This window comes from Manis javanica, chromosome 11 (assembly GCF_040802235.1).
Source record: "Manis javanica isolate MJ-LG chromosome 11, MJ_LKY, whole genome shotgun sequence".
In the NCBI taxonomy this organism is placed as follows: Eukaryota; Metazoa; Chordata; class Mammalia; order Pholidota; family Manidae; genus Manis; species Manis javanica.
This window is the reverse complement of record NC_133166.1, coordinates 64,029,804-64,318,161: the sequence shown is the minus strand read 5'-3', so window position 1 is coordinate 64,318,161 and position 288,358 is coordinate 64,029,804. Positions and strand designations below refer to the sequence as shown.

Sequence of the window (288,358 nt, the reverse complement as noted above, 5' to 3'; positions counted from 1 at the left end):
TGCTATAAACGGCAAATGAAAAAATAGATGTGTATGGGGATAGGACATCCAGAGGGCTTTTTTGGTTGGTTGTTTTAAGGTGGGAAAAATATGAGCATATTTTTATGCTGTTGAGAATGATCCAGAAAAGAGGAAAAAATTGATGCTTGGGGACCAGGGAGAATTTCTGGAGCAGCATGTTCAGGGGTGAGAGGGGCTGACTGGCATCTGAGGCTCAAGTGGGGCTTAAGTAGGCTGCAGAGAAAGAAATTGAGGCCTGTAGAGGTAAAGTGACTTGTTCAGGGATCCCCAGTAAGCAGGGGCAGAGCAGGGATTACATGGAGCAGTCTGATGTCAGAGCCCCATCCTGTCACGAGCAAGTGCCCAAGCCTTGCCTCCCAGTTCAGGGATGGACCCTGTGGCTAAGCTGGGATGTCAGTGAAGATCCACAGGGCTCCCCATGGCCAGGGTGGGAAGGGGCTCAGAGGCAGGGCCACAGTGGCTGCAGCAGCCATGGCTGGGGTTCCAGCCCACCACACCTGACATGCCGTCAACTCTGCTAAGCAGGCTCCCTCCATCAGCATGGACTAAGAGAATCCTGGGATTCTAGAGCTGATGGGGCCCAAGAGTCCCAGTGACCCTAAAGAAAATGTCAGTTGTGTCAGTCCAACAAACTCCAACTGGGCATGTGAGCTGATGGGCCACACTCTGCGGACCATGGAGGGACACAAAGGTGAGGGCACACTGCTATCCCTTTCTCCCCCGGGCTTCTGCTGGAAGAAGGGGGGTGCTGCGTCCCAGTCTCAGGTTGGGAGTAAGGTATAGTGAGGGCTGCAGATACAATCAGTGATACATGAACTGGACTTCCTGTCTCCAGCTGTGAGGGAGGATTTGCATGTGGTTGTTTGTGTATTTGTGACATGCATATGGTATACATCTGCTGTATGTTTGTGGTGAGTTGGCATTTGTGGTTTGATACATGTATGTATATCTGGTTGATTAGTCAGCCTGTGCTATGATGGTGCTGAGGAACAAAAAACAACATTCAGTGGCCTGCAGGAACTAATATTTATTTTTCTTACTTCTGGGTCTGCAGTCTGCTGGGGTTCAGCTCATCTCTGCTCTCGATGGGTCAGGTGTGGCTCTGGGCTGGGGGCTGGGTTCAGGTCAGATCCACTGGTTTCCTCCTTTCATTTGGGCTGGTCACTGCTTGGGGCCTGTCCTACTCACAGTGGATGGCAGCAGATCATGAGACCAGCCAAATCACAGAAGCTCATTTAAAACCTCACTTCATGTCCACTCACATTCCATTGCTCCAAGAAAGTCACACAGCCAGGCCAGCCTCCTTGGGTGGGGACGTATCTTCCCCACAGGGAGTGGGCTGCCAAGTCACGTGGCCAAGGGTGTGGGTGTGGAATTCTATTACAGGGAGGGAGTGGAGATTGTTACTGAGACAATAATGCAGTAGGGGCTGGTGTGCTCATTTACATGGGGTATGGGATTGCTGAGAGCAGCCTCCTGGTCCAGTCATTGACCCCATTTACAGCAAGGGTTGCACGCCCTTCCACCAACTCGGGGAGCTCCCCAGAGCCACCAGTCCTTCACCAGCTCCATTTCCTAATGGGTTTGGAGAGTGATCATGTAGATTCTGATTTTAGAATTATTGAAGGAGGGAGAGAATGCTCTGGAAGGGCCTCAGCATTGCAGAATGTCATAGGTATACAATGTGGAGCACCTGGTAAACCCAAGCACTGCCAACAGGTAACAGTGATTTGGAGCCTATCACCCTCCTCTTCCTGCCTTGCCCTCCATGGTGCCTAGCCCTGTGCCTGGCCCAGCCCAGGAAGCTGCCCAGTGGAGGATCTAGAATCCCGAAAGGCAGCACCATCCCAAATGAGTCCTTCTGTGAATCTGGTCTTTGGGCCCAAAACATCACTTGATGGTGTTCCTTCCTTCCTGGATTTTTGCAGGTAGCTCCCCTGACCTGGCACTAAGTGTTTCATTTCCTTTCTCCGCAGTATTGACACTTCACAGATCCTGGGGGGATGTTGCAACATTGGGGTTTCACTGGAGGCTCAGCCAAGAGTTTTTGGATTGGCACTTTTCTCACCCACTCTCCTGCCATCCCACTGATGGGCATTTCCTTGGCAGCTGGGACAAAAGTTGGTGCGTAAGAGTGATGGCTCCCAGCACAGCTCCCGGCTCAGAATGGATGGTCCCCAGAAGGCAGGGGAATTGGAGTCCAGAATGTGGTCCCATTGCAGGGACACCCCATCTCCCACAGTGGGCCGGAGAGTTTGTGGAGACTTTCCTAATCTTTCCCTCTCTTTGTCTCCCTGATGGACAATTATTTGAAAGAAAGAATGACACAGATGGCAGGACTTACCTTCCTTATCATGAGCATGGCCCACCCACCCAAGATGCCCTCCTCATTCCCTGCCCTACTCTGCTATAAAGGGCTTGGGTTGGCCATGGTGTCAGTACTAAGAGCTAATACTTATTGTGGAGGTAGATTCTAGCCTCAGTTTAAAGTAAGGTAGAATACACGTGTAACTCCAGGGCTGAAGTGTGTTCCCAGCCTGGGGTAAATAAACCACAAACAACTGAAACTGAAATCAGTCGAGGGAAAAACTAGATGGGGAGAAGGCCTTTTACTACTCACAAGCATCCTGGCTCGGTTCATCTACACCCACCTGCCCATTTCTCCAGCTGCCCTCTTGCTTCCCTGCAACCCCCTTCCTCTTCTATTTTGGCTGGGGGCCCAGAAACCTCCCCTGTCCTGGCATGCACTAGCCTCTTCACTCCTTGTAAACACCTACTGATTTGGAGATGGACTAAGGCCGGGTGAGAGAGTCTGGAAATATTGCAATTTTACTCACAGCCCACCCCTCCAGCAATCTCATCTCACAATCTACTCGCTCCCCATCTTCCATAATGGCCCCTGTGCGAGAAAATCGGAGCACTGTAACCAGACTAAGAACAGACAATAACAACAGCAATACAAACATGATAATCCTCAAGCCGGAGGATCCAGCTAGGTTCAAAGTCCTGTTTAGATTAAGTCCATAGCTTGCCCATTCCACAGGAGGCCAGCAGCTGAACCAGTAGGGAGCTCTGTGCACGCTCAGAAAGCAGCAGCTGCAGCCAGGGGACAGATCCCAGCCACGGGGACTGTAGAAGAATATCAGCATAGGCAATGCTTGTCCATCAAGTAAGATGTATCCAAGAGAGTGGTTCTGTACTAGGACAGTGGCAAGAATGGGATAGAAGTAGTGCTACTGGAAACACAGGCACTGGCCACACTAGTAAGACACAACTTCCCCACAAAGTGTTTTTACCTTCTAGCCATGTGGGTACACTAACATGACCTTTGGGGGTCACTCTGGTGTTCCTCCAGAAACACAAAGGAGGCCAGCTTCCAGGCCTTGTCCCCAAAGTGCCAGAGGAGCCAGCCATTGCTCCTGGTCCGTGTGTCGAAATGTCCAGGGCCATGTAGCCTCCAGGTCCCTTTGTGCCTCAGTCACATAATGTATTGCTGCTGGGCAGAGGCAGGCCTCACTGATGGACTACAGCCCACATTGTCTTCTGCCCTGGACCAAGTCATCTGCTCCATCATTCCCTGGGGATGCCAAGGCAAATGGCCAACAAATTGCTGCTAGAGGACATCTAGTTTGTGGAGGTAGATTCTAGCCTCAGTTTATACGGACATCTAGTTTGTCCATTTTGCAACAGTGGAGGTAACTGTAAACATTTTATCCCAGCCCCACCAGATGCCTTTGCATGCCAAGGGACACAAGGGCTTTACTTTAGAATTTGTGCCAAGTGTGGGGTAAAGACTCTCTAGTAGCCTACAAGACCCAAAACCTCTTGCAATATTGCCACAGTTATCTGTAATAGAATCAGTGGTGAGCATAACATCATACAGAACATTAGATTTCCTTATTCCCAAGGGGATTCATGCTTATTCCACTTTGACAGCCCTTCCCCTGTATAGCAGTGGGGCCCCCAGGATGCCACTCAAGGTCACAATAAATCAAGGAGCATCCAGCTCCTGTGTCCACCAAAGCCAGGACACACTACACATTCACTGGGGACTGATCATTTACCCAATGTGGGGCCTCTGTCACAAGAGGCCCCAACCAGCCCCCCAAGGTAGGTGCCTTGACCCTGCCCCCAGTCAAACTGTAAGACCCAACCATCCTCTGGCAAAGATCTAGGAAGGTTTTGCATGTCCTTCCCCAGGAAGTCCTGCAGGCACACAGGCCAGACATGGGGCTTCACCTCCAGCTTCTGTGTTCTGGACCTCAGTGACTGGAACCACTGGTCTGACTTTAATTGGTGCCATGGTTCTAACAAGATCTATTGGGCTGCCCATCAAGTTTTTCTTTCACTACCCCTACTTTATCAAATCAACCCACATCTGGGTTCTCAAGACCTTCGTGGGACCCTTTGCACCTCTCCTTTCAGTCATAGACAGTACTTCCTTTCTTGCTCTTATTGTTTCAACTTCACCCGATCTGCTAAAGTACAAGTAGCCTTACTTACGGGTTGCCCTACGTCAGGGTCAAGAATAGTCACTAGGGACTCAAAGAGGGATGGGGGAGCTGTACGGAGCACCAGAGGTCTCATTCCCATGGTGAACAACTCTTCATTGGAGTTCTGTCAGTCCATATTACAGATGATATTTTCATGCCCAACTAGCCTAACACCTGCTGGAGCTCTGCATACATTTTCCATCTAGTGGGTAAGTAGGGTAAATCACTCTGATTAGGCCAAACTGCCCTATTGGCATCTGTCAGCCAATCCAGAAGCACATGATTTCCTGGGATGTGACAGGCACTTTGCAGCTGCTGTTGGAGGGAGGGGTGAGTCATCAGGGAAGCCAGTTTACTCATTTCATAACTGAACAGAACAATGCTTTCCACCTCCATACCCCAAAGAAGCAAAAGCCAAGTAGGCAGAGGTTCCCACAGCTTCTGCAGAAACCGGATGCACAAATCTACCAGCTTATCTTGGGTACAGAGGCAGAGCATGGAGTACTCCACTATCTGAGGAGGTGGCTGCTCCACCCCATGAGGAACCTGCAGTGGTTGCATTTTTATTTTCTTAATTACAACTGGGCAGGCCTTTAATACAAGAGGGGATGGTGCCTTGGGCAGTGGCCTTAGCAACAGTTCTGCTCCCAGCTCCACCCCCTCATCCTCCCCTGACATCTCCTCTACCAGCTCTGGAGCTGGAGACAACGCTCCTTTCTCCCGCTCCCTCACAGCCTCCTGCAACTGGGATTATCCTGCCACCCCCTCCCTCACAGCTAGCTAGTGCATCTTTCAGTAATGTGATCTCAGTTCTCAATAATCGTCTCTCTTTCTTAAGGGCATCCCATAGCTCATCACCGAGCTACTCCAAGCAACACCAAATTGCATCTCTCTCCTCAGTAACCCTTTCTACTACCTCAAGAAACAACCACCCCACAATTCCTGCCACCATATTGCCACTCAGGGTCCCTGAACAGTCTCCTATCTCATGGAGGGCTAAGTCCGCAGCTGCCAGTGTCTCCACCCCTCCCTAATTCTGGAGGGGCCCACTCATCCAGGAGGTGCTTTGCCCTAGATCAATTCCCCACTAGGGGCTCCCTGAATGGAAGCCTCACAGATGCAGGGGTTCCTGGATGAAGCTACACCATCCACATGGGGGTCCCCGCCATCCACAGGGGTGCTTCCAGGTATCTCCCACCATCTTTAGGGGCAGCCTGCCCAAGCATCACACCCATGAAGACAGATTTTGGGTTCTGAGATCCAGCCAACTACACCAGGTGTAACTCCGGGGCTAAAGTGTGTTCCCAGCCTGGGGCAAATAAACCACAAACCACTGAAACTGAAATCAGTCGAGGGAAAAACTAGATGGAGAGAAGGCCTTTTATTACTTGCGAGAATCCTGGCTCCGTTTGTCTATTCCCGCTCTCCTGTTTATCCAGCTGCCACTCTTGCTCCCCCCATTCCTGTTGCATTTTGGCTAGGGGGCCCAAAAACCTCTCCTGTCCCAGTGTGTACTAGCCTCTTCACCCCTTGTAAGCACCTATTGATATGGAGATGGTGAGAGATTCTGGAAATATTGCAATTTTACCCACAATATGTAATAGAGTATTATTCAGCCTAAAAAGGAAAAAATTCTGACACCTGTTACAACACAGATGAACTTTGAGGACATTATCTTAAGTGAAATAAGTGAAAGAACAAATACTATACGATTCTACTTAATGTGATATACCCAGAGTAGTCCAATCCACAGAGATAGAAAGCAGAATGGTGGTTGCTGGGCACTGGGGGAGGGAGGGAACGGGAAGTTAGAGTTTAAACAGTAATGAGTCTAAATTTTATAAGATGAAAAGAGTTCTGGAGATGGATGATGGTGACAGTTGTATATTTACAACAATGTATACGTACTTAATGCCACTGAACTCTTCACTTAAGAATGCTTAAGATGGTATATTTCATGATAGATACATTTTACCACAATAATCATTTTTTTTAAGATAAGGTGAAACCCAGAGGCATTATTTGCCCAAGACTGCACAGCCACTAGGAAGTGAAGCCTGAATTTGAACCCATGCAGGGGCAACTCCAGCATTGTGTAAAAGAGTGTATCTTTAGCCCTACACTTTTCCCATGGGCTGCTGTAGTAAAAGGGGGACAGAAAGACCCTGGCAGGCAAACAAGCCAGGGCCCAGTGCAACATAGCAAGCCAGAGATGAAGCTCTGTGAGCCAGACCCTGCCACTTACCTTGGACACAAAGCACATCTCAGCCTCTCTGACTCAATGCCTCTCTGTGGAATGGAGATAGTAAAGATGCTCAAGGGGTGCGTGTGAAGATATAAGGAGATCACACTTTCAGCACGGTGCTGGGTTCAGAAAGAGGGTTAAATATATATATAAGTAGTGCAGACTCAGCACAACCTCATGGGCCTCATAACAAATGTTAGCTCAGTTCACTGTGGGAGTGATAGAGGAAGTAATGGGGCTACAACGTCTCAGGAGGCTCCTGAAGTAGGTGTCATTTGAATGAAGGGTAGGGTAGGGTTTCATCAAGAGGTTGGGAGGTGGGGATGACACTCCTGGTAGAGGTTACAGCTTAAGTAGCAATCTGGAGGTGTGTGTTGATTGGGGTTGGGATGCGGGGAGGGTGTCTGGTCTGTCTGAGAAGCTGCAACTAGGTTCATGTAGCTGGAGTATAGGACTGAAGCTAATGCTGCAAATTACAGAAACTTTGCTCAAAGGGAAATTTTTGCTCATATTGTCAGAAGAGTACATGCTTCAGGTGCAGCTGGATCCAGGATTCAGTCTTTCTTCTTCTATCTCTCTGTTCTGCTCCCCTTGCCCTGGCTTCATTCTGAGACAAATGAGTAACCCAGTGTTTGTCTCCCTCCTGTTTCAACCCTGGCTGAGAAAGAACAGACCTTTGCTAGTAATTCCAACAAAAGTCCCATAGCTGACCTTACTGACTCAGATTCCATGTCAAGGCATCTCTGAACCATGCTATATTTAAAGATATTGTCTGGATGGGGTCTGGGCCCACCCCCTGACTTCAGGGCTGGGGAAGTGTCATCCATGCCTGGACAACAGGTCTGAGACTGGAGGCTGGGCAATTCCTCAAAGGCAAATCAGGATGATGTTTCAAGAAGGAGGGAAATGAATGTTGAGTAGGCAAAAACACCAGATGTCCTCTACAGGTAGCAAGAGCTAAGGCTGCAAAGAGAAGCCCTCCTCTAACTCACACTGCCACCCCCACCCCCAACTTTTTCCACCCCTGACTCCCCTCCTGCTTCGACAAGATGTGCTCATTTACACCTCCTTGGTTCCTCTCTTCACATGTTCCCAACCTCCCTGGATGCTTGGCATAATCTGGTCCCCATCAGAGGTGCCGGCAACACCTTCTGGCAACGTAGCATCTGCCAGCAGCCACCCCCCACCCCAACCATGGCTATATTATTTGAGTTAATGGGAACTGGTGTCTGGAGATGCATGGATCTCAGGCTAACCCATTCCTCTGGTCTCCACCTCCTCCCTCAGATCTTTGGCCAACCGGGGGAGCATGTGACATTCTGGCCCAAACCAACCTCAATCAGGTTTTTGAACAATGCCAGAAGACTCTCACTGCCTCTGCTGATATGTCAGTGCCAAACATAGAATAGGCCCAGCCACCCCCACCCTTAATTCTGTAATTTTCTCGAAATCAGATGATAACACTAGCCCAGGGAGACATAATTTGTGATAAGCAAGGACAGCCCTGCTGGGTTTAGTCCAACATGACATCAGTGTAGAGAAGCGTGCCTGTGGCTTTGGTCCCCTGCTCTGCACCAGGTACCCTTCACAGTCCCCCGTTCCTGGTCCCAGGGGCCAGCTGCTGCTGCCTCTCTCCCTCCCCCCGGGCCCTGAAAAACTCACTTTTCACAGAAGAAACCAGCCATTTACTCACTCATTTACCCTATAGGTAATTACTGAGCTCGTACTCTGTGTACAGACACCGTGAGGTACTGGGGACAGAGACAGGATGTCGTGGATAGCACTGGTAGCGAGAAGAGGCCGACATCACTTTCAGGAAGATTTGAGACCTTCAGGAACAAGCCTCATGATGAAGCAGAGCTGGGAGGGATGTTGGGCACTATTGAGGTGGGCAATAGGGTCTCAGAGAGGAGTAGAGGGGTGCCCAAAGTGAGCCACTGGGTGTGCAGAGCTGGGATCCCAGATCTCAGGCTCCCTCAAGAGCTCTGGCCCCTTGACCATGACCATGGGCTCCTGTCCTGTCCAAAGGCAAAAGGCCAGGTTTGGAAATTGTCTTTTCTCTCAGGGGAAATGTGAGCACATGGGTGCTTCCTTCTCTGCCTCCTCCCCACTTGCTGGAATAGTTCCTATTTATCCACACTGCAAAAATGGCAGGTTGCTCTGCTCACATCAGGTCGGGGGTCAGACCCGGCATGAGGGCAAGCCGTGGTGTAGACAGAGCTAAAAGGTTTTGCCAGTAAAGGTCTCATGATATCTGCCTGTGACGAAGGAAAGCTTTAAGGGCTGTGAGAAATAGTTACAGAGCAAATTATCTCCTGCGGGAGGATGGGGGAGGGGGGATTGAAGCAACTCCTGGAAGGAGAGTTGGAATCAAGTCGGGGAGATGAGGAAGGAGCAGGGCTAACGGGAACCCTGCTCCAGGCTAGGCTCCACAAAGGTCTGGAGGCTGGCGAGTTGGCAGTGGAGGAATAGGGGCCACCTGACCCTGGGTGAGGCTGGGAGGTGGGGAGTCTAGCCCTTGGCTCTTGAACTTCATCAAGGAGCAACAAAGGCCACTTCAAGGGGGTAACTCCTGGGCAAAGACCTGAGGTTTCACTGTTAAACTGGCTCAAGGCTTGCATACGTGATACCCAGTTTCGCTTGAGTTTCAGATAAACAATGAATAATATTTTAGGGCAAGTATGTCCTGGCTTCTCCATACTTCCACTAAAAAGATTATTTGCTGTTTATCTGAAATTTAAATTAACTGGGTATCCTGTTTTATTTTCTGTTCCTTTGCTAAACCTAGCGACCCTCAGTGGGGGAATGGGCAAACTCCTGCTTCTCCTTGGCTCTGCCATTGTCACCTCTCAGGGAAGTTAGCAGCCTGCCTGCTCCCACCCTGGCCCTTTGCTCTGCTTCTCTTTCCCTGACCCTCTTCCTCCTGTCCCCAGGGATTCCCACTGAAGGAGCCATGGGGAAGAGGCAGGATAGATGGATGCCTCCCAAGGTCACAGTCAGGGGCAGCGGAGAATTGGGGCCTGTCAGTTGTGTGGCCCAAATATGTCCCCTCAGTCCATCGCTGAGCCTTTGATCAGGCTGTCCCCTCTGCCTGGCACTCGGTCCTTGCCTCACCGGCCTGTCCAAGGCCCAGTTTGTTACTGGCTCAGAAAAATCTTTTCTGATTTCCCCATCTCTCCTCTGCTGTTTTGATGAGAAGATGATCAGCTACCAACTATGCGGACACTTCACACACTATTCTCATGTTACTCGGGGGTGGGCTCCTTTCTCCTCATTATAAGGACGGGAAAACTGAGGCTCAGAAGGGCTAGATAAACTAGGATGCAAACTCAACTGTGAGGCTTGGAAACTGCATGCCCCTCCCCCCACACAGAGGAATGGGTGGACTCAGGACATGACTGTTCATACCTACAGCGTTTTCAGACCACAGAGACCCCCGGCTCTTCCTGCCCACCTTTCTCTTTCCAATTATAAACCTACTTCCTGCTCAGATGAGCAGGAAGCAAGATTTCCTATTTCCTTTTAAAATCCCCAACTGGCTTTTATTTTGACCCCAATTCTGGAGGCTGGTCTAGCAGAAATCCACAGTTCTTGACTTAAAAAATACAGCAAGTCGGCCATCTCCTGAGCTTTCATCTTTCTTTCGTCTGTTGTCATCTAGAGCAATTTCATGACGCTCAGCCTGTGACTCACACCCCCTGTGGATCCCAGCCCTCCCTCCCCAACCTGTGGCACCAGCACGGGGCCTTGGCCTTTGTTCACTAGCAGTCCAGGCCTGTGCCAACTGCTGCCTAAAATCTGGCCTCTCAGACTCTATGGGATTAATCAGGCTGATTGGTTTTAATAGTTCCCTACTGTCAGCAGTCTGCCAGGGAGCAGAGTGGGGATGGGCAGGGGAACAGGGCTGACTCAGTTGGCTTGGACTCAGTGTGTGTGGCTTACTGAACACTTATCTTCTCTGGGCCTCAGTCCCCTCATTCATGTACATAGGAAAGAGAGAATATAATTCTGTGATAATAGAGACATTCATTCATGAAATTTTTTTGAGCACCTATTACATGTGCTAGAAAATGCTTTAGGCCCTGGGATATATCCATCAACAAAAGGGATAAGCCCCTCCCTCTTGTGGGAGAGACTGAGGCTATAGACCTGCATTGCCCATTATGGAGGCCACTGGCACATATGGCTATTTAAATTTGAAGTGATTGAAATGAAAAAAATTAAAAATTCAGCTCCTCCCCTGCAACAGCCACATTTCAAGTGCCTGACAGCTGTGAGTGGCCCGTGGCCACAGACCAAGTAGTGCAGATCAGAGCAGATCCATCTCAGGGAGTTCTGGACAGCGCTGCTGGAAACATATATGTTACATGAGCTCAGCTACAGTGATACCAAGTAAAGCAGAGGAAGGGGGTAGAGAGTGGATGGAGTGATGCTTTCTTCAGAAAAGGAAGCATATGAGCAAAGGCTGGACAGCAGTGAGGGAAGGCTCCCTATAGGAATCTGGGGCATGACTGTTCAAGGCAGGGGGACCAGCAAGTGCAAAGGCCCTCAGGTGGGAGTGCAGCTGGCATGCTACAAGGAGGGAAGGCCAGTGTGGCTGTGAGTTACCAGGGGAAGGAGGGATAGAAAAGGACACCGCTCACCATAGAAAGGACTTAGGTGTGATGGGAAGTCATTAACAGGTTTCAGGTTGGCAAGTACCCTGATCTGGTTTACACATTAACAGGATGGGTCTGGCTGCCGAGCAGAGTGAGGAGTCAAGAGAGGAAGCAGGGGGCCAGGTACGAGGCTGCTAATCCTGACAACTATCCCCAGGGCAGTAGCTGGTGGTGGGCAGACTCTGTGAGTTGCTGGCGGGACAGCCCACTGGAATGGGTGGTGCTCCAGGGAGCTGAAGTTCTGACCAGGCCAGGTCAAGTTTGAGATGCACACTAGATATCTAAGTAGGGGGATTGCACATGTGTTGTCTGTTTGAGTCTGAACACCAGGACTGAAGAAATGACTGTGGGCATTATTAGTCTACAGATGGTATTTAACTACCAGGATGGTATCACATAGCCCTTTGGGGACAATTGGACAATTGCTGTTGTTTCTTGAGTCCTACTTCATGTCAGGTATATTATTATCTTATTCAATCCTTAAAACAACTCTATGATATAAACTTATTACCTCCACTTTACATCTGAGGAAAAGAGGTTCGGAAAAGTTAAGTACTTTCTGCAAGGTCACACAGGATTTGATATAAGTCTGTCTAATTCCAAAGCCCCCTTTCCCTCAGTGGCCCTGAGAAAGTGGTGGGTGTGTTATGACTGGAGTGTGCTGACCAATTAGCTTGGATTTAGTCATAGGGGACCTCAGGCACCAGACCATGGAGCTCAAATCCATGTGGAGACTCAGTGAAGCTCCTGGCAAAGAACCAGGGCCACGCAACTGATGGCCCTGGGTCATGCTTCCTCCTGAGGTCTCATTCTCCTGGATTTTCAGCCCTTTCGACAACCCACCTCCTCTGGGTCTGCCAGACAGAGCTGTGGCCCAGGCTGGTGGAGAGGCCTGGGAGTTGCTGTCAGAGACTTCAGAAGTAAACAGGGGGTGGACACTGAACTTCCAGGTCTCTCCTGCTGCATCCCCAGGACAGTCAGACTTCTTTTCTTCCTAAAGGTAAAAAAGTCTAGTCTCCATGTTTCCCCTTCCTATCCTGGGCTCGAAGGCTTGTGTGACCTCAGAGCAGAAAAGGCCCACAGAGATCATGTGGAGCAATGCACTTACTCACTTATAGATGGAGAAACTGAGGCCAGAGAGGTGAGTCTGGACAGGAATTTGGGTCTCCTGCCTCCATCAGGAGATCACTCAGACTGGAAGACTCACTTCACTTTCCCCGGTCTCAGAACTAACACTGGGGGTTCCAACCATATGTGCCCAGGCCAGCAGCTTCAGCACCACCTGTGCTTGGCATAAATGCAGCCTCTGCGTCCATGCCCCCACCATTTCTGCTTTCCCATGTGATTCTGGGGCCCACTGAAGTTTGAGAACCATAGACTCCAGGCTGGCCTCCCGACCTCGCATCCTTCAGGTTAGGTGCTCCTCACTCGAAATTAGCTGAATCATTCTGACAGACATGATCACAGCACTTTGCTGACTGACAAAAACCTTCAGCAGGTCTTGGAACCAGACAGCTTTGGGCACCACCTCAGATCTCCTTGGTCTTGCCTACAGTTCCAGCCACAGACGTGGTGCCCAGTGCCATGCAGGTTTGTTTGTTTCTCACCGAGGTGTTCGGCAGCCTCACGCAGGAGTGACCTGCCTTGCCTCAAGCTTGCCTGTGCCTTTCCTGATCCTTGTTGGCTTGGGCCTTCTCTGGCACAAACACTTGCACAGCCCTGAAGGGCAGGAGGAGTTGCTGTCCCATGTGGAATATTGGCCAATGGGAGATGGTCCCTGTGATGAATGCTGCCCTCTCTCTTCCTGGGCGAAGTGCTTCTGGCAGTCCCATGGGACTGAGTTGCAGCTTTAAACCTTTCTTCCACCTTGAGGGGAGGGCTGGGCCCTAGTTGAGCCCCCATCCTATGGATGGGCTTTAACTATCTGATGGAGGGAGCAATTGTCCAGGGGCAATAAAGGACTTCTGGGGGACACTGTGGTACAGACCAGCCTCCATTTCCCACACCTTGCCCTCTTTCTCCTGAATCCACTCACCTTTTATTCCCAGCATCAACTGTGGCCAAGTGGTGACATCCAGGCAGCTGGGATCAGAGAAGGGATTTCTCTGGTATATAACAGTGTTTCCAAAGCTGCAACCCAAGGAAAACTCGTCCTCAGAGGCCTTGTGGGGTTAAAGAGCAACTCTGTGGTTAAAAATGCCTGGAAAATGTCAGACTCCACTGGCATGGCCCCAGATTCTGCTGGCATGGCCCCTTTTTATCCCAGGACTTCTGAAAATCTTGAATATGTCAATTTGGGCTGTGACTCTCCAGAGGGTAGTGGAGTATGCATGTTTCCCAAACAGATCTACCCAGGGAACCCTCTTTCCCGAAGACAATCTTTCAGATTTGCATAACTCACTTCGGGCACAGCTGCTGTAGTCTTTGGCATACTTTCCCCTCTTCCAGATGGGCAGATTGCCTCAGCCAGATGGGGGCTTCCCTGAGCTGGCTGTCTTTGCCTTAGAAGTCTGTTCCCTGCTCTTGGGAGGAGGCATTAGTCACCGTCTTGGGCTTTGGGTGCCAGCTCTGGGATATGGGGGTAGGTGTGCTCAGTGGGAGGGTCCTGTGGCCTAGAAAGTGAACCCTATTCCCAAGGGCAGACCCAATAGGGACTAAGGTTCTGCCACGATGCATCAGTTATTGCAGCCATGTTGGTTATTAAAATTGATATTCTTCCATGCCAATGGGTTAAAAGTTGCTGCTCTGAGCCCCCAAATCCCCCCCCCCACTGCTGTCCCACTCATCCCACCCAGCCTATTTCATGGGATCCTCTGGACTTTCCCATTATCCAGCAGCCAATGGGTTAGTGCTTGGCATAGATGGCACCTCTCTGGACCCTCCAGGCCTCTATCAGGCCTGGGTCTATTCCAACAACCTATTCACAGCCCTGCCATACCAGCTGATAAATAATTTGAATATCATCCTTGGCGTCAACCATTTGTACTTATCACATGCTCTAATGTCAGAGGATGTGAGCACATGAAGAACATAGGACCAATGGTGTGCAAGAGGAGAAAGGACACAGACCTGGGACTCTAATCTTTCAACCTCTTTCTCTGTCATTTCCTAGCTGTGTACCTTAGGGAGGTTATTTTCTTTCTGTTCTTATCTACAGACTGGGCATTACAAGGGTAAAGGAGACCCAAGGCCAGAATAGGGCCTGGTCACAAAGAATGTGAGTTGCTTATTATTCCGAGGGCAAGATGCTGGCAGGCAGCAGGTGCCTGGAGTGATGCTCCTCCTCAATGTCCCTTGCCCAGAGGAGCTTCCTCATTACGGGAGCTGTTCCACATCCACATCTAATTACTCTCTAACTGCTTGCTCCCTGCTGGGCCCTGCCTGCTTTCTGCCTCCTGCCCAGCAAGGAGATGGTGCCTAATTGGAAGCCACTCTGCCGACCTGGCAGGACTCCACTCCTGCTGGGGGAGGCAGGCGGGGTGGGAGGCTGGCCCCGTAGGGCTCTTGTGGGTCGCTTCCAGCTGAGAGGTAGGGACAGAAAAGTCAAGTCTGGCTTCCGCTGAGTTACTAACACAGTGAGAGCAAGACAGAGAGCTCATGGTGCTGGGGGCTTTTCATTGGTTTCCTTTTCTGTAACAGCAATCTAGAGTAGTGTTTAGGGGTGCATGCTTGGAGCCTAATAAGCCTGGTCTGAATCCTTGCACTCTGCCTACCAGCCCATGGCTTTAAAGGCCTCATCGAATCCTCAGTTTTCCCATCTGAAGAACAGAAATGCTACTGTGGGAAGGAAATAAGAAAAGGACATAAAGGGTTTAGCATAGAGCCTAGCCCACAGCACATCCTTGGTCAATGGAGGCTATTGTTACAGTTACACACTCCTGATTTCATGGCAGCTTCCAGGATCAAAGGCCCCACCTGAGGCCTTTCACATGTGACATCTCATTTAATGCTTACAAAAACTCAATGATGTTATTTGATTTTTTCCCAGAAAGAGGAACTGAGATCCATAGAGGTGAAGTGACTTAAGATCATCCAACTGCTAAGTAAAAGAGGTCTAATCCCACTGGGTCTTTTTGCATCCACTACTGACATTCATCCATAAATAAGCCTGTACTTGGTGCCTACTATGTCCCCATTTGATTCCAGCGAGGATTGGCCTCCATACATTTTGGTCAACTTCACATCTATGGCAAACCTGTAGCTTCATTTCCCACCCCTTTTCCCTGCATGCCTCTACTACAGAGATGAGAAAGCTACCTGATTAATTTCCTCACCTTTTTTACATCTAGAGATGCATCTGACAATCTGGTGCTGGGGGGGTCGGCGGGGAGAGTTGGGGCAAGTAGTAGTGGAAGGAGATTAGCCCTTTAAGGAAAGCTTTGAATTCCTGGTAAAGAGTTCAGACTCTGCCAGTACAGGGATCAACATCTACTCTCTTCCTTCCTGAAGCACAGACATGAGTTCTGGAGTTGCAGCAGTCCTCTTGCGACCAGGAGGCCTCAGCCATAAAGATGAAAACCAATAAGCTAAGGATGCTCCAGAAGACAGATGGAAGTCCTAGGTTCCTGTGGCACCGAGGCCTGAACTATCACACCAATCACCCCTCCCCAGCCAATTTATTTAGGGGCTAAATTCAGGCCAATGATTCTCAAAGTGTGATACCTACTTGAACAGCAGTGTCAGGTTCACATATGAACTTGTTAGAAAAGCTAATTCTTGCCCTTCACCTACCACCCAGGCCTGCTACATCAAAAACTCTGAGTGATTTGGGTTTTAATAAACTCTCTGAGTGATGCACACTGAAGTTTAGGAACCATTGGGATAAGTGCCTGCCTTAAACTGGTGCTTGTTTACTTATATCTGCTTGCAAGTCACATTTATACCACATCCCCAGGCTTCTACTCAAAGTCTTTTCTCTGCCGAGAAAGCCCAGTTTCCCCCTTCCCTGCCAGTGTTTTTTATTAAATGAATTAATTTTAATCATAGAAACCCAGAATGGCAGAAAATTCAGCTGCTTCACTTTGGCAAGGTTCACGATGATTTTTTTGGATTTGGTCTCAGCCGTCTCAGTGAGTTGGATATAAGCGAAAAGCTATAAAATTGCTCCATTTAAAGTAATGTCTGCTTCCAGCTGGAAACCCCAGAATCAGTGTTTGTCTCCCTCCCTTTTACATTAGACCAGAAGGAGTGATGAGAATGATCCAATTCCTTACTTTAAAACAGCCGCAATTCCTGAGTTTCCCCCTCTTGGAAGGGCCACAGTCTGAGCCTGTGACTTGTCCTCTGGGTTGCTAGTAAGTTAAGGAAGTTTAGTTAGACTTGGCTGCATATAAACCATGCTAAGTCTTGGTAGCTTAGAATGACAACAATTTATCATTTCCCTGATTCTGTAGTTGACTAGACAGGTCTTCTGCTGGTCTTGCCTGTGTTCAGCTGGGACGTCAGCTGGGGATGGGGCCCAGCGGGATGGCTGTGATGCTGAGCCCTTCTCTTCCACAGGATCTTTCAGCCCAGACTTCTTCATGGCATGGTGGCCTCAGGGAAGAGTTGTAAGAAGGCAGAGGCAGAAGCTTTGAAAGGCCTTTTAAGGTCTAGGCTCCAAAACTCGCACAACCTTACTTCTACCATATTTGAATGGTGGAAACAAGTCCTAAGGTCAGCTTAGATTCAAGGGGATGGAGAAACAGGCTCCACCTTTGGATGGGAGACTCAGCAGAGTCACACTGCAGAGGGGCAGACATACTGAGATGGCACGAATTTGCAGCCATTAAAAAATAACCAAGGCCCCAAAGACTCTCTCTGATTAGAGTATCAGGTTGGACATCCAGAGTGTCATGGTCTAGATCAGTTTTGGGTGTAGATGGTGCCCCTTTTCATCAAAGACAACATATGTAATCCTCACACCCCCAGTATACAACAGTGACACAATACAGACACTTCTGTTTTAGGATGGGAGGAACAGTAGTCATATAACAATCACAATTCTGCAGTCCAGCCAGGCACATGTTGTTGAGTCCCTGTGCCCTGGGGACAGGAGATGCTCCTTGATTAGGGCCTGATTCTGCCTCCTAGGGCTGGCCCTCAGTCCACTGTTTTCTCTACTGTAGGCTCTTGGCTCTGCTCTGAGAGATCCTCCTTTTCCATAGAAATATAAGCAGCTGAGTAGATTTCTTGGCTTGCCTCCTGCTTGTAAGATTCAGAGGACTCTTCATTTCAAACTGTTCCAGTCACTTTAGTCACCTGCTATTTGGATTAACTCTGGTTAATACAGTTCTCTCAAATGTTATGGGTTTCCTATGAATCAGATTGGGGGCACTCCATGCCCCAAAAGCCACAGAATTCTTTTTAGGACAGATCTCTCTCTAGCTTGGCTGCTATAAGATTTTTAGAAAATGCTTCTATGTAACTGAAAAGCATTTTCAGTTACTGCCTTAAATCATTTTGGGACCCTTACTAAAGGATCCTACAGCTACATCATTGATTCTATTTTTACCCTGAGGCCATTTCTTACTCTGAGACTGGGGTAAGAAACAGTTTATTTTCCAACTCAGTATGTTCTGGTTGCTTTGTATTGCCTCTAAAATCTGCTTGCAAACTGAATAGTTCTTTCTTTAGCTCATCTTTCTCTTCTTGTACCTAGTCATCAACAGCTAAAGGAAGTCCATTGGCTGACATTCTGCTTGGAAAGCTCCTTAGCCAGATCTAATTCATTTGGTACATTTTCCATCTTCCAAGTTTCTGCAGGTAACTAATGGTCTTGCCAGTCATTCTACCACAATGAATCACCCACTCTCCAACCTGCAACAGCAATTTCTACACAGGTGTTCCAGTTCCCACTAACCATTCCTTCACTGTCCTTCCAGCCTCTGCTCATTTTCTGGGTCCCCAACCCAGTTTGCATGATTTAGATTTTGGTTATGGAAACAGCCGAGGGACTGCATACCAATTTCTGTAACTACCCTCAATTTCTGTATTAAAAAAAAAACTATACTCCAACTTTGTGGTTTAAAACAACAATGATCTAAGATTTCTCATGACTGGGTTCCTCTGCTATTTCTCCTGGGCTCACTCATAGCATTGCAATCAGTGGAAAGATTGCCTGGGCTGGAAGGGCCCAGAAGCTTCAGACACACAGCTGGCAGTGGTGCTGGCTGCAGGCTGGGTGCCTTGGGCCTCTTTACAGGCTCTAGTCCTCTAGGAGGCCAGCCTGGCCTTCCTTACATGGGTTGGCTCAAGGCAGAGTTCCAAGAAGGCAAAGGCAGGAGCTGAAAATCCTTGCGGCATAGGCTCCAAAATTCACATGACCTCACTTCTGCCAGATTCTACTGTCAAGGCCAGCCTAGATGCAAGGGGTTGGAGAAACAGACTCCACCTCTGGCTGGGAGACTCTGCCCAGTCCCATTGCAGAGCAGCAGACACACTGGCATGGGAGGAGTTTATGGCCATAAACAATGGATGGGCGAATCCACCTTGCCTCTCACTTTGCTTTGATCCACAAATGCCTTCATGTTTCCTCAGAGACCTTATTCCATGCTTGGAAGCAGGTCCATTCTTGGTTCTTATTTTTCTGTTGGGGATTGTTTAGTGGCAAGGAATAGAAACCACTCAAAACAGCTCAAGTAAGATTGGGTAGAGTACAGACATCATGGGAATGAACTGGTGTTAGACCTCATGAAACCTGGAGTTGGGAAGAACCAAGAAAGTATCTGTCTCTTATTTATATGTTTCCTTTCTCTCCTTAATCGGTATAGTCCTTCTTCTATGGTTCTCTCTCTCTTTTGTTCTACTGACTTTGTATCCTTGTGGCTTCTTGCAGTCACTACAATTTTAGTCCAAGACATGCAAGAGAAAGTATTCTGGACCTTCAGGGAGAGGGAGCCCAAAGGAGGACCTTGCCAATTCCAATTTAGGTGCTGTTCAGACTGGGCCCATTCTATAGTCCCTACAGACCTAAAACCCACCACTTATTAACCAACAAGTTATGTTTCTTAGCTTATATTTTATGAAAGAAAAATAGCACCTGGTCCCATAGCAGGTTGGCTCCCCTGGATAAGGTGTCCATTCTGTGCCCAATCAATTACAAATGTCAAGGAAGACGTGATACAAAAATGGTTTCACACATGCACTCCTGCACTGGGTAGTGGGTATAGAGTTCTCTGAGGGCAGAAGGCTGCCAGAAATCAGTCTGAATTACCCTGACTTCCAGGGATGCTGTGAGAATGCTCCAATGTGTCTCCTAGAGACCAAGGTAAGGGGACCTCAAGGAGACACAGCTTTGCTGGTCAACCCACCAACCATCCCTATGAGGACCTTTTCTTTGAGGTTGCCTCAGAAATTGATGTTTTGTCCCCAGAAGGGCAAGCTGTCATGTATTTTTCTTGGTGAGGTGTTCTCCATCCAGCATGGAGTGGGGTTCATGGGCTGGCCATACATTTTATGACCTGCATGACCATCAGTTCATCTTTCTGAGCCTCCATTTCTTTATCTGCAGCATGGGTATGGGGCCCCCACCTTACATGTCAAGGGAGGGTCAAAGATAGCAAATGTTAAGTGCCTAATATAGCTTATGGTACTGGAAATATTAAAATATGATAGCCAAATGCCAATAACAATAATAATAATTAGTAACATATATTACTAATAAATAAACTCTCTTGGCCTGTGAATTTTGAAGGAATAAATTTCCTACTGCTTGCAGAAGATCAGGACCCCTTCAACCCTGGGGACATGATATGTGGTATGAGGGTGTGGTGTGACTCATTCAAGTGACACCGTGGGCCTCCTTGATGCCTGGGGATAGGTGTGCATGCATGCATGTGTGTGTGTGTGTGTGTGTGTGTGTGTGTGTGTGTGTGTGTGTGTGTGTATGAAAGAGAGAGAGAGAGAGAGCAGAGGAGGCCTCTGAGGACCTACGGCTCCCATATTCCAGCTCTTTTATCAGTCATGGCTGTGGTAGGGGTTTTGTAGCTGGTTACAGCCCTGACTCTGGAGCAGGGCCCCCCAAGGGCCTTACACTTATTCCCAAGATCAGCACCCCCTGGGACACTCTGGGCAGATTCTGGGAACAGATATCCCATTGATAGATTCTGCAGACCTGTTTTCTCTTTTCAGCTTTCTGCTTTGTGGCTGCAGCCCACTTGGAGCACCCCTGTTGGAACATGGGGTCAGGACCAGGTCAGGCAAAATGCAAATTTGTGATTTCAGTTCCCAGGCAGCAGCCAGGGCTGAAAATCCAGCAGCTGTCTGCATATGGGGGCAGGAGGCCGAGCCTCTTCCTTGCTGGCTTTAGAGCTTGGGTGACTCAGTTGACAGCTGGGGCCATCTGCCTCTGAAGGCTAAAGGAGATAGTCTTCATTGCTCTTTCTTCCAAGACCTAGTGAAGTTTGAAGGCTTCTCCTATTCTTTTGCTAAATCCCAGCAGGAGCAGGGACAGTGGGGGGAGGAGGTGCTTACCTCTCCTGGTTGCTCTTCTTCCTGGGCCCCCACTTCTTAGAGGTGCTGCCTCTGAACCATGCCTCACTGACCCTGACCCAAAACTGGCTTGATTTTGAGAATAACAACAACAATAAACATGTACATAAAATATTCACAAATGCAATATCTTCTACTGAAAATTGGTTGGAAACCCTGGGGGTTGGGCCTCACCTTGGAATGCAGAGCTTCACACCTTCCCTTGTCGCATCCTGTCTTGTTTGTGATGAAGCACAGTGGTTACCCACAGGGGTTTGGGGCCAGACTGCCTGGGCGTGATTCCCAACCTTGCTGCTATGCACCAGCTATGCAGTCTTAGGTCCCTTCCTTACTTCTTGACGCCTCTATAAAATGGGAATATTAATGGGACCTGTCCTAAATGGTTGTTCTGAGGCTAAGACAAATGAAAAGTTGGCAATTGTGAAGAGTTTGAAGGAAAGCCTAGCACACAGTAAGTGCTCTAGCAGTGACTGGAAAATCCGACCTTTTCACTTGAACACTGGGGACTTCTCAGAGTACTTTTCTCAAATGGTGGTTATGGGATCAAATGACGGTACATGTTGTGGACATTTCTTTTGGCTTTTCGTGGGGGTGCATGCTGCCAGGAACCCAACTCTTGTCTTACTTGGAGTCGAATTCTCATTTCCCATGGTGTGGGTGGGCCTGCTGTCCCTCTCCTTCCATGGAAGCCCTTGGCAGCTGAATGGTGAGGCCAGTGACCTTGCCTCCACTGACAGAACCCTCCCCTCCAGATCTTGATGCAAAGATGCGGGAACAGATGGGAAGTCCTTCCCAGCAGCAGCCGTGGCAACATGCCCCAGCCAGGCTGCCCATATGTGACTGTGGCTGTGGGTCCTACCCAATGGCCACTCTTGGTTCCTGCTGGCTTTCTAAGCCTGATTCCCCAGCCTCCCCAAAATTTTGTGAGCTCCCCTCTGTCTGTGACAGAGGAGCCATCTCCCCTGCTCATGTAGTGACAGAATATTTAGCTCGGCCAATGACTGCTCAGAATATAACTATATTGCACATGTCTCTTGCTCCAGGTGTGGCTGTTGAGCAGGCTCTAGAGTACAAGGTATAAGCAGCAGTGATGCGTGCACCTTCCAGGGGTGCTCTTTCAGAGAAGGAGCATCCCCATCTCTCCCTCTGCTGCCTTCGTGCTGGCTGAGATGTAAAGATGCAAGTAAACTTTCATGGAAAGTATGTATGAAGTGACCTTCACTACATACTGAAGGCCTGAAAAATTCATGGAGCAGAACCACCATAACATTTTGACTGCTTACTAAGAAAGAAAGAAATTTCTACTTTATTTAAGCCACTGTTATTTCTGGTCTCCCTTTTCCAGCAGCACATTCCTTATGCAGTTGACTCTTCAACAAAATGGGGCTGAATTTATATTGGGGTCCACTTATACAGAGAATTTTTTCAATAAATACGGAACAGTATTATAAATGTATTTTCTCTTCTTTATGATTTTCTTAATAGCATTTGTTCTTCTCTAGCTTACTTTATTGTGAAAATACATTATATAATAAGTTATAATATTTTATCATTACTATAATGATTACCATTTTTATTATGACCATTTTTTCATGTTTTGTAGTTGTAGGAGTGGGAGTGGCAACAAGGAAGGGAGGGGGGGAGGGAAGAAAGAAAGAGAGAGAAAGAAAGAAAGATTGACTGTTTATGGTATTGGTAAGGCTTCCAGTCAACAGCAGGCTATTTATTAGTAGTTAAGCTTTTGGAGTTGAAAGTTATTTGTGGATTTTCGACTGTGCAGGGGTCCAAACCCCTACCCCATGCTATTCAAGGGTCAGCTGTAATCTAGCTGATAGTCCTTCTTGCAGATTCCCTCCTCTGCTTTGGCTAGTCAGAGGGGGTTCCTTTGTCTTTTATTTCTTGTTCTTCTCTGTTCAGTTCTTTACCTTTTTTTCCCCTTTACTCTCTTTCTTTCTGTTCTTTTTTGTAATCAAGTACCTCCATTGCTGCACTAGGTTAAGCACAAAGTATGCACATTCCTTAGCGTAGCTCCAAGTATCAATAAATATTGGCTATTATTCTATTGTTCTTCATGGTTCTCCACCCAGTCTCCTAGGTGCCCCGGGAGCTGCCCAGTCTGCCTCCTCACAGGGCAGGGGCCTGCCTTGCTCTGAGGCTTTGGCACCAGGCCCACAAGTTCTTACCTTCCTCCTCAGCACTTGTCAAAATATTTTTTCCAAACAATGTTACATTTCCTTCTAAGGGGAGCTCTGGTGCCAGCTGTTAAGTTAATGAAAGTTCCTCCACGCAGATAAGTTTTGTTTTGTTTTGCTTATGAACCTGGTGTCCAGCATTTCCGTTCCTTTGATCTCTGACTAGAAAACAAAACCCAAGGAACCTGAGCTCATGACTGGTGGAGAGAGGCCTGCGAGGTCAAGGTCAGCAAGCCCCCTAGCTGAAGTGCAGCCTCAGGTGGCAGATTAGTCAGATCTGCAAGGGCCCCAAGAGGCCAGGCAGGGAAAGGGCCGCTGTTGCTCCAGGTCATATGGTTAGCCGGAGGCCACACCAAGAACCCTGCTGCCTGGTTATGTACTTTGCTGCTGAACCAGAGATTCTCCTAGGTTGTTCTTCGGCATGTGTGTGAGGGACATGGAAGAATCTGATATACTCACATCCTCATAGAGGAGCTGAGACATGCTTCTCAAAGTCAATGCTGCATGGTACAGAGTGGTCATGACTGAGAGGGCTGTGGGCCTTCAGGAGAGAGGGCTGCCTGTCTCAGAGGGAGCACAGGGAGATTTCGAGGAGGAGGCAGCATTTAAGTTGGTTCTAGAAAGATAGGGAGGTTAGGACATGAGAATTCAGGAACAGTTACTATTCATGCCACAAAGGCTGATTATGCCTTTGGGTGCTGAGTCAATGAGCATGACCAGGGTGGCCTGGCCCCGGAGCTTACAGTACAGCAAAAGAGACAGTAAGAGGGCATGATCACACCAGTCAGTGTTTAATTACAACTGCAAAGGATGCTGTAAAGAAGGAGAGTAGGAGGCTGTGAAGCCATTTAACAGGCCCTGACCCAGTTGGGATCAGGGAAGGGTCTCTGAGGAGTTGTCATCTTGAGAAATGGGGGACAAGTAGGAGTTATCACCTCAGGGATGGGGTGGGCTGTCAGGGACACATCACCAGCAGAGGCACAGTATGTGGGAGGACCCCACGGCAAGGAGGAGTGTAGGGTGTCCAGAGCACAACTGGAAGACGGAAGGTACTGAAGATGCAGGAAAAGTTGCCATTTGTTCTCAGCAAGGATATGAGGGCTAGAATTTCAGCTCAAATGCTGAAGTAAAAGGTAGTACAGCCAAGCCTGCCAGTTGCCTCTCCTCTTAATTTTCCATTTCTTACCTGATTTCAGAACTCCAGTTTTTCTGCTAGGTATATAGCCACTCACAATAAAGACTACATTACCCAGCCTCCCTCCCAGCTAGGTATAGCCATGTGACTAAGTTGTAAGCATTGGAGTATACACAGAAATGATGTGTGTGACTTTCAGGAAATGTCTTTATATGGAAGAACCCTTTTTTTAATGGCTGGAATGCTGACGTGATGGTTGGAGCTGAAGTAGCCATTTTGAACCATGAGTTGGGAACCCTGTATTAAGGGTAGTGAAGCAGAAGGTAGAAAGAGCCTGAGTCTTTGGTGGTCATGGACCTTCTACACCTGCCCTGAATTTGCTTCTAGATTTTTGTCACTTGGGAAAAACCAAAACAAGCAAGCAAACAAAAATATCTCTCTTATTTAAATTACTTAGAGCTGAATATGATCTAAATTGGTAATGTAGATTTACTGGAAGATGCTGAGGTGCTCATAGTGTCACAAGAAGAGCTAGGAAGCTGGCAAATCTTCAAGGAGAACACACTATGGAATAATGGAACTCAGGATTATTCTAGAGCATTCTATAAGGAGACAAACTAAGAAAAAAGGCATCACAGGATCCAAGAAACAAGGTCCCCAACAAGGTCCTGGGTCTATTAGCTCTAGGGAAACACAAATGTCCAAGAAAGAAAATCATCCATCGTACACTACTTGGTTCAACAGTGAGTAATACTTATTGGGTCACAAGTATGAAACACTAACTATGGATTTAATAAAAAATGGAGATTTAATTATATTGGGGGGAATGTTCAAAGGGGTAAAGGGAAACAGAGATGACCCTGGCCCTACTGCACCTCTGGGCAATTAGAGAAACAGGCCCCTTCTTCAAGAAGCTTTGCTCTTCCTGGCAGGAAAATCCTCAAAATAATACAAATCTATGTTTATGATGTGAACGATGCCTCTAGAGTAGGGTGGTGGTCCTGGGGCAGCGGTATAGGTGAGCAAAAGTCTTTACCTGTAAGTCAAGGGATAGGGTCTAATATGAATGAATCAAGAAATCATACAAATGCAAATATATTAAAGTATGGAACTAAATATCCCCCCAAACAACCAAAAGATTGAAGAGAGCTAGAATGAAAGATGGGTAGGAGGAAGCAAGAATTTGCTTTTTTTTTTTTAAGTGCTATTAAATCTTTTGAAACTCTATTTCAAAAATACAACATTTAGGAAAAACCTGACTTGGTGGTCTCTCCCTCTTTTAAGCCCCCAAATCACACAGATAGCACACTGTGGTGACACAGTCTCTGTAGTCACAATGGCCAGCCGCAATTGGTTTGCAATTGGATCTACCATTTAACAGGTATTTCCTGGGAAAGGGAGTGACTATCTGATCATTGGTTTTCTCATCCATATAATGGGTACATTAGTATATTCCTCACATGTTACTCTGGAGAATTAATGCAAATAAAATGCCCGGCATACATCTGGCACATGTCCTCTTGGTGGTATTTGCTGTGGTTGTTATTTCTATTATTTGTTCTGGATTAGGCTTCATGAACTTGCCTTACCTCCCTACCACAGTGGGTCTCAAACTTGAGCTTGCTTCAGGGCTTGTTAAAGATTGCTGAGCCTTCCCCCAGAGTTTCTGATTCTGAGAAGGTCTGGAGTGCAGCCAAGAATCCACATTTCCAGTAAGTTCCCAGGGGCTGCTGAAGCTGCTGCTGTGGATCAGAGAGCACACTTTGAGAACTGCTGTTTATGGTGGACCCAAAGTTGATCTTAGGAAGCAAATATGAAAGAGGAGAACTGGAAGAGCTCTGGCAAGGCTTCTTATGGGACAACCCAGAGCTGGGGAAGCAGGGCCTCTGTAGGGGGTGGGGAGGGTAGGAGTTGGGAGAAAGTTTCACTAAAGGAGTAATTCTTGAGCTGAGTCTTGAAGGACCAGGAGAAATTTGCTGGGCTGCCTAGACAAAGAGCAGCCCCAGCAAAGGGAATAGCTGGTACCAAGCAAGAATGCAGGAAAAAATATGGCACATTTGAGGCACCTTACACATTCTTCCTCATTCCTGGGGCTTCCCTAAAGGGCTTGGTGCAGCTAATGGGCACTTGCAAACTGTTGCTTGTGCATTTAGAGATCCCTTTGAAGAGCTGGAATGATGAAAACACACCTAGGAAGGTGTGAAAGGTCGGTTCACAGAACAGCCACACCTTCTAACGACTGCCTTCACACCCTCCAGAAAGGACGTCTTTGATGATTTTTGTGGATTTCAGGGATACCACGCACATGGAGAGAACATTGCAGAGACTCATTTCAAAAAGCCTTTAATACCAGTACAGCCCGTTCCCTAGATGTATTTTCACATCTTCATGTGAGATGTAGCTTGGAGGTCCAACGTTGGCATTTCCAGGGTGTGCGTACTGGAAGCAGCAGGGCAGACCATATAAAATGATTGCATCTGAAAACCTGGTTTCAAGTTCACCCAAGGATGCAACTTCCTCCTTTGGAGAGCTCTCTCCGTGACACCCAGGCCATTCTCTTTTCTGATCTCATCATGCCCGTTGCCTGGCTGCTTCCTGTTCTGGCATAAATCTCACCCCAGAGAACATTGCATCTCACTTGCGATAGCAATTACACATTGGTGGAGGGTCAGCAGTGATGCACGCAGGTGGTATCTAGGTGTTTGAAAGTACCCGTGCTAAGTTCAGGGCCCCAAGGGGCTGCCGGGGCTTGGACCTCTCTATGAGGCAGCAGGCTGGAGGCTCCACATGTCACCAGCTGTTAGTTCAGCCCCTACCGCAGGAGACTCAGGACTACTTGCTCTAGGTAGTGCCTCTGGCTACTTAACGACCTCTCCTATCAAATGCCTCCTGTACAGGGCTCCGGGTCTAGGGGCTTTCCACACATTTGTGCTCTTGTTTTGTCCTCTAATTTTCTGAACAAGGTAGGCACTAATGTACCCATTTCATAGAAGAGAAAACTGAGTTTCAAGCAGATTAAATTAGCAAAACAACTAAGAGGGAGTATAGTGCAGGGATTAAGAGCAGAGACTTCAGAACCAGCCTGCCTGAGTTCAAATCTCAGCTCTGCACTGCCCAGCTGTGTGACTTTACTCAACTTTCTGTATATGAGGGTCACGTAAATCAATGCATGCCACACACTCAGAATGGTGGCTGCCATGAGTGTGTCCATTATTAAATTAATCCATAGGCAGCAAGTGGGCTGACCCTTTCTGGCTCCAGTCTCTTAACTACCCTATGGCCCTGAAGACTGGTTTCTGAAAGGTGGGGGAATCAGGATGTGAGGGATCAGCAATGTGTCACCACCCTGGGGCCTGCCCTCTGTACTCTACAGTCAGACTGGCACGGGCCTGGATCCTGAGTGCGTGACATTGGTCAAGTCTCCTGATTCTCTGAGCGATAGTTTCCACATGTTTAAAATGTCGTGTCATGTGTGAAATAGTTTGAGGACTAAATAAAATGATTGCCGCTGAATGTCAGGGTTAAGAATTAGGCTCTGGAACCATGCTTCTTGGGTTGAATTCTCAGTTCTTCTATTTTCCAGCTGCAGAGACTTTGAGTAGGTTACTTTCTGTCTCTGTGCCTCAGTTTCCTCATCTGTAAAGCAGGTGTGGTAAGAGTTCCCACTTTATGGAGCTGTTTGGGATGAAATGGACTGTCCCATGGAGAGCCCTTGGACTAGAACTTGGTGCAGAGGGAGCACTACAACAATATGTGCTGAGATCAGAGTGCTCACATCTACTGTGGGCCAGGCATAGGGTAGGTGCTCGATAACCTGCAGCAGTGCTGTGGTGGGGGGCAAGAAGGATGCAAAATCCAGTCTTTTTTCCTACCAACTGCAAAGTCCCTAGGCCAAGAATTCTCAGTCCTCACTGTACATTAGAACCACATGGGGGCTTTTTTAAAAAAAACACCAGCACTCAGGACCCACACCCCAGAGATACTTACTTAATTAGTTAGTTAGCCTACTCGGGACCTGGCATTGAATGATTTTTTTTAAAGCTCACCAGGATTGATAATCAGTGAGTTAGAAAAATTTGAGGGATCCATTTGGAGGAGATATTTTAGCTAGGTAGATCAGGGCAGGCCTCTCTGAGGAGGTGACACATGCTCTGAGATCTAAATGGTGAAAAGGAAGGAGCCAGACAAAGACCTGTGTGTGTTGGGGGTAGTGGGGGCTTCAGAGAGAGAACTGAGCAGATACAAAAGCCCTGAGGTAGGCATGAGCTTGGTGTGTTGGAAGAAGAGCAGGAAGGCCAGGGTGGCAGAGTGGTCCATGTGTGCGAGGGAACAGCTGGAGACCCAGGCCCAGGTTGGCGAGTAGGGGAAACTGAGTTTTCTTCCAGCCTGAGGGACTGAGTTCAGCCCTTGGACAGGGCAGCAGCTGGAGGCATCCACCACTCATTTTCTCGGCTTATTTTTGACCTCAAATGTCTTCAAGTCAGGGAACTGAGAATTTCTTGGGAATCTCCATTGATCCAGCCCTCAAACTCCTGAGGGATTTTCATCCTGTCATCCTTATAAGTGGGCCATCAGCCCAAGAAGTATCCATTAGGACAACAAAGTGGGAATCAGTCCAGGGTCCAATGAAGAAGGAGTGGGTAGAGGCTGGGCTGAGTGCCCTCCTGGGGCCCATCACAAAGGCCACTTGGGCTTGCAGCGCTCTGGCAGTGGGGGGCAGCAGGGCTGCCAGGAAAATGCTAGCCTCCCGTGAAGGCTTAATCAGTTCGTCCCTACTGCTGCTGGGTAATGGCTTGGTGGGGAGCAGGTGTTTCTATTTCCTGGCACAATTATCTGGGAAGTGAGGGCAGGGACTTGAATGGATGTGTCTGCAGCTTTGTGTGTGTGTTTTAAGAAGTATGTGTGTCAATGTGCACGTGCATCTGTCTGGTGTAGACTTGCACATTTGTGTGGCATCCTCATGGGAGAGAGTGTCCTGCTGGCTGGTGTGTGTCTGTGTGTGCTTCCCATGTCTGTTTTTGTGTCCGCGTTTCACAATGCCTTTGTGTTTCTGTCTTATATCAGAGTGTGTTATGTCTTAATCTATCTTCACCACATGTGTTTGTGTGTGATCTGTGTGTGTGCCAACGTGTGTACACACACATATGCCCAAATGGAGGGTGTGATCTGGCTCTCAAATCACCGGCCTTCTGGGGCAGGCTAGTCCCACCTCTGAGGCCCACTTTCTCAGCTGCTGAGGGGCCCTGCAAATACCTGCTGCTTGTCCTGAGCCATGAGGATGTGTCTCAGTCCAGTGGGCTGGTCATTCCCAGCACCCAGTCAACATAGGCTTTTCCTACTGCAGGTCCGGGTGGGGCCCAGCTGCCTCCCAGGGCCTGGACTCTGACTTAGGCGGGACCATGAAGCCTGGCCTGGGGCCGCCCGGGGCCCCCTGTCCTGTCTGTGTGTGTCAGTGCCCCTGGTTGAAAACCACTGACCCAGACTCAGCCTCAGCAACCTTGTCGACACTGCACTTCAATCAGCCACTGTCAACCAGAGCTGGCCTATGAAATAAAAGCTATTTAGCAAACAGAGTTGCCACCTCACATAGGTTCAGAGCCTAGGAGGTCAACAGCTTAATTTGGCAATTCTGTGACCCAATTTAATAGCCTTCAATTTGATGTAGACAGCAGCTCTAACCTGCTATACTTCCTGACAATAGAAAAAGAACAGGGATGGGCTTGTCTCTCACTGACAGCTGTGGACTTGGTCTCCCAGGGCTCCCAGAAGCACCTAAATGTACCAGAGAGGCAGACAGAAGTGTTCCTGTCTTGTCTGTAGAGTGTGGTAGAGAGAAGATGTTTTGGTGACCAGATGTCACTAGGGTCTTCCTCAAGATCTCTATCTGCACAGTGCATGGCTCCAAGCAGACAGATGCCATAGCCTAAGGTGATCTTCCAAATGTGGGCCCAGATCTGCATCCAGATCAACTTGGGCTTGTCAATGTGCAGGGCCCTGGGTCTCACCCCAGATCTTCCAAATTAACATTTGGGGATAGGATCTGGAATCTGTCTTGTTAACCAGCTCTCTGGGTGATAACTATAATAAAACAGAGGTTGACCTTGATTCAAATTGTAGTCCTGCTTCTTGGTAATATAAAACCCAAATGGCTTATTTTAATAAGAATGAATAATGTTTACTGAGTATGTATTATGTGCCAAGCATTGTGCTAAACCTGACTGTGCATTAGCCCAGTTAATCATCACTCTATCTAGTACACTGTATTTTTAATCCCATGTTTTAGATGGATAACTGAAGCTCAGAGAGGTTAAGTGTGTTGCTCAAAGTCTCATGCAAGTAAGTAAAGCAGGGATTTGAACCAGGTGCCTGATGCAGTGGTATTCACAGTTACACTAAAGTCTATAAAGCTGAGCACAAGCTCAAGTTGGGGGGGTGATGATCAACACACATGTGTGTTCTCTGCCCTTACCCTGGAGACCACAGAGATGAATTGATAGGAGCCATCACACCCTAGGGCTTGGGTTTAATAACAGATCAGAGTCCCTGAAGACTCAGCCCTAGGGCAGGTGGACCTTGGACAATATACTGAGACCCCCCAGTATATTTTGAAGACACTACTGAGTCACCTTGGGGCCAGAAACCTAGTAAACCCAAGGGATGATGTCTGAAAACATGAGACCATCCTGAAATGGAGATTTTGCCTCTCTCTTTACTTAAATCCCCATAGTCACCAACTCTCAGAAAAGAAGATGGAGACAACTCAAAAAATAACTCATTAAAATAGATTAAGTGTTTATGACAAAACATTCTCAGATCTTTTTAGACATTAGGTTCTTCTGTTAGGTCAAGAGAAGGTGTGTGTGTGTATGTGTGTGTGTGTGTGTGTGTGTGTGTGTGTGTGCATGTGCTGTGGGATGGAGATTCATTCACTCAATTTATTCATTTACATTCAATAAGTATTTGTCAAGGACTCTATGCACTATGTCCCAGTCCCTAACCTAGTAAGGGACAAGCCATTTTACACAGTGCCATTCATTGAGTATTTACTATATGCCTGGCCCTTCAAGTAAATTAAATACTGTAAAGTAAATGGAAGTTCCATGTCTCGGATCTCACCTGCCCCTAGTGAGCTTGCCTACTGCACACGCACAATGCTCGCAGTGCAGGCTTGCACATGTGTGGGCAATACATTATCATTGACTCTGTATAAGGAGCTTATGAGGCTGGATATAAACCATTTTACCCCAAGAACTTTCTGTGTCATTTTCCAGTCTCACCAAATCCATAGTGAACTTGCCCAGTGCTGAAACCTCAGGCAAGACAAATACAAATCCTTCTATTATCGCAGAATGGGTGACAACATGACTCCAGTGTTGGATGACTTGGGATTAAATCCTGACACTGTTCTCTGCTAGTGAAGTGACCTTGGAAAGGTATTCAACTTCTCTTAACCTCATCAGCAAAATGGGCATTCTTCTAGAATATACTTTCAGAGAACCATGTATTTTTGCATCATAGCACTAACCTTCATTACAATTACATTCGTATTTATGTGCTTGTTTTATGCATGACACTAATAATAATAGGTAATGCTTAAGGAAATTTCCACTTCCACTTAGTTTGTAGAAAGATGTAAAAGAACTTTGTTTCTGTGGTAACAACAAGAAAACTCCAGAAAAAAATTAAAACCATAGTTTTTTGTGAATCTAGAGAACAGTGTAATCAAAGAAGGCTCAATGAACTAAAGTCTAGAAACAAGCTCTTCATAGGAGAGCAAGAGCTGTGGCAGCTTCCATACCTGGAGGAGGTTCTGGTCTGTCGATGGTGAACAAAGGATGATCAGCCACACATGGAAAGACTTTGCAGGGACAGGGGAAAATCATCCCAGCCTTGGACCAACCAGAGTGTGATATGGTAGGTCAAACTGGACTTTTTACTGGAAGAGCCCTGAATGCAAGGAGAAATCACTCAGCCCAAGAGGATGGGCAAGCCAGCTGCTCAATGAAAGAAGAGATCATTTAGTCCAGCAATTCATCCTCCCCATCTGCCCCACCCAAATTTTTCTGAAAGGCAGTCAGTGGTGGTGGAGGACAGGTATATCGTAGAAAATAGTTGCATAGCCTTGCAAATTCTCACAGTGACTGGAAATCAAGGCCTGAAGTAACTTACATTTAGATATAAAGCAAAAATACCAAACTGCAAGCAACCCTCTCCCAGCACAAATACTGACAAATAAAAAGGCAGAGGATGTTGGTGGTTGAGCTAATTACATGTCATTCAAGCTAACTGAAGTGGTTCTTCAACCCAGCTCAGTTATAACTCTAAGCAAAATCTGGAGGAGCAGCCTCTTATTCTAACCATCAGACAGCAGAAAGTTTAGATTGTCTAGGAAACAAATAAAATAAAACATAAATAAATAAAAATTACATTTCAGTAATAGCTTTTCTTTTATACACATTTTCAAGACTATAGTAAAATTAAGCACCAGACAAGAGAATAAGTAGGATAATGTGATCTGTAATTAAGAGAAAACACAAGCAATAGAAGCAGACATGCCCCAGTTATTGGGATTAGCAGAAGAAAAAAAAACCTTAAATATGTATATAAATATATGAAGAAATTTATAGAAAAAAAAAGAATAGGAGTGAAGAGATGGGATTTTTTTTCAGGATATCAATGGAAATTCTAAAAAATAATTGGAAATAAAAGTTAAAATGCCAGACTGAAGAATTTATTGGATAAAGCAGATAGCAGATTTGACACAGCAGAAGAAAGAATCAGTAAACTCAAAAACAAGTCAAAATAAATTCAGACAGAAGTGTAGGGAAACAATATTGGAAAATATGAACAAAACATCAGTTATCTATGGCAGAATATCAAACAGTTGGTAGACATATAATTGGAATCCCAGAAAGAAAGGAGAATGAAGTATAGACACATACACAAAAATGTAACTAGGCATATTAGAGTAACATAAATAAAAAATAATGATAGCAATCTCAAAAGCATATAAAAAAGATGTGTTACATAGAGTGACACAAAAATAAGGGTGATGGATGACTTTTAAAAGAAATTATAGTTGAACATATAATATTACTGATGGCTGACTTTTTACTGGAAATAGTAAAGTCAATGAACAATGGAAAGCATCTTCAAAGTGCCAAAAGAAACCCAAACTATCAACCTAGAATTCTATATCCAGTGAAATTATCCTTCAAAAATAAAGGGAAGATAAACATACTTTTAAATAAACAGAAACTGGGAGAATTCATCACCTGCAAACCCACAAAATATTTAAAGATGTTTCAGCTGAAGAGAAATGATACTAAATAGAAACTCAATCTAGAGGAAGGCATAAAGAGCATCATAAAAGCTAAATGTGTGAATAAATATGAAAGACTATTCTTTCTCTTTTCTTCTTTGTAAAACCATTGATCTTACATTGTAGGTTAAATGTAAAATATGCCAGCTACTTTATAAAAACAGTTTGGCAGTTTCTTTAAGAGTTAAGCATGAATTCACTTTATGCCACAGCAATTCCACTCTTGAGGTATATCCACGAGAAAAGAAAACAATTGTCTACACAAAGATTTTTACTGAAATGTTCATAGCAGGATTATTCATATGTCCTAAAAGTGGAAACCATCCAAATGCCCATCAGCTGGTAAACAGATAAACAAAAAAATGTGACATATCTGTACAATGGAATATTATTTAACAATAAAAAAGAGCAAACATTTGATACAAGCTACAACATGGGTAAGCCTCAAAAACATTATGTAAGTGAAAGAAGTCAGATGCAAAAGACTGAATGTCATATGGTCCCATTTATATGACATATCCAGAAAAGGTAAAGCTATAGACACCAAAGAGTATTAGTAGTCGCCTGAGGCTGGGGAGGGAGGATAATGGTATGTGACTGAAATGGGCATGAGGGATCATTTTGCAGTGATGGAATTTTTCTAAAATTGTGTTGTGGCAATGGTTGTACAAATCAGTGGATTTACTAAAAATCACTGAACTGAATACTTCAAATGGCTGGATTTTGGGCTATGTAAAGCAAACCTCAATAAAGCTGTTAACAATTGGCCATTAGAATAAAAAATAATGTGCTGCAGGGTTTATGTCATATATACATTGAAGTGAAATATTTGTCAAGAGCACAATAAGTTGAAAGAGGGTGAAATGGGAGTATAAGGTTTTAAAATCTTACATTATACTTGGAAGGGTTTAATATTATTCAAAGAAGACTATGATAGTTAAGGATGCATATTTTAATCTCTGAAGAGACTCCTAAAAATAAACAAAACAGAAATACATAGCTTAAAGACCAATGAAAGAGATAAAATGGAATACTAAAAAGAACATATGATTACAAACAGACAAATAGTAAGATGATAGACTGCAGTTCAACTTAGCAAGCATTACAATTGCATTAGCTAAATGTGCTCAGTACTCCGTTTAAAAGTAGAGGTTGTTAGAATGCACAAAATAGCAAGACCCACAAGAAATGTATTTGAAATATAAAGACAAATAAATTGTAGGGAAAATGCTGGGAAATGATACACTGTGTGAAGAGTAAGCATAAGAAAGATGTGTCTGTTTTTAAGATCTGACAAATACAGGACATCTATAAGGCATATAAGAAATTAGCAGAGTTATTTCTTATTAAAAAAATGGCCAATTATCTTAAAGACATAATAGCCCTTAATGTTTATATACCTAGAAATAGAACTTCAAAATATGTGCAGCAGAAACTGACAGAACTAGAGTGAGAAATAGGAAAAATCGTAATTATCATTGGGAATGTAACACTCCTTTCTTAGTAATTGTAGAATATACATTTTTTTTTTCAAAAGCATATGGAACACTTACCCAGGCAGACCCTGAGTGGGCCCAAAAAAGGAGTTTTAAGAAATTTCAGTGGGTTGTAATTATTTCTTATAAAGTTAAACATACACTTACCTTATGATCCAGCAATTATTTTTCAAGATACCCAACAACATGAAAAATATCCCCAGAGAGTCAGATACAAGAATGTTTATAGCAGCCTTATTCCCAATTTTCCTCAAGTGTGAACAACCCCATTGTCTATTAGAGGGAAAATGAATAAACAAACTGGTATATTTATATGATGGAATGCAGCTTCACAATAACAAGGGACAAACTGCTGATAGCAGGAATTGCCTGAGGGGGCATTGGATCTGACTGGAGTGATGAGAATGTTCTATACCCTGAGCAGGGTGTGGGTTGTGTGGATGGTGTGTGTATATACAATTTGTTGAAATTCTTCTCACTATACATTTAAGATAATGCATTTTGCTGTATATAAAATATACCTTGATTTTTAAAGAGTAAGCATAAAAATTAAAATGTGAGCATTATTAGTGTCAGGCACAGATCCAGATGGTTTACATGTGTTGACTCATGAAAGCTTCACAAATCTGAAAAATGGGGAAACCAAGATGCCAAGAAGTTGTGTAACTTGCTCAAAGTATTACAACTACCTCATGGCACACAAGGGCAAGGTTTGTGTTTGATTTGCTCAAATACTAATAAAGGGTAGCTTTTGTTATTGACAACTATATAAGGCAAGAATCATAGCCCCATTGCACACAAAAAAACTGAAGTTCAGAGGGGCTAGTAACTTCTAGAAAGTGGTAGAATCAGGTCTGTGTGACTTCCGGGCCTGGTCTCTTAAACTTTCTGCATTCAGATACTCCCCTGCCTGCTGCTGGGGGTGTGGTCCACATGCAACCTCTCATACATAGCCAGGTGATTTGACCTTGCCATCTGCATCTTTAGGGAATGTTCTCATGTCTGTCCAAGACATCATCCCGTATTATCCCCACCTCAACCAGACAGCCATAGACACTTGCAGCGTGGAAGTGGATGATTTCAGTAAATATGATGCATTTTGTGAAGGGACATTTAGGATTACCCCATTTCTCACTAATTCAGTCATTCAACAAATCTTTGTAAGCACCAACCATGTGATGGGGCTGGAGGTGCAGCTGTGAACAAAAAGGAGCTTACATCCTAGAATGATGAGACAGACTAAAGAGGGAATGATAAATATGTAATTTCCAATGGTGTAATGAAAAAAAGAGTGAGGGAAGACAGAGTGGAGGAGAGGAGGGTCAGGGATGACCTCTTGGGAGGTGACAGTTGACAGGGTGACTTACAGGAAGCCAAGGAGTGAGCTGTGCGGATATCTGGGAAGGTACCTCAGGAGCCATGGGCAGGAAAGTGTGTGAAAGAGGATGGCTGGGGGTGGGGATGTATGCACACTATGCCTGGCTGGGTGAATATATGTCATTCCTTCGGAAATGCTCCTGGCCAAGTTCACTCAAGGTCTCCAAGACAATGAGGGGAAAAGGAAGACACCAGCTCTGGCCAGACCAAAATTAGGTCACAGCTGAGAAAGGACCAGGGCCAGGCCATCTTTAAGGGGAGCAGAGAGACTCCTCTGCCTTGTGACCTGAGCACTTCTGGATGATGACAGGCCCAGGGCCTCCTGGCTCACCCTCAAGCATGGAGCACTTGGAGAACTGTCAGATGTTGAGCAGGTACTGAGGCCCTACTATGTGCTAGGCATTTGTCAGGAACTGCACACACCACCTCCTAAGTCCTCACAGTAATCTGGAGGTAGGAAGTACTGATTGCCTTTTACCATGGCTCAGACCATGAGGTGGGAGCTGGTGGTCGGACAATGGCACATCATTCACTTGGGGATGGGCTGCTTTGACTCCCGCTGAAAGCTGGCCCAGCCAGACTGGGCAGGACATTCACTTGGTTTGTCTGGGGATGCAGAGCCCCAGTCAGCGTGGGAGATGGAGGTAGCCATCGTAGCTGTGTGCTGGCCTGGACCTGGTGCCAGGAGATGGCACTCTCGGCTGGGGTCTAGTCCCAGAAAAATGGAGAAGGAGGCCACGTAGGTAGGATTGCCTAAGAGTTCTCAAGAGATGGAAGGCACAGTATCTCTTTTCGACATTCTGTTAAAGGCATATTGCTGAATGCTTTGTGCATGGAGTCAGCAAGACCTGGGCTGGAATCCAGCTCTGCTATTTATTGATCAGATGACTTCCAGCAAGTTGTCCATCTTCTGTGAGCTTGAGGGTAGAGAGGGGACTGCCTGGGGCTGTCTGGCTTGGTAATGCCCCATTTCCTTAGGGTGAAGTCCCCGCGGCTGAGTATGGCAGACCTGGCCTCAGTCTACCCCGGCCTCACCTGCTGTCACTCCCCTCTCACTCTCCCTAGGGTTTTATACTTGAGGTTGCCTCTAAAACATTCTTCTCCCTTTCCTCTCTCTCCTTCCATGGGGCGTATTCTCATTACCCTTTAAAGAACATTAGCCTCTGTAACAGATGAAGTGCAAACATCCATGGCTTCAGGGAGTTTGTTGTTCTCACAGCAGTACAAAGTTAGTGTTCCTGCTCTGCAGGCAGCTCTCCTCTGCACAGACTTGGGGATCCAGCCTCCTCCTGTCTGTAGCTCTGCCAGCCCACCAATATGTGTGCCCAGATGGGGGAAGGAGGAGACGCTGAAGAAGACACACGTGCTTCTTAAATGCCTTTAGCCCAGCAACAGTACATATAACTTCCACTAGTTCTCACCAAAGCCATCTCATCACTGGCAGGGAGGGTGGTGGGCTCCTCCACATCTGGCTAGCTTCACCTCATCCTTTAAGTCTCAAGTTGAATGTTGCTTCCTCCAGGAAGCCGGCTCTGCATCTCTAGGTATGGGGATTAGGTGTGTGCTATGTGCATCCAGTACCCCGGTCCTTCCCCGTATCACACTGTACTGTTCTCTTGTTTGTATCTCGAAGTAGAACACAAACACCTCAAGATCAAATTCTGTGTTGCCTGTGCAACACCAGGGGCCAGCCTGATGCCTGGCAAGTAGTATATCATTGGATGGATGGACGGATGGGTGGAGGAAGGACAGACAAATCTTCCCCACACAGGTCTTCAGGTTTCCCCATGCCTCAGTTGTTTCTTGGTTTTCTGAGAGCTGGCAGTGGCCTGGAGAATTCCTGGCTATACCTTCTGATGGCGGTGTTAGAAGAACTACTGTTGAAGAGTCCACCTGTTCTGGCAGAAGGCTGCTCTCCTTTCTGCTCTGACAGCCCCACATGGGGCAACTGCCCTGGTCTCCCCACCTGGGGACTGTTGTGCCTCCCAGACTGGCTCTAGCCCAGCCCTGTCCTACAACTCTTCTCCCTTTGCTCTTTCTACTGGGAAAGCTCCACGAGACCGGCCATACCACCACTTCTCCCTGTATCTCCAGGACAACTTTCCTTTGCCCTCCTGGTTCAGCCAGATCTCCCAGCCCTGTCACAGACTCATCCTCAGAAAGAAACGGCATCCTCTCCTCTGCAAGGCCCTGTCTGGAGACTTAATGCCCACAGAGGGAGGGGGCAGTGACCACCACAAGCACGCGGCTCTCAAATCAAGAACTGGGAAGAAGGGAGATCAATGGACCGCAAAGGGCTCAGGAGCTCTCTTATCCTGTCCAAAACAGTGAATACCTAGGAGGTGGTCAGTGTGAAGACGGCATCATTCATACAGAGATCACTCCAGGGTTATTTGGAAGCTGAGAGTCTAAGTGTGTTTCATGTTGCCTGTTCTGACACATGACAGAAATGAAATACCATGTACCTGCCTCCTCCCTCTCGTGCCCTCCTCTCTGTCTCCCTCCCTTCCCCTTCTCCCAGGTCAGGTCCTATTCTAGTGCTTTGGTTCACACTGAGATGTCAGGAATTGAGCATGCAGTTGGCATGAACCAGATGCATACTCCTTCATGCCATTCCCAGAGTCCCAGCAGACATCACTAATCGATTCACACACTCATTCCCACCGGGCCCAGGTGTAGCTTCAGAATCCTTCGTATTGTGGATTGTGATCCAGGGAACCCTTATCAATAGATTGCAGTTGACATGGGAGTTGAAATTCATTTGATAATCCAAATTGGAAGTTGATCCCTATCTCCTGGTGGGAGCTACATTTATTTTTACCTTTTTAGTGTGAAATAATGTTAGATTCACAAGAAGTTGCAAAATGAATGCAAAGATCCCATGTATCTTCATCCAGCTTCCTCAATGATAACATCTTACACAGCCATAAAAGATTATCAAAATTTGGAAATTGACACTGGTACAATCCTGTTAATTAAGGAGATCTAAAAAGATCTTTCTCGGACCTGGCCAACTTTTACATGCTCATTTGGAGAGGAGATGTATATAGTTCATTGAAATGTTACCACATGTGTAGACAAAGAAACCCTTCGATAGTCACACCTCCCTCTCTCCCCCTTAATCTATGTGTCTCTTCTCCAGCAGCACCATGTTGTCTTGATTACTTTAACTATGTGGTAAAAGAACTGCATTTTAATATTAATTCAAACCTTAAGCCAAAAGAAAGAAGCTCTAATAGCAAAGTTTTGTGAAAACTGGATTCTAGGCTTAACTCTCTGTGACCTTGTGCAAGTCACTTCACAAGTTGAAGTCTTATTTTTTTCATTAGTAAAGTAGGGATAATAATAACCTTTGTGTAGTGAAGCTGTAATGAGGAATCCAGGAAGTTATAAATGGGAATATTCTTTGACCTATAAAATCTTAGCAAGATGGTAATGTTTTTGGTTTTGTGGGGGCCTGATAAATGACTCCACTCCTCCATGTCTGAGTTCTAAACCAATTGAGAAAGAAGACAAAAATATTATCCTTACTACTGATAAAGTAGATCATGGAAAATGTTGCTTATCTCCCTGGGAAAATGAGCTTCCTAATGCTGAGCCCCTGGAGTTAGGCAGCAATATCTCCTGCTACTGGAGCTCTGTGCACCTTACCACCCTGGGATGGCCTGGGCCACGGGCTCAGCGCTGAGCTGGAGGGAAGTGGGGGCTCTTATTTCGTAGCTGGAGGCGGGGCTGACAGTCTGTGTTGGCCTGGGTACAAGTGGTAAGGGAGGGGACGGAAACCAAGATGGCTCCTCCGTTTGTAGCCTGGAGGTTTGGGGGATGTGGTGTCTTGAAGAGAGATGGGGAAAAAATGGAGCAGGTTACCTGAAGGGAGCAAGCCAGTTCAGCCACCGCCTGATGGCCCACCACCTCCCTGGCAGGCCACAGGTGGGCACTGGCCCCAGTTGGACTGACCCCTCTCCCAAAGTCCTATCTTTGCTGATGTCTATGAACTTGTGCCTTGGGTATCTAAGCGTCCACAAATGAATGTGAGCCAGTGGGGGTGGAACCTTGGGAGCACCACTCAGGACCCCTCCGAACGGACAGCTGTCATGAGGGCTTCACTCTGCCCAGATCTGTGTGGCCACACATGCCACATCTTCCCAATGAAAGGGCTCCTCTAGGACTTGGGGTGCACCAGGCACTCTAGTGGGGAACACCAACAAATAGGACACTGGTCTTGCCCTTCAGGAGGGCACATATCATCCATCTGTGTTTCAGTTACCTCATGAGAGGCTGAGTGGCTCAAACACAGACCTCATGGATCCCATCAAGGGCTCTTTCTACTCCCTCCACCTCCCCTTTAGGACAGTCCCCTTTTACCCCAGGACAACCTGTTCCCCAGGTGTTGCCCTCCCCCCAACAAAGAGGACAGTCCGGATAACAGCCCTCCAGGGACCTGAGGGATGTTCACTGTGATTTCACCATGCTCTCTGCTTCATTCCTCTCACACTGTCCCAAGGTCAACCCCCAGGAGCGTCATGCCAGATCACATACAGATTGTGTTCAGGAAAATATCGTTTCCTCCCAGCTGGGAACCAGCAGGTGCTGAAAGCTAGAGCTTGGGGGGAGCAGTGGAGAAGGGGGCTCCCCACTCTGTACTGAACTCAGCCCTGTGGAGTGGCCAATATGTCTTGGGCACTGAATCACCAAAGGCAGGATCCCTGCCCCCGCAGGGTGAAGTTTAGGCACCTTGGCAGTCTGATCCTGGCTTCAGCAAGTCTGACCTTCAAGGGTGACAGGGAGGATGCCCTTATGAACTGCCATCAGAATAAGCAACTACAATGAAACCAGAGAGCACCAGGACGGTTAGCTGAGGGCAAAGGGAAACAAATCCAAGTTCATTACTCAAACAGTTCCACCTATTGTCCGCTTGGAGCTTGCCCAGCACAGGCTCAAACTGGAAAATTGTCCCAAGATCCCAGCAACCAGTTACTGAAAAAATGCAACTGGCTTTTCCTTGGCCCATAAGCTAATTAACGATTTACTTACTTACTATTGTTTTTAGCTAATAAAATAATATCATCTATTGAGAGTTTACTCTCCTCCAGGCACCATGCTAAGCACCACTTATGCTTGGCTCATTGAATTCCCTCATCAGCTCTGGTGCCATTATTATCCCCATTGCTCTGAAATGAACTTAGAGAAGATAAGTAGATAATCCAAGGTCCCACAGCTAGGCAGGAGGAGGTGTGATTGAACCGAGTTTTCCCACTCAAAACCCACATAGTTTAACTATAGTCTCATCAGTTTTTCATCATTATTAATGTCCAAAACTGCCTTGCTGTTTCTCAAGCAATTACTGTTCCCAATGAACTTGACTTTCCCACTACTGTTTTCCCTGGAATTACATTAGGTTTATTAATTTATATTAGGGAGAATTGACATCTTCACATTTGGGACTTCCTTTTTAGAAACATGAATGTGCTTCTATTATTCAGATATTCATTTTTTTATGCAGTAAAGTGTTACTAGATTTCTCTTTACAGCCCTTGCAAAGCTTCTGGTTAAGCAAATTCCTAAGGGGTTTTTCAGCTGTTTTTTGGCTATTATAAGTGAGATCCTCTTTCCAATAACACTTTGAAATTAAGTATAGTGACTAGATGGGAAAGCAATTTTTTTACCTAACTAGTGTGTCTAATTCTGTTACTGAACTTTCTTACCAGCATTGCTCACTGCTACACCAGCAGACCTGTTTGGAGTTTTCAAGGTAGAAAATCATATCATCAGCAAATTGTTATCATTTTTGCCTTCCTTTTCAATGTTTGTAATTCCTTTTTGTGTTTTCTTGTCCTTGTGAGCACCTGGAGCAGTTCTCTCCAGAGGCCATGTCATGGGGAGATAAGAGCCAGAACTATTGTACATACCATTCACATTTCATATTTTGCAAGCACCTTCATGTACACGATCTCATTTAAACTTCAGACTAGTCACTTAGTGAATCAATAACAGGTGTGTGCTGACCCACCTGCCACGAGACATGTGTTTCTTCTCTCCATGCAATGCACAGTCCAGCCTGAACCCAGGAAGTAAACAAGTGCACAAATTAAATAATTCTAAGTAAACAAAACACAGGCAAGAAAATGTATAAAGTGCCATCCCCTCCATTTTACAAATGGGGACTCAAAACCTGAGATGGGAAAGATCATATGGCAAATGGGTGGCTAGACTGATGTGTAAACTCTTTTTTTGCATCTTGAGGCATAGGGGGACCTCCCAGCTTTCTTCAACCTGTAACCGTGGTGTCTCCTGGGCCCGAGGGCCAGCCAACCTCCAAGTAGTAGCAATTTCTTTGGCAGTACCCACTCCAACTGGCTGAGGGCTGGGGAAAGAGCAAACTGCTTTCCTTGACAGTCAGCCAGAGAGCAAAACATTACCCTTGACAGGGCTTCAGTGGAGCCCATCAGCCAGGCTGAAAACCTTGAACCCTACCACTATTGCCACTTGGCCAACACCACCTGCCTTCAGGGTTTGCCATGCTGCTGATTCCCACTTCCCTTCCTGGAAGGCTCTGCCCTGCAAAGTGAGGCCTGCCTGTAGGTTGTGACCTGGTTCCAGACATGTGGCTTCAGGCCCAGCTGAGAACTGAGGCCAATGCCAGGCCTCCTAAAGTGAGAATCAGTGTGGCCATTGGAAATGAGGTCACATTCATCTGCAGATGCTCAGTGGCTGCATGGTGGCTCAGAATATGGTGCCTGGAATAGAACTTTCTATTGCTCCACTTACAAAACCAGTCCTAAACTTTTTGCCCTTTGGCCCTCCTCAATCTGGTCCAGCGACATTTTACCCATAGCAATTTTCATGTTCAAGGCCAATTGCACTTTCCTGTTCTCCATTTGCTTCCCAAACTCCCTCCTTTGTGTGTCTGCTCACCCATTCCCTCCTCCAGGAACTTTGTCCTGCTCTCACCCCAAACCCTCCACCGAATCTTTTCTCTACATGACCAAATCTTCCCCATCTCATGTACCTCCACTCATATGTCTCTGCCATCAAGTCTCATCAGCCCACCCCTGCTGGAAGAGACCTTTCTTCCTCTGGATCCTGTTTCAGACAGATGGGCATTTTGATTGGGCAAGTTGGTGGGCCTCTATAAGCCTTAGTTTCTTTATCTGCAAAATGGGAATGCCAGGCCAGCTACCTCAGAATCATAGGCTCAGAGGATAAAATAAGGACTGCAGCTAACACTCAGGCAGCACTGGCCAGGGGCCAAGTACTGTTCTAAGTGCTTTGCAAAGGTGGGTGCTCTTGTTATTCCAGTATATGAAGAGTGAACCAGGGCCCAGGGAATGGATGGAACAGGCTAATCAGCAGCCAGATGGAATTGTGCAAAAGCAGCCTGGCTCTGGTCCCTGCTCTCTGTCACTGTGCAATAAGAATGTGTATGTATAGGGGTGCATGTGCGTACATATGTGTGCCTGTGTGTGCATGTGTGTGCCTGTGTCTATGTATGCATGTGTGTATGCAACTATGTGTGTGCATGTGTGTGTATGTGTGTGTGCTATAGGTGTCTGTGTGTATGTGAAAGCTCACAGCACAGTGTCTGGCACCAAGTGGGTAATCCCTCAGGGAGCATTTGCTTTCCATAGCCATTTATCTCTGCCCCTCTTTGATCTGGCGCCTTCTACTATTTTATATAATTCTGGTGCACATAGCTTACCCATCTGTTAGCTCCTGGAGGGTGGGGCTGGCTCTCACCCAGGTCTGAACCTCCAGTGCCTAACCCAGGGGCCCTGACACCCTCCCACCTTCAGCACCCTAAGCGTGCACATCCAACTAGCTAGCAAGAAAGGGCCTTGCTGGGCCCTATCCCAGGCCCCCCAGGCAGAAGGACCTCTGCTTCAAATGCTCCTCCCCTGATGGCTACAGGGCTGGCTCCTCCTATCATTCAGGTCTTAACTCCAATGTCATCTGCTCAGGGAGGCCCCCCTGCCCACTCCTATCATAGCCCATTTTCCATTGCCCTGTTTTATTTCCTTCACAGAGCACACTGTTATCTGAGATTATCTCATTATATTGACTTGTTTTTGTTTCTATATCCCTTCCATTGGCATCTAAGCTCCATGAGTAAATGGGCCTTGTCCCTGGGGTGGATTAGAACAGAGCTTTTTACACTGCAGTGTGCTCACAAACCTCCTGGGAATCTTGCTGAAATGCAGATTCAGAGTAAGACCTGAGAGTCTGCACACAAGTGTGGGAGATGCTGACGTGGCTGAGCTGCCCGCTCTGAGCAACCAGGTCCTAGAACTGTGGTTCTCAGCCCTATGGAATCAGAAGCCAGGGGTGGGGCCTGGTAGCTTGTGTTTTAACAGGTGCCTTGGATGTATGCTCAAGTGTGCAAACCTCTGATCAGAGCAGTACTCAGGGAACCAGCCCTGGAGCCAGGGCTGCCTTGGTAAGAAATCCTGAGGTTACTTCACTTCCCTGCACCTCTGTTTTCCAACTGTGTAATGGGATTAGCTGTCTCTTCCTCAGAGCACTATTTGAAGACTGGGTGAGTTCATGCCTGTTAGCTGTCTATCACCAATTTGTCAAATGAGTGACTAGGTGTCAGCCAGAAGCTGTCAACAGGAGGTAATGGATGTTGGAAGCAAAGGTTGTGCCAGGCTGGGCATATCCTTCCGGGCCAGCTATCTCCCTGGCTGACAAGGATCCCTGTTTGCACTGACTTCTGTGCTACAGCAAGATTAGAGGGTTGCCCTAGGCACCAGGCTGCCCTGCTTCACAGCATTTGCTGAAAGGTGGGCTCCACAGGCCAGGAGAGGCCCTGGGTTGCCAGCAATGATCCCTTGCCTAGTCTTGCTCCAGAGATGCTGGTTTGGGGGTTGCCTGGGTACCAGAGGATGATGAGAGGCAGCTCTGTCACCAGCCCAGAGGGATGACACTTTACTGTTCATCATGCTCTTTCCCAGACAACCTCACTGGAGCAGTGTCAGCCTGTGAACTGGGCCTTATTATCCCCAAATTATAGACAAGGAAACCAAGGCTCAGAAGAGTTCCTGGAAGGATCCATGAACAAAGATACCTGACCCTTTATGATACAGAGATTAGGAGGGCTGGTTCTGGCCCAGAGGAAGGAAAGTCCTGCCTTAAGGGTCACCATCCTTCATCCATTGACCTGCAAGCTGAGGGAGTTTCCCCCAAACAAATTCATGATCCCACTGCTATCTTTTAACTTAGTATGGAGTCACAGGCCTGGCACACGACAATCAGCTAATGGGCAATAAGAATCAGACAGTGACATGCCCACTCAAGCAGAAGGCGAGCCAGGTTCTAATAGGTCATGACCTTGTCTATGTTGTGGAGCTCACTGTCTGTCTGGTGAAGCCTACAGACTCTTTCTCAGAGATATTTTAATTCATAAAATAAAATACAGAGAATTACAAAGGAAACCAATTATGTTAAAATATGATTGTCAAAGCAAGCTGAAAAGTTGCAGTATAGTATTATAGGGGCTTTGTTATTGATTCATTTAGTAGCAAGATCCAGTGGTAGGTTTAATAACTGGCATGATTCCAAAGTAATAAATGAGCACAAGTGGTATTTCAAGGTGCTGCCACAACTAGAATGTAATGTGAAAATACCTGTGATTTCTCGTGGCAACAAAGTCACAGGTGCTGCTCATCACCATGGTTTGTTGCCTACACACACTGGATGGAAATGTTAAATTTCAAAGAATGAAGATGCAACTTTTTCCCATTCAAATCCATGGACCTCAGTCAAGATCTCATTAAAGGAGGCTGAAGCCCCAGGGGTAAAGCTGGAGGGTGATGGCTGCGGGGAGCTGAGGCTTTGGGTGGAGAAAGACAGAGCTCTACCAAGGCTCCTTACTTTTGGCTATCCCCTCTCCACACCTCAGTCTGACCACCAAAGCCCAAGCCCCATATTTCACACCCCATCACATGGGGAGAGTGGGCCACTAGGAGAGTCTACTAGTGAGTCCATTCCCAGAGAGTGCATCTGCCCTGGATTTGCACAGGCTGCCTGCTGGCTACCAAGGCCAGAGGGGCACAGACAGAGGTGGGGGTGAAGCAGGCAGAGCTGGCTGCCAACTGCGCCGCTGACCATGCCCATCCACTCTGTTTACAGAGCATGTGTGCCCATGATCTCATTTCACCTTCACTATCCTTCTGTAAATGAGCACTACCATCTCTGCCATATAGGCAAGACTCAGAGGGGCCGAGCATTTGCCCAGGGTCACACCACCAGGAAGCTGAAGTTACCTCTGTGGCTGCGGCCCTTTGCTCCGGGTCCCTGCTGCTCAAAGAAGTAGAAAGCAGGTGTCCTGAGTCTACCGTCGTGGCTGGCTGGCTGGGAAGCTGGAAACTGTATTTTGTATCTGGCTTCTTTCATTCATTCATACATTCATTCATTCATTTGTTCATCTGTCTATCCATCTGACAAACATGTGTCAGGCATCGGGCTGAGTAAGCCCACGAAATGCAGTAAAAGCAGGCACAATCTGACCCCCATGGAGCTTATGGTCAGGGGAAGGGGGCAGAAAGAGATACTGAATAAATGACACACATAGGTGGAAATGCCACTGGTGCCAAGTGCTCTGAAGCAGAGATGTGTAGCCAGGAGGCTGTCTGCTGGGCTTTGGCAGAGGTCAACTGAGATCCACAGGACGAGCAGGAAGCAACCAGGGGGAGGGGAGGGGCAAAGCCAGACCAACCAGTGGTGGTCATGCAGAGGGGCTACCTGTGCCACCTGTGGGGCCAGGCTGTGAGTCAGGTCCTGGGGGTATCACTGTCCAGCTGTGCAAATGTGGTAAACCTTTCCTACTTTGAGCCTTGATTTCCTGAAAATAAGGATTATAATAAGAATACCTACTTCACATCAATGTCATGAAGGTTAAATGAGATGAAGTGAGTAAAACTCAACATGGTGCCTGGCCCCTGGTAAATGCTCTGATTCAGTACTTTAGCTCTTAGTAAGTAAGGACATAAACAAATCCATGAAAGCACTTTGCAGGAAGGTCTGACCACAGCATGAACTGAGGGCATGTGTGGAAAGTTCCACGGATCTCTGAGCAGTGGTTCAGCCTTGGCTGCATGTTAGAATCATCCGGATGCCCAGAGCCCACCCTGTGTCAATTAAATAATCAAGTCTCTGAGGGTGCATCCTGGCATTAGGAGCTTTCAAAGCCAATGTCCAGCCAGGATTCTAGTGTCCAACCAGAGCCACTGTCTGAGGTGGTATTTTAGTGTGAGGAGCAGCTGGGGAAGAGTTCCTGCGGCAGTTGGTGATGGAGGGGCGTTGAGAATGAAGAAGATTTAGATACACAGAAAAGACCAGGGAAGGAATTCCAGGCTTTGGGAAGAGGCTGAACAAAATCTTGGAGACTGAGGAGGAATATGAAATTTGGGAAATGGGGTACAGTGAAGGAGACTGGACCGCTGGGACCAGGCTTATGCAGTGGGGTGGTTGGATGTAGAGCTGGAGTCAATTGCTGAAGAGACTGAGAGTGAAGAGAGGCCTTTGATTTGGCTGGACTGGAAATCTTTCTTGTGGTGGATGGGTTTGGAAAAACTCACCTGAGAGGCTGTCTCACTGGAAGGAGCAGGGATGGCAAAGGGGTGTCATCTTCTGTGCCCATTCCCACTGAGTGGAGTAGCTGTTTAGAGCACTGGATTGAGAAGGACTAAGCTTGCATCTGAATGTGGCAATGATTGACAATGGTAGCTGAGGGGGTGGGGGCTGGGATGGCAGCACAAGTGCCAGGCACCCCGCGTCCTGGCTGGGTGCGGATGCAAGGGACAGCTCTGGGGCAAAGCAGGCACTGGTCTTTATTTTCCTCCTGTGGTGGTTTCCCTGCAGTTGCTTCAAGAAAGAGGACCTTGGCAATTAAGAAGCCAGCCAGGAGACAGAAGCTGAATCTATACAGGATAAAGTATAAGGTGGAAAAAGTATGATGAGGAAAAAGTATGACTTAGAGATTCCTAAGATCCTTTCTAGTTCTGATATTCAGTGAAGAATTCCCTAAAATGCCTTTCAAGGGGTATGAAAGTCCTGTCACTGGAAGCATTCAAAGAAAAAGCTAGGAGATCAGTCAACCACACTGCAGAGACTCACATGTCAGCAGGAATGGGTGGAGAGTACCTCTTAGGGGTTCCCCATGTGGTGATTTGGTAATACAGCCAATAGCTGATAAGTGTGGAGCTAAAAATGACTTGTTCCTTTTGGAGCACATAGCCTAAATAATGTTGATTGTACACTGGGTTCACCCACCTGTCCTGGGCAGATGACCCAACAGCGACCCAGTGGCCTTTCTGAGTTTCCTTCCTATCCACCCGCTTTTGCCTCAGAGCAATTTGGAGACTGGGCTGGTCTCCAGGAGTCTCCTTCCTGGACAAGAGACTTGTAGTCACATGTCCTCCCTCTCCTCTGCTGTTCCAACAAACACATCCTGGAACAGCGAGGCCTGTTCTGACCACAGTGTTTTCTGGGGATGACCTTCCAGGTCCTTCCATCCTGCTATGGATTTGGGAAGACCAAGGCTAGAGAACTCAATGCTGTGCTCACCCTTCAAACCACAGGCTCAGCCCTCCAGCCCCATGATGTAGTCTCCAGTCTCACTCCTTGGGACATACAGAGTAGTGGTTGACAGGCAGTGTGGGTACAGAGCCACCCTCAAGACGGTCACAGGTTGCCCATGATGTGCCACCCTCACATTTGTGTAAAACATAAATTTAAAATACATGTATGCTTATGCACAGACCATCTCTGGAAGGGTATCCAAAAAAGCTAGTATCTGTGGTGGATACTTGCTGGGAGGGAACTGGATGGGGAGGAAGATTGGTTTTCATTTTATATGTGCATTTGTTTTTCATGACTTTTGTGTCTTTTGAAGGTTGTACCATGTGCACAAATTGACAGTTCAAAGTCATGGGTTTTAGAGCACCACTCTGCAGTCAAACTCTCTGGGTTCAAATGTAATTCTTGAGCACATTACTTAGTCTCTCTGTGCCTCCATTTCCTCTTCTGTAAAAAGTTGATGTTAACAGCACCTGGCTTGGAGGTGTGTTTTGAGAATTCATGAGATAACATGGCACACAGCTGTCATGGTTCCTGGCATGCAAGGAGCCCTCAGTGACTCTGAGCTACTCTGAAGATGACGGACTAGCAGATCCATTTCCACCCCGGGAGGTTTCTGATGAGGAAACTGAGTCTCAGAAAGGCTAAGTGATCAGGCCAAGGTCACACCATCAGGAACCTGTTCTGGATGTGAGGACAAATGAGACACCGTCTCTTCCTGCGTTGGAGAGACACACAGACATGAAGACAGCTGGCCCCCAGCCCAGTAAGTGCTGTGACAGAGCCTGCTCCGGAGGGCTGTGTGGAGGCAGAGAAGGAGGCCACTACTTCTTCCCAGTGAAGGAGAGGACACCAAGGCAGTCGAGAGAGGGGCCGCTGTGGGCTTGGTGGGTGGACAGGCATTCGTCAGGGGGAGGGGGCATGCCAAGCAGAAGACACAGCCCAGAAAAGGCTCAGAGTCACTTGAAGGGAAAGCTGGGAAGTTGAGGGTGGAAGGAAATAGCAGAAAGGCAGGGTAACTGGAGAAGCAGGGGACTTGGCACAGGAAGGTGGAACTGGAGGAAGCAAACAAGAGTGGAGAGCTGCGTGAAGTCCCCCAGCGAGGAGGCCGAGCTGGGGCGGACAGACAAGGACATTCTCTCTCATCTCCTGCCATCCTCTGTCTCCGTCAACCATCCACCCGAGGGACTAACAGGCATTTCTCCTTGCACATGCACACACACTCATGTGCACAGATGCACACTCAGTCTTTATGCTTACCCACCTGAGGATCAAGAGACAGTCACAATTTGGCAGCAATTTTATTGAAGCAAATTCAAGGACATCATTGACACAGGGACAGATGAAGCAGAAGGAAGCTCAGAAGTCAGCATCACCTTTTCTGTCACCCAGCGTCTAGCCCAGCAGCCCTCTTCCAGGTCCCCACCCTCCACGGCATTTATCAGCTGATAATTTACTCATTGGTTCATTGTCAATCTCACTCGGCCCAAAAGAGTGCTCCATGAAGGTGCGTCCCACAGAGCAGGGAGGGGAGTGTCTGCGCCCCTGAGCCGCCAGTTCCCTCACCCCACCCAACTTGGACGTGGAGCCTGTGACTGACACTCTATGGGCCTGCAGGGTTTACTCACCTCTGCCAGAGGACCCCTTTCCTTGGCATCAGCCCCCTCCTTTCACAGCTGGAGGCAGCAGCCAAATGGGTCATCACCAGGGTCTGGAGCAGGGGGCTGGAGGCCACTTCTTAGTTGGCTGTGTGACTTGAGCCCCACTTTCCCCTGGAAAATGGATTGTGAGAGGGAAGTAAAATAATACAGCAGTTTCTAACACATATTGGTTGTATTAGCCAGGATCCCACAGGAAACAGCACACTGAGGGTTGAACTGAAGAGAAGTTAATGAAGAGGGTATTAACACAAGTGTGGTGTAATAGTTTTCTGTTGATGCTGTAACAATTCATCACAAGTTTTTGCAGCTTAAAACAACACAAATTTACTCTCTGGTTCTGGAGGTCAGAAGTCCAAAATGCTGGGCTCCTTCTGGATTCCTTCCCAGGGGATCCATTCCCTGACTCTCAGCTCCTTGAGGCCGTGGACTTTCCTTGGCTCCTGGCTGCAGCATTTCATGACAGCGACCCTCTGCCTCCCTCTTCTGAGGGCCCTAATGATTACATCACTGGGCCCACCCAGGTAATCCAGGGTGATCTCCCATCTCAGATGCCTTAAGCTAACCACATCTGAAAAGCCCCTTTTGCTATATAAGGTAACATATTCACAGTGTCCAGGAATTGGGGCATGGACATCTTGGGAATCATTATTCAGCCTACCACATGTGGAAATGGTGGGGAGGTAGCCAAGAATTAGCATCAGGGGAAAACTATTGCCCCCTAGGCTTGAAGGGACAAGGGTGGGGGAAAAATAGAAACTGACCTTTCTCTCCTCTTGCCAGTCTCCCACTGGCTGAGGTCCACCCAGAAGTCAGAGGCACAGAGCACAAGGGAGGGGACAGGGTGGGGAGAGACAAGTAAGCAGCACAGTGCTCAAGTTCGAGTTTGTTTGTCTTAGCTCTGACTATCGCTGCATTGCAGGCCTGGTCTGAAGAGGGTCCAAGGCCTGGGGCTGCCAGCCACCATCCTCACTTCCACTGCCAGGAAAATCAGAGCTTCCTGCACCATCCCAGCACACCAGGTGGAGAGTCTGTTCTCCCCAAGCCACACTGTCAGGATTTGGGGCAATAGAGCTGCTAAGGAAATTCAAAGCAAAACAGCCAGCAGGTTCTTCAAAGCCCATCTCAGAACAAAGGACTGAGAGGAGGTAGGAAGGAAAAGGTGCTGGCCAGCGGGAGGCCCACTGAGCAGCTGCCATGACAGTCCACAAAAGGTGAGCTATAGGAAGAGGCAATTAGAGCCTCACAGGCTCTCTGATCTTTCACAGAACCCCCTTGCTGGCTCTTAAACAAATCCCTCCAGCAAGCCGGAGGCTATGCAGTGAGGCACAGGGAGCCCAGAACTGGGAATCCAGAATCTGGGATCCAGTTCAGGGCTGCCATTGACTGGCTATGACCTTGAGCACATTATAGTCACCCCTCTGCACCTCAGCTGCCTCATCTGTAAAGCCAGAATAACAAAACCCAGTGCTTCTCTGGAAGCAGAGCCTGAGACGAGGATTGCAAGTGATTTATTGGGGGCAAAGCTGTGGGTTCAGACAAAGTCTGGTCTCAGTCTGATCTATAGGGAGAAAAGGAGTAAGAGATAGGAATGTGGCTGGGATGGAGCCTGGCACAGTGAGAGTTCATTCCTATTCAGTTAATCTCTCAGAGCCTCAGTATCCAGTGCCCTGGCACCCAGGCCCACAGGGAAGTTTTGCTGAAGTTGTCCAAAGCCATGGCCCATCACAAAGTGTATCTCCTTTCCCCTGCACACCTCCTGACATTGTTAGCAAAATGAGTACAGTAATATCTGTATCACAGTCATAGTGAAGAACAGTTCAGCATCCTGGGAGCCTGCAGTGGGGGTTTAGGAGTACAGCCTCTGGAGTCCTAATCCTGGGTACCTCAGACTAGCCACTTAAGTTCTCTGTGCTTCCTTTTCCTCCTATGGTTAGTAAGAACTGTGTGAAGGAATACAGTTGGAGTGCTCAGAACAGAGCCCTGTACACAGTAAGTGCCAATGTTATCATGTATGTGAAGGGCTAGGCTGGCACCTCCTACCTTGAGAGAGTATTCAGTAAACAGTGGATGTTTTATTATTGGAGTTTCCTGGCCCCTGTGGTGAGGAAGGTCACCCCAACACACCTCCAGGGACCTAGGGGGCTGGTTGCTGTGCTCAGGCTGGTTGGACAGAATTAATTTTGAGAGGAACATGGGACCCCCATGTCCCCTCTACCTTCTAGGGGCCTTTCTTCCCTCCAGTTCTCACACCAATCACACTCCTTCCATTCTCTTCTCTCCCCACCTAGGAGCACCCACCTTGCTTTCCACCTGCCATCAGCTAACCAGGGATGACTCACAGCAGAGCTGGGGCCAATGCTGTCCTGCCGACAGGCATTTACTTTCCCAGGGCTCCTGAGAGCGCAGGCCTGACACCTCTAGAAGTTTGCCAACCCCTGTGACCCCCCCACCCCCGAGAGTATTGCCTCTTCTCCCTAAGGAACAGTCTCAGGTGGCAGCCTGTTCAGGTGGTAAGAAATTCCCTGTGGTGCCCTGCAAAAACCTCTCCTGCTCTCAGGACTCTGTGTCAGGGGGTTCCTGCCTAAATGGAAAAGCGCAGCTTCCACTATTTTACTCCCATTCTGAAAACAGCATCTGGGAGGGGTTTACCTTTCTTTCTCTGGACTAAACAGGTCTGAACTGCAGAGGTCCATTTTTCCTCCATCCTGGGAAGGGGCCCCTTCAGCACCCTGCCCTCTCAGCAGCAAGCTTTATCTCCGTTCCCACCAAGCAAGCCAGTGGCCAGGCCAGAAGTCCCTCCTCACCTCCTGGGCATCCAGGAGCCCAGCTGGGCACTGGGCCAAACTAAGGGGGCTAAGCCAGTCAACTTCCCATGCAAAATCAAAACCATGTAGGCCTTGACTCTAAATTGGAACCACCTCCTTTGTTAAATAAAACCAACCTAGCAAACAAAGAGTCAAACTCTCCAAACCCTGTCCCGCATGGAGCTCAGCCAAGTTCAGGGTGTTGGTGGAGTGCAAACAATGTTGAACAACATTGGCAGGTGCTGGCTTTGGGCTATGTCTGGGCTCCAGGGTGAAGCCACACATTCCCCCTACCTCCCTGAATCTGTCACAGTGTAGAGGGAGAGACTGAAGAGGCTCCTGTGCCCTGGAGGCCCAAGGCACTGTGCCAAGGGTACCCAGTGCCCTGGCACCCAAGCCCACAGGGAAGTTTTGCTGGAGTTGTCCAAAGCTGTGGCCCCTCATAAAGCGTATCTCCCTTCCCCTGCATGCCCCCTAACATTGTTAGCTGTGCTAGCTCCACCTCTAACCTCCTCCTGGAAGCAGACCCCACTGTCACTAGTTTCTGTTCCCTCTCTCCTAGATCTTGCCCCCCAAACACACACCCCTTTCTTTCATCCTCTTCACATACTCCATGTCTCCCTGTATCACCTTCTGTTACTTGAATGTCCCCTCTGGTCCCTCCCACTGCCACCACCACCACCATCAGCCTCCTTCCATCCACCAAGAGACCCAGTGAAGTGTGGTGCCTTAAGCGAATTCCCACAAGGACAAATTTCTCAGTCTTGTTTCAAACTAATAGAGGTTCGGCTTTATCAAGGGCTACAATGCTTGTGTTTTTAAGCTCAAACACAAGGCTTCAAAGGCATTTCCTGCTAATGAGATTAAATGAGATAATGTGTGTGTAGCTCACAGAGGCTGTTCTCTGCCGCTGCTGCTCCAGGCTGAGTCCTCAGGCCACCACAGAAAGGCCTCCACTGCTCTCCTCTGTCAGGCATTTTGGAGGGAAGTTTGCAAAGCCTTGCAATATGGGTGATGCTGGAGAATTGGAGGAGGCTCCAGAACAGAGGCATGCAGCAATCTTCAGGCACGAGTGTGTAAAGGGGTGTGTGTGTGTGTGTGTGTGTGTGTGTGTGTGTGTATGTACCCACCCATGTAGGAGCACACATGCATGTGACCAAAAGGTGAGGACAACAGGGAGGCATGTTGTATGATATGTCCACCATATTCTGCAGAGTCTCTTCTTTCCCTTGGGTTCTCATTCAGCTACTCTATCTTGCTGCTGCCACCATGCTGGCCTCAGGAGGTCACTGTGGTCTACACAGTCCCATCTAGATTGTCCTGAGCCCTTTTCCTTTAGTTCCCCACAACTAAGTAGAGACTGGCTGTCACTTCCAAAACAATTTTGCAGGAAGAACAAGGCAAAAACCTGATTATATTTGTGTTGGCTGCATGCCCTTTAGTTATTTCTCAAGGCCAGGTTTCTGGTTCCAAGAGACTCCAAGGAAGCAGCAAAGACATTTGCAGGTTTCCAGGTCTCCATCCTAATATAATCACAAAACACATCAAGTGTTCCATCCTGGGCACACAAGGGTCCTTCTGGATACTCAACACTGACTAAGGGGCAACTGTGGTCTACCACCATTGAGCAAAGGAAGGAGACTTGCTTATACTGAGCTCCTTCCTACCCTGTACTGGCACCATGAGAGGGGAGTCATATCATTAACTCACTCATTCCCCATAAAAACCATCATAAGACCCAGAAGGCGCAGGTGTCTTATCTAAGGCCACAGAGTTGGAAGCAACAGTTCCAGCTATGGAGTGCACTCTGTGCCAGGAGGAAAGCTAATGCACATTATATATGGTATCACTGGACCTTCCCAAAAGAGCCGTAAAAGCCAAATGCTAATAACTAGCACTGCCACCCTCATTTTACAGATGAGGAAGCTGAAGCTCAGAGAAGGAAAGTGGTTTGTCCGCTGGGACCATGGTCAGGGGGTGGGTGAGAGAAACCTCTTCCCTCTGTTCCCCCAGGCTGTCTGGTGGAGGAAATGAGTAAGTCCAACAGCTCCTAATTTGCTGAGAGCTTCATCCCAGGGACTAGAGGCAAATTCAGGGGTTTACAAGAGCTCAAACTCAATCTATGCAAGAGGCAGATGGCTTCGGGGAGTGGCCTGGAGCCCAGCTCTGCCAGCAGCCTAATTGAGCTACAGTCCCCCCTCTTGGGCTCAGCTGGAGCAGGGATTTTGGGGGCTGGGCTCCGGGAAGCCTCTGCAAGGCCTCTTGGCTCTCCCTCTTCCACCAGCCCCTGAGGCCTCCTGCTCTGGCCCAGGCCTGGCGCCAGCCGAGTTCCCGGGTCTTCAGGCAGCCCTCCCTCCTGACTCCGAGTCTCCAAGGACCTTACTTTTCCTAGCTCTCCAGCAGGCTCTCTGCTGTGCCCTGCAGCAGGGAGGACTGGCAGGCAGGGGAGGACCAGCACCACTCCCAGGGCCAGGACCCCCAGGCTTCAATCCCAGCCCTGCCACACACACCCTGTGTGACCGCAGGTACTTTAACTCATCTCTCTGAGCCTGTTTACCCGCTAAGATGCAATGAACACTAGTGCTCTAACCAAAAAGATGATGTGAAGTTTTCTTTACCCATACTCCCTCTTTTTTTTCATTTTCTGTGAAACACTGTTTCTATAGCACTTACTTTGTACCAGACACTGTAATAAGCACTTTATTTATAATTTAATCCTTATAACAATCCCATGAAGGAGGCACTGTTGTTCTGTTATTTTACAGATGACTCTGAGGCACAGAGAGGTTAAGTAACTTGTCAAAGATCACACAGCTTTTTATTTTTTAAATGTAACTGACATACAGCATTATATTATGTACAACTTTTAAAAGGCAGAAGCAAGAATCAAACTCAGGCAGTCCATCCCCGGAGCTCATGCTTTTAATTTCCTAGTCTATATTGAGATAATGTTTATAAAGCATTTTAGAATAAAACTCATCCAAAGGGAAATGCTTAACAAATGGTACCTGTGGTTACTGTGTGACCTTGGGCAGGTCATTTTACTTCTGTAAGTCTCCATTTTTTTTTCATTGCAAAGGGACTACTGATACCTCTCTGACAGGCTTGTGGTACAGATTCAGTAGAATCACAGGTGTGAAGTATCCACCACAGATCCTAACACAGAGCAGGCCATGGGCTCTTGGTGGCCCTCCTCTCTAGAAGGAACAGGCGGAGAGGGCTGGGGACTGACTTTAGCTAGATGCATCCACTGAGCCAGCAAGTGTGAGCTGTAGAAAAAACAACAGGTGATACAGCAGGGGTGTAGCACATAGGCACAGGGCCTCCAGGACAGGATGTGGTATCTGGGGATCCAGGCAGGGAGGAATCAGAAAGAAGGATATGAACACATACGGGGCCACCTAATTGTTATGCGAGGCTAAGAAAACAAGTCTCAGAGGAGGTATATGACAAGGCACACTTCTAGAAAGGGGTGGTGATGAGCTTTGCATCCAGAACAACTTTGTGGTTTCCCCCCCAACCCTTAACACCATCAGCAGGATGAAGGGGCCCAGCTACAGGGTCAAGGTCCAGGTCAGAAGCAACTGTTTCCCACAAGGGTCCAGCAGAAGAAAGGCGAGAGCCCCTCTTGAAGAAGTGTCCTACATAAAGTGCCCCAGCAGGGCACTGGGCTGGGGGACGAGGAGTGGCCTGGCCTAGGATGGGGTCCCCTAGACCCATGGCCAGGGGTGATGGTAGCCCTTTCCAGGGAGGCTGTCTGCTGTGTTCAGAGCTCCAGCTGTGCCCTATGAAAAATTCCAGGCTGGGCCCAGTGGCCTCTCTCCTTACTTTAAACCAAAGGAGGGCTGGGATGGATTCAACCAGAACCACGACACTAAAAACACAGATTCTTTTTTCTGGAGAGCCTCTTAATAGCTTTTCCATTTCTCCTGATGGTGACAGCCCCGCCTGAGTCCAGTGGCCACAGAGAAAGGCCACCACAGGGAGCTCTGACCTCAGCGTTGCCATGGGGACACCCATGATACCACATCCACCTGCTGATCAGCACCTTTCCCCCAAGGGAAATGGGAGGGGGCAGTGGCTGATGTTGACTATGTGTCACCCTGCTCCTGGCTGCAGGGCTTGTGTTCCCCCAAACACATGTTGCCAGATATCAACTGAGTGAGGTGGGCTCTTGGGCCTGCTGGCTCCATTGTGTGTGCTGCATGATTGGGGCACAGGGGAGAAGTGTTTATGAGACCTCCCTTGGTATAGCATTTTCTTCTCTCCTGGGCCTGGTTGGGATGCTGATTGCTGCGCTCCTCACTGACCCAGACTGACATTCACAGGAACCTGGTATCCATAGCAACCAGCTGTGACATCACAAGGAAACTATGGACCCTTCGGCTGGAGCTGAGGAAGCATGAATGCATGTTTGGGGAAGAAAAAGCATCTGCTTCCCCTCTCGTGGCCCCTCATGTGATAGGGGAAGTGGGCGTAGAAACATGGAGAGGGCAAGGGATTCACTCGGCTTGGAAATACCAGAGTTTTCTGTGTTGCTTCTCTGGAGGTTTAAGCTGAGTCTAAATGAAGTCGCTCCTTCTCTGCCTTCCTCTCCTCTCTCTCCATCTCTTAGAAATTACAGCTCAATTTCCTTCACTGTAAAGTCAGGACAATAGAAGTCACTCTTTGTTGGGAGATTATTATGTGTTGGACACTGTCAGTTTTCTCATTTACCTTGTGACAACCTAATAAAGTAGTTTCCTCTTAGTACTCCTCCTTTTATAAGTGGGGGGCAGTGAAGCAAAGCAAAAGGATTTGAATCCAGATAGTCTGGCACAAGAGCCCATATTCACAGCCTCCCAGACACTCAGCAGCACCTCTATTTCCAACCACTCTGTGGCAAATGGTTCCACGCAGGCTTCAACTCACTTTGCCCCGGCAGCATCTTGCTCATATGAGCATGAGGTGTTTTTCTGCCATGGGGCCTGTGGCAGCTGGTGAAACATGCTCAGCATGAGGACATAGGGAGGGAACCACTGGGCCAACCTCAACCAGTGGGGCATAGGAGCTGATGGGTGAATGCCTCTGCCAACCTGTCACCTGGCTGACAAGTCTGAAGGCTCTGCTGGGCCTGAGTCACCCATGGCAGTGACTCAATGATGCATGTTTTGTTGGCTCTTCTGCTTTCCTTTTTCACTTGTGTTGGTCCCTTGTTTCTGCTCCCTAGGATCACCTCATGGCCCACATGGCCTTGCTCTGAGGGGACACTAGGCACTGGAACAGCCCTGAGAGCAGCACCACAGAGTGGCATGCTGGAACTGGATCATGTGGTGAGAGGCAGTGAGGCCCCTGTTGTGGTAAGATGGGGGTTGGTGAAGCATGAGGTTATATGAAGGCTCTGGTGTTTGGACAACACAGGGGCCATGGGCATGACAGGGACTGTGGGAGATGGCTAGCTTCTGTTAACTGTTGGAAGCCTTAAAGAAAGAAGATACTAAGCTCAGGCCAACCAATCGTTGCCTTGTGGTGTGCTAGGAAGATCCAAGTCCTCCACGGTGCTGTTTAAGAGACTCTTTTCACCTGCAGCCAGGGGGTACCCTGTCTTGAAGTCCAGGCTCAGGGTGGACTTGGTGGGGTAGCAGGGCTGTAAAAGAGACTGAATGGACAACCTAGACAGATCTAAGCCAAGTCAGCACCCTGCTGGGCAAAGAGTGGGACCTTGAAACCTGAGATGGGGACACTTGAGTCCATGAGTCTGAGGATCTTGGAGGCCTGGCCTCTGAGGCTTTGTGCACTGAACTCCCACAACTTAGCAGAGCAATTGCTGGCCAGGTGAGGCAGGGGTCCAAGTCTGGGCTGCCTTCAGGGAAGGCCATCATGTTCCCCCTCTACACTGGCCCCCATTCAGGGCCTGACTGAGACTCTAGTCGCTGTTGGGTAATGTACATCCTAGAACAGAATGCCAGGTCCACAGCTCATCTCATTTCAAGTAAGCATGGGATTAATCAAGTCTTTAGCAGAAACATAACGTGGCAAAGTGGGGCCTGGGCCTGGACCTGGGCTTGGGCTCAGCTGGACCTGGGTTCTAATCCCATACAGGGCCCAAGTGGAATGCTGCCTGTCAACCACACAGGTTACTGGGGCACTTAGAGAAGCTCATGGATCCAAAATGCAATAACAGTGACCAAGCAGTCCTCTCTTGTGCACCAGGCTCTGCTGGACAGGAGGCTGCAGCCTCAAGATGGCTTTTGTCTCTCTTTTCAAAGCACGGGGAAGACAGACAGACAGAAACAAACCAAATACCAGTAAAAAAGCTGCTTTCTGAGATGTCGCTAAATGTCAGGTTTTGTCTGAGCTCTTCCAGAATACAGTATCTTACTATCCTTAAAACAACCCAGTGGGGGGCAGGGGAGATGTCCATTCCCATTTTATGAATGGGAAGGCTGGGTTTTGAACCCAGTCTTACCTTACTCTGAGGCTGTGGTCTGCCCTGTACGTGGCCTGCTTAGAGAGCGTGACAGCCTCAGCAGAAAGATGTTCAGGATGCAGAGGAGACCAGTTTGGCTTGATAGTATGATGCAGGAAAGCTTTTCCAGAGTGGTGACATGGTGACATGCACATCTAAAGAGCTGAATAAATGTCTACCGTTGGTTAGATTATGATTAAGCATCTATAGTGAGGGCTCTGTCTCGGGATTAAATTTTCAGAAATAGCTCAAGACAACACAGATCAAAGCAAGCATGAGCCCTAGCCATGCCCAGCATTCAGTTAGCGGGCAGCCCCTGACCTTGCAGCTCCCCAGGTTACAGACCCCCAGCTCTGCCCCAGAATCCAGAGAGACTCAACATGCCTATCTCAGCTTTTCCTCTTTCAAGGCCTTTCTAATGGATGAGCCCCAGAGGGTGTGGCTCGCATTAGGGTGTTTTCTTATCTGGATGGGGGTAGGGCTATATTGGTTGAGCTCCTGAATTTTGAGTCAGAGAAACCCACTCAAGCTGGGTTCAGCAAAGAGGGGGGCTTTCATAAGACTCTTGTGGCATCTTTCAGATTGTCTGCTCAGGCTGGCAGGAAGCACCAGGTTTGGGGAGACTAGGGCTAGGGCAGGGAGCCGTGGGGCCCAGCTCACTCTCCTCCTCTCAGCTCCTCTTTGCCAGCTGGTTTCTTTCCTCTCTTTCTTTGCCAAACAGCACTTTCTATTCCTCAGAAGCCGTGGCTGCCCTCAGCAACTGTGTCCACTCTTCTGGCTCTAGCTCAGCCATGTGGAGAGACCAATGGACTAAATCCTCCCCGCTCCTTCCCTTCCCAAACCCAAAAGTGTGGGACAGAGAACTGATTGGCCCAGACTGGGTTCCGTGCCCAACCTGCATCTAACCACCAATAGCTAGGGTGCAGTCATGCAGAGGAATCCTGCACCCTCCCTAGGGGATGGGAGGAAAGGGTCACTGGACATAGAGGAGGCTCTGCAGACTTCCCCTGAAGTGGACATGGTCAGGGACCTGCCTCTGTGTCTACCTACGAGCTTCTCCTCTCTTCCCCACCCCCACCCTGGCCAAATGCTCACAGAAAACTCTTTTTTTTTTAATGTATCACTGGCTCTAGGTCTCAAGCAATACATAAGTCATTAGCTAAGGCTTTATCTCATCAGTGGAATTAATAATATTTTCATCCTCATTATCATTATTATTATCTATCATTTGTTAAATCTTTTATATCCAGGCACTGGGCATAGCCCTTTACACATATTACTTTGGTCTTCCCAGCAACACTATGAAGCAGATACTATAATTATCCTCACTTTACAGAATAAGAAACCGAGGCAGAGAAAGGTGAAGCAATCTGCCAAGGTCACCCTGGAGTGGCAGAGCTGGAATTGAAGCCTCCTAACAGTGTGCACGACTCTGAACTGTCGGTACCTGGGGCCATGAAAGTTCTGGTGAGTTAGAGAGGCCTCCCCGCAAGCCGAGAAGCTTAGGGCAGGCTGGAGGCAGTCACTAGAGAAGGAGCAGAGAGAGGCCTGATCGATAAGGGAGGATTTCCTGGAAGGTTGAACTTATCTGAGAGGACATGTAAGGTGGAGACTGGGCCCTTGAGAGAGACCTGCATTTGGGAAGGCTGGTGTGAAAACAGCTGGATGGAGGCCCAGGCTGGCTGCAGAACAAAGTCGTGCGCATATGTATGGGAAGGTAGGCAGGCACCAGATTCCAGCAGGCCTTATTTCCAATGCTGCCAAGCACATGTGGCTGCTTCTAAGCATTTGCTAAGCTGAATTAACCTGAACTAACAAGTCAACGTGACCCAGAGAAGGAGGAAGGTAGTGAAAGCTGCAGCTGCATGAGACTAAGTCCTCCCACAGGGCCTGTATGTGTGTCTGCCCATGTAGTTTCTCTCCTAATAGATCCCCACAAGTCAATGATGTCAACAAGGATCATTCTTCCTCTTCTCTAGATGAAGAAACCAAAGCACAAAGAGGTGGGGGGAGTTGTCCAAGCTCACACAGCAAGTAGAAGCTCAAACTCAGTATTTCTATTATAAACCCAAGATCATGGGAAAGGGTTTGGATCAAACCCAAGGACAGGTGCCCAGTGTCCAAAAGAAATCGTGAAATGCTAAAATGCTGACATGTCGAGGCAGAAGGAAGTGCTTTGAACCGACACAGATCTGGGTTTGATTTCTGGCTTCATTACTTTCTAGGTGATCTTGGGCAAGTCACTTATCTGTGAGGACAGCGGCAGTGCCTCAAAGAGTCTTTATGAAGAGTAAAGGAGTCAATCCATGTGTGTGACCACAGCAGTGAGTACAGTGCAATAAATATGAACTATTGTTTATTACCATCAAAGCTGCTTAACTTTTGAGTCTCGGTTTTCTGAGCTGCAAACTGGGGGTGACATTTAGGAGGCATCTTGAACAGGGCAGTTGGGAACACAAAACGAGATGTGCCCAAGTGCTATCCCACTGCCTGGCTGAGCATGGTCCTTCCTTCTCCCTGGGATCCTCCCTTTTGTCAAGTTTACACTTCTAGCATCAATGATGTGCCGGTCTAAGAAAAGCACTACTTGTGAACTTGAACACACAGGCGTGAGCTGAGGAAGCATAACAGATTTTTCCCATCTCCTCTGGTGCGAGAGCCTCCACAGACTCAGGGTAAAATGGTCTGCGTGCTGCGTGGGTGTACTTGGTGCCAGAGGGAGTTGGTCCCAGAGGGAACGTACTGGATTGCACATCCAAGATGCTCCTTGGGGACCAAAGTTGCAGTTAATGCAGCAAAGGCAGCTGGGTATGGCCATAGGTCTGGGCGGTGGGACGCTTCTGCAAGGAGCTTCTTTTGGTTGAATAGGCCAGGGGTCAGGCAGAATGTTCTGGATTGCAGGCCAGGGACAACATTCCTCTCCCAAAGACTGAGCCACAGACCTGAGCCCTCCGCCCCTTTTTTCCTTTTAAACAAGTCACAAATTATTGAGCACCTATTATGTGCCAAGCATTGTGCCAGGCAGTTGCCATGGATCCCAGCCTCCACCATATGTGTAGCCTTGGGCAAATGACTTAACGTCTCCGGGCTTCAGTCTCCTCATCTGTGAAATGGGCTAAATAATGTGTCTACCTCATAGGACTGTGATGAGGATTAAATGAGTTAATACAGCAGTGGTCTTAGATTTTATTAACTAGATAATACTAACTAGATTTTCTCATTTATGTACATTCATCAAATTAATCTTCACAATGACCCTGAAAAGTAGGAACAATTGTCCTCTTCATCTCACCCCCAGTCTTGGGAAGGGGAGGGAAAATAAAAACCAAGAGGTTAAAGTAGAGGCTCCTGAGTGCTGACCTGACCACACACAAATACATGAAAAGGACATGTGCTAAACCAGGCTCCTGGCCTGAGTCTACAGAGGATGATTCCATTGGTCTAGGATGGTCCCATGGTGTGTTTGCAGTGGCTGCAGCATCCCAGGTGACTTAGAAAAGGGGAACTGGGTTAGATGATTTGGCAAAGGTCCCACAGCCAGCAAGGGACAGAGGCAGGGTTTAAATGTTACGGTAGAACCTTAACCCAGCATTATTTACACAAAGGGCATGTCCCTGGATGGGTGTGCACTGATCCACTCTCTATGGCTTCCAAGGGCTGGGGTTTCTGGCCTGGCCCTCTCTCCAAGGATGGCTGGGGGCTTCTCTTGAGTCTGGTGCTCCAAGCAGTCATTTGCAGGCCACCTAGACCCATCACAGCTTCATTTCCCCAAAGCCACCAGAGTCAAGATAGTTGGGGGATATGAGGAGCTGTCAGTCCTTGTGGATTCTGGAAGGTCTCACCAATGGTCAGAGACATGTTTCCTTTGCCTCCTCACAGACTTTCTCTCCAGAGCCTGTTTCTACCCTCTGGTGCCACAGGGCATTCAGAGAGCCCCTGGCAAACTTCAGGAGCTGCCAAAGCATTTGCTTACTTTGATCATTTTATTAATAAATGTGTACTGATGCCAACAACATGGAAACTGCTGCCTGGGAACATGAGTGGGAACATGCTCTGGGGAGTTTTCTGGCTGGATCGTGACGACAGGAGAAATTGACAGCGATCTATGGGGAGAAGGGAGGCAGGCACCGGATGGGCCAATTTTGGGTATCTTGGGGCACCCAAGGACTTCTGAGGTTTTGAAGACCTTTTTGGGAAAAGGAGAGCTGGGAGGAACAGGATGGGAAGGAGACTGTGCCCTGAGCCTCCGGTCAGAGGACTTTGAGCCACATGGATTTGGGAGACTTCCTTGGCCCAGCTTCAGGCAGCTGGACATATGGTGAGGGGCAGGGTAGATGGCAGGAGTGCTGCACCCACAGAGGGTTTTAAACTCCAATGCAACAGGAAAGGCAGGGAGGCACCTTCCCACAAAGGGCTGCCAGCCTGGCGCCAGGTTCCATGGAAGGGAATCTCAGTTGCACGGGAGAAGTTCAGAGCCCAGGGCCTGGCACACGGCAGACCCTCAGTACACACAGCATTATCAACACCTTTCCAGCATGTTGTAAAGAGAAATACAAGTGATGTGCCCAATAAAGACAGGCTGGGAACTGTAGGCCTTTGTGTAGAAGTAGCTGACAGGCAACTTCACAGGGGGCAAGTTCCAGGCCTCCAGGGCTCCAGCCCTGTGTGCAGGCACCAGAAATGCCCTCTCCTCCAGCCAGGACTTGTGTTCTCTTCTATTACTGGCCAGTGAATAAATAATCAGAAAGTATTGCCAGGATCTGCCGTTTACCCTTTAAGGGAACGAAATTGCGTTTCATTTGGGGAGTTAAAAAAAAGCCTCCCCAGACAGGAGCCTGGGCCAGCAGATGTGTTTCTCTCACTCCCTGTCCTGAGCTACACTGATGGCGTGGATGCTGATGGGAACCTGAGGATTCCCAAGACAAGGTCGCCTCATCCCCAGCAGACCAGCCCCAGGGGTTATGGCACCACCTGGACAGTGACCTCCTGCAGGAAGCTAGCACTGCCCGTGCAGGTCCCCATCATGGGCTTCTCAAATCGTAGCCCAGGGACTGCCACCTTGTTGGCCTGTGCTCTTAAATCAGCAAAATATATAAATACATTTACTCAATATATATTTTATTCTGTATATATTCATATGTTATATATTCACATATCATATATATTATATATTAATGTGTTTATTCATTCACAAATAATAATCATATTACTAGTATATTATGTCATCAAATATGCACAAAATATAAATTAAAAAGTAAATTAGGTTAAAATAATATTTTAAGATGTTTTAGTAAGTGTGAATGGTTTTATGCCATCATGAGCTAGGATCTCAAAGCAAAACTCTATACTTCTGCTTAGGCTCATTAGTAATAATAGTGGATAGAAATTCTCATTTCAAATTGTTCTGTCATTTACATCCAAAACTTGGGGGCCACTTTCTTTTCAGATGTAGTGGAAGCGGCAGGTCTTTGCTTCACCTGTGGCTGTTGGAACAGACACCAGCCAGGGGAAAGTGCATACACCATGCTTTGTTCTGGATTCCAGTGCTGTGTTACGTTCAGTGTTTTGTACTTTATTACCCGCAACCCCAACCCCACCCCACCATTTTCCTTTCTATTTCCTTTCCCTTGTCTATTTGGTGAAAAATCATTTGCAAAATACTATAATCTATAAATCTTCTCAGCTGGTCTCATGTAAAGAAAAAAATTATTCAAAATGCTAAAAGCAAGGAAAAAGGCCTGGCTGTGGGCCTCCTGGTGCAGGCCAATTCCCACTCGTCCCCCGAGAAATATTTGACATGAAGACCAAATACGGACATGAGTGTCACTCTATAAATACTGGTAAAACTTAATATTTCCCTTTTTTTATAAAATGGAAGTAGAAATAACAATTTTTAATATTTCTCCCCATCAAAGCACTACCTTGCACGCCTGCTGTGGAGCTTGCCCTTCACTCTGGGGACCTGTGCCAAGCTCCTCCCTGGTCCCCTCACTTCCTAACCAATCTCCAATGTGAACAGCAGCCAGTATGAGTTTAAGAAAATGTGGAAGATGTGGATTTGATCAAGCCCCTAATTGCTTCCCATGGGTCTTGGGGAAAAAGTCAAACCTCTTTCCAGGACTGGCTACCTCTCCCCCCGGAGCAGCCCCCACACTACCTTTCCTATCCCAGTCTGTATCAGCCACCAGGGCCTCCTGAAGCTCCTTGGCCCAGTCAGGCACCTCCACCCATTATGACATGTGACTGGCTCCCTCTCATCCTTCAGGTCTCAGTTCTAATGTCACCCCTCAGAAGAAGTGAGGCTTAGCCCCTCATCTAAAGAATATGACCTCCCCCAGGCCTATTGCTCTGTTTTAGGGCTCCCTTCACAATTTTTAAAGCATCAGTTACAGTTTGTCACTAGGTAACTCTGTTTGTGGATTCTGTTTGTTGTCCCCTCCACTAGATGATAGCTTGGGGACCACCAAGGAGGTCCTACATCTGCTTTTTTCACTGCTGTATGCCCAGGGCCCAACATCGTCCTATATTATAGGTGCTCAATAAATGAATGAACAATGAAATTAATAAACCAGATTTGAGAGGATCTTCAAATGTTTTCTTGGACTGGATTTGTCTCTTGTCCACAGCTAGAAGCTACTGATCTGGGGAACCAGCCTGCCACCTCCCTGGTCTCAGACTTCTCTAGCCTCCCTTATATCAGGGAGACTAGATGTACCCAGCCAAGGTACTCAGAGAAAGCCTGGAGTGGTTTTCCAGAGGTGGAGGGGCTATGGAGAGAGAGATGCCCACTCTCCTCCTTGAAGGTTGAGACCCTGGAATGTCAAAGGAGAAGGGTTGTACCTAAAGATACATAGGAAAGTCAGGACAGAGAACACTTGACAGGAACGCAGGTGGAGAGACAATCCAGGGTTCTCCTGGCTAAGTGGAGGGGGTGGCCCTGGGAGGTGTGTGGTTGTTGAGGGCAGGGGTGCTGGGCCTCTGTGAGGGGCAGGAGTTGACTTCACTTTCTCTGGGTACCAGAGCTGTGCTCACACAGTCCTCTCAGGAGGTCCTCACAGCCTGATCAGGGAGGCACAGTTGAAGCTCAGACACTGGCCCAGGCTCACATGGGCAGTAAATGGTGGAGCTGGGTCACATATGGGTCTCTTGCACAGCAGGAAGCCCTTCCCCTCCCCCATTCCTCTCCCCTCTCCCCTTCCTCCCACAAGTCTCCCTCAGGCCTCTGGCTCTGTCCCAGCAGCAGTTGGGAGGCAATTTGCAAAGCCTGATCACCCTGTGATTAGCTCGCACCCTCAGCTACAGTCATCCAGTCACCAGTTGGTCACTGGGGTGTCGGCAGTTGTGGCTACTCCGCCTGGCACCAATCCCAGCTTGTCCTGTTCAGTGCCTGCCTCTGTAAAGAAACGAAAGCTGACTGTGGGAAACCTTGGAAAGAAAGCAGGAGAAAAATATCTCCTTTCAAAAAAGGAGCCCGAAGGGATCCTTGTTATACCAGATTCCTTGGCAGCTTCTGTGAAGTGAAGCTCTTTTTAATATATTTTTAAAGAAAACTGAAGCACAGAATGGCAGGGTAGAAGGTGGTGATGACCATTTCTAAATGTCCTTCCCTCTTAGGGTCTCAGCTACTTATTTACAACAAAGGGACTGGCTTCGACAGCCCAAAGCCAACAGCCTACGGGCCTCCCATTTGGGATATTTAGGCCCTGAGGATGGGCTGAAAAGTTTCCAGAGGTAGGGACCTGATTGCGGTTTTGAAGGATGGGCAGGAGGAAGACTGGCAGCAGAGAACTACATGTCTAGGCGGTCAGGGTCAAAGAGGCAGCCAGGGTCCTGATCACATGGCAGAAGGAGAGATAAGGTTGTCAGAGGGCCCAGAAGGGGTGGGAGGAAGAACCTAAATCAGGACTCAAGATTTAGGTTCCAGTCTCAGCTCTGCCGCTGACTTGCTGGGTGATGTGAAGTGAGGTCTCTGCCTCTTCCCAGGCCTCAGCTTCGCTGTCAGCAAAACTGGCAGGAGAGGTTTAGACAGAGTGGACTCTGAGCTCTCCCCGGCCTGATGTGGTTGTGAGAGACCCTTCCTCCAACACGGTGCGCTTCCATTCTGGCTCTAGCTGAGGCTGTAGGTGTCTTTCCACTTCCTGGGCCTCTTGCAGCCACTTGCTGTTGGGCCCTGCTAATCCCTCTTAAATCCCCTTCTTCCTGGCTGCTATTGCCATGAGTGGCTTGTTGGGGGTTCCTCTCACACAAAGAGAGGACTTTGTGACTTGGCAAGGGGGAAAAGGACAGGCCTGGTTTCTGTCCGTCTGTCCCCTCGTCCTCCAGTGGCCCCCGGGCCATCTGTTCTTCAGGCTGCATCCCAACAGAGAAGCCATTCAGAGCTCCCTGCCTGTGTCTGTCTCCCTTCCCCCGGCAAGCTTGAGCAGATGGCCCACCTGCCACTCCTCCATGGAGGCTGAGTAGTCCTGAGGCCCAGCTGGAAGCTGGTGGTGGTGGGGTCTGCCCTTCTCTTACAGACCCAAGTCCAAGTCGTGGGCCCCTATTTCACTGGACCTCTATTGCCAGGCCTGGCACCCTCCCCACCTCCCGCTGTCCACTCAGGGAGCCACAGTGAGGACCACCCTCAGATGACTCTAGCAAAGGCCCCTGAGTCCACCCAGGAAGCACCAGCCACCTGCCTGAGGCTACACAGCTCCTCAGAGGACAGGCCAGACTAAAACCCAAATCTTTGGCTCCTGGTAAGCGCTGGCCGCCTCACAGCTGTGGTGCTCACACCACAGGAGCATCAGGATCACTTGGGGGATGGGGAGGGAGTGGGTAGTTTCTAACCCTGAGGTCTTAGGAGGGCCCTGTGACTCTGCAGGAAATTCCCAGAAAGCCTCACAGGCACTGCCATCCTGGCTTCCCTTCTGCTCTTTTCTGTCTATTTCTAGACTAAATGGCAGTTAAAGGTCTGTGATGTGGCAGGACAAGGAGTAATTATCTCCATTTCAGAGGTGGAGAAATTGAGGCCCCCAGAACACACAATTTCACAAAGTCAGTTTCATACAGTAAATTCTTGCCAGAGTCAGGCCTGGTACTGTCTCTGGCTTCTTACTTAACGGCGTTTGGACAACAGTCCCTTGCCATCACTCCAGGGGAGAGCAGGAATGGCCCTTAGCACTCCCCAACAGTCCTCTAGTCCTCTCTGATCCCCATCACAGCACATACAGGTCCCATGTCCTGAAGAGATGATGGTGGCTCCCCTCATGCTCAGTGCAATCCTAAATAAAAACAACACTGAACTCTAAAATAACTGGTAAGGAAATACAACGAAGACAATAGCACTTTGATACAATTTTTTCTTGAAATATTAAATTCTTTAAATTCATTTTATTGGTGACCTGGCTTCTATGGTTCCCAGAGTAGCATCTGGCTTCTTGAGATAGCTCACTGTCCTCGGTGCACCTGCCAGTGTAGGGTCTGGATAACGGGCCAGTTGGCCCCAAGAACTGCCCTCTCATCCCTGGGGCTGGTTCCTCCCCAGCTCCCCCAGTTCCACCTGATTGGTTTCTTCCCCCAGAAACTGGAATGTACTCACTGCAGGTGGGGGTGTGTGTGTGTGTATCACACTCATATTGATGGGGCCCTTAAATGTATACCTCTCATCTCCTTGACCATCTGGCTCTCCTTTTCCTTCTTGTTGGGGCTTTGAGAGAAAGTCCAGGCTCTGCCCTCACTTCTTCGGTGCCCTCACTCCTCTCTTTAGAGAAGAGAGAGAAGGGCACATCACCCAGGAACACAGCCCAGAAGTCTCTCTCTCTTCTTGGGACCATGGGTGTCTGATGGTGCTGGAGGAAGGGAGAAGCCTCAGGACTGCAGAGGCTAAGAAAGCCAGCTATGCTGTGTCTAAGTCACTGAACTCTCTGGGCCTTACTAAGGTAAAATCAAGCCTAATTCTAATCCTATCATACGGGATTACCCAAAGATGAATGGAAATAGCTCATACAGATAGCGCTTAGCACAAGGCCTAGCTCACAGTAAGCATTCAACTGTCCTTATTGTCACTGTGAGCTGGTTTGACATTGTAAGAAAGAGCACTGGAATAGAGTCAAGGCACCTCAATTCTAATTTGCTGCCCTGCCACTAAAGGGTAAGTGGCTTTGAGCAATTTCCACAGCTCTCTTGGGCCTTGGTTTTCCCATCTGTAAAATGAGAGTGGGGACCAGATGACATTTCTAGCCTCTTCCCAGGCTTTCCATCACTCCATCACTTTCCATAGCTCCCATCATCCTACCCTGCTCAGTTAATTGTCACTAAGAAGCCTTTCCAGGGACTCCCTAAGCTGTGATCCTTCCTAGACAACAACCCCTGGAGCCCAACCCAAGAAGCATTCCTCCCATTGGGCCTGTGCAGGAAGGATATGACCCAGGATGATTCCCACACTGGCTGTGTGTGCCACCTTAACCTCTGATTTGCAGACCCAAGAGAATCATGAGATTAAGGCAACACTTTGTCAGTTCCTTTGGCTGATATTATTCCCTCCATTTTACAGATGGAGACACTGAGGTCATGGGTATTAAACAACCTGTGGACCACAACTCAGGGAGCCTGGGAGTCCCAGACCTTCAGCCTGATGTTCTGCAGTGACTCATGGCTTTGACAATCATTACAGCAGTGATTACCTCCTTAAATTGGTTATTTTTCACTGTTGACGCTGCTGTGTGGGCCTTTTTCTTTTTCTTTTCAGTTTGCATTCACCAGGTTGGGGGAGGTGAGTGAGTGTGAAGCAAAGCAGAAGGACAAGAAACAAAAGAAGGACCAGGAGGGCTGTTCAGAGCAGAGGCCAGGATGGCCTGGGATTTCTCACCATCTTCCAGGACACTTGGTGGGGCTGAGAAAGCGGGAGTGGAGACAGGAGTCACCAGCAGGTGGGGGGTTGGGGGTAGTTCAGAGGTTAGTTGTACCCACCAGAGGTTCTATCAGGCTTTTTGGACTCCAGGGATTAATGCCTGGGTCAGGGGAGCTGTGCCCACCTCTCCTCTCCCAATCTTCTCCTCAGCCCCCCATACTTCTCAGACACCCACCATGCACTGGCACAAAGATACAGCAGTGAACACACACAATCTTGCCTGAACATAGCTCTCAGTCAGATTTGGGAACTCAGAACCTGGCTGTCAAATCCACCACAGGGCCCTGCGAGAGGTGCTGGGGTCAGCTCAGGGGTCCATGGGGGCCCAACCTTGGGCGAGAGTATGGGGTACAGGTGGAGGGTTAGGAAATGTGTCCAGAGGAAATGGGCTGCAATAAGAGAACCATGGGCAAGAGTTAGCAGGTGAAGACCAAGGCATGTTGGGGGAGGACAGGCCCAGACATGGGACTGAGTAATGCCCAAGAGGGCAACTGGGAGTAGGATCTGCTCAGATGTCTGTCTCTAATGTAAAAATGGTGTTATACTTACTACTTACCAAGCTTCTCTAATGCAAAAATGGTGTTCTACTTACCACTCATTTTATGTACATACATATAGATGCATGCATGCATTCCCTCATTTTTTTAGCTGGAACAATTTAAAGCTAATTACAAATCTTGCAGAATGAAGTGGCAGGTCTGATAGCCTTTATCCTGGGCTGCCATGTGCTGCTGCACAGGCCGTGCACTGCAACATTCCTCTGCACCAGGAATAGGGTCCTCTGGCCCTTCTCTACACTATCATTTATTAGTAGAGATTATCTTCTCTTCCTCCCTCCCTCTCTCCTTCCTTCCCTCACCTTATGTAATACGCATAGAGTAAGGTATTGGGAATATAATGGTGAGCAAGACAAAGTCTCTATCCTCAAGGAGGATATATTCTAGAGGAGGCAGATAAAAGATACAGGTAAATTTTAAAATGCAAAGGCAGTCTTAGGTGGTGACACATGCTAAGGGGCAGTGGACATGATGAAGCAGGCGGGGTGAGAGGGTCAGCTGTGGTTCAGTGGTTTGGGAAGGCCTCTCTGCTGAGGTGACCCTTCAACTGACACCAGTGGTGAGAGAGAGAGTGGCAGCCATGTGAAGTCCTGAGGGGAAGAACATTCCAAAAGGAACAGCATGTGCAAAGGGTGCAGGGTGGGAACAAGTTCAGTGGACATGAGAACTAGGAAGCTGGACTTGGTGCAGCTGGAGTAAAGGGAGTGAGAAGAGCTGCCAAAGCATGTAGGACCATGATGGCTGTGATGACAAGCCTGAACAAGAGGGAAAGTCATGTTTCATAATCTCTAATCAACTTTTTCAAAGCTCTCTTGGAGAGTGAGTTGGAGGAGGCAAAGCTAAGAGCTAAGGGACCAGTAAGGAGGAAAGACAGCAGTTCTAGTGAGAGATTACGATGGCTTAGGTAGCATGTTAGGGTAGCTGGTGGCAGCTGAGTTGAAGAGGTACAGAAGGGGCAAATAGAGTTGGGCACTCTTTCATGAGCGCAAAGCACTTTTAAAAAATATTTTATTTACTTTAAAGTTACCATTTTTTTATATTGAAGTACCTACTACAAAGCACTTTTACTGTTACTTTTCTTAGCTTGTGAAATGGACAGGGTATTACTAACAGGCCCATTTTCAGCTGTATAAACTGAAGCTCAGAAAGGTGAGGAGTCCTGCTGAGGTCTCATGGTCTGCAGGCCCACAGAAACTCTCTCCCTGCATTAGTATCCTCACTGTCATCTATGCTCTCTGTAGGCCTGGGGTCAGATGTCCTTCCCCACACCAGGGCAGCAGAAGTAGCCAGCCTGCATACTGCCTTGGGCTGAAAACACATTTTAGCAATTGGCAAAATACAGGGAAGCTGCAGCTCAGCATGCTTAGATTGGCAAATGCACACTGTGCATTTTCTTAATATAAGGATATAAGACAATCATTTATTTATACTCAGAAACTAGAACACTTCCTACTGCCAAGTCTTCCTGCAACCCCTCCTTCAGCCCCATCCCCACAGAGGGGCTCCCAGAATGCCCTGGGGTCAGTGGGGAGGGGTGGAGGTGAGGACTCTGAAAGGGAAAAGAGCTGCCCAGGGAGCTTTAGAGTAGAGGGACCCAAACATCATTAAGCACCTACTGTATGCTGGTCCTTAACTGTTTCTCATCTAATTATCAGAGTAATTCTGTGAGAGGGAGATTAAAAACCTATGAGACAGACTAGGGTTTGAATCCAGGCTCTGTCCTTTATCAGCTGATGACTGGGGAGGATTACTACCTCCTCAGGGCTGGTGTGCAGAGTCGGTGAACTCACCAGGTGTATAGTAAATGCTCAGTCAACACTAACTAGCCTCATGAGACTGGGATTGCTATTATCCCTGTTTACTAATGGGGAAACAGGCCCAGGGAGGCTACAAAAGTTGCCCAAGGCCACGCAGCTAGGAGGTGGCAGAGCCACTGACTGTAGAGTTCTTAAACCAGGATCCAAAGACTGTCACCAAGCATTAAATCTATCTGAGGGTTGTACCCTTAACCTCAAATTTACCCAGAGCTAGGAGAGGCTTACTGTGTGCCAGTCCAGGCAGGGAAGCTTTGTGAAGATGAATCAGACACAGAGCCACCACCCAAGCACACGGCCTAATGGTGGATAACAACATCTCTTTGTAATGCTGTGCAGCAGGTGCTGTCACCAGGTGCTCTGAAGGCAGATAGAGACAGCCTTGGAGGCTTCTTGGTGTACTGGGGGCACTGGGGATGCTGGGACAGACTTCCCAGAGGACACTGAGTATTGGATGGGAGGAAGGCATTCCTGGCAGAGGGCCCAGCCTGGGCAAAGGCCAGGAGAGCTAAGCAGAGGAGTGTTAGGGGCACAGCAAGAGTTTGTTTTCAGGGTGTGAGCATGGTGGTGAGTATGGGGGCAGGGCTGGTGTGCTGACCCCAATTACCCCAGCAGCCATGGCGAGCCCTTGGCACCAGTGTCCCAGCAGGGTGCTGCCTGTGCCAAACCCCTTCTCCAGGCCCTTAATGTTGGGGTGTACACAGTACTTTCTTCCCACCACCAGCATGCTGGCCCTCTGACCCCAAGTGGGGAAACTGAGGCAACAACTGATCCATGGTGTTCATAAAGACCCCTTCTGGGGTGCAAAATGTGGATTTTGGAGCTGACAGATTCAGAGAATAGAATTCTTGGAGCACAAAGCAGCCCTTTCTGGGACTCAGGTCCCAATCTGTAAAATGGGCCATTTCGGAGATTGCCATGAGTTTGCTATGTAAGCCACAGGTCTTTCACCCAAAAGTTGCCCAACGGTGTTTTCTTTCTCCAAATTCAGGGTGAGGGTACATTGAAGAGGAATAGTGGTGAGTGTGCGAGGGAAGCCAGGGCTCAGCCTCGGGGTCCCAAGGAACAGGGGACCTGCCTCTGAGGGCTCCTTTGCCCGAAGAGGCAGACTACATCCAATCAATTGGGGGTTAACCCACTTCTGGACGTGGGAGGAGGAGAGCGCGGAGGCGAAGACCCCTCGGCAGGTGCTCCCTCCACCCGCCGCCCCGCCGGCAGCCCGGGTACCCAGAGCGTTAGCTCCCAGCCAGAGACCCTCGCTCTTCCTCAGAGCAATTACATAATGCTGCCTCCCGCGCGCCGCGGCAGCACTGCCTTTGTTACTGCGATCCGCCTCGGCAGCCGTCCGGCTAGTATTAACAAGCCCACCATTCAAAATGGCGGGCTGGGCTTTATTTACATAGATTTGGATTAGGGCATATCCGAGGAATAATAAATACGGCCCGCCTCTTCTCCTGGGACGGCGGAGAGGCGGGCTCCCCCACCACCCACGGGCACTCCTCAGCTCAGAGCCCCGCCCCCTCCCCACCTAGGCAGCAGCCTGGCCTGAGAACGCAAATAAAAATATTCCAGAATCAAAACTGTGGGTCCCAGGCCCATCTCTTCTATTAACGTGATAGTTGGTATTTGGCAAAGGGAGGCTTGTTAGCCTTACCTGTAAAATGGACCGAATAAAAGTGCCAGTTCAAATGAGAGTATCTAGGAGTCTGCTGTGCAAACTCTCAAGCAATGGCTCACAAATTTTCACTTCCACCTAGATGGCTTGTTAAAATGCACATTGCTGCCCTAGCGACTGACTCCCTCCCTTCAGAGTTTCTGATTCTGCTGTCTTAGGTGGGGCTGAGAATTTGCTTTCAAAGGAGTCTTTGAGAATCACTGCTCCAAAGCGATTTTATGAATTAGAATCTGTTGGCTTGGGATGCCCTTCTCCCAAACCTGGATGACTACACTGGGGACAGTGTGGGACCAGGAGTGGCACTGCCTTGCAAAAGAATCAGCCATTGTTGTCCTGGTCAGTGGCCCAGCCAGGGCCTTCTGGGGCACTGGGCCAGGCTACCCTGGGTTCCAATCCTGATGTTAGTACTTTCTAGGGTGTGACCTTGGGCAAGTATGTAACTCAGTGGGCCTCCATTTCCTCCCTTATAAAATGGAGCTAATAATGGTACCAACCTCTTGAAATTTATGAAGATTAAATACATGTAAAGCACCTGGCACATAGAAAGGGTCAGATTGCTATCTCCTAGGGTAATGATAAAGCCCTCTGGGGTATGGTACCCAAGTAGCCTAGCATCCCCTTGGGCAAGAGGCAGGTGAGGGGCTGGCCACAGCCCCAGATGGCCACCCAGGGTCCAAGGATCTCACACCCAGAGTGGTTGCTATAGGCTCTCACTGCAAGACAGTCCTGGGGGGTGCTCCACCATCTGCCACCCCCTCCCCCATAGCAATTCTTTTCTTGGTCAAGGCTCAACACTTTGAGAATCCAGACCGAGCCTGATGCTTGTCTTCGGTTTGCCGAAGTGTGAGCTGTGCCCACAGGGATAGTCCATACTCCATCCTTTCTGAGTTTTGGAAGCTACCCGCTTCACACCAACACAGAGCAGCTGGTATACTGGGCCCCCAGACATCCCCCGACTCTCCCAGCTGGTGGAGGATGGTTTGACACAGACAAGCACATGCACCTACCCCACTCCACCCCCACATACTGCCATTTCTGCATGGTCATTCTTCCAGTCAAAGAACATTTATTAAGCACTTACTGTGAGCCAGGCCCTGGACTCAGGACTTACATATAGAGTCTCCTCCAAATACCTTTGAGTCATCATGATTTTCCTCTTTGCATTTGACAGATGAAGAAAGTAAGGTTCAAAGAGGTGGAGAAACTTGCCTAAGGTCACAGAGCTAGTTAGCAGAGGACTAGGGCCTTCAACCTAAATCCACGCTGGTCTTAACTCCTGAGTCGTGCTCTCCTGTCCTTGAGCTTGCCCCACTGGAATAGGAAAGGGCTGGTGATGGTCCTCTGGCCCCCCAGCTGTCATGTCTTCCTTTTGGAAAGGCTGAGCCTCCTTGCTTCCACCCCATCCTAAAGGGGTGTCTCTCGCACAGGTGAAGAGCTGCTTGACAATCCAGGGTCCTGGAGCAGGACAGTGGGGGTGGGGATGAGTCACAGGAGGGAGGATGGTCTCAGGGGAGTGAGGTGGAGGGAAGGAGGCCTGGACAGTCTCTCCCAGCTGGAGGCAGGGGCCAGGTAGTGAGGGGGAGGCCTTCCACAGAGTTCCCAAGCTCCCAGCTGCTCCTCACAGTACCCAAAACTGTGCACAGCCCAGGACCACCATGGCTAGAGAGGAAAGCCTCAGAAGCCCTTTTACCAGGCAGGCTCACAGGGAAGGAGGCTCTAGAGGAAGTAAGGGGAACCAGGCAGGGAAACCAGCAGTATTTATGATAGCCCAGCATCTCTGCCTCACTCCCTGGGACAGTGGCCCTTTGGTCCTCAGCCAAAATGCTGTTCCTGATGGCAGCTTCAGTTGACCCCGTCTCTCACAGCAGAGCTACCTTATCATTTACAAAGTACAAGCACCTCCGAGCCCTCCCCTTTCTCCTTCCTCTGGGCTGCCTAAACAGTTTACTACGTGCCCACTCCTTGCTGAGGGCTTACCATATATCCTCTCTGTTAAATTCCCAGTAATTCCTAGAAGGTAAGCTCCACCATTACTATCCCTATTTTACAGACCTGGAAACTGAAGCTTAGAGAAATGAAAGCACTGGCCCATGGTCCTGATGCTGGGGTTCTTGCTCACAGAGCTGAAGAATGAACTTTGCAAACACTCAAGGTAGAAGAGCAAGGTAGAGGCTTTTATTTAGAGATAAAGTGAGAGGACAGAACTCCTGGCTCATGCCAGGAGGGGACAAGACAGTCTGTGGTTGGCTCATTGTCTAGGGGTTTTATGTGCAGTTGAGGATTTTCAGGAATGGGGGTAAAGGGCTAGTGGTGCAGACTTGTTGAGTGGTCCCAGAATGTTCATGTTTGATGAGTAACAGATTCTTTCTCAGGATAGCAGTTTCCTTCTGGGAGCATGTCAATTAAAAGACTGCCTGTGCTGCCCCCAAGGTGGGCTGGGTTGTTGCCTGTTGCTAAAATGTGGTAAGAATCTTACTTAACTTAACTTTTTGGGATGTTTATAGCTGGGCTTGTTTACTAAATTAATCTTTTGCTCAGGTTGCAGATTACTTGAATAGGATTAGAGAAGGAAATACAGCACATAGATACAGTTAAAAATAAGCTGGGCCTTGTAGCAAGGTAAGGTAAATTTTACAGTGTCACGATCTAATTGATACAGTGAAATCACAGGTTATGCTAAGACATTTCTCTTTATCTGCAGAACACTTATACATTCCAGGCCAAGTTGCTCCTGGCCTTTTGAGCTTTAACTGATCTCACTGAAGATGTCTATATTTCTAGTCTGGTATCTTTACCCTAGAGAATTAGTATGACTCTGACTTTGCTAATGCTTAACACAGAGTTTCGAAAGGGACACATTCTTTGCACATTGTTACATTGTTCTGACTGTAATTATCTTGCATTGCCTTTTTTCTCCAGAGGCCCTCACCCTACTCTGCCTAAACCCATGGTCCCTGTTGCAGTCCCACAGCTAGGATATGAACACAAGTCTGTCAGCTCCAAAACCCCTGGGCTCAACCACAAGGGCCTTTGACAACATCCTCTTCCTCTTTATGGCCTCTGCTCCCAGGGAGTCATGGCTGAGACCTCTCCCCAGGCCCCAGCTCCAAATACTAAGCCCAACCCGCACTTTCCCTAGTGTCTCTCCTCCACCTCCTGGGTGCCAGCAGTAGTCCCACTGCCAGCATCTCTGAAATCCAATTACATCTGCATTCTTCCCCAGGGATTCACAATCTGCAAGTGATTTCTGGCCACAGACACTGGCATTTTCCATGCCTGTGCCACCTTCCAGTCCCTACCTGCACAAGAGCACACACAGGCACACAGGCAAGCATACACGCAGTCTCACACAGGGCACAAGGAGGTGCGGCTGCCCCTGCTGAAGGGGACCTGGGCAGATGGAGGCCCAGCTGCTCCCCGTGGCCCTCCCACAGACGGCCGTCTCCAAGCTCCACCCCCACCCCCTGGGCCTCTGAGGGAAACATTTCACAATGACGATAATCACAATAATAATGATAATAATAGGAATCAGCATTTCCAGTTTGCAAATCTTTCTCCTCTAATCGCTTCATTTGACTCTCAACAAGCTCTGAGAGGCAGGTATTTTTATGTTTCCATTTTCAGGTGCAGCTGAGGGCCTTGGTTAGGAGCAGAGCCAGGGTCCTAACCCCCTTCTTTGGCCCTCACAGTTAATGCTCCCTCTGCACTGCAGATAATGATGACACCTCATTGTTACCAGGAGTCAAGGACCTATTCTTGCCTAGATTTGGGGAGCACTTTACCTCTTTCAATGTTAACCTCACAACAGACCAGTGAGGTAAACTTTTTATATGTCCAATGTAGAGGTAACAGAAAGGGCAGAATAGCAGCCTAAGGAATGTTCCTGCACTAGATGCATGTCACTTTAGAAATGTGTATAGGAAGAAAGAGAGCAAGAGCTTCTAATGAGTGCTTTAGGGAGAGTGGATGCTGGGAAATGGATTGCATCTTCCTTCTCCTCCAGCCCCCCAGGCACTTGGCCTGTTACTGTGAGCTGTTTCCACTGCTATCTGTGTGTGCAAATGTCTCCTGGAAGATGTGAGCTCCTAAGGATGGGGACTGGATCTTCTTTACCCCCAGGATGCCAGCACCTTGCCTGGTGTCCAGTCAAGATCACCTCCCTCATGAGGATGGTGGGACAGCCTGGGCTCTCGTAGCCTCCCAGCTGATAGGCTTATGAAGCAGACAGAAAACAGAATCAAGACACCCAGGGCTCAAAGGTTATCCACATCAAATGCTAAGGGGGGAGGAATCCATCCTCTAGCAAAGCTCATCAACTTTTCTCTGGCTTCTGCTTCCATGCTGCTAATGACAGGGTGCTCACTACTAAGGCAGCCCCTTCCAGGTTGGACATCTTGGTGCAAAATCCTTCCTTCTACTGATGTAAGGTCACAGCAAGGGAAGTGCTGGTAATGTCTCCAAGTCAGGGGGTCACTCAGGGTGACACAGCACTCTAGCAAGGTTGGTGCCTTCCCTTCTGCAACCCAGAGCTCTGCATGCTGAGAAGACCAGAGGAGCAACAAATGTATTTACCGTGCTGGCTTAAACCAGCTCTGTTAAGACGACGAGTTGAGACTAAGCTGTTGCAAAAACTACTGTTGAGCCCTGGGTCAAGTGGATCTTGAGTCTGTGCTTCACCCAATATGGCACATCAAATATGACCTGTAGCCATATTTGTTCATTCATTCACTGATTATTGACTATCACTGGCTGGGTGCTTGGCTAGGAGCAGGGATGGTGGCACTGTGGGACACAGTGGTACCTTAGGATCAGAGCTGTTACCTTGGTAATCGGGACCGTGACTACTGAGCATGCACTATGAGCCACACACAGTTCTGGTGACTTTCATGTAAAGTGCACAGACTCTTCTGCCCAGTCCCATCTCTGGTGAGGGCAGAGGGAGTCTGCTTGGCATGCTGGCCCTGAGCACCCAACACACTCTGCTGCTATTGAACACCAGATTTCCACAACACCCAATGGCAGTTCCTACTGTTGGTTGCCACCATTCTGCAGACAGTTTTGGAAACAGGATACCTAGAGGTTAAATAACTGGCCCAAGGCTAGTTACTAAATGTCTGAGCCAGGATTTGAACCTGGGCAGTCTGGTTCCAGAGCCTGCTTGGTTAACCCTTAAGGAACCAGGGCAGAAAGAACTCAGACTTGGAGTCAAAATGCCCACCTAGCTAAATGCCTGGGACAACCACTCACCTCTTTGTACCCTATTTACTTGTGAAATGGAGCATGTTATCAACTTTGCCTGTGAAATGGAGCATGTTATCAACTTTGCCTTCCTCTTGCCTCCATACTGCCCCCATCCTGCGACCATCACACAAGATGAAGAGATCCCCGAGGTTTTCTAAGGAGGGTGCAGGGTGGGAAGGCGCATTACTGATACCAGGAGGTTGAAATGAGCCCAGAATGGTAGGGTGGAGGTTGTCTGTAGGAGCCTAGTTCTTTCAGGCTGACAGGCTCCTAGAGAGCCTCCAAAACCCCCAAACCCCATTCTCATGCCTCTTACTACCACTGGATGTGCAGACATAAAAGGTCTGACAACTGTGCCTGCGCCACCTCCACAATCAACAGGACAAAGAGCAGAAAGATCTTGGTCCCCTGACAGTGTGGAGTGATTGCAGCAACATCACAAGGCTAAATTTTAGGGTGAAAGACAAAGTGTGTGTGTGTGTGTGTGTGTGTGTGTGTGTGTGTGTGTTGGGGGGTGAGGTTATCATATTATCTGGCAAAATCACACCAAACGGGGAGAGAAGGGTAGGCTTAGACTGGAAGCCAAGCTCCGACATTAATATCCACCATCTTCAAAATGGGATTAATCATCCCGACCTCATAGGCTGTGAGAATCAAATGAATTAATACTCCTAACTTTTTGAGCACAAGGTGTCTGGCATGTAGTGGGAGCTCAGCAGACCGTGACCGTTGTCACTGTGTTAAGGACACACTTGAGTATCTACCAGCCAAAGTAGCCCCTTCCATTTTAGACACTGGCCTAGGCCCCAGAGGATATCCCAAGGATATTCAAGACGGTGTGCTTTGCCAACCTATGGGGTGTTGATAGTCTCACAAAAGGGGCGCAATCTTCAGAACTTACCAAGAAAGTCTTCCTGGGCGTCGCAGGCTCTGTTTTGATTTCCAAGCGCCTTCTCCCGGCTTGTGAGCGCGCCTCCCGCAGGCAGTCTCCAGGAAAGCATTGGCTGGGGAGCCCGAGAGCCCAGTCACCCCAACCCTGCTCCCCCTCCAGCCCCGGCGGCCACCCTCGGGGGCGAGGCAGCCCGGCGCGTGGGAGGGGACGGCGCGCCATTGGCTTGTGCGCGGAACTGAGAGGAGGGACCAGCGCGGGCCGCCAGACTCGGGTAAACCCCAGGCGCGCTGGGCGCTGCACGCAGTCCCGCCCGGCCCTGCCCTACCCCGCGCGATGTGAGGCGCCCGAGGGCCCCAGCGTCCCCCGGCACGCCAGCTCCGCGCAGCGCCGGCGCCAGCATGCGCTAGGAACGTAAGTTCTGTTCCCCGCCGCCGCTTCTGAGCCTCGCACGTTCCCCTCTAGCTGCCGGCCGGTGCCTACGCAGCGCAGCCCAGCCCAGCGGGCTTCTGAGGCCGCGGGGACCGATGGGGACACCCCAGAACCTCGCTGGGCCGGCGGATTCTGCCGGGACTCCGGGAGTGTCCTCCCCGGCTCTCCAGTGCGCTGTCCCTCAGCCCCTTCTGTTCCTTTTCGCCGCGCAGCCTGCTTGCTGCCCTTCCTTCTGACTCGGTTTCCCTCTCTTTCCCGGCTTTCTCTCTCCGCCGTCTTCTCCCTCTTGGGCTGTTCGTTTCGCCCTCGTTTCCTCCCTCTCGGGCTCGCACTCTGCTTCGGAGCAAGAGGGAAACAGAGCGACAAGCAGTTTCTTCCTCCCCGGGGTCTGACTCTGTCCCCGCGCTCGGTTTTCGGTCCCCTCCCCCTTCCATCTCTCTCCGAGTCACCCCCCCCCCCGCCCCGCCCCGCCATTGTTCCCTGGTCCAAGGAGTGCGCGGCACAAACTTGCCAGTCCTTCTTTTCCTCCTTTCTTCGCCCCCGCAGGGCCGCGGACGGAGGTGGCGGAGTTCCCGCTGCTCACAAGTCTGGCCCGACCTTCTGGCTCGGGGGTGCCGTGGGGGCGGTGGTCCTGGGCGAAGGACCGAGGGTGCCGAACATCCCGGAGCTCCGCGCCAAGGGTCCTCTGCCCTCAGGCCCGGGTCCAGAAAGTGGTTAGTGTTTGGAGCCGGGAGGCAAAGAACATATTGCAGGGGGAGGAGCAAGACTGGTAGAGACCCCCGGTCTCCAGGCTGGGGGGCGGAGGGAGGCAGAAACCGAAGCAGCGCCTAAACCCCAGTTGACGAGTAGGGGAAGCACAGGTGGAGACAGACGCCACCCCACCCCACCCCACTCTCCCTGAAGTCGCGCGCTTAGCAGGAAGGGGGCAGTGTGGGACCACTGGCTTGGCTCAGGGGCTCCCTGCCGTGGGTAAAATACTCGCATCCACTCCGGGGTCTGTAGAGGAACCGCCAGAATGCGGCGCCCATCTCTGGCGCGCCGGGCCGGGTGGGGCGCTGGCTTTAAGTCCCCGGGCTCAAGGCGCCTTCCCCCTACCCCCACCCCGCGCTGAATTCCGGGCTCCCACCGCCTCCTCACGTTCCCAGGGGCGCGGGTTTCTCTGCTGGAGCAATGGTGGGCGGAACAGAAGCGCGGCAGAGGCCAAGAACTCTGAGGCTACCCTCAAGGCCACCGTGGACGGCGAAGGCCGCCTCGCCACCCCACCACAGCCCCGCACTTCCTGGTGGATTTCCTCCACACAAACTTTTCCTGATGGAGCCGTCCCGCGGGGAGATCGAACCCCCTGGGGCTGCAGGGATGCCCACCCCAACTGTGAGACCTCTTGGACCTCCACCCCTGATGGTCTGTGGAGGGGGAGGCCTTTCTTCCTGTAGTCCACAGAACGCAGAGGCGCAGGGATGGGTGGGAGGCGCTGTTGGAGCGCCAGAAGGGGACACTGTCCGTTCTTAAGCAGAAACTCCACGCTCAGCCCAGGGGAAAGAAAGACTTTTCTTGTTGGGCTATTAGGAAAGAACGCACTGCGTTTTCTGCAGGTCTCTGTTATCCCATCTATTAAATGGGCCAACTGGTATTTTAGTTCCCCTCCAGCCCCAAATCCTGGGAGCCAGCTGCCCTAGCTTCTCCTTTTTTCACCCACATGCTAACAACTTCTTCATCAATTCTTCTAAATTTGGAGTGGAGAACTGAGACCCAAAGCCTTTCACCCACATCTGGCTGTCAGCACCTGCTGAATTCACTGCTCAGGCCTGTTCTTTGCAGGGCCCTGTCTTCAGGCCCCCCTGAAGCTTTTCCAACCAAACATTCAGCTCCTCCCTTCCCCCAAGATCTTATGATAGCCCCCCACCCTCCTGGAGAAGGGGCCTGCCCCTTCTGGGGTGTGGGGGTAGGAGGGGCAGTGGAATTAAGGGTGAAATTAGTCACACAGTTCTAGACTGTTCTTTAACAGTTCTAGACTGTTCTTTAACTTAGTGAACAAAATGTTTGTAAGTCCTATGCCAACAATGATGTTGTTAACCAAGTGCCAGGCACAGTTCCAGGCACTGGGAGACAGCTGTTAACAAAATAAAGATTCTTGCTCTCGTGGAGCTGACACTTAAAGGTGGTGGTGGTGGTGGAGTCACATAACTCATTAAATAAATCAATCATATTTATTTGGTGAGAGTAAGAAATTGAATGTTGGGGATGTTGAGACCCAAGGTGGGGTTGCCATTGTAAACTGGGTGGTCAGGAAGGCCTCCTTGAGAGGTGACTTTTGAGCTATGGCTTTGAGGGAATGGGCTGTGGGGATAGCTTTGGGAAGGAAAGATCCTACCAGAAACAGCCTGTGCAAAGGCCCTGAGGCTGGAACGTGGTTGCTGTATTTGAGGAACAGTAAGAAACCAGTGCAGCTGGGGTGGAGTGAGGAGGTGGGGAAGAGAGGAGGCAAGGCTGGCTGAAAAGGGATGAAGCTACCCCATTTCACAGATGAGGGAAGTGATACCCCAAGACAGCATGGAAGTCACCCCAGGACATGTAGTCCAGGCATGGCAGCTGCAGAGCAGGGTTACTGATATGTTCTGACTCCTGGTCCATAATATTTTTCTTTCACTCTGCATCTCAACTAGTCATTGGCAACACTGATTGTGTCCCTCCCAGTACCAGGCCTGGCCAAGTGCCAGGGCATGGAAAGGAACCACCTAGGTTTAGTATCCCAAGGGGTTACATATCTCTGCAACCAGTGGCCAGCACTCCCCCTGCCCCCCACCCCCACAGGTTCTCCTGCCCACCTGTTGTAATTGTACTCAGGGCAGCCTCTTTGGGCATCCTCTTCCTTCTGACCCAGAGTGGCCCTAGTTCTCTCTTTCCATTTCCTTCCTAGGACTAACCCCTTGTAAACACCTCACTCTGTACCTACATGTAACCCTTTGAAGGGGACCTATGTTGTAGCTGGAAACTGAGGCAAAGAAGTTGAGTCTCCTAGTTTGAAAATAACAATAGCAATGTAAATGACTAATGAGCATTCACTGCAAAACAGGTACTATTCTAGGTGTTTTTTGTGCATCTTCTCATCGGTGGGCACTAGTAGGTGCCATTTTTGCACCCATTTAACAGATGTGAAAACTGAGGCCCAAGAGGTGGTGTCACTGGCTCAAGGTCATGCAGCTAGTAAGTGGTAGAGCCAGGATTTAAGCACATGACTTTTGAGTCCTGACCTATTTCTTTAACTACTAAGCCAGATCCCCAAATCCTGGAGGAGATGGTCAGTCCTGGACTGCGGTTCTGGCCCATCTGGGAAAAGTACAAGGACCCTTCTGCTTGCCTCCTCCAACCCACCCAGAAGGCAAATCACTACTCGCTTTTGAAAAAGTTGGCTCAAAATGGCGAAGCTCCCTTCAAGGAAACTTTCCTCCCACCCTCTTCCTCCCCCTACCAAATTCCTGAGCAGCCATGGGCATGGGGTGGGTGGAACATAGGGGATGGGTGTATATGCTGCTTCCTCACAGGAGCTCTGGTCCCATAGGACTGGAAGCCAGACTGTCCTGATGACCGTGTCTCCATGGGATCCAGAAGCACCAGCTGCCTTTGAGGGCCCTGACATAGGCACTGGGCCAGGGGGAGGCCAGGGGGGGTTAAAAGGACAGGAAATCCCCATGTTCTCTGTCCTTTGTGAGTGACAGTAGGGACAAGGGAGACCCTTTCAGAGACTTCTGAGTGGGGATGGATGGCCATCAGAGGGCTGGACCCCTGCTACCTTGCCCATAGCAGCAGCTTTGGACCCCTGGGAGAAGCTCCCCAGAGATGTCCCCTCCTTCTTGCCCTCTGCCCTGCCCTGTCCTTTCACCCTGTCCAACACAGTGAGGAATGTTTATTTTTTTGTCCCTCTGAAGCTTTGGAGATGTTTGTAATGAAAATTTGGGCTTTCCTCTACTATTCTGGAAACCAAACACCTTCAAAAGAAAGAGAACTAGTAGAGATAGAAAGAATATATGTGTCCCCAGGGACAGTAAGAGTTGATGAAACTGAGGGGCCAGTGAGCTGGAGCTAGGGCCTTGCATGCAGCGGGAGTGTGGTTAGTCAGCAGCAAGGTTTGGAAGCCAAATCACTAATATCAGAATTGGGAGGGGCCTTAGAGACCAAGTTCCCATTTTTTTAGATGAGGAAACTGAGTTCCAAAGTCAGGCCCTGGCTTAGCCATGACGGCAGAATCTGCTGGTGACCTCAGCTGCCCCATATCCCAGCTCAGTGACTCAGGGCTCATCCACCAGCCTTCCAGCTTCAGTGTAAACCCTCCGCGGCCAGCTTCCAATTTCTTGGAGGTTCTTGGAAATGAGACTTGGAATCCCTTTCTCGACTGCAGAGCTTTGTCATGGAGACTGGGTTTGTCACCCCAGCAGGATTCGCATCATGCTCCCTCCTCTCCCCTGCCAGTTCTCCTCTTTGTCAGCCCTCCCTTTGCAGCAGCATCCAAACCGAGCTGGTGGTATAAGACAGGGACATAAGAGAGATGGATGGTGCAGCTCGCCCCAGCTAGCTCACTGTCTACTTGTCTAAAGACAAGGCTGACTAGGGCAGGCCTGGCTTTTAGAATAATTATGCTCTCGAGGGACACACTGAAAGGAAGCCCTGCTGCACAGCAACCTCGCCTAGGCTCCATCGGTTAGCCTGTGGCCCCATGCCAGACAGAACCTACACCTGGGGCCTCTGTGATGATGTCAGTAATGGGCTGCACCCATAAAGCTTCCTTTGTGTGCTGTGACTTCCTAGTTTAGCTCAAACTGCCCCAGCAACCTAGTAAGTTGAGCATGATGACCCCCATTTACAGTGAAGGAATGGAGGGTCTGACAGGTTAGTCTGCCCAAAGGCCCAGGGCTAGTAATGCACAGCCAAGACTTGTATCTTCTCCCTAAGCCTCTCCATCACAGCCTTGGAGATGCGAGATTCCCTCTGCCTGAGGTCTCAGGCTGTGGCTTCTGGGCTGGGGATTCTTTAAGTCCCATCTTGCCCAAAGGGATGATGGGCTGCCCCAGGAAGGGACCACAAGGTGGATGAGGTGGGCTCTGACCCTCTCTATCCCCCACAGCTTCCTTGCTGGGACACTCTCCCTGCCTCCCCTTCTGTCTGACCAGGGCCCAGAGGCCCTGTCTCTCACTGCCTGCTCTCCTGGTGCTGCTCTGCCCCAGACCCCATTTCCAGCTATTTTGCACCAATGTGATAACAGAACAATGGTTTCCCTACAGCCCTTCCCAGGTCCTGGAGTTACAGGGCCTTAACCAAGGGAGGCTGGACCTCAGGGAAGAAGGTCGCTGGTGACCCATGAGGCTTTCAAGGGGGGAGGTGTGATGAGAAAGATGGTTTAAAAGCTTAGTTCTTTTTGGAGGGATAGGCTTACCAAATGACATCCTCCCCATCCCTCCTGTAGCCCTCGGTATTTTCATTTAAAGCAGTAGGGTTAGAATGTCAGCTCTGCCACTTACCCCAAAAGACACTCAAATAAATCACTTGAGCCTTAGTTTCCTCATCTGTAAAATAGGGTTGATAATATGGCTGTTCTCAAAGGGTGTTGATGGGGATTGCAGGGAATTCCTGGTCTGGAAGTACTTGTCTCCTACCTCCAGCCCTGTGGTGGTTGCTCTTGGGGGCAGTTCTTACCAGGTGGGGAGGGACAGGTGTGGGTGCTACTCCAGCAGAGGATCTTGTTTGAGAAGGAACTGGTTCTTGACTGTGAGGCTCAGCAGCAGTGACTCCCCACTCAATCACCGGGATGCTGGGCAGCTAGTGGGTGTTCTGGGCCCTGGGCCCCTTCCTCGCCTCCCCTTCCCTTTGCTGGTCCGTTCTAAGCCAGCCCTCATGGGGACAGTCTCCATGACAGGGACAGCTCTGCAGTTCATCTGTTTCTATGGAAACCAGGCTTCATGAGAGGCTACAGGGGTGGGGGGCTGGTGGGGGGTTGAGAGAGGTCCTGTAGGACTGGCATGGAAACAATGCCCCATCCCAAGGCAAGGCCTTGGCAGCCACTCCATAATGTTGTTAATTTCTGTCCTTTATGGAGCATGTACCAGGTGCCAGTCCCTCGACTGCCTTGTCTCAGTATGCCTCACAACCCTGTGAGCTAAGAAATAGTAGTGTGTTTTCATAAAGGAAATGAAAGCTCAGAGAGGTTAAGTATGTTTCCTGGGGTCACAGAACAATTGAAAGAGTTGAGGTTTGAGCTCCAGGTTGCTCAGTCATTACGTATATGCTCCCCATTCTCCCCTGACTCAACCCCTGATGAGCCCCTCCTTCCTGGTGTGTTGTAGCCTCCTCCCTTCCTGGCCTGTCTCCAACCATGGCCCCTCTGTCTTGCTGTCACCCAGAGCTCTTTGGGAATGTTCTTTCCTGGCCTCAGTGCCACAGCACACGACAGGGGGAAGGGCTGCAGGGCTCAGGCCTTGTCCTATCAACCTGTCCCCTAACTCACCACTTAATCACAAATACTTGTGAGACCCTCATGTGCCAGCAAATGTCCCTAGCCCACTGAGCAAAACTGATAGAAACCCCTGCTCTGTGGTGCTCCCCTGGAGATGGCTGCAGCTTTCGGAGGACATGGGCCATCGTGGCATCTCACTGCATGTTCTCACCCTGTCCTAACCCCCACCTTCTCCTGGGCACTCCATATACCAGGCCCTTTGCTGAGTCTTCAAGACTGACCCTCTCTTCAAGAGTCTTCAACACCCCATGACCCACTTGCCAAAGACCACCGGCCAGTAGGGGGTTGCAGATCCAAATCCTACTTTGCCTGAGGGCAAAGCCCCTTTCCTGTACTCTGCCACCAGTTCATGTGTGGCCTGTGGCAGATCCTGCCCTCTCTGGGCATCAGCTTTCTGCCCTGTCCACTGTGGGTTTAAAATAGAGCCTCTCTTGGGCCCTGCCACATCTTATAGTGTGACCCTGAGTCTTCTGGGTGGGGTTAGGGAGGCCTCCTTCCCTTAGCGCTACAGTCATGCATTCACCTGTGCTGACCAAGTGCCTACTTGAGGCCCAGCGGGCAGATTCTTCGATGGGCACAGTACCAGTCCTGCCTTCAGATCACTGAGTCTCGGAGAGCCCAGATGCCCATGAAGTGACTAGGAGTACAGGCTGGAAGTGACCCGTGTCTGTCTATACTGAGACCCGTGAGAGTCTGGAGGAGGGAAGGGCACTGTGCCCTGGGAAGGCTCCCTGGAGGATGGGCTGAGCAAAGATCAGGGAGCATGGAGGTGAGGGGAGTGGAGGGCAAGGTGGACCTCCGTGGTCGGGCAGTGGTTCAGAAGGGGGAATTACTGTAAAAGGCCAGTGACTTGCTAGCTTTGTTGGGAATTGAGGTCAGAGAGACCAAGCAGGGGGCAGAACGCAGAGTCATAACTCAAGGTCTGGGGGCCTGCAAGTCACTGGTTCCATTTTCCTTGCTTGGCCGGTCCTCCAAGTGAATGTAGAAGTGGAGGGCAGCCCTCTTCCCCACCCTTTGCCCTAGCTCAGGCAGCCTGGCACCTGGGGTAAGCCTGGGGGCCCTTCAGAAGGCAGCTGGGTCTGAACAGGAAGTGTGAGAGCCCTGGGGGGCAGGCTTTTTCCATTGTACATGGCTGAATGGAGAAAGGGAAGTAGGGGTGCGGCCAGGCCTGTCCTTTGCCCCAGGCACCCATCTGCTCTCCCTCTTTACCCTCCAGACTTCTGGAAAGTGGCCCTTCTCATCACCCCTATTTGGGAGGGGCAGAAACTGAGGCTAGGAGGGCTGGGTGCCTTGCCCAAAGTCCTGTAGCTGGTAGGAGGGCAGAATCAGGATTCACATCCAGCTCTGGCTGTGCCAAAGCCCATGTTCAGCCGGGGTGCAGGGGGTGGAGTGGAGGGAGGTGCCTTCTGTCCTCACTTTGTTTTAAGCTGCAGCCACATCTACAAGAAACGCCTTGAAAGGGAGGAAAGTTCAAGGGCAGATCTGAGGACAGGTGTGTGTGGTTTGTCTCAGGTGGGGCCTGTGAGGGGCAGGTGGATGTGTAGGAATATTGCAGCTGCTCACCTACCCCCCCCCAGGCAGGGCCCAGTCCTGCAGGTAAAAAAGGGACAGAACTCAGTGTTCAGAGCATTTAACTGTGCAGAGGCAGAGGGGGCAGATCTTACTCCCTGGAGATAATGTTCAAGGTCTCACTCTCCCTGGGAGACCCTAGGGCCCTTCGTGGGTGGTGTTCGCAGAGTGAGCCACCAGCCCAGGTGCCTGCTGGCAGTAGCTATGGGTGAAGCTGTCCCACCTGAGTGATGCCCGTGTCAAGAGGAGCCCAGGGCACTATAGTCCACTACTGGTGCCCAAGCCCAGCAGGTGGGCACTGCTGCACCCCACAACTTCTGCTTTGCTGATGCAGGCCTTGGGTACAGAGGGGAGCACAGTGTGTGTGTTGGAAGGACAGAGGTAGGCAGCTGACCCTCTGAGCTGGGGTCACTGACGCAGCCAGGCCTGGTAGGCTATGGCCTGAGTGTCAGCTTTATGCCGTGGGACTGAGGTCTGGGGGCTCGTCCAATGGGTGGAGATGTTAAGAAATGCTTGCATGGCACTAGTCCTCCTAATCCTCCCTGGCCTCCAGCCCAGAGCCACTGCCACATGAGGGAACTTGGGGATGGCAAGGGTGTCTGTTTCTAAGTGCCCATCTGAATTGAGCACTTTCTATGGGCTGAGCACCGCCCCACGCACTTCATGGAGATTACACCACCTTGTATTCTTACAACATTCCTATGAGGTGGGACCCTTTATTTTCCTAACCTCAGATGGAGAGACTGAGGTACAAAGAGATAAGTGACTTGCCCACAGGCACACACTGAGGAAGTGACTTCAGCCATTAAACTCCTATGCATTAGGCCTTCTGGCTTCAGTGATTCGCTGGCACTCTATTAAGTACTTTCTGTCCATTATTCTTTTTCTCCTTGGACCAGCCCTATGGGATAAGTAATGGTTGCAGTTTACATTTCATAGATGAGAATGCTGGGGCTCAGAGAAGTAACTTGCTTTGATTGATGGATGACAGATCAGTATACCCCCATCCCCACCCATGCTGTGAGCTACTGAGGGCAGCAGCCCTGTGCCATCACACATACATGGCACACAGCACATACTCACTGGATGCTGAATCTGCATTTTGATAGACAGGTGCAGAGCTTTGTGCTCTGGCCAAGCTTTTCTTTTTGTCCCTAGGTCTGTCTGAGGTGGGAATTATAGCTCCATTCCACAGATAGGGAAATTGGGGCTCAGAGGAGTCAGGGGCCTTGCCCAAGTCACACAGGCAGGAAGAGGCAAAGCAAGGTCATGTTCAGGTAGCTGGTTGGCTTGGGTAGGAAGGCTGAAGGCTGACGGTCCCCAGTGCTGGCAAGGACACGGAGGCACTGGGACACTCATATACTGGGTACTTCCTTCAGAGATAAATACAGATTTACTGTGTAAGTCAGTATAATCTGAGTCCTGGGTATTGACCTGAGAAATAAAAACTTAATAGTCACACCCAAATCTGTACACAAACGTTTATGGAAGCTCTATTCGTAATTGTCAAACTCTGGAAACCACCTAGAATTCCTTTTGTGAGGGACTGATGAACAAATCAGTCCAAACATCCCATGGAATACTACTCAGCCATAAACAGGGATGGACTCCTGATGCACATGGCCATGTGAACGAATCTCAGAGGCATTGTGCTGAACAAAAGGAGCTGGTCTCCAACAGCTGTATTCTGTATGACTTCATTTATATAACATATTTGAAAAACAGAAACAGAACAACAGTGACAGACAACAGATCCGAGGCTGCCAGGGGTCGGAGGTGAGGGGAGGGTCTGCCTGGGACAGCATGGGGGAGCTCTGGAGGAGACACAGCTATCCTGTGTCCTGGTGTGGAGGTGGTGGTTACATGGATCTGTACATGCGCTAAAATCCGAGTAACTACAAACAACAAAAAAAGTTCAATTCTTCTGTATGTAAGTTTAAAAAAGGGGAGAGGAGGCAGGAAGAGGAAAGGGGAAGGTCAGGCTACCTAGTGCTTCCTTTGCTGAGGGAAGGGTAGGAGGCGAGCTCTGTGCCTTTAGCAGCAGTGGCTCACCAGCTCTCGTGGGCAGTCTCAAGCAGCCTGCCAGCATAGGAGGGACACCAAGGATGATTATAGCTTCTATCTGGATTTACAAGAATGTGATGGCAAGTGGCTGAGCTGTGACAGCACCTGGCCTCTGAGGAGCAGTGTGGTTAAATTCTGCCTTCCCTGGTGGGGCTGGCCGCTTCTCCACCGCCTGGCATCGGGCATCAGAACTGCCTTCCTGGTCACCAGCAGCTCCATGTTCTGGACATGTGTATGGGGAGAAGAAAAACACAGCTGCCCCCATTTTACAGATGAGAAACTGAGGCCAGGGAACCTGGGAGGGCCACTGGGCCTGGACATCACTATAGACCTCAGATACTGACTTTGGGTATTCCAAACTTGAGCTGGTATGTTATCTCCCCGGTTTATCCAAGTCTACAGCCATGTTGTCCAAACATCCCACAGTTTGACTCTCTGTTCTGATGTTTATTTGTTGGGGTGCTTTGTTTTAAGACACTGGGAGGCTAGAAAACCAGAGGTGACCTGGGAACATTTCTGACTCTGGCAGCCCTGACCAGAGCTCAGGCGTGAAACTGCCTGGGGGCACACTAAGAGGGCAGCCAAGACTGGGGCCTGGGTCTGAGGCTGGGTCAGCAAAGTCTGGCAAGCCCAGCTGAGGTCCCTGGTGGAGGACAGGCAACGTCTGAGCCTTGCATGTAAATGAGAGTAGTTTTCCTGCCTTGCGAGAGGGTGGCCATGGATGCTGGAATCCAGGAGGACCCAGCGCTGGTGGGGCATGCAGTGGGGTGGGGGCAGGGGTACTGCTGTTATTCAGCCCCGTCTCCATGGAGCTTCTGAGCTTAGTTTCCTCATCTGTAGAATGGCTGTAAATGGTACCCGTCTTGCAGGGGAGCGATGATTAGAGGAAGCCAGTGCCACCCCCTGCATCCAGCTTCCAGAAGCCTTTATATCACTGTGGTTTACACTCTTCTCTTCCTAGGTTTTGTATGACTGAAAGTGAGAAAGGCACTCAGCTCATCTCTGCATCTCTGTCCCTCAGCCCAGTGCCGGCACAAAGTACGTGCTCACAACTTGGCCGTAGGTAGAGCTGGAGGGTAGTGGGGGACTGGGGCCTGTGGAGGCTAGTGGGCAAACATGGGGAGGAGGGGTAGAGGTTGGTGGTGGGTGCTCACAGCAAGAAGGGAACACAGAGCCTCTGCCCCCTCTCCTGGCCACCCTTCCTCTGGCTCAGCTGGGTCCTGTGGCCACCACTGCTCTTCTCTCAGTCCTCAGTTTTGAAGGAAGTGGTCTGGGAGATAGGAGGGTGGGCAGGACAGCCTGCTGGGCAACAGGGATGTGTGGGCAGAAGTTCAGTGGGGGCCCTGGACCTAAGAACTCAGGAACCCCTCCTCCAGGCATGGGTAGATCTTCCCTCTTCTGATGAGACTGATCCAGACCTGTTTATCCCTATACCCCTAGGAACCTTTGGGTGTGGTCTCCATCCAGGGCCATCTGTAAGGCTCCATCCATCCAGCCTGGTCACCTGGGGTGTGCCATGTCCACTTAGGCCACACAGGCTCACAGAGCTAGAATGGCCTTAGAAACATCTACTTCAACCCATTTTACAGATGAGGAAGCTGAGGCCAGGAAAGGGGAATGACTTGCCCCTTTTCATCACACAGCCAGGTGGTTTGAGAGCTGAGTACTAAGCCTGGGCCTTCAGATTCCTTGTCCTGTGTTCCACCTGCTGCCCCGGGTGGTGGGGAGGCCCTGGGATGAGGTCTGACCACCTGAGGTCTGGACACTGGGTAGGAGCTGTTGCCAAGGCGGGCATTTCCCCTCAGTCTTTCTGCAGAGCCCGAGCTCCAGGACATGATGGCAGCCAAGCAGCCCCCACCTCTCATGAAGAAGCACAGCCAGACGGACCTCGTGAGCCGCCTGAAGACCCGCAAGATCCTCGGTGTGGGTGGGGAGGACGATGATGGTGAGGTGCACCGCTCCAAGGTGGGCCAAGGGGCCTTGAGCAGGAGTTTGCCTCTGAGCAGCAATTTGGGGAGGAAGGTCTGGTCGGCGATTGGGGGAGAAGAACAGCTGAGGTTCATTCAGCTGCAGGAGCTGCAGGCCCCATTTTTGAGACGTCGGAAACAATAACAAAACTGAAAACACATTGTTAGAGTGAAATGACTGCGTATTATTTGCCGGTTATTACACCAATTGCTTTATAAACATTATTTAATCTTCTTGCTAGTCCTGGAAGGTGTGTAGATGCAGTTACCCATTTCATAGATGAGGAAACTGAGGTTCAGAGAGGTCAAGGACTTATCTAAGCCCATACCAGTAAGTGGCAGAGTAAGTCAGGGGTCTGGCAGACCCCTGAGCTTTTATTCTCAGTTTCTCTTAAGCTCTGGTGTCAAGAAAAGGCAGAGGGGGGTGGCCTCAGTGTGACCCTCCCAGCCTGAGTGACCCTTGGTTAAACAGAAGCACCCAGTGGGTCCCTGGGCATACTGTGGGCTCTAAGAGAGGGTGAGGGGCCTGGCATGCTGAGAGCTGCCTTCAGCCTTGTTGCCCCTGAATTCTGTGTCCACAGATCAGCCAGGTCTTGGGCAATGAAATCAAGTTTGCTGTTCGGGAGCCTTTGGGGCTGAGGTGAGTGTTGATGTGTGAATTGGTGAGGGCAGGGCTGCGGGCAGGGCTGTGAAGTATCATCAGGCCCTGGATCCCCTATCTTGTTCCTTCCCCTCAAACCAGCCATTCCTGGGCATCCTGGCTGGAGAGGGGAGTCTCCTGGGACCAGGGGTAACAGGTAGGGCCTGGCTGTGACCTTCCTCTCCACGCCTCCCCAGGGTCTGGCAGTTTGTTTCTGCTGTGCTCTTCTCCGGCATTGCCGTCATGGTGAGCCCCCACCCCACCCCTGGGTCTTTCTGGGGTCTCCTCCCCTGTCCTGGCGCTCCTGCTGTCTCTCCCCACATGGCCGTCATGCTGAAGCCCCATCTGTCAAGGCTCTCTGGCTGCCTTCACGGTTCTGGCTCCTAATACTCATCCCCACCTGTGTTCTGCCTGTTCTGGAACATTCTAGATCCCATTGTCCATGGTACCAACTCCTTACACCTGGGAATCCCGGAACCTTCTCTCCTGGCATGGAGGCTGGGGTGGGCAGTCAAGTTCCCAACCCTGGACTGCTCCAGGGACCCTGGCCTTGCTCCTGGGGAGGAAGCTGATGTCCAGAGGATGTTCCATCAGTGACGCCCCCCTCACGCTGGGCTTCCTGCCTGGTGTCCACAGGCCCTCGCCTTCCCTGACCAGCTCTATGATGCAGTCTTTGATGGAGCCCAGGTGACCAGCAAGACCCCCATCCGTCTCTATGGTGGTGCCCTCCTCAGTGAGTGTTGCTGGGGCTGATTCTCGGGAAGATGATGGACAGCTGGGGGACCAACTGGGGCTGAGGAGAGTATGGGGGAGACTTTCTTTGTTCAGGGGCTCCCCTGCCCAGCGCCCCCAGCTTCAGCTGATGAGTCCGTCTCTGCCAAGTGTGTGCTGCCATCTTGTGGCTACTGGTGGAACACACTCACTAGATTGAGGCTCTGTCTTTGCCATCATCTGGTGCTTACTGTGTGCTTTCTGTGTGTGGTGCACCACCTGGGCCATGGGTCCAGAGATGAATGAGGTTCGGGCCCTGCCTTCCGGGGCCTCAAGGCCTCAAGAGGAGGTCAAATCAGCAGGTGTCTGCAAAACCCCTGACGCCCTTGGGCCTCTCATTTGAACCACTTCTGTTTCCTTTCTAATCTGAATCATACAGTGCCTGTTAGGAGGCTCAATTTCAGCTCCTCCACCTGGTATTCAGGGTCTTCTGTGGGGTGGATCCAGCCTGTCTTCCCAAACTACCTCCCCCACATCCCACGGTGGGCCCCAGATGCCAGCCACACCTCACGACACCCAGTTACCAGCTCAGAAGGTCTCTGTGGCTTTGCATATGCAGTTTCCCCAGTCTTGTGCGGATTGCCCTTCTATTCAACCTTCGAAGGCCAGCTCCAGTTCCTCTGGAGCAGGGGCTGGTGGGCACTGGGCTGACTCGAAGCACTTCACCCGTGCAGTGGAAGTGCCAGTCCTACAGGGTTAGGTTGAATGACGGCTGAGTGGGTGTGGGGGCCGGGGGTGTGCCAGTCTGGGATCCTGGCTACTTTGCTAAAGGGAGGAAAAGGCCCCTTTCACCTTCCCCAACAGGGTTCTCAGGCTGCCCCGCCCCCAGTCTGCTCTTTGTCCCCAATCCCAGGCATCTCCCTGATCATGTGGAACGCCCTGTACACGGCTGAGAAGGTTATCATTCGATGGACTCTGCTCAGTGAAGCTTGTTACTTCGGGGTCCAGTTCTTGGGTGAGTGAGGTGGGCACTGAGGGAGGGAGGCTGATGTGGTGGGGGCCCTGGCCTCATAGCCCTTGTCATTTAGTTTCCAGGAGGTGATGAAAACCTGTCCAAGGGGGAGGGATGCATGTGGCTGCTGGCCTTGTGCCTGTGCCCGTGCTCACACACCTGACACATGCCTCTATGGTCCTGAGGTCATAGCCTCCACACACGTGCACCTGCAGCCTCCTGTAACCTATCGCTTCCCTGTGTGCCCAGCACAGGTGTGGCAGCATGTGCCCAGTTCTGCCCACATGTTCACCCCAGGATCTGGTGGGGACATCAGGACAGTTTGCATATGCAGTTCCCCCAGTATGCGGGACCTGGCAGCTGGCAGGGCACCCGTGCTCAGGAGGGGCTCAGCGTGGCGTCTGTGGTAGGGGCGAGGCACCCCCTCTGACCTCTGTGCGCCCCGACCTTTCTCCCACAGTGGTCGCCGCCACGCTAGCTGAGACGGGCCTCGTGTCCCTGGGGACCCTGCTGCTTCTGGCCAGCCGCCTCCTTTTTGTTTTCATCAGTGTTTACTACTATTACCAAGTTGGCCGAAAACCCAAGAAAGTCTAGCCACTCCCTGGGCTAGTGGCCCCTCTGGGGCAGGGAGGCCCTGGGGCCTCAGTTTCCCTTTGGTTCCTGGGAGGTAGGAAGGACCCTGCCCTGCCTCAGCCCTTCCCCCAGCAGGCCGGGGTTGTGGGGGGCTGCCTGCCTTTCCTCCAGGCACTCCCCACATGCTGTGATCTTCTGGTTTTCAGGTTTGGGGTGGGAGGGGGCCTCTGCACCCATCCTTGGCCCCACACGGCAACACCTCCTTTTCTTGGGTCACTTGGCCTCCAGATCCCCTGGTCAGATGCTGACTGGAGAGCTTGAGTCATGTGGGTATTGGGCAAAGTCGACGCTCCTGCTGCCCCTTCTGCCAGGAGGCCTTTCTTTCGAGGGAGGCTGCAGATGCCTCCCTGTCTTCCCTACAGCCCAGTCAATCTGGTGTCCAAGCAGCTGAATTTGGCTACTCTGTATGCCTGGAAAACCTGAGAACTTGACCCTGCGCCACTACCCCTGACTGAGCCCTCCCCAAACTTGGGAGCCCCCTCCAGCCCTTAAGCACACACACCTACCCTTCCCACAGCCCAGCTGTGGACTGCCGGGTGGGGTGGCTGTCTTTAGGCTGGCACTTCCCCTTCAGCCTTTCTGTGAGGCAGACTACATGCAGCCAGGGCTCTGTCCCCAGCCCCAAGCCTGGCTACTACAGTCTCATCTGTGGTTTTGTTCTGAGCTGCTCTGCCTCCCCGAGCTCCTGGAGACCCCTAGGAGCCCCTTTCCCCCAACTGGCCTGCGTCCAGAGGCTTCTTGTGGCCTCGCTCACAGGCCAGCCCTGACAGATGGTCGCAGAGGCAACCCACATGGAGGCCACCTGTGTAAGCAGTGGGGCGTGGGGGTGAGGGAGAAAAAAAGGCTGTGCTGTTCCCTTGTTACTTGGTGCATCCTGCAGGGCCTGCTGTGCGTGTGGCTCAGTCCTCCCGTCCACCCCATTCCCCTGCCCAAGGACCCTGCCCTCTGGACCTCTGGCTTGGGAGGCCCCCAAGGCCTGACTGAGTAGGACTAAGTGCCCTTCAAACTCATTGCGGGAAATAAACAGAAATACTTCAGCAAGTCACCTTCTCTCATGTCCCCTCAGCCCAAATGCCCTGGAGAAGGCTAACAGCTGACTCTCAGATCTGAAGACCCCTGTCCTGCCCTTTCCCAACAGCCTGTGTGCCCCTCAGGCTGCTGGGGGGCAGCCATACTTCCAGTGCTCACAAGTGTGCACGCCAGGAATGGCAGCCCCAGGTTCTGGGGGCAGGTATGGAGAGAGTCGGCCAGGCCCCAGACTCACTCCCCATTTGGGGATAGAGTATGTTTGTGGGGGGCAAGATGGGTGGTCCTGAGCCATAGCCCAGCTCTGGCTGCTGCCAGGTGGCCCTTACCTGCAACCCACACTGGGCCTCACAACACTGTACCCCGTGGCCAGCTGTCCTTGCAGCCACACGCCCAGCTGAGGAGAGCGGCCCAGAGGATTAGGTGCCCAAGGCTGGCTGAGCTAATGCAGAGGAGCCGTGCTCATTCCTGGCATCCATTTCTTGCCACTTAAGTTTGTGCCTCTGCAGACTCCAGCCCTCTGCTGACAAGCCATGGGTAGGCCAGGAGCCCAATGCTGCCTTCAGGAGGAGGTGGCATTTGTGGCCAGCGGGCAGGGCCCCCAGGCCACGGCCATGGTCTCCATCTGACCCATGCCTTTTAAGGCCTGGCTGATCCAACTCGAGAGGGTTTATCCTAATAACCACTGGGCTGGCTTGGTGGATAGATTCCCTGGGGGTTGCAGGCAGGGAAGCCGAGCATGGGGTTTAGAGTCAGGCATCGGCTAGAGCTGAGCTGGCCAAGCTTCCTCACTCAGCTGGAGGTGGTAGAAGGGGGGCCTGGCCTTGCCAATGGGGGCCTTCTGGGATGGCACTGCCAAGGCTTTGGCACAGAGCAGTACTCATGAAGTTCTGTGCCACGTGGTAAAATATTGTAGTGAGGCCTGGAAGAAGGGGGCTTTGCAAATCATATGACCTGGGGATGAGATGTTAAGGAGGAGCGGTGGCTGAGGAAGAGGCAACAACAATCGGGAGAGGGACAAAGGGACCCACAAAATGCAGTGAGGAGGGCCCAGTGTGGGCCCAGGTCTCCAGCCTGAAGGCTTGGGAAGACCCAGCACACCCCTGCCCCAGTTTTCCCTCACCACTGGAACCCGGCTCCCTCTTGCCAAGCTCCTGCCTCAGCCGCAGCCCACCCCCACCTCCAGCCCCAATCAAGACCACCTTTCTTCATGGTCACTATTCTTTGTTCCTTTTTTTTTTTTGTAAGAAACAGTCACAGAAAGCAGTGCAAAACCATCAGTGTGGGTGTCCTGTTTTATATTACAAAAACTCCTCTTGATATATAATATAAAAAGGGATCACAGGAAATATGATAAATTAGCTCTGCTACCTACCATAAGGGACATTTACAGTTTTCAAAATAGATTTTTGACATCAGACCCACGGACAGAAAAAGGGAGCTTCAGGGAGTTGGGGGTGCTGGAGCCTCAGTATGTCTGAAGGATCCCATCTGGGTGCCTCAGGCTTAGGAGAGAGGAAAAGGGAGGCTGGAGCCCTTGAGACATTCCCCTGTCCCAGAGGCCTGCACTCTGGAGCAGGAAGGTGGCTTTTGGTAGGGGGTGGGTGTGTGACTGGCCTGCCCGGCCCTGTTACAGGGCTCAGAGGAAGTCTTGGCAAAGAGGCGTCCCTACCCTACCCCCACTCGCCCCAGCAGCCAAACAGCTGCCACCAGCACCTATTATGGGCTCTTTCTGGAGCAGCCCAGCCAAATCTTGACTTGAGAGAGGCTCAAGTCTGGCTGAGCTTCATTCTTCATGCCCCCTCAGAATGTCCACAGGCTGCCCTGCAAATAGCTACCAGCCTGGAGTAACACTATGGAGAGTGGGGCACTGCCTACTTTCCCTTTCTGTCCTGAGTGTGGTCAGTGGCAGTGGAGGTCGGTGGGGGCAGATTTAGGGCTTCTTGGCACCTTTCTGGAAAGCGCTTGGGGATGAGCCTCACCTTTGAACCCACCTGAGCCAGATGTTCCTCCATGACTTGCCCTTCCTTCCTCTCGCAGAGACCCAATTCTGAGAACAGGAGAGAGGGTGGGGACTGGTGGGACAGCAGGATTGCGGGACGGGGACCAGAGGAGATGAGAGGAGGGTGAAAGGAATCTATAGCAAGCACAGAGCTCTGGCTGCATCTCAGAAGGGGGCAGGGGACAGGGCAGGGGAGCCTGGGCATTAGGCTGAAGCTCCATCTCTCCCAGTGGTTGGAAAACCAGAGGAGCAGCTAGAAGCTGGCTGAGACAGACTAGGCCCTTCCCAGACCTGAAATGGGACTGTGGAGAGGATAGGAGGCATCATGCTGCTCCTCCCATTCCCATGCCTGTGGCAGACATCACTAATCAAGTTAAGTTGTCTGGTAGACATCACTGACTGGGATTGCAGTGCCTTTCCCCACTGAGCCTAGACCAAACCTCAGATCTGCAGCACAGCCACTCCTGATTGGCTGGGGTTGAGGCGTCTTGCAATACGGTTGCCAAAGGTGGTCTACAATTTGAGGCCTATGTATGAGGGGCTGATCTGTGGGTATGTGTGGGTGTGAGTAAGTCTGTGGGAAACCTTTCCCTGTCTGAGCCTGGAGAGGACACTCAGAAATATGCTGTGGGAGATTAGGGCCAGGAAATTATGTCCTAACAAGTATGATGAGATGCCCTAGAGATAATGGGGCTCAGGGAAGACAAAGTATGGCCTTAACACTCTGGGAAAGAGAGAGAGCAAGTGGGATGATGGATGGAACAACAGAAAAATAATAATCTCTTCTGTGGATTGAGCTGATGCTAAAATCAGAACAGTCCAAAGGCAGAAGGCTTTCTGGGAGGTAGTGAGCTCCCTGTCCTTGGAGGTATGCAAAAAGGTGGAGAAGTCTTGGCAAGGATCTTGTGGAAAATATCCAAGCCTCAGTTCTGGGTGGGAAAAGCAGAATCAGATGATCTTGGGGGTTCTTTGCAGCTCTGAGAGTCAAGGAGTGGTAGAGAACAGGAAAGAGGTTCAGCTTGTGGGGAGGGAGGGCCATGTGGAAAAGGAACTGTGGTGTGTGCACAAATGCATGTTCCTGGGGATTCAGAAAGTAGTATGGGGAGGTGGGAGGGAGGGCAGGGGGCACTTTTCAGAGTTTTAGCTATGGAGCTGGGAACAGGCCATTCCTGACCAGCCTGCCCTCTCTCTTCTGGGGAAAACAGAATACTGAGGCCAGAGAGGGGTGTAAGCAGCAGATCCAGGGGGACTGGCAGCCCTAGAAGGAGTGACAGGCAACCTGGGGACAACTGGGTTCTTGTTCAAAACTGTCATGTGTGTGCTGTGTGACTGTCGATGAGAAACTGCCCCTCTCTGGGTTTTCCAGATTATCTGGGCCAACAGATGGGAGAAGCAAGGACTCTGCCGGCTAAGTCATTTTCGGATCCAGTGTGTGCAGCCCACTCTCGGCCCCAAGCTGAGGCAAAGATAACCCATTCCTTGGAAGACCAGGGATTGCAAGCAGGTTCCAAGTCCTCAAGGACAGGGTGACTGAGTCTCTTTAGGGCCTCTGGGCTTTGGCAAACTCTTGAGATTTGCATTTGCCTCCTCGTTGCCTAAATCCTTACTTTCTTGGAACCAGGTCCTGAAGCTCTGAGAAGAGGGCCCAGGCGTGGGGCTGCCAGAGCCTGGCTGGACCCAGGGGACCTGGGACTGGTGTTCCTTTGGTCTCTACTGCAGACTGTGTCCTGGGTTCAGGCACGGGGCCCCTGCAGATACCCACCCTGGAATCCAGGCAGGGTACATCCATCCATATTTCTGTCTTCATTTTGTTTTGTTAAAAAAATATATTCCCCTGCCCTTTCTTCTGGCCACTCATGATGGCCTCACCTTGTCCCCTGGGGCCAAGAGGGCAGGGGTGTGGGAGAGGGGAGGATGTTGGGTTCTGGGCAGTGGTGGGTGGGATGAGTCTTCAGGCCACACCCTCTACTGGATGCCCCGGAAGAGGCACATGGCAAAGATCATGGCAAAAAGCTGCAAAGAAAGTAGGAGATGGCTTGTTAGGCTGGGCCCGGAGCCCACTGTGGGGCTGACACCTCCCAAGGGGAAAGGGGCCATCTTCCCTGGGACAGGAAGGGGCCTCACCCATCACTCTCTGCACACTTCTGCTGTAGAAATTTCTGGGGGAAAGGCCTTGCCAGCTACAGGCCCCTTTGCTCATTGTAGTCATGGAAAGAAGGGGGCTTTGGACATAGGTTCAAATTCAGCTCCCCTATTTGCCAGCAGCAACCTTGGGCCAAACACTTCCCTTCTCTGGGCCTGCGTATGTATCAAGAGCTTACCATGCACCAGGCATGGATTCCAAGTGCTTTCTCAGAAAGCTTTTCCCAGACCAGGAATTACCCAGAGAGATTATGTAATCTGCATAAAGTCACACAGATACAAGCAACATAGCCAGGGTTTGCCTTTAGGCATTTTGACCCCAGAGCCCATATGCATAACCCTGTACTCTCCCCTTCCAGCTCACAGGAAGGTGATGAGATTGAAGTATAAGGCAATTATCTAATGACATTAAAGATGCCTGTTGTATACTACATGCTTAATAAAAAGTTACCTGAATTGTTATTAATAGGCAGGGAAGATGTAGCCCTTCCCTAAGTTAGGAGCACAATCACTGAACACCTGCCTAATGGTCCTGAGGTGGTGGGGCAGACAGAGAGACCCTGACTCAGGGCCACTCCTCTGGCCAGATTGGCTGAGGCCCCACCCCACCTACTCTGCTGGCCAGAGCTCTGCTTGCAGTAGCACGAGGAACAGTCCCCAGACCAACAGCTCATAGCCAAACCTCAGTCTCCAGGAGGGATGATGGGGTGGGAGAAGTGAGGCTGGAACAGGGATATGGTAAAGATGCCCATCTTAGAGGAGGGTTCTGGCTCCCCGCAGGGGCCACAGCTGGACTTGCACGCTGGGTGTGAGGGCAGCAGATTAAGAACGCAGACATTGTTTAATGTGCCCCTGCTGGTCCCCATCAGCTGTAATACCCATAACACACTAGAGCAGGATTATTAGCACCACTTTGCAGATGAGGAAACTGCTTCTCAGATGTCTGTGTTTGGGGAAAGGCAGAGCTGCAAGCTGGACTTTAAAGCCCGTGTTTGCCAGCATGGGAGGTACACTAGTGATTTCCCTGGGGCACCTCACTGATGAATCTGTTTCTTGCTCATTGTTTTCTCCAGTGAGAGGACTCTTTCGTCTAGGATAGTGCTGGCACACAGTAGGGGCTCAATCCGGGCTTGCTGAATAAAAGAATGAAAGACACCCCCCCCCCCCCCCCGTTTCACGCATCCTCAATAGTCTCCACAAAACTGCTCTAAGGACACAAGTAAGTTGCTGAACAAGGTGACGCCAGGCGTTGGGAATCCCCTCCCAAGGTGGGAGGCAGAGACTGAGGACTGGCTGCCTAACTTTATTTCCCTGCAGAGCAAGGGCTGGCTGAGCCCCAGGAGTGCCCTTTCTTGGAGATGGGCAGGCCTGGGCAATGCTGCCTGTCTAAGCTCCCTATGTCCCAACCTCCCACAGCAGCGAGTTGGAGATACCTGAGAGGGTGAGTGAAGGGAGGGGACAGATTCAGGAGAGGGTGGGTGAAGTGCCACCTAGTGGTGGATTCGATAGTCTGCCGCTGCCTTCTTTTCCAGGGGGCTCTGGAGCCTTGAGGTGAAGACGGCTTAAGACCTCCCTTGTGAGGTCAACAAGCTGGCCCTGAACCTCCCCCACACAAAGGGTCTTATCTAGAAGCACTGGTTTCAGCCCCTCCCTCAAGTCATCTGTGCTGGTCCTTTCGTTGGGCCCAGGGCATCCCACACAAGATCGCTGGTCAGGAACCCAGTGTGGTTGGAGGGCTCTTTGGAGCTGGCAGGGAAACCCCAGCCAGGCTCAGGGGCCATATGCTGGACCTTGGGGGCCCAGCTAGTGGGAGAGGCATGGAGGTTGGGGTTGGGGAGCGGGGAGGCTGCAGGGAGATGGAGGAGTGACTCCCAGGCCTGCCCATCCCTACTGCCTGGAGACTTGCTCACATGTATCCAGACTCCAGCAATGACTCAGGCAGCAGGCAGACACACCTGGTCTATCACCCCTTAGTCCCCTCTGTGGGGGACCCATTTGGTCCCGAATTAGAACGTGGAGACAGAGGTGGGCTGGAGGCTTCAGGCCACAGGGACTCTTCCCTAGACTCCAAGTGTGTCTTGTTTCTGGGGAGCCACAGAAGTGGGGCCTTTACTTACCTCGATGGCCAGAACCCCTATGGCGAGAGCTCCAGCCAGGTAGACGTAGGTTTCGAAGGTGTTGAGGATCACTGTGTAACAGCCCTGGGAGGGAAGGACCAGAGGTGAAGCCACAGCTGAGCAACAGTCCAGGGTCGGGACTTGGGTATGAAGCCTTAGACCTGACTTGTGGCCCCAAAGCCCAGGAAGCAGCAGGCTTCTGGCCAAACCCATGTGAACAGTTTGGTGGGAAGGAGGAGGGAGGCCGGAGTCCTACAAACCCAGGAATTTGGCGACATTACCCCAAGGACCCTCCTAGCCCTCTAGTCCCTAAGGCAAGGCTGAAAACTGCCAGCTTGAGTGCTGAGGCAGCCTGAGACCCTGTCTGTGCAGCTGCCATGGCGACTGAAATATTGGGACATTTTCCACGGACTAAAGGAGAGCGAGGAGGGAGTGCACAAAGCCAGTGCTGCCAGCCGTGACTGCTGCCCACTCTTACCCTGAGTGCCTCACACCTTGGTCCCCTCTACATTCACCACCGCCGCTCCCCCGTACCATGCTGACCAGAGACTGATGCATGGCAGGTGCTTTGAAGGAAATGTATTTTTAAAAGGGGAAAATTATCTTTCTTTTATAAGAAACTACATATTCTTTGGGTCCAGGTAGAGGACTGCAAAGGAGCAAGCCTCGGTGGGGGTAGGAGATCATCCCCTGTCCGTGTTGAGTAGCTGTTGCTGTTTCTAAGCTCTGCTGAGACACTTGGGTGCTCACCCCCTGCCTTGCCAGCTGGAAGTACAAATGCCTCCTCATGAGGCTGCACCTAAGCTCCCAGGCAGCAAAGCCTGATGCAGGCATTCGGCCAGGTGGATGCCGTGGCACCCACCTGGTGCAGGCTAGCCAGAAGCTGGGCAGGACAGGCTCCCACGGGCCCTCCCTCGAGCCCCCTGGAGCAAACGTGATATACCTGGATAAAGAGACCCCACCAGCACGATGGTCTGGATCCCCAGTGCTCTTGGGGCTGACTGTGTGAGAATCATCTGGGGGGCAGGGAGGGTTAACGTTACAGATACCATGGCTTTCCCTGTGAGACTCTGGATCAGTAGTCTGCGTGGGGCCCAGGGACCTGCACTGAGCATCCGACCTAGGTGGTTTCTAATGCCTGTGCCTTAGCCAGGCTATGAGACATCCCAGGCCTGGTGAGGACAGCAAGGAAAGGTCTCAGCTGGACCCTGGGGCCTTGGCTCAGCTGTGCCGCTAGGAGCCCTGCCAAGGGCTATGGGATTGAGATGGAGCCCTAAGGTGGGCCCAGGGCATCCCACACAAGGTAGCTGGTCAGGAACCCAGTGTGGTTGGAAGGCCCTTTGGAGCTGGCAGGGAAACCCCAGCCAGGCTCAGGGGCCACCTGTTGGAACAGATCTCAAACTGCCACCTCCCCTGCTCTGCTTAGCTCTTTTTAAAGCATCAGAACCCCCACAAGTAGAACACCCAAAGCTGACCTGTTCTGGAAAGAAGGAAAGGGAGACATGGAGCAGCCTAGGAGGGAGGCTTCTGGCCTCCCACCCCTCAGGGTGCCACGTGCCCCTGGGGTCAGTCCCAGCACCCAGTACCCCACCCCATCCTCTACCCCAACACACCCTGGGTTAGTAATGCACCTTGAGGGACCACCCAGATGGGAAGCCACAATAACCTTCGAACCACACATGGGCCCCTGCTGCCTGGCTGGGCTCCCAGTCCAGCCCTACCACTTGCTCACTGGGTGACCTTGAGCCATTTACTTCCTTTTTATATGCCTCAGTTGCTTCATCTATCAAATGGGACTATTTAGATTAACTACTTAATAGAATTGGGGTGAGAGTAACATGAGACTATAGATAAAGCATTTCAAATAGTGTTGGCATAGTGTAACCCTCCCAACCTGTTAGGACTATCCTCCCTCCCTCTGTGCTCCTCTTAGCACATCCTGGCTGGTGGAAGGTATCTGAGCACAGCTGGGTATGTGGGTTTATTTCCTATGTCCCTGGTTGTCACTGTAAGACAATCCTTCTCTCTCTGCATACGCACACACTTATCTGCATGCACACACACACCTATCCCACAAGGGGACAGGGGAGGCAGTAAATCTTGGCTATGTCATGAAGTTGATTTGACATGCCTTTTTGACCTGGCCTTGTCCAGAAGAGGCAGGATATCCCTGCACCCCTCTGCTGCAGGCAGAGCACCTTGGACCTTAACTGCTCATTGCTCCTCGTTGGATTGTTTGGGTCCCTGGACTGAATCAAGCTGAGCCGGTTGGCCAGTGGTGGTCCTAGTACTGAGACACCCTTGGAGACAGCAGAAGGAGAGGGGGCAGTGGCCGGGACGTTGCCACCAACACTGAGGGAGCACCCACTCTGCTGAGGACTTCTCTGGGACCCGTGTGCTTTTCCTTGCCAAGTCGTCATTACAGCCCTTGCCAGGAGGGCCTCCCCTACACTGAAGATGTGAGGAAAAGGGGGAGGAGCAGCCAGACAACCGTGCCCAGGTTACCCCCAAGGAGGAGGGGAAGCTGGGATTCACAGTGAGGAGCATCCAAGCTCCCTCTCTTTCCTTTGCTCAGAGAAGGGCTGGGCATCAGGAGTGCTTGGTTCTCACTCATCCCAGCCATTTCCTGGCTCCAGGCCCAGACCTCCTGTCTGTACCCTGGGTATCACCTCTTCCTCTCTCTTAGATGGCTGCCCACCCCTTACCCCAGCCCTGCCCCATGAGACACTGCAGGGGACCCTCTCAGCTTGCCATCACAGCCTGCCAGTCCCCTTATCAAGCAGCTGCCACCCGCCCACAACCTCCCTCTGCAGGGAGTGAACATCCCCCTGCTCCTGACCATAGTTGCCCCCCAACACAACCTAATCTGAAAAGGGCAGCTAGGCCAGAGGTGCCACACAACCATACCCGTATGTGTATGTCCATCGGGGACCTTCCCCCAAGCTCCAGCTCCATATCCTGAACTGCCCACGGGGCACCTCTGCTTAGATGTCCCAAGGGCTCACTGTGCCCCAAACCAGATTTGAGATCTTCTACCAAATCAGAACCTATGGAGTCATGCTCAATATCTCTTCAGCTCCCTTCCTGAAGTAGATTTATCACCAGAGTTGGTAAATTTTACTTCCTGGTTAATTTCTCAGATCCATACACCTCTCTGCATCTCCACTGCCATCACCCACATCTAACCTATCATCATTTCTCACTGGGACCAGTGTAAAAATTCCTTCTGTCCACTTAGGCCCTCTTCTTCTGCTGGGCCACTGAGCAGCCAGAGCACCAACACAACCACATGGAATTTGGCATGGGTTTCCATTGCTCTGCCAGCATCCTCACCTGGGCCCACTGGCCCTGCATGGTCTGGCCTGCTGATGTTCTCGCCTTGAGCTAGTCTTGCTTTATTCACTGTGCCCCACCCCTGCTGTCCTTCTCTTGGTTCTGGAACATACCACGCTCCCTGCCACCCCAGGGCCTTTGCACATGCTGCTCTCATACTCTGGCTGGAATGCTTTTCCCATGTCAGGAGGATGAAGGTGGGGAGAACAAGGGATAAAGCATTGCTAATAAAGCAGAGAAACAGCGGTACTGTGAGTAGGGGAAACTTAAGATCATACGGACAAATGGGGAATATGGCCTGGAGTCAAGGTCTAGCAAAGTCATTATCCACTGGGAGATACCCCTGATTTGTTTCCATCAGGAGAGCACATTCCTGACCTGCGTGGGTGACTATCACGACCCAGGGAAGTCTGAGGAGTGAGTTGGAGAAGCTTCCATGTGGGTTTGACTCATATCAGTGGGGAAGCCTGACTATGCATCACCTGCTCTCAGGATTTCCTCATTACTCTTCATTGGAGTTCAGTGGTAAACAGTGCTGGTGGACTAACTCAGCACTTGTAGACAAGTGTCCTCTGCCTTGGCTCCTAGTGGTCATGCAAATGTGTTCCTGGCCAGCAAAACCTAAGCCAAAGTCTTCTAGAGGTTTCTGGGAAAGAAGGTGGTGTCACCCTTTTCCCTTCTCCCTATCTTGAACATGAGTGGGATGTCTGGAGTCATGAGAGCAATTTTGCCACCAAGAAATGGTAAGTACAAGAAAAGGTCACAAAGAGCACAGAGACCAAGCCTTGACTGGTATGACAGAGCCACTGATACATTGTGAGAAGCCACCACCTTCCCGAATTCTTGCCATGTTTGAAACACAAAGGGCACTTGCTGAAGTTTCTTTACTTGGCATTTCTGTTTCTTAGAAATTGTTCAATGGCTCAAGACTGTATGGGGATATAAGGCAAAGTCAGAAATGCATCCTGGGCTTTAGGCAGGTGGGCTTTAGAGAAAAAAGAGACAGTCCCTAAGCAGGGCTTTTAAAAGGGAAGAATGCTCAGGAGGGATGTGAGTGCCTCAGAAAAGGAATCCCAGAAGTCAGTCTTGGGTAATCCTCAGGAGGAACAGTCATCATAGAGAATAATGTAGCTGCGCAGGGACCTCTCTGATAAGCTCTGATTTGAAAGCCATGTCCGGGAGATTGAAGGGGGCATCAGAGCAAAGGTTAAGTCCACAAACAGGAAGCATGTTGGGATGAAGCCCTTAAAGGAACAGCACCCATCAAAAGCCTCCCTGAACATTCACAAATGGCCTTAGGACATAGGTTTGGCTAAGGGCACCAGGCATCCCAGACAGCAGCTCCTTCAACAAGTTCCAAGGTTGCCTTTCACATCAAATCCTGACCTATGGTGGCTACTCTGCTCCATGGAGTTTTCAGGGGCCCAGGCTCCTTTTCTCTTGATGCTCTGACATCTTAGGGGCCACCCTTCTCCCCAAGGTCCCAGGGGGCTGTCAGCACAGCTGCATTCCACCTAGCAGGAGAAGGAGAAGGGGCAGGCACAGAGCTTTCTCATAAGGGCATAACTCATGACTTGCATAAACCTCTCCTGCTCACCCTTTGGCTAAAACTTGGTTGTGTGACCTAGCTGCAAGGGAGGCTGGGATGTGCAGCCTTTACCTGGTGGTCATGAGGTCTTATAAATCCCATCTGTCCATGGAGGACAGCCAGAAGCCTCAGCCATGGTATGGGGAATCTGAGATCCAGAAAAGGTATCTTGGCCAAGGTGACACAGTGGGTGGCAGCCCAGGCCTGACTTATGTCAAAGCCTGAGGCTTCCCTGATGGCCTGCAGCCTCTCCTTATGGCTGAGATCCAAACCCTAGGGTGGCCCGCCCTGCCCGCAGTCCTCAGGGGCTGATCCCAGGTCCTCATTTCTTTACTTAGGACTTTTTCTCCCTGTGCAGGACAGGACTGTGAGGGGTGGAGGCAGGGCCTCGTGATGCCTTTGCCATGGCGTGGGCAGGAACGGCATGGTGAGCTAAGCTCAGGGGGCAGAGCTGAGGCTGGTAAGAGCCTACTCAGAGGGCCAGGGCCAGGCTCAGCTCAGCCGCCCCTCCTCTGGGGCACTGAGAGGCTGGCCTTCCATCCCCACCCAGCCCCTTCTAACCCCTCATCTGGTTAGTGATTTTTTTTCTTCACAATGATTGTTTCTCTGTGAAATTATTACTCTTTATTTGTTTGCTACTTGTTTATCATCTGTTTCCTCTACTAGATCATGAGCCCCACGGGAACAGGGGCCTTGTCTCCTGTCCCTTGCTGTGTCCCTCATATTTGGAACTCTCCCATGAGATCCTCATTAACGGCCTACACAAGTGAGGGTGGTGGCGTATGGACTCAGTTCACCCTTGTTCTCAACCTCCCCTGAGCCTGGTCTCTCACACATACTCCAAGGGTGGTGTGGCTGGTCAGTGGGAGGGGAGGTCAGGACAAGGGCCCCATCTGCCTTACAGAGGATGGCAAAGTGGGAACCCTGTGTCACCCATTAGTGGCACATGCAGGATGACAAAGGGCTTCCTCCAAGACTGAGATGATGTCCTCAGGTTGCCAGAGATGCAAAGAACTTTAGGAGCTTCCCTGACCTTGGAGGGTCAGGTCAGGGAAACATTGCTCCCCTGGGATTGGGAGGTGCCCCAATATGGCAAATATGAGCTTCTCCCAAAATAAAGTGTATGGCTGCAGAGAGGCCCCCACTGTGTAATTCTGGTTCTGGCTCCTGACCTGCATTATCAGAAGCTCAGGGAGTTTTCTACCTGGAAAACTAGAAAACTCCTACTCATCCTTTAGCCCCAGCCAAAATGCCCACTCCTCTGGCCTGTGCCATCACTGGACCACCTGCCACCCTCATCCTTTCCCCACTGTGGCTGGATCTCAGGGGCTAGGACAGAGCTTCATCAGTCCCCCTTCAGGAGTTCCATACTGAGGCAGGCACTTCCACGGGATGCCTGGAGTGCCTTCAGACTCGCTCAGCCAGCACTGCCACCTGCCCAGCACTGCCACCCAAGTCCTCCTGCTTGGGGGATCCAGCTTGGTACCTGCTTGTTCAGGAACAGGTCCCTTCCCAGGAGGCATTCCTCCCTGCTCAGCAGGACCCCATCCCGACTCTGGGGTTCTCTCCGGCAGCAGGCCTCCGGGACCTCATCACTGTCCAAAGTCAGGAGTCGAAAAACTGATGCAAACTTAAAGTCTTCAGGCCCGTTGACCCCACAGCAACCGAACTAGGAGGAGAGCAAAGGGAAGGGTGTGGAGGGTGGGGAGGTAAGCCTGGTGGGTAGAGTGGAGGATGTTCATAACATCCCCGAGGGTCACTCACTGTGATCATGACTGAGTTCCAGGTGGCAGAGAAGACGTCCGTGTCATTGTTGCCCTGGTAGTGCTTGGTGAGCTCCTTGGTGAAGAATTCACGGGTGAGCTGGAGGCAGAGGGAGAGGGCAGGCTGAGACCCAGCAGCCTGGCGCAGCCCTGGCCCCTCTGTCAGTCTGCTTCACAGGAGGGCGAGGGAGGCCTCAGGGCTCGGGCGCCAGGGGTTCTCCAAGAGCACCAGCTTGAGGCAGGCTCCCTATCCACCACCCCAGGGCCTGTGGCCTCCCCTGTTGTTATCACCCACATGAAAAGGAAGTCTACACGTATAAATATACACCCCTGGAAGCGCAAGGCCAGGGTAGGCTGGGGACTTCGCCGGCCCTGCAACTCTTCTCAAAGGGAGGGTTTCCCAGGGTGGGGGGCTTGCCTCTACCCTCACCCCAGAGGGTTCTGCCCTCTTCTTCTGCATGTCACACTTTCTAGGGCTCAGGATACAGCCTCTCTGACTATTCTCAGACAGTCAGATGACCATTTCTGGACCACTGTTAGGCAAAGTGTGGAGTGGAAGATTCCAGAATCAGGTGTGGGGTTACACTGGATGCTTTGGAAGAGTGGAGACCCTTAAGATCTGACTCACCTTCTGGAAAAGCCCTTGCAGGAAGAGGCTCCCTGGGGTCTCTCTGGGCTGTGGGGCCTCACTGGGGAGGTGGGTCATGATTTGGGCTGGAATTGCTAGGTGAGAGTCTCTTGATTCTGTGGCACCCTCTGAGGAATGGAGGGCCATACCATCCCTCACTGGTAGCAGGGGGCCAGGGCACATGGGGTCCTATACGTACATTTTCCCTGAAGATGAAGGCCAGAATGGCTGCTGAGAGCTCTGCCAAGAAGATGATCAGGATGAACAGGAAGAACTGTAAGGAGAAGGGGACAGGCTTGTGACCCTGAAGACAGGCAGGAAGGGGAGGAGCAGCTCACCAATGCACCCTTCCATCTCTTACACAATTAATGCCATGTACCGATTTTGTAAGACTAAGGAAATTCACTGCCACAAATCAGATATTTTTCATAAAAAACATACCAACAGTACACGTTTGGAGTCAATAAGATTGTAACACAAATATGGAAAAAGTAAATAAATACAGTCAGTGCAAATGGCCTTCAGACAAGGTCCCTTGTGCAGTGTATAATCTGAACAGCCTTACCTGGCAGCCCTGGAATGAGACTGATGTTGAAACCTATTCGGCTCCCTCTGGGTAGACTGTACAAGCTGTGGAAATCCTGAGTTCCCTGGGGGTCCTGGCTGGCTTCCCTGCCCCAGGGCCACCTCTCCCTGTCCCACTGCCTCTTGTTCCCATGGGAAGTGATAAGGTGGTGATGACCTTCACCCACACTAAAGAGGTGAGACTGGAGGGAAAGTGATGCGTCTGTCAAAATCTGAGAACCCAGGGGCTGGGAGTTTGAGATCTGACAGAGCCCCCTCTGCTCTACTCACTGCACTTCTCCATGCTCTCCAAATTAACCAGGATGCCTTTTACCCTGAGGCCCTCATCACCCTCCGTGTTTCCTCTGCCTGGAAGGCCCCTCCCTTCTTGACCCTCAGTCCTCATTTTCCAGACCAGGTTTAGCCCCAACCCCTCACCTGGGAGAAACCTTTCCTGGTTCCCCCACATCACAGTGCCCACAGTGGTGCTCACGGAGCAGCCGTGGTGTCCCCACTGGGTTACTAATTCAAGATATTCAAGACCAGAGGCTGTAACTTGGCCTGCTGCATGCTCAGCGCTCGAACAGAACAGGTATGTGTGCATGGCTAGCAGGTGAATGAACGAATCCAGGCACTCCCACTCACCACAAGGACCTTGCTATCTGCTACATCTCAGGCGCTAGTCACTGTGGGCACTGCTTGGGGTTCAGGGATGTTGGGAGAAGAGGAAATGGCTCTGCTTTTGTTATCAGCATCACTAGGGCCCTTACCATTTAAAGTCTCTGACAGTCCCCAAGTTGTCACCCTACCTGGAGACCACCAGCAGGGGACCAGATCTCAGGTACATACGGGGACTGGTTCTTACACACCCTCCCAGCCACCTTGGCCAGCTGTGCCACAGTCCCTAGAACAGCCAGGCTGCACTGGATGTGCCAGGGCTGGAGGGAGGCACAGGGCCCTAGGCTTAGTGTCGGGACCCCTCAGCCTGCCTTGTCTTGATTTGTGTGACTTAGGACAATTACCCAAATGCCTTCGAACCTCAATTTCCTCATCAATAAAATGGGGATGAAAACACCTGCTTCCACGGTCACCATGATGGAATAATGGATGTGAAGTGCTGCGGATTCTTCAAAGAAGCCCAGCAAAGCTTGCCACTGAGCCTCTACAAGTGTACCAGGAGCATGAAAGCCAGCTCATGTGCAGGCTCATTCCGAGCTTCCCAAGGGCCGCCTCCCAGTGATGCCCTCGCTGCTGGTTCCCTCGCAGTCTCACGGGCCATGGACAGCATCCGCAGGTGTCTCTCTCCTGGGTCAAGTCCTCTCCCGTCAGGAGGTTTCTGTCACTTTATCCTTGTCCCTGGAAGACCCCAGCCATGTTGTCTCCTTGACTTTCCAGCTCCAACAGTGGCTGCCCACAGAGGCCCCAAGGCTTCTCCAAACTGCTTGAGTCTGGGGACCAAGAGCTGTGGGGTGGATTTTGAGATGATCCATTCAAGGTATGGACACAAAACAGCTCCTAGACCTTTCAAATGGCTGTTTTTTTTAAATGTCCGAACCCAAGAGCCCCTTGCTTACACAGGTCAGCCAGCACAGGTGTGACCTATTCACTCCTTATCCCTAATTGTCCTCTTTGGCCCCCAGGTGTCACCAGGTTCTGGTGCCTCTGATGCTCTGGTGCACAGAAGCTTGTTTGGTGTTAGAACTGACACCTGTCCCATGGTCTCTTTTCTGTTTAGCCTCCATTTCCACAGTGAAGAAAAGAAGTCATATACTCCAAAGGCGCTCAAGCTCAAATATTTCAGAGCAAACCCCCTCTGCATCCAGCTCTCATTTCAGAGCATGGGCTGCCTCCTGCCTCTGCTGGCGAGGGGGCTGCAGGACTGGCCTGATAGGGACTCTTCTGAACTGTGGGTGCCTAGCTCTGACAGGTCAGTGGCAGGCCTGCTGTGGGGAGACTTTGGGCAGATGTCAGGGGCAGAGCTCCCCATCCAGAGAGGAGTGTTGGGAGCCTCCAGTGCCCTGCGCAGGCTGCCCCTGGCCATGACACCCACAGTCCCTTCTGCTACCCCACAGCCCTCACTTTCACAATCTGTTTGGCTCTTGGGCTGAGCAATACATTCTCCACCTCTGCAGCCTCTCGCCCCTGTGACAGTGTTGGAGGCTCCTGGCACTTCTATTTGGTTGGTGATAGATGGCCATCTGGTTCTCTTGCACATGGCCTCCAGGGAGCCCCCTCCCTGCCCAGGCCCAGGCTGGCAAAGAGTGGCCTCGGAAGTGGTGGCCGTCCTCAGTGATGCGACTGAGCTGGATCTGGCTATCAATAATGACCTCAACAATTATAAACTGTGGATGCTCAGGCCTCATGCGTACTGTGCGCTTGTCACTCTAGGAGCATGTGTGCGCTCCCAGGATGACTTAGCATGGCTTCAGTGAGATGATGCAGGTGAAGCACCATGCATAAGACAGGCATGACCTAAGAAATGCTCAGACAGTGGCTCAGAACCAAGAGGAAGCACAGCTTTCCTGAAGACAAGCACTGGTGTGGGCAATTTCTGGAAAAAATAATAGCTACCATCTACTGAAAGCTTACATCTAGGCACTGCAGATCTTACATGGATCATTTCTTTGAATCATCTCAGCAGTCTGGTGAAGCAGCTGCTATTATCAACACCTCCTTTTCACTGGTGGGGAAATTGGGACCCTGAGAGGTGTAGTACTTGACCAAGCTGGCCCAGCTGGTGGTAGGTGGTACACCTCGGATAAACATGGAACCTCTGAGTACAGAACACAGTCTCTTTATATCATGTTTTCTGGAACCTATAAGAACCTCCAGATCTTAAGACTTTCAGATGGCCTGTAGGGTCTCTTGTGTATCAAAACCATTTCTTTTATTTTTACATTTATGAGTTATTAAATGTGCCAGGAACAGAGTTAAGCCAGATGCGCATTTTCTCCTTGAACCTGATAACTATACGAGCGAGGGCTGGGAAGGAGGTATTATTATCTTCATTTTACATATGAGGAATCTGAGGTTCAGAGAGGTGAAGTAACTGGCCCCAAGTCACACAGCCAGGAAGTGGCAAAGGAGGGATAAAACCAGGCTTTTCTGACTCCAAAGCGCATGCTCTTACCCACACCTCTGACACCATCTCCACTCTGTTTCTTCATCCCAGGCTGTTTACAGAGTATCTGCTCTGTACCAGGCACTGTGCTAGGTACTAGCAAACAAATACACACAAGGCAGATGTGGTCTTATTTTCATGGAGTTTACAATGAGCCAAATTCATGATTTATGAGATGAAATTCCTCAGATGAAATTCGTAAGATTCATGACATGAAATTAAAGAATGTATTTGGTACCTGATTGATGGGGAAAGCAGGCCTCCCCTGAGGAAAGGGGTCTTCAGACCTCCTTGCCATTGCTCCCGGCTGGAGCAGTGGGATTTTCCCAAGCACATGGACGGAGAGGTGACCTGAGTGTTGCTGAGTGTGAGTCACCTGAAGCGAAGTGCAGGGCTGTGGGGCCAGCTCAGTAACAATGGCACTTCTGCTAACCTGCCTTCTCCAGCATGAAATAATTTCCTCCTGCTTAACAGGGTTCCCACAGATTATTTGCAAGGGTTACCCAGACCAGGCCACAGGGCTTGTCCTGGCTGCCTGGGGCTTCTTGTGATGGGCACTTTTCTTAGGGTTTGTTTGCCTTGAGTCAATCTAACCTCATTCCCTTTGCCTAAAGACATATTTGCTGAATCAAATTAACAACACCTCGGATGTAAATTAGGTTGGGAAAATTAACAAAGGGGCTGGAACTGCTATTTTGCCTATTTGTGAGTATCTCAGACTTTTCTAACCCATCTGCCTATGGGTATGTCTACTTTTCAGTTCTCATTTCTAATAAATATGCACCAAATTTACATACTTCATGTACAATTCAGCTCAGTTATCTCTTTTAAATATACTCATCTCTTTTTGCTGTTCTCTGTTCCAAATCAGCAGGACTTTGTCATAAAATATTTTAAAATTTGAATCTTTAAATAAATTGTTTAAAAACATTCCTGAACTGCTCATAAGTAAGCAATTAGGAAAAGGGCTGCCACAAAATGTTAACAATGGGCTGAAGTCCTATTGTATGTGAAAATGTAACACCGATCAATAACAGTGTTTGGAAAATGTGTCTTTAGAGAAGTTGATCAGTAGGTGGTTAGTCATTAAGCTCCTTGCTCCTAGGCCACTGGGGCCCTGGGGATTGCAGCCTGTGAGCAGGAAGGAGGGGGATGCCCAGTTAATCCCCAGCCCCACGCCTTCTTTCTCTGCAGGCCGAAAAGCCACAGTTCCTGGGGTGGCTAAAGCCACTTTCTCTTGGACCCTCTCTAGACAACTCTTTCCTTCCTCCTTGAAGGTTGAGGAGGCAGTCTCAGGCTTCTCGAAGGACCCCAGTGGCTACCAGGGGGTGAGACTCAGTGCCCTTTTTCTTCTGGATCCTTTACCGGGCCAGGGCCAGGTTGGAAGAAAGAAGTGGTTCTTCTTATTTTTCAGGTCATCAGTCTTCTTGAAAACTTCCCACAAGTTGTGGTGTGTCTCCCCAAAACATGCATGCACATGCAACACACACAGCACATATATACAGGCACACATACACACACACAAACCTTGACATATTTTGCTCATAATTTTAGGTGAATCTCAGACTTGAGTCCATTCAGGGTTAGGAGCCCCTGAGCCATCCCTGGTCTGAGAGAAAGGAGACCTGGATCCAAGAGTTCCCTGCCTTTGACCTGCACTGTGACCTCAGGCTTGTAAGTGCTGGGCCTCAGAGAGCAATGGGTGGGAGCGGAGGAGAGGGAACACAGAAAGAGAGGGAAACAGAGAGAGAGGCAGGGAGGAAGGGGCAGAGGCTAGGAGAGTTCAGAACAGGATGAGGAAAGGCAGCAGGAATGGAAACCAAAAGACCAGAGACAGAGAAAGATGCAGTGAGAAAAGGAAAGGAGCAATGTAGAGATGAAACTGACAGACAAAAGGGAGGAAGGTGGCAGAGAGGGGATGGGAGGGGGCATTTTGAAGTTCAGTGGGCTGGACCCTGGCCACAGCGGCCAGGACTTCACTCTCACTCAGGAGACTTGGAGCAAACGTTGTCTTTCCCTGGCTCTTCGTCTTCTCCCCCAGAGCAATGGGGAGAGTGATGTCCTTGTCCAGCTGGCAGGCTTAGAGGCAGGTACTTCATTGGAGCGGGCTTTCGAGGTACCCAGCCTGCTCTCAGACCAGAGCCCCAACCTGGCTTCCTGTCTTGGCTTCACAGATGAGTCCCAGGGGCAGAGGTGATGGGGGAAGGGAGATTTGGTGTGTTCCGAGACCCATATCCCAGCGCCTTTCCAAACTCCCTCTGACTCCCCAAGCCTGGACTGCTCAGCACCAGCTGACACTGTGGAGAGTGCTCCACCAGGGGGCGCCCACAAGGTTTCTTTGTTTCTCTCAAATGAAAAGTTTGCAGTGTTGACGTTGCAAAAGGCCAAATGGATCCAAGTCTCTCGTATTGCACGTTTCACAGCTGATTTCACTTTCTCTCTGGGTTGTGAGGCATCTCACAATGTCATGAATGGGGGCTGCACAGTCTGTTCTAATCTGGGGAATTGGCATTGTGCCAGATTGCTACCTCGGAAAGTTACTGAGTGCTGGTTCATTCACAGGAGTGGACAGACACCTTGCAAAGAAATCCTCCCGGTGACCCGCCCACAGCTCCCTATTGCTTTTCTCCTGACCACCCATCCACTCACCCACATGGAGCATCTGCAAGTTGATCCATTCACATGCACACTTCTCTAAGCAGGTCTGTTTTTAACTTACTCCAAAGCAGGACTAGGCTCATCCCAGAAGTTCTCCTAGCCCTGGAGGCCCATAGGACCTCATTGGCAAAGAAGACCCACCCACTAGGCCCAGGAAAGTAAGCAGAGGCCAAGAACACCACAGCCATGGGCTAGAGAAGACCAAAGAAACAGAACATCCACTGTTTGGCTCCAACCTCCAGCTGAGCCTCCCCTCATTTAACCATGGGAGACCCTAAAGCTCAGAGAGGTTAGGAAACCAGACCAGAGCCACATCGTCAGTTAGGGGACAGAGCAGGACTCACACTCAGGCCTGCCTGCTGCCATGCTGCCATGCTCATCCTCACAGGCTCGACCGCCTCCCACACACCTGCCCACAAGGGAGGGGACAGCCACTGCTGGCCCTCGATGCACCCTCAGCACTTAGTGAACTACATTGCTCATAGGAACAGTTCAAGAACTATGTATTTAATGGATAAAATAACTTCCTAAATCATGTCATCTCTATCTTAAAACTGGAAATGCAAAATGTGGATGAGTTATTCAATGGCTGTCTAAGCTTTTTTAACAAGGAGTTATATATCTTTGTTCTGAAAAGCAAGCAAGTAGAAAAGTATCATGGTCAATGGTCTCAGTTGACTGTGCCTTGGAAAAGCCCAGCTGTTCTGTCCTGGAGGCTGGGCGACTCTCCACTGGGGGCAGCACACCCACAGGGTAGGCATGGGCCCAGCAGAGAGTGGGCTCTGGAGGCTGGGGCTGCAAGGCAAATGGACACGGCTGGTGGCCTTCCCCATTCCTGGAGGACAACCTACTTGGCTCAGACCTCAGTGCGAGTCCTCTGCAGTGTAGACACAGGCCTTCCTCCCCGCCCCAGGGTACCCATGGGAAATGGGGGTACTCACAAACATTAGCAGACACTTGTTCTCACGGACGGCTCCACAGCAGCCCAGGAAGCCGAGCAGAAAAAGCAAGCCTCCCATTGCCAGGAGGATGTAGGCACCCGTGATGAGCAGGGGGTTGGCAGCCACGATCTCCCGGAAGCCGGTGGGGTCCACCATGACCCAGATGCCGATACCCAGCAGGCAGGCCCCACCCAGCTGCTCCCAGGGCCAGTCAGGAGGAGGGAGAAGAAATGGGTGACATGGAGGTCAGACACCTGCCCCCTGTAACATCCCGCTCCTCTGAGCGCGGCCCCATGAACTGGGCAGGAACTCCACCTGCTTCATGAACCAGTGTCTCAGTGGTACTTTCCCCTGCTCTGAATTGTTCTAGTTGCCCTGGCCGGAAGTGCAGTACATATCCACTAAACACTAAACCTAGTCTCTGACCCACACCCCACCTCGGGCTGCTGGAAACCACGTCATGTCAAGTTTATTTGCCACTTTTATATTCTCCTTAAATGTCAGAACTGCAGGATAATGAGGTCACCTAAGCCAACCCTGATCCTACACTGAGTCCCAGAGGGGGCTAGTGATTTGTTGAAGGTCACACAGTAAGTTCATGGCAGAGGCAGGGCTGAATCCCAGGCCTCCCTGACTCTAGCCCCAAGGATATTCTCCAGTTCTATGAACATGCTCTGACACCTCTACTGTGCCTGCCCTATGCCAGAGGCTGGAAGACACAGACAAAAATTCATCTTCTCTGTCCTCAGCAGGAGCTCTTAGACAGGTTGGGCTCCCCACGCTCAAGTATGTTCATTGAAAGCCTGCTTATTTATGTCTTCATCTCCATGGCCATCTCTCCATGCCTTGCTTATCTCTGGAGAGGGGCAGCTGTGCCCCTTTTAGCTGTGTGACTTGGGGTAAGTGGTTTAACCTCTCTGAGCCTTAGCTTCCTCATGTAAAAGAAGACACAAATTTCCACACCCAAGGAGGCTCCAAGGAAGAAAGGACAGAATGGATGTGAATGCGCTTAGCAAGTTTCAACAAATATCTGTTCCATTTTTCTTGGGCACAAGCAATATTGGAAGCAGATCAGTTGCAGGAGAAACACTTGGACATTATTAGATTTTGAAGGCTGCAATGTATTTGAAATCCCTGTGTGATAGGAGGACTAGAGGTTCCCAAAAGGCACACATAAGGAATAACAGGCAGAGACTGAGAGCCAGTTGGTGAGCTCTGGCTTGGCTGAGAGGGGTCTGCAAGCTGGAGGGAAGGACAGGATGGCTTGGAGCAAAGGAAGATATTTTTAGGTGTTGTCAGGGCAGGGGGTGTGGCAGAGAGGCCTGCGGGTCACAGCATCCCGGGAGGGAGAAAAGGAAGACCAACAGGACAGCCAGTGATGGAGTCTACATTTTTGCCTTCTAATCAGCAACATCTTCCTCCTCTGTCTCCCTATAAACCTCCAGTAAAACCTGTATTCCTCCCCATTGCTGTTGAAGGTTTTGGGGTTCAACAATGGTATGCTAAGATCTGCTTCAAGGCGGTCTTGGGTACAGACTGAGCTACCCTGGTGACAGCCTCATTTCCTACAGGGGTGGTAGGGCTTGCCCAGGGTCACCAAGCTCGGAAGCTGGGACTAGAATCAAGTGTGTAGGACTCCCTGGTTTTCAGGATTACAGGGCAAGGAAGGCAACCCAGGAGGGATGCTAATATGTATAAAAAATAGATGGACAGAGAACAGAGACAAACAGATAGCCAGAGTCAATCTTGACCTGAAAAGGTCCTCTCCTTCCTTGGAGGACATCAGTGGACATTTACTTACCCAGGTTTGGATGCACTAAGGTCAAAGGTTGAGGTTGGGTCAGAAAAGCCTGTGGGGGTTCAAGATGCCAGGAGTGTGGCTCTGCTCCTAGGAGAGGCCAGGAGCCTTAGTAGAGCTCTCAGTGGGCTGCCAGCAAGTGAGTGGTGCTGTAGGGCACTGGGCTGGCCACCTGGGCGCTCTAAGGTCCTGAGGGTCTTTGTCTTTTCACTTATAGAACTCATAATTTGGATGGGGATAGAATTAAGCTGTTGAGTGCCAACACATTCTGAGCACTTCCTAAACTTGCTTGATTTTCAAAAAACCTGTGAGCTATGTAATTAAGGGATGAAGATATTGAGGTCCTAAAATAAAATGTGTTTCAGATCACATAGCTGGTAAGATGCAGAGCTGGGCTTTGAATATAGGACTCCCAGTCCTAGAGAGGTTTTGGATTACATCAGGTGGCTACCTCAGCTCAGCCCTGACATCTGTCTATACATGCTTTGGTGGTCAGGGTTGGGTGGGGCTTCTGCTGTCCTCTCATCACCCACTTCCCTTCCTTCTCCCTCATTCCCCACCAGGGGTCAGGTCCCAAAACAGTAGCCAGGACTCAGGCCCCTGCCCTTTGTCCATGTAAAACATCTCTTCTGACAGTGGGCTCTCTGGGTGGGGTGGGCACTACTCAAGGGGTCTCCCCTCCACAAAATCCTGGCTGGGCAGGTAGATTTGCTTCTAGCACTGGTCCCTGTTCCTGCCCCTGGGACTCAGCCCAGTGTGACTACTTCAAAGCAGCCGTCAGTTCTGCCACCCCAACAGAGACCTACGGAGCCCCCAGGTGAGTTCCAGGAATACTTACAAATATAAAGAAGTTGAAAACAAACATCAGATACTTCATGCAGCTCAGACAGTCACCTTCCATGGTGCTCCGCCTACAAAGTAGCAAGGTCCCTCAGTCTTCCTCCAGGGTAACCCCACCTAGAAAGACACTCCGCCCCTCCCCGCCCCTAGGGGTCCCGGGTGTCCAGCCCTGCCCTCGCAGTGGAGGGAGAAAGAGGGAGACTGAAAACAATTTCCTGTCTCAGGGGAGCTCTCTGCCCTGTGGATCCAGAGTTGAGAGCCAGGCTGCTTAGGTTCCAGCCCCATTCTACCACCCATTCTACCATTCATTCACTGAGTAGTCTTGGGCAAATGACCCCACCTCTCTGAGTCTTGCTCTCTCCAACTTGAAAATGGAGACTAAAAATGGAAGCTTCCTCAAAGCAGTATTGTGAGGATTAACTGAAATAATGCAATAATGGCACAACACCTAGTACAGGGCAAGTGCACAACAATTCATGGCAACATTTGATTGTGGTGGTGAGCATTCCAATTGGTAGATAAGAGACTAAGGATAAGGGCCTTCAGGAACTTGCCAGGGTCATGGAGCAGGATCAGAGCCCACACCTGACAAACTTCCCACCACCTCCATGGCCTCCAGCCTGCAGGACTCCCAGGGCTGTTCCATGAAGAGGGGAGTCATAAGGGGAGAGGGGTGCAGCATCTACCTGGGCGCCCAAGCCCTGCTTCTGGGGCCAGACCTCCCCATGCCCTGATTTCTTCCACCATGAGATCTATAGCATCCCACCTCCCTCTGGAGCCCTCCCTGTCCCTATCTAGAAGTATATGCCCATAGCAGTCACGGAACACAATTCTATTCAGCCAACATTTGTTGTGCATTGACTGTATGCCAGGTACTGGGGTCTGAAAGCAATGAGAGGCAGCACTTCCGCACCCCTGAGGGAAAGAGACAGTATCTGCTCTCAGGAGTCAGATCTCAAGGTGCCATGTCACATTCATATGCAATATTCAGTATTTCCAGACTTCACAGGGAGGTGGGCACAGAAAGGTTCCAGGCATTGGGATGGCACCTCTCACTCTTCTTTCTGTGGTTCCCATGCCAGCTGTCTGGTCGCCAGCCCTCCTCAGCAGGGCAGTGGCCATGGCAGGCTGAGGCACCGGGAGCCCAGTAGGAAGGTGCCAGGTCAGATAGGCACGTGGACTTCAATCTGGGCACCAGCCCTGGGGCCCTAGGGTTTCTCTCCTTGGATGGCCGGCTCCTCTGCTTGGGATTACTGTACCCAATAGAAGGGCCAAGCAGGAGTAGGACACAGAGCATCAAAGCCAGATATGCTTTCTTGTTTTACTGGGAGGTGGGAACTGAGGCACCCAGTAGTGAACCCTGGGCCAAAGAGAGAATCAGGGAGGGATCCTGAACCAAGGGCTTCAGGCTAAAAGCCTTTGTCTCTCCAAGGGTACCCCAAGGGCTGCTCCTAAATTGGGTGAGAGGAGAAGGGGATTATAGGGTTCCTGGGGTTACCAGCCTCATCTCTGCCCCTGTGAATAGCAATATGAATTGAGCACTTAGTGTGTGCCAGGCCCCAGCCTAGGCACTTCACGGACATTAGATCACAACAACTTATGAGGTAAGTGCTCCCGTCATCCCTATTTTCCAGAGATGAAAACTGAGGCAGAGAGAAGCTAGGTGACTAGCTTGAGGTTACAGTGAGTGAGCAGTGAAGCCAAGATTTGAAGCCAGGCAGTCCAATTTGGAAGGACAAAGCATGGAGTGTGTGGGGCAGGGGTTGGGGGTGCTCCTTACTTCACTGAGCCATGGCCTGAGTTCATGAAAAGTCATCTGCCTTTGAAGCTAGACCCCAGTGATGCCATGTTCTCCATCACAGGGGTCTCTCAAATGCCTCTAGCCTCACCCTGCTCTGGACTTCTCCTCCGCACCCAGATGGAGTCACAGAATTAGCCTGGTCCCACTACCTGCAGCCACTCTCCTTCAAGTCAGTGTCTCCCTGCCTCTGGAGGACACTTTGTACAAGACACTAACTTCATCACACCCCTGCTAAAAACTTGGCCTCTGCAGGAGATGAGCCACCTCCTAACTGTGGATTGCAAACTCCTCCAAGATTCCCAGGCCACCTTTTGGTTGCCTGCCTTGACTGCTCCATCAACATCGAAGGAGAGCTTCTGATGCTCACCCTGTGCTTCTCTTCATGCTGATGCCTTCTGCTTGGATTGCCATTCCACCTACTCCCTCCCCACACAATTCCTACTCATCCGTCAAAGCTCATCACAGGCATCACTTCCTCTAGGAAGCTTTCCCTAATCACCTCTGTCCCTGCCAAGCTGAATTCAGTGCCTTCCTGAGCTCTCCCATGGCCTCTGCTGACTCTATCACTGCCCTCCCCACACCATGTACCACTACATCATCAGCTGCCATTCCTATGAGCTCCCAGGGGTATGGCATGCCTCTCTCCTTCTGGGCAGCTCAGCTCTCCTTCTTGGACACAGCAGGGATTGGTACATGGTTGGGACCACATAAAACCCCTCAACAGGGCAGATGTTAAGAAGAAGCACACACAGTAAGCCTGGTGCTGGGCTAAGGGCTCTGCATGCATTGGTCATTTGTGTCTTCCTTATCCCAACAGCTGGAAAGAGGAGGCACAAAGATTCAAACCAGCAGCTGGGCTCACAACTTCTGCATTTCCTTTTTACTCTCTGTTCTGCCTTCTCCAGGGGAAGGATAACCCCCATGAGACCCTTCAGATGGCTCATCTGCTTGCCTTTGTCACCAGAGATCCCAGAGCTTCAGGGATAGGCAGGACGAGGAGGCCTATCCCCTCCCACCCCTTGTTCCTGGCCTCAGCCTCCAAGCAGGCAGGGGGAGATTCAGTGTGGACCCCTGGATCCCGCCAGCCTGCTCTCTAGGCAGCATCTCTTCTGACTGGTGCATGCCAATGCCCACCAACTATTTAACATCTGGATCATCATCTTTGACTGCGGGTCAGGGGTCATCCTTGTGTCTTCTGTCATCCCCAAGCCCAGACTCTTCCTCCAAAATAGTTCCCCAGGATGCCATCTCCAGCCAACCCAATAGCCATGTCCCTCCATCTCTGACCTTCTAGAAGCCACATCTAACCTACATCTAAACACAGTGGTTCCAAGCAGGGGCTCTAAAGTCAGACACATCTGGACCCCAACCCTGGCTCTTCACTTTTCTACCTCTGTGTCTTTGGCAAATTACTTGACTTCTTGGAGCCTCAGTTTCTTCATCTGTACAAATGGGTGTTTATGATACATCATGAGGATTAAATGAGAAGTCCTACCTAAGAGCTCCCCACTGCACCTGGCTTGGAGCAGAGTGGACAGCTTTTACTATAACCAAACCCAACTCTGCATTTGTAAGTGACCCACTGGACTCTTGTTTCCCAAGAGATCAGGACCCCAGGACAATGACCTAGGTGCTACATACTGACCCCCTCTCCCTTTGGCCCTTGGCTGACTCAACTGCACACATCTGCTGAGATGCTGCACTCTTTGGAAAGTGGAAAGAGGACAGGAAAGAACATTTATTGAGCACTGACCCCTCCTGCAGATTTTTCAGCATGTCACTGGGACAGCCCTTTCTACTTTCTAGACCAAGTCAGAGCCTAACAGAAGGAACTGGCAGGCCATCAAACTCCTGCTCCATCATTTTGTAGATGCCATCCACATGCCAGCTCCCTGAAGTGACTGCCTGAATCTTTCAACAACCCCACATGGCAGGAAGCACTTTGCCCATTTTATAGATGAGGACACTGAGACTCAGGGAGGTGGTGCAACCTGCCTGTTGCCCTGGAGCTTGTAAGCATGCACTCAGCCAGCTCCAGATCCTGTGCTCCCCTGGGCTCCAGGGACAGCTGTTCAGACAGGGAAGTACTGCACTGGGAGTCCGGAGCCCCCATTTTCTGCTCTACAAGTCACGTCCTCTCTCTGGCCTCAGTGTCTCCATCTACAAAATGATGGAGCAGGAGTTTGATGGCCTGCCAGTTCCTTCTGTTAGGCTCTGACTTGGACAGGCCTCTAGAAAGCAGAAAGGGCTGTCCCAGTGACATGCTGAAAAATCTGCAGGAGGCCTGGCTCTGGTGTCCACCTCTGCTGTCCATCTGGGGAAAGCTGCTCTCCAGAGCAAGATCTGGCTTCAGCTGGCTCTGGCTGTTTAGCAATTAAAGGGTCTAATAAATATGGCAGCTCATAAATGGGCTACCTGTATTTATTATGTATCACATTCATTACAGATTACATCTAATGGGCAGCTTGTGGAGTGCTGGGCTCCCAGACAAATGCAATAAAAGGAGACATGTCTCCTGGGAAGAGCCTCCAACAACCTCAAAGGTGAGGTACATAGAAAGATACATGATGTGAGCCAGAGGGAGATATAGAAGCCCATCTTCCAGCTTCCAGCTTCCAGGCAGGATGGGTGAGTGGAAAGAGGGCTTTGAGTCTCGACAGAGATTCAAATCCCAGCTCTGCCAGGCTTAGCTGGGAGCCTGGGGTAAGTTCCTGAACTGTATGCATCTGAGTTTGTCTTTAAAATGAGTATAAAAATAATGCTTTCCTCATAATGTATGGGAAGACTGAGCCCAGGGCTTGCTACCTGGTAGCTCCTAACAGCAACAGCAAGTAAGAGCTGCCATCCGTGGATCTCTTACTAGGTGCCAAGGAACATGTGCAATCTCACTTAATCCTCACAAAGATCCAGGACACGGGTAGTCATCCGCATTTCTCAAGTGAGGGAATTGAGGCTCAGGGAATGGTGTTCACTTGTCCACAGTCACATAGCATGGAAGTGTCTGAGCCAAAATCTGAACCCAGGTCTGTCTTACTCTGGAGCCATAACACTTAAGTGGCATTTTCAATGAGTGCTAATTCCCTTGCCTCATTCATCCATCTTCCTCCAAACTTCAGGCCTGTCTTCACACCTCCTATGCCATGTTATTTCCCACTGTCTGGGGGAAACTGCCTTCTAAGCCATCGTCCATTGCCAGGCTGAAGTCCAAAGACCAATGTCTGCCAGCTCATCCTGACAAGGGGCCTCTGAATGTCTCCACACATCCCCACAGCCAATTAGCCAGACAAGAATGATAGACACAAGGAACCCCCAATCCCTGCCTGGATCTGGCTGTTAGCTCCAAGAACCCACTTAGCCTCTTGAAAACTATGCCAACCATTGACCAGTTCCCTAATTGATCTCTGAGGAGAGTGGGAACAGAGACAATCTCTGGAAGGTGAGCTGAGAAGAAACTTGAGACCATGAGGTCCAAGGACCTCTCTGTTGAACGGAAATGATGCATCCTCCCTGGGGCCAGGGGTGAAAGGTCTACTGATGTTTCCCATTCCATGAAGGGGACAAGGACCCAGAGGGGACAGTATCAGGGTGGGTGGGAGGTACAGGGTCAGATTGGACCCAGCTCTCACTCTTTCCACCCTCAGGACCTTGGAAAAACCACATAATCTCTCTGGGCCTTTGCTTTCATGTCTGCAAAATGGTGCCAGGAATGCTGACCTCTTCAGGAAACTATACAGACTGAGGATTAAATGAAAATATGTGTGAGGGCCTTGCACCATGCCTAACACATGGTGGCCCTGTCCCTTCTCTCCTCCCTGCTGCCCAGCCATGAGGTGGCTCCTCTCACCTGCTCTTCAGGACACCGGTTCAGCTGAGGGGATGACTCTGATGTGGAGGATTCTTAAATGGGGAGAATGGCTCTCACACTGGGTTCCCTGAGGCTAGCGATATCTTAAAGCTATTTTCAGGGTTTCAAATAACATCTCAGAAATTATCCCCTCACCACCAGTTCAAGGGGCAGTGTCTTGGGTTTTGGAGCAATTAAACAAATCCAGGGAGAGGACCCTGTTTCTCGGGCTGCTCAGAAGTTCAGGCCACCAGGTGTGTATGACTCTGCAGTAGAAAAACTAAGAAGCAGCTTTAACATATACTTAGTAAACGATTTGATAAAGACAGCACTGTTTGGTAGGTAAAATCTTTTAAGTTCTGGGGGCCAGGGGGATGAAATGCACGAGTCAGCTTTGCAGGCAAATTTGACATTGTGTGAATTCAGCCCCCACATGCACCAGGAAAGTGTGTAGGAGAGTGGCTTGGGCACTGCATTCCAGCTGCCCTTCCATGAAGGCAGCTGCCCCAGGGCGAGCATGCCAGGGAGTTATGGGCCTGCCTCCGGGGATCTCGCAGTCTCAAGGCCCCTGTGCCTGTCACAGTGTTCCCTCGCCTGGCCAGGTGAGGGTTCTGGGCTTGCAGGTGGTGTTTTATCATACAACATGACCCCCAGATGCAGCTGACTATTTCTTGCATATAACAAAACCAGCTGTTTAAGAGCTTTAAGGGGATTAAAAATGAACTTTTATTGATAGTACTGTTTGTAAACCCTGAATTCGAAGCCAGCCCTTGTATAACTTATGTCACCAACATTTCAATAAATGAAGTTCTTGGTCATGAAAAATTAGGGCAGCCCTGACCTGGCCCAACACTCTCACTCTGGAAATAAGAAAACTGAGGCTGAGAATGGGAAAGGGATTTGGCTAAGGTACAAAACCAAATAGTGATGGATATCAGCCTAGAGCCCTGTTTCTTGAATCCCAAGTGAGTGCCCTGTGGATATACTACATATGTGATACTTTACTTATTTATTTTCATAGCACAGATCTTCCCTTGTTTGAACACATTCATAAAGGTGTAGACTGGCCTTGTTTACTGCCATATACCTAGTGTCCAGAGCAGTGCCTGGCACATAACAGGTCCTCAATTAATGTCTGAAAGAATGAATGACTAGCAGGAAAAGAGAAAATTGAGACAGACAGTGGGGAGTCATAAAATCAGAGAAATAGAAAAAAACAAGTCAAAAAGAGGGAAAGATGGAGAAAACTGAATGTTAAAGATAGAGAAAGAGACAGCAACATGTGATAAAGCAAGAGACAGACAGATGAAATGAATTGAAAAGGAGAGGGGGCAGTGTGCACAGGGAGATAGGAAAGAGGTACAGAGAGAGAGAGAGGCAGCTGCTGACTTTTCACCTGGGCAGTTCTTGAGCAGGACAGAGTCTCCTGGTCAGAGGGGCTCCTGTATATTTCTTTTATTGGCCCAGCTTGTCCTGTAAAATAAAATATTCTATTACTCTAGGAAGTCAGTAAGAAGCAGCTCTGTTCAAGAAGCTGTTTATGAAAGCCCGCCCTCCAGATGCACACAGGCCAAGGGCCTTGCTAATCTGGTCCGTTAGCACTAATGAAAAGCTCTCAGCACCTGGGGCCACTCTAGCTGGGGAGGCCTGCACAGGGTGCCCCCCTTCTGCCCAGATGGCAGCTCCTGGGTGTCCTTGATGGAGCTGAGTGGGAAACCACATCTTCAAGAGATTTGCAGTTTCTGGCATGGCTTCATCTACGCTGACATGCTGCGTGTGGCTGCTGAGCTGGGAGGAGACAGGGGGCATGGTGGCCCAGACACCTGGATGCCACCTGGATGCTGCCTGGGTACCTGCAGTGCTGTCTTGGCACAGAGAGTGCAAGCAGGGCCCTGCTCATCACACCCCATCCCCGAGAGACTTCCAGGAGAAAGAAATTTGATGCTGGAAGGGGTTCCTTAGCCTCACATAAGGATTTGCCAGAAGGTTCCTTTAGAGAGCCAGCTCCCAGCAGTGGAAATGAGGGTTTGGTCTCAGCAGCCAAGTAGACCCAGATGGAGGCTCTGGTTCTGCCTCACCTGTGGGGAATTCCACAGCCAGGTTCTGGGTAAATGAGGCCAAGGGACCTGGAGAGGGAGCCTAGCTTGCCCAACATCACACAGCCAGTGTGATGGAGCTGGAATCAAAACTAGCTCTGACAGAGAGTGTTAATCCATCTGTGTGATTACACTGAATCATCACAACAGCCCTGCTAGGTGACCTATTGTTCCATTTTACAGAAGGGAACTGAGGCTTAGAGATGTAAGTTGCAAAGCTGAGCATTCTCCTGAGATCCAGGCTTTTTCGACAAGTCTAGGAAAGACATCAGGGAGGCTGTGCTCAGAACCAGGAAAGGGAAGAGGGTAGGAGCCCAGCCCCAGCTGGTGTGAAGTGATGAATCCCCTGAAACTGGCCCTGATGGTGGTGGGAGGTTCTGTGTGCTCCCCCCACCCCACCCCATGCAGGACTCCACCAGCAGGGTGGGCATCTGGGAGGAGAAGGCCCCTGGTCTCCTGACACCACCATTCTCTGCCCAGCATTTCAGGCTGGCAGTTGTCCTGAGTGTGACATGGCCCATCTTCCTCTGGACACTGAGGCTGGGATGAAAGGCCCAAGTGACACAGAAGGTCCACCCAGTGACGAGGAGAAGGTGCTGAAGTCCATGTGAATATCTGGTGTCTCCCTGACGACTCTTCACCAGAGTGCTCCCACCTATTGTATGGGCTCCTGGGAAAGCCAGGCTTGCCCCTCTCTTGAGTCCCACCTGCCCTGAACAACCTTCTATCTCTTTGTCCTCACTCCCCCAGCCCGAGGTCTGGCTCCTGAATGTTTTCTGACACAAGAAGATCTGAACTCAGGGGAAACTGGAGAAGGACCGCTTGGGAGACGCCTGCAACTCACCTCCAAGTCACTGCTGCCTCTGCCCAGCCTGGGCCGGCACCTGCCTGGGCCAGCTCCCTTGAGACCTTTGGAAAGTCACTACCCTCCCAGAGATGCTAGGATCTCCTCTGAAAACTGTGGTTCTCAATTTGAAAGTCAAAGATGGTTGTGAGAATTCGTGATGTGAAGCATATGAAATTAAATGATATGAAATGAAAACACTCTGAAACCTGCAAAGCTCTGTTTCCATGGGAGCTATTATTATCAGCATCACCATGTATTGGAAATAAGTGTATACCCAAACCACGTTCACCAGTTACCAGTGGAGGTGGCTGTGGGGAAGGACCATGGCATATCATTTGCAAACATCTTTCCCCTAACTGGCCCCAAATTCAAATTAGTTGCTACAGCTCTGTGATAGCTGACCTTGATCGTAACTAACAGTACTGAGTGTTTACCACATACCAGACTCTGCTAACCATTTCTCCTGCTTTCTCTTATTTAATTCTCACCTGGGAGGGGGGGGGCCATCATTATTATCCCATTTTACAGATAAGGAAACTGAAGCTCAGAAAAGGGTAATTAACTGACCTGAGTTTATTCACATAGTAAGACATGGCCATGATTCAGGCCCAAGTCAGCTGGACTCCAAAGCAGAAGTCCTGACAAGACACCCCTCCATGGTTGTGGCACCAGAGAGAAGACACCAGAAAGAGGGAGTTCTCTGCCCTGGCCTCCAAGCCTCCAGCCCAGCACTGCTCTGTCCTGAATCAGGCACCCAGGCAAAGTCCTCATGCCAGCTGGAGGCCTCTGCGGATGACCTGATCTGCGATCCCTTGACAGATGGGAGCCCTGAGGCCCAGAGAGGGGCAGAGATGTGGCGAGGTCATGCAGAGCCAGAAGGCTCTCTGCAGGCCCCTGCCTGGGCCAGACAGCTTTATTAATCCTGCCCCTCCCATCGCCCCAGATGGTAGCTAAATTCCATCTGCACAGAGGGGGCCAGGAGGGGTGCTCTGATTAAGAAAAACAGCTCAGTTCATAAATCAGACATTTTACTCTCACTGCTCCCTGACCCAGGCATGCTTTCTGGAGAGAGAGAAAAGGAGGCAGGTGGATAGGAGCACTGGAGGGGTCCATTGGAGGAAGCAAATGTAGGTCTAGACTCGAGCCGAGAAATGTCTTGTAAAGTGCTCCCACCAGGTGAGGGTGCTGTGGTCCAGGGCAGAGTCTCAGGGTCCCAAGGGAACTGCCTCACCTCCAGGAGCTTGGAACTTGGCTCAGGTCTGAGGAGCTGTGAAGCCTGGGTCAGCCTCCGCGGCTCTTCATCTGCAAGGTGGGGATTCTCAGATCTACCTCACAGGGTCATTACCAGGGTTGAAGTAGATGATGCCAGTGCAAGCACTTTAGCAGCTGCATGTCTAGCTCCTTCCTTCCTGGATGTGCCAGGCACCTACTAGTGCCAGCCCTGGGCTTGGTCCAAGACACAGAGACCAGTGGCTGTTGGCCTTCAAGGACTCCCTCAAGTCTAATGAGAACCAATGACCCGATACTTGGAGAGGACTGTTAACAGCCATGCCAACCAAGTGCTCTGGGCCTGGTGGGTGAGACAGAGATAAGTGCTATCTGTCTGTTGGGCTGGGGCTGGTGGGGAGCCCAGGAGCTGGGAGGCCTGTGTGGGGAGGATGTGGCAGGGGCCGACATTTATTGAGCCCAGATAATAAGCATGGCATCCTGTCAGGGGTGTTTACCTATAATGATCTCACTTGATCCTCCACAAAGCTTGCAGAATAGATGTTATCATCATTCCCTTTCACGACGGAGGAAACTAATACTCCAAGAAGCTAAAAGGTCCCACAGCCAGAACTGATACCCAAGTTTGCCTGACTCTAAGACCCATGTTTGTTTTCCTTCATCGGACTTCAAGCTGAGGCTTGTTAGAATAATGATGATTGTGGCCATCAGGTTGAAAGCTGAGTTGGGGGGACTCATTTGCTGGCTGGCTGTGCCTACTGGGCCTTTTCCCAAGACAGACGGTCTCATAAACAAGCAACCGGCCCGAAATCCTGGCATGCCTGGCAATGGACATGGGGACTTGGACACAGCTGATCAGGGGATAAAATCTAATTAGGCTTCTGGGGTGGTGCCGTGAGGGGGGGCCGTGAGGGTTAATTAGGCAGAGTATCCTGTGAATACAACAGATCCTAAATGACAGCCTCCCCTGCCCCTGGAGACTCACTGAATTGTGGATGTTGAGGGGACAGGGTGCATCTGGAGTGTCTGGCAAGGCCCCGTCTCCAGCCTGTGAGTTGAAGCAGTCTCGGGATCTGGGTCCCTGCCATAAGCAGAACTCCCACAGAGAATCTTCGAAGGAAGTGCCTTACTGAGGGCCAACTCCACCTCCCTCTTCTCCTTGGATGCTGAGGCCCAGAGAGGGGCAGTGTCTTGCCCACAGTCGCTCAGGAGGACTGGAACCAGGAGCTCCTGAATTGAAGCCCACTGCTCTTCCCACCACTCAAGGCAGCCTCGTAAGACTGATATCTTTTTGGGAATGAAAACACTTTGCACCCATTACCTCATTGAATCCTCCCAACCACCCAAGGAGACAGGCCCTCCTGCTTTATGAATGAGGAAATGAGGCTCAGAGAGATGAAATTACTGGCCTAAAGTCACGCAGTAGGTTGGAGGAATTGTTGGGACCAAGCAGGATTCCTTGTCCTCTGTCCTGGCTGCCCTCCAGAGGTATAGCCCCTGGGACTCCAGGCCTGATGGTCCCCAGTGTGACCCCTGCCACAATCCACGCCTCCCATGCCCCACAGACCTGGGCCGGACTCAAGCCACAGATGGCTCTCATCCCAGATACAGGACATTGGGTCCATCCTTCTGCCTTTGCACAGATGGCCTGCATGCAAAGGCCTCTGGGATGAGGGCTGTGCACCCTCCAGAGATGCACAACCATGGTTAGGGCGCTGAAATCAAAACAACCCACTCGAGTTTGGGAGCGAGCATGGAGGATAGAGGCCCCTCTGTATCTGGAACAGGACAGGCCTCAAAATCCCGAGTTCAAGCCCAGTGCAGTGCCCAACAGTGAGGTGTGGCTAAAGCAGGATAAGGGACTGAGCTTGAGGGTCTGGGGGAGCAAGGGGATGGCAGAGCGAGGACACCTTCCTCCTCCCCAAGCCAGCCCCGCCCTGTCCTGCAGCCCCTTGAGCCTCCAGGGAATTCCCCTGACTGCCAGCCTGATCATTGGGGGAAAGCAGCAGAGGAAAAAGCCATCTTCCTCCTGGGGGTCTGACAAGGGTGCTTGGAGAACAGCTGGAGTGTCCCCCCACCAGGAGTGGGGGCTCTGGGCCTCTAAGCTGCCCACCCCAGCCCTATTGTCCTTCATGGAACAGAGTCCACATGGAGATCAGGACAAGCTTGCAGGACTGGCCTCATGCCCTGGGCTCACTTCCTAAGGAGCCACCCCAGGATGAAGAGGAGTGGGGGGGTCGGGAGTGGGAACAGGCCGTCCTTAAGCTTTCTGGCACATCTGTACCAGCTGGAGAGGGAGGATGTTTCAGAAAGCAACTCAGAGATCACCTCCATCCGAGGACACTGGCATCTGGGGGTTAGGGGCTTGCCCAGGGACACACAGTCAAGGCTGGATGTCACAGTCCAGACTCCCAGCCAGGACATTTCCTGTCACATGCTGGCAGTGTCATCAAAACACAGCCTGGGCAAAGCCAGGCCCCTGGGAAAGGTGAACATGGACTTGGTAGGAGCCGCCAAACACTGGCGTTAGGATTGGAGGGAGCAGGGGCAGGAAATGCTGGACATGTCTTCTGAATGTACCATCTGTTGGACCTTCCCCACCAGACAGAAACCTTGGGTGGCCAGAGCTGTGTCTCCCACTTCCTCCAAGTCCCTTCAGGGTACATTATAGGTGCTGGACGAAATATTATCACCAGAACTGCTCCTGCTTCATATGTACCGGGAACCTTGCTGTGCACTGCTTCAACATCAGCTAAATAGGTGAATAATCCCCAAGCTACTCAGAACACTCAAGTTCAGGGAAGAGAGTGAGCTTCCAACGGTGGCTCAGCTGGTAAGGGGCAAAACTGGGGTTCAGACCCCTTTCAGAAGGCATGCTGCTGCTAGGTGTTAGGGGACCTCACCCACAAGCCAGAAGTGGTGAAGAGAAGTGGCAGATACCAGTCCTGGGTTTGAGTCCAGACTCTGGAAACCCAGGCAGAGCCGCCCTCTCCCTGACCCTCGAGTCCTTTGGCTGTTTCCCACGGCTCTAAGCCTCTTTTGGGAGCAGGAGCCCCCAGCCCTCCCTCCTGGAAAGTATTCCCTTCCCACGACTCATCCCCCTCAGGGCCTGGAGCTGCAAGAGACCCTTTGAAAGACTTGATAATCCATCCCAAAATATGCAGGGCTGTTGCTGGGGCAACCTGGCTGTCATACAGTCTGGATTTAAATATTTAATGGCTTCCTGGGTATTAAAGGACCCTGGGAACTGTGTGGGAAAGGGCATAGGTCTGAGCCAGGGTGAAGGAGCAGAGGAGCCCCCCAGCCCCCAGGATAAGGCAGATGGTAACTAGTGACCAGGCAGTGGTTGAGATGCAGAATTCCACTTCTAGGGATAATGGGGATACTCCAGTGGAAATTCCTCTTTTGCACGTGGACAAAGGAAACTTACTTGTTTTAAGTGCCTGCTGAGAGTTCTTACATTCTCTCCCTCGACCCTGTGCTAAGTTCTTAGAGTCTCTCCTTTGAACCTCACTATAACCCTGTGGAGCAGGCCTATTATTATTCCCAATTTACAGCTAAGAAAACTGGGATCAAAGACATGAAGCGACTTGCCCACGGCCACACAGCTGCTGAGTGGCAGACCTGAACCCAAGGCAGTGTCTCTCCAAAGGCAGTGTTCTTTCTGCTCCAGCTATCAGGAGCCAGGGCCCAAGACAGGGCAGGTCGCTAGTAACTAATGGTAATGGCTAGTGTGCATGAAGTCCTCTCTCTGGGCCATGCACTGTGATAAGAGCTTTTACATGTTCTAATTCACTTACCCCTCACAATGACCCAGAGGTAGTCATTGTTACCCCTGTTTTACAGATGTGGAAACTGAGGTCTGGAGAGGGGAAGTAAGATGCCAAGTAAGCAGGGGAGCCTGGATTCATGCCTCAGCAGTCCACTCCAGAGCTAGTGCTCTTCACCCAGCTCTTCTTAGCCCACATTTAGAAAGGTATATAACAATAACAACAATTTAATTAATTTAAAAAATCAAATTTAAAATCCTTTTTTACCCTGGTGCTTTGTCCATGTACTCCTAAATTGGATAGAATGGCAAGGGAAAATTCTTCCAGCAACTTAGCAATAAAGTTGAATCACCTCAAAGTATGGCTCCAGTGACTCACTCTACACACAAGACTCATGCATACAAACCCACACAGCAATGTAGACCCCGCCAGGCAGATATACACATACATACAGACAAAAAGATACATATGCATGGACAAATGACAGGTATATACACAGACACACATGCATAGAGACAGACAGACAGATATAGCCATACACATAGGCGTGTGCACACACACATACAGATATGGCCACTGGTAACATTCCCACCTTATTGAACTACCACAGTGCACACAAAAAAGATGAAAATGACATCCAAAGATGTTTGGCCAATGCCTCTTGGCCCAAACATCAAGACTCTTTTAGACAAGTGAAGCAACGTGGTCTTATCTCTGAAGATCTTTAGGAAGCAGGACAAACCCCACAACCTCATTCTGATGTCTGTTCCTTAAGTAGGGAAGTTCTTCCTGGCATTTAACCAAATTCCCTCCTGCTTTACATTTATTACAACTCTTTTGATCAATACTCTGCTTTACAGCTCCCCAAACCTCTCTATTTTCACTCTTGCTTGATCCACACAGCTATCCAGTGAGGCAAGCAAGGCAGAGATGATACGGAGTGGGACCCAGAGAAGAAAAGGAGTGCACATGTGACAATACAACTACTGTTTGAGGTGGGCTTCAGCCCAGATTTTGAGCCTTCACATCTGCTGATTTCATGGCTCCTTCAGTGACACCAGGTTTCTGTCAATGCCTCATCAGGTTCACTTTGTCTGCACACCCCTGCAATGAGCTTCCTTGGATTTCAGCCTGTGTGTGCTCAGTGAGGGGACTTTGTTGGCCCTGGCACACTTGCCTCCTCTTGAGTAATGCCCAGGTACAGCACGAAGGCTCAGGCTCTCAGAACTGGGTTATCCTGGGTTACCCCGAAGCTTCCTCACCCTCAGATGGCAGGGCTCCTGTACTAGCAGACTGGCTAAGCTTCCCCTGCTTCTCACCCCCATGGCGGGCTCCCAGGGCCCAGGCCTATCTCTGTGCAGAAACGAAGCCTCCTGCCTCCACCAGCCCCAAGTCCACATGTTTGCTTGCCCCAGTCACATTTGCTTGGCAGTAAATATTAGAGACACTGGGTCTTCCAGGGCAACTGCAATCGATTCTAGTCACCTGGCCTTAATTAGGGAGGCCACAACCCCTTTCCATGAGAGGAATGACTACAGGTATTTGGAAATAAAGTTATGGAGGGCAGAGAACCAAAAAAACAGAGAGACCATGACAGAGAGCCTGCCTGGCTTGAGAAAAGCCTGCAAGGAAATGAATCAAAGGGAAAATCTGGGGCGGGGGCCTGAGCAGCTGGGCAGGCAGGAGTCAGAGAACCCTGTGTTCTTTCCTCCCCCCAAAAAATCATCCCCACTGCTTCTAGGAACCCTAAAGAAAGATGTGGGTCAGGATGGGGGCAGGAAAAGGGCTGGGCTGGGGTAGGGAAAGGCAGGGCTTGGACAAAGGGGCACTAGGGCATGCCTGGTGCCTCCACAGAAGCCTGGTCACAAATCCCACCGAACATGATTATTTTTAGGCCAAGAGGGATGCTGGCAATCCCATCTGGAAACCTCAGGATGAGCATGTTTTCAGTGTTACAGAACTATGGTAGAATATTTCTACTTCCTCTTTACAAAGTAATAGTAAAGAAGAATCATAAAAATTAAAATTTCTCCAGGTCTTGGTTTCTCCACCTGTAGAATGGGACTGAAATTCCCAGCTTGCTTTTCCCATGGGCTGGTGCTGGGCAGGATGGGAAGGGGCAAGGGAAGGAAGATGGACTTGAAAGAGACAGGAGAGGATTTGCCAAACACTCATCTGCAACAGGGTTGGCAACTTTTTCTGTAAAGAGCCAGGGAGTAAATATTTTTGGCCTTGCAGCCATATTGTTTCTGTCACAACAATTCAACTCTGCTTTGTGTGCAAAAGCAGCCTGATTGAATGAACGAAGGGGCATGGCTGTGGGCCTACTTTATTTATCTTTTTGCAAAGATGGGCAGGATTTGGCACACCTGTGGTAGTTTGCAAACCCTTGAGCCTAAAGAATATTTAGGGACTCACTTTGAGCTCATGTGAGTATTAGAAATGAATGTGTTTTCCCCTGCTGTGCATGGTGGACAGAGAATGGGTATCCAGACAGCTGGATTTCAGCCCTGTATTCAGGCAGTACAGCTTCTGCTAAGGCCCAGTACCTCTCTTGAGCCTCAGCAGATTCACTGTGAACACAGGGGTAAAGATGGTACCACCTCCCAGGATTGTTGTGAGGATCAAAGAGGCGCTCGTGAGTAATGGGCAGTGCCTAGGCAATCAGAAAACAATGGGCCAGAGGCTAAATTAACTGCAGCAGATGGGGCTCTGGCTGCACCTCCTGGGAGCTGAACGGCATGGCCACAGCCACTGCGGAGTCTGGCACATGAAGATGAGTCTGGACAGCCCTGGTCTGCTTGCCTGCTGGCCTTGGCTCCCTCTCTGAGGTTCCGACAGATGACAGATGACCCATGCAGAGCATATTACAAGCCAGGGATGTGCCCTTTGCTTAGCCTGCTATATTGGGAAGGCTTCTTCCCTGTTCTGCTGAGGCCTAATAGCAATTAGAAGGCTGGTAGATGGTGTGGCTGAGTCTGAGCCAGTCATGGCCTCTGTATCCCTAGGGAAGGAGGATGGTGGCAGTGATGGCAATGGTAAGAGCTAACATTTACAAAGTGCCGGGCACAGTTTAAACACTTCACATCTACTAACTCATTTAATTTTTGCAGTAATCTATGAAGTGGGTACAACTATTATGCCCATTTTACAGATGAGGAAGCCAAGGCGCAGAGAAATTAAGCAACCTGCCCAGAACTGCACAGCTATTAGGCTGGCATTTGAACCCCTGCAGTTAGTTCCACCATCTGGGCTCTGAGGGTGTTTACATGTCCCTGAGCTGGTAGGGCAAGCCATGGGGCTCTCCGGAATTAGAAAACCCACTAGAAAAGAGTGCTGTGGTGGGAACTGGGGGGACTTGGGGTCTAGTGTTTGTTCTGCTACTAACCAACTGCATGATGCCAAGCAAGTTAGTCAATCTCCTTGTGCCTCTCTGGGGAGGCATCATACAGTCTGGCCAAAGGCATCTGACTGGGTGGAATCCTCCCTCCCACACAAGGTACCCATATGGCCCCGGCCTTTTTGAGTCTCAAGAGTCATGTCATCTCATGTGCATGTCAACGAGACGTACACTGGACTGAGACATGGAAGAACTCTCAAGAAGGGGGAGCTATTATCGTTTGGAAGCCACACCTTCTGCTTGTCCATCCTCAGCCCTGAGCCATGGTTTCAGTTTCTGATGAGATGCTGAGTAACATCTAGGTGTCATTGGTTCCAATTATGGGTGAAAGGATTCAGGTACTGTCCTTTTAGGAATGGAGATGATGGTCTGAATATTTGATGAACAGACCTTCCACAGCTAAAAAAAAAAATGTCAGCAAAATGAAGGGGTCAGAAGACCCATGACAGAAGATCTCTGGGAGCAGTAGAAGGGGGTTTTGTCCCTTCTGAACACTGGATCTTGAGGTGCTTGGAGTGTACCAGAGCGCAGCAGCAAAGGCCACACACCCACTGGCACACACTTGAGCTGCCCTGCAGAGCACACAGAGCAATGGTGCCAGCCACCTTTGTGTTCCCCATGTGGCCAAAGCAGGGGTGCTGAGAAGGGGGCTTTAGTACCAGCTGGGAGGGGGCTACAGGCCAGGCTCAAATGGAGCAAATTGGTACCATTTCTGCAATTCCTGAGGATGTAAGAATAAAATGTACTGCGCCCGCTTGGGTCGGTGGATCTGGGTTCAAGTTGAGACTTCACGGCCAGCCAGCTAGCACTGTGGCTGGGCCAACCCCCACCGCCACACACACATGCACACTCTCACCCATTTCCTGGAGAGGTGGAAGGCTACCTGCTATGTCAGCTGGAACACTTCTCTTAAAGCACACCTCACTGGGAGCCTGGACATAAATCCCCTAGCCTTGCCCTGGAACCGTGACCCACAGTGGGCAGTGGCCACATTTAATTTAGAGGCTCTGCATGTGTGAGCTGGGCTACAAAGCCAGCTTGCCCAAGGCAACCTCAGGACTGCTGGGGCCCTGCTGGGAACAAAGGGTTCTGGGGAGCCTCCTTGCTGGGAAAAGGAAGAACCTGGCAGGTGTTTCATTTTCCCCTAGCTGCCCAGTAATTAAGAAAGAGGAAGGCTCAGCAAGTTCATGGGGCAGGGGCAGGGTTTCTCAGGGACCCTGAGGGGGTGGGAGTGGGATGCATGTGGAGTTGGCCTTGGAAGGAAGCTGCTCTGACTATTCCTAGAAGCCTGTGTGACCTTGCACAAGGCACTTCACATCTGAACCCTTATAAGGTGAGTCTAGAGCCACCAGGACCCTAGCCACTTGTGCAGAGCTGGGGGACATCCAGAAGGACCCAAACAGCAGGTCTGTGTGGCTCCCATTAATGATGGGAAGATGATTCTGAATTTGTCTGAGTCCATTACTCCACCACTTGCTGCTTCCTGGGTCTACTCTGAATAGCAAATGTTACTGAAGAAGAGATATTATGGGAAAGCGATGCTTTGTAGAGGCATCACATTGGATTTTCCAAGGAAATGTTCCAGTAAGAAATAAACCCAAAAGAGAACCTGGATCCCATAACCCAAGTGACCCGGGGTGACCAGGCCAGGGTGGGCAGTGCCTCCTCTGTTGATTAAATGAATGGAACCCCGAGTACACTTGGAACAGAGCCTGGTGTACAGCGGGGGCTCTCACACTATTGGGCCCCAGGTCGTCAAACACCTGTTTTCGCATGTACCTCACTGAAGCCTTCTGACAACCTTGCACAGTATCCCAGAAGACACTAGGATTAAGCTCCAGAAAGACTAGAGGACTGTGGGAGCCAGGGTTAGAGCTGACCTGTGTGAACTGTAAAGCCCAGGCCTTTGCCCTTCTCTCTGCTATTCTTTGGTGACCTCATGCCATTTTAAGGTCATGTTTTCCTCTGAAATATGAATTTGCCCAACTTCCTCAGTGATGCTCAAAGAAATCCTTTCTTCCCGGGCTGCCCTGTTCTTGTCACAAGGTTACAGCTGCCCAGCTGCTCCCAGAAGGCGCTGGCCTTCATGGGCCACAGCAAAGGCTGAGAAGGTAGCTGGGTCTGAGGAGCCAGGGCCTGGGAAAGAGCTGCTCCTCCAGCTGGGGAACCCGCTCACTGGGAGGAGACAAATAACAGGGGTTTGCTGCCCTGCTACTGAGCTGTCTGTGCCAGACCCACTTCTCATTTTCTCCCACAATCTATGTGGTAAGTGCTGTGATTACCCCCATTTGTCAGCTGTGAAAACTGAGGCTCAGAGAGATTAAGTTGCTACCCAAAGTCACACCGCTGAAAAGGACCAGGGCAGGGATTTAATCCCAGGCAGTCTAGCTCCTGGGCTCCTAGTGGCTGCCTGACACTGCCCCTCGCCCATCTTTGAGAGCAGAAGCCCCAGACATCTCACAGAAGTAGGGACCCCTGGAGCCACCAGCCTGCATGCCAGCCCCTCTCCTGGGCCGCCCTCTAGGGCCATGTGGAGAAGATGGGGGCCCCCCCGAGTCCGCTGGCCCCACCCAGAGTGCCGTGGTGCCGCCCTAGTGGGTGGGCTCTCGCGGAGGAATCCGTCACTCTCCACCTTAGAGAAGGGCAAGGCCTGCGGGGCCCCTGAGATCCTGGGGCGGGGCCCCTGAGATCCTGGGGTCTGCCCCGCTCCTGCCTCAGACAACGGCTCTGAGGACGGGCCCCATCACAGCATGTTCCGGAGATGTCTGGCACTATGGGCTGGCTTGGTCTTAAGAGTGTTTCACTCTCTCTGCAGTTCATTTCTCAGGCCATCTGCAGCCAGGTCCTGTGTCCAGAGGTGACACTCAGGCTGGGCCCCATTCCCAAGAGGTCACAGGTGTGTCAGAAGATGCGCTGTGTATCTCCCCTGCGCTCCCATTTAATCCTCACAACATCATCATCAATATCCCCACATACAGATGAGGAGATGGGGCCCGAGGGGGCTGACAGCCCTTCCCCAGGGTTATAACAGCTTGGAAGAAGAGAAGCTGTGGCTCCCTGCCCCTGGGCCTCTAGCAGGGAGTTAAGGGCTCTGTTTACCCACAAGCACACAGCAGTACAGGAAGCTTCCAGCCCTGCTGATGGGACATGGAGCTGGAGGCTGCCCAGCGGTCCTACTTTCTGGCATTCATGCCACTCTTCTCAGAGTTCATTTGGACCAAGGGGGCCAGGCTAGGGAAGCTGCATTGCAATGGCTGCCCTGGGGGTTCTTCTGGCAGCGGCACTGCCAGGGGTGCCTGTGAGTTGGCCCCTGATGGCATGGCTCGCCTGAGATGGAGCCTCAGAGGCCCAGATTAGATGACGGGCCAGAGATGCAGCGGCTCCAGAAGGGTAGGCAGCCCCTCCCTCTATGTGCTGTCCCCCTCCCAGCCTCACCTCCTCAGTGAGGCAAACCCAGCTGACTGGGCCAGGACAGTTCCCGCCCAGTCTAAGGAGACAGAGAGTTGGGAAAGGAGCCATTCCTTACCAACAGCAGAGGGCCCAGCCCTGAGGCTGCCACTCATCCCTTACCCAGAGACAACTGCCCCCAAGTTTCTAGAGAATATGGGATACCCTCATCCTTCTCCCCCTGACGTTCTGCTTTCCAAACACTAACCATGGGGAAGGAGTTGTCATTTACTTACCCCCACCACATTTTCACAACAGCTTACAAGGCCCACCACCTCACTCCAACCACCCTCTCACTAAGTTCATCTCCAACCGCCCTCTTTCCTTGCTTCTTCCAGCCAGCTCTACCTCAGGACCTTTCTGCCTGGGACTCTCTTTCCCTCAAATACCCTAGATGGCATATTTCCTCACTCCATTCAGGTCTCTGATCAAATTCCCTGCTCCCTGCCAGCCTAAAACAGTCCCCCTCCCAGGCACTGTCTGTCCCCTTGGCTGTTGACACTTACATCCAATGTTTCTTCCTGTTATTTATCTTCTCTCCCCTTCCCTTGAACGCAGGAGGACAGCAACTTTAGCCCTGTGCCTCCTAATAGATTTGAAAGAGAAACTCCAATAGAGTTTAGGCAAAGGTTAAATCAGAAATGTGTGAAAGAAGCTCACACAGAGATTCATTCCTCCCTCCCTCCCTTCTTGCCTTCTTTCTCCAAACATCCACTGAGAGCACTCACTCTGTGGCAGGCACTGTATGGGTGCTGGGATGCAGCAATGAGCCAGACAAAGTTGCTGTCCTTCTGTGTTCAAGGGAAGGGGAGAGAAGATAAATAACAGGAAGAAACATTGGATCTAAGTGTCAACAGCCAAGGGGACAGACAGTGCCTGGGAGGGGGACTGTTTTAGGCGGGCAGGGAGCAGGGAATTTGATCAGAGACCTGAATGGAGTGAGGAAATATGCCATCTAGGGTATCTGAGGGAAAGAGAGTCCCAGGCAGAAAGGCCAGCAAGTGCAAAGGTCCTGAGGTAGGTCTGTGCTTACCATGTGGAAGAGACCAGTGTGACTAGAGCTGGTTGGAGAGGGCAAGGCAAGAAGGTGGTTGGAGATGAGCCCAGTGAGGTGATGGGGCCTGGTAAGCTATTGTGAGGATGTGGCGGGGTAAATAAATGACAAGGAGTTAGAGGATCCTTCAGTCAGAGCTGGATGTTTGTGGACCCCCATGGCTAGTGCTTGGAATCCTATTACCTCCACTCATCTTGAAATCTGGGGACCCAGTCCAGAGAAGAAAGTGGGAGAGCAAAACTGTCTGTAAATCTCCTACTTTACCTCACATATTCATGTTTATGTGTATATATAGACATATATATGTATATGTATTGCATTTTACTTCAAACTATAGGCACAGTTGTTTAACTATAAAAAAAGTATTCTCTTTCAAATCTATTAGGAGGCACAGGGCTAATCCTGAGACTTTGTGTCACCCCTAGCTGGGAAAGAGTACCCCAGATGCTGTGGTACCCACAGCTCAGTTGAAAAGCCCCACCCTATGTAGAAGATCCTAGCACGGGCTCAACAGCTAATACTGCACGGTGCATGTTAGTTTCATTCCCTCCATCCTGCTTGGTCCAGAGGAAATCTCCAGGATAGCCACAGACCCAGATGGTAGGGAGGCTTCCACAGACCTGGGTAGAGATGCTTGATCTCATTATTCTAACAGAGGCAGAAGGGAGCCTGGCTTGGCTCATTCCCTCCTGGGGAAATGTGCCTTGGCCTGTTAGCGGGGAAGAGGAGAGCATTATTACCCTTCTCAGCCAGCCAGGTTCACTTGCCACACTAATTGGAACATGTAATGGTTTGTTAATGCAGTCTAATTTGGGGAGGCCAGTGCACTGGGGTCTCTGGGGTGGGGGTATGACATGGGGGAGGGGACTCTCTAATGATATTGCCAAGGAGAACTGGGAGTGTGGCTGAAATGCTTTTTGGATTTTGGTACTTGCATTGCAAAATGATGTCTTAATCCAGCATCCAAAGACTTGGAAGTCTGTTGTGCTACTGGGTATGTGTCTATGTGTTATGCTGTGTGTGCATGTGTGTGTATGTGTGTGCAAGTGTATATGTGTATAGGAGTATGTGTGCATGTGTGCGTGTGTGTGTACATGCATATGTGTATGTGTGGGTACACACAGTGAGTATTATGGTCAATGGGTGTGTGCAGTTGGGTGCATGTTCACAATGCATGGGTATGGGAGTGGGGAGAGAAGGCAACACAGCTATATCGCACCTAAAGGCAGGATGTAGTCATCTAATTTTGGAGAATGCAAACAAAGACATCTATTTTCCCATGACTAGCTCACCCAGCCCCTACTGACACTAATTAGGAGGACTGGGAATTCCTCATAACTTTGTAATGACTGTCAACAGACTTCACAGGGGCTGTGAGGAAATGGAATCCCCCGTCCTGTGCCCATGGCCATGGTGGTGGTGGTTCAGGTGGTCATTATTATCAGCCCCCCGCCGCAGGGCACCGGGGTTCCCTCAGGGGCCCCAGATGCCCAGACTGCCCAGGTCCACAGTGGCTGGGGAGCTGGGGCTCCCTCACAGGCTGCTTTAACTGCCTCATTTAGGTGAGGAAGGCCTAGGTGAGACCTCTGAGGAAAACTTGCTGGTGGGGACTGGGAGAATTGAGGTAGGAGCTCAAGGAGGGTGTGGACCTATGTCAGGAAGAGACCCCAGGTTTGGCCTTAGGCCTGGAGGTCAAGTTATAGATCAACCACTCCATGCTGATGTTGACTTACTGCTGCCAGCTCAGGCCACCAGTCCTAGGCTGCTTAGCCTGGCCCTGCCCACCCCCACTCTTAGCCCTGTTCATGAAGATGAACCATATTTTTAAAGCGGCGCCAAAGAGCTGGCAAGATCACAACAGTGATTTCAGCATCATTAGGCCCCCTTCCCAGCCTGCTGTACCCTGTAGCCAGACAGCTTAGGAAACCACAATTAAGCCATTAAGGGGACCTTTCAGCTGCCTGGAGGCTGGACAGCCACTGTTGCCACCTAATAGGCCGAGGGACTTCCCAGAAACAGCAGGGCTGACCCTTCCCACAAGGCCTCATTCATGCAAAGACACCCCCCACCACCTCCAGCCCATCTGGGCCTCCTCTCCCAGCCCTGGCAGTCCCACTGCTGGCCCTGAGAGGGGCTATAGGGAGCAGGCGCCAACACCTTCCTGCTTCCTGTGTCTGCCTGTGCATCTAAGCATACTAGTATGACTTTTCCAGCCTCCACCCCCAGGAAACGCTGTCTGTCCAGGGCTTGAGGCCTGGATGAGCTGCCAGAAGACAGTTTTTTGTTCTTTTCTGTCTGCCCAGAATCTGAAATTCTCCCCATATTAGGCAGCCCAAAGGCCACTTTCTTAATTGTATTAAGTAAGACTGAAACAGTACCAAATATTAACTGTCTATTGGTTGTCATTCTTTATATTCAGGTAATTTCTATTTTTTTTCTTATAATGAACATGTATTATTCATGTAATTAATACAAACCACTGTGAAAGGGCCATTTAAATCCCAAACTCTGAAGCTTCCAGGTCTCTGCAGGTGCTGCAACCAGAGCGTGATACCTTTTCTCCCACTGTCTGCCTGGAGAACTTCTCACCCATCCATGCCCAGCTCGATGTCTCCTCAGCAAGGAACCCTTCCACAATTTCTCCAGTCTAGGCAGTAGTCCCTTCTGTTTAGTTCTGAAACACTTGTTTTAAAGATGAGACAGGCCCAAAGAGGGGCAGGGGCCTCCCCAGGCCTCACAGTTAGGTCATGGTGGTGAAGTCTGCTCTGGAACCCAGAGAGGCTCTTTTCAGAGTCTAGAGGCAGGGGGAGCTTGGTGCATACCCTACTTAACTCTCACTACACCCTTCATTCCCTGGAGCCAAAGCCTGCCCTGTCAGAGATAGCCTTGACTTTTGTCTTTGTTCTCCCCAGGAATGAGCCAGGGTCCTCTTTCCCCAGCCCCCAGGGGCAAAATCAGTGAGACATGGGATGAAGAGCAGAAAATGGCCTGTTGTTGTTCCACAAAGGAGACTGGGGACAGGAAGCACTGGGGCCCTTCCTCCTTCTCTGGAGCTCAAAGGCTGTGTCTGAACGGCCACCCCCTATGCTCACCCAGCTCCTGCCCGAGGCCCCTCCTTGGCTGATGGACTGGAGGCCTGGCTCAAACAGCCATATCACCCTGGGTCCAAAGCTCAACTGTGTCACTGAATAGCTGTTGTTTTGCTTATCTGAGCCTTACTTTATCAGAAATACTAATATTTCATAAACAACCTACTACTAGGTTAAACACTACCAGGAGCCAGACAGAGCACTGGTTAGCTGTTTTATATACAACATGGGTCATCACGGCCACACTTTGAGGCAGTTCTTATCACTCCCATTTTGCAGGTGAGAAATGGAGGCTCATGGGAAATGAAGTTATTTCTCCAGGGTCAAGAGCTAGAAGCAATGATCTGAGACTTGAGTCTGGAACTATTTGGGGGTCATAAGCTCAACTCCCAAGGTACTTATATGGCTTGGATGAGATAATTGCGTGGGCCAAGTGTTCCACAGATAATAACATACTGAATGTTATAGCTTCTTCTCATTTTCATTTCATAATGAGAGCAAGCACTGTGGTGAATTGGGCTGAGGAGCCAGCCTGGCTGATGGTTGGTGGGGAGGCGAGACTTCTTGGGGGCCTGGTGGGAGTGGCAGAGCCCCAGCAGCCCCAGGGCCCAGTCTTGCTCCTAGCCAGAGAGAATTGTCTGAGAATAAATATTATTTTACACTCCAGCTTAATCCAGACCAAGTTTATCTTTCCCATCTAAAAGCCCACAGCCCAGAGAAAGTTAAGCCCTTTGCTGCTTTCCTAATTGCAAGCTCAGAGCTCTGCTTAGGGATACAGCTCTCTAGAAAAGCCCAATAAAGTGGTCTGGTTTATGGCAGTGGCATCAGAGAGACTGCCTGTGGGCTAAGCTTTCTGGCTTTCCAGACCCACACTGGCCTAGGAGACCCCATGGGGGAGAATGCAGGCTGGGTCACAGGGGCTAGTTCCAGAGGCTCCTCTTCTGCATGGGGCCTGCTACTCCAGCCTCAGGGCCGATCCAGCTACAGCAGAAGTGGGAAAATGAATCCTGGCCTCCTGTTTCAGGATGAGCCCCATTTGGCTGGAAAAGCAAAAGGAGCCTGTGGGCTGCCAGACCCCATTTTTCTCCCAGGAATACCATGTCTCTTTCCTGCCTACCTCTTCCTTTGAATTGTGGGCAAAATTGGTTCTTGTTCAGACCAGAGGTCTGACTTCCCATTCCCCTGGTTTCTCTAAAATAGTCTACTGGAGGGGAGGGGTCCAGTCCCAGTAGGTTCCATGCTGTTGAGGGTTGGGGGTCCTCCAGTGGTTCAAGGAGCCAGCCTGGGTGGAACCCCAGAACCTGCATGCCCTCTCCTCAAATCCTTCTGGGTTGGCTGCAACTGGCAAGTGCCAACCAGGCCAAACATAGACTTGAAGGACAAAGGATGTCCCTACCCAGGTGCCAAGCAACCAACTAGTTCTCCAGCTGGTTCCAATCTTTCTATTTCCTCTTTCTCCCCTGGGTGTTTCTAGAAGATACCAAGGAAGAGAGGTGATTAACATCCAGGCTTTGCAATCAAGCAGACATGGATATTAATACTTGCTCTGGTCTAGTTGTATGACCTGGGACAACCCCATTGCTTGCTGTGCCTCAGTTTACTTGTCTGTAAATTGGGATCACCACAATACTAGTTCATAGTGTTGTAGGGAGGACTAAATGAGATCATGAGTATAAAAGTCTTAACACAAAAGTAGCCATCATGCTGGCTTTTCTCAGGGTAGAAAAGGGTTGTTTTGCTTAGAGGCAAAGGCATAAAGACTCTGGACTTTTATGTGGCCAGAAGGCTCCTTCCCTTGAAAACCACCCTCTTCTCCATGCCCACACCTGGGTGCCATCTCTGCTTGGGGGTGCAAGTAACATTTGTTGAGAAACTATTGTGTGCCTTACCCTATGCTAGGCTCATCTCCTTTTTACAAGATGAGGAAACTGAGGCTCATTGTAAATGAAGGAGTTTGCTCAGGAATGCAGAGCAACCATAGTGGAGCAGGAAGGTGTTGTCACACTTTCACATAGGGCTCTCTCCCACCCCACTCGGCACCTCGATCCTCCTGTGAAGCAGGTAGTAGCAGGACCCTCATTCTGGACTGCAAAGCCCGAGGCCAGAGAAGCCACCCAGCTGGCCTGGAGCAGGGGCCTGGTGAGCCCAGCTATGCCAGTCTGGGAGGGCCCAGCTCACTGGAATCCCTTGAGGGGCCAGTGCTGATGTCTGTAAGTCGAGGCATGCCAGGGCCCCCTGTGGACAGTGGCAACCTCCCAGCCCTGAGCTCTGCACCTGCTCACAGGGCTCTGAGGAATGGTACCTCCGTATCCAGGCAACGGGCACATCCTCAGTCCTCTACAAGTCACATGCTTGCAAGTCAAGAAAGCACTCCCCACAGATCTCCCAGTGATGGCTAATTTTCAGCTTTCCAGAAGGAAATAAACCCACAGGAGTCCAGCCTCCTGGGCTCCCCCAGATGCTGGAGGGAGGGGCTTCCAATCACATCTGTTTAGACTTCGCTCCTGCTTAAGCCTTGGAAATGCACCTATGGGTAGTCAAGTAGTCTCCTTCCATGCTGCTTTCTTTTTCCCCAGTCAATGGTTTTGTCTGCTATCAGTTTGCATATTCTCTCTGCACCATTAAGAGTAGGGCTGTGGGACCCTGGAGGTGCCATGCGATGACTGGGGTTGTCATAGAGTCCCCAGCGTCCAAAAAGTCTGGAACCCTCAGAAGCTGCCACCGTACCCCTCAGGATGTCCAGAATCCTCGGGCTGTCAGAGTGTACCAAGACACATAGGTCCTTGGATGCTGAGAAAATTCTGGGCCACCATAAAATTTCTGAACCAACATGGAACCCCCAGGGTGCCACAGGGAGCTGGGCTTCCCCAGGATCCCTAGATCCTTTAATGCCAGAGACCCTGAGCCACCAGAGGACCCCTGTGCTGCAATATCTCAGAATGGAAATTTTCAACTAGTGAGTCCTCCACCACCACACAACAGCACCCTCTCTTCCTCCCGGCTTCTCATTCAAGCTGTTCTCTCACCTCTTCCCTACCTCAGTTTAAACGTTTCTCCCTCCAGAAGGCCCTCCTTAGTGTCTTCTCAGGCCTTGCCAGGTTCCATGGCCACAAGAATCATAAGCTCCAAGAGAACCCCCTGGGCTCACCCCATAGAGTACTCAGCACACAGCACTGGCCACAGGCCTGTCTCTCCCACCTCAGTGTGAACTCCCAGAGGGCAGTGGTTGGGTATTCCACATGGGCAGATGGCCCTTAATAAATATTACTTGAATAAAAAACTATGCTATTAACTCATTAGGCACTTGATGGCTCTGTGACCTTGGGCAAGTCACTTCATGGCTCCGTGACAGTATTCTCATCTGCACAGTCAGGATACTAAGAATATCTCATAAGGCTGGTGTGAGGCACAAAGTATGTAAAGCACTTAAGATGGAGCCTGGTATATAGTAACTATGATACAAATATCTGCTGTTATTTTTTTAACCTTTTTTTGTGGTAAGGGAGGACATTTAAGATCTCTCTCTTCGCAACGTTCAAGTACACAACATAGTATTATTGGCTATAGTCACCATACTGTTCTTTGGATCCCCAGAACTTACTCACCTTATAACTGCCAAGTTTGTACACTTTGGATCAGTATCTCCCCATTTCCTCCACTCCTGGACCCTGCAGCCACCCCCCTGCTCTGTATTTCCATGAGTTCACTCTTCTAGATTTTACACATAAGTGAGATCATACACTGTCTTTCTTCATCTGATGTATCTCACTTAGCATAACACCCTTAACGTTCATCTGTGTTGTCACAAAAGGTGGAATTTCTCTCTTTCGTATGGCTGACTATGAATAATTGTATTAAATGTGTTAGGTTTTCACTGGGTCTAGACTTGCAGCAAGGATGGCAAAGGGATTCTCCCTCCCCTGCATTTATAGCTAAATGTTACGATCATAGCACACAGTAATGCAGCACCCACCACAGGTTAGGTGCTACTTTTAGCACTCTGCAGACATTAATTCACTTAATCTCACAGCAACCCTTCTGGCTGGAGTGCTCAATGGGCTGAATTGTGTCCCCACAAAATTAATGTGTTGAAACTCTGACCCCTAATGTGACCAAATTCTGACATAGGCCTTAAGGGTAGGGCCCTCATCTGACAGGACTGGTGTCCCTAAAGAAGATGAAGAGGTGTACTCTCTACCCATGGGCACCCAGAGGAAAGGCCATATGCAGACACTGAGAAGGTGGCCAGCTGCAAGCCAGGAAGAGGGGCCTCACCAGAAATCAAATTTTTCAGCACCTTGATCATGGACTTCTTGACTCCCAAACTGTGAGACAGTAAGTACCTCTTGTTTCAGCCCTACAGCACGTGTTATTTTGTTACAACAGCTCAAGCAGACTAAGGGCAGTGTAGTGCTCTCCTTAATCCCATTTGATATGTGAACACGGAGGTGCAGTGAGCTTAAGGGACTTGTCCAAGGTCACACCCAGTGAGAGGCAGAGCTGGAGCATGAACCAGGCATCAACTCCAGAGTGCACACTCTTAACTGTGACTGGAAACTGCCTCCAAGACCAAGGGTATGGGCTGAGCACCCCAGAGGCAAGTGCCAGGCCTGCGCAGCATATACAAGCTATACAAGGAGGATGATCGGAGGAACTGGGCACATTTTTGGCCAAGACTTTCAGGCTGCCTCCAGGACCCTGCCTTCTGTGCTCAGGACCCTGAAGGCCAGTGGTAGGAACCGGGACTGGCCATATTCTGCATGGTCACAAGCTGGTTGTGGCTATGGGGAGGCCATCTTTAGCCCAGTCTAGGGTCAGAGCAGCTCCACAATAGACCAGATTTCCAGGTAAGGTAGTAAGTTCCCTGTTTCTGGAGGTATTCAAGCACTGTTGCTAGACCACCACTTACTGGTAATGTTTGGGGGAGAATGAAAAGTAAGAGGAGATCTTCTCAACTAGTCCCTCTAGCCTCAAGCAGCTATAAAATAGTGGAAAGGCTGGCTGATAAAAACAGTCCACTATCAGCTCTGCCTGTTAATTCCTGCTCATCTTTCAAGTCCCAACTCAGACAACACCTACTCCAAGAAGGTTTCCTGACTCCCTTCTCTTCCCACCCCCACACATCCAGCTTGGTGATCTATGTTGGTGTTGTTGGGAAAACTAGAAACAAATGAGAAGTTACAGGAAGACAGAGTTCACTCTGATACAAAGATGAGCACCCCCCATCTCAGGGGAGGACTAGAAATGTGGCACAGGTGTTAACAGATGGATTTGAAATCAGAGACCCAGGGTTTAAATCCTGGCTTCCCCACACTTCTGCCCTGTGACTTCCGGTGAGTACCTCAACCTCTCTGAGCTGTAATTTCCTCAGGTGTACAATGATTCCACCTCAGAAGATGGAACCCAAGATCAAAGGACTGGCACATAGCATGTGATCAGGAAATGAGTGTGTGCCTTGTTTTCCAGTTGTCAGCTGCTGGATACTGGGTGTATTCAAGCAGATGTCAGAGGTCCTAGTATGGGATTGGGTACATAGAATTTCTTTCCTGCACTGAAAGAAAGATTGTAGTCAGTGGAGTTGGAGGTCTTCCAACTCCAAAAAAACGCACTTACGACTTGGCCTTGGCTGGCTGTGAGGAGGTGGGAATATCACTGAGTGGGTACAGTCTCTGCTCACCTCCACCAGGCTATAAAAAACAGGAGTCCACCCATCGTGCATGATTCCATTTAAATGAAATGTCCTGATAAGGCAAAATCTAGAGGGGCAGAGAGTAGACTGGTGGTTGCCTGGGGCTGCTGTGGGAACAGGACCTGATGGCATATGGGTACCAGGTTTCTTTGGGGGTTGAAGGAAGTGCTCTAAAATTAGATGGTAGTGATGGTTGCACAACTTCTTAAATTTACTACAAATCATAGCCTTAAAATGAGCGAATTTTATGGTGCACAAATTACACTTCTATAAAGCTACTGAAAATCAAAACCGAAAGAGCAGCACTGCCAATAAAACAGGAGTCTCTAGGGCCCGCGGCGAGGTTGCGCACCATGCCCACGTCCTGGGGGAAGCGTGGGGTGGTGGGCTGAGGCCTGAGGTCACAGCCAGTTCCTCTACCCCTCATCCACCAGGAGTTTCACACTGGTGCTTCCTGATTATTGCCAGCCGCGTAACATGTGCGGACCAGCTGTCCTCATTAAAACCCTGAAGTGAACCCCAGGCGAGATGAGGAGGTGAAGCTCTGCAGAGAGGTGAGGAACCTAGGGAGGGGACTGCATGTGGGAGGAGGCCTTCAGGGGAGTGACCTGCCAGGAGCCTGTGGAGGCCGGAAGGGGCAGCTCAGGTGCCCTGTGGCTTGGGATCTCTGAGTTAGAATGAAAGCCAAGGGCTTGGCCTGGCCTTGCCTCTAAGGCAATGGCGGGTCCACTAAAGGGAGCAGGGCATGGAACCAACCATGCACAGAGCTCCTGCTCCTGGCTAGGGAGGGGCTGACATTACCCTGATGATGTGACTGGCTGTGGAACCTGTAGGTTGACAGAGAAGAGTGGGCTCAAGGTCTATACACTGTGGAAAGATTTACCTTGCTCATGACTGTGAACATGTCTGGTTTAATTCTTCCCACAAGTGAGAGGTGGCTATTTATCAAACCCATTTTAGACAAAATGAAACCAAAGCTCTGGAACTGATAAGTAAATCACTTGCCTGAGGCCACATAGTAGGTGGTGGCAAGGATAGGATTTGAACCCAGGCCCTGAGCAAAGCAGAAGAGTAACTTTCGGAGCAATCTGGACACTGCTGTCTTGATTGGTAGTGAGTTCCTCATCCCCAGAGGTATGTAAGCAGAGGCTCAAGAACACCTCTTAGGGAGGCAAAACACCAATCCTTGCTGATCATTCCCCTTGAGAGTTAAATCTGTACTCAGACCTCAGCCGTGCTGAGGAGGGGACATCATGAGTAGGGCCTGGCTGGCAGCATCACCGCAGAAACTACAGCCCTCTGAGCACTCACCACCCGCAGACACTGATGGCTGGTTGGGGCTAACTTGATATATTTGACTACACAGGGGCCAGGCCAGAAGTTGCAGGACTCTAGCAAGCCGTTTAGCCGGAACTAGCCCTGGGCATGGGTGCAGAGGAAGCAGAAGCTGCCAACCCAAAGCGGCTGCCCAACCCCCAGCTGGGGGCTCCTGTCTTGCCCCCCAGCCAGTGGTCTGTTTCATACCTGCTCCACCCTCTGCCCTGAGAGGCTCCTGCCCCCCTCTCTTCCCTGTTCTGGCCTCCCCAAGGACTCAGGATTCTGGCTGCAGTCTGCAGAGTTCCCTCCTCTGAGCAGGCACTCAGCACAGAATGAGCTCATCACAGGCCCCTTCCCAAAAGAGCCCCAGGCCTGGGAGAGGCCCCAGCCCCTTTTCATGTGCATGTCTGGCCCCAGGAAGGCAGAGAGGGAGGCTGGGCCTCTGAGGAGGGGGCTGAGCTGGGCTGGGGGTTCTTCACGGTGCATCTAAGCCCCCACCACTGAGGTGTGGGTGGAGGCCAGAGGCCCTCCTGTCCTCCATCATCATCCACCTGGAGCCCCTCTGGCACCGCCCCCAAGTTTCAGGGCACTCCTGATGCTGAGAGTCTGAGGACTCCATTTGAGAACCACTAATTATACCCTAAGCTTTTTAAATTCAGGTCTTCTATTCTTCACCTCCAGTCTCTGAAAGAATGTGGTTTATAGTTTGTGGTTAATAAATGAATGAAAGGTATTGATTCATCTGTTGTAGCCAAGGTGTGTGGCAGGAAAATTTACTGAGACATTGTTTCCTGATTTGTTCACTCTGCGATAGGAGTTCTCTCTCCCCTTCCCAGGACAGTTGCTAAGTTTTTGGGTCCTGTGCTTTGGGCAATGTGGGCTTCCCAGGCCAGGCACAGAGATTGCTGGGCCTAGAATGATAGCCCAACATCTGGGCTTTGGACACTTCTCAAGGGCATCAGGCTGGAACCTGCGGAGGTGGAGGGGTATGAGCCTGTGAGGGAGGCAGGCAGAGGCAGCAGGCCTGGGCACTGGCTGGGGGGCTGCCTCTGGAGATCAGCAAGGAGAAGGGGATTTTGTGGGATCCAAGAGCTACAGTCTCAAGTGCTGTGACCCTAGGACAGCCCTCTTAAGAGGTGACAGGTCTTCTATGGGGCCACCCTGTGAAGCCTGAGAGAGGCTGGGAGTCTATACACCCAAACTCATGGCTTGGAGCTGCAACCAAAGACCACACTGTGCCCAAGTCAGCGTGGAAATGGACACCACCCACATGCCCTCGCTGGACCCCAGTGCTTGGCGAAGGTGCCTACCTGGAGGGTCCTGAGTGGTCTGAAGCCCAGCAACCTCCCGAAGATGTTCTGGGCCTCATAAAGGCCACTCCTACATGATCCTAGGACACAAGAATCCTCTTTCCCCCATGTGACTGGGATTGAATGTCCTTTAAATAGGCAGAGAGAACTCAACAGTAGATTAAGTCAGATCTAGAGAAGTAAAGGCAGATGGCACATCTCATGCCTGGTGTTGGTACAGTTCAGATCTGCTGCAGATCCATTTAGCACTAGCCCTGTGCCAGGCAGCAGCCTCTTCCTGATGTGGCAAGGAGTGTGGTACGGAGAAATAGGTATGGATGTGCAGACTATCAGAAGGTGGACAGGCATGAGTGAGTGGCCCCCTGGGAACAGGGAAGCTTGGCTGGACTGAGCCCTGGGGCTCTATGACAGGAGAAGGGACCTGGGCATGTGGCCAGACATGCTGTCTGCAAGCCTATCCCCCAAAACCTGGCCTGAATGTGGTACACCTCAGGCTACCTCCCAGGACTCTAGAACGCAAAATACTGGAGATCCTCATGACTTGCAGCCAATAGAAGCCAGGGACGCAGGCTGTGCTAATGGGACCCCTGGGTAGCAGTCTCAGTACTTTTAGTCTGGACAGCAATTCAACACAACAGCCACCTGGGCACTGTCCCCTCCTGACTGCTTACCTGTTCTCTCTCATAGGGAGAAAAAAGGGAGAAAAGTTCCAGACTTGGAAACTCCACATTCAAAGAGAATGTTGCTGGGGAAGGGGAATAAAGCTGCTGGCTGGAGGAGAAGGGGGCATTTTCTTTTTAATTTAAATCCATCTGGGTCATTTGAATTTTTAAGTAGCATGTATTACTTCTGTAATAATAACTTTTAAAAATAATTTTTGCCTTAGAAATGCAAAGCAGTCTGCAATAATCTGTTTGGAAGACAGAAGTGTATGCAACAAATAGCTTAAGGGGTCATTAAATATACCATCATCATCCTTTCTTGAGCATTTGCCACGTGCCCGAAGCTCTGCTTTGTGTCTGAACACTCATTATTTAATGTGTTGCTCATCAGAGCTCTATGAGTTGGATGCTATTAGTGCTATCATTTCCTAGATGAGAAAATAGAATTTGAGAGAGACAAAATAACATGCACAAGGTCACTCAGCATTGAGCTGGGGTCTGAGCTCTTGTGAGTCTGACAGCAAGCTCTCATCCTTAGATCAGGGTTTGTGCCAAGCTGTCTCCTGCAACTGAAACTGAAAAATTAACAAGCTCATAGGCCATTTATTTTGAGTATGCATCCCAACTTGAAATCTTCTGATGTTGCACAGAAGCCAAAATCAAATTGTCACAGGAAAACAAACCCAGTACCTGGTGTCTCCAACCACCTTGGGAACTTCAGCTGGTGCTAGGAAAGCATGTAGTATGGTGAATCCACTGTAATCCATCCATCTGCCTATCCATTCACCAACCACTGTCTGAAGCCACTGTATGCTCAGCTCTGTGCTGGATACTTGCAACCAGAGAGAGACAGATGCCCACAGGCCCCAGGAAAGGATCAGGTAAGCACTGGGGGAATTAGGACCCTCAGCACATTCAAATTTGCAGGCTTTACATCCTGAGAAATATCCAAAACCCCTTGCAATTCAGAATCCAAATGAGCATTAAAAGGGGTGTGAATGGAATACAATGTGCAATCCATGCCCAGTGACAAGTCATTCTTCCTCTACAAACACTTCTGTTTGCATAATGCTGAACCAGGACCATTCACATCTTTGGTCCAGGTACAGTACTGGACGTTAACTGTGGTGGATTCTCTGGTATTTCACCTAGGTCTTAGCCCCTTGATGGAAAGGGACATGTCTTGCAAAGCTCCAGAAGCTGCAGGAAGCAGGGGTGGGATTTCTTCCTAGGGTTCCAGTCTGCAGACTAAGCACATTCATGCTTGGCAGGAGATCCTTTGGCCAGTGGTGTTGCTGAGGCCAGCTGGAGGGCAGAGACTGCCCCAAAGCGCTGAGCTACTGAGAGCAGGGTGCTTGGGTGTCCCATTCAAAAGGACCCAATGTGCCTCTCAGAGGCCTGGGCACACAGCAAGTGCTAATACACAATTGATGAATGAATTAATAAATATGATTTTGAGGAAGGCAGCTCTATCCCCTTTTGGAGACGGGAAGGGTGTGACTCTTAGTCCCATCACCAAATTTTGGGGGACCTGGATTTAGGCTGCCCCACAGGCACCTATACACCAAAGACTGCACTGAGAATCCCTTTTATAGCAGAGTTCTAAAATTGAAAATATAAAAAATAGTAACACCAATAGCTTCAATGTTATCACTAAGTATTGACCCTCCAGCAGGCATGCTGTTAGGCACTTTATCTCATCTAATCTTCACATCAGTCCTGTGAGACATGTGGTGTTATTATCCTTGATTGACAGATGGGAAAGCAGGCTCAGAGGGCCAAGCCCATACCACTAGCAGAGCCGGGATCTGAACTGACGTTTCACTTTGAATCAAAAGTTTAGAGCTGGAAGGGGACTCAACTCTTCACAAACAATGAACTACAGGACAGGGAGGCTGAGGTCATCAGTAGCAGGGCCGGAACAAGAACCCAAGTCTTCAGACTTCCAGCCCATGGTCTGCCACGAGGCCTGCTGCTTGTGAAGCTGTAAGTGAACATGTGTTCTACGTCCTATAAAGAATGTCACAGATGAGAGGATTAATTATTCTCCATCCCTGTGAGGTGAGACAGGGACATGGGACAAGCATCATGATTAACTCTTCCTGCCTATGATGAAAAATTCTGAAATATAAACAGTATAGTAAGAACAGGAGAGACCCCATCTTAAGGCTAAGATTCCATTTTAAAAAGCAGAGAGTTGAGAAGATTCCTAATACGTACTCTGGTAATCAGACAATAACCCAACAGCCTGTCTTAAGGCAGGGCAGGCAGTCTTAACTGTTATGTCCCCACTGCTTGAGGGTAACCGCTTTGTTGGAGAAGGACAGGATAGATTCCTTGTGTTGGGTTTATTTAGCAGAATTAGCTGGAGGGCTGATAACAAAGGAGAGGAGACATGGTGTCTCACCAGAGAGAATCACCTTGAGATCACAAGTCAAGCCTACACCCAACAAGCCCTCTCTGCCCTTTGCCCCTTCTTGAAAGCCTTAAAAGACGGAATCCCCAAACTCTCTGAGGATGCCTGCTCACTTTCCTTTCTTTAAGTGCATACTTTCAAATAAAGCTTTCTCACTGCTCAGATTATTGCAGTTTGTCTCTTTGCTATTTCATTTTATTTCCAAGTCTTCACTCTGTTTCTGCTTTACTCCTGATAAATAGAAAAGGACTGCAAAGAGCTCAGATTTGAGCCTGCAAAGTTGCTGTCGCCTGGGTGACCTGGACGGAACTGCCGTGTGTGATCTACTCTTAGTAGCCTGCCTGAAAATCTCCTTTCTTTGGGAAGGTTCTCAGAACATAATCTCACTCCATCCTGTGCTCCGTGGCTCCCCCAAATCCTGGAGTGGTAGGAGCTGGTCCCCATGCTGTGCCAATCTGAGTGGACACAGGATACCAGGTGACCCTGCTTTCAGGAGTTGGCAAGGGAATCTGCCCTCGGCTGAGAACTTTCCCCCTGCACTTATCTGTCTCTCTGCTGTCCGCACGGCAGCTGCCATTCCCTGCTGCTCTTGCTTTAATGAATTCCTTCTTTACCTACACTCTTCTGATCTGCTTGAGAATTCTTTCAGAGTCAGGAACCCTCCCCTGTCCATGCTGAGGTTTCTCCTCCTGCTTCACCTAGTGTGCAGGGAGAGACCTCCCCAGACACACCTGCCCAGCAACACCTGCAAAGGGCAGTCTCTTCTAAACGGCTCCTCTAAAGCTCCCTTTCCCAAGGACGGAGAGGGAAAAGGGAAAATGGGAAAGCCACTCAACTCCAGACCTCGGCTGTGGTTTCAGGCAGCTTGTAGACAGCCACAGGCTTGCTGGCCAGGCCTGGAGGTCTGCAGGGAGGAAGATCATTGTGTTCATCTCATTTCCTGCCTGGCGTTGCCTTCCAAGTGCCAGGGTCACACCCCCAGGCCTTTATTCTCATTGTTTCTGCCCCCAGGATGCCCTTCCCAGCATCCTCGCCTGCCCGCTATCCCACCCAGTTTTCAAAGCCCAGCTCAAATGCACTGTAATCCCTGGTTTCCTACCACCATCACTGCCAGAAGTAACCTCTCAATCTGACCTGACCTTCGAGCCCCTAAGCCTTCTTTTGTATTTCTGCTGTGAGCTCTTATTCTTTAACCCCTAGGCCCAGGTAGTTACCAGTCAGAGCTGGAGTCCAGGCCACTGAGGATGTGGTGTGAGCCTTATGGCAGTCCAGGCTTCAGACCCCATCCACTGAGGCACCCAGGAACTGATGCACTGGACCCCACAGTGGTGGGGAACAGAGGGGCTCACTGAGAACAGGCATCCTCCCTCACCTTGTCCCTGCAGCACAAGGCAACTAAGGCCTGCATGTCCTGGGGCATCTGCCTCCCATTCTGTCACCCCGTGGATCCTGCTACCCACTCAGGTGCAGTTACCCCCAAAACAACTCCAGCCAGGAAAAAAAAAAATACATACTTTACTTGTATAACAGAGATTTATTTTCATGTTTGTCTTCCTTATAAGAGGGTGGGAGCCGCATGAGAAGACTCTCACCTTGACCTCTGAGGTGCTTGTGAATGAGTGAAGCAAGATTGGGAGTAGAGGCTGGCCAATTCTTTCTGCTTACTGACCAGGTTTGCATACAGATCTCTGACTGCGGTCTCTTCTCTTTATCCAGGACCCTCCAGTTAAGCTGCATCTTAAACTCTCAAGTCCTAGAGGTTGAGGACCAAGTCACTCTAATACTTCTGTAGCACCAGCCGTTAGACAAGGCTTTAAAAATACTGTGGAAAGTAGTTAACCAACAAACAACTGCCAAGTCCGACTCTGGTTTGGCATTGAACAAGACACTGGACAAGGGGCTGGGGGCGGACACCCAGAGGCAGATCTTCCAGAAGGAAGGGCAGGGACCTTTCAGCTTTGCTAATTCTCAATCCCAGGCAAGTGAAACAGTGCCTGGCACATGGCAAGAACTCCATAGCCACTGGCTGAAGAAATTAACGAATCCTTACTGCCCCAGCAGCACTGTGACACCAGAAAAGGCAGGGTAGTGCTCAACACCAAGTCGGGCTGCGGGGTGAGTCAGAGCTGCAGAATCCCCAGGCAAGAGACGTGAGAGAGAGAGAGACTGGTAAAAGGCCAGAAGATTTGTGGTTGACCAAAATCAAGCAAAGGACAAAACTTAAAAAGCACTGGGCCACAGTTGCCTGGAAGGCAGCAGCATACACTGTGGTTATCAATCTTTTTACTGCAGAGCAATCTTTTTCCAAGTGAAACCATACACTGCACCCTAAATGTGTAACAGAGCTGCTGCTGTGAGCAGACTGTGAGGCTGACTAGCTCTCAGTGTCCAGGAACCCCCGACAGGCCCCTGGGGCTCCATGGAGGCAGAGCCCCTGCTCAGCCAGTGACTGCCTCTTTCTCCTTCCCACTCCTGCTGATGGGCCTCAGCACTGTGGTGGCTGAGGGGAGGGCTGTGGTTGCTTTTCTGGGAAGAGGGCTGTCCTAGGCCCATGTCTTCTGGGAGGCCATTTAGGGCAAATAAATCTTAAAGCCACTCCAGAGATGTTCCCTAGCCATGAAGGAATGGGAGTAGGGGGAGGAAGGATAAGGCCCTCCCAGCAAGCCAAGGGAATCCAAGGCAGCCAGCTTTGGGGTGACTGAAATAGTGGGGTGGCCACTAGGGACATAGGGACTCAATATGTGGAGGACTTTTGGGGGCAATCATTTTGGAAAGTGAAGCACCACCTGCAGATCCATTGTGTGTATGTGTTTGTGTGCGTGTGTGTGTGCAAACCAGGTTATCAGACACCAGATCCACTGAAACCCAAGTGCACCTGTCAGAAAGAGGCCTTCCCTGGTGCTGTAAACCACAGGAAGACCATTTGGGACAAATAGACACCCCAGTCCCTGCCAGGGTAGCCACAGTGAGCACCTGTAGTTTTGTCTGTCTAGAATTCCTTTCTCCTTTTTCTGAAAATAGCATCTGGGTTTCCCCTTTGGAGTACTAGCCTTCTTACACTTTCAGGCCAATTCCTCCCACCCACAACACCCCTTTGCCACCACTACCCACCACCCAACACTGATCTAGTCTAGCCAATCAGCATATTCTCTTCTCCTGGTTTCAGAGATTGGTCAGAGATGGTCATGTGACCCAAAACCAGCCAATACACTTCAACTCTGGGACTTTTGTTGGAACTCCTGGGAATAAGAAGCTCTCCTTACAGTGGATTTGAAATGAAAAAGATGTCAGTTCATTTCTGACAGTGAGCTGTTGGTCACTGTCCCACCACCACATGGGGAGTGCCTGCCAGAGATGGAGGCCCACAGGAGGGAAGCACAGGGTACAGACATGGGCATCATTTGAGTCTTGGATTCAGCCCTGCCTTGGATACCAATAGACAGGCCCCAAATTGCCAATATATTGGAAACAATAAAAAGCTAATAAATTGCCTGTCTTGCTTAATCAGGTTTGAGTTGCATGTTGGCTCCCACTGGATAAGCACCTGACCCCAGTTCAGCCTTCACTTAACCTCTCATCACTCCTGGTCTCCTCTGCAGCCCACCTTCACTTATGACCCATTGTCAGTTCCTGCTGACCTGGGCAGCAGCTCCAGCCTCACCTCGCTGAGCCTGGAGCCCTCAGACCCAAGGACTAGGCATGGGCCAGCAGGCTGGCTGGGTGGCAGGTGAGTCTGCCTTCCCAGCTGTCTGGCCCCTCCTAGGGTTGTGCTTTGACTGGTCTAATGAAACCCCTCCACTCTTGGCTCAGATCCACTCATTCTATTTCCACTCCTCATTGTGCTGCTTCACTGACCTTTGGCTCTGGTGGGGGAGACAGACAATAAACAATGGATGAGAGACCTGGAATCCAGCTACTCCCAAGACTGGGGCAGGAAGAGCCCTTAGAGCTCTGGTTCACGGTTTTAGGAGGATCTATGGGGTGTGGCAGGAGTGTACTGGGCTCAGGTTCAAGCAGGCTAGGAGAAGCTCCTGATCTCCTACCAGCTGCACCATCTTGGGCCCTCTCTAAGCTTTATAATCCCCCTCTCAAATGAGGATCATACCACTACACACCTAACAGAAGGACAAAAACCCACAAAATTAAAAGCACCAATTGCTGACAAGGATGTGGAGCCACAGAGATGCTCATTCATTGCTGGTGAGGATGCAAAATGTTACAGCCACTCTGGAAGATAGCTCAACGGTTTCTTAAATAGTTAAAAATATACTCTTACCATACAATTCAGCCATCATGCTCTAGGTATTTACCCCACTGATTAAAAACTTATGTCCACACAAAAGTCTGCACATGAATGTTTATATCTGCTTTACTCATAGTCACCAAAAACTGGAAGCAACCAAGATGTCTAAATGAATGGATAAACAAACTGTGGTACATCCAATAGAATATTATTATTCAATGATAAAAAGTAATCAGCTATCATGCCATGAAAAGTCATGGAGCAAACTAAAATGCATATTACTAAATGAAAGGAGCCAGTATGAAAAGGCTACACACTGTATGATTCCAAGTACATGACATTCCAGAAAAGGCCAAACCACGGAGACAGTGAAAAGATCACTGGTTGCTGGAGCGAGAAAGAAGAGGGAAGATAAAAACGGGGGGGAAATTATCTTATCTGACAGGTAGAGGGTCCCCCAGTATCCACTTTCTCCTTGTTCCTTCAAAATAGAATTGTAACTGGGCAGGTAGTCACCCCAAATAAAGACTCTGATTCTCAGCTTCCCTTGCAGCTAGGTGTGCCCTATGCATGCGTTCTGGCCAATGGGACATGAATGGAAATGACATGTGCACCCTACTAAGGAAGGGGCCCCCTCTCCTTTTCTGGTCTCCTCTTCTTACTGAGTAGAACAGAGAGATTGTCATGGGCCATCATGGATCATGAAGACCAGCAATGATGGAACCACAGGACAGAAGGAACCTGGGCCCCTAATGTGTGGTGCTGAAGAATCCTCTTAGCTCAGAATTTTACTGAAAAAAAAAATCAACCCTTTTTTTGATTAAAGAACTGTTATTTTGGGGTTTTGTCACATATAAACCCATATCCTGACTAACACAAGGAGCTTCAGGGATTGCCCTAAGGATTCTCCATAATATAAGTAAAGCATCTTCACACATTCATTCATTCAACAAATAATGGCATTTGCTGGATTCAGCTAATAACAAGATGGACAAATCCTTGCCCTCATGGAGTCTACACTCTAGTGCAGGAGACAGACCATCAATGCAAAAATGAACTAATTATGGGTTGTCATGAGTGCAATAACACTATTAGTAGCAGGCTACATTTATTGGGTCTGGAGCCTTCTATGTGTCTGTCCTGTTCTAGGCTGCTTCATATATTACTTTATCTTCACCACAAACCCAAAAAGTGGATGCTGTTGTTGATTCTTGTTGCCTGATGAAGAAGCTGAGACACAGAAAAGGGAATGTGCCCAAGGTCACACAAGTAGTAATTGGTGGTTCCAGAATTTGAACTCAGGTCTGCTGGAGTTCAGAGCCTTAGCCACTTGGGCTCTCCTGATAACTAAGGGAATAGAACAGGATGCTGAGATGATGGGACCTTGCTGACGGTTGCTATTAGCAACCACAATAACAACAAAGCCTGAACAAGCCTGAACTCCCTTACTTGGGTGGCTGGCATTGGGAAGTCTGGAAAAGGATTGTGCCCAGGTTTCCAGAAGCCAGATTCAAAGGGTTCAAGTTGTTTTGATGACAGTGTCAGAAGCCCTTGCTGGTGCAAGCTCGGGGCTGTCCAGGAGATACCCACCTGTCAGACACAAGCAAAATAGCCATGACTGTCTAGTGAGGGCAGATGTTACCAACTCTTCCTTTGTTTGAAATGCTCTCTGGGCCCTGAGGAGGCAGCGTGATTGGCACATTTCAGGAAGAAGCCTGCAGTTCTGCATCAAGATTGGGCAGCCATCACCTAGGGCCCACATGAACTTGCCTGGAAACAATTCTAAGACAAAGATATGCATATACCTGTGTGTGTGTCCTGAACAAAAATGCGTAAGCATCACACCTACTCTATCACAGTGCCTTTTGTACAGCAGAGAGGCTCAACAAATGTTTCATGGTTTGCCTTGATACAAAACAAGCAGCCTGGGAACATCACGGGCATCTGTGGCATGTCCGTCAGGTAGCTGCTGGTTGAGGGCTAGAGCAGAGAACTGTTTCCTAGCTGCACCCAAGCCCCGGTGAGGCACAGAGGCAGTGCCACTGTGGCCAGAAGCATGGGCTTTGGAGGCAGGTGAGTCTCAGCCACATGCCAGGACAACCTCTTTCCAGAAGACCCTGGTCAAGTCAGGCATCCTTGCAGAGCATCAGTATCCTTGTCTATAAAACAGTGATAATATCTCTCTTCGAGGATTGCAGGGAGTTAAAATGAGTTTCACAAGTCTGTGAAGCCCACAGCAGAGCATTTGGCACGCAACAATTACTCAATAAATGTCAGGGAGGTGATTAGGGGAGGATATTGTGAGTACCTGCAGGGGGAGATGGAGCGCTGGACTGGGAGTTGCTTTGTGTCCTTCAGGTCTTTAGACAAAATTCTCTCAATTTTGCCAGTCATTCATTCCCTCTGCCCCACATCTTTTCACCCCCTTTGCTGTCTCTCATAGACCAGAGCAGGTCCCCAGCCCAGCATACCTGCCTCTCCCTCTGGGTTGCAAATTCCCCACCTGCCCATGGGCTCCCCACACCCTACCCCACATTTCCACAGCCAGCACAATACAAATGTCCTTCGCCAGCAGGCCGGTGAACACTGATGTCATGCCAGATTGTAGCTGGCCCGTGAGAATTGGAGGGGGGAGCTGGCAGGACGGATTCCCCAGGAGGGGTGGTATTCTTGGCTTTTCCCTAAAAGGTAGGCCAAAGAAACCAGAGCTGCAGGAGAGAGGTGATAACGGAGATTATTTGAGCAGCATGCTATACAGCTGTGCCTTTTTTGTGGGCTCACCATGGCTGCTTGTGGTCTGCCTGCAGCCCCCACCCAGATGCAGCTCCCACCTCATGCTCCCTGAGCCTCTTCCCCACACACACTTGATGACGAGGCTCATCTGGGTCCCCCTCTACCCCAAGCTCCACCTTTCACGTCCATCCTAGCCCACATTTCCTCACACCTGCTGAGAGAAGCTGCCACCCACCCAAAAGACCCATGGCCGCAGAGTGGGGGCTGGGGGACAGGGGGACCGTCCTTCCAAGGAGGATGCCACAGCAGTGGATGCTCATGACTCACAGGCAGGAGCCCCGGCGCGGCACTAACCTGCTGGGAGCGCTAAGGCACATCCTCCCTCTCATGCGGTCTCAGCTTCTCCATCTGTGACAGGGTGCGGGCCCTACCATCGGTCCCACTACCAGGCTGCTCAGGGCTAGCTCCGAGCCCCACAGCTCCGATAAGTCACAGGCAGACAGGCAAAAGTAAGGCTCATCCTCCTCTCCTCTCCTTATGACCATGGCATGGTGATCCTAGCAGCACAATTAAGGCTTCCTGGAGGAGGAGGCGGGGTGTGTGTGTCAGGAGTGGGTGGGGGATGAGAGCAGGCTGCGGTGAGCAGGTAGGCCAGGGAGAGCAAAGGCACAGAGACACCCAAGTGGGGGGCCTCGAGCAAGGCTGCCTGTCAGGGAGGAGTGAGAAAGCTGGGAAAAGTCCTGTGGTCAGTGCACATTTCCACATTCAGTCCTGACAGTGTTATCATTCCCATTTTATTGATGAAAAACTGAGGCTCAGAGAAGTTAAGTAACTTCACAGACACGAGGCTATTAAATAGCACAGATTGGATTTGAACCCACAGTTGATTTAAGAGCAGAAACTCTTGATCGCTGTGGGACACCACTGTCTAGACACTTTAAAATAGAATGTGAACTAGAGAAATTCAGGAGTGCATGTGTCATAAATGTATGCACATGGGCTCACGGTGGCACATGAGGGTGGAAACTGTGAGTCTGGGGCCAGGGGAGCTCAGTGGGTGAATGTGTGTCACTGCCAAGTGAAGCCCCTGCCCTGAGTCCAGGCCTAGAAATGCCAGATGAGGAGGATGTGGCCGAGTGGCCAGCAGGGCGGGGGTGTGGACAGTCAGAAGGCCCTGGCCATCCTGCTCTGAGGGCTGTGAGCTGCGCCCAGGTTGTATCACCTGCCCTGGATCCCACACTTCCAGCAGCTGACCCCACTGCTGCCTGGGAGAGCGATACATCCTGCCCTTGCCTGGCATTGTCCTTGGCTCAGCCTCCTCCATGATCCCTTGGGCTGCCTGTACCAGCAGGGGAAACCAGACCCTGCAGACCAAGCCCCGAATACACACAGGGCTGCTGCCAGTGGGTAGGAAAGCCAGTGAGCAGCTGCACCAGTTGAGGGCTAGCCAGACCTGGATGCCCACCTGGGCCCTGCCTCTAGCCACTGGCTGTGCGATCAGGGCATGAGATGCACTTCTCTGAGTCTCAGTGAAAACTCACACAGCTGTGGAGATGACAATCTAAGGGAAAGCACAGGCAAACTGTAAAGGGCTGTGCCCACCAGTAGGGTTTGACTCTAATCCCAGTGGCCAAGATTACCCAGAAAGCAGGAGAGAGCACCCCAGGGAACCCTGACAGAGGATCGAGCCAATGTCTTTACATAAATTCCCTTTTCCCTTCTTCTGGGCCTCAGTTTCTCCAGTTTTATAACCAAGGATCCTTTAGCTCAGAAAAGTGCACAGCCCTCCATGTCTAGTTTTCTTATGATTCTGTTAACATCACAGTTGGATTTCATTTGCTGGAAACCAGAAGGCCATTCAGGCCATAATGAGCTGAGTGAATGGGATGGGTAAGTTTTGATGGGAGGAGAGAGGAAATGGCTTTATGCTTGAATCACTGACCAAGAAGGAATGTGACAATTCTAGGAAGACAGAAGGAAGATTTTGGGAAGGGAGGGAGGCAGAACTGTTGAAAGCTAATAGAACTTAGACAAAGACTTCCCCTAAGTTTGCACTGGACTGGCCCTGAATGCAACACAGAAGACATAAGGAGTTCTGCTTTCTGGAGACCACAAGCAATGTGAGCTTTCACTCACGTGTTCAGCATTGATTGTAACCTATGTGTTCCAGGGACTCCAGGGGCAGCTGGGGTGAGTGAGGCACAGACCATGCCTTCAAAGGAGCTCGCTGTTATGTGGAAGAGAAGGCAATGTCCTTGTCTGCGCAGTTTAATGTGGCTAAGGAGGGCTCACCACAGGGCTCTGAGGAGGGGCCCCTTCCTCCTTGGGCCCAAGGAAGGCTTCCTGGAGGAGGAAAAAGATTTGAATGTACAGAGGCGAGAGGAGGTGCTGTGGGCAAAGAGCGCAGGGTGAGCAAAGGCATGCAGTTACCCTAGTGTGGGGTGGGCATTCAGGACCATGAGCCAAGGCTTTTGGAGCAGAGTGAGAAATGAGGCAGGAAGGGCAGAAAAGGGCTAAATGTTAAGGTCCTTGAATGCCAGGCCAGGGATGCTGAATTTTACCCATAGGCAATGGGGAGCCACTTAAGGTCATAGAGCAGAGGTGTGCTTCAGGTAAAAAGAAAAGCAAGTAGAAACAAATGATGAGAGGATGGAAGGACGACTGACAAGGCCTGGCTGTGGTGGGAGGGTAAAGGATAATGAGATAATGATGGAGGATTTGGGAGGGTCAGGGTGTACGGAAACTGGCAGGAAGAAGGGAGACAGGGGTGAGAGGAAAGATGATGGCTGGATTTTTTGGGTTTACACCCCAGCTCTGCCACTGTCACCAACTGTGTGGCCCCAGGCAGGTCATTTAACCTCTCTGGGTCTCAGTCCTCCCTATTAAAAAAATTAAGCATTTCATAAGGAAAGGATTCAACCACATACTATATGAGAAACACTGTGAACTCAAATGCTTGCTTTCAAAAATCTAAGCATTTATTGCTTTTATTAATTAGTGGTGCCCTTCCCCTAATACAAATGAGGACATCAAAGCTCAAGGTCAGATGACTGGCTGGAATTGTCATGCTGGCCCTCAAATCACAGGAGAAGCAAGTTATGAGCAAATAAACCTGGGATGACTCAGAGAAGAGTCTTGATTTTAAAATATTGCTAAAGAAAAGGGTGGCTTTATGACTTCCATACTGTGTGCTTATTAAACCCAAGCCATAAATGTGAACTAATAAGTAAAATGAGTTAAGTTAATGAAAAAAATCAACCTTCAGGATGAATCCATATTACGTAATGGCAGTCCATAAACAGAAACATAAAATTTTAAAATACAAGAATGAATTGCAATGCCCAGCAGCCCAAGGAACCTGCAGTTTCTCTGTCTGAAAAATAAAAGCTATTGATTTTAGCTTGAGTTCTCATTGCTCATGAGTGAGTCTTTGAGAAGTCATAAAGGAAGGAATTATTTCCGATTGTTTACTCACTAAGGATCATATGTATTGAATTTAAATTGTCTGCGATTCCTAATTAGTACAAACCAAATTAGAGTCTGAGCACAGCAGAACTGGAAAGGCCCTTGGAGGCCTCTAAGCTCTCTTTTCTTTGTTTTATAGATCTGAGACCTGATGGACAGAGAAGGGAAGCAACTGGCCCACGATCACACAGCAAGTGGGGTGGGATCTAGGCTAGAACCAGGGCTCCTGGCCCCCAGGTCTGCATCCTGCTCTGGTCCTACAGCCTCTGGGGTTGGATCATTCACTCCGGGCCAGAGGCTGTGCGGGGGTGTTACCTGGGCCTTAGCCAGATGGCTCCTACAATAAGAACTTTTCCCAGCTGCTGGGGAAAAGAAACCTGCCCAAGGAAGGAGCCTCAGAGCTACACAGTCTAACACTTCTGGCAAAGTGAGTTCTAAGACACTATGGCACGTTGACATGTACTGAGCCCTTGAGCCCTGTGCCACTCCAGCTTGGCCAGGACTTCAGCCAGGAAGGAGACACAAACTCGGTGCTTGGTTCTGTCCTGAGAGGGGCTGCAGGGTGGCACAGCCCCAGGCCCAAGGCAGCTCCCCACTGTATCTCAGCAAAAGCTGGGGGCACAAAGCCCTCATTGTGTGGTGAGGAAGGGAGGGGTCTCTTAACACAGCCAGGCGCACACACACACACACACACACACACACACACACAGAGGAATGAGCATCACAGCAACCAAGGAGCTTTGCATGTAGCACAGACACATATGAGTGCATGTGTGTGTTAAGCTTCAGCCTGCACACAATTATGAAGCTGTTGTTTAATTACTACCTGCATGTGATTAATCAACACAATTAATACACAATCCATACCACATAATTACTTTGCAATTACACTGAAATGAAATATTTTATTGCTGAGGGTTTGCTTATTACTTGGCCTTGCCAAAGGACAGGTATAATGGGCAACAGTTTCCCCCTTCCTTCCCCCTCCCCTGCCCTCTCATCAGTCTTCCAGGCTGGTGTCCTCACAGCACAGAACCGGGAGCAGAGGTGGGCTCCAACTTCACCCCGAGGTGCTGCTTCTGCACTCACATTGGTATGAACGTGAACCCTCAGTTGGGGATGGTCCTCTCCCCTCAGCTCCCCTGCTTGGACATGCCTGTCTTTTGCAGAAATAAAGATGGCCTCCTGCAAGCCTGCAGAAGGAAAGGTAGTGCAGGGCAAGAGTTACATGGGGGAAATTCTGTGGGCAGCTGCTAGGAGGTGAATCCAGCTCTACCCACTACTGGCTTTGTGATCTGTGTCAAGTTAACTATGTCTTAGTTTCCCCACGTGTAAGATGGAGAAGATAACAATCATTACCTTCAGGGTTTCCTGTGAGTATTTAATGTGTAGATTGAATAAAACACTTGGCACAGGGCCTGGCACAGAGTGGGGCTCTGGTAATACCTGTTAAAACTAGTATTGTTATCCTTTACCCAGAAACAGCCCCTCCACGAATTCTCCCAATCACAGAGTCTCTCAAAGGTCAGGTTTTAGATTCCACTCTCTTTCTCTCTCCTCCCTCAGGAGTTCAGTCCCATCTGCCTGGAAACACCTCCTTACAGTGGTCCCTCTCCTCTATCTATTATCTCCATGGGCCCCACTTTCCTAATCCAAGCCTTCATCCTCTCTCACCTGGCCCACCATAGCCTCCCATGATCTGCCTATGGCCACCCACCACCTCCAATTCCATTTTCCACCGGGCAAGGAAACAGATCTTTAGGAGTGGATCTTGGACTGTGCCATTCTCTTGCTCGACAACCTTCTGTAGTTCCCCATTGCCTATGCAGCAAGGTCTACCTCCGCCTCTGGTGTTTTAGATCCTGGAAGATCACTAGTACCCCCAATTCCACCTCCATTCCTTAGGGCATTAGCTTATCATGAGTACCTAAGTTTTTGATGATGAATGAATGAACATCTTGCTAGATTTTAGAGGCATCCATGCCTATCAAGCTGTGATGTCCCAGAGCATTTCACATCTCCACAAACTTGGGGTTTATCCTTCACTTAATTTCCAGACCATCTTGGTTCCCTCCCACTGACAAATGTTCCCTCTAGACCCAGCTGCATTTAAGAAGGTTGATCTTTGAGGGCACAGTAGCCGTATGTCCAGCTGAGGCAGATGCAAGGACAGGTTTGAGAAGTAAGCTATGGGATAAGGTAACAGACTCCACCATGGCTGGCCCATGTGGGGAGAGCCGAAGGCAGGTGTGCATGTGTGTGCACATGCATGGCGTATAGCCATTTGTACAAGTAGGGCTACTTCTGAATGTGAATCAGCTCTTTCAGGTGGCTAAAGTCCTGTGCCTACCTCTCACTAGCTGTGTGACTTTGGGCAAATGCCTTAACTTCTCTGAGCCTCAGCTCTTAGTTGTAAAATGCGGCTAATCATAGCTCTTACTGATAGCATTGTTAGCATGCAATCTGCACTTTGATCAGTACCTGGCATGTGGGAAAGGCCAGACCAATGTTGGCTATTTTGTTATGAGTAGTAAGAATAATAAATCCTGGGAACATAGAAACTCAGTGAGTAGAGCAGAACATGGCATACAGTCTAGAGCAACAGATGGAGAAGTCCCTGCAGAAGCACTGCAATAAAGCAGTAAAGTGATATTTGCTTGTCACACATTCATTAATTCATTCACTCAACAAACACTCATTGAGGGCCTACTGTATAGTGACTCTGTTAGTCACCGGGGAAGGACAGAGGGACAATGGCACTGTCTTTGCAGTGAGGCCAGGGAGGAGATGCAGTTCACAAATAGCTGGGAGAGGGCAGAGGCTGGGGAATGTTCTAATCACTCACTCTGTAGCCCCGGTGCCTGGAATTGCCTGACCCACCTGGGCACTGGATGAATGGATAACGGCGCTGTTGAGGATGAGGGAGGTAGTGCCTGGATGGGTAGGCTCAGTTTCACAACAGGGTAGAAGAGCAGGAAAGACATTCCAAGCAGAGGGCATCGCCAAGGCACTGGCACAGGGACCTCAGGTTGCATGACAGCTATAGGCACAGCAAGCAGGCTATGCTCTGGCAGAGGCAGGACAGAAGAAGGGAGAGGGCAATGGTGGGCCAGGTATTGGGCCAGAAGCTTGGCTAACAGGAGCCAAAGGAAATTTAAGGAGGGGGCAATGGGAGCATCAAGGTCCTGGGTTTTCCTTCTCTGACATCCAAGCCTTGGTCTGTGGGGCACTGAAGCCTCCTCCCGGGAAGCAGATGAAAAGGTTTCCAGGGAATATTGGATCTATTTCTCTTGCCTGGGATTTATATAAAGCCCCCTGCTCAGCCACAGGACAAGGCCACAGGACAAGCACTCTGACCACTAACTTCTGGGCAGCAGCAGATGCAGGACCAGCCTAGATGGAAAACAGGAAGTGTGAGCACTACAGGTAGATGGCGAGGCCTGCACTGCCATGATGCAGTTTTCACCATTGCTCTGCTGGCCCGTACCCAGGCTGTATGTATGTGATGAAGGTGATCGAGGAGAGAAGCTTCCTTCCTCTACCCGGAGGCCTCCCGTGCCCCCTCCCTGTAGCTGCGTTCTGGCTCTTCATGCACACATGTGCACACTCACAGCCTGCTATGCACACACGGCAAAGTCTGGGGTTGGATGAAAGCACTAAGGTCAAAAGTTAAGAATGCTTACCGAGAGGCAGCAAACATTGTTCTAGTCACAGCACTGGGGCAGCTTTGCTGTGTGCCCTGGGCAGGTCATGTGCCCTCTCTGGGCTTCCGCTTTCTCCTCTTTTAAATTAGATGGAGAGACTCAATAGTGTTCAACCTTCAAGTGAATGGAAGGGGGGTAAGTTCCCACAGATGGGTAAAGGTGAGGTGAGGAGAAATCTGAACAGTCTAAGTCCCAGAGGTCAAATGACCTATTCCTGGCATAGAGCCAGCTAGGCACCAACTGGAACAAGAATTGGGGTCTCCTGCTTCTTGCTCACACTTCCTGTTTTCCATCTAGGCTGGTCCTGCTTCTGCTGCTGCCCAAAAGTTAGTGGTCAGAGTGCTTGTCCTGTGGCCTTGTCCTGTGGCTGAGCAGGGGGCTTTATGTAAATCCTAGGCAAGAGAAATAGATACAATATTCCCTGGAAACCTTTTCATCTGTGGTGAGGCCGAATTCAAACAATGGACCCACCACTCACTATGTGACCTCAGTGCCTATGTGAACCACTCTGAGCCTCAGTTTCCTCATCTGTAAAATGGGGACCATGACACTTCTCATTCTCAGAGTTAAATGAGAAGCCAAGGAGATTGTTCAGCACAGTGTCTGGGGCTGAGTAAGCCTTGATAAGTGGAAGCTTTTGTTAGTATTACAATTATAGCTCCATCTGTATCCTGGGAGATCTCCAGAAGGGCGCCCCCTCAACCATCTGTACCATCATCAGGCTGGCAAGGACCCTGGGAAGGGGCTTACCTTCACCCTCGTCCTCCCTGGGACAGTGCGGGTCACTCTCAGAGCCCTGGCAGCCCCACCCCTGAGGGGAGGCTTTTCTGACCACACCCCAGCCACATTCAGACATGGCTGCAGAGTTGACATCAGTTTTCTGGACTGCTCTTCAACTCCACACTTGCTTAGCTTTGCCCTCTGCCTTATCTTGCTCCCCCAGTGGTGTGTATATCCCTCCTGAGAATCCTCCCTGCACAGTTCACTTGCACAACCATGTCTGTTCAGGTTCTTCTCCTCGGGGGCCCAATCTAAGACACAGGGAACTCACAAAGGAGGCAAGCACTGTTCCTGTCTCCTCGGGACTCAATGCCCAGCCAGAATCACCCTGACACACTGGCCATGATGGCATCCCTTCACCCTGGACCACTGCTCTCCCCACCCTCACCTAATGCCAAGAGCTGATGATGCTCTGTGCAACCCACTTTCCCTCCTAATCTCACTGAAAACCAACAACAGCCCAGCCAAGACGGTTTTAATCTCCCATTTTATAGGTGAGAGAGCCTAGGCTCAGAGAGATTAAAATTGCCCAAGGTCACTTGCAACCCCCATGTGGCCATGTCTGGATTGGAACTCAGTTCTGACTGACCGCTGGGCCGCAGCACCTGCCTCCCATAACAAAGGGGAGCTGCAGAGACGGGAGCAGGAAAGGCCAGTGGTTAGGATCATCCCTAGACAAAGCCGCCCATTCTGCCACCTCCTGTGCCTCCTAGGCCATATGGTTCAAGGGACCTCAGGGTAGGGGAGGGAATCTGAAAGAAAGGAGGGAGTGGGGATCACTGACTGCTCCCTGGCTCTGGCCTCCGCCCACACCACAAGCTTGGGTCTCTCCTTTCAAGTGATTCTCATTCTTGCGGCTCCTCCCCAGCTCCCTGCTCCTAATTCCTACTATGTCGCGGACCTTGCAGCTCAGCCAGGCTGATAATAGGCAGAGAATGGGAATTTTACCTGCTAATTTGGTTTTCTGAACCCCTGCTGCTTCCCAAGCCTGAAGAGCTCCACAGCAGGCTCTAAGAGGAGGAGGGGAGACTGCTACATTGTGCTTCTGGCTGGGGCCCCCTGAGGGTGAGGGTGGCCCGGTGGGGCCAAGAGAGCCAGCCTCCCTAGATCTCAAAGCAGGAAGCGGGCCTGATTCCCAAGGTACCAGCCACCTGCTCACTCTGCCCCCTCCTTGGTGGGGAAAGGGCAAAACATCTTAAAAAGCCAACTGCTCAGGGGCAGGGCTGAGCCCAACAAGGCATGGTTCACCCCTGCCCCTCATCCTTTCTTCCCACAGCTGTCAATCTCTTTAACATGGCCTCTCCCTGATGTATCTTGAGTCCTTCCTGCCCTGGGCACTGTACTTCCTTTAATCCCCAAATCCTCTCCCACCCACCATCATGAGATAGCTATCATTTTATCCCCATTGCACAGCTATAGGAACTGAAGTTCAAAGAGGTGATGTATCCTCTACAAGTTCAACACAGCATTACCACAGGACCCTGCAAGCATGGGATTCCCAATCCCACTCCTCAGTATATACCCCCAAACCACTTAAGAGAGAGACCATACAGATAGCCATGCATGCATGCTCACGACAGCACTACTCACAGTAGCCAAGAGGTGGGAACAGCCCAGGTGACCATCAATATTTGAATGGTAAACAGATGAATGTGGTATCTCCATGAAATGGAATATTATTCAGCTGGAAAAAGGAATGAAGTACTGATACCTACTCTAATGGGGCCAAACTTCCGAAACCTTATGCTAAGTGAAAGAAGCCAGGAGAAAGGCCATGTATTATATGACTCTATTTCTATGAAATTGCTAGAATAGGTAAGCCAATACAGACAGGTTGCCAGGGGTTAGGGGGAGGGGTCTTGATGTGTACCCAGTTTTCTTTCCAGGTGATTAAAATGTTCTGCAACTAGGTTGAAGAGGTGATTACACAACATTAAAAATGTGCCAAATGCCATTGAAGTATTCACTTTAAAATGGTTAATTTTATGTTATGTGAATTTCCCCTTATTTTTTTTTATTTTTAAAGGAGAGCAGAGGAAGAGGTGATATAAGTCTTTGGGGGTCCATAGCCAGTAAGTGAGGGAGTGCAGATTCACACTTGGGTCTTTCTGACTGCAGGGCCTGTGTCCTTGGCCACAGTCCTTTGCCTGCCATGTGCTTTCCCACCTCTGGGTCTTTGACTCTGCTGTTGCCTCTGCCAGGAAGGCCCTCTCTTCCCATTTCTACTGTCAAAATCCTTGGTGTGGGTAAAATTGTAATATTTCCAGAATATCTCACCTGGCTTTAGGATATCTGCATATCAATAGGCATTCAGACATGGAAAGAAGTAGGCTTTAGTGCATTTGCATCATTCCTCAGGGGTGGAGAGAAGTTCATCTCCATATCAACAGGTAATTATCTGGGCATGGAGGGCTTATCTGTACCTGAGAGGTGAGGGGGAGGGCCGGTTTTGCTTCCACTGGAGCAGGAGAGAGAAACCTCCCCAGACTGCAGTTTGTAAGCCATAAATGGAATTTTAAACTTTATTTTTCCCTTTGACTGATTTTGGTTTTTAGAGGTATTTTGCCCCAGGATTTCCTTTCCCTGGACTTACACTTGGTTAAAAGCCACCCTGTCCCTGAAGCATTCCCCAGTCTTCTGGGTGCACTCTCTATCTTGCGGCCCCACAGCAAGCTCCCTGTCTGCCTCCTGCTCCACTTAGCACTGCACAGGACTTTCCTTCACCCCCCCAACCAACCTGAGGGCATAACCACACTCACAAGAGGGTCAAATAATATTAATGCATGTGGAGCTCTCAGCTCAGTGCTTGGTGTAAAGTAAGCGCTCAATAAATGCTGGTTGTTAATGGGTTGAGTTCCCTCCTGAGGGGCTGGGACCTGCTGACTCATCTCTGCTTCCCAGGCGCAGGCTGTGTCCCCAGCAGAAAAATACATGTGACCGTGGAACAGAAGGGAAGAGACAAACTCCCCTGACAGGGGGGCGCTTTCCTACTTGTTTTCCCACAGGGCAGGAAGCCTGCTCTGGTTCATGGTTTAGAATAAATTAAATTCCATTTCCTCTAGGTCAGGTTGACCCCAGCATGCACACATCCAGAGACAGCTTTTCTGTTAAATGTTTGGGGTTCCTTGGACCAGCTAAGCCCTGACTGAATGGTGAAGTTTTGCTCCACAAGGCATCTATACCACCACACTCTGTGGGTCAAGAAAAAAAAATAGAAGTTCTGGCCTCTTAGGAGATGGACCCCTGCTGTGTGCTCTCCACCATCAAATCATAGACCCACCCAAAATCCCAGCTGGAAGGGGCACTGATATTTGTTAGACAGATAGTCATTAGACACCTGAGATGTATGCTAGGGGGTGTGGACAGAAGTGTGAACAGGAAGGCCTCAGCTTTGAGCTGGAACACAGAAGTTACACAGAGCTGAGAGTGATTTGTGTTCTGCTACTTCCTGGCTCTGGGAAATGCTGGACAATTCATGTAACCTTGTGGGTAAAATTGTAATATTTCCACAATATCTCACCTGGTTTTAGAACATCTGCATATCAATAGGTGTTTAGAGGTGGAAAGAAGTATGGCTTTAGTGCATTTGCATCATTCCTCAGGGGTGGAGAGAAGTTTATCTCCATATCAGTGGGTAATTACCTGGGCAAGGAGGACTTATCTGTATCTGAGAGGTAAGGGGGCAGGCCGGTTTTGCTTCTACTGGAGCAGGAGAGAGAAACCGCCCAGACTGCAGTTTGTAAGCAATAAACTTTACTTCTCCCTTTGACTGATTTCTGTTTTTAGAGGTATTTTGCCCCAGGATTTCCTCTCCCTGAACTTACATCTGGCACAGTTGGCAGGATTCCTCTGAACACCAAATCTGTTATAATGGGTATGACCTTTGAGAGGGCCGCCCCTAGAAATGATGAGGAGAAGCAGCACTCATTCCAAAGGACATGTGTCTACACTCGTGTGGTTGTGGAGGCATCAGTACTCCTGCTGGTAATGCCAACCCTGGACTGTGGCCTGAAACTAAGGCTACTGCTTCTGCCACTGTGGCTGCTCCTGCTGCCAACCAGAGCCTGGTCACAACTATGGAAAGAATCAGATGTCCAGGTCACCTCAATAGAGAAGCAACTGGCTGCTGTGTACCATGTCTTGCTGGCTATGGAGCCCATCGCCAGAAAAGTTCCAACCAAGGTAATAAGCACCTATCCCATCGCGGGGTGGGTGAGAGACTGGATCCAAAGGCCACAGAGTGGTGTGGCACAGACACCTACCGTATATCATGTGACTGGCCATTTGCCTTTGGCATCCCCAGTGAACGATGAAGTTGATACATTGGTCCAGGTGTGCTGGCTAGAAGAAAAGCCTGCCTCTGATGTGGCCCAATGGCTACATCAGCATTTGTTGCATGTGGGGCAAAAGACAGTGTGGGCTGTAGTCCATTGGTGGGGCTTGCCATTGACCTTTTAAGTTAGCCAAGCCTGGAAGGAGTGCCCTGAATCTTGTGCAGATCAGCAAACCACCAAGAGGGGCCTAGAGCGTCTGTTTGTAGCCTATGGCCAGCCACAGGTGATTAAGTGCAATCAAAGCACCCACTTTATTGGACATGTGTTGCAAGGATGGGTCCAGCAATTAGGAATAAAATGGATGTGGCCTTGGACATTTCAACACATGGACAGGCAATGGCTGGCTCTTCTGGTACCTTGGGAAAAGGCCTGGAAGCTGACCTCCTGTGTATTCCTGGAATAACAGCAAAGTGGCCCCCCAAAATCACGGTTATTTGCTTCTACAGTCCTTGTGTCCTGGATGTGCCCCCTGGCTGCAGCTGCCACGTGATGGCTGGAATGGACCAGTTTTGGACTTAATCTGCATGGGACTTTGAACCTAGCTGAATCCTCTGGCTTGAGAGTTATCATGATTGTATTGCTGTTGTCAAGAAAAAAATGCGTAAAGATAGGCCTGACTTTGTCTAATGTTTGGTAAAAGTTTTGTGAGCAATCTAGCATGGTTGTTAGGAATGAGTAAACAAGTGTAGAAATATATTTTGTGCTTAGTGAGAGATTGTGCTGTAAAGTACATTTACTTAATCTGCATAGGCTGAATCCTCTGGTTTGAGGATTATCATGATTTTATTGCTGTTGCTATTGTATGTCATTAGTTTGGTAGGAAGAGGGGGAATGAGTAAATTGTAAGGCAAGATTTCTGAAGGGGTGACTGGTGGGTAAAATTGTAATATTTCCAGAATATCTCACCTGGCTTTAGTACATCTGCATATCAATAGGCATCCAGAGGTGGAAAGAAGTATGGCTTTAGTGCATTTGCATCATTCCACAGGGGTGAAGAGAAGTTTATCTCCATATCAATAGGTAATTACCTGGGCAATGAGGGCTTATCTGTACCTGAGCGGTGAGGGGGAAGGCCGGTTTTGCTTCTCCTGGAGCAGGAAAGAGAGAAGAGCCTGGACTGCAGTTTGTAAGCAATAAACGGATTTTAAATTTTATTTCTCCCTTTGACTGATTTTGGCTATTAGAGGTATTTTGCCCCAGGATTTCCTCTCCCCGGACTTAGAAACCTCTCTGAGCCTCAGTTTCCTCAACTGTAAATGGGGATAATAACAGGACCTATACCTCACGGGACCATTGTGTAGATTAAAGGAGACATTATGTACAAAGTGCTCACTCAGCACATGCTTGGCACAAAGTAAAGGCTCCATCAATGCAGCAATTACAGGCACACCTGGGAGATACTGTCGGTTCTGTTCCAGGCTGCCACTATAAAGTGAATAGCACAACACAGCAAGTCACATGCATCTTTTGGTTTCCTAGTATATATTAAAGTTATGTTTACACTACGCTGTAGTCTACTAAGTGTGCAATAGCCTATGTCTAAAAAACCCACTACACATAATTTAAAAATACTTTATTGCTAAAAAATGCTAACCATCATCTGAGCTTTCAGTGAGTCACAGATCACCATAACAAATATAATAATAATGAAAAAGTTTGAAATATTTGGAGAATTACTAAAACATGAACCAGAGACATGAGGTGAGCAAATACTGTTGGAAAAACAGCACTGATGTATTCGCTTGATGCAGGGATGCCGCAAACCTTAACTTACAATTGCAGTATTCCGTAAACACAATAAAATGAGGTATGCTCATCTGTATTGGTATTTTGTTATTATTTCCATTCCACAGATATAGTAACTGAGGCCCAGGAAGGCCAGTAGGAATCTGTGATAGTCACAGGATCCCCCAGCTGATGCTTTATTCCTGTAAGCAAACCCATCTTTTAGAATAGTCACTGCTGCCTTGGCAAATTGCCACTGGTTCCGGCATTGGTGATGGCTCTGCCTGCTGGGTAGAAATGCCACAGGCTGCACTTACTCACTCCTGGGTGGATTGTGTGCCTTGGGGAACATCAAGGGAGACAGCACAGAGGGCAGAAAGAACACAGGGCTGAAAGCAGAAGGCTTTGATTCAGGCATGAACTCACCCATTTCCTGGCCAGGTTACCTTCAGCAAGTTACACATCCAAGCTTTTTCCAAATCACGTCTCTTGGTTTGGAATGCAATACCTCTCTTCCCCCACCTGATGAACTCCTACTTACCCTTCAAGACCCAATTCACATGTTGCTTCCTATCTGAAGCCTCCCATCTCTCCCAGGGCAAGGCGGGCCCTATTGTGCTGTGCTCCCATTGCATTGTCTTAATCTCTGCAGTTCCATGAGAGCAGCAACTGTGTCTGATTTGTTCTCTGTAATGTCCACTGAGCATGGGGTCTGCATGCAGTAAAAACTCACTTAATCAAGATGAGTCTTTATTGTTGTACCCCTGCATTGGACATTTATCTAAGACACAAGTCTTACTCACTAGACTTTGGATGGCCAAGCACAGGACTCATTCAGCAGTGTCCCCTGCTCAGTACTGGGGCAGTCTTCAGTAAAATTCAAATGAACATGATGTCTCTTATAATTGTTGCCCTGCTTACTTCACTAACTTAAACTAATGAATATGCAATATGACAATCATCATGGAAGTACTCTATAAACTAAAAGAACCATATACGTGTAAGGTATTGCCATTAAGAATACTCCCAAACACCAGATAGTGACAATCTTTTCCGTATGCTTTGGAAGCTCTTTTGAACCTGCAGTAGAATGTGATTTAGGTGAAGATACCAAGAGATTCACTTCAAACAAAACAAGGCGGCCAAATTAGGAAGTCCCGGCCCCAGGGAAGGCAAAGAGCCAAGAACTTCCCTGATCTTGCCTCTGTGTGGCTGTTGTTGGTGAGACTTGTTAAAGATAGGCAGAGGGAACCTCCTCTCCCACTGACACCCAAAGTGGAAAGAGGGAGCTTTGGGACCAGAGATCCAGCCCAGCCACTTGCCAACCCTACGATCTTGGGCCAGTTCTGTAAATCCCTTACTGCCAGGTAGTATAGGAGCATGGAGAGGTGGGGGGTGGTGATGCCCACCTCACCAAAGGTGAGGAGCATTGAGCAAGATGAGGTGGTCAGACGAGCAGAAGACCAGGCCTGGCAAGAGCAGGCCTTCATTCTCTTCCCTTTCAAACTATCCTTGGGCATCATCAAGAGAGTAAAAAAAGTAAATCATAGGCTGGGAGAAGTATTTGTAATACATATATATGACAGAAGACTTGTATCCAGGCTATATTTTTAAAGCTTCTACAAGTCAGTCAAAAAAACAAAATAAGAAAATGACTCATTTGAAACTATGGCAAAAGAAGGGACACTTCACAAAAGAAGAGATACAAAAAGCTGGTAAGCATATCAAGAGGCACTGTGTGTCATTGCTCACCAAGGAATTGCAAATAAAGCTTCAATAAAATATCACTGCAGAGTCACTAGCAGACTAAAACTGAATAGAGGGATGATACCAAGGGTGTGGGTAGTAAGGTAGAGCAACTAGAACTTTCACACACTGCTGGCAGGACTGTCAAGTGGCATGACCATTCTATTCAGCAGGATCTACTCTATGGCTAGCCTATAGCAATTCACCCCCAGTTACCTACCCAAGGGAAATGCCTACATATGCCCACAGAAAGATATGGACAGAAAAAGTGTGGAAGCTGTACTCATAAGCACCCAAAATGGAAAATAACTCATTGTCATCCACAGAAGAATGGACAAATAAATTATCTTATAGCTATAATACTATTTCCATAATGGAATGTTACACAGCAATGAAAAAGAACTGCTACTGCCTATGACAACATGGATGGATCACATCATTGTGTTGAGCTAAAGAATCCAGACCTGGAAGACTTCATGCTGTATGATTCCATTTACATGAAGTTCAAGAATAAGCACAACAGCTTAATGGTGACAGTAGCCAGGACAGTACTCTTCCCTGGGGGTGAAATGATGTAGAGAGAGGGGAATATTCACTGGGATGTGGCATAGAAGAGCCCTCTGGGATGATGGGACAGAGATTGCTATATTTTGGCCTTGATCATGGTCATTCAGAGTATAAAAATACCATTGAGCTTTACATTGGGGATGTATGCACTTTACCACATATATGTTATACCTATGTAGGATATTTTTTAATGCTTCTGCTAGAGGAGAAGACAGATTGGAGAAAACCATCTCTAAGGCACATCAGCCCTACCATTTCTTGATTCTCAGAGCCTGGAGAATGATTCTCAGGTTCTAAGACTGGAAGTTGGGGAATCTGTGCACATTTTATTCTTTTTCTTCTCTATTACTGTTATCTGGCTTGCCTAGACAGGCCCTTTCTCTTGTTAAACTCCCTCTCTGACTTCATGTTTTAAGTCAATTAGCCACACTGACTTCATCACCCCGTCTGCAAAAAGAGGCCCATGCTGCCTGGACTCCCCACCAAGAGAGAGAAACATGGTCATGTATGGAAAATGCTCTGTGCATCACAGTGCAAAAATTTTCAATGCATTCCCAGAATTGCTAGCAGATGTTTCTTTGCATGGGGTCAAGTACATTCAGGCAGAATTGCAGTTACTATGGAAAGGGTGTAATTTGAAAGTCCAACTTGGCTCACGTGTGTGCCTGGCATGAGTGGATCTAAGACAGTGGCCATGAAGCAAAAATCATCATGGGAAAGGGATAGCCATGGGTTCTTTAGGATGGATGGATGCTGCTGTGGTCCCTCAGGCTATGGGGCCAGAGCCCTGGAGGGCTCATCCTAGAGGCAGATAGAGGCGGGGCCTAGCCTGGGGCTTCTGCCAGCCTCTCAAAGGAAGGAGTACTGAAGCTAGACTCTAAGACCCTGGGCTGGAGAAGAGCTGTTTCTGCCCTGATTTGCTGTGTGCCATTGGTCACCTGCTTCCCACCTCTGGGACCTGTTTCCTCACAGCACAATGTAGATCATATTCGAGATTCTTCCAACCATGATTTCATTTATGAACTTACAAATTGCTTACTTCTTAAAATCTAAATCACATCACACCCTTCCCTGCTTAACACCTTATCTAGAGCTTCATATTAGACTTAGAATAAAGTCCAAACCTATGAGCAGGTCCCCGAGGTTAGGTTCCTGCTAATCTTCCCAGCCTTGGCTCAAACCTCTCCCTCTTTTCCCAATGGGCTCCAGCCGTAATGCTCTTCCCTCCATCCTTTAACACTCAAACTCATTCCCACCCCAGGGTCTTTGCACACACTGTCCTCTCAACCTGGAGCCCTCTTCTCCCCAGTTCTGCACGGCCAGCCTCCACCTGCTTTAGGGCACCAGCTCAGAGGTCCCCTCCTCAGAGACCATCCCTGCCCAGATAAAGCAGCCCCTCTCCCTTGCTTTTTCCTTTTCCACCTTCATACCACTTTTTACAACATGCGGTCATTTGATGAATTTGTGGCTTCCTTAAATGCTCTATGCAGACAACCACTGTGTCTGTCACCATTAAACCCTCTGGCATATACATAGTAGAAACTCAATAAATATTTGTGCATTTTTTAAGCCTCCCAGGCAGTGCTCCAGAGCTCTTACTGCCCTCAGCAGCTCATGTGAGTTTCCCAGAGGGAAGAAATGTGAAGGCACTGAATGTCCACCAGGTACCGGAGCAATGCCAGGCTCTCCACATCCTTGCGTCATTTAATTCTCACTTCAACCCTCGGAGACAGAATTAGTAGGGAAACAGGATCAGAGTAGTAAAGAGATGTGTCCATGGTCACAAAGCAGTAGCTCAGAGGCCTAAGCTTGAAGACATGATTCTCTGCCACCTACTGGCATGTGATTTCATCTCTCCAGGCTGCACTTTTCTCATCCATAAAGTGGGGCTAAGATCTCCTGCCTGAATGGCAAGCTGTGCCATGATCAAGCAGGATGATTAATGTGGTCTGCTTTGTGCACTGGTAAGCAGCATGCAGCTGTGCTGATGTTGAAATGGAAACAGAGCCTGAGGTTTGCTCTGCCCTTTGGAGTCTGTGCCTGCCCCTCAGAGAGGCCGCCAAGAAGTGGAAAGAGCGTCTTCTGGAGCCAGGCTGCCCTGGACTGGAATCCTGCTCCATCCTGGCTCAGAGCTGGGTGCCCTCAGGCTTCCTCATTACTTCACTCCTTTGAACTTCAGATTTTTGCTCTCCAAAATGAGGAGAATAATTCCCTTACCCATGGGCTTTAAGCAGCATTAAGCTAGATCACCTAAAAAAGAAGCTTTCCTTATTCCTTCTAAAGCACTGCATAAGTAGCCTTCATCTTTTGATGCCTTATGATACCTAGCTGTTATTATATAAACTCTCCCATGAAAGGGAGAGAGATACCTCCCTGGGTGAAATGGGCAGGAACACTTAAGACTCCTCCCCCATGCCAAGGTGACAACACTGAAGAGTATTTGTGGAGCCCTTACTGCGTGCCAGGCACTGGGGGACCCCCTCACCGAGCAGTTTCCTTCAGCACTTAGCAGTTAGCGCTCTGCATCAACAGCCCCATTTTATAGATAGGTAGACTGAGTCTCAAGTCACCTTGCTCAAGGTTCCCTGGCCGTGGTGGTGGAGTTTTCTCCTCATGGAGGACTTGGCCAAGGCAGCACCTTTGTTTCCTGTAGAGCAAAGTCCAGGTTGCCCTGTACTCAGGGGAGGTCCTGGCCATGGGCTCCAGTCACAGTTCTGTGAGGGGTTGAGGAATACCACGCACCCTGAGGTGGCATCTAAGAGCATGCACAGGGACCAAGCAGTGTGCTTGGGAGGACAGGACCCAGCTCCAAGTCCCAGGAGAACCATGTTGCCTGCAGAGCCCCAGGAATCAACAAATCACACCCACTTCCACCTCCCTAGACAGTCCACCCCCCACTGCACGCTCAGTCCCATGGAGGTGCCCATCTTGGCTTCAGGAAACAATCATACAAGATTAGCATGGCAGAGAGAAGGCAGGGTGAAGGGAAGGGGAGTGAAGGTGAATCTGGCAGAAAGAGAGCCCTGGGGCAGACTCCAGGGGGTGTGGATACAGAAAGGTAGAGGGAGGCCAAAATGGCCAGATGAGAGGCGCCCCAGGGCAGGCAGATTTGGATTCGAGAAAAGATGTGTAGGGGAGACAGGGACACAAGGACACACAGGGGGCCCCATGGGAGGGAAAGAGATGGGAGGCAGCCTTCCCAGAGAGAGGACTGGACATGGAACCAGGAAGCTGGAGCCCAAGGCTGTAATGCTCTGTACCTCAGGGCAGCTCCCCAAGCAAGGTAAAATGACAACCAAAATGTTCATAGTGGCACCGTTCATAAAAACCAAGAACACTGAAGCCACCTGTGTCAGTCAGGGTTCCTCAGAAAACAGAAATAATAGGAGATAGAGATGTGATTAATATATATGTGTGTGCATGTGTGTGTATATATATGGATACATATACATACATATACATACATACATATATATATATACATACATACATATATATATATATATATATATATATATATATATATATAAAATGAGATGTCATTTAAGGAACTGGCTTGTGCTACTACAGTAGCTGGCAAGTCTGAAATCTGTAGGGCAGGCCCATGGGCTGGAAACTCAGGCAGCAGTCAGTGCTGCAGAACTGAGGCAGGAATCCTTCTTTAGTGAGAAACCTGTTTTTGCTCTCAAGGTCTTTCAACTGGTTGGATGAGGTACTCCTACACACCTAAAGCCAACTGATCATAGATGTTAGCCACACCTACAAATATCTTCACAGCAACACCTAGATGAGTGTTTGCTTCAGAACTGGGTACAACAGGCTAGCCAAGCTGATGCGTCACACCACCCAATATGGTTGCCTATGGCTGCTTTAATGAATCACCACAAATTCAGTGGCTTAAAACAAAATTCACTTATTATCTTACAATTCTGGAAGTCAGAAGTTCCTTTTAAATGGGTCTCTCTGGGCTGAGATCAGGTGTCAGCCGTTACCTCTGGAAACTGAGGACAATCCTCCCCTCACCTCTCCCAGAGTCTAGAAGCTATCCTTGCCCCAGGGGCCCTTCCTTCTTCAAGGTAAGCTATGGGCCATTGAGTCTTTCTCAGGCTACATCACACTGACACTCCTGTAGTCAAACCTTCCTTTGCTTCTTTTAAGGACTCATGCGATGAGACTGGCCCCACCCTGGTAACCCAGAATAATCTCCCGACCCCAAGGTCCTTAACTTAATTGCATTTGCAAAGTCTCTTTAGCCACATAAGCAAATATATTGACAGGTCCCAGGGATGAGGATGTGGACATCTTTGGGGGGGCCACTATTCTGCCTACCATTGCACCCAAATGTTCACCAGTAGTGGAGTGGACACATTTTGGTGACACCACCCACCCAGTCAAATACAATGCAGCCGTAAGAAGAGATGAGCAAAGGAGGGGCTGATCAGAACTGGGCTAGAGATAATTTTCCCAGCAGAATCAGGTGCCTGGAAGCAGTCCAGAATTCCAGGGAGATCATGAGAAGGACTCTGGGAGTAAGACCTCAGCTTAGAGTTCCAAAGAATGATGATGTCTGACAAGCATTTACCAATTCCAGCCCTGACAGTGGATGTTTTGTGCATCTGCAGGTCAATGTCCTAACCTCTCTATTATCCTTATCACCATGAATCGTTATCTTTGTGAATTGATCCCGATCTTAGGTACCACATGCTGCACACTCACCATGTGCCAACTAGGGGCTTTATATACTGCTCCTCTCAGTCCCCCTTCTTTGAAAGGCCCGCACCTGCCACTTTTATGGGTGGGCTACCTTAGACTCCTGCAGCTCCCTGTCCCCATATGCAGGGAATCAGAAGTGCCTGGGAGTTTACTGCTCTTCTCCACACTCAGGGTGGCCCTTAGCCAATGTCTGGGGGTGTAGGAGGATGAAAGCCCAACTCTCTTGTCTCAAGTTGAGACAAACGCAGAGGTGCAAGTTACTCCCCAGAGTTCCCCTGAGGGATCAGTCCCAAACTGCCACCCCAGGACTGTGCCTGACATGGTTCCCTTTCTTAGCTTCCTCTCCTTCCCTGTTCTGCTCTCCCCAACCCTCCTACTGGTTTCTTCTGGGAACTCATCTCTAATAAGTCCCTTATCCACAAACACTCGCCTCAGGGTCTGCTTCAGGGGTGTCTGCACTACAATGCATATCCCACTGAACAGCATCCCTTCAAGGGGGCTGCTGTGAATTCTCCCATTTTTCAGGTGAGGAAACTGAGGCCAGAGGAGTTTAGCAATATGCCCAAGTTACAGAAAGAGTAAGAGGACAAGCAGGATTTGAATCCACAACAGCCTGACACCAAGCCTGCTTGCCTAACCTCCTTCATGATGTCCCCGGCTCCTTGGAGATATGAGAACAGGGAGGAAGGGGTGCTGGGGAGAGGCATTAGTGAAGGATGATGGATAAAAACTCCTTGTGTAGCCTTGGATTCCATCAAAGTAAAAAAAAAAAAATCATCATTTGCCAACTCAGGCACACACAGTGCAATCTGAAACCCAACCTGCTGGGCCTCCCCCTGGGGCTGCTTCTTCAACTCCTGCTAAGGAACTCAAGTGATTCTCTCCCTCAGAGCCCAGGTAAAGCCCCAGCGCAGGCAGGAGGTGGTTTTCTCAGTGGAGGAGGGAGGCTCCAGGGGGTGGTAGGAACTGGCATGTCCTTGTGCCAGAGCAGCGAGGTGCAGGCTAGAAAGGAGCTAATGACTCACTGTTCCATGCCCCAAGTCCTCTGCACCTCCCATCTCCCATGGGTCCTTATGAAAGAGAGAAAGAAAAATCATAAAAAGCCCCGCTTTGCTCTGGCCTTAGCAAACTCATGGTTCCTGCCTAGGTTTAAGCCTTGGAAACAAAGCTGATCCCTGGGCTGCACATGGCTGGGCAGAGGGGGGCAGCAGTATTTACCGATCTCCCAGCCACCATCATAAATTCCTTTTCTGTGTGTTTTTTACCTGCCCAGCAGACTCCATCTGGGTGCGCATGGGCAAAGCAGCCTATTCTACTGTATAGGAGTGAGCACTTAATTACAGATGATCAGGAATGGAGAGGGGTCTTTATTCCCCTTCACATCCTCAAATCCCAGAGACCCACAGGGTGACTTTTAGGGAGAAATCAAGGTCCAGGTGAGGTCCGTCTGCACACAGGCCAGAGGTGCCAGCACCTTCACTGCTCCACAGGGTGGCCTGCTTGGTCCCAGTTCTGCTTCCTTCTGGCCACCCTTCGGAGCATACAATGATCCACAGCATGGAGCTAAGATTTTACTTTGTCTCTAATCATTAAATAAATCCAACTAGGTAGTCTTATGATTCCACTTTGCCAATGAAGGAATGGGGCTCAGAGAAGTTAGGCTACTTGCCCAAGGTCACTAAGCCAATAGGAAGGAAAACTCTAGGATTTAATCTCAAGGTCCACATGTCTAGCCAGGACCCTGCCCTGTTCCCTGAGTCATGGGCAGCCAGGCACAAGGAAACACTAAGGGGTAGGCAATGTGCTGTGGAGCTCAAAGTTGGGAGAGAGTGTTTCTATTGGAGCAGTGAAAGCAGGCTTTCTGGTGGAGGTGTTTTCCAAACAGAAGCTTAGGCAGGCAGAGAAGGAAGGAATACCACTGAGAGAACAGGTCTATCAAGGGACAGTAGAGTTCTGGGGTAATCTGACCAGCATGTTCCAGGTGTCAACATGGAGAGAAGCAGCTCAGAGTTGGGGAGCCTTTTTGGGGGCTAGAATAGGGTCAGACTCGAGATGTGGAATTTGGAGCTCTTGAGTACAGAACTGGAAATAGAGCTGGGGTGCGGAGGGACAGAAGGAGAAGAAAGGAATGAGGGAAATGGAATGAAGGAATTGTTTGTTTATTATTCATTCATTCATAACAGGAACTATGCTAGGAATTGCTGTGGGTGCTAGATAGACAGACCTTGGCAAGATGCAGAAAATGTGTTGGAGACTTGGAGGTAGATTGTCAGAGTTCAAATCCCACACCACGGTCACTAAGGATGGCTGATAATGTGGGACAAGTTACTTAAATTCTCTGGGCCTCACTTCCCTCCTCTGAAGAAGAGACTATAATGATGCCTGTGTCGTAACGTGGGGAATGGAGTGGGGTGGCATATGACACAAGTCAAGTGCTTGGACAGGTGGTTAGCATCTACTGAACTCAATAAGTGACTGGCTTCCTCTGGTCCCCTCCTCCCTAAGCCTCTTTGATCAGTGGCCTCTGTACTGTTCCTGGAACACCCCAAGCACTTCACCTCATGTGCTCTGGGTGTCTTGGCCCTCCCTCTGCTTACAATCTCCTACCCCAGATCTTCACTCAGCACTCCCTCATTTCATTCAGGTCTCTGCTCAAATGTCACCTCTTCCAGGAGGCCTTCTGGACCAGACTGTCTTGGGTAGCTCTCCACTCCTCTAGTCACTCCTTTAAGGTTAATTCCATGAGAACAGAAACTTAGTTCACTGTTTCCCCATAACATAGAATATTGCCTAGTGTGTAGTGGACACCAACATATACTTGTGAATGAATGAATGAGTAAATGATTCCAGTGTAGGAGGGAGGCTCCAGGGGGCCATAGGAGCTGGCATGCCCTGTGCCAGAGCAGTGAGGTGCAGGCTAGAAAGGAGCTAATGACTTGCTGTTTCAGACAGACACTGACTACCCAGACTTCTCCAACAGGATCAGGGAGCAGTCAGAGCACTATGTAAATAAGCACAGAGACGTCTGAGTCTGATCTGTGGGCCTGTTTGTTCCAGAGCCAAGTTCTGGGGTCTTTAGGGCTTGTAATGGCTCAGATGGGGGACTGTGAAAGTAAAGGGCAAAGAAATGTAACAACATTCATCAGTTCTAGTGTACCATGAAGTCCTGACATCGTTCCTTGGGGCCATATCTTGTGTCTGAGCCCAGAGCTATGAGCACACATTATCTTTCCATCAGTTCCTGAGGTAGGAGACAGCCTTCCAACAGGTTTGATGGGGTGGCACAGACTAGGATCCCCAGAGGACTACTCCCGCTTTCTGCTTCTTGTACTCTAAGCTGGAGTTGAAACTAGTGCCTGGTGGACCATAGCTCCAGTGGACTCACAGGAACAGCACAGTGGCACTTAACATTTTTTTAAAAATTGTGAATTAGTTGGAAATATTTAACAATTAGAAATACATATTTTAAAATATCAGTTTTCAACTTTGTTTCTTAAATTTCAGAAGATCTGAAAATACAGGAGCTGAAAGTAGCTTCTCTTTAGATGGAGTATGTGATGAAGTTTACCGCAGTCCTCACTGCTCCCTGATACTCCCAAGAAATAAATGCCCATTAGCATTGAGCCTTAGCTCCTGGTTTGTTTATCACTCAATCTGCGCATGTACTATTAGCTGCCTGGCCCCTTAGGAATTTGAGTGATTCCTGTCTAAGGCCCCTTTGCCTCAGTGTCCTCACCAATAAATTATAGATGATCTTCCCTCCTAAAATCAAAGAAGATAATGAACATGAATGTGATCAGACTGTGGCTGATACCTAATTGATGCTCAATAAATATTTCCCCTTCCCTTTCCTGTCTGGCTAAATTGGCCAGACATTCATTCACCAATCAGCAAATAAATATTGAGTAACACCTCTATGCCAAGTACTGTGCAAGACTAGGAGGCGATGGTGAACAAACAGACATGGCCCCTGCCCTCAGAGCATTCGCAAACTACTATTGAATAAATAATCCAACAATAAACCTGTAATTTCAGTTTGAAACATGTGCCATGAAGGCAATAAATGGAGTGAAATGAGAGAGAAAAGGAAGATGTCCCTAAGGAAGTGAATATGAGCTAAACATTCAAGCATGAAGGGGACCTGTCAGGTGCAGAGTGCTGGACAAGCAACCTAAATGAAAGAAGAGCCTGTGCATGGTCCCATGGCAAGATAGGGTTTGCACTGTTCTGGGAACTGAAATAAGGCTGGTATAGCCAGCATAGAGCGGGCAAGAGGGTATGGGGTGATGTGACCTGGTGAGGAGGGAAGGGGCACTGCAATAACATACCTAAGGGAACCACCGGATTAGGGATTTTATCCTAATGCAGTAGGAGAACAGAATGTGGGACAAGCCATGGTTGATTCAAATTGCCTTTTTCAAAATGTCTGGGTTGTAAAATAACAAGAAACTGCTATAAACCTATTACAATGGCTAAAATCCAAAACACTGATAATACCAAATGCTGGTGAGGATGTGGTGCAACAGGGACTCCCATTCATTGCTGATGGGAATGCAAACCAATGCCACCACTTTTGAAGACAGTTTGGCAATTTCTTACAAAATTAAATGCACTCTTACCATATGATCAAGCAATTGCACTCTTTGGTGTTTACCCAAAAGAGCTGAAACTTGCGTCCACACAAAAAATTGCACAGGAATGTTTGAAGTGACTTTATTCATGATTATCATTACCAAAAAAGTGGAAGTAACCATGATGTCCTTCAATAGAGCAAACAAATAGGATATACAAACTATGGTATATGCATACAGTGGAATATTGTTTAAGCAATAAACAAAAATAAGCTCTCGAGTCATGAAGAAACATGGAAGAACCTTAAATGGGTATCGCTGAGTCAAAAAAGCCTGTCTGACCAGCTACCTATTGTATGATTCCAAATACACAACATCCTGGAGAAAGAAAAGTGATGGAAACAGTAAAAAGGTCAGTGGTTGCCAGGGGCTAGGGGGTAAGGGAAGGTGGAATGAATAGGCAGAGCACAGGGTATTTTTAGGGCAGTGAAAGTATTCTGTATGATACAGTAATGATGGACACATGTCAGTACACCTTTGTCAAAACCCATGGAGTGCACATACAACACAGAGGGTGAGCCCTCATGCAAACTGTAGACTTTAATTAATACTATGTGTAAATATTGGTTCATCAATTGTAACAAGTCTTTCATAATAATACAAGATATAAACAACAGGGGAAACTGAAGCATAAGTTGGGAGACAGTATTTGTGAATTCTGTACTTTTCAATCAACTTTTTTGTAAACCGAAAACTGTTCTAAAAAAATCAAATCTATAAATGAGAACATAAACATACATTTAAAAAAATGTTTGAGCTGTAGCAGACATACAAGACTAGAAGGAGGGGCCTGAGTGGAGGTGGAGGGACCAGTTCCAGGGAGACAAGTAGTACAGGGGGGACATGGCAGTAGCTTCAGAAAGGGTGGTGATGGAAAGAAAGGGGTGGAATTCAAGAGTTACTCAGGAGGTAGAGTGAATGGACAGGACCCGGTGATGGGCTGGATATGGGGGCAGATAAAGGAGGGAGCTAGTCAAGGAGGATTCCCTGGTAGTGGCTTTGACAATGGGTGGAGTGAGGCTCCATTCACTGAAGTTAGGCTGCAGAAGGGAAAAATGGGCTGGGGATATGGGGGAGCTGTGAACCCAGTAAGGAGCCTGCAGGAAATTCAGGTGCTAGGGAGGCAGGTCTGGAATATAGGAAAGAAGTCTAGCTAGAAATTCAGGAATCCTCCTCTGGAAGTGAGCTCACATTCGTCAATTCAGTTCAATCAGCCTTTCTGGGGCATGTGGCATTGCAGATTTATCCATGACAATGTCAGCCCTGCAAAGGCTTTGAGGACCACCTTATTTATCTAAAAATGAGGAAACTGAGTTCCAGAGAATCCGGAGAATTGCTAAGGCCCAGCAGTCAGCCCATGGCAGGGTGATCACAAGGCTTCCACCTCTTTTCCATTTTCTTTTGCAGGATCCTACACTGCCCCTCCCTGTGCACCTGTCTCCAAGTCCCCCAGCACACCCTCTCTCAACACATGCATGAATTTCCTAGCTGGAAAGGTCTCCTGTAGTGCTGCAAAACATGGGCATAGGTCTCTTGAGAGGTATTCTAAATCACATGTGATTGGGTACACTGTGTTTTGAAAGGCCTGAGTTCAGGCTGAAGCTGTGACTGACAAAGCTGAACTGCCTCCTCTGTTCTGGCACAGACATGTGGAGTCCAGGACTCAGGAGGAATGGAGGGAGACGGGGAAGCTATGAGCAAGGAGAGAGGAGTCGTAGCTGAGACAGGCTGGAGTGGAAGACAACCTGAGTGGAGGTCCAGGATAGAGATGGAATTACAGTAAGGGATCAGGAATGCATTCTTTCTAGATGTTGGCAAGCCAGCCAGGTGACAGAGGTACAGCTGAATAGATTGCAGGTTGGACACAAATACATCATAAATTTCCAATCGTTCGTTTTCCACTGACTATTTTACCCCAGTCCCAGAACACCAGGCCTGGTTTTTGCCTCAGTTCCTTCCCTACTTCTCCTTGACAAGCCCCATCCCCCTGCCTCCTGGAGATTTGGAACAGGGGAGAATTGAAGGCATACGAGATATTCATCATCAAATTCAATTCTCCCACCCCACCTCTCCATTTTGCAGATGGGAAGACTGGGGCTCAGTGGGCGAGAAGGGCCTTCCAGAGTCCCTCTGCTTCAGTCTCAGAGCAGAACCCAGAGTTGGACCTCAGATGCCAGGGCACTGTTCCCTTCTCTCCCCATCACTGCTCCACCCCATCCCCAACATGAGTTTGTCATCAGAAGCCATTCAAGACACAAGCCCTCCAAGGGTGAGGCCCCTCCTCTACTCTCAGATCATTTGGCAATAGTGTCTGAGGCCTGTTGGTCTTGGTCTGCTCCAGGCTTCCCACAGTAGGATCCCTGTCACGTGTCACATTACATCAGGGACCTGGAAAAGAAACCCCAGAGCCTGGAGGTTCCAGGACGGGGCCCAAGGTCAGATTATGGCTGCCAGTCTGGGAAACTGCTGGGCCCCCTGGAAAGGTTAAGTGGGAGCAGTGAGCTAGGGGTTGGGCTACAGTGGCACTGCTGGCTGGTTTTGCCCATGGCCCCAGCCCAGCCCAGAGAGGCCAGTCACCCAGGCAAGGTCCTTGCGAACTCAAGGCTCCTGAGCAGGCCATGATAGGAAGCACCCAAGAGTCTGCACATCTTCAGGTATGGATAACCTGAAGCCTCTGGATAGCTGGGCACAAGGGCTTTAAGGACAAAGGGGGAAAAGGAATACAAGAAAAATGACATTATGCAGAGAATAAAACCCTGCCCTTCCCCTGGATTTCTAGAGCCACTCTTTCCACAGCAGCTGACTCATGCAGAATATAACTCAGAATACAAGCACCTGTGTGTGTCTAGCCACAGGCCACATGGACATGAAGAGGCCGACCCACAGCATGAAGAGCTCCAGCATTGGAGTCGACATTTTTGGTTTCAAATCCTGGCTCTACCACCTACAAGTGTGTGACCTTAGGTGAATTACTCAGTCACTCCGTGCATCAGTTTCTCTATCTCCACACTAAGTGAGAGGAGATGAGGCATGCAAAGCCCTGAGCACAACATCTGGTTAAGTGCTAATGCTGGTGATACTCACCGGTGGCTGACACATGGACAATGCCCAAATGCCCGCAGTTCATGGACATTGCCTACACATTTTTTTCCCCCAGCTTTGCCTATTCCAGGAAAGCCCTGGCTGAAAACACTGTGGTGTGCAAGGCCACCTTGCTTTGTGTGTGCTACAAGACATGCCAAGCAAGCACCCAACTCTAAGTACACTCATGAAAAAACAAGCTCAGGAGGGTCTCTGTTATATAAACTGGGGAAGTCTGAGAATACATGAGATGGCCTTGTAAAGGAATATAGGTCCCAGGTGACATGGAAACTGATCCAACCCACCCTGCCGCATCTCTATCAGGCTCAAGTGCTGATCCAGAAACATTCTGGGAACCTTTAGTGAGACAGCCAGACCCTGACTCCCATTTCCAGCTCAAGTCTGTCAGGAGGCCCCCACAGGAGGGGATCCTGCTTGGATGCACTGAGTCAGGCAAGACCAGCCTTGTCATAAGAGGGCTTCAACCTCTTCTGGTGCCTGAGAACCCAGTGGCAAAGCACCCCAGCTGGGTCAGGGATTACAAATGTAGTGGGACCCAGTGAGAAGTGTGAGGGTGCTGGAGTCATGCAGACCTGGGCTTCCACCCAGCTGCCCTAGTGATGCAACTGGGCCAGTTACTTAACCTGGCTGGGCCTCAATACCCCTCATCTGTGAAATGAGCATAAAAGTCAGCCTACCTCACAGGGTGTCCTGAGTAATAAAGGATCATTGAGGTAAACTACAAAAGCTCCCACAACAGCTTCTGGCACATGGAAGGTGCTGGATAAATTCAGCTCCCTACCTGACTGCCTTCTAAGAGTCCTCTGATTTGCAGTCAGATAGAAATTTTAAAAAAGGGTACTCTAACCCTCCTACACTGCTGGTGGGAATGTAAATTAGTTCAACCATTGTGGAAAGCAGCATGAAGGTTTCTCAAAAAACTAAAAATAGAAATACCATTTGACCCAGGAATTCCACTCCTAGGAATTTACCCTAAGAAAACAGGATCACATATTCAAAAAGAAATATGTACCCCTATGTTTATCACAGCACTATTTACAATAGCCAAGAAATGGAAGCAACCTAAGTGTCCATCAGTAGATGAATGGATAAAGAAGATGTGGTACATATACACAATGGAATATTATTCAGCCATCAGAAGAAAACAAATCCTACCATTTGCAACAACATGGATGGAGCTAGAGGGTATTATACTCAGTGAAATAAGCCAAGCAGAGAAAGACAAATACCAAATGATTTCATTCATCTGTGGAGTATAAGAACAAAGGAAAAACTGAAGGAACAAAACAGCAGCAGAATCACAGAACCCAAGAAGGGACTAACAGTTACCAAAGGGAAAGAGACTGGGGAGAACAGGAGGGTAGGGAAGGATAAGGGCGGGGAAGAAGAAAGGGGGTATTATGATTAGCATGTATAATGTCGGGGGTGGGGGAAAGGGGAGGGCTGTGCAACACTGAGAAGACAAGTAGTGATTCTACAACATTTTGCTATGCTGATGGACAGTGACTGTAATGGGATTTATGGGGGGACTTGGTGTAGGGGAGAGCCTAGTAAACATAATATTCTTCATGTAATTGTAGATTAATGATAACAAAAAAAAGGGGGGAATTACTCCCTTATAGGATAAAATTAACTGCAAATCAACGATTAATGCATGCTTTACATATCCTTAATTTTGATCTTTTAAAGGGTGTCGGATGATCAGCTATGGAAGTACATTTTTCTGATAATATTTCTTTCTTTTAAAAAAAAAGCAGTTCCTGTGTGGTGGTCTCCAGTAGGTTCTTCACAATGGAATAAAGGTCATGTCAAAGTGTGGGCAAAGGGTTTGTTTGTGTTTATACAGAGGATCAAAGCCTAATTTGGCTACCCAGAAAACGAATTAAGATACAATATGAAGAAGAACTTCCAACATCAACATCCTCTGGAAGAGTCATTCCAGAAGATGATCATCAAAAAACTTCAACAAAGATCCTGGCGCTGTTGCAGTTGTAGCTGCATTCATCCCGCCGGTTCCTGGACTTGCCATTGGAATGAAGGAGATATCTAAGCTGGCCTGTGCATACAGTAAAACAACAAATTTGACTGGATCTATATTGTTGGAACTCAACCAAGAATTAGGAGAAGTGCAAGTTGCAGTGCTCCAAAATCGTGTGACTATAGACTATCTACTGTTAAAAGAACATATGGGATGTGAACAGTTCCCAGGAATGTGTTGTTTTAATTTGTCTGATTTTTCTCAAACTGTTGAAATTCAGTTAGACAATATCCATCATATTATTGATAAGTTTTCACAAATGCCTAAGGTACCTAACTGGTTTTCTTGGTTTCACTGGATATGGCTGGTAATTGTAGGTCTGCTTTTGTTATGTATCTGTATTTCTATTCTGTTAATGTGTGTACACAATTTAATTAGTAGTTTGTTAAAACCTATACATGCTTATGTTACTCTACAAGAAGTTATGTAAAAGAAATAATCAATCTTCCCATGTTTTCTTCCGTCTGCTACTTCTAAAGCTTTTCTTCTTCCTTCCTAATTACAACCCTTTAGTAGAATTAGTGCCTTATATAGAAAATTATCAAGTATCATAATTCTTCCAAGTGGTAAAGATACCTCAAGACAAATGCTGGGCATAGAAGCCACAGGGCATAAATCTGCAAAGAAGTAAAAAGCTAACCTTTTCAAACAATATTGCTTTTCTCTCACTTACCAACTTTACATTTCCCTGTATGGCCCTGGAAGATGGCTGGTTAGCCAGAGACGGGTAAGATTCCTCAAGGGAGGAACAACCTAAGACAGGCACAGTCACAGGGGGGCCATCAGGTGAGAAATTGGGGATCAACAGAGGTGAGGCTTAGAACCTCACCCCCCCTGTTCTGAGAGAAATCTTCTGCATCCGTGGATATTTTGTTGCCCTTGTCTAGCTTGGATTAATATTTAGTCTATAGGTACAGACTTGATCATCTACATTTGCCCTCTTACAGCACTAAATTATGTTTTCTACCTTTATCTTGCATCTACCTACCACTTCAGCATTTTATTTAATAAATAAATAAATAAGGGAGAAATGTGGGATTCACATATAAATCAAGTATAAAAATCAAATGAATAATCATATCTGACTTGATTGTTTATAGTTCATGATGTGTGATCAAAACCGAAAGTTTCTGTGATATGACTGCCCTTGCACTGTTCACCATGTAAGAACTTATTCACTATGTAAGAACTTGTCCACCATGTAAGAACTTGTTCATTATGCTTCAGAAGATTGGAGACTGTTGAGAATTAGGCTTGGGGTTGATTAATGATTATGCATTGAGTCCCCTATACAGAATTTTATTGTTGTTTACAACCATTTGATCAATAAATATGAGAGATGTCTTCTCAAAAAAAAAAAAAGGGTACTCTAACCCTCCTACACTGCTGGTGGGAGTGATGTAAATTAGTTCAACCATTGTGGAAAGCAGCATGGAGGTTTCTCAAAAAACTAAGAATAGAAATACCATTTGACCCAGGAATTCCACTCCTAGGAATTTACCCTAAGAAAACAGGATCACATATTCAAAAAGAAATATGCACCTCTATGTTTATCACAGCACTATTTACAGTAGCCAAGAAATGGAAGCAACCTAAGTGTCCATCAGTAGATGAATGGATAAAGAAGATGTGATACATATACACAATGGAATATTATTCAGCCATCAGAAGAAAACAAATCCTACCATTTGCAATAACATGGATGGAGCTGGAGGACACAAGCCAGGTGGAGAAAGATAAGTACCAAATGATTCCACTCATATGTGGAATATAAGAACAAAGCAAAAACTGAAGGAACAAAACAGCTGCAGACTCACAGAACCCAAGAATGGACTAACAGTTACCAAAGGGAAAGGGACTGGGGAGGGTGAGTGGGGAGGGAGGGAGAAGGGGATTAAGGGGGCATTAGATTAGCACACATAATATAGGGGGCACATGGGGAAGGCAGTAGAGCACAGAGAAGACAAGTAGTGATTCTATAGCATCTTACTGTGCTGATGGGCAGTGACTATAATGGGATACAGGGGGAATGTAGTAACCACAATGTTGCTTATGTGAAACCTGAGCATAGATTGTATATCAACAATACCTTAATAGAAAAAAAAAAAAAGGTACTCTTTGTGCAGCTTTGATATTTGGGAGGCATCAAGAATACTCCAGTCAGAATACCCCTGGCCTCCCAGCACGAGGGTCCAAGTGCCCATCCCCCAAAAGGCAGTCCACGTCTCCATACTCGGCACCATTCCTAAACTGTAGCCACCCTCCTCTTGCCCGGCCACACTGAACTGTGAGGATCTATCTGTCTGGTGTTTCTCTCCAGGGTCAGAGAAGAGTTTATTGAGGGTAGGGGTAGGTGGGACGTTGGTTTTTATACTCCTAGCATCAAACAAAGCCTTTGGCATCCAGTTGGTGCCAATACATGTCTGTGGAATGAATGAATGATAGCAGTGTCCCTGAGGGAGCATCAGATATGCAGTTTGCCCCTGCTCAGGCTTTCCCTGAAACGGAATAATTACCTCAGCAAGCACAGCACAATAACAACGGCAATGGCCCTGGGACCGCAGGAAGCCCAGCCAGTGTTTACAGTGAAGCCTCCTCTTACTGGGCTGAGGAATCCCAGGCACAGAACCTTGGGCTTGAGGCTTTATCTCCAGGCTTTCTCCTTCCTCCCATTGTCCCGCCTGGCTTCCCACAGCCCCAGGCCAAGGGTCTGCTTTGTTTGGGGGTCACAGAGCTGCCCTGACGGCCTCAAGACATGAGGTATAGAATGGCCCACTCCCCTCCTGAGGAAACAATCCTTCAGATCTTCCCCAGGGGAGGATCCCTCCCCTCACAGCTTGGTTTTTTCAGAGACTCTGAAGCCACCACAACTCCTGTCCCTGCCCCCTTCTCCAGCTGGCTGGTGGTCAGAGGACCACAAAGAGGCCAACAGATTAGCTAAAGTGGGGAGTAGGGCACAAATTACCACACCAAATAAGTAACCAGGACCAGTAACAGAATGCTTAATAACAGCAGGGAGGAGGGTCATGGAATGAGGGGTGCCAATCTGACCCTCCCTATGAGAGAGGAAAAAGCTGGGAAGGAGGGTGCACAAGCACCAGGGATCCAGAGATTTCTTAGAACTCACCTTAACTCAATGAAGCTCAAAGGCCTGAACTCCCAACTCCCACATGTGATGGTGAGGCAGGCTTTCCACTGAGGGCAGACCCTGGAAAGCAGGAGGTAGGGGTTGGAGGTGTCAGTACTAAGCCTTGTGTTTTAGCTGATGCAGCAGCTGGCCACAGAGCAGAACTCAGGTACCCCTTCTTAGGACAGGAGAGAAATAAGCCCCCTGAATCCCAGTCTTGCAGTGTGAGTGGGACAAAAAGAATCAACTCAGAGTGGCTGCCTTCTTCCTCCTCCTACTTGACTCAAATAATTTTCTCTAATTACTGCAGAAAGTAAAGTAAAATATTGAAAACAAAAATATCTCACAGGATTATCAGTTCTATTCATTTTGCCTTTAAACTAAGTCAGGCCTTTCATTTCTGATGGTGAAATGAAGGGAGATGACGTGTGGATACTAAAATCAGCAGCTCACACTATATGCCAACTGTATGCTGGAGAGTCTTGCTAATCCTCACAGCAATTCAGACAGGATTGCACAAAGGCTCAGAAAGTTTTGAGACCTACCTCATGTCTTACAGCCAGTGAGTGAAAGGGAAAGTGCTCAAACTCAGTGCCTCTCCGTGTGCCTACCCTTAGCAACTTTACCCCTCTCAACTTAGTCCATCACGATGTGTCAGTGTACAATCAAGCAAACAGACCTAGATCAATGATTTTTCTCTTTTGGCTCCAGAAACAGGATTCTGGTCTTCATGTGGGGTCTTACATTTTCCCAGCGAGACTGTATTCCTCTAGCTTCTGGGAAGTACTCTTCAGACAGCTGAAAGAGGTTTAATTCCAGGGGAGAGAGGTTGGCTGCCCCCCAAACACTCGTGCTCCACCTCCAGAGTGAAGAGTCCTGGCTGGGAAGGGGTTGCCCAGATAGGAACTACATTTCCCAGCCTCCTTTCCACCTACATGACCATGTGACTCATTTTCACCAATGGGAGTGGGAGTGATGTGAACGGTTCTAGGCCAGTGTGATGCGGAGGCAGACAAGCCCTCTCTTCCTTTTCTTCCTCCTTCCATGGTGATCTTGGAAGCCACATGCTGAAGATGAAAGGATGTAGGGACCCTAAATTCTGTGTGGAAAGCTTCCTTCCTCTTTCACCAAACAGTCGCTGAGTAAGAAATAAATCTGCATTGTGTTATGCTGCTGAGATTCAGAACCTCTTCCAGGACACAGCACTGCCTTAACCATGCACTAGTCTTGGGCTCTCAGTTATATCAACCATCTCATTCACGGCCATTACTGAGAATGCTGGGAAAGACCCTGGCAACCTCCAGAGCTCAGACAGAAGTTCATTTAGTTCAGGGAACATTACTGAGCACCTCCTATACCTGGCCCTGTCTCATCAACTTGTGAAAGTTCTCTAGTATCCCCATTACTTCACCTCCACTCCCATGCACAGCTGCAACCCTCTCTCCTGCCTTTCACAGCCAGATTTCTCAAAGGAGTTTTGTCTGCACCTCTTGTTGCCATTCCTACATTTTCCACTCACTTCTCAACCCCCATCCAGTATATGGCCTTCATGCACAACCATCCTAAGAAAGAGATCCAGCAGAGGTTGTCTTTTCTCCATTACAGCTGCAGACTCTGAATACTACCTCAAAGGATCATATATTTCTAGCAATTTCTGCAGACACCTACTGTGTGCTAGACAGCGTTCTGAAAGAGGAACATGAGGTAAAGAAGAAACCAGCCCTGCCCTTGAGAAGCATTCAGTCCAGGTAGGGGAGCATACCCCCAGGGAATATATCCCAGTTTTTCCGCTGAGGAAGCAGGCTCAGAGAAGCAAAGTGTCTAAAATAACAGTTGATTGGTGACATCTTGCCCACAAATCCAACAGACAGAAATCATCTGAAAAAGATGATCAATGTAGATGATGTACTTGAAAAGGACAAAACCTGAATCTGAGCATAACTCGGAATTCCCATATGGGGACAGAGAAAAGAAATAGAATAATCCCAGGTTCACCTTCTCTTCTATTTAAAAGTCAAGAACTCTTAAGAATCCCCAAGAGACCTTAGGAAGTATCTTGGCCTTAATTTTAGCTGCATGCTAAATAGTCAATATCATATTAGTCAAAATTATTTGACCCTAAAAAAGGTTGCACCCTCCTTGCTTCTCAGTTCCCCTTACGTACAACGAGAGGGCTAAACCAGATGGTTGCTCAGGTTTATTGCCCTCCTCAACATCTGTAATTTTAGGGTTTCCTCACTGGCTTATCAGACATTTGATAACCTGACCACCTGACCCTACTAACAAGCTAACATTTTATTGAGTTCTTACCTGGTGCATCTCAAGACTGAAGTTATTTATCTTCCATAACAACTCTATGGAGTAGGTGCTATCATTTTATTGATGAGGATACTAAGATGCAGAAAGTTTAAGTAACTTGCCCAAGGATGTACAGCAAGTGGCCAAACCAGGATCAAACCTAAGCAGTCTGGCTCTCTAGTGCTATGTTGGCCCTTCCCACAGTTACATTTGCAAAAGGCTCTGCCCATAGTTCCTCAGGCATAGATGGCACATCACATGATGCCACCTGTGTGCCACAGCTGACTGGTCCAGGGAGGACACGTACACGAGGGGCAGCCCACCCCTTGACCTTCAGAGTATAATGTACGGCCCGGTGTGGAAGGCATTAGAGCGGGCACAGGGCAGCTCAGAGGCATGGCCAGTTGGTTGTGGGGAACTGAAATAAAACCCATGAGGACTTGGGGTTCACTCACCAGATAGTCACAGTTCAGGATAAATTAGCAGACCACACTAGTCAAAGAAGAGAGAGCAATGAGCTACTGGAGGAATCCTAACTGGAGACAGAATTCTTCAGATGGTATTCTGATTCCAGGAGCTCAGAGGTGCCCCATTCTTATCCACTAGATTTCCTTGAATCCTGAGTATATCATGACAGCAAGTGCCGGTGGCCCTCTCTTCCCTGTAGTTCCAAGAAGCTTGATAAAACCAGAACCACTGAATCAAACACCTTCACTGGGTCCAACAGCACCTTTATAAAATCAATACACTCAGAAATAAGCTATTGGCTCAGGCTCTGGGCTTTTCTGTAATATAGAGATTTGTGCTGTCACAATATTTACTGCAATAGCATTTGACAAATAGAGCACTGGTGTGAAAGGCAGTATGCATAAAAGGGGAGGAAAAGAGAGAGAGAATGTTCAAAAAAATAAAAAACCTTCCCAGCTCAAGAAAATGGAAAAAGCAGAGTGCATAACAGAGGGGAGAAAAGTCAATTAAATCATGGTAATTACTTCCACTACTATGCCCAAAAGCAGCATGAATGTCTATTAATTAGAATTTCCATGTTGACTATGGCCATTTGACTTCAATGAGGCTGCCAGTATGCTCAGTAATAATGTTCTCCTGGAGAGCAAATATGTGAAAATATTTTCACCCTAACAATTTAAAGAACCCTACACACACACACACACACACACACACACACACACACACACACACACACAAACACACACACACACACCCCTAGCACAGAACTAGGTTCCCTGGACCCTTGCAGCAGCCTCTGCAGCCTCCACTCCCTCCCCTCAGGAGTCAAGATGCCCTAAACCCACTCCTTATAATTACCAGCTCCTCCCAGCTCTCTAATTAGCACCAAGATGTTTGTCGGGGTACAAATTCCTACCCAGAAACACAGAACAGGAGCCTGAAGGAAGAAGCAAAGGCCCTATGTCTGGAAAGATGGCCCAAACCACTCAAGAGAAGAGCCTGTCTTAAGGTGAAACTGAAGGAAGGGGATTGAGAATGAGCTGACACCACCCTCAGATTCACATCTAGAAGCCAGAGGCATCAGTGGCTTAGATACCAGTTAATGTTCTAAACAATCCATAAAACCTGGGTCTGGGAAGACGACTGTCCCTGTTTAGATGGGCAGAGGCCCACATTGTTTGCTTGAGAAGTGCCTATCAGGCCACTCCAAATGGTCAGCAGTGTTGTAAGAGATCACCTAGGTTACTTGGGGAAACTGAGGCTCAGAGAAGTCAGGCGATGCGCTGGTAGCGGCTGGGCCAGGATTCAGTGATATTATAGGCCAATCAAGGACACATTATATTGTACATATTATATCAATGTAGTAACCATTGCTATATAGTGCTTGGCACAAAAAAAGAATGTCAGTAAGACAGCTCACTTCCTCAGACATGACATTGGCTGCCATGTTTCCCAGCCGTGGGGGGTTGGTGGAGCACGGGGAAAGGGAAGGGTGTGCTCCAGTTCTGCCCCAGTGAAGTGAGCAGTGGCCTCCCCTCTTGCATCTCAGACAAACATGGGACACTGGGCCAGCCACCCCTCAACAAAGCCAGTGCCACCTCCCCTCCCTATCTTGCCTAATCAGATGGAAACACAGAACCCAAGCAAGGAGCTGGGGTAGGGGCCCTGCTGAGTGCTCATTGGCTAGCTGGTGGGATTGAGCAAGGAAATCCTCCGGCCTTTGAGCTGCAGGCTGTCCCTGGCCTCAGAGCTGGGGGCAGAGAAAGGTCAGGGTCAGGGCCCAGAGGGCTGTGTCCAGGAGGATGTATAGAAATAGCGTCCCCTGCATGGGTAGGGCGCACAGGCAGGGCTCTCAGAGGGAAATGGGCTTTCCTGTCATTCACTGTCAGTTCTGTACCAGCCAAGTTAAACAACAAAGATTTGCCCACATTACACACTGAGCCAGAGGCAAAATGTGGATATCCTCAACATGCAAGTTCCTGCTCCCTGACATCCTAGCCTAACAAACTTTTAAGGCCAAAGGGAGAGATGCTAGCACTCAGCATGAATCAGAGGTCTGCAGACAGACTCTCAGGCTTCCTGGATGAGTGATCTCAGTTACAGGCTCTCTCCTCTGCCTCAGACTTTCCATTTTCTTCCATAAAGCAGGAACAGCTTCTGGTACCTCTGGGGACCACTGTCAGGCTGGAGGTGAGTGAAAACAGGAAGCGCCTGGACCACAGACACCATGCCAGTGGGCCTGGATGAGATGTCAGCTCCCAGGCCTCATTTCCCCATCTGTGAAGTAGATGGGGTAGGGATGATGAGCAGGAAGCGGCCACCTTGCAGGTGTTCTGCCTGGGGCACTGTGCGTCGTGCCCGGCACACAGTTTGTGCTCAGGGGTTGGGATGTGACTCCTTCCACACCTCAGTGGCAGCCCCAGTCAGTGTTCCCAACTCTTCTCTTCCCTGTAATAAAATTACTCATCCACACCCTTGAGATGGCTTCACATGGGCAGTGACTGCCCACCCGTTGACTTTGGGCCTGACCATGTGACTTGCTTTGACTACTGGGATGGCAGAGCCAGGGCATGAATGTCCCTGAATAGTTGGGAGGGCCCTCTTGAGCTCTGGTCAGCTGCCACAAGAAAATGTCTTGGTAGGAACTACCCCTGCAGCCCGGGCCCCAGAATAACCACACACAGAGCAGACCACAGGCCGAGCAGCTGCTGGTCCCAGGAGGATCGGAGACCATTCAACAGACTCAAACCCAGTCTGTAGCCCAAAGCCTGGTGCCCAGGCCAGCTCACCCAAGTAGTAGTCAACCCAGAGCCCTTGAACATGAAGATAAGTCTAAGCCACTGAGCTCTAGAGCCTTGTTACACAGCATTATTTTGTGTTAACACAACTCCCATTTTACTATGAGAAAAAGAGGTTAAGTGACTTGCTTCAGCTCATGATGCTGGCAGACAGCAAAGCTAGGGCTGAAACCCAGGACAGCCTCCTTGGGCCTGCCCTCTACTGCCTGTCCAGCACACTGAGGGAGTGACACTAATCAGGTGTCCTGAGAGGTTGCCAAGTAGCCCCTGACATCTGCCCCTCCAGCCTCACAATTCCCTGAAAAGGACCCTTCATTACAGTAGCCCTAGTAAAATGTACCTGAGCCCCTTACTGCAGCTCTGGCACCAGAATCTAGCTGGCTACAGGATCCCCTGCCCTTCGGTTCATCCTCACCTGAGCCTGGGCACCCTTATTTATTGCCCTTTCACTCCTCCTTGGCAGGGACAGAGCTAGGAGAAATGGGGGAAGAGGAGAAGTAGATAGCAGTCAGAAGGGAAAGCTGCCAGGCTCTTGCTGGGCCAGCCCACCTCCTGCACCCAGACAGCAGGCAGCCTGGGAGCCAGATCCTTCCAGTAAATCTACACTCACTTTGATTTGGATGGAGACTTTACTGGAGACAGCAGGCTCAGAGAGAGCAGGAAGGGACAGGAGAAGCAGGCAGTCAGCACCAGTTTCTCATCAGCTCATCTCCCAAGAGATTCTGTCAGGGCACAGCCTCCAAGTATATATAGGGCTCTCACCTTCTCTAATAAGGAAGCTATTGGAAAGAGTGTGGGGATTGTAGTGAGATGGGTTCCAACCCCAGTTCTGCCCATTGCTGGCCACAGGGCCAGAAATAAGTTCTTAGGGTCTCAAAACATAGTGTATTGGTGTATGGAGAAAAGACTTAAGACACATGTTGAGGTTGCTATGAACTTCATGGGTTATGAGCACTAGGGCCTGGTGTAAATCCAAGATAGTGTAACACATTAGCTACTATTATTCTGATGTTGGTCAATGCCAGGGGTACACACAGCACTCAATTCTGATAAGCCAGAAGGAAAAATACACAGTTGCCGAAGATATGTATAAGAACAAACACATTTAATGTGGTCTCCTGCCATTTTCAGTCACAAGTGTATCCAGGAATGGCAAATGTGTGGCATACATATAACCACCTTCTAATTCTCACCCATAGCAGACATCAACAATCAATTGCTGCACTCTGTGCTGATCAACCCAAAAGGGACCTCAGAATCCTTTCAGCTCAGTACATTGGCAGGCACTATCAGCAGTCTGAATCAGTGCTAACAGTAAAACCTATTTACCATCCCTGGTCTAGTCCACCCCAGTTTTCTCTGTTCCAGCAGCCAGCCCTATGTACCTTGAAGATTCAATCTTGTTTCAAGATTCAACCTCAGTGACTTTGCTGGCCCCTCTCTCTGGCACGTTCCTTCTTCTGATGTCCCATGTCTGGTGGCTCTCAAGCTCAACTCTCAGTTTGCTCCCTCCTTAAAGAAAAGTCTTTGCTTTTAGATCACATGATTTAAAGTGGCTCCACTCCTCACCCCATCATTTTGCTCTATCATCTCCTCTTATTTCCTTCAGCTTACTTACTACAGTATGTATTTATCATCATCACTATAGCATCCTCAGGGTTTAGAACAACCCACAGCATTGAGTAGGCACTCAATAAATATTTGTTGAATATTTGTTGAATGAATCCCATCAATCCTCTACCACCCAGGTCCCCCTTTACACACACATGCATATGCACGTGCACACGCACACACACCCATCTCAAGGACAGAGATAATACCTCATCTGGGCAGGCCTCCAGACCCCATACCTTAACTCTGAGCTGCTACCTCAAGCCCAGCAGCGCCTACAGAGAGTCTGGTCAGCAGTGCTGGGGAACTAAGCCTCTGGCCTCTGCATCTCTTCATTCTCAGTTACCTTCTGGAATTGCAGCTGGGTTTATTTCAGTCCCTTGGTTTCAGACCCAAGATGGGTTGAGGACCTTGAGATGATGATGGGAGGCACTCCTGGCCCTGGTTCACCCTTGTCTGTGCCGAGATGATGTGTCAGGGTAGAAGGTGTGTCTAAAATGGAGGTGAGGAAGCCCCCCAGGAGTAAATTCCCCCACGTCACACACCAGAGTCCAGATGGGCTTCCATTTCCAGATTGGCCAAACCTCAGGCAGACCCTCAGGGTGAGGTCTCCTGAATGCTTTCAGCCCCTGGGCTTTCTTCTCTGAGGGTCAGCAAAAGAAGCCTCACCCCCTTCCTCACCCCCTCTCTCCTCTCCACTCCTTACCACCACCAGCTGCTGCTCTGGCACCTTCATGAGAATGGTCTCCAACACCACACCCATTTCCACCACAAGTCCTTGGCTCTTGCCATTTCCTCTGTCTGGAATGTTCTGCCAGTTCTCTGCATAGCCAGGTTCTTCTCATGGCTCACACAAATATCATCTCATCAGAGAGACATGTCTGACCACCCCCACTGTTACTCTCTCAGGTTATATCTGGTTTCATTATCTGTGTATCACTTTCACTTTTAAAAATCACCTCATTTATTTGCTTTCTGTAGTTCTCCTTTTATCTATCTGTCTGCCCCATCAGACTTTAAACTCCATTAGGCAGTACCTTGTAGGTCCTGTTCATACTCTATATTTCTACTTGGTTGGTCTGTTAAAGTGGCTTAATAGGCTATTGATGAATGAATGAATGAATGAATGAATGAATGAATGAATGAATGAATGATGCTACCACTGACTCCCTGTGGGATCTGGTCCTCCTAGACTGAATTTCTCTCCGAAATCCCAGTACCAACCCAGCACGGGACAAACACTTAGGAAGTGTCGTTCAATGAATGAGCTGTCTTATTTTCAGGATCTCGGTTTCCATGTCTGTAAAATGAGACAAGGTGACAAATCAACACTCTTCAAACTGTGTGGCTGTAAACCCTGTGAAAGGGGCTCCTACTTGCTCCTTTACTGTCAAATAAGCAAATGAGCAAACTCAGAAAGAGGCAGAGTTTTCATGAAGGGGAGTGTCCTCCTCATAAAGCCCTGTCTGCCCTCTTTGGGGTGAAGAAGGGGCAAATCTTCTTTCTTCTATGAAATAATGGTGATGGGAGATGATAGCTGTCTTTTTTTTAACATCCTTATTCTGCAACAGGAAGAGGTTGTCAACCAGATGCAGATGTCAGTCCTGACTTTAAAAAAATTTTTATTGGTAAAGGAAATGAAATCTGGGACCCTCCACCCTGGTGCTCTGCTGACACACCACGAACAATGGAGGCGTTTCCACTGCACAATGAAGAAAAAGCTGCCCAAGGACTCCTTTTCTGCTTTTGTCTGTTTCTATTTTGGCTTCCTTTGAAAAAGTGGTTTTGCTGCATTATAAAGTTTGATGATCTCTGAAGGATTTATCTCCAAGGCCCCTGTTCCCAGGGTCTCTGTAAACTTGATTAGTCTTTTCACATCTTTGGCCTCTGCTTTGTTCTGACTTTTCTCCAGATCTGTGTATGCTTGCATCCCCGGGGAGCAAAGCCAGGCTGACAGATCCCAAGGACCCAAGAAGGTTCCGCCCAGTCCAGCTGGGCCTTCCTCAGTGGTCTGCTAGTGGCCACTGTCCTCTGGTCCACACACTCCTTCCTGGGTCTCTTCATGTCAAGTTTTAAGCATTTTACAAGAAAAGGCAAAGTACCAGCACTTGAGTGTACTTGCCAGGCATGCATCTGGGGCCTTGAATTGGTGGTTGTATGGCTTCCATTTTGGCCTCATTCAGAGTGTCTTGTCCAAGGTCATACAGCAAGGAAAGGTGCAAAGCCAGTTCTTAGAGGACTTTCTCCCAGCAGGCCCTGCTGAGCGGAAATCTTTCAAAAGCCCTTTGGCAGCCCATTCCGGACATGAGAAATGTAAGCCTGTCTCTAATTTACCCTGTGCTCTTAACTCCTGGGTGTTGAGCACTGGGGCTACAACAGACAGTTTAGTACATTATCTCTACCCAACAAATGCAAGCATGTGTTATGACCCCCACTTTCCCCCATGGAAACTGAGGCACAGACAGGTTCTGTGAGTGCCAATGATCATACAAAGAGTTGTAAGCAGATAAGGCAAGATGGGATGGGGATCCCCATCTGCTCTAAGTGCACCCTCATCCCTTTGTATCTGTCCCCAGTCGTGGCTGTGGGTCTCTGCCCACAGGGCACTCTGTTGGCCTTTCTTTGCTGATGGTCATCTGTCTGCAGGCAGCTCAGCTGAACCCCTGTCTGCACAGGAAGGAAACTCCAGCCTGGCAAGCCTAGAGAAAATCTGGGGCTTGGAGATGTCAAAACATTTGGGGCCACTCGGAGCACACGGGAGCTGAGCACTGAGGGAGAGCATCTGCGGCAAAGTTGTAGGTTTAGGTATCTGAAATGGCAGACTCAGTACTGGGATGCTACATGGAGACACAGAGCTGTCATTTTACTAGTGAACTCACACGTGGAGTATTTATCTATGTCACAGAGAAAAGTAAGTAATGTGTGCATGTGCGTGTGTATGTGTTTATGTGTGTGTGCACGTGCATGTATGTACTGACAGGTCCTGGCATTCCTGGGAGCCCTAGGGGCTCCACTGGCACCTGTAGTAACAGCACCACTGGGCAGTGGCATCCCCATCCCTCCCTCAGATGCCCCCTTTAGCTATGAATCCACCTGACCCAATGAGGCTACTTTATGATAGCCTCATGGTAATGAGCCTTCATGATAATAATGCTTGGAATCCTCTGGGGGTGGAGCTGATGTGCAAGCAGATGGAGAAGTCATCCTGTTATCTGCTGAGCTCCCCATTTCCCATGGTGCTTCCTTCTAAGTGTTCCCTGTTTGAGCTGGGACTGTCTAGCTCTGCAGGATGCAAAACTCAGAGTAACTCTACTACCCTACCAAAGACAGACCCCATATCCAGCCCTAGCTTGAAACTCCCCTTAAGCTTTATATATTAAGGTATTATCAGATTTTACCTTAAATGCACACAGGTGTACACACTCCCACCTTCAGGACACCTGAGACCTTGGGCTGCCTAACCTCAGACCACACTGCCCACCTTGTCTGAAATACCTCCCTGCCTTTGCCCATGCTGGACCCTTGCTGGGAAGGCCAGCCCTACCTTCTCCACCAGGCAAACTGCTCTTCACCCTCTAGGAACCAATTAGAGTCATTCTCTGTGAAGACAGGTTCAACCCCCCCATCAGTTTGAGGCTCCCTGTGGTCCAGAAGCACGTGGTACACCCTCTGTGATTCTGTTTATTTGCATGGTTATTGTCCCCACTGGACTGCCCTCCATGAGAGCAGAGGAGTCCTTTAGTCTAGCCACAGCTTCTATCATACATGAGAGACAGAAACTGTAGCATAGAGGAAGGAAGGAAAGGGAGGAGTAACAACAATCACAGAATTGAGGCCCCCTAATATGTGCCAGGCACCTGGTTAAGCTTAACCAGGCACATTACAAGCTCAAGCTCATTGCATCACTGCAACCTCATGAGGGAACTGAGGCCCAGAGAAGCTAAGTCATTTGTACAATGTCACATAGCCAGGAAGCAGCCGGGTTGGGATTTGAACTCAGGCCTGTAGATCTCCTAAGTACATGCTCTTTGCCCTGTTTAGGCCTGCCTAGCTATGGGGGACAGACAATGTCCCAGCCTGGAAGCCCACCTGGTGGAGGCCTGGGAGCCTTGCTTTGACTGATGGTGCACCAAGAGTGGCATTTCTACCAGGCGCAGTGAGGCAGTATGGGGCAACAGGCCAATGGCAACACATGGTGTTGATGGCCCTGCCCACTCACAGGTTAACCATGACAGCTTTATCCCAGAGGGGGTGGCCCTTCTGTTCTCTTTCTCGAGGTTCCTTATTTCACCAACAGCAGCTGTCTTCATTGAGGAACTGGCCAGTGCATCAAAATACTGCTTTGATTCACTTGTTAAACACTTGCAGATCCCTAACTTTACATTTGGAGCTAAAGGAAAACATTTTTAAAGCATAAAATATGGTACATGTCATCAAGGAGTGTATCACTAGAAGACTTCTTGTGCTTCTATTTCTGATTCTATTTCCAAGGCTAATTGTAGAGTGTGCCTTTCTCTCCCTCTCTCTTTTCTCACATCCTTTGAGCGGTGCTGAGTGCCTAATGGAAGCAGTTAAAAAACCAAAACATCAGATCATGTCAATAAACATCAACAGAGACATAATCTACCAGTTGGACAGCAACCAGTAGACTACAGTATGAGAAGGCACGTGTGTGTGTGTGTGTGTGTGTGTGTGTGTGTTCAAACCTCCAACAACTGGCCAGGGAAGTAGAGATATACAAACCACATCTGTAGAACAGGAAGTCTGTTATTTTTTTGAGATGAGACAGATTTTAATCAAATTTTTAAAATTATAAATGCTACTGGTTTAATAATATTAGGAAATGATAACTGATAGTGCAGCACATATCTGCCTATTCCTTTAAAATTTAAAGAAAGTGCTATTATACCGAAAAGATTTGAGAAGATTCAAACAAGCATATGCACACACATGCTCACAGCAGCATTATCCACAGTAACAGAAAGGTGGAAACAACTCAAATGTCCATCAGTAGATGACTGGATAAACAAATTGTGGCATAAGTGCACAATGTAACATTATTTCAGCCATAAAAAGTAATGAAGTATGGATGCATGTTACAAGGTAGATGAAATGCTAAAGCATTATGCTACGTGAAGGAAGCCAGACACAAAAGCCTTCCTATATATTGTATGATTCCATTCGAATGAATGGAATTACCCCAAATTGGTAAATGCATAGAGAGAGAAGGCAGACTGATGGGCTGGGGGAAGAGGAAAATGGAGAGAAACTGCTTAAGGGGTAAGGAGTTCTACTTTGGAATGACAGACATTTTTTGAACTAAATAGGCGGTTGCACAACAATGTAAATGAACTGAATGCCACCAAGCTGTTCATTTTAAAATGGTTAATTTTATATGTGAATTTCACCTCATAAATTAGTTTTTTAAAAGGGGGGAGGGGAATCTAAGAGAGCCTTAGCTTTTGCGATGGTGAGAAGGTGGCATGTTGAGGCAGGGTAAACTGCTGGTTTGCAAGTCAGGAGCCCTGGGCCCTCCCCTTTTCTAACCCTGGGACCTGAGCAAGTACTTTTGTGCTCTCTGTCCTGGGTTCCTCTTCTACAGAATGGGGGCTTGCCAGGCTGCATGAGGGCCAGCAGGTCCCACAAGGAAAAGTGCTTTTGAAAGTGGAAGGTGGATTAAGCTAACATTTATTGAGGACTCATGGGTCAGTTACTGTGCTGAACACTTTCCACTATCTCTCATTTAATCCTCATAATGAACCCATTTTACAGAAGAGGAACCTGAGGTTTAGAAAAAATCAGAGGTAGCACCAGATTTCAGGCCCAGGCTGCTCTAACCATAAGACCGTTGCCTCATCCGTGGTGCACTCATTACTATTGTCCCGGATTGCTAGCTGAGGCTGCACTTAGTGTGTCTTGACCGGCCCCCTCCTCCCACCTCAAGAGCTGGACACTCTTGTTCAGCGTCATGCCGGGAGCTGATCATTCTGCCCCATGCCTCACCAACCAGCCGCATCTATGCGCTCATGGCTCTTTGCTTCTCACAGGGCTTCTTCCATTTCTTGGCACCCACTGATACAAATTTCCCTGAAAGTGAACTTCAAATTCAAATCCTTTGTTACACAAACAGCATTATTGAACACTCTCCAAGTGCCAAAGGCCATGCTGAATCCTGAGGCTGCATAACTGAATAAGCCATGTCCCAGCTTCAAAGAACTCACAGTGGAGATAAGTGAAAAAATAAACACATATTTTCAATATTAAAAACTCAGTGACAGACGTCTGCTCAGGGTCCACCGGGTGTGTGTCAAAGGAACTGATGGGAAACTCAGTGTGGGGTAGTGTTCAAATAGTAGACTCTGGTTCTAATCCCACTTGTACCACAGCTGAGCTGTGTGACCTTGGGCACAGGCCTAACCTCTCTGTAGCTCATTTATAAAATGAGGCTAATTGTACCTTAAAGGGTTATACTGAGGAGTATATAACCAAGGACATGTGAAGTGCTTAGAACAAGGCCTAAAACAAGACAACTGCTATGTGATTAGGGTTAGCTCTTAGGGTTACCATGGTCTCTGCCTCTATAGGGTTTAGGCTTGGGAAGAAGCTAAGGCACAAAGTTCAAGAAAAACACTTGGTAAACCACAACAGATCCAAATGCCAAACTAACTCAGGCCTGTTTTCAAGTGCAAGTCCATGTGGAAATGCAAATCTTGTCTGTATAAGGGTAATCAGCAGTTATCACAAACTATGTTGAGGGAGACATAACCCAGGAGACTACCCACAAATCCAGATCTGTTGGGAAGTGAGAATATCAATTTCCAAGAAATGTCAAATTATATCCCCTTCCCTGTGTAGCTGCCAGGCCCCAGGGAGTAATTTCATGTTCAAATTGCTTTTTAATCCCATGAGATTGCCTCCCTCACACCCTGTGGTCTTCAGAGGATGCATTTGGACAATTTTAACTACTCATGCTGCAGAGAAATGTTAAAGCCACAGATCAGGTGGTGATCTCCAGTGTCCCCATTCTAGAAAGACAGGTGGAATGAAGAATATAAGCCTGCAGGATGTCTTTCCCTAGGGGATCCTTATGCATAAAGAGGTGTAGGATTTTATGGTCAATTACCTGGCTTTTCTCCTGTACCAGGTCTGTCTATCATCAGAGCTGTTCTCTGGATCTAAGTTCAGAAACACCCACCTCCAGGGTGGAAGCAGCAGGTGCTATAGCAAGACAATGGAGGTTTCCAATCCTCCCTCCACCTCTTCCAGCTGTATGACCTTGATCAAGTTACTTCACCTTTCTGAGCCTCAGCACCCTTATCTCTAAAATGGCAGTAATATTACATTTCTTGTGGAGTTTTTGCAGAAGCAATAAAAATTCAAGTGAAACATCTGAAACACTGTAGAAACTTAAAAAAAATCAAATCAAAGCTTCCTGAATTACTACACCAGTATCTCCTCCTGGCCCCATTCCAGCCTCAGACCATACCCCAGGGTCAAACATTCTAGGGGACCCCTCCAGCTCATAGCCCTGGAACCCAGCCAGCCCCACAATGCCCCATCTATAGGCAAGTGGGGTCCGGATCTGTCTTCCAATCTGGATTCCTCTGGAGGCACCTCTAATTTGATAGCCACACCCAGCTCACCCTCGTTGCCCCATGCTCTACACTCCATAGGGATGACCCCCTCTCTGCCACAGGGGGCCCCACCACCCCCAATTTTATGATAGGAAACCTGATGCTCCAGGACAGTGAATGACTGTCTTGAGGTTGGCAGGGTGGTAAGCAGTGCAGCCAGGATTCAAACTCAGGTGTGAATGCCAAACTCTAATCCACAAAATTAGTGTTCCCCCAAACCTGAGTCATTCCCGTAATGTCCTTGTGATGTCTGCAATATCCACATCTGCCACACACTCCCTTCACTCACTTTACCATATCTATATCCCACCTATTCTATTCTTTCCTGAATCTGCTCTTTCAAATGACTTAAAACCAACTCATTTTTAAACCTGACCGTGTCTTAAGCAAAACTATCTAAGAAACCCATGGGTTTGGATATGTTAAATACACTTTAACAAATACTCAAATAACTATATAACCATTAATTAAAAAGTGTTCTAGTTCATGTGAATTCCACCTAAAATCATCTGACATGCCATGTGCCACTGATTGCTGATGTACTTTCTCTCTGCTCTGGAAATGGTGAAAGGCATGGCCTCCCAAAATTATGTTTGAATTTAGATCTGCCAAAGGCTTCTTAGATTATCCAGCCACTGTTCCAAAAATTGTTGGATTCAGAGTTTGTGGAGTCAGAATCTGTTATTCCAGCCCCAAGACAAGTTAGATAGATTTTTATAGTGGAACAAGTGACACAAAAAGGATAGCTCTGACAATTTTCTTTAGAAATCCAAGCAAGTTTGAGGTGGTCTAATGCAAACATCACAGGTGTTTTAGTCAAGCAGCTACATTTCTTGGAAAAAGCCCTGGCTTCTTGGAAGCCCCCTGTCCCCCAGGAGCCCCAGCAGTTCAGCTGATGTGGGCTTGTTATGAACGAGGCTGACAAATTCAAAACTGTCTTAGTTATCGTGGAAGGCCCCTTTCCCAGCACTCTGCACCCAACGGGCACTTAGTAATTGCTGATGAACCACACATTTTGAACTTCATGAAGTGTGATAACCCTTTAAAGGAAGAAGATGGACTGGGTTGAATAGTGTCCCCCCAAAATTCATGGGCATCAGAACCTCAGAATATGGCCTTATTTGGAAAAGGGGTCTGTTCGGATGGAGTTAATTAGGATGAAGTCGTACTGACTTAGGGAGGACCCTACATCCAATGACTATATCCTCATAATAAGAGAGCACACATAAGGATGACGACCACGTGAAGACGGAGGCAGAGACTGGACGGATGCAGCTATGATCTATGGCAAGCCAAGGACTGCCAGCCACCACCAGAAACTGCAAGAGGCAGGAAGGATCCTTCCCCAGAGCCCTAGAGGGAGTGTGGCCCTGATGGCATCTTGATTTCAGATTGCTAGCCTCCGGATACGTGACAGATAACATTTCTTTTGTTTTAAGGCACTCAGTTTGTGGTGATTTGTTCAGCAGCTCCAGGAAACTAATACTGAAGGAAAGTACGAAAGCCCAGAGAGGCCAAGCCACTGAGCTGAGGTTCCCACAATGACTGAATCTCAGAACCCAAACTAAAACTCAAGACTTCCAGCCTGGCTCTAGATCTTATCTTGACAGGAACAGTAGCTTACCAGAAAACAGAAGCCAGAACATGAGGTACACACCCAGATGCTACTCCCAAACCTTCTCTCATTTATTCTGAACACTTGAAAAATCTCTGAGACTGTATTTGCCTTAGTGAAAGCTATTTATTTTTTTAACTTCTGTATCATACAGAGCTGTGGAAAGTGTCCAGAAATGCCACTTGTCTTTAGCCATGTCTCTCTGAGTGTTCTCATTGGCTTTCTGGATAGATGCACCCATCTGAGGCTCCCACTTAGAGCTGGCCTTATATTTTGCCAAGGATTCCCACCCAGACATCGATTAGACTCAACTGTTGCGAAAGTGATAACCAGCATTGCTTCTCCAGTCTGGACAATGCACAATGCTGGGCTTCTTCCGCCTGTGGCTGGGAGGGCCCACTCCCACTTCCAAGACGCCAGACAGGAACTTGTGATGCACCACCAGGATGGCAGTGATTTTTGCTGCTGAACACAGCTGACCAGGAGGTGGTCTATTATTTTCCCATAAACTGATTTCTTCCCCAGGCACCCCCACCCCCACCCCCCAGCTGTAACCTCTAGCTCAGATATCATCAGGGAGGGGGCTAAAGAGGTCTCTTGCTTTCTCCTCTCCCTTCTCCCTGTCCACAATCCCTCTTCAGAAATACAGTCCACTTGTTGTTTTAGGCTGGGGTTTGTAAATGCCTTCAGACTTGAAAGAAAAATTTAGATCCAAACCTTAAAGATAAACACACCACTGCATGCATGGCAGCTACCACAGGAGAGCTCTGTAACCTCAGCCTGCAAGCGTCACTCATCCACTGAACACTGATCTACAAATAATAGTTAAGGGGCTTCCAAAGGCTAGGTTTAGGCTGAGCTGAAATGAATAAGGCATCCCTCCCTCCCTTCTTCTGTTTCTTTCATCCACAAATATTTTAACTCTTTTATTGCCAGGCAGTGTGCAATATTCTGGATCCACAGGAGTGAAAAAGAACTGATGTGGCCCCTGCCTTGTGGCTCTGAGTTAATTCAACATCTAGAAGAAGAAAACAACAAAGAAGGAGGATAAATATGAATAACAATGTAATCTGATAAAGGTCATACAGGTAGGCTCTGGGCTGGCAACATTCTATTCTTGTTTCAAGATTTAATAAATGTCCATCAAATTTCCATCTAAGCTCTGAGAGAATACTCCTGGAATGGGATTCCAATGTAGGAGGGGTGATGGGGTAAGAATCGTAATTTCTGTGCCCCAAACTGAGTTCATCATCTCTCTGGACCCTCTAACTAGCTGCTTTCCCCATTCTCTGAAATCCCATTGTTTTCCTTAGCAGCCCCAACAATCTCTTAGGCGCTTCGACTCAAAGACCAAAAGACATCATCATTTCTGCTCATGCCTCGTCCAGTTTGTTCCACAATCCTACAAAATCTTCCTATGGCCTCCTAAGTCTTCCCCCTTATCTCCACCCCAGTGTCATTGCTTCACTGAGGCCTACATCTTCTATTGCCTAGACTTTTGCAGTAGACAAGTTGTTCTAGTCTCTTACCTCTTCAGTCCATCCTCTACACTTCTATTAGTGCAAAATCCCTAGATCACTGGCCTGATCCAAAACTTTCAAAGCCTCCCAAAAGCTGAACAATTAAATGTAAGTTCAGCATTCAAGAACTTCTATAATCTGGCCACAACCTATCCTCCAATTTAGTATCTCACTACTCCTCTACGTCTTCCCAGAATTACCACTAAAAGAAATTATTTCTTTTTTACTGAAAACATATATCTCATGCTGTCCCATGCTTTCTCCACCTCTGTCCCGCTTTTATCCTCTAAAAGCCTGAACCATCCTTCTGAATTTTGCTGTGGGCACTATTCATAACCTACCTTGTGTTGCGGTCTGTAATAACTCCCTTTATTTTCTTACTAGGCTGAATTCCCAGGGGAAAGAAACATGGTCTTAGAGACCAGTGAATAACTTTCAATGTCTAGTAGGGCCTGGAAAACATCAGGTACTCAATTAATGGATGGTAAAAATGAAATTATCTCCACCATTCCGCTCCCCATACACTGTCCCCACCACTGTCCCTGACCATCAAGGGTTGGTGTACTAGTTTACCATAGCAGCTCAATGTTAGGCTAACAGCATTATTTTAATGCTATTTAAAATAATGTTTTATTATTAATTAATGTTTAAATAATAACATTAGAAAGCAATATGAACAATAGCAGTAATAAAATCATCACCAGGTTTGAGCAGAATCAGGAGGGCTTCCCTAGTGAAGTCCTCAGTATAACTTTTTTTCACCATTTCTTCTCTTCCCTTCCATTATTTTGGGGACCAGTGTGGACAAACTAGGGTTTGCTACTTCCCAGTCAGATGCCCTGGTATTACTCTCAATCTGTAGACCCCTGCTCCTATAACCCCTACCAAGCCACCTCTCCTCCACGTTCTTAAATCCACTCTGACAGAAGCAAGGGGTGTGTGTGTGTGTGTGTGTGTGTGTGTGTGTGTGTGTGTGTGCAATGTCACTCCCACAGAAGCAAGGTGTGTGTGTGTGTGTGTGTGTGTGTGTGTGCAATGTCACTCCCAGCAGGTCCTTTCTGGGTGCACAGTCCTGACTTCTGTCTCCTCAACTCAGATCTCTTCGTTCTATCTTTGCCCCTCTAATCCATTTTCTATGCAGCAGCCAGAGAGATTTATTTAAATGCAAATTAGAACCTGGAACTCCTCTGCTTAAAACCCTCTGGAGGTTTCTCATTGCAATTAGAAGAAATCTTACCTCTTCAAAGATTCGCAGGGCCCCCCCACCCTCTCACTCTATCTCCCAGAGCCCGTGGCACTGGCCCAGCCACATCGGCTGGGCTCTGCTTGGTCCCTGAACACACCTCAGAGACTGTATTTGCTGCTCCCTCTCCAGAAGGGGTCCCGACATATCAAAGACCCCAGAGGTCTACCCAACACTGGTATTCCCAAACTGGCATGCCAGTGCTCTGAGGCCTTTTCTGCCTGGTGAGGGCCCTTCCCCCTTCCTAATAAGACAGCTATAAGAACAAAAAGGGAGTTTAAACAGAAAATGGAGGGAGCAGAGGGTAGGAGAGCCCCTGCCTTTTTCCAACACTTTACTGGATGCAAGAATAAATTACCATGAGGGTTTTCGAGTCTAGAGCTGGCTACCTGGGCCTGAGTTCAAATCCCAGTTTTCCCTCTTACTACCTGTGTAATCTGGGCAAGCTACTCCATCTTCCTGTGTCTCCATTTTCCCATGTATAAAACAGGAAGGAAGGCAGGATCTCATCTTTGGAAGGGCATTAAGGTGACCTGAGAGGCAGTAAATGAAAGGCCCTGTGCGCACTCAGCAAGCACCCCCGCCGTGGCAGAACTTCTACCAGACCGCATACGGGTCCGCAGCCTGCCATGACCTGGGCCTTGCTGAGGAAGAGCACTGGTCTCGAGGGCACCCAGATCATTAAACAGACCTCATCCCTCAGGCACAGAGCTGGCCCTTTCTCCCAGGACACGTCTGTCCCTCACAGGCACATCAGAGTCTGGGATGAGCCCCTCAGGTCTGCAGAGGTGCAGAGGTGCAAATAGGCTCTCAGAGCGCAGTCGGGATGGGGGCATAGGCGGGGAGTCCTGACTCCAAGTCATGTGGCAGGAAGAGATCAAGGTGGCCTCTAATCTGGACTTGTTGGATCTGTGGCCACAAGCTTTGTCCCTCACCCAGGCATGGTGGCCCCTGGAGCACATCTTCATGAGGCACTCCACTGCTCCAAACCCATGGGGGCTCCCAGGCCTCTTTCCCACCCCAGCCAGGGATAACTCCAGCTGGATTTCTCCCATATCCATGGAGAAGGAAGGTGGGCCCCAGACTCTGGGCAACATAATGGGGGTCCTTTTCAACCAGAGCCATGTCAGAAGAAAAACCTTCCATGGGGAGGAAAGCAGTGCCTCTCCAAAGCCCAGGACCCTGAGGGGCGGCCTGGTTCAGCTCCTTCCTTTAGATAAATAGGGCACCAAAAACCCCGCATCATGAGGGCAGCTACGACAGTCCAGGATGTTAAATGACACTACCACAGATACTCTGCAGGCAGACAGGGACTTGGGGCAATGAGTTTAACCATGGAGGCAGTTCTTGGTATGGGCCAGGTGGCTCTGCATGGCTGTCTTGCTCTACACTATGACACTATGATGGCCATTCTACAGGTGAAGAAGTGGGGGCCCTGAGCAGGTCAAAGACTATCTGACGGTCACAGGAAAATTGGAACTGGGCTGCAAACCAGGTGGTTTCTTTCTGTTTTCCACACTGTTAACAACTGCCCAGAAGTACCCCAACTTGTGGGGACATTTTTATTTTCTCCCTTTCTCCCCCACCAAAATCCTAAAGTTACTGTAGTTCTCCAGATGTCTAATTGACATTATTTTATTTCACAAGTATCTGCTTGGTGCCTTCTCTATGCCCCGGCTGTGTACTAGCAGACATCGACACACCAGTTCACAAAGCCAGCACAGGAACTCACACTGCACCAAGACAGACAGAAAATGAAAGAACTATGAGTTCTCCTAAATTTTGTGGAGGCAGCAAAGAAGTGACTGTAGAGGGGAAAGGCAATATATTATTTTCACTCAGAGGTCTTTCTACGGAGGTAATATTTAGTTTATCATTTTAACTGATAATTTAGAAAGTGTCAAACAGAGAGCTATAGGACAATGAACTTTGATGTACCAACCACTCGGTCTCAATAATTCCGCTTTTCTTATTTGGAAGTAATTTAAAAATAAATAAGCACATGTAGTTTAAAAAGCATCAGACTAGGGGTCAGAAGAGCTGAGGTTTGACTCTGGCCCCACCCATGATGGGCTGAGGGCCTTGGGCTGTGGTCAGGCCCCTGCAGCCTCCACAGCCCCCAAGCCCAGGCGAGGCACCCACAGGGCAGAGAGCAAGGGCAGCCTTCAGGGAGTCTCCTCTTACCCAGGAGAGACTTCCAGGCAGACGCTGGGCCGCTGCGAGGGGTATCTCTGCAGCTAGCCCCAATTTATGATCTAACAGACTACCTGAGACGTCCCTGCCCATACCCACCTCCAATTCTGAGAAGTCCCCTTCTCGGGGTCTGGGGACACATGGGGTCTGGGGGATATCTGGCCTAGGTGAGGAGATCAGAAACTTCCATAAACAGATACCACCTAGAATCCCACCAGAGAGCCCAGGTAGAAGGTCTGTGGGGTGATCAGTCAGTCACAAATATACTTTGAGCAAAGCTTCCCAATACTGCACAAACACAAGCCCTTCAGAAGGGGATTTAGCTCAGTCAGGAATAGCCCTGGACATGTGGCCAGTTCTCAGAGAGAAGGGCTTGTGTGGAACTGGCCTTGGTCTCCTGCATTAAGTGGGCTTTCATCCACAGCACATGGATTGAGTGTTAATGCTGAGCTTAGGGCTTAGATGAAATTCAGTTGAGCCCGTAGTGGTTCCCACCCTCCATCTGCCAGATCCATGAGCTCTGTGTGGGGCCCCAGCATTTCTTTTCATTTCTGTGAACCTCAGTTTCTCCATCATCAAAATGGGCATCCTGAAGACCATGATCCAAAAGGGAGTCATGAATCTTCAAGCATGGGCCCTGGGAGGATGCTGTTCTGGTGGGAAAGAGTGCCTGGCTCACAAACACCTGCTGAGCATACGGTGCATGGCTAAGAATGCCCCGCAAGCAGCCTGCCTGGCTTTGAACCCTGACATTCTCACTAGCTGACCAGAACCTTGGGCAGGGAGCACCACTCTCCTTGCCTCAGTTTCTTCTCCAAGAAGAGAGCAATAGCAGTGGTTATGTCATGTCATAGCTGGCATATAACAAACCTCTGAGTAAGCACGGCTCCTTATAACATGCCCGGCAGTGGTCATCTATCTAGGTCCACACAGTGCCTCTGCCCCACCAAGGAACCATTGCCTGTTCACCACTTGGAGGAATGTTTGTGGACCTGAAATGCAATGGAGTGGGGGTTGGGGAAAGCTCAGGGAAGAATGAACTGGTTGATCTAATAAAACTGCTAAATCCAAGGCTGGTGCTGTATTGTGGTTGTGGTGTTTGGACCATGGGTGTGGGATGTACAAGGCAGTGAGGTGGGGTGGGGAACAGGCTCCTGAGACGGAGAAAATCACTCTCCCCACCAGACCGGTTTAGTCTGGTTTTCCAAGGGGACAGGGTTCAGAGAGGTCTTGGGCAAGGCTGAGGAATGTTCCACAGGGTCCCTGGGGAAGGGTAGGGGGGTCTACAGCCTCACAAGAGTTCCATTGTGTCCTCGCCACATGGGCAGCCCCTACAATGGCCCAATCTCTGGGGAGCTCCCAAGGAATAAAAACCAAAGGGGTGGGGAGAGGGGGAAGGAGAGGAGGGGAGATGGGCTGGGACAGAGCCTGGGAGAAGGGGTCGGTGGGTGGGGCAGCAATGCACAATCTGCCAAGTCACAAAGGCCAGGGTGGGAGGTGGGACTTCACTGTGCTGGGCTCCCCACTCAATTCAATGAGGAAGGAGGGGGACTAGAAAATCAGGAAACAGCCTAACACGGACAGAGCTGAATAAAAATCTTTTATTTGTCTTAATATCCCTTAAATGCACAAACTTGAAATCCTAAACTCTCCCTCTCTATTTCTTTTGGATGTGGCTATGCCTGGCAGAGCTTTTCCCTCTTGCTTGAGCTCCTAGCCAAAATTATACCAGTTTCCTGTTTAAAAATCTCCAGTTCCATGCACTTCTGAAATGTTCAGTATCAGCTCAGCGATGGCTGGGGGCGGGGTGGAGGGTTGGCTGCTCAAGGGAGGCCAGACTCCAGCTAGTAATGCAGACACCAAATTGGGGCCACCAGTGCAGCCTGGCCAAGGTTTGCAAATAGATGGGGGAGGGGACCCAGTCTGTAACAGGATAGGGTAGTGGTCAGGCTGGGAGAAAGGGATATTCTGGAACCTTCCTGCAACTACCTCCTAATTCTGCTGCTTTCCAGTTGTGTGACCTTGGGCAAGCCACCAAATCCTACCAAGTTTTGCTTTCCTCAAGGACAGAATGGCAGTGATAGTACTCAAGTCCAAGGCTGCTATAGGCTTTGAATAAAAGATGCATGGGAACAGTGCCTGGCCCAGGCTGAAGACTGAGTGAGGGATAGCCATTATTATGATGCTAATGATGGCACCTTCTTCAGACTAATCCTCAACCACAGAGAGTGACTTCCTGAGAGCTAAGTATGGGAGAGCACCAAGACCCTCTGACCCTCTTCAGTAACAGCGAGAAGCTGAGTAGATTATGAGAGGGGGTGGCCTACAGAGTCTTTCTTGAAGTGTGTTCAGATGTTAATAAGGACACCAGCCAAAAAGGCCCTGTGATCAGTGAAGTCTGATCACGGTAATCAGTAATGCTGGCTTCACCCAAGTTCAATAGGATATTTTGTGCAGGACTTATCAGAGCCCTTACTTGACCCAGGGTACATCTTGAATCTCCAGAAAGGGAGGCAAAATGCACATTGGTCCCCAAACCATTCAACTCACAACTGTTTAGGGCAAAGGATTATTGTTTTGTATGACCCACTTAGGGAGAGGCTGGGTGTAACTGTACCTTAGGGAGGTTTTATGGGAGTATTAATTCCTCCTTTCATCTATTCAAGCTTTCTTATCTCCAGGAAACTTTCCTTACTTCTTCACTCATACTTGCACACCAGAAGCCATTCCTGAGAACCTCATCCTGTCAGGCCCTGCACTAGGCACAAGGGTGATGAAATGGTAAATCTGGCATAGAAACAGTCCTTAAGGATCCTTTAGTCTCAACAGGGAGACATTGCAGGTCCAAAATCTATTGTCGCTATCCCTCTTTCTGTCATTCCTCACATCTACCAACGAGTCTTACCAGATCTACCCCAAAATGTGTCCCAAATCCAACTACTGCTCACCATTTTTAACTACTACTGCACTAGTCCTGGTCTCTTGCCTGGATACTGTGGTTGCCTCCTCTCTGATCTCCCAGCTGCCACTCTTGCTTCAGTGGCCCACACTCCTCCTCCATGAAGCTATGCTACTCCCCTTTATAATGGCCCTAACAGCTTACAGGCTCAAACGGCTTTCCTATCATACTACACCAAAACCAAACTCCTGGCTCTGTCTTCTATCCTCCAACAGTGCTGGTTTCCTTTCTGATCTTACCCCAGGACCTTAGCACCTGCTGGTCCCTTTGCCTGCATTGATCTTCCCCTGGAGCTCCCCACAGAGTCAGGAGTCTGCCTAATAGTCTGCCTCTACAGCAAGGCCTTCTCTGACCACCCTCCCAGAGTAGATCCTCTGTCCCACCAGCTGCTAACTCATTTCCCTGCTTGTTTCTTTCATGGCACTATCTCCATTTGAAAGTTCTATAGTGAGTTCTTTTCCACATTTCTTTTCTCTTCTCTCACTGTTAGGTAAGAACCCCTGTGATGGCTTTAAAATGTTCCACATCAACCCCAAGAGACTGTTTCACTCCCTAATTATAGTTAAGATCACAGGGCCAGTCTGTGAAACAGCAGATCACTAACAGGTCTCTCATCCCAAAACTAGTCCACCATAGGAGGCTGTGAGAAATGAATGAATGAATAAATGAACCGACCTTCCAAGCTGCCAAAATAGGCGGGGAAACAATGGTGGCATGGTGGCCCCCACCAGAGTCCTTCCTCCTCTCATTCCTCCCCCTACCCCCCTGGTCCCTCAAGCCCTCCTCTCCTATTCCCTAATCCCCACCCCCCATCCCCCATCAGGGTACAGAGGGGGCTCATATGTCCAGTCCGGCTTGTGAACTCGCTGGCCAGGAGACTTGGGAGGAGTCCACTTCTTGGAGCCTCTGGGTTCTCACCTACAAAATGGACAGAGTGAGTCCTGCTTTGTCTGCGTCTCTGGGTTGTTGTGAGAAATCAGATGAGCCAACAGAGTAATGAGTTCAACAGACATGGGGAGACATTATTACAGACTTCCCCATGGCTTTAATGCGCAACTCCTCCCAGGAATACCCGCATTAGAAAGAATAAGAAGGGCAACACTTATCTCCAAAGAAAGACTCTCCAGTAGTAGAATCTCGGGTCCAGTAATACCTGAAATGAGATGAGGATGCTACTCCTAGCACCCTCAAGGCTGATAACATAAGATACCCACAAGCCATGGCCCTGCTGAAACCCCAGTCCCGACCACACCCTCCAAGCCAGTGTCTGCAGAGGGGCCATTTGCTTGAGAAGGCCCCTGTGCAGACTACAGCCTGGAAATATGGTGTTAACAAACTGGGCTGGCGTCACCTTAATCTGTCAGCCAGGGCAAGAAAGCAGAGAGCAGGCAGGGGGCAGGGTGGGCTCAGCAGATCTGGGGTTTGCTTGTTGCTGTGTGACAGAGGATATACTGTTCGTCTCTGGTGATTATTTCCCTTGGGCACACAAGGGGGAGAAACTAGTTATCACCAGCCATTCTCCCTACCCTCTTACCCCAGGTTCCACTGTGCACACTGTGAACAGGCCACACTCCAGAGAGGACTGGCAATGAAATCCAAGGGGGAGTAGTCTAGCCAGAAGCCGACACAGTGTCCCAGCAGCCACATGACCCTGAGCGCTGGGTTCTTGTTTTCTCTCTCCATGGTGTGAGAAGAATTAATTCATCAGTGACCAAGAGGAACCTACAGAGGGTGGGGGTGGGGGCAGGGACCCTGACATCCATGTCCCATGAAGCAGCAAAAAACCATGAAAGTCGAAAGCAGATTGTTTATCCTATGCCTCCTCCATAGCATGAAACACATGCCTCTGGTCACTTGCCAGTGAACTCTGAAGCATGAGCATAAATTATTAAAATGAAATTAAAGTTGTCAAAATAAATTAGTGAAGAATCAGGAGCTTCCATTTTCTTCTCCTTGACATCCTGTGAGTTCTCAGTTGGCTATTCTGTAAAAGCTGATCATGGACAAGGGTCTCCAGGACACTGAAACAAATGAGTAGAGATGCTGTGATAGAGATGCTGAGATAGAATGGCAAGAGAGAGTCCCTGAGGAGAACTGGGGTGGGGGGAGGGCACAAAAAGACCTTCTAGGTGCACATGCAGCCGTGGCACACCCTCGTGGTTTGGGCGGGCAGTGTTGGTGACAGGCTGCATCTGCGGGCTACAATTCCACATTCAGTAGGCCTGAGAGCAGGGGCTCTGGCCAGTCCCAGATTGCCCCACAGCCACGGAATGCCCTTGGAGCAAGTCTGCAATAGACTCAGGGCACAGAGGTGGGCCCGCGTGTCCCCACTAAGAAACAAGTGCATCCCACAGCTACACATCAGGCCTCAGGCCATCTGGAGACCAATCAGATTCCAAGAGATAGGACTGATTCTTCCAGGGGGTCTGATGAGAGAGATGCCACCTTTCTCCCTGCTCCTGGAACAGGAATGGGGGCCTAGACAACCAGAAATGGCAGGAGTAAGGGGGCAGCAGTTACTCAGTGTGAACTTCCTGGAAGTAAGTATATGTGTGCCCCACCTGTGTGCCCCAGATGGCCACCACCATTGCTCCCTTGGACTGATGTAGTAGCCTCTTACCTCATCTCCTGCTGCTGTCACTACCATACTATTTGACAAAATGAATGAATGAGTGGAGACAGGACTATCATTATGCCCATTTTGCCAAGGAGGAAGCTGAGGTTTAGAGAAATCAACTGGCTCCCATTTCCTAGGGTAGACACAGGCTAATGGATTTGAACTCAGGCAGAAGGGCTCCTGGGCAGGCATCTTAAGCATCTTCTGATGCCAACGTCAGGGCTAGAGAAAACTGGGCAGCCATATTTACTAGTTGATGTCAAACAATTCTCCTTGGAGTGGATCAGTGAGCAAAGAGTGACCCCAGCACAGAAGCGGTTCCTGTGTGGTCAGGAACTGGCCCTTGTGTTGGAGGAACGCAGGGAGGCCAATGTGACTGGAGTAGAGTGAGCAAGGGAAGGTGGTGAAGATGAGGTTGGCGGGAGCCAGCCCCTGGTGAGGAGTTTAGAACTGACTTTAAGTATGATGGGAAGGCCCTGGGGGGAATAACAGAAGCTCTAGGTGGACTTGGATAATGCCAATTTCTACCCAAAGTCAGTTATGATGCTCTTTCATGCATCAACCAAAGCAGCACCATTTCCCCCACTGATTCAGTTTATAATAATAAATGTTAATAACTAGCATTTATTAAGCACCTACTGTGGGCCAGACACTGTGCTAAGCACTGTTACATAAATTCATTCTCTCATTAAATCTTCACACCTACCCCGTTACACAGATGGTGTCATTACTATCCCACTTTATAGATGAAGAAACTGAGGTTCATCAGGTTAAGTGTCTTGTCTAATATCCTAGCCACTGGCAAAGCCAGAATTTGAATGTATGTCTGTCTGAATTTAAAGCCTGATCCCTTAATACTAACCCCCACCTGAAACTCTACACACACACAAAAGCAGTCCCTGGCTACTTGGGCTTTAACTCTAAGTGGGGTGGAGCTGGCAGAGTCTAGAGGGCAGCAATTTCTTATATTCCTTAAACAGAACTTGACTATGGCTCTTTCTTGTCTTCCTGTTGCTGTGTGTCCAGAGGCCACCCCTGCTCAAGCCCACAGGACGGGGTGCAGGGGGGAAGGGGCCCCACTTCTCCCTCCTCTAATGGCTCACTTTCATTCCCGGGTAAGGCAATCAGAGCTCAAGGATTAATGGACGTGGCTCTTGCTTTCAAGTCCCACCCGCTGACAGTTCACCTAATTCTAACTACTCCCCCACCCGGTTCCTGAACCTGTCAGGAAAAAATGCAGGCAGCTTGCTTATCTTAGTGTGGGGTTGCCGTGGAAACTGCATCCCTTGTGAAATGCACTGTCATAACATTTCAGGGCAGTTCATTCAGAACACTTAAAGACACAGTCTTCTCTTCAGGGCCTCGGCCCATGGGCAGTTATCAAATGGATGGGGAGGAGGCAAAGAACTAGGAGAACCCCTGGCTTTGGAGATGTTGGCTCTCATCCTTCTAGGGCGTGGGGTCTCTAGTGCCTGACAAGTGAGGGGAGGGCTTTGAGAACAAACATTCAAGTGGCTTCTAGGCTGGGCAATGGGCTCTGCTTGCATTATTTGTGATGAATCCCACCAACATCCCCAAAAAGTTAGCATTATTATGATCCTTGTTTTACAGAAGAAGAAATGGAGGCTCAAGGTGGTGAGAGCATTGTAGTGGACACAGGTGACCAATCATCCTGGTTTTTGTACTCAAAGTCCTGCATCCCAGGAAACCCCTCAGTCCCTGGCAAACTGGGATGGTGGGTCACCTCACCTTCACCTCTTTCCCCATCTCCCCCAAGATGCAGCATGCATCCCACCTCCCAGGCATCTGCTTCTAACACCTGCACTTGTGACTCTTCTTCAGCAGATAGCCCTTAGGCTCCTGGAGCTCACCTGTTCCACACCTCCCACCCCCCCACCAGAGATTCGGAAGTGCTCTGAGCCACTGGTAGCCCTGACCCAAAGGCTGACAGTTGTGGGAATAGAAAAGCCTGGGTCCCTTGCCTCGATGGAGAACAAGCTCTGAGTTCCACTGCAGGTGGAGCTGAAGTCACCTTCTGCAGAACTCTGCTTAGGATCCCCATGGTTTGGCGTACCCCCTCCCCACACTGTCACAGCAGGTCCCTTGGGAGCAGACCTTTAAATGACATGCACAGGAATCCTCTCAGGGCAGGCTCCTGGGACAGCCTGACCTCCAGTCACACAGTAGGACATGCTGGAGCTGTTCCCATACCCAGCCTTGGCCCTCTTCCCCCGGGTCCCCATAAACCCTGGACTTTCAGCTACACTGAAAGACTTCCTTGCCCAAGGCCCCATTCTCTGGAAACCCTGGGCTTGACACATGCCTTTTTTCTGTGCCCTCTGATGGGTTCCTCCTTTGTGGGCTGCTTGCCCAAGCTGAGGTCTAAGGGGCACATGGGTCTTTGTGGTGCTACATCATTCCTCCACAGCTCCACTGAAGCTTCACTCTGGGGAGGACATACCTGGTGTCTCAGAGGGGGCTGTGGCCCTCTGTGGCAGGGTGGACCTTTATCTCTGTGTCCTCACACCCCACTCAGGATCTGCCACTGAGAAAGTACAAGTGAACACTGAACAAGTGAATGAAAACATACTTAGGTGGCCCTACTCTGCCAAGCAGTCAGGAAGACAAACCCAGGGTCCTCAGGATACCTGCAAGGCCCACATGACTGTTCCTGACCCCTCCCTCCCCTTCCACTTGCCCCCTACCTGCTAGACTCCAGCCCTAAGGCTGGCCAGCCCATCACACACAAACCCTTTATGCACATGGTTCCCTCTGCCGGCTGCTCTTTCCCACAATGCTCTGGGCTTGTTCCCTCCCTTCCTCAGGTCTCTGCTTAAATGTACCCTCAAGAAGATCCCCTAACTTATCTATCAGCTTTCCCACCATTGCTCATTGATTTTTCTCATGATCTGAAATACATATTCATTTATACACAATTAGTATATGAGCCAAGAATAACTATATATCTAATTATAAGCATACAATTAATTACATAATATTTATATAACATATAAATCATGTCATATTGACTATATACTTACTTGTCTGTCTCTCTCACTGGAATGTAAGGTCTGAAAGGGAGGGACCTCTGTCTACTGTGATAACCTCAGGACCCAGAACACTGTCTACAGCACAATTATAAGTGCTTAATAAATGTTTTTGAATGAATGCATAAAATGCTAGCCCCTCACTGACTGCTGAGAAATGTTCAATCCTGTGATGTAAGTGCTATTACAAACTGAAGTTCACTGAGCAAAAAGACTTGTCCAAGGCTGTTCAGCCAAGAACCAAGGGTGCCCTGATTTCCAGCTTTGACTTTCAACCCTTTCCCCTTTCCAGCAATGCCACATGCTGCTCCTGGAGCCCATCCTCTCCTTCCAGAGCAGACGCCCAGACCTTGGTGACTGGCTCCACTGGACTGGGGCTGTAGAGGGGATGAGGAGGAAGCGACGGTCCACAGAAGAGGACTGGGCTATCTCTGAGCACCTCTTGGTGCCCACAAGGAGGTGGGGTTGGTGGCAGCATGGCCAGTAATTATTCAGGAAGGAAGCAGGCTCTCCTACCAGCTCCTGCATTGCTGCCAAGGCCTCCAACTTCCCCACACTGGGGGTGTCCAGGTGGAGACTCTCCAACCTCTTCAGGGGACCCAGTGGGCATGTTATTGATTAAACAAATGAGCCACTTAGTACAAAAGTGTGAATGGAAATTATTATGGCATACCTCCCTCTTTTCCCTCAAAGTGGGAGGAGCAGGGGCCAAATAAGACTGGTCCCATTGTTCATACCAGAGACCTGGCTGGAGTTTCTCAGAAGGGGGCCACTCAAACCAGGCTAGGGATGTGTGGGGGACCAGAGTAACCTTCATTTTCTGGGGGCTTGGAGAAGAGTTTCTACCCCTGTGAATCAGGTATTCACAGTCCACCTTTACAGATGAGCAAGCTGAGGCCAGAGGGGGAACACAGGATTCTAAACCTCATGATGTCCCCTTTTGGGGTTATCTCACTCTACTTGACCAGGTTCTATTTCCTTAGATGTCTGCTATCCCATTCCATTTCTGTGCTCCTATATAGCTCAGAGCAAGTGTGCACACACATTTGTGCACATGTGTGTGCCAGCACACACACGCACACACACTTACACATGCCACAGCCAGATGCCTTCTGTGAGCCCTGAGAGCCCAGTAGTGGAGTTGCTGCCCAGGAGACAGACACAGGGCTGAGGGTGTGATGACTGGGGTCTTGGACTCAGGCACAGGATGCCGACTCCCTGATGATGAGAATCCTGACAGCCCTGGAAACTCCAGGAGGCCTGCTCCCAGGTGTACCAACCTGCATCCCTCAGGCCCCAGGGCACTCAGAAGGAGGCACTGACTGGCATGGGGCAAGGCTCCAGAAAGGTCCGTAAGCTCTGGGCAGCCTGCAGAACCCCACACACACAGGGACTGGGAGGAGGTGTACAGGCTTACATTTTGTTTTGTTTGATATTATTTATCTATCTGTTTGTGGGGGTACATTTTGAGAACAGACTATCAGTGGTTTTATTCCCCCCAATGATTATGCTGTCCTGCTGACAGACTATGAAAATTAAGGCTCATTTCCTACCATTCTGGAGTATTTTTTCCTTTTTATTCCATAAATACCATAATTCTGGGAATAGGGCACACAACTCACCCCTGGCTTGCTCCTGGATCGGCATTCCTAATCTTGAAGACTCCTTGAGAGCACATGTCCTTCTGTCCAATCACAGCCACTCCCGAGGGCCAACAGAGCTCTGGTGCTTGCTGGGGCCTGCCTATCTCACAGTTTTTGTCTCACTGAATTTCTGCAAGCCCTCTGCGAGGTATCATTGCCTGCCTTTGCAGCTGGGGAGACTGAGGCTCAGAGAGATTAAGTAACTGTCTTAGGCCACACGGAAAGTTCCCAGAGGAACAGACAAATTGTGCAAAGCTTTTCCCTTAGCAGACATAAAAGCCAACAGAGCTACTTTCCTTCCAAAAGGCTCCAAATTGGACAATTTAATCCCAATGTTGGCTAAGGGCAGGAGGAGCCCCACAAGATGTGATATTAGGTGGTTTTATTTCTGTTGGGAAGCGAGAACCTCAGCTTCTCTGGTGATCCCAGCCCTGCGTCATGTAAACATTTGTAAGCCATGAAAAGAATTCATTAATGAATTCATGTAACACTCTCTTCTCCCCAGGTGCATGAAATCCAGTGAATGACATGAGGGTGTTACTGTAAAGTTGCTGCAAAGGGAAAAACCTGCCCACCTTTCTTCCTTCGCTGTTCCTGTTCCCCTCCACACGCCAAGCATGCATGGCTTTACAGGAAGCTGGGGAGAAAGGCCCTCCACTGTGCATAACTGGGTGCTCTTGTGGGTTTCCCTACACTCTGTGCCCATGAGCCCTGCACAGCTAAATCTGTAGAAAGGCAACAGCAGCCAGACATGGATTCTCCCTTACCTCAGCCCTCTCCTCTCCTTGGAACAGTGGGGAGGGAACTAGTGTAAATCAGCTCTCACACGTGACCTCCTTAGTCCAGCCCGGCTTCTTCAGATGCAGAAGAAACAAAGCCACTGGCATGGGGTGTCACTAGCTCTTGTATAACACTTCTGTTTGCAGGAAATCCCTCCTCCAACCTGCACTCTAGACATGTATGGTTACTTAAGTTTAAATTAATAGAAATTCAATGAAATTAAAGTGCCAAACTAGTCACACTTCAGGTGCTTGATGTGGCAAGTGGCTTTCATATTGGATTGCACACATTTAGAAATCTTCCATCCTCATGGAAAGGTGCACAAAACAGCACTGCTGAGATTGCTGCAGATATGCTGTCCACAATCACTGGGGAACAAGGGCTCTGGGGCTCAGGCTGCTCCCTGGCTCCCCAACTCTCCAAGATCTTCAACCTGCCAACAGTTTACATGGGGTGTCTTGGCTCCTGCATGACCCATGGAAGAAGAGATGTGAAAAAAGTGTACCCAGACAACTCCCATTCCCATACTCTGATTCTCAACTTTTTCTCCATCTGAAATATGGGGATAATGGTACCTGCTCTGCCAGAAAGAGTACGTGGAAGGGACCCGGGCCAGGGCCAGGCTCCTAGCTGGTCCACAGTGTAACTGTCTGCCTGTGCTATCATCAGGGGCTTCCAGGCAAATGCACAGCCTGGAAACAGTGGGATAGGTAAGCAGTGGTATCTGGGCTTCTGAGAGCTCCAGAGGGTAGCCTCAGCAAAGAACTGGCATTTACCCATCACCTCCAAAACATCCCAAACTAATTGGAGGAAGGGTCAGCCTGATTTCTGGATTTTACCTGGACAGAGATAATATTCACACCTGGCAATATCTAGTCAGTGTCAGCTTTGGACCTGGCCAGGTGCAAAATGTTTTCTAACTTGTAACCCTCATAACAACCCTGTGAGATCAGACATTTATTTCCATTTTACAGATGAGGAAACCAAGGCACAGGGGAGCTGAGACAGCCAGGCAGTCTGTCTAAAAGGATGAGACTCAGCCTCCAGCAGCCAGCAAGGACAGCATGTAGAACTGCCAAAGGCACCCTGCCACGTGCATTTGGCAGTGCAGCACCACCCAGAGCTGTGGAAAGATCTGAATTGCAGGTGTAAATCCAGGTTATAGAATTCCACAGGGTTGGTTGTGAATCCCAACTGTGCTCCTCACTTATTGTGTGAGAGCTAGTTCTCTCTGAGCTACAGTTCCCTTAACTCTTAAAAGGGGACTCCTGAAAGTACATACATTATAGGGTCAATGCAAGAATTAAGTGAATTGGTGCACCTAATATTAGCACATAGGAAGCATTCAAAATGCTCATTCATGTCATTGTTTTTAAGAGCTGAAATTTTTACCCCATTCATTTAGCTTCAGAATCCATTCTATCTTTGCTGTACTCCCCAGTATCTCGTCCCCACCCCCACAAGCATCATATATACTCTCCCAACTAGGCCTTTTTCTGGCTAACAGTAAAAACGGTTTGCATTTCCAAATTCACCCTAAACAGTGATGAAGAAAAATGGGGCACAGGTTAAAAACCTAAGTGATGATCCATGTGCAGATGATGAGGAAGTGACTACAGCCCTGATACCACCCCAGATCCCTGTGTAACTCCTACCTACCTGTGGGGTCTGGGGCAGATGCCCTAACTGTTGTCCCCTAGGGGTAACAGATGCCCCAAAATTGGCAAGAAGACTCTGAGGACATCACCACATTTCACTATGAACCTATCCAATGCCAAGTCTCAAAGCACAGAACCACAGTCTCTTTCCCTGCCAGCCTATCCCACCGCCCCCAGACCCTGAAGCTCACCTAGCCCTGCACCTATGGAGAGGGCTTAGGTGGGCAGCCCACAGACCAGAGAGGAGGCTCCAGCTCTGCTCTGCCACTTACCATCAGGGAACTGCAAGCAAATCCCATCCTCTCTGAGCCTCTGTCCATTCATCTGTCAAATGGGGATGTAACACATGCCCAGCCTACTTCATATAGCATCAGGCTCCTGAATGAGCATGGTGGGTGTGCAAAGTTCTCTAAATCCCAAATTGTGAAGCACTGTGAAGGCCTGTGGGTGATCTTTTCTCGCCTGATCAAAATAACAGCTAACTAGATGGGGCCCTTCCATAGTGCTGCGACTTCACCGGTTTTCCTGCCTAACCCTCAGAGCAGCCCAGTCGGCAGGCACTGCTGTTGTACCCACCTAGAAGACAGAAAATATGAGGAGTTAAGTGACTTGACTGAGGTCATGCAGATATTAAGGAGCAGGTGTTCGTAACCCTCTGCCCTCCCTGGACACCTCCCACCCCAGTCCTCAGACCACAGACATCACAGCGCCAGCACCGAAGCTGCCCTGTCATTACTGTTTAGCAAGATGAGGGACCCCAGGAAAAGGTGGCTCTGCCAGGTCCAGTTACTAACCTGATGCCTACAGATTAGAACAGAGAGGGGGGAAAACCTTTAGACAAAGGGGACACTATTAATGGTAGAAACCACCTTGCCAAAGCCACAAGTATTTTGTGGGAAAAACTCACAGTGGGCTGCAGTGTGGGCCAAAACGCAAAATAGGCATCTGAGGGTAAACACGGGCTTCACGGTTAGTGGCGGTGGGGTGCACATACCATCAGGGGAATTTTTATGTCAGAAAAACATTCACCTTTCTTCCCTTTTAATACCTACAGAGATATAGGGCTAGGAATGGGAAGCTCTACAATGCTACAAGTATTCACTGAATGAATAAACAAATGAAGAGAAAATTTTTAAGTAATGGATGTGGAAAAGCCGTAAAAAATACTACAGGAAGAAAAGCAAAGCCCAGAATGGGAAGATTTGGGCTCAGGCAGGTCATGGGGTATGTTTCTGGCTCTGGACAGTAGGTATTCATGTGTTTAATGGATTGTTATAATTAGTTCTCTACATTTATTTTATAAATATCCTTTTGCATCCCATCAATGCTTAACAGAAGCATTCACAACTTGAAATATATCAAGTCCCTATAAAATATCTGGATTTTAGCACTAGCCTTGCATATATTTGAAATAATGCTTTGTCTCATTAGCATGGTTAGGGATGATTAAAATCACCATAGATATTTTTTATGATACCTTTTATTTATATAGCACTCCACATTTTTATGGCATACACTGCTCCCATTATTGGGTTTAAATGTAGAAGAAAGGAGTGCAGTCATCCTAGGGCAGAGAACACTAAAAACCAGTTCTGCCCTTCACTCACAACTTGGCCTCTTACCAGCTGTGAGACCCTGAACAAGCCATTGAACTTCTGGGAGTCTCAGTTTTTCAACTTGGAAAATGGAAGAATGTACTTGGGCTGTCTGTTTTGCCAGAGGTTTGTCTGTTAATCCTCATTGATTGGCTAGGTATTCACTGAGCCACCACAGTGTGCCGGGCATAGCCCTGAGCACTGGGGACACAGCAGTGGACATGGCCAAAGTGCCGTCTGCCTTCACAGAGTCTGCTGTCCAGGGAGACAGACCAAGAGTGGACAAAGAATATTTTTATAGTACCTCACTACATTGAGATAAATATGAGAAGCGATAGCAGTGTCCCCAAACAGCTTATAGCAAGTGAATCAACAGGTTTGAGGGACAGAGCTGGGGTCATTAATGCCTGAACACATTGCCATACCTGCAGTCTTATTGGCAGGATAATAGGTTAACATGACCACCATAAACACAAGAATAAAAGGAGGTAAAAGCAAGACCATGAGCCAAAAAACAGGAGGCCGTCAGAGCAGGCCAAGAGCCTGCCTGTACACACCAGAACAAAATCCTGCCATACGTTGGCACTGGTTGGCAATTAGCTGTTGCTCTGGGCTCCAGAGTCTTTCCACAGCCTCCTCAGCCCCTCCCCATTCCCAGAGGCTAACAGGGGCAGGGGGAAGTCTGGCCCCGCAGGGGCTGGGTCCCAGCACTACAATCAGTGTCCACTCCGGCTGGTCAGAGCTAGCTCCCACTTTTCCTTAAAGAGTTTGCGCCCACCCCTGAGTCAAAGGACGGGGTTCTAAAATCCACCTCAATCTCTCTTCCCCAGCCCCCAATGCAGGCTGTGCCCTGAGCCCTCCCTTCTTCCACCTACATGCCCACAGCAGAGCCAGGCTATGCCTCTGGGGCCCAAGGAAGTTTCCCTAATGCAGGCTCACTGAAGATGAGTCCTGAAGGGGAAGACGGACACCTGGGAAAGAGGACTCCAGAGGAACAGCACACGTGAGGGTAGCACCTGGGGGGCCTGGAGCCCTGAGGGACTACAAGCAGGCCACAATGCCAGCACTGATGCAGAGGGCGACAGGGATGGACAGAGTCTCGAGGCCAAGTCAATGATGCTGGCATCTGTCCTATTAAGTGCTGGATGTTAAACAGGAGCAAGTCACAGTTGTATTCACAGCCCCCAAAGAGCACCTTGGCTGAGGTGGCAGTGGAGTCTGTGCCACGTCATAGGATGGGGCCTGTGTCTGGTGTGAGCAAGTCCTTAGCAGCTGCTGTGGGTATCCTGAATGTACGTATTGTGATTATTTAATTCCAGTCTGTGACTTTCCAATTCATTTTCTTAAGAGTCTTTGATGAGCAAAAGTGTTAAATTTGATGAAGTCCAATGTATCAAATTTCTTTAATTATAAGTATTTTTAATATCCCATCTGAGAAATCTTTGCCTACCACAAAGTCATGAAAATATTCTATTTAAACTTAAAGATTCCCTTAACTCAATAATAAAAAGAAACAATCCAATAAAAAAATGGGCAAAAGACTTGAACAGATACTTCTCTAAAGGAGGTATTTAAATAATATCCATATTATTAATAATTAAATAATAAATTAATAATTAAATAATACCCATGGACAATAAGCCCATGAAAAGATGCTCAGCTTCACTAGTCAAGTAGACAAGTGCAAATTAAAACCACGATGAGATAACATCATGCAACCATGAAATATATAGATATATAGAGAATGTCTAAAAATGTCTAAGAAGCTAACTATGACCACACCAAGCTTTAAGCAGGCTGGGACTCTCATATACAGCTGGTAGAGGTGTGAAACAGCATGCCATTCTAGTAAAGAGCTTAGCAGTTTTTAATAAGTTAAATAAATACCTGTCCTGTGATACAATCATTCTACTCCTAGGTATTTATCTAAGAGAAAAAAAAGCACAGGTCCACACAAAAGTTTGTACTGAAATGTTCGTAGTAGCTTGATTATATATATGGTAGCCAGAAATTGGAAACATCCAAATGTCCATCAAAGGGAGGAATGGATAAACAAATTATATATGTCTAAAACAGAAAACTGCAGCAATAAAAAGTAATGAGCTACCCATACCAGCAACAACATGGATAAATCTCAGAAACCTTAAGCTGAGTGAAGGAAGCCAGACACAAGAGGACAAGCTGTAGGATTCCATTTATAGGAAGGAAGTTCTAGACAGACAAAGCTAATCTGTGATAGAAAGCAGATCAGTGATTGACTGACTTAAGTGGCATGAGGGAACTTTCTGAGCTGATGGAAAAGTTCTCTGTCTTACTGGAATGCGGATACATGGGTGTTTACAAGGTCAGAATGGACTGAACACTTCAGATCTGCATATAAATCGTACCTCAATAAAATTTTCAGTTCTTTGGGAGAAAAAAGAAAAAAATACTGCTGGGCAAATGTGTATGAAAGCACTTAAACTATCTTACTTTATTATTTCTAATACAAGTGGTCTATTTACTTCTTTTTGTTGAAAATACAGCATTGTATAAATTTAAGGTGTACAATATATTGATTGGATTCTTTTATTTATGATTGGCCATTGTAGTGATGGTTAGCACCTCTATCAGATCACATGATTATCATTTCTTTTTTGTGGTGGGAATAATTAAGACTTAGTCTCTTAACAGGTGTGATGATGACAATATGATATTACTGCTTATATTCACTATATTGTGCCATAGAGTGCCAGGATTTATTTCAACTAGTTCCAAGTTTGTGCCCTTAAACAACATCTATCCTATTTCCCGATTTTTAAAAGGTTCTATAGTCTGGTGTTGTTACCAAACATGCTCAACAAAGATCTGTTGACCCCTACTGTGTGCCATTACAGTCTCTGGAGTAACAAAGACAGTAAGATAGTGTCCCATCCATCAAGGACTTGTGTGTGTGTGTGTGTGTGTGTCCCACTTCTCCAGAAGTTAGCTTATTTTCCAATGACTAATTAAAAGTATTACAATATATTTTTTAAAAAGCCACTCAGCCCCCTGTTGGTCCCCCCAGGCCCTTAGCAGCCCCAACGCCTCGTTGTGTGTCAAGGAGCACTCCACTCCTGGCAGCCAGATGAGGCAGGGAGGGGTCTTAAGGTGGAATCTGGTGACTCTGGGCTCTAGCAAGGCCCACTATGCAGGCGCCAGCAAGGTTTTCCAAGCAAGCCTCCAAAAGGCTTTGCTCTTTCTCCACTACAGACAGTACGACTGGCCAGGGGCCTCTAGGGTGGCTGCAGGATGACTGAGCCACTAGTCTCTGTCTGCTCCTCCTGTCCTTTGCAGAAAACTCTACAGCATCCTATTTCCTTAATGTGTATGATAAGCCAGTCCTTTCTCAATTGCTTTGTCTTAAAGGGGCAGAAAAAAGAAACAGACCAACCTTAGCTGGAAAGTAGGCATTCCACAGACAAGCTCAAGGCCCACCAGTACTTGGAAACTCTTCACCCTGTTCCCACTTCTCATTCCAGACCCAGGAAGCTGGCAAATTGCAGGGAGTTAATTTCACCACCACCCCCTTGTTTTAAGGAGGGTTTCGTTGATGGACACAGAAGTCCCCAAGCCAGCACTTGTGGCTACCTCCCCAGGGCCCAGGGCTCTCCCTGAGACCAAGGCACCATGATCCTCATTTTCTCAGTGGGGCAACAGAAGCTTAGGGGTGACATGACATGACCAAGTTCTCAAAGCTAGCCTCTTGGCAGAAACTGGATTCCAGGGCTTCTGGCTCCAAAAAAAAGTATTAAGGTCCCAGGCTTTGTGCTCTTCCTCTACCTGAGTTACCCATTCTGCTACCCATTCTGCTGGGAAAAAAGTCCTTCAAGGACTAGGACAAGTGGCAGCCCCTTAGCCCAGCTATCCCAGACTTCTGCGGACAGAGTCCATCATGCCCCCTTCACAGGTCTCAAAGCAACTGTTTCCTCCAGCAGAGCATTGCTGTTCTTTGTCCAGGTGCCCCCTTGGTGAGGAGACAGGTGATGCAGACATGGAGCTCACCTCGGTATCCCCAGCACCTGACCCAGGGCTGGAATCCAATAAGTGCTTGGTGAATTACACTGATATAGCCACTGGCATAAAGACTACAAGGAAGTGCAAGAAAGAAAAGGGAGGGATGTGGGAGGCAGCCAGTGGGGAACCACAGTGTGATCTGTTAACAGTGGGAGAGGAGAATGAATTCATTTCCTCCCTGTAGTAATTTGCCTGTAAATATTCAAAAACCACACAATTTCTCACAGCCTTCCTATTAAAGATAAATGCATAAATAAACCAGCCTACCCAGGGGCTTTACATACAAGCTGTTGTTCCTGTCCCAAAATACCAGGGTGACTACTTATTCAGCTGCAATCACTCCCCTCAAAGGGTCCCAGAGTGGGTGACTTGGAGACAAGGAGGTGGCTCAGCAGGAATCAGCACTGGTCACTCCAAAGCTAAAGTAAATTTGCCTACAAGACCCAGAGAGCTGTTGATCCAGTAGGCCAGAGGCCAGAACAGGTGGGTTTGATCTGACAGTGTCCTCCACAGTCCCCATTCCAACCCTCTGTGGAGGGTCCAGAGGTCATACACGTATAGGCCTCCATGATCCAAGCAGATCCCTGGATATGGAGAAAAACAAATGCCTTCTTAAAATACTAGAAATGCATGACACAGAGGGAGCACAAAAAGTCCCAGACGGACAGCCAGCCAGGCTCCTCGAGGGCCAGGATGCCCCAGGCAGGCGGCCCCGTCAGGGCAGATGTCTTCCATTCAGTGACCAGGGCCCCTCAGAAAGTAGCCATGGCTCCTCTCAGCCCCCTTTCTTGAGCTCCCTAGAAGGGATAAACGTCAGCCAGACAGTGGCGGCAAGGAGGCTCAATGCAGGGGGTCTCTGCCCTCCTCCCCAGACTGACCAGGCAAACTCCTGGGGCACCCCAACACGGAGCTTAGGCCCAAATCCTATTAACACATTCAGAATATGAACCAAATCTGGAAAGCTTGGTTAACCTGGACTCACTTAACCAAGTCCTAGAATGACAATGGCAAATCCTTGCATAACAACTGGCCCTGGACAAGCTCCCTGGTTTTAATCCTCAATGCAGCTCTAGGAGTCAGTTGCTATTACCCCCATTTTATAGATGGGAAAACTGATGCCCAGAAATATGGTCACACAGGGAGTTGGGGTAGAGTCAGGATTCAAACACAGACATTCCAACTCTGGAGTCTGTAGGCAGAACCACTAGTGCCCAGGGAGACAGAGACAGCAAAGTGGGAAGAAGCTGGATGCAGGGTCCCAGGACCAGGGTTTTTTGGAGGGAAGGGTGTGTGTGTGTGTATCGTTTTCTTTTAAATATAAGAAGGCCTAATCACATCATTGCCTCAGTCTCAGGAACTGCTCTGCAAGGAAAGGTCATTATGCTGGTTCACAGATGAGCAACAAAGGCCCCTGAAGCCTGGTGGTCTTTCAGCCAGTAGGTGAGATGAGAACTTGAGCCTGAGCCAATTTCTCACCACGGCCACCTTTGCTGGCTTCAGGACCAGCCTGCCACCAGCCATGGTGGCTTGGAGCAAACCCTTCACCTGATGGACCTTGGCTTCCACGTCCGTATAATGGTCCCTTCCTGAGTGCTGGCCCGTGGTGGATGGGAAGTTAGAACAAGACGGCAGCAAACGTGAAGGGCTGCTGCAGAGCACACAGACTACGCTGCAGGCTCTGAAGCCCAGTACTGGCTGCACCTAGAGGACTGACATTTATAACAGTAGGCCCTGACGCCACACAGGATGCTCTGCCAGCAAAGAGATTCAATTATAGCCATTATGGTGCACTCAAGAAAACCATGGAGCAGGCTAATACATTTTAAGATTTACATTAAAGATTTGCAACAACAGAGGTTGAATCAAAATGAGTTTTCTACTTAACCCTCAGTTAAACAGAAAACCTATTTAACCACAAGACAATACTCGGTCTTCCCACTCTCCAGTCAATCACTTTTTTTTTTCTGTTTGACACTTAGATTTATATTGTTATCATCCTGAAGCTGCCTTAGAATGAAGCCTCCTTGATGGAGAGAAAGATGTCAGAAGTCTCTGTAGGTTTGCAGCATGGATGGACCTTTGCTCCCTCTGACACTGCAAGAACCCTGTGCTTATACCCATCGCTACCAAGGATGCGGTGGGCTCTGGAGGAAGCAGCTTCATGGGTCCAAGAGGGAATGCCAATCCACACCTCCCACAATCCCCTTCTCCCCGCTACAGGGAGCGAACTGAACATCTGCAGTCATTGGAAGCTCTGAGAGAGTGGCTGGGGAAGGGATGTGCATAGAGAGAACCCTAGGGACTGGATTCCTTGACCTCCAAGTGTAAGCTGGGGAGCAAGGGGGACCAGAGCTATTGGGGAACCTGATCAAGAAAAAGGATAGATTCAAGTTAGGGAAAGCATTCCCCACTAACAGGGAAAGAAAAAATATCAGCCAGAGAGCTTTCTCTCTCTTTTATTTAATGATACACCATTGACTATACACACCCAAAAAGCACTTCAAGCATAGAGTTACTGGACATTATACAAGATTAAGATCAGCTAAGTTTAAATTTCATGTGAACAAGAAATTAACTTTTTAGCTTATAGCCCAAATATTATGTGGGACTAATATTGATGAAACAGATGAAAAAAATTATTCATTGTCTATATGAAGTTCAAATTGAACTGGCTGGCTGTAATTTCATTTGTTCAACCTAGCACCGCCTTCCAGGAGACATGCCTTTCAGTGGACACTGGAAGCAAGCTGCATGTCACCAGCGGGGACTCCCAGCCAAGTTCTGCCCAGGAAGAATCACCAGCAGGAGATAGGGAGCAAAGAAAACCAGGAAGTCGGATTGAGCGGACTTTTTGGAGACAACTCTGCTGAACCTGTGCCCGAGTGTGAACAAAAGCAGGAAATGAATGGGCCTCTTGTCCTGAGAAGGGGCCTGAATGACTTATTTACCTCCATTTTCCGAGCTTTCTGTAATGGTGTTCTATTGTCTTAACAATAACAGCATGTGCACACACACACACAAAGTACTCAGCTTTTCTTATCTTTGAAGTAATCAAGTTGCCCTTGATTTGAAATCTTGATCAGATTTTGATTTCACTGAAGTTGGGGATTAGGAATTTTTAATCTCTGTATCCCAGTGGATGCTCAGTGAATGATGGAGGGAAGAAGAAAGGAAGAAATGGAGGGAGGGAATGAGGGAGTATGAAGGAGGATCTGCTGGTACAAAAGCCAAGAGCTGGGAAGTCCCCAGCTGAAAAGAGACTTCTGAGCCCCAGGACCCCCCAGACTGCAGGAGCTGGCTTTATTACACCGATCTCTGCCACCTCCCCTGGCTGGGGAGGCCTCTTTAGCTATGGGCCTGGGTGCTATTTGGACAAAGGCAGCACAAAGCCAAGCCTCTGGCCTGAGGTCCTGGCTTCCCTGTCCTCTGTGTTCACAGAGAGCTGCTGCCTGGCCTGGGTACGTGCTGCCAGGAGGCAGGAACAGCCTGGGGAGCCCCCTCCAGGCCCACAAAGCAGATTGGCACCCTCCTGCTCTGCCCTGTCACTCTCCCATGGGACACACCACCCTGCTGGCTCAAGTCCAGTTTAAACAGATGTTGTGTTCCTAAAAAGCCCTGTCTTTGAAGTCTGGGAGAAAATCTCAGCTCCAAAGGGGTATTTCCTACTGAAAGAGCTCTCCAGGGAGTCTCAGCAGAAATAAAACCCAAAAGCCCTGGATTTTTATCTCCTGGCATTTATGAGATTTTTCATTAGAACGGCTGCCTCCACTAACTGTTCTGCCAAAAGGAAAGGGTAGGAGAGAGAGGGAGGGAGGGAAGAAATCCCACTGAGCAGGGCTGGATGTGGCCCCAGGAGGGATACAGCCTCACATCTACCAGAGGAAACTGTCACCTTGAGCATGAAGCTTTCTGTGCCTGGCTCTCCATCATGCTAGACACTGTATACAGATGGTGCTCAGAACCGGAATAGCTTTCAGGAACAGGAGTCAAAACCTACCAACTCAGGGTTCCCCAGGGCAGTGGGAGCAATCTGTTCAGGGTGTAGGTAGTAGGGGATGAACTGTCTGGAGGAATTTAAAAACAAATGCAAAATTAACTAAAAGCTGACAATTCTAAACAGCCAGTGATAAAACACTCTGCCTTAAAAAAATCTTTTGCTGCTGTAAGTTCTACAATTGTCACAGTCACTGATGAGTCTTAATAAGACAGATATAAGCTTCAAACAAGCACATTTTTTATTATTTCATCTTTAATAAACATTATGTTTACATAAAGTTAGTTCAGAGAACACCCACTTCTACAGCCAGACCCCAACACAAGCCGATTCTGCTAACGCACATTCATTTCAGGAATAAGGACTCAGAATCACTGGAGTTCACATCTCCAGCCCCTGTGCCACTAGATATTCTCACACTTCAACACTGATTTAAGCTGAGCTATGACAGCACAGGGATTTTAAGGATGAGGAAGCAGAAGCTGGATTATTACCAACACTGCCAGCTTTGTACAAGGCATTCTCCAAACTTAGTGGAATTCACTCTTTCAGAATGTTCTTCATGCACTGTTTTGTTTTTTCAAAATATCCAGTAATGTAATTAAAAAGTGTGAGCCCATTACTTTTTTCCTTTTTTGTGCTGCGATGTTTGTGTGTCAGCTGGCCTGGTTATATATATGAAGTTCACTAAGAGGAAAGTTTCATGGTCTATGTTTCTTTTCTGCCCATTATAAGAATTGATTTTATTTCACCTTTATTATGAAATATTACCAAAAATAAAGTTGTTGTACACAGGAGGCAGGTATTTAAAAAATCATCTTCCCCAAGCGTGGAATACCCTGGATAAGCCCTGCTGCATCTGTTATATTTTGTGACCAGTGCTCTCCTTCAGGGCAGACCCTGAGCCCAGGGCTTGCTCTTGCAGCTGGCTTCTTTCCCCCTTTCTGTGTTGCTCAATAGCTCCCAGGCTACTGCAAAAATAAGATCTGCTTGCCCTGCTGTCCTGGATGGGCCACCTTTGGGCAGCTCCAGGTGGCCTCTAGTGGCACCTTCCACAAGTCGCCAAGACCTGGCTTCCCCCATCATCCTCTCACCTACACACTTCCTAGATCTCATTAAGGCCTAAGGTTTGAAATAGCTTTTATAATCTGATGGCTATCAAATTAGTCTCTCCAGCCCTGACCTCACCCCTAAACTCCAGGTTTGTATTTTTATCCATGTTCTTGCCACCTCTGTTTGGATTACTAATACATATTTCAACTTAAAATGTCCCAAAACAGAATTCAGTATGTCCTCCATACCCTCTACCAATGCCTAGGCCACCCCAGCTCCTCCACCTATAGGCACAAACTCTGTGGGCATCCTTGATTTCTCTCTCTCTCACCCCATCCATCCACTCATCAACCAGTCTGTCAGCTACATATTCAAAATAGATCCTGAATGTTTTGGCTTCTCAGCACCTCTACCACCACTTTATCTTTCCAAACTACCTCCTCTTTGCCTGGATTCTAACTTCAGTCTCCTTGCCTGGATTCTAACCAGTCTCCCTATCTCCTACAGTCTATTCTCTATCCCAGCAGCCAGTGACTCTATAAAATGTAATTTTCATCCTGTCTTCCTTGCTTACTGGCTTCCCATCACACTTAGAATCAAAATCCAGAGTCCTCACCCTGGCTGACAGCTCCTTCCTGGCCTCCTCTCCTTCCATACCACCCTTGCTCAAGGTCCCTAGCCTCCTTGCCAGTACTCCAACATGCCATGTCATCCACCCAATGGCCCTCACACTTGCAGTTCCCTCTACCAAGAAGTCTCTTCCCTCAGATGAGGTCCAGGCTTGCTCCTCACTGTCTTTAGGTCTCTGCTCAAATGACATCAGATCAGGAAGGCCTTCCAAGTGCCCTTATCCAACTAGCAAACCTCTGGCAACCCCTTGTCCCTTCCTGAACCTAATACAGCCTGACATTCAGTTTATTTGGTTGGTCTCCATCTTATTCAACTACAAGAAAAGCTCCAAGGGCAGGGATTTTTGCTGTTCTGTTCACTACAATATTGTCAACATGTAGAGCAGTATCTGGTACACAGTAGGGACTCAACAAATATTTATTGAAATAATGAATGTGGATTCACATTTGACATATGCCCTCAAACTAACTCAGGGATAGGTATTGTTATCAACACCCTCATTCTGCAGATGTGGAGACTGGGACTCAGAGAATGGAAGGGATTTACCCTCAAGAATCCTCAGATAGATAGTAATAGATCCATGATTAAAACACAGGCTGCAGAGAACAGAAAATCAATAGAGAAAAATCAACAAAACCAAGAGTTGTTTCTTTGAAAAGATCGATAAAATAAAAAGCCTCTAGCCAGGCTAACAAAGAAAAAAGAGAGAAGACACAAATTACTAATATCAGAAATAAAAGGAGGAACATCACTATAGATCCCATGAACAATAAAAGGATAACAAAAGAATACTAATAATAATTCTGTGCCCATAAATTCAATAACCTAGATGAAACAGACCAATTCATTGAAAGACACAATATACCAAAACTCATACATGAAGAAAACAGACCATCTGAATGGGCCTATATCTATTAAGTAAATTGAATCAATAGTTAATTACCTTTCAAACAGAAAACATCAGGCCTAGGTGAGTTCACTGGTGAATTCTACAAAATCTTTAAGGAAGAAAGTGTATGAGTTTTCAACAATCTTTTCCAAAGATACCAGCAGGAAGAAGGCTTTCTAACTTATTCTACGAGGCCAGCATTAACCTAATACCAAAACCAGACAAAGAAAAGACAATTAAGGACCAATATCGCTCATGAACATAGTTCCAAAAATCCTTAACAAAACAGCAAATCAAATCCCAACAATGTATAAAAAGAATTATATACCAAGGCCAAGTGGAATTTATCCCAGGTATTCAAGACTTGTTCAACATCCAACAAGCAGTTGATGTAATCCATTACATCAACAGGCTAAAGAAGAAAAATATCACATGATCACATCAATACATGCAGAAAAAGCATTTGACAAAACTCTAATACCTATTTATGATAAAGACTCTCAGTAAATTAGGAATAGAGAATTTCCTCAACTTGATAAAGAACTCTACAAAAAAAACCCTGTTAACATCATACTTAATGGTGAGAAACTAGAAACTCTCCCATTAAGATCAGAAAAAAGCAAATACGTCTCCTCTCAGCACTGCTTTTCAATACTGTACTGGAAGTACTAGGTAAGCCATGAGACATAGGTTTTTTATTTTTGCACATTGGGAAGGAAGTCTGTTTGTTTCCTACAGGTATTTTATTTTTACAAATTGGGAAGGAAGAAATAAAATCGTCTGTTCACAGGTGACATGATTGTATACATAGAAAATCTGAAAGAATTAACCAAAAAAAACCCAACATCAGAAAACTGATAGTACTGTACTGAAAAACGACAGTGATCAAGACAGTATGGTATTGGCCAAAGAATAAACAACTAGATCAATGGAACAGATTAGAGAGCCCAGAAATAGACTCCCGTAAATATGGTCAACTGCTATTTGATCAAGGAGCAAAGGCAGTACAATGGAGAAGGGGTAGACTTTTCAACAACTGATGCTGGGACAAAAGGACATCCACATGCAAAAAAATAAATCTAGACATAGATCTTTTAACCTTCACAAAAATTAACTCAAAATGAATCACAGGCCTAGATGTAAAATGCAAAACTACAAAACTCTTAAAAGATGAACAGGAGAAAAATCTAGATGACTTTGTGCATGGCAATGACTGTTTAGACAACACCATAATCCATGAAAGAAATAATTGATAAGCTGGGCTTCATTAAAATTTTTAAATTCTACTCTGTGAAGACACTGTCAGGAGAATGAGAGGCCACAGACTGGGAGAAAATATTTGCAAGAGATATATAGACAAAGGAGTATTATCCAAAATACACAGAGCTCATAAAACTCAACAATAAGTAAATGAATTACCCAATTAAAAATGGCAAAACACCTGCACAGACAACTCACCAAAGATACACAGATGGAAAATAAGCATGCAAAAATATGTTTGACATCATATGCCATTAGGGAATTGCAAATTAAAACAAAATGAGGTACCACTATACACCTATTAAAATAGCCAAAACCCAAAACATTGGCAATATCAAATGCTGGTGAGGATGTGGAACAACTGCAACTCTCATTCACTGCTGGTGGGAATGCAAAATAGTACAGCCACTGTAGGGGATAATTTGGCAGTTTCTCACAAATTTAAACAATTAAAAAATCTACTCCTACCATATGATCCAGCAATCATACTTCCTGGTATTTATTTACTCAAATTAGTTGAAACCTGTGTCTACACCAAAATCTGACACAGATGTTTATAGCAGCTTTACTCATAACTGCCAAAATTTGTAAGCAAATTTTGTTTAATGTTTTGTACCAAAACATTATTCAGTAGGTAAATGAGTAAGTAAAGTATGATACATCCAGACAATGGAATTTTATTTACTACTAAAAAGAAATGAACTTGTGGAAACAATCCAAGTGTCCATCAATAGATGAATGGATAAACAAAATGCAGTTTACACATACAAGAAAATATTATTTAGCCTTAAAAAGGAAATTCTGACATACGCTACAACATGGATGAACCCTGAAGAAATCATGTTACACGAAATAAGGCAGTCACAAACAAAACAAATACTGTATGATTCTACTTAGATAAGGTATGTTGAGTAGTCAAAAATCATACAGACAGAAAATACAGTGATGTTGCCAGGGGTTGAGAGGAGAGAGGAATGGGGAGTTACTGTTTAATGGGCAAAGAGTTTCAGTTTAGCAAGATAAAAAGAGCTCTGGAGATGAATGGTGGTGATGGTTGCACAACAATGTGAATGTACTTAATTCCACTGCAACTTACACTTACACATACCTAAAACAGTACATTTTATGTTAGACATACTTGACCACAATTTTCTAAACTGTGGAAATAATGAGCTATCAAGCCATGAACAGACATGGAAGAACCTTACATGCATATTACTGAGTGTAAGAAGCCAATCTGAAAAGGCTACACCCTATGTGATTCCAACTATATGACATTCTGGAAAAGGCAAAACTATGGATACAGTAAGAGATCAGTGGTTTCCAGGGCTTAGTGGAGATGGAAGGATGAATGAGCAGAACACAGGGGATTTTTTAGGACAGTGAAACTATTCTGTATGACACTATAATGCTGGATCCATGTCATCAAACATGGTCCAAACCCACAGAATAAATGTACAACACCAACAGTGACCCATAATGTCGACGATGGGCTTTGGATGTTAATGATGTCATGTGGGTTCACTGACTGTAACATGTGCACCAGGATGCCATGTTACTGACTGTAACATGTGGTGCAGGATGCCAAGAGCGGGGGAGGTTGTAGGGGGTGGGGAGTAGACAGGGAGTATATGAGAAGCCTCTGAACTTTCCCATCAGGTGTGCTGTGAATGTACACCTGCTCTAGAGAACACAGTCTGTGTTTTAAAGAAGGTTTCCTAGTCCAGAGTCCACACTCCTTCCTCGATCCTACCAAGCTTTTTTTGCATAATATAGCCCTGCCAGTGCCCCAGCAAGGGAGATGCCGAGGCCAATCCCAAAGCACAAGGAATGACATCTTCCTTTTTTTTTTCGAGGCAATAAACTACTACAGCTAACAAAGCTGCGCAATGCCAGCCAACTTGGACTTTTCCCTTTATTTGTAGGCTATTAATTAAAATATATTACTTTACATTTTTAATTAATAAAAGAGGTAGCTGGGTACAGCAGAATGATCATCAGACCATCAGAAGATTCACAGACTAGGTCCAGCGTACCATGCCGCAGCCATGTGACCTTGGGCAAGTCATGTGCCCTCTCTTTGATGCTGACATGCATTTGTAAATGTGGTTCCTACTCCCTCCCTCTTTGCCACACCTGGCTGCTTGAGAGTGTTACAGCTGTGATTCACAATGTGGACACATGTCATTATTAGGGATATATTCTGCTAATTTCTATTGCATGAACAGAAAAGCAATGATTTGCTCATTCTTCAGATGAGGAAAATGAAGACTTAGAATAATTTCTCCATGATGTCAAGAAGTGATCACCCCACAGGGTGAATGGGTCTGTCTGGCTTTGCTCTCACAGCCAGATGTGTCAGGGAGAAAGGGCATTCCTGAGAGAAAGCTCCATTGACTTAGCTGCCAATCGGGGACAATGGGTGTGCAGCCCTGGGATGAACCTCCTTGTGTAAATATGAAATAACTTGAAAAGGAAAAGGTTCGGGATGGGAAATATCCAAGAGGACAGAAAAAGACCAGGTTGCTATCATAAGTTACATGTGGACATAAGATTGGCCTGAGGCCAGAAAGTTCTGGCAGATGTTGGGCTGAGTGAACAGGAAACTGGGGTGGTGAGAACCTGTCATCCTGTCCCCTCACATACATGTCCCAGACAGAGTGAGGGGGAGTCCAGGGGGCTGCTGCCCTTCGTGTGCTAAACTCAGGGCTTGCACCCCATCTGTCATGAGAGAAACTAAAGGGCAGTGTTTGGATGATACAGGTAATAATATGCACCACTTTCTGGAATGTTAACTTTCCCCTCAGCAGTAGACTACAGTCTGATATCCATCATTTCATCTGTTCTTGACCACAAGCCTGCAACTGCAACAACTGTCTTCATCTAATAGGACAGTAAACAAGTTCACTTGCTCAAGCTAACAACTAGTTAAAAAACAGCCCTGAAATTCATCTCACACCATACCAATGCTCTCCTTCTTGTATGATATACCTAGCAAGAGTGAATCCTTTTTCTACCCGGTCGATGAAAAGGTAGGTGCTTGGTTTCAACCTGGATATGGGAATCACTGGAGCCCAGTACCATCTCAGCTGCATGAACAGAGTACAAGTTCTGATGTGAGGGAGGTGATGGTTTCATCTGCGTTGGCTGGGGTCAGAACATGGTTGGAGCTCTGGCCTGGACTCTGAGGGCTGAACTCTAACAGTGCCAAGTTCAGACCAGAAGGGGATCAAGAGAGCAAGAAGTGAAGAGAGCACCTAGCAGCATCCTCGGAGAGGTGACCAAGACTTCTGGGCCAGCAGATGACAGGGTGGGGTGCAGGGATTAGGAGAAGAGCTGGAGGGAAAGGGCTGATACTCACTCTCTAGACCCTCACAAAGCAGATTTGGGGCAAGTAGACAGAGGGTACAAAAACACAGATTTCAACTTAGCACAAGGAGACCTGTGAACTGTCAAGGCATATAGGCTGCAATGGAGGCCATGGGCCCTAAGTCCCTGGAGGCAGTTAGGCTGGTGCAGGACAACCACCAGGCAGGAACTTTGGGGTGGAGATTCTGCTAAGCATTCAGTTGGCCTTAAAGCCCCTTCTGACCTTTACAGAGCTGACGTGTGTGACCCTTGCCTAATGCTTTGCCTGAGTAGATAGAGAATACTGGTCCACCTTACAACAACACTGAAGGTACTCAAAGAAGTTGTGTAACTTGCCCAAGGTCACACACACAGTAGGGCAGAGCTGTGACTGGGACCCAGGTCTTCCTCCAAATCATACTGGGGTGGGCATGACATTAATCAAGCTCATGTGGACCACTGGCTTCTGTTCTCAACTTTAGCATTTCTAAGGCCTTCCTGGAATCAGGAAGGATCAGAACTCACTAACCTCTCTCAACTCCACCATGGCCTCTTCACCCCCATGACTGCAGTTTTGCTTCAGGGCCACATCTTCTCCACCCTGCACTGCCCTGGCTCATTCCAGCAGCCTCCCAACTGGCCTCTCTAACTGTGCCTCAACTTCCTCTAAAAACCAGTAGCACACAGCCTTGGTTAGACTTTGTAATCACTTGGCGAGCTTTATAATATACTAATGGGCCTCCAAAAGTTACACCTAAAGCTACAGTAATCAAAACAGCATGGTACTGGCATAAGGAGAGAGACATATGTACCAAATGAACCAGAATTCAGAATTGTAACTAACAATTCCTACACATCTATGGCCAACTGATTTTCAACAAGGGTACCAAAACTATTCAATGAGGTAAGAATAGTCTTTTAACAAGTGATGCTGGATAACCACATGCCAAAGAATGAAGCTGGACCTCCACCTCATACTGCATACGAAAATGAACTCAGAATGGATCAGTGACCTAAATAGAAGAGCTAAAACCATAAAAATCTTAGAAGAAAACACAGGGGTAAATCTTCACGACCTTGGATGTGGCAGTGAGCTCTTACATGTAACAGCAAAAGCATAGCAACAAAAGAAAAATAGACAAACAGGAGCCCAGGTACAGATTCTCCTGAGGTAGCCAGGCCTCTATCACCCCCTCCCTGCTACCTGCTTCTGCTATCAGATCTCACAGGAGAAGATTCCGACATTCCCTGAAAACTGTCTTCACTCACTTGCTCAGCCTGCTGCACCAGACTGGCTAGGGAGATACAAACATCAGGGGACTTCTATCTGAGCTCTGAACTCTGCGCAAGGCTGGATGGAGAACTTGGAAGAAGGGCCACCATGGGTGCTATGGGATGTCACTTTGGGCATGCAGGGTGCTCTGTAGACATAAGGGGCACCACCATAAGAGCCACGGGTGATGCTGTGAGTCCTGTGGGTGCCTTGACATGCTGTGGGGAGCCACAGTGGTATACAGGTGCCCCTCGGGAAGCCTCAGTAGTGCTGTGGGGTGTGGCTATGGACATGCACAGGGTGTGGGGTGGTGCATGTGGTCACCATGGGGGCCATGGGGTGCTATGGCAAACACACTGTCCTTGGGGCAGGAGCCCTATGCTTCAGTCCTAATACTACTGCTTTTTAGACATAAAAGCTGGTGTAATTTACAATTTCTCTGAACCCCAACTGTTTTCACCTATAAAAGAGCTTAATATCTGCCCCCTGGGGTGTGGAAAGATCAGTGATTATCTGCAGAAAGGGCCCAGTAAAGATAATCGGGAGTGAAGTATAAACCATAGGATAAAGGCTTAGGAAAACAATTCACACCCAAGGTGGCCCATGCCCCAGGGGTGTCAGAGCAGAGAGCTGACACACCCCAGGCCCCACTCTCAGCCCTTTTTAAGACCGTGCACAGAAAGAGGTATGTGTCTCCAGGGTAACCCCAGTGTTTGGTCACAAACACCCAGCTCTTAGAGCCTGTGAGCTAGAGCCTCTTCAAAGAAATCACCGTGGAAGGCCACATTATTCCAGGGGACTGCCATCATTCACGGCAAACAGAAGCATCCACTGGCAGGGTCTTCACCCCTCACAACTGCCCAGAGAGGTGCACGTTATTTACCCATCTTATAGACGGGAAAACTAAGACCTGGGGGATCAAATCACTCACCCTGAGTTCAACAGCTGGGACAGAGCTGGGCCTTAGCCGCCACCTGTCTGGCTCCCAAGCTCCAGCAAAACCTTTTCACAATAGCACGTGCCATCTGCCTGTTGCTTGTGGTCATCCTTGTGTTTTTCCCATGACTCTTAACATTTATCTATATCCTGGCCAACAAGAGGGACAAGGCTATAAATGGCTCTGCTCCCTCCTTAATGTAAACCAAGAGCACAGCAGCCTCGCTGCTTTTCTCTGTACTTAAAGAGATTCTTTCCTCTCATACACAGAGGCCTATGGCTTCTCCTGCTGGAAAAACATGCCTAGCAGAGAGGTCCTGGGGAAGTTAAGCTCCTTCTGACTCGCTTCAGCGCCTTCTCCTGATGAAGAAAACATGCGGGATGCAGGCTCTGAGATAAGTCAATAGCTTCCCTGTTGGGATCAGGGCAGCTGCTGCCAAGCTTACAATTAAGATTATGGCCCAGACAGCTGGCGGAGCAGAGTGAGCTGCGGGAGGGAGAGCAAGAGCCCATGAATGCCCGGGTCCTCACTGCCCCCCTGCCTTTCCACTCGGGCCTCAGCCTGGCCCTGCTTTAGCCACCTCTGGGAACCAGCCACCCTGCCTGGGATCCCAGCATAGAAAGTCCTGGCCAGCCAGCAGCATACTCCACAAGTAAAAGGATGAGCTTGGAGACGAGGGGACTATCAGATCAGTGATGAGGGAAGTGGCTGAGTATTTCCCAGTCAGAGGCACCAGAAGCAGACAAAATTGCCAATGTCATCAGGCAGCCGGGCGCCACACTTCGCAGTGTGTACGCCCCATCCACACTCACAGCAGCTCCAGGGGTGAAAAGGCAGATGGAGGGAGGAATGCAGTGGGGGGCCTCTGTACCTCTCTCATCTCATCTTCTCTCCAAAACAACCCCCTGAATAGGTATTATGCTGCCATTTTATAGATCAGAAAACCAAGACCCACAGAGATTTTATGAAGAGTGCAAAATTTTAAAAAAATTCTGCGACAAGGAAACAAATCATTTTTACATCTTTTCAGGAAACATAATTTCAGAGAAGGTATTTATCTCAAAGTATTTTTTAACCTGAAATTGAAGTCACAGAGCAGGTAATACCCAAAATTACACAAGAATTATAGGGTAGTTCAGACAGGGGCTTCAAATCTCAGCCTCATTTCTCACTGCTGTGTGACCTTGAGCAAGTCACTTAATTTCTCTGAGGCCTGGGTTTCTCTTCTCTGAGGTGGAGGTGGTAACAGTGCCAAGAGCATGGGGCTGCTGAGAGGATGGAAGATGATACAGAGACCATGCTTAGCACTGCACCTGGCATGAAGAAGCCGTCAATCAATGTTGGTTTTATCTGCTTCTTCTGATTAACTGGGACCCAAACCCAGGCACATTTGCACCTCAGACTCTGTGGTCTTTTCAGTGAGGATCTGAGTGATTTTTTGCTTACAACTGACTATCAAATCTCCCCAGAGCTGTCACATCTGCTCTCCTCTCACAGCCTTCCCCAAGCCCCCACCCCATCTCTGCCTCCAGCTGCCCTACCGTACCTGTCACTTTCTCTAGTTCAACCCTTGTCTTGGAACTTCAGCAACTGAGGCCATGTGGGCTGGAACAGAAAGTCCAGTCTCTGCTCCCCCATTTTATGGATGAGAAAACAAGGCCAAGGAGGGATATGGCTTATAAGGACTCATGAAGCACAGTGGTGGCACACACTGGCCCACATGATGGATGTCCTGGCTCCTTATTCAGGAACCTTCCATGAGGCCACCCAGCCCATCACCAGTCCTGGGCTCATGGGCAAACCATGAAGTCCAAGTAGATCACAGCTTCTCCTTCTCCATCCCACCACAGAACATGGACTTCATCCAAAACAGAGTCCTGAGATGGAGGTGGCACATGGAGAATTCACTCCAGGAAGATCTTTCTTTCCCGAAATCCCAAGACCATAATGGGTCCAGTGAGGTGGAGAGTGGGGCAAGGGAAGCATTCTGACACAGGCTGGACCTCCATGAACCCCTAGAAACTCTGCCATTCCTTGGAGGGCTCTCTCTCCAGGGTTCAACCCTCACTTCCTGGATTGACTCTAAGGAGCAACCGTGACCTGCAGCCACCACTGGGCCAGCAGCCAGCCCCAGCGAGACCCCTCTCAGCCTCAGCCTTTCCCATCTTGACCCACCTTCACTCCTCTCCCTAAAAATCATCTGGGGATGGAAACAGGAATGAAGTCTGCTCTGCAACCCTAGCATGAGCTGAGAACACTCTTACTCAGAAATGAAAGGTTTGGAAGGCAGGGAGAAGAGAGGCCAGAAGACTAGGCCCTGTCAGGGAGTAAGTTAAGATGCCACTCCACCATGTTGCCACATCATACCTCTTTCAACTAGTGTCTTTTCCTTTCAAAGTGTCAAGATTCTCTTACAGTCTCTTTCTGATTGTGGCTTCAGGACAAACTCTACAAGTGGAAGAAAGAGACATAAATTTTACAAAAGCAAAGGTTAGTGGGTCACATGGTTTCTGGGGGCTGCCTCATTCCAGATGTGCACCCACCCCAGCAGGTTTTTGCTCCCCACTTCCATCTTTGAAGGTGCAGAAGCCAGCAGGGCCAGAGAAATGGAACTAAGTACCCAGCCCCATAGAGGCTACCAGGATGGTGTCTCCATAGCCCAGTATTGGGGTATATTCACAGTCTTCCAAAATCAGCCCTGGAGCATGTGTAATGTCCACGGGATGACATCCAGCATGCTAATCACAACATCTCATCCATCTCATCACATTTCTTTGCTTCTAGCTAGAATATTATCAACTTGGTGTGGGAACTCTATTTTCCTCAGGCAAAAAAGTCTTTCTGAGTAACTTTGAAAATGCAAAAGAGAATTAATCATTGCTTAATGAATGCAGGCTTTTGGGGCAGACCAATACTTTTCAGATCTGGTATTTCTGAAGAAGGAAGAGGAGAGGGCTTTGGTGATGAAAAAAACAACTCAGCACAGAGCACAGGGGCCAGAAGCCTAGCCTCTCCCCCACTTCCTTTCTGTCAGGTTGATGAAGAGCCCTCAGGTCATAGGAGATCAAATCCACCATGCCCAGGCTACACACCTGCCAGCCACAGCTTAGGCCTGTCCTGGGGGGCCTCTTTGTTCACATGCACAGCTAAGACACAAAAAAGCAAAACTTACAGCCAGAGGGGACAACCAAGCTCTACAATCTCCCTCTCTCCCAGACTCCTGCCCTCAATGACCAGGCTGCACAGTAGAAGCCCAGATCAAGTTTCATGTCATCTCAAATGATAATGACAATAATCCTGATAACCTGTATGATCCCGTAAGGAAGTATTGCCATTTTACAGATGAGCACCATAAACTCAGAAGAGATCAATAATTTGCACAAGGTCATACCCTTGAATTGGGGCAGAGGTGGAACTAGAACTTGGGAAGTCAAGCCTGATGCAGGTACCATCTCTACACTGGGAGAGGTGTCAGCAGGAGAACAGTGAGTTCAAGGCCTACTCTATAGATCCCAGTATCAGGGCACCCTCCACGTAGAAGAGGTCCTTAGAACTCCCTGCGAACTAATGGGGAGCAGGTGTGGCCAGAGGACATGACCTCATTTTATTTGGCCATCTCTACCAAAGATGTCCACCCAGGCAGTGTCAGCCCAGGAGACCTTATGTATCATGGGCCACACAATCATAGGAATTTATGAGCTATACACACATACACACATATGTAGATCCATATTCATATAGACGTTACATATATATGTGCATATGGATATCTATGTGTATACTTATGTAATGATTTTGAGCAACAAAAGCGAAAGTTCTTCCTTACCTATCTATCCTATTTAACAGATAGAAGCACTGCAAAATCTCTGTAATGTAACCTTCTAGACTTGTCTGTGTAATCACATATGTGTGTGCGTGTATGTGTGCACATGTGCCCATGTAGGTCCACATGCAGTGTGATTTTTTACACAAATGGGATCCTAGCACACATGCTCTATGGTCCCAGTCATCAGTGATACCATGTCTACACATGAGTGTGAGAACATATAGATAACCACTGCACAGTAACTCATACTAGACGTGGACCATAATTTATTTACATCTCCCACCATGGTATGTAGTATATTTCCATTTCCGCCCACTAAGCCTTGCTGCAGTGATCCTCCTGGAGCCCACATCTCTGTGTGGAAATGTTCTTGCAATTCCAAAGCTTGGATCCCTGGAATGGGCCGGCTGGGCAGAGGCTCCGCACATTCCAGGTCAGAATAGATCCTAACAAACTAAACTGCCTTCCCAAGATACTTGATGAATTCCCCCCCAATGGCAGGCAGAAGCAGCCCCTTTTCTTGGATGCAAATTTGAACCTGGGTTCTGCATATGGAGTTGCTTTTCTGGTCCCCTTCCAGTGGCCTGGGAGGCTGAGTCCTTGGACAAAAGGAGGGGTTGATTCCTTGGCTCACTCAGATAGCCACTGCCCCACTGCCTGGGGCCATTTCTGAGGAAATGGGGCCCACCTGAACCGGGAACTACATTTGCCAGCTCAAAACTGATAATGAGCTTTTATGAGTTCTGGGGACCATGAAGAACATGTATTAATGTCAAGTGTGCCTGTCAACCACACAGCCTGGGTGACTGTCACACATTAGTGAAATTAAAGGCTGCAGCCACACTGGGAAGGAGCTGTGGGCTACATGTCAGGTGGTATAGGTAGGGCCCGTCAATAACAAAACTATTTTCCAGGTTTGGCACTCCTGGGCCTGAAGCTGTTTCCCGTCTTTGATGGACTTCTGCCTTCCAGCAGTGTGAGGGGAGATTAGTTTATTACCAATCTGCCAGGAGAGGCAAAACCCAGCACTAACTCTGATTCCCATTTAAGCAAGTCTGCATTGTGTGCGGGAGATCAGCTGGGCTGGAGTTTCTTAGCCCTTTCCCCTGAGATCTCATTCCATGCCCCTCCTCAACATGGGCAGGTCACTAGAGAAATTAGGCCCAGATTAGATGCTAGGACCCTCCTGGGAGGGGGAAAAGAATCCCAGGGTTTAGGGCCCAGCAGGGGGACTGTGACTGGGTGACAAGAAGAATGGGCCAGGCAATGGTGCTCACTGTTGTCCTGGTTGTCTCAGGCTGTGGAGAGCAAAGGCCACCACCCCTGCCCCAGACTTGCTCTTGCTTTGTACAAAATCCTCCCCAGGTTTGAAATATACAGGCTGAAATCCTCAGTCCACTTCTAACCAGCTCTCTGATCTTGAGAAAGTGACCTTCCTACACCATGCCTCAACTTCTCAGCTGGGAAACAGGGCTAACAACAGCTGACAGTCCCTAAGATGCTGTGAAGATTACATGAGCAATGTATATACAGGACTCAACAGAGAGCCCAGCACACAATATCCTACTTCTTGAATGTAAGATGCAATGGATTATAATCACATCATTATTTTATGGATTCATAAGAAAGATAAAACACTGCCCATTAAGTTAATTAATTCTGACATGTCAATTTTTATATGATGCATCCTGGTTTCAGAGACCTTAAATAAAAAAATAAAATGTGCTTTAGAACCTGTCAAATATAGTAAGCACTTGATCAACAGCAGGGAATATGATGACAGTTAGTCAAGCCCTCCCATTTGGCAAGGCCGAGCTCAAAACTGAGATCTTCTGCCTCTTCTTCTTTCTTCCAAACAAAGCAAATTTGCACTGTGTGAGGGAAACCAGCACCTAATTCATAAGAAATATTCTGAGAGCCACATCAGCATCCTGGATAGGACCCAGATGAGAGACTTTAATATCTACCATAGCCATAGATTTTCCTTACTCTATTTTAAAACTGAAATAGAACTTCTATTTTAAAACTGAAATAGAACATATATACCCAATGGTGTACATGCATTGTAAATGTACAGCCTACTGAATTCTCACAAACAGAGCACCCCTGCATAACCAACACCCAGAGCAAAGACTTTTCTCTGTTCTCCTAGTCATTGTTTCCCTTCCATCCTGTGTTCCCCATCATCCCTAACTCTCTATCCCCATCGCTCCTGTCATGGCCATATAATGGCCTGTCTGCTTGCTACAGATGGGTTCCTAGCTAGTCCTCCAGCTTGCTACTTCTGTTCCTGCCAAGCAACCCTCTTCTTTGCTATCAGGCAGAGCCCATAAAATGTGTCTTTTTTTGCTGCAGTGAGTTCCCTGGCCTCCCTCTGCCGATACACAGGGCCTTTTATCATTTAGCCCTTTCCATTTGTTCCCTTTCCAGGCCTGTCTTTAGGTCCTCACAACATGCATGCACCCCACAGTCTAACCGAACTGATCTGGACTCACTCACCCCACCAACATGCTCAGCCCAACCTCTCTGCTATTCACTCTGCCTAGAAGTTCCTTCTTCCTTTCCTAAACTGAACTGCACTTCCCTCCTGCTCTCCCAAGCACTTGGCAAACTCCTACACATCCTTCAAAACCTTCCTTCAATATCTCCTCTGAGAAACCTTCCTAAACCTCCACAACCATGATTAATCACTGTTCTCTGGGCTCCTATACAATTTATGTGTTCAGGTAATAGAGTGAGTACATGGCACAGTAGGTTTTTTTGTTCATGTGATTTTTCTCATCTACCAGACCATGAGTTCCTCAAGGATAGGGATGGCGTCTTACTTATTCTGTGGTCTGTTTCTGACCTGGAAAATAGTTGGATGGGTAGATAATTGCTAGGATAGATGGATAGGGTGGTTGAGTAGAGAATGGATCTATAAAAGAACTTGAAAGGTAGAAAAGAGGAGCTAGGCTGTAGTTGGTTGCAGGGATGAATGAATAATTACAGGGATGGAAAGATAAATGGATGGATGAATGGATGCAGCATGAATGCAGAAATGGATGGTGAGATGCAGAGATGGAAGGATGGAAAGATGGATGGATGCATGCATGGATGGATGGATAGAGGATGAATGATTGCAGGGATGGACAGAAGGAAAGATTGAAGGTGAATGGATCTATAAAAGAATGGGTTAAGTGAATAATGGAAAGGCAGAACTAGGTTAATGGAGAGAAGAGAGGAAATGAATGGGCCTTTTGCAGCTATGAATGGTACCTTGCTTTAGTCTCCAGAGTTTATGGATCTGAGAAGACTACTGGGTCAAGCACTGTGGGCCTCCAGCTCCATCGCACTGGACCCCTTGCTCTAGCTGTGGATCTGGAGGTGAGGCCTCAGGAAGGAGGGGTCAGAGTTGCCACTTGCCTTGGCCTGCACTGATCCACGGGTGAAGAACAGCACCACAAGGAGACCAAAGGTTCCCTGTATCTACATTGAGCCCTGGCCCATGGGGCAGCTGATTTGCCAACTGTGTCCAACAGGCCAGCCTGTGACAGGCCTGCGAGAGACCAGCTGCCAGGTTCAGGGCACATGTACAGCTGCTGATGGAAGCCCCATGCCCCTGCAAAGATGCCATCCAGGGGGGACCTACATAGCTGAAGGCTACAGACCGAGTGGACAGCACAGCACTACTTGGATGGTTACCTGTGAGTGGGCTTGTGTGGGAACAAATCCCCCACTAGAGCCTTCTGCCTGTCTACAATGTGGGGCAAGGTAGGTGGTAGGTGAGGAACACTCAGCATTGAATGGCAGTAAAGCACTATGCTCAAGAGACCAGGCTTTCATGGCCCACAGGTCTGGGTTTGAATCCCCACTCTGCCACTTGCCACTCATGCAACCTTGGGAAAGTTCCTCACCCATGAAGCCTCAGGCCATTCCTTTGAGGGGTGTAGACAGTCATAGTCCTACCTCACTGGCCTGAGCTCAGGATTAGATGAGCTAATGGATTGATAGTGATTCCTACAGTTCTTAGCACAACATAAGCACTGGATAAACAGAGAACACAGGGATTACGTAAAATAGAATCTGCTGCTATTTTCTGTAAAAAGTAGTAGAGGCCATGATCAGTGATTCCAAGTTATACCTTGGACCCTTCCCCCTCTCCTTCAGGGGTCCACACAAAAACCAGATAGAACCCACACACACCCTAACAGGTAATTCACAGCAGCTGGAATTTCTAATATTTTATATATTAAGTTTCCAGATAATGTTGGAGATCTCTGGTTTAGAGTCTCTTGATATCCTAGAATCCCAAGTCAGTAGGATTTTCAGAGCTGGAGAGCTGGAAAGTCTTCCTGCAAGAAGCAGCAAAAAGGCAAGGAGGGAGGGAAAGAGGTGATGAGCCCAATAATGAGCTTTTTCCCGGCTAGCTCCTGCCAGCAGTGTCTCTGCCTCTCCCACCCTCCTTCCCTTTCTCTCTCTCCTCTCTAGCCACCCTACATCTCTTCCTGGCTTCCAGGTAGAACAGCCATCCCTCTGAGCCCTGTGTCCTCTGCAAGACCCTGGAAGCCAGCTCACCCTTAAGTCCCTCTCTCCATCCAACACCAGGCCACAGGATCCAGGCTGGGCCACTGCCAGCCTGATGCATCACTTGTTGACAGGTAATAGTTTATGGCTCCAAAGAATGCCAGGCTTTGTTTTGCCTTGTTTTAAATTAGCAATGCAGGGGGTTGGTGTGGGGTGAGGGAGAGGGAGAGGCCTGCACCCTGAATCACAACAATCCCTGGGGCAGCTCTTAATGAAGCCACCCAAGCCCTTCCTCTCCACCTCCTCTCCACCTGCTCCAGTCTTCATGAGGGAGGAAGAGCTTCCTAGCAGCACATGCCCTGTCACTCAGCATCACCCCTGTTCCCATGAGTCCCTGGGTGAGCCTGCTAATTGTGCCCATGGTCACAATGGGACTAAAGCGGGAGCCAGGACGTCCTCAGAAAAACTGGGATTTATTTTTGCTCGGGGAGTGGAAGGCCTCTCCCTCCCTGCAATTGGGCACAGCAAGGGTCCCTGGGAGGGGTCTGGCCAGTGCACAAAGGAATCCCAGTCTGAGTCTGTTAGCTCTTGGTGGCTCGGGGAAGGTATGAAGGGTCAGGGAGGAGTGCAAGTGTCAACCCCACAAATTGACTGGGAAAGCTGTTTATTCTCAATGCAACTATCATTAGAAATCACCTCCACTCTCCCCCCACCTCCCACCAGGTCTATGGCTTTACTGAAGACAGCATATGCCAGCCAGGGGCTCTTGTGCCCTTCCCAGCAATACCCACATGAGTCAGGTGCCACCACAAAGCTCAGCTGAGCAGGAAGTATAATGTGCAGCCTCTGGGAGCCGAGTGAGACCCCTTGTCACCGTGGATGTGGCCCTGCCTTTGCTCCCTCTCTGTGTTGTCTGTCTGCTGGAGCTCACTTTACTTCTGATATTCCTTCTCCTCCCTCCTCCACTCTAGTCATGTCACAGATGAGGAAAGTGAGCCCAAACCACAGTGTTCTTATGTAACCAAACCTTGGTGCCCTGTTCATGGAGAAAGGGAAACAGAAAGCACAGGGGATCCTATCAACAACCCAAGTAAGGCTCACTCATCTCAGAAGGAGGGGTCCCGCAGACCTGCCCGGCAAATGCCTAGCCATCCAGGACCTGGGCACTTTGGTCCCAGAGAGGCCTGGAAGCCCTGACAGTTTAGGGGGCCTGCTCTGCAGGTGGAGCCCGGCCTGCCTCCCCCGACCTCACTGGATCACCTGAGTGAACAAATGAGAGGTGTGAGCACCATGATTCTGCCAAGCGGCCAGTGTCTTCCTCCTCACTAGCAAGGGAGGAATTCATGCTCAGAGAGGTCCAACGTCCAGTCTACAGTCACAGAACTAAACCAGGCTGAAGGGGGACCAGAGCCCAAGCTTTTGTCGACATCCTAAAGGCCCCACACTTCATCTGAATCCAGCCTGCAGCCCTATAGTGCAACTCCCAAGGAAGCCTCTGAGAAGCTCTCAGGCCATTGGGCTGTTTGGACAAAGACACCTGGGGTTTGAGAGCAACTCAGTGCTTCTAGTACCTGATTCAAGAGCAGCAGAGACTGCTTAGTGCTGAAGTTTACTTCAGTACAAATTGTGTTTCAACACATTCCAGACCTTGAACTTAACATGGATTGATCCCCTGTGCAGTCTTACACATGCGGGAATGGCTGTCCAAGGATATTCTGCCTCTGCAAGAAGCACTATTAAAAAGCCACACAACAGTAATAGACATGTTTCCAAACTGGCCACCTTACAGCTAGCAAGCAAGCCAACATCTGAGAACTCATAACCGGAGCTGAGTGAAGGGGCCGACCCCACAGCCAACCGCAGCTTTCCTCCGCAACATGGGGCCAATAATTCAGACTTTATAACCCACAGGGTTGTCGTGGAATCTAGGAAAACAGTACCCCAACTCCTTGTAATCCTTCCCTGCTTAAGTCCCTGTAAATATATTCTAATGCAGAAAAGGTCTGCAGGAGGTAAGACTGCAGAGCCATTAGCATTTTGATGGGTTTTTCCCAACACAGGGAACAGGAGCGCTTTAAATTCATAGTGTGGAGATTAATCCTTCTAGTCACACTGTTCTCTCCCTAGTTCGAGGTGGCCAAGAACTTTTTACCCCTTTAGGACCTTAATAAGGAAAGAAAGTTAGGAACTCATAAAGCTCAATCTTAAAGAGTTCTACAGAGAAGAGACAAGATGGTTTTCTAGACTGTGTCTAGCACTCCAAACAATTAAGTGGCAGAATCAGGGCAGAGGGTGGTAAAAGGGCTGTGACACTGTGTAGGAGTTTGGAGCTTCTCTGACTCAACAGGAGGACACAGCCAAGTAGGGAAGAGGAGCCCTGCTTGTTCCTAATAGCACAGTTCAGCCTTTGTAACAGACAAAGGCCAGACCCCTTGCCACCCATGTTCACCCTCTCAGCCAGCAAATCAGAAGGATCATTCTGGGCTGCTTATTAGGTCCTTGGGAGAGAAGCATCAGGAAGGCAGCTAGCTCAACATATTTCTGATCTCAAGAAACTCATTTTAGATGGGGAGAGACAGGCAGGGAAATTGATGAATACAACAAAACATGAAGGGCGACTGAGGCAGTGCAAACTGCCTGGAACCCCAAGGTAGGAGGTGCTCAGTCAGGCTGGGTTTAAGAGCAGGTCACACCCTTTGAGGGATTCCTGGTCTTCCTTAAAACTTTCTTTTGAAAATGAATGTGATGTAATATTAAGTGTAGAAGGTGAGGTGCACAAGGTTTTCTAGTGTATGATCAGAAAGAATATATAGATATTGTTAAGACAAAGATCCAAAACTTGGAAATAAGGCATGGAGAGGCCTCTCTTTTCAACATCTTGTCGGAGCATTGTTAGACAGGCCCACCCAAGGATTATTTAATTATCTAGGGGATTCAAAGGAATAGAACTGTGACTTATGTGAAGTTACAAGTGAACTTACACATTTTTTTGGTCTGGTAGAAAAGATAACCCCAAAGGTTATGATTTTATTACCCTATAGGGCATTAGCCAAGTTTGTATCCTATTCTACCATCTTTTTCCAGCATTTTCTCTCTAGTACCTGTCTAACCACTGTTCTCTAATTCTCTGGAGAACCAGCTTTGCCATTCTGCTGGTTCCCTCATTAATGAGTTAAATCAGTCTTTGACCCATGCCATTTTATAGGATTTTTGAAAATTGTACCTTGTCAGTGCATGCCCAATTACACACATACACACAGGCACACACGTGTGTATGTGGTCCACAGAGAAAAACTGAACAGAAATAATGCAAAACGTTACCGGCTGGATATCTTTAGGTAATTGGCATATGTATACAAGTGACTTTTATAATCAGAAAAAAGGTGATAAACATTATCCTTTAAAGGGAGAAACACATACTTATCTAAGAATCTGCAAATCGCTTGCCTGTCCCAGGCACTGCTCTCAGCACTTGATTATCTCATTAAGGCCCCTCCACTACCCTGTGAGAATGGTACCATTCATTACTATCCCCATACTACAGATCAGGAAATGGAAGCCCACACAGTTAGCCTCAGATCACAGCTCCAAGCAGTAAGTTAAGAGATGGCATCTGAACCCAAGGCAGCCAGGCACCAGAGGCTGCCTGCTTAAGCACCCTGCCAGACGTCTGCCTCCCCAGTGGAAAAGGAAGAAATAAACACATCTGCCAGGCTGCTAGGGTCAGGCTTAGGGAAGACTGTGTTTCCACCCACTCCCAGAGCACACAGTGTGCTGGGAAGCCAAGCACAAGCTTAGCCAGCCTTGAATTGAATTCACATGTGTCTCTCCTACACTTGCAGGCAGAGTCAGCATCTTCTCTGTTCTCGAAGTTCCGGTCACACTGGGACGCATGCTAGGCAAATGTCTCAGAACACCTCTCTGCCTGCTCTGATCGGATCGCCTCTAGCCAAACCCATTTATGTACTCCAAAAGCCAACTTCTAATTAATAGTTCATTCTGTCTCTCCCTTTGCCCACACAGGCAGTGCAGAACTGGTGTATTACTGAGATCATAAAGCAAAGGGCAGTCTGGCTTTGCCAAGAAGGCGATTCAGTGTGTGTTGGAAAGGGCCCCAGCACGGGAACCCTGGACGGCATGGGCTCTGCCTATAAATCACTGCATGACCTTGGGCAAGTCACCAAGCCTCTCTGGGCCCTGTCACCTCACCTTTAAAATGGGCCCACTGTGCTATGACACCCCAGATGTTTTCCCAGCATCAATCTTGCTTTCGCTGCAGGCTTGTTTTACATGCAGCTTGCACCAGGGACCCACCCTATTGATTCTCACTAAAGCTCTTCATGTGACAGGTCACTGCTGACTAAATCAGTGTGGAAATTAGGTTTTGAGGGAAGAATACCATGTGATCTGCAAAACCAAATTGGTTGAGGGGGTGCAAAGAGGGAAGGGAAGAGAGTGGGGAGAGGTGCCTCATTTAAATAGGGCTCTTGAGAGCCCCTCCAAAGCACCTCATCTCTGGATTCATTCTGGTCACCATTTATTTATTTATTTATTTGGTCAAATACATGTTACTAGGTCTCCAAAAACCTGTAGACTCAGGCAGGATTATTTGGGTAAATACTGTGTTTCAAAAGCTTCCAAATAAACAATCGCATTTTCCTTGATTTAATAATAAATACACATCCAGTCTTTACCTATGGCTGTTAGGAAGATAGGAGAGAAACGAATTCAGAAATGTCAGCTGCTAAGTAAGTGTCAATATTGAAAGACATGTCTCTAGGTGATTAATTAAGATAAATAGCCCAAAGAAACCCAGGAGAACCCTCTTATAAAAACGGAAGATGATACTGCTAATGAAAAGGATTGTAGCAGACATGGCTTTGTCTTATTCCTGGGTGAGTCACCATCTCTTTCAGGGTCTCAGTTTCATTTTCTGTCACCTAAGGGCCTGTGATTCTCAAAATGTGTTTCCCAGGGGTTCCTTTGAGATACTGAAGTGGAGGTGGGTGGTGGGGAGGGTGAAGCAGCCTCAATGCCTCCTTCAACAGGGCAGCTCCACTTTGTCATTTCATATTAGAGGCTGCATGTGGAACACTCTTTCAGTTCTGTGGCTACAAGTTGAATGTTACCGGACCAAATCATTTCAGATCTATTTTACTTTTGTATTTGGAATGTTCAAGTGGCACCTTGGTTAAGGAACCCAAGACATTCTGGTGGCCAAATGTTTTTGTCCAAACACATCATGGCAACCCATGTACAATGTCACTTCAGAATGGGGTGCCTGAACTTCATGGTGGGGCTCTCTCTATGTCAGGTATGAGGCCCACATCCCTGGCAAAAGTGTCAGCCAAGATAGTTCATAAAAGCACAATACGACCTGCACACAAAGGAGCACTTACATTGTCTCGGGCACCTTACCCCTCTTGGTCCTCTAGCAACCTTATGCAGTAAGTGTTGATCTTCTCTCCATTTTGCAGATGGACAACCTGAGCATCAGAGAAGTTGGGTAAACCGCCTAAGTCCACACAGGTCCAAAGGCAGGATTTAACCCCAGCACCCTGTTAATTGCTGCTTGAAATATACTGCCCCAGAAAGCTAGAGTACCATGCTGTGAGGGGTTCTGGGGATCAACTGGTCCCTCTCCTCCATTTTAGAATGGGTGACTGAGGCCCAGAGAGGGTAAGGGACTTGTCCCAGGTTCATTATAACTTTGTAGCACAGCAGGATTGAAACAGACTCCATTCTGAAGTCCAATGTCTTTCTGCTCCACCTTGCACCATTAGGCCCCTCAGGGTAGTTCGGTTTGGTGGTCAAAAGCTTAGCTCAAGTGCAGACCACTGCCCAGGTGAAGCCCCAGCTCTGCCACGGATACAGTCTATGGCCGTCAGTCTCCTCTTGCCCAAGTTTCACTATCCCTAAAGCAGGAAGGGAGGGATGGTGAAAGCATCCAGCAGGACGGTGTTCTCAGTAAATGCAAGCTGTCTGCCCGAGTGTGAAGCTTGGGGAAGGCAGGACGGGGACACAAAATGAAGTGGATCCTTCTGGTGGGTTTGGTGCAGGAAACGAGGTCTTCATCTTGATTTTCCCCAGTCACTGCTGCTGGAAATGGGGAGGACATCAGAGGAATGAGACAGACTGACATGCTATGGTGTTGTGTCTCTCTAAAATCAAGAGTGAATCATCCTGGTGAACTTTCTATTTTCTCCTGACCTTGTGTTAATCTCTAGCTCAAAATAAAATGATGTCTCTTTAGTACCAGGAAAAGGCTAAGAAGTAATTTCAGGTCAGCACAGTCTGCCTGATGGGATGGTATCCACTCATTTGTGGAGTCAGGGAATTCAAGATGCAGAAAGAAGCTTATCTCGAGCATCTGAGCTAAGAAAGTGATGATCTCTCTAAATGTAAATTCATAGCTTTGCCTCTTTTGGGAGGAAGGAAACTGAGGCCCAGAGAGACTGAGTGCTCTAGCCCATGTCACACAGCCACGGAGTCAGTTGGTAAAAGAGACATAGCAAGAGCTGGGTCTCCTGACCTCCTGGCTCTGCTGGCACTCAGGGGTGGGGATGACAGGGAGCAAGGAAGGGAGATGGAGATGGGGGTTGAGTAAGAATGGCTATACTACGTCTGAGTGTATATAGTTGAGATAGTGAGAGCCGGAGGTAGAGGTAGAAATGTCTGGGCCATCTGAAGCCCCACCTGAGCTCCAACTGGCTGTGAGCAGATGACTGTGAACAAACGTGAGGGTGGAGGAGTGAGCAAGAGAGAGTTGAGTGGGGAGTGAGTGAATGAGTGAATAAGAGGAAATCAGAGTGCTGGAGAGAGAACAAGAAGAGGAAAAACATTTCGGCCATTTTCAAATTCCCACAGTTGAATAAATCAAAACATTGTCTGAGACAAAGAGGCCATTTCAAACCACATCCTTTATATCAAAGCCAACCCCAAATGCCTCACTTGACACTTTCTTATAACCAATAATAACAGCAACAGTAATATTTACAATCGCACTAAGGATTCTTGAGCAGCAGTGATGAACCAGGTATGATTAACACCCACTTTCTGGCTACTGAAGCTTGGAGAGGGGAAGTCACAAGGTTCCCACACCTCCCTGCCCACAGGGAGCTTCCCGTCCCTGAGAACCATCCACTTGGGGCAGGGCTGCTCCTGCTTGCTGCAAACAGGTTAAAGAATGAAGGCACCAAGGGGCAGGCAGTGAAGACAGCATGGTCCCAGCACCAGCAGCCCCACGAAGCAAGCCGATTCCTGCCTGTGCAAGAGTGCCTGGCACCATGACTGGCAACATTTGCCAAGTTCATCACCTCTCCTGGAGGCCTGGTCTTCACTGGCCAGAGGCAGCCCATGCCCTACCATACAAATTAGGCCCTAGTGCACAGGGCCTGGCCGGGAGGAGGGCACTGCCAGGGACCCAGAGACCCCAACAACCACAAAGGGAGCACTGGATCCAGGTGGCCCCACATTGAAACCACTGATTCTCATGAGGGGACAGCACCAGGTTGGCTGTGGGGAGAGGGCAAATGTAGGTCTTCCAAACATCCATGGCCACCAGGTATGCTGTGCACTTTCTAGTCACCGTCTTGTCCTAACCCCAAAACAATCCTTTGATATGGGTATTACTCTTCTAGCTTTACTAATGGGTAAATTGAGTCTCAGACAGACTGAATAACTCACCCAAAGTCACCAAGATGGTAAATTGAGGATTGAACTCTAGCATGACCAGGAAAACTTTGCTCCTTCTAACATACCTATCACTCATCTGCAAAGCCCTTCTCTCTGATGGAGGTTGGGAGGCCCAGAGGGCAGCATTTGGTTATGGGTGAGTGTTTCTCTATCAGGATGAAAGTGCATTGAAATCACTTGAGCAGCCTCTTTAAAATACACATAGCACTGCACTGGTCCAACCCCGCAGTACTAACCAGACTCTGAGGATGGAGACAACCAGAAATAAATTTTAAAATCTAGCCCAGTTAAGAACCATTGCCTTAGGTCATATAGCAACAAAGCCAGGGACAGCAGAGCATCCAGTTCTCCAATTCCCAGGGTCTATCTAGTACGCTAGAATCCCCCAGGTCTCTCTACTCTCTGCCCTCCTCCAGCCATCAATAAATGATCTTAGCTGAGCCTGATCCTTTCACTGGGCCTGAATAGCACAGCTCCCTCCACCCTTCAGCTGGGCCCAAGCAAGCCCACCAATCCATCAGAGTTGGCATTCAAGATGAAAAGAATTTGCCATCCAGCAACCACATCATGCCACTCCTCCTGTTCAATGTTGGCCCCAGAAACCCTTACTTCTATAAGTGGCTCAGCCTTCTCACACCCAGGATGGTTACAGAGAAACAGAGAAGCACCAAACCTAGGCCTGGTCTCATTCTTCAGCTTATTTAATTCTGATTCCCACATCAACCCTGTGAAGCTAGCTGTGAAGATAATTTACCTCTGCCATACTGTGCTTTTGGTTTTGGTTTTTGCCCTGAGTTGTATAGATAACAAACTCAGAGAGGGCTAGTATCTTTCCCAAAGTCACACAGTGAGGCTATATCAAAGCCAGAACTTGAACAACTCCCCACTTCTAATCTAGGGCTCTTTTTCTCTGCTCTAGGGGGTCTTTCGCAACCAATTAGGAACTACTGGAAAGGCCAGAAACATGATGGTAACCTCATTCAGCTCAAATCAGTCACATCTGTTTCACGTCTTCCCCACTAAGCAGTAAACAGTGGAGACAGCACCTGGGCTGGCTGCAGGCTGGGATCTCAGCACAGAGACGAGGCCACAGTCAAGAGCAGACAAGGAGTCATACTCCTACAGATCCCTGGGCTATGAGAAAGAGATTTTCCCTAATGCAGCTGTGATCAGTGATCTGACCTAGCTGAAAATAGCCCTTTTCCAAAGTGATAATACACACAAACCCAGGGAGGGGTTCCAATGTGGGGTGTTTCCAGAAGCAGCCCAGGAGGCCTCTGCTGTCTCACCACTTTCTGTCTTTATTAGCATTTGCAGAAAAACTCACAGAGCATTTTGCTGCAAATGAAAACCAAGCAATCTCATTTTCTGTCTACAACCAGGCCAGAGGGCTCACTCTTTTATTTCTCCCCTCACTCAGGCTATAAATTGTTTTAAAAACTCAAAAATACTAAAAGTTCCCTAACATCTGCAAATCTGCCTTTTGAGGCCATTTTTAGCAAAATGTGCCCAAAACTGGGTCCTTGGATTCTGTTACAACAGTATTTCCTCCTTCAGGAGCAGCTTATCTCACCTCCCAAGTCTTTTCCTTCTATGGACCTTTGAGGCTGCCAGGGTTGGCCAGGAAGGCACCCAGCACACCGGTCCATAACCAGGAAGTGAAGGCAGGACTCCAGGAATGGCTGCAGTATGTGGGAGGCTCCCCAGCTGGGGCACACATCTTCCCATAGGGTCTAGCTCAGCCCCCTCCCCAAACTTGGGCCACATGCGGCTGCTCTGCCTCTCTTGGTACTGTGGACTCTCAGTGTCTTCAGCCTTCCACCAGTCTGCACTGCTCTTACTATGAGCTTCACTTGGAAGGAAAGGGAAGTATCAAGACTCAGCCAGCCAGAGGTCACACAAACCAAAAGTGGCAGGGCCAGAATCCACCTGACAGGCCCCGGCTCTAACCTGGCTCTCCTCCCGTTACCCACTAACCCGGCCTAGAAAGCCTCACCCAAATCCCATTTCTCCTCATCCCAAAGATAACAGTTTTCTGCTGCCTTCAACATCCCACTTATTTCCAACACAGCCCTCACTGATTTCTTAAGGCACAGTTTTGGGCCGGGAGCCCACACGAGCACAGATGTGTATATGCAGACTTGCACCATCAGCTCCTGAATTTTGGGTTGGGGGAGCGAGATGGGCAATGCTACTTCTGTTCACTGCCTCCAGTTACCTGACAGCAGAGACCAGAATACAGATGTGATATAAGAATACAGACCCAGACCTGCCACTCCCCTGAGGAGGGCCCTTAAGAACAGTGTTCTCCTCCATGTGCCTCCATGTACCGAGGGGTAGTTCAGTCTCAGGGAATTAGGCCACATCAGAAGTGTGCCAGCTAGGACCCAGCTGGCACTGTCAAGAAAGGGTATCTGGCAAAGGGAGAGTTTTGTGCGGCAGGAACGGAGGCTCAGCTGTGAGTGGAAGAGGCTGTTTCCTCTGTAACTCTCTATGGAGCAGTAGTGGGTAGACTGAGTCACCCATGAGGGGAAAGGCATCCTCCAGATGAGACCATGAGGGCAGAAATTCTCTGTGTCCTCAAAGGAAGGCACAGAGGGAGCCTGAGGCCAGGGAGAAGCTTGGGAGGGAGAGGAGAGGGCAGGAGAGCCCAGCACTGGGCATGAGCTGGGAGGGAGCTCCTTATGGTAGGGAGACCCAGAGAAGTGTGTTGTGCGTGTTGGGCTGGGTGGTTCTACACCTGCCCGACTTACCACCCTCAGCCCCAAATCTTCAGCAAAAGTCTAGTGTGCACACAATGGAAGAAAGAAAGAAGGGATGAACAACTACAGCAAGCTAGACAGGAGCCCCTCTTCGGATCCAACAGACCTCACAGGCCACCCTGCCCTTTGGATGGGAAAGGCCAGGCCTCACTGGAATTCTGTAATCTTGGCACCTCAGGTTTCCCTTCCTCTGAACAAGGATTAAAAATCTCACCCCAATCAGGTTTGTGGGCATAAATACGATCATGTGTATGGAAACATTCTGCTGTGCTTCTGGAGAGAAAAGGGAAAGGAGTAGGACCCAGCACCTGATCCAGCCTGCACTGTCCCTTTTCCCCAGATGAGGAAACTGAGGCTCAGTCAGGATAATACACTTGCCAAAGGTCATGCAGTTTGTGAGGGGCAGAGTCAGGACATGAACTCAGATCTGTGGGATGCAGAAGCCAGAATCCCCACTTACAGCCGCCGTCCAAATGCTGCTTGGACTCTACAGCTGCCTTTGGAACTCATCCTTGTAGAAGAATGTTTAATTTTAACCCCATAGATTTCTCACCAGCAGACATGCATGAACTCATGCACACAACTTTAAATATATTATCATCATTATTGTTTCGCCAAAAAAGATTCTATCAGTGAGATCTTTTTTCCTTTGCACACGCACATAAACACACACATCTTAAGTAGGTTTGAGTAGACCTTTGTGAGTGGTGGGCTACCTAGAAACAAAAATTGCCCATTATTTAAATTCAATTACATAGCAACCACTTTTTAAAGAGAATATTTTTATTCGAGCACATTGTGCAGCAAATCATCAGACTCTTTCCTTCTTCAAACTACTTTGAGAAGGAAAAATTATCAAATGAAAGGAAGGAAATGTTATGCATATCATTCCGGCTATTGAAAATAATGCTGATGGATTTTCCCCTTGTGCTCTTATTTAAACAACACCCCCACTTCCATCAACAACCATGCCATGGCTTCCTAAGCACTTTTCTCCCAGGAATTTGAGGCTTTTCAGTTATATTCCCTGCTTGAGACTCCAAGGGGAGATTCTAGAGTCAGGAGGAGACCCAGTGCACAAACAGTCCCCGCCCCCAGCATGTGAATGAGATGTCAAGTACACGGCAGAAAGGAGAGTTAGCTCGCGCCAAAACAAGACAAGACCCCAAGCTCTGATTCTCTGGACTCCCAGTCCAGTGCTCTCCCCATCTCTTCAACTGGGAAACAGTGGAGACAGCAATACACAGGTTGGGTTCAGGCTTGGGTCCAGCTATATAGGAGCCTGTACCCGACTCCCCTATTCCATGGTGACACCACATTCCCCGGTCTCCCAGGTTGCACTAGGCTCTGAGCTTGGCCCCAGGTGTCCCCATCTGGTCTCTGGGCTCCAAGGAGGCAGAGCTCTGTGCAAGCTCCCACCTGTGGCCCCAGCTTTAGCCCCTCTGCAGCCCCAAAGCCCGACCTTCATCTCACTCAGCCTCTGGCAGAACAAACAGGCAGCTGCCTCAGAGGCCACTGTTTGCCTTGGCTCTGCAGCCTGCTTCCCCAGCAAGAAGCCACTGGAAAGGAAAATAAAATAACAACAAAAAGTCCTTTGATCTGCCAACAGACACCCTCATCCAACCGTGGAGAAAGGTGGAAACCACCCTCTGCTGTGACCTGCTAGCCTCCCCTGACAGCCCAAGCCAAAGGGCCTGAGCTCTCCCACAGACCCCTCCCAACCCAGGCTGCTGGGCCCTGTGAGATGGACAGATCCAAATAACATTTGTGGGCACCAAGCAGGTATGTGCAGGGGGCAGGAAGAGGCTGGAGAGGACCAAGCAACTGTGAGAGAGGGAAGATGGCCATCATTCCAGCTGGCCACTCCACAGTAGGAGGTCTCTGCAGACTGTCTACCCGGTGGAGCATCAGGACAGCATTTCAGTTCATCGACAGGGAATCTGGCAACAGCATCCGTGCATGGAAGGTAGGCATCCATCACAAGAGGATGAGGTTCATAGAAGACAAGTGAGCAGCACCTCTCCCATGCCCCGCAGGCCACCCTGCAGAGCCCCTACAGCTTGGGGCACAGTTCCATTCACTCTGGTGTCCCATGCTCAAGCATCCACTTTGATCTCTTGGCCTGAAAGCAAGTTGGAAGCCTCCAGAAGCTGATGTCCCTAGGAATAACCTGCAACCAATGAGAGGGAAGTGGATGACCACTCGCTGCAATGACTCTACTTGTGTCGCCAGTGCCCACAGCAGTCGGCTGCTCATTAGTGCACCTTTTATTGGCTCTCCTCCCCTTTCCTTACCCATTCTTCCCTCTGGGACCAACCCCATATATAAATTCCTTACACCTGAATCCTTGCTCAAGGTCTGCTTTTGGAGACACCCAACTAAAATGAGGCACAAGTGTATGTGCTAATACAGAACAACTGAGAAAATGCAAGATGCCGGATAATAGATACAGAACACCACCAGGTATAAAAGTGAAAGGTACTATATACATTGTACATACCTAGAGACATACAGAATTTACCTAGAGTGTTCATTTACTCAGAGAACAATTCAAGGAGACAAGAAGCTTCTAACATTGGCTGTCTCTGCGTGAGGAGACTGGGTCCAGACTAAGAGTTAGTTTCCATTGAATGTACTTTTGTTTTATTTCCATATTCTCTTACTATGCTTACTCTGATTATTTTTTTCCTAAATCTTTCACCAATAAAACATGATTATTTCCAAAAAGCCTCTGAGAATTCCTGGAAAACCAAATAGATGAATGATGGAGAGGGAGAAAACCCTGGAATCAATAATCCTGAGACCCTCTCATTTCCCTGTTACTGCATCATGGCCTCAGCCTCCATCTCAGCCCTGGTGCAGGACAGGCCTCAATCCCCTCAAAGGTGTGGCAGCTGCCCTTGAACAAGGGCTGGAAGGGAGCAAAGGGCCAAGTGAGAGGCCTCTGGGACCCCTGGATCCTGATTTTTCTACTCCCACCCCCACCCCCAGCCATTAAGATACAAACCAGCTCCAATAGGAAAGGCCCTGGTGTTCCTCAGAGGAGGACAGCCAGGAAACAGGCCATCTGTCTAATGCCTGAGAGTGGAATTGGGGTTTACATCACCTGGGCTTGCATTTCTAAACCTCTTCTTGCCAACTGTGTAACCTTGGGCAAATGACTTAACCACTCTGTGCTCCAGTTTCCTCAGCCATAAAATGGGGATACTCATAGTACTGAATTAGGTGGTGTTCCCCCCAAAATTCCTGTGCTGAAGCTCTAACCCCCAGTACCTCAGAATGTGACTCTATTTGGAGATAGGGTCTCTAAAAAGGTGATTAAGTTAAAAATGAGGCTGTTAAGGTGGGCCTGAATCCTGTACAACTGGTGTCTGTATAGGAAGAGGAGACTTGGACACCCAAGAAATCTCAGGAAGACCACGGAGGATGCAAGAGGGCAGCTTTCTGCAGGCCAGGGAGCAAGAGCCCCAAGAAACCAGCCCCACTGACAATCTGACCGTGACCTGCTGGCTGCCAGAACTGTGAGGAAATAAACTGGACATGAATTAATTTACTTAATCTTCACAACTCAATGAATAAGGTGTTATTTTTAGTCTCATTTTATGGATGAGAAAATGAGGCACAGAGAGGCTGCATAGACTGTCCATGGGTGTAGAGCTAGTAAGTGGTGGACCATGGCCATAAACCTTTCCACTGGGTGAGACCAGACCTGTAAGCACCTGGCACAGGTGGCCACATCCATGCTAGTGGTGCTCATGACCCAAAACAACCTGGAGAAGACTGGCCCATAGAGGCAAACATGGAGGGATGAACCTCCAAGGACTTGCCAGGCACAGGGATAAGCAAAGGCAGGCAGGGTCCCTGCTCCATGGCTTATGCTCAGGTGTGGGAGGTGAACAGGAAATAGTCACACAGGCAAGTCAACAATTGCCCAACTGTGTGACAAAACCCCATTAGGGAAGGGATGGGTTGGGGAGCAATTGGAGCCAAAGGGAGGAGAATTTGGCCCACTCAGGAATCAAGGAGGGCTTCCTGGAGGAAGTGATGCCGAGCCTGGGATGCAAAGGATGAGGAGTCAGGTAGCTAAAAAGAGAGGGAAAAGCATTGCAGGGGAGAGGGAAGAGCCTGTGGAGCAGTCCTGTGTGGGTAGGGCAAGAGAAGGAAGTAAGGTGGCAGGTGGGCAGAAGCTGAGAGAGGAGGGCTGGGGTGTGGGAGGGGGCAGAGGCTACAGGAAGGCTTTTTGAATACAGTTGAGAATCCACTGAACGGTTTCAAGCAAGGTGACTGACATGATCACATTACACCACAGATGTTTTTCCTAACAAATTGTGTAAGTCGAACTTCAGGAAATCGAATTTTATTTTTAAGGCAGTAGGGAGCAACAGGAATCTGAGAGTTAATTTGTCTGTAAATCGAATGAGGGCCCTCTGATCCAGCTGCTATTTTCACAAATCCAGGCAGCTTCAAGTGAGGTCCACCTATTAGGTAATAATCCTGGAGAAGGGCTGGCTTCCCTTCATGAGTGAGAGTGTGGGCGAGTGCCTGTTCCCCCAGAAGTCATGGAAACCCCCAACACTGTGACTGTGGCTCTCCCCACCAGGCCACCACACAGCCTGATTCCTGTGGGGGGCCACAACCTTCCCAGCTCCCCTTCCCCAAGCTTCTCCCCATCCTCTAAGCTTCAACTTGTACTTCACTCCACAGGCAGGCCTCTACTACCCCTGCCCCCAGATAGAAGTGCCTTTTTTGAGTTTTCTATGGCACCCAATGCTCCCTGCTGAGTTTGTTTCTGTGATGTCTTCAATGCCCCCACATAAGAGGGGCTTTGGATAGAGGCCTCAGTGCAAGGCAAGGAAGGATGTCAAAGAACCTAGGACTAAGAATTTATTCCTTCATTCACTCTTTCACTCCGCATGTACATACTGAGCATCTATTCAATCCCAGGACTGAGCTACGCCCTGTGGGTTCCATGGAGAACAAAACAGACAGGTCTCTGCCTTCATCCCATTGTGGGAAACAGATAATAAATAAAATAATTAGAATAATTCTAACATTCAATGAATGCTTTTCAAGTGCCACATTCAGTCCTAAGAGCTACATTATACATTTCAATATTTTATCTTCATAGAACTCTATAGGTTAAAATAATGGCATGGAGAAGTTAGGTAATTTGTCAAAGACCAAAGAAAGGTCATGGTACCTGGCTAAACTGGGATGTGAACCCAGGCCCTAATATTCAGAAGCAGCACTCCTAACCCTTGATTGCACGCTGCCTCCTCTACTTCTATTGCACAGGGACTAAGCTGCATATCCGAACCCTCAGCCTCCACAGCTGAGCCCCCAAGCGCTCCTGGGTCCCTATGGATGGGCTTTGGCCCTGAGATCTGGTTGTTAATCCCTCTTAGGCCTCTTCCACATGGTGAGATGCCCAGATGTTACCCTGGGGTGAGGAACCCAACTTGCAAAAGTCACAGTGGTTCCTGTGCCACAGGTGAACCCAGGATAAACAGCAGAGCAAGAACAATTCATCTCAACTAGATATTCTCAACCCAAGAGACAGCAGAGATAGCAGACAGCTCTAAAAAGATGAGTTGAAAGCATGTAAATGGTGCCTTTCAGTCATTTCAAATCATTCTTCTTAGAAAACATTCCATCTGCAATTGGCTACAACTCATATACCTCAACATTTCTTGAGCCCAAACAGAATGCCTAGAACCCTTTCTGGCCTGTCTGGAGGGAGCATATATGGATAACAGTATCGGGCAAATGCTTAGCTGTGGACGAAGGGTGTTTTGACACAGACATTTACCTCCCTTATGCTCATAACTAAACTATGAGGTGGGTATAAATCCCCACTTTATTGATAAGAAAACTGAAATGTATAGATTAATTTACCAATTACTAGTTGTAGAACTGTATGAACTTGGACAAATTACTTAGTCTCTTCACATTGGTTCTCTTGGTTGTAACTGGGGCCATAATACTGCCCACCTGTTATGGGCTGAACCGCATACCCCAAAAAGATATACTTAAGTCCTAACCTCTGGTACCTATGACTGTGACCTTATTTGATAACAGGGTCTTTGCAGAGGACCCTAATCCAATACGACAATCTCCTCATAAGAGGAGGGACAAACTGGGAGAACACCATATGAGACAGGCAGACACTGGAGTGCCATGTCCACAAGCCAAGGGACACCAAGGACTACGAACAGCCACTCTAAGCTAGGAAGGAGTAAGCTAGGACACTCCCCTGGAGCCCTGTCAACCCCTCAACTTGGTACTGTTAGTTTCCAGAACAGTGAGGGACTATCTGGTATTTCAAGCCCCTCTGTTTGTGATACTTTGTTACAGCAGTGCAAGGAAACCATTCCCCACCTCACCGGACTCTGGCGCTGGACCAAGGCCCTGCTCCAAGTATTTCAGGAGGCAAGGGCTGCAGAAGCTGAGGTCTCGGGACAGGAGTGAATGAGGTGTATTTGAGACTCCATGGTGCCCAACTCCCAGGCCTAATTGGCCTGCATGCCTTCCAGGGCTTCTCAGAGATGCCAGGCAGCAGCTAGCCTTCCTAGCATCTTGGTGATAGCTATATCACAGGCCACTCTCTTCAGTGCCCCCAAGGAACAAGTGTCCACTATCCCCAGGGGACCTAGGCCACCTCGGATCCCTGCGTTTGGGAGCCATTCTCTTCCCAATCAAAGACCCCTCCAATCTGGTGTCTGGCCCACCAGCTATTCCTGTGAGGTCCTTTAAGGAGGACATTTAATCCCCATATTCTAGGGGTGTTTATGTTTTGCTGGAGAAGCGCCTCATTCCCCTGAGGGCTAAAAGCCCATAGCAGATGAGCGCCCCCAGGCCCGCCCTGCTGGAGGGAGCCTTAAATGTCAGGCACCAGGTGGCGGTGGGGCTGCACCCCCCCGGAGGCTGAGGCACACTGCCAGCACCAGCTCAGCAATCTGTCCCATCAGGAGAGGCAGCAACATGGGAGGGGGGCCCTCAGCAGCACCCCAGGCCCTGCGCCCACAGTTGTAAGGAGACATGAAAAAATGGGCCTAAATCCAAGGGCCAGGAATCCAAATTCTTCTCCATTTCCAATGGAAGCCATGTTAGTTCACCACGAGAGCTCAGCTTGTGGCAACCAGGCATGGGAGCCCAGTTCCTCTCCAGCCAAGAGACAGAGCTATGGGCGACTGTACTGGGCCCACTCCTAGCCTCTCCTTTGGGGCATATCCCTTGCTGAAGGCTCCTTTTCCCTCGCATTCAAGTGGGAGGCAAGAGATGTGCACACATGTTGACAACTACTATGTGCCAAGCTCTTGGTTATCTTTACAGCCTCCCCATAGTCTCCCCTTTTTGCAGAGGAGAAAGCTGCGTCTCAGAGAGATGAACAAGTGCTATGTAGAAGAGGGAGGATTTGAACCTTGGCTGGCCATCTTACTGCCCACAGGAAAACAGGACTGGAAAGCCTTACCAGGCCTCCTCTCCTTCCCTGCTCAATTAGGGAAAAAGAGCCAGCACAGGGCTGCATGGACGGCAGGAAGGGAAGGTAACCCTGTAACATTCAGGAAACCCCAAAACTTGAATGTGCAGCAGTTGCCAAAGTGGTATGTGTGGGGACCACATTCCTTTGCCTTTCACTATGACCTAAATAAAACTTTGGCTTCTCTCACTTCAGGCCCCACCCTTCTCCTTCAGCTTCCAGATAGTTCCTGTACCCTCACCTCCACATCATTAGGATATGGAAGAGGTGATATGATCAGAAGTAGGTTCTGGAAGACCTGGAAGTTCTCAGAATAGTAAATTTCAGTAAGCCAAAGGAGGCCATGGGCACACAGGGCTGAAGGTCAAGGACCCAGCTTAGCATCGTTGCTATGTACTCATTTGCCAGTCCCTTAGCCTCTCTGAGCTCTACCTCCCTCCAGTGTATTATGGGGACTATGTGATCTGCCCTGAGATCACCTTCCTGTACACAGTCTATAATCTATAAACAGCAATGCACATCAAGGTTATTAAGGAAAGGAAGCTTCCATGTTTTAAGGGATAACTGCATTCTAGGTCTATGCTGGAAGCTTTAAATACATCATCTCAAGTAAACTTCAAAACACTCTATTTGGGAAAAGTAAATGCAGAAGAGTTAAGGCCCAGCAAACATCTCTGTACTTCCTCACATTCTCAGCTTTCCTTGCAGCTGGTCTGGGGCCATGTGACAGCTCCAACCAATGTACTAGAGCTAAAATGATGTATGTCCCCACCTGGCTGAGGGTGTCTGTGTGCCTTTTCCACCTCTCTCCTACTTCAGCAGTAACTGTGGATACCACATATTCCAGGAGGTGCAGCTATAAAAATACTGGAGTCACCATGAGTCTTAGTCCCCAAGTAACCATGTGAAGCAGAGATCCATACTAGACAAGTAATGTGAGTAAGAATTAAACCTGTAGCATTAAGCCATTCAGAGTTTGGAATCATCTGCTACAGCAACTATACTTAGCTTAACAGTACTATTGTTGCTATTATTCTGCTTTTCACAGATAAGGAAACCAAGGCCTTACAGCCAGTAAGAGGCAAAAGCTAGGTTCAAACTCACATCTGTGACTGTAACAAACATCCTTTTTCAATTATAGCCTTTTGTTGCTTAAGAAGATCATTCCTCTGCTGTAAGCAGCCTTGCCCCCCAAAACTCTCCTGCCCCTCACTGTCATAGGATGGCTGAGTAATCAATGTGGGATGAAAAGAGGGAATCTCCTAAGGCACTCTGAGACTGAAAAATGAGCAAAAGCAGGGAGGAGGAGGCCTGACTGACTCTCAGGAATATCTTTCCTGGGGCTTTGAGGCTCACAGGTGGTTTTGATACAAACGGAAATATCATATAGAGTTTAGAACACAGGATGGGGGATCAGATTAACCTAGAATCAAATCCCGGCTCCACTTTTTACTCTCTCGATTTTCCTGAGCATTACTTTCTAATCTGTAAAATGGGCACAGTACTTGAACCAACCTTGGGGGGAGATGAGCTGAAGTGTTGTTTGGCTCCTGGTTGATGGTGAGACCCTCCCCCAGTGTCTGCCACCACAGAGATCACCACTGGGGTGGCTTGGAGTACCAGCCCTGCAGGATGGTGATGAGGCAGAGGTGCAGCTAGGATAGCAGACAAAGCCCAGAACACACACCTGGCTCAGCCCATGCCCCTGCATTAGTCTACGGGGCAGAACACAGAGGGAAGCAGTGCTGGCCAGACATAATGCAACATAGCAGAGGAGTCCAATTATGTATTTTAAAGTTGCAAGTGTCTTCCAGGAGGATAGCCTTTTATTTGGGTGAATCTGGGAGTTGTTTATCAGCTTAAACTCAATATCTGCACATATGGTCTTCCTCCTATGGTTAAGGATGGGAAACAAAGGCTGGAAGGGAAAGGATGGGCAAATACTAGCTGATAAAATATCAGCCCTTAAGTGTCAGAAACCAGGATATTTTCAGTGACGTCAAATTGGGCTTCCTGCCATGGGGATGGGGCTATCATAAGAATACTCACAAGATTTTAACTCAGGAGTCCCTCGGTGAGGGAGGAAGAGGAAAACAAAAGTGCAATTTATTTTATTCACCCTTGTCTTCCATCCCGAAAGCAGAAACACACACACACACACACACACACACACACACACACATATACACACACACACACACCACACACCACACACAATACTCCAGCATATCAGAGCTGGAAAGGACAAAAGCTGATCCCTCCCCTTTCACAGTGACAGCAGTATGGATAATAATGATAATGACAATAGTGAATATGTGCTGAGCATTTACCACATGCCCGGCACCATGCTAAGTGTTTTACATGTTTTATCTCATTGACTATTCACAACAATCCAATGAGGTATTACTAGTCCCATTTTACAGATCAGGAAACTGAGGCAGTAGAGAGTGAATGGCCTAGGTCACACAGGTAATAAGTAGGAGAAAGCCAACATTCAAACCCTAAAGACCACACAACGCTGCCTCTGAAGAACAGGGAAACTAAGGCTCAGAGAGGCACGGTGACTCACTGAGGTCATACAGGTTCATTTGTAACAGAATCAGGGTTCAAATACAAGTCTCCTTACTGTTGGTTCAGTGACCTTTCCACTCCATCCTGTTGCCTCTTAGTATGTACACAAGCATACAACCAGTGATCATGTCTTGTTATCTCCAAGTTGTTTGATTCACTAACTGAATCAGCAGTTGTGGGCACAGAGAAGGGGCAAGGGTTGGACTTTAAGATAACAAATGCCAGGATAAAAATCCTGCTCTGCCAGTTGCACACACTGGGGCTCATCCTCTCAGTCTCTCTTTTAATAGTGTTTCATTATCTGTCCCAACCCCACCCCCCATCAGAGTGCTGATGCGGGTCCAAGGTGCCAGCCCATGTGGCAGGAGGAGCCCAGGCTGGCAGGTCTGCTCAAAGGCATCAGGTTGCAGAAATACCAGATCAACCAATCATCTGCTCTGGGGGACCAAAGTGCTGCTTTCCAGGGCCCCCTCCCTTTGCTCTGTTTTAGCTGAGCATGAACAAATGTTCCTGATTTTCCTTCACGGCTGATGAAGTTGGTCAGAAGAGCAGCCCTCTGAAAAGGGGGGGGGTCCCTGAAAGGGGCTGCCCAGCCACCAACATTTGCTCTTCTCAGGGAAGGGGAGTGAGGGCTGAACAGGGGTCTGATAACAGGCAACATGCAAGCTTGCAGACATGTATGGGGCTTTCAGCAGGCGCTGGGCACTGACATGACCCAAAACCACAATATGGCGAGGACAGCAGCCTGGTTCACTGGGCTATGTGGGGGTGGTTTGGGGTGAGGCAAGACAGCAGGAGGGGGGCCCTCCACTGGACAGAAAAGCAGAGCCAAACTGCCTCATGCCCTGAAAGCTTGACTTTAGGCTGCAAATCGCCCACCCCCAAGAATCTCCTGGGCCCACACCCTCATTTTAAAGTCTGGAAAGCGGGTTCAAGAGAAAAAGTGATTCACTCAAGGACACATTGATGATCTGGAAAATCTGTTTCCTCCCTTCCTGACTCCCTCCCACAAATCCCTGCCCCAATCCCTTGCCTCGATATACCCCTCCAACACCTGCCTGGCCCAGCACCCCATTCTCCAACCTACCCACCAGACCATTACAACCTCATTCGGTAACTCAGGGGGCTCTTTGCAGGTTGACAAGGAGTACTTCCCAGATCCACCTAAGGTGTCCTAACTCAAACTCCAGATTAACTTCTGCTTCTGGAAAGTGCCCTGGGACTCTCACTGATACACTGCCATTTGAGCCTCGGGGTGGGGAGGGTGGGGAAAGATACCCTAAGCCTTGAGGGTCGAGGGTCAGCCATTTGAATGGATCTAGGGATGGGGACACAAGGAGAAAGGGTGCCCAAGATTTGGAATTTTGCTGCATCAGAGCTTTGGATTTGCCTGGGAGCAGTCTGAGTCCACATAAGATATGCTAAATCCCAACACGGGCATCAGCTGCCTTGGGGGTGTCAACCCCCTCTTCTTTGCAGGGCAGGTGGGGTGGGTTGTGGGAAGGAGGCACAGAGGAGAGGTAACCCTCCTCTGTCACTCTCTGGGGCCCTGTGCTTACACCCAGGCTCCAAAAGCAGGGCTGCTCTAGGAAGGCTTTCCTCTGCAGAAAAACAAAACAAAACAAGAAACTCCTTTTGTTTTCTGGCCCCATGGAATGAATGTCTTGAAGATATATCCAGAAACATCGGGCTTCTCCACCCTTTCCTCAGTCTCCTCCCTCCTCCTCCTTTTCTATTCAAAATAAAAATCATGCTGTTATTTCTTTAGGGCAACTCTGGCCTAGAGCATTTTGGTAGCATCCAACAAAAACATTTGGTGGGCTACACTGAAAGCAAGAACCTCAACTCTCTTCCAGGGACTCTCTTTCCATCATCTGTGAAGGGCACTGTGGGGGCTCTGGAGGGGGGTGCGGGGCTGTCCAAAGAGCACACGTTTCTGGCCAAGAGAAAGATGAAAACGCCCTCCAGCCATTATGAAGCCATTTATACTCACTTGGGGTGCATCAAGGGGGAAGGAATTAGAGAGAAAGAAGAGGCAAAAGTCCATTCAGCGTTCCTTCCAAGTCCAACAGCCCCACACATGACAAAGATGGTGCTCCTTACAGATGCCAGCAGCCGTCTTGCTTCCCAAGGCCTCTCCACAGACATCCAGAGTCAACATGCAAGGGCCCTGAGGTCAGACAACCAGACACACATAACAGGTTTCTCCCAATAACTGGAATGACGGGACGAATGTTGGCCTGTAGACCCCAGACCCAGAGGGGCAGGGGCTCTCATTGACTGCTGAGAAATTTAGCACTTGAACCTTTAAAAGGTCCCCGTTACCCTCACCCTGTGCCTCCCGGGTGCCTTGCGTGCAGCCAGAGGACGAGTAAGGGGGTCTGTACCCCGCGACCCTCATCCAGTCCACACCGGGTAAGGATCTGGCCAGTTCCAGGAAACAAAGGTACAACTTCTACAAAAAGGGTGTGTTCAGGCATTCAGGTTTCAGAAAGCTCAAAAAGTTACTTCTCCCAACCACTTTCTCCACACCAATTCGCTGTTAGTGTTAAGTTTTTGTCGTTTTGGTTTCTGGGGAGGTAAATTTTTTATTCACCCATACACCCTGCCAGCACCCCAAGGAAAACTACCTCATGACAGCCAAGCTTGTTAGCACAAAGTGGCCCAGCCTACTGCTCGGTTCCTGTACTTAAGTCCGACTGGCGGGGAGGGTATGCTCCTTGAGGCGGGTCCCCGCGTGCGGTGAGTGTCTGTGACTGTAGGTCCTGGATTCCTGTCTCGAAGGAACCAGAACTCGCCTTCCTGTAGGGGAAAGGGCCAGGGAAGGGCGCCCCCTGGCGGGGGCCAACTACCCCAATCCAGTCGCTACCCAAAGCGGCGCTAACCCACCCGAGCCGACCAAACCCTTGAGCGGGAATCTCACTACTCTCCCTGAAAATGGACATGCCCGGGCTTCGGATCCACTGACAACCCCACGGAGTCTCGGCCTCCCCAGATTGCACACACCCGGTAGCGGGTAAGGCGGGCCCCAGAGGAAAGACTGGCGACCCCGCCCCGCCCCGCTGCCTGAGACCCAGAAGGCGGCCCTCCCTCAGCTCCCTGCTGTGCCCAGCAATGTTCCCGGCCCGGATCTAGGCTCCTAATCCCGAGTCCCCTACCTGTCCTCCTACAGAGTGGTGTGACGCGAACCCTCTTCCTCGGGGCGCAGCCCTCGCGAAACCCTGACCCTTGCAACCCCACCTGCCGCCGCCAGCCGCCCCCCGCCGCGCCCCATTCATTCTCCTGGCGCCCTCCACTCACCTCCCCAGAGCGCTCGCTCCGACCGACGCTGCACCTGTCGGGGGAAAGCCCCAGCCCCCGGCGGATTCGGGGCAGGGGGGTTCGGGATGAGCACGTCTCCTCTGCTCTTTTCCCATACTAGTTTAAGTAGAACTTGGGTCCTAGGCTTCCCCAGGACCGTCCTGGGATTCTCCCCGCACACTCCATCCCCACCCCCACCTTACCCAACAGTCGCCTGGGAAAGCGCGTGCGGGGTCTCCAAGTCCCGGGGGACGCAGCGGCGGGAAGCACCAAGGGCACGGAGGAAAGGAGTCCCTTACCTTCCAGAGACGGCGGCCGGACGCCGCGCCAACTCCCGCGGACGGCTGCGGGGGAAACTTTCCCCGGGCGGAGAGGCGCGCTCTCAACTTGCTCGGCGCTCGCTGTCTTCCTGGCGGTGGCGGCGGCGACGTGTCCGGGGACCGGCTGGCGCAGGCGGCGGCGGCGCTCGCTCACGGCCGGGGCCCGGGGTTCGCGCGGCCTCGCACGGCTTGGCTGCGGATCGCTCGGCGCTACGTCCGCCCCGCAGCCTGTAGCCCCCGAGACGCCGGCGGCAGCTGCAGCCGCCCGCCCGCCCGCCGGCCCCACCTCCCAGCCACCACTCTGTCCCTCCCTCTCCCCCGCGCTCCCTCCCCTCCCCAAGCCTCCCTCTCTTCAGGCTCCGGCACCGCCGCTGCGGCGGCCGCCTTGAAGGCACGTCTCCGGCAGTTCGCCCCTCGCCTCCTCGGTAACTGGGTCTGCGCCTTCAGTCCAGCATTCAGGCCTTGCTGTGGGAGCCCCTGACGCTACCCTCTGCCCTCCTCCAAGCCCTGCTTGCCTCCCCACCCCCCACCCCCGCTCCCGCTCTGCTCCTTTGGGCCTTGCTTCCTCTGAATTCAGGCGATCCATGCGTTAGGGAAAAGGGGAGATTGGCACACTAGTCCAGAGTATTAATCCCAGAGAAACTTTCAGGCTATTCCCCCTTCAGCCGACTGCAGGGCTGAAGATGAGACGATTCTTCACCTAGACTCACTGCTTAGCGCCGCAGCCCCAGGAGTACCTGTTGAAAGCCAGGGGGTCAGCTTTCCCTGGACAGCTTTGGATTGTTGCATGGAATAGAGGGGAGGGAGGGGCTGCAGAGGGGTGGGGCGTGGGGGACGGTTGCTGGTTCCAGACCAGACCCAAAGGACTCAACTGCAAGAGGCCAGACCTAGGTCTACAATCTCTGATCTATCTCTTTTGTACTACTGCCATATCCATATACTGGTCCCCAGCTCCTGAGCCATTTAACCTCTGAACCTCCCCTGTAAAGCACCTACCCCCACCCCGCCTACCCCAGACAACATGGGCAAGCAAGCAGATCAAAGGGGACAGCCCAAGTGAGAGTGCCTGGTGATCCCCCAGATGACAGGGACTTAGGTTGCCCACTCCTCTTCTCTGGGGAGCTCATTTTTTGTGTCCCAACCCTGCATGAAGCTTCCATACCCAGCACCTGCTAGCCATGCACATTCAAGCACACACAGGATCTGCTGGAGCTCCTTTGGCTAACTGATTGACACTAAAGTGAGTGACTGATGGGAATTGAACCTATTCTAGTCTTGGATACGAATGATGTCGGTCATGTCAGTCCACAGGGCACAGTTTCCAGGGGCAGGAAGCTGCTGCCTTTCCTTACCCACATTCCAGGAAAAGGATGCATTCTTCTAAGGATTTCGAGGATGTCTGGTCCTTGGAACCATTTCACTGAGTAAATTGAGGAGGGGCTAATAGAGTAGAAGTATGGCCGGGAGAAAAAAACCTGGATCCACAGTTTTTAAATGGACTAAGAGGGAGCAATGCTTAACCCAAGGGGAGAAAATCTCTAGGAGTGCAATTTCTGTAAAACAAGGATGAGGAAAGCTCTAAAAGGCTTCAGGTTCCACATTCAACCCTTCAGCTGCCAAAACAGGATTGGGGAAAGAGGCTGACCTTCCTGCTGAGAAACCCGTAGGCTCTGTGCTTATGGAATGCTGTTGGAAGAGGCTGTCTGTGTGGGCCTGCTTGGACGCAAGGCGCCACATAAATTTAAAGAGGAAAAAAGCATGAGTCTACAGTGAGGGTGCAGGGCCTGGGAGGTGGAGGCCAGAGACAGCAGGAGGGAAGGATGGAGTTTCTGTGGGATTGGTTGAAGCAGGCAGGGAGTCGGGGAAGAGAGAACAGGGAGATAGAAGAAGGCAGGCCAGTTAGCCAGCTCAAATACCACTCCATTGAGAGGAATGTTCCAGTTCCAAGTCTGAGTTTCCCAGACATCAGCCCTTCTCCTGCCTCCATGGAGAATCTGGCCCTATCCATGCCCCAGATAGGGAGGTTTGCTGAATAGCTTTCTTTAAATTAGCTCTTGTTTCTTTCTTTTTTTTTTTTTTACTTAAGTGTGTTTGTTTTTACAAAGAAATGTTATATCATTACCGTAAATGGAAAAACAGCATCATATTACTATAAATAGAAGGTAATCATAAAAATAAATACGGTGAAAATAAAACAGTGTCATTAAATTCTAACAATGTGTATATAGCCACAATAAAAAAAATTCCAGCAAGATATTGCTGCCTAAGGAAGGTTCTGAGCTGGAGGGAGATTGAGGAGGGCTAGAAAGGCGTTAAAGACACATTAGCAACAAACTGAGATCCCAAGTTGTGATCAAAAGAGTTGAAAGAGACTTGGGAGGAACTCCCCCACCTCCAGCATCCCCTCTGGTCTCAGGGTATTGAAGGCCCAGGGATGAGTGACCTCACACTTCCTTTGAAGATCTCAGATGTCCCACAATTGGGAAACCCATGCTAAGTGTATCAGGCAAAAGTACCTCTGGCAAAAGTAGAGAACACCAAGAGTTTAGTCCTGGACAAAAGACGGTGGTTCTGGTCGCAGAGAGTGGGCTCGCACTCACAGGGTGACCTTAGGGAAGGCCCTCCCTTCTCTGGCCTCAGTGTCTCCACCTGTACAATGAGGGACGTGGACAAATGGTCTCTAGGTCCCTTTTGCTATTCTTTGATATAAGCAAAACAGGAGCTGAGATTGTAGCTTGTCAGGAAACTGAGAGGTGAAGGCCTCACCAAGGAGCGGGGACAGTGGGAGGAGGTTGGGAAAGGGAGAAAGGGGCAGGGGAGGAGCTTATGGACAAAGGCCAGCAGTCCTCCAGAGGCCCTGAAGGTAGTATTAAGGCCACTGCTGACTGATTGGCATCTAGGTTCTCATAAGCCCAGAAGTGACCCAGTCCAGAAGGTTCTAGGTTCCCTATTTGCCCATTCTGAAATGAAACTCATGAAGAAACCACTGTAATTCAACCACCTCATTTTACAGATGGAGAAACTAAGGAAGAACCACAGATTAGATCCAGTCATGGTTGGAAAGCTGGGTGTCAGAGGCCAGGGCCCTTTAAACTTGCTGGTGTTTGGGGGGTCTTGGGAAATGATTTTTTTGAAAATACCTTTCCTCCAAGTGTCGCTTAGACATCACGTTTCTCTGTCATCTAGAAAAAACATTGAATTGGCCTGAAAACCCTGAACTTGCCTGAGCATGGCCTGCTGGGTAGCCCAGGTGCTATGTCCCAGTCATTGGACACAGAACAGTTGGGGTTAGTATCCGCACCCTGGCATCCTGGGGACACTAGCATAGAGCAGAGAGCCCCAAAGCAGGCATCCACAGGCCCCAGTTCCAGTCCTGGAGATCCTGGCAATTCCCTTCCTTCTCTGGGCCTCAGTGTTCCCATCTGTAAAATGAGATGTTTGGGCAATGCATCTCAAATTGGCCAGCAGTCCCTGCTCCCATATACCTAATACCCATGAGCAAGGGTAGGAAATCTCCCTCCCAGTTTCAGCCAGAAGCAGATTCCCTTTTCATCTGTTTTGTAGGATGGTGTCTCACATAGATTTCAAGGAGAAAACTTAAAATTCATTTAAAAAGAATTTGAACTCACAAAAGGGATGACCTCTTGCTTCTAACACTTAAAAATTTGTGGCTGATAAGACTGTGAGCTTCTCAAGGACTCAGATCCTACTTCATCTCTGGGCCTCCAGGAACTGGCCCAGAGTCAGCATTCAAGAGGACATTGGATGCCACTTCCTAATTGTGTCACCTCAGGCCATATGCTTAAACTCTCTGAGCCTCCACTGATGCATTTCTGAAGAGGAATTGTAACCGCACTACTGGCACTGGACAGCTGTGAGATTTTCACAGAAAACTCTCAATGCAGCCCATGGCATATTACAAGTGTTCAATAAAGGTGAGTCTGATGCATGAATAGATGGTTGGAGGATGGTAGATGGGCCATGACCTTTCTTTCCCCAGGAGGCATCTTGATCTTAAACCTAAGCTTTTCCAGAGCAGTCTGCAGTTTAAATATTTAATCATTTTCTCTGATTTTTTTCTCAATTGTCTTTTTATATGTAATTTGCAATCATTTCTCCAAAAAATGACAGTTCATTAAATGTACCACTGAGTGTGATTGGGTTTGTTTATCTTTGCAATTATTTTCATAGAAATAAATTTGCAAATCCTAGGAGCATCCTTTGGAGTTTTGAAGAATAAGGTCTTTACCCTCCAGGGCCTGGATAGTCATATGGATCCCCTTTCTGTCTCTCTTTTTCTCCCTCCAACAAGCTACCCACAGGCCCCTGTGGCCAGCCTCTCTGAGTGTTATCAGCACCAGGCCCCAGGGCTTGCCTACCAAGGCCCTCCTCCACCTCCAGGAATGTACTGACTGGGCATCAGAAGAAAGGGGTGGTGCTCACACCCTCCCCGCCATTCCCCACTGCAGGAAAAGAGGTACATTCTGGATGGCTGTCCTGGGAGGGGCACAGGGCCATGCTTCCTCCGGGTGCTTTATAGCTGGCTTTTCAGAAAGCAGCTCCCTGGGAATAGATTGTGCCAGACAAGAAAACTGCTGAACCTTCATTATCCATCTTGTTTTTCGTATTGACTGATAGTAATAATACATTCCTACTAACTGCCATTCATGGAGTGCTTGCTTGGGTAGAAGCTCAAGTTATGAGGTTAGACAAACCCAGGTTCAAAGCTTGGCACCTTTATTCATCAGCTGGTGGCTTTGGGCATGACACTTCGCCTCTCGTGCTTTAGACACCTCATCTTTAACATGAGGAATAGGTACTATATGCCAGGCACTGGGATAAAGCCTTTTGAGCATGAATTCACTTAAGCCTCTGAACAACTCCATTAGGTAGGTATGGCTGGGAA

General features: G+C 49.0%; 2 protein-coding genes across 8 annotated transcripts; one reads left to right on the top strand and one right to left on the bottom strand.

The window, feature by feature from the left end:
• Nucleotides 1–80,968: 80,968 nt before the first annotated feature.
• TP53I11 (tumor protein p53 inducible protein 11) lies at nucleotides 80,969–129,768 on the top strand. Of its 6 annotated transcripts, XM_036996666.2 has the most exons (9): nucleotides 81,237–81,377; nucleotides 81,942–82,108; nucleotides 92,495–92,571; nucleotides 93,339–93,498; nucleotides 94,082–94,140; nucleotides 94,338–94,386; nucleotides 94,777–94,873; nucleotides 95,765–95,866; nucleotides 129,509–129,768. In XM_036996666.2, exons 4-9 carry the CDS (start codon nucleotides 93,367–93,369, stop codon nucleotides 129,751–129,753), a joined length of 684 nt encoding a protein of 227 aa, XP_036852561.1. In that variant the 5' UTR covers nucleotides 81,237–81,377; nucleotides 81,942–82,108; nucleotides 92,495–92,571; nucleotides 93,339–93,366; the 3' UTR covers nucleotides 129,754–129,768. The 6 variants fall into 6 exon arrangements, with proteins under 6 accessions (XP_036852564.1, XP_017511987.1, XP_036852561.1 ...); XM_036996665.2 differs by lacking the exon at nucleotides 81,942–82,108 and having other exon boundaries at nucleotides 81,240–81,377; XM_036996670.2 differs by lacking the exons at nucleotides 81,942–82,108; nucleotides 129,509–129,768 and adding an exon at nucleotides 100,891–101,057 and having other exon boundaries at nucleotides 81,240–81,377.
• Nucleotides 101,399–283,706, bottom strand: TSPAN18 (tetraspanin 18). 2 transcript variants are annotated; one of them, XM_073216450.1, is made up of 10 exons: nucleotides 283,432–283,706; nucleotides 283,133–283,166; nucleotides 128,059–128,135; nucleotides 121,016–121,088; nucleotides 118,380–118,574; nucleotides 111,295–111,369; nucleotides 110,469–110,567; nucleotides 110,191–110,373; nucleotides 103,784–103,867; nucleotides 101,399–101,537 (listed from the first exon to the last, which is right to left on the bottom strand). In XM_073216450.1, the coding sequence occupies exons 4-10, from the start codon at nucleotides 121,076–121,078 to the stop codon at nucleotides 101,490–101,492; spliced, it is 747 nt and encodes a 248-aa protein (XP_073072551.1). In that variant the 5' UTR covers nucleotides 121,079–121,088; nucleotides 128,059–128,135; nucleotides 283,133–283,166; nucleotides 283,432–283,706; the 3' UTR covers nucleotides 101,399–101,489. The 2 variants fall into 2 exon arrangements, with proteins under 2 accessions (XP_073072551.1, XP_036852559.1); XM_036996664.2 differs by lacking the exon at nucleotides 283,133–283,166.
• Nucleotides 283,707–288,358: the final 4,652 nt, after the last annotated feature.

Bases quoted from the DNA above. Each gene is read 5' to 3' on its own strand.
- TP53I11 (XM_036996669.2), top strand. From the start codon at position 93,367: ATGATGGCAGCCAAGCAGCCCCCACCTCTCATGAAGAAGCACAGCCAG. The intron at 93,499-94,081 runs GTGGGCCAAGGG...CTGTGTCCACAG, and splicing joins GTGAGGTGCACCGCTCCAAG to ATCAGCCAGGTCTTGGGCAA. The intron at 95,867-129,508 runs GTGAGTGAGGTG...TCACTCCCCCAG, and splicing joins CTTCGGGGTCCAGTTCTTGG to CCCGAGGTCTGGCTCCTGAA.
- TSPAN18 (XM_073216450.1), bottom strand. From the start codon at position 121,078: ATGGAAGGTGACTGTCTGAGCTGCATGAAGTATCTGATGTTTGTTTTC. The intron at 111,370-118,379 runs GTGAGTACCCCC...TTCTCCTTACAG, and splicing joins ACAAGTGTCTGCTAATGTTT to TTCTTCCTGTTCATCCTGAT. The intron at 101,538-103,783 runs GTAAGTAAAGGC...CTTTCTTTGCAG, and splicing joins TAGGGGTTCTGGCCATCGAG to CTTTTTGCCATGATCTTTGC.